The sequence below is a fragment of the Cygnus olor genome, chromosome Z, assembly GCF_009769625.2.
Source record: "Cygnus olor isolate bCygOlo1 chromosome Z, bCygOlo1.pri.v2, whole genome shotgun sequence".
NCBI classification, from domain to species: domain Eukaryota; kingdom Metazoa; phylum Chordata; class Aves; order Anseriformes; family Anatidae; genus Cygnus; species Cygnus olor.
Genome location: NC_049198.1, coordinates 3,581,208 through 3,839,298, shown reverse-complemented (window position 1 = coordinate 3,839,298; position 258,091 = coordinate 3,581,208). Strand labels below are relative to the sequence as shown.

The 258,091-nt window shown below is 45.3% G+C and overlaps 9 protein-coding genes across 19 annotated transcripts; 3 read left to right on the top strand and 6 right to left on the bottom strand.

Moving 5' to 3' along the window:
- Positions 1-1,591: 1,591 nt before the first annotated feature.
- On the bottom strand, positions 1,592-19,989 carry PSTPIP2 (proline-serine-threonine phosphatase interacting protein 2). Of its 2 annotated transcripts, none has more exons than XM_040541500.1 (15): positions 19,713-19,989; positions 11,708-11,808; positions 10,084-10,161; positions 9,109-9,143; positions 7,892-7,998; positions 7,308-7,370; positions 6,819-6,917; positions 6,616-6,661; positions 6,186-6,265; positions 4,903-5,001; positions 4,136-4,232; positions 3,748-3,829; positions 2,842-2,876; positions 2,244-2,301; positions 1,592-2,049 (listed from the first exon to the last, which is right to left on the bottom strand). In XM_040541500.1, exons 1-14 carry the CDS (start codon positions 19,965-19,967, stop codon positions 2,252-2,254), a joined length of 1,227 nt encoding a protein of 408 aa, XP_040397434.1. In that variant the 5' UTR covers positions 19,968-19,989; the 3' UTR covers positions 1,592-2,049; positions 2,244-2,251. The 2 variants fall into 2 exon arrangements, with proteins under 2 accessions (XP_040397434.1, XP_040397435.1); XM_040541501.1 differs by lacking the exon at positions 19,713-19,989 and adding an exon at positions 19,048-19,175.
- Positions 19,990-20,872: 883 nt separating this feature from the next.
- On the bottom strand, positions 20,873-28,484 carry ATP5F1A (ATP synthase F1 subunit alpha). Its single transcript, XM_040540995.1, has 12 exons — positions 28,314-28,484; positions 27,213-27,291; positions 25,963-26,132; positions 24,946-25,119; positions 24,702-24,868; positions 24,411-24,559; positions 23,328-23,479; positions 22,970-23,194; positions 22,764-22,871; positions 22,077-22,221; positions 21,718-21,868; positions 20,873-21,077 (listed from the first exon to the last, which is right to left on the bottom strand). Exons 1-12 carry the CDS (start codon positions 28,371-28,373, stop codon positions 20,996-20,998), a joined length of 1,662 nt encoding a protein of 553 aa, XP_040396929.1. The 5' UTR covers positions 28,374-28,484; the 3' UTR covers positions 20,873-20,995.
- A 2,097-nt stretch (positions 28,485-30,581) lies between these two features.
- Positions 30,582-39,996, top strand: HAUS1 (HAUS augmin like complex subunit 1). Its single transcript, XM_040541617.1, has 9 exons — positions 30,582-30,697; positions 31,092-31,266; positions 32,224-32,359; positions 33,355-33,489; positions 34,422-34,545; positions 35,344-35,409; positions 36,751-36,822; positions 38,609-38,656; positions 39,704-39,996. Exons 1-9 carry the CDS (start codon positions 30,659-30,661, stop codon positions 39,785-39,787), a joined length of 879 nt encoding a protein of 292 aa, XP_040397551.1. The 5' UTR covers positions 30,582-30,658; the 3' UTR covers positions 39,788-39,996.
- A 7,230-nt stretch (positions 39,997-47,226) lies between these two features.
- On the top strand, positions 47,227-90,796 carry CZH18orf25 (chromosome Z C18orf25 homolog). Of its 5 annotated transcripts, XM_040540929.1 has the most exons (6): positions 47,237-47,399; positions 50,964-51,075; positions 62,220-63,034; positions 79,871-80,053; positions 83,983-84,109; positions 87,749-90,796. In XM_040540929.1, exons 3-6 carry the CDS (start codon positions 62,311-62,313, stop codon positions 87,936-87,938), a joined length of 1,224 nt encoding a protein of 407 aa, XP_040396863.1. In that variant the 5' UTR covers positions 47,237-47,399; positions 50,964-51,075; positions 62,220-62,310; the 3' UTR covers positions 87,939-90,796. The 5 variants fall into 5 exon arrangements, with proteins under 5 accessions (XP_040396862.1, XP_040396866.1, XP_040396863.1 ...); XM_040540928.1 differs by lacking the exon at positions 50,964-51,075 and having other exon boundaries at positions 47,227-47,399; XM_040540930.1 differs by lacking the exons at positions 47,237-47,399; positions 50,964-51,075 and adding an exon at positions 47,600-48,188.
- A 5,276-nt stretch (positions 90,797-96,072) lies between these two features.
- Positions 96,073-136,384, top strand: RNF165 (ring finger protein 165). 3 transcript variants are annotated; one of them, XM_040541490.1, is made up of 9 exons: positions 96,073-96,351; positions 123,898-124,207; positions 126,493-126,618; positions 130,139-130,268; positions 131,311-131,415; positions 131,815-131,910; positions 132,913-133,019; positions 133,375-133,526; positions 135,423-136,384. In XM_040541490.1, the coding sequence occupies exons 1-8, from the start codon at positions 96,291-96,293 to the stop codon at positions 133,490-133,492; spliced, it is 1,053 nt and encodes a 350-aa protein (XP_040397424.1). In that variant the 5' UTR covers positions 96,073-96,290; the 3' UTR covers positions 133,493-133,526; positions 135,423-136,384. The 3 variants fall into 3 exon arrangements, with proteins under 3 accessions (XP_040397424.1, XP_040397422.1, XP_040397423.1); XM_040541489.1 differs by having other exon boundaries at positions 96,167-96,351; positions 135,485-136,384; XM_040541488.1 differs by having other exon boundaries at positions 96,089-96,351; positions 133,375-136,384.
- Positions 136,385-140,749: 4,365 nt separating this feature from the next.
- LOXHD1 (lipoxygenase homology PLAT domains 1) lies at positions 140,750-210,614 on the bottom strand. Of its 4 annotated transcripts, XM_040541476.1 has the most exons (23): positions 210,192-210,614; positions 209,516-209,670; positions 208,091-208,224; positions 207,037-207,185; positions 205,701-205,805; positions 204,867-204,995; positions 204,081-204,245; positions 200,453-200,634; positions 197,509-197,625; positions 192,990-193,152; positions 190,327-190,481; positions 189,254-189,463; positions 187,729-187,852; positions 182,944-183,149; positions 177,887-178,072; positions 175,332-175,459; positions 170,877-170,994; positions 164,348-164,525; positions 158,737-158,922; positions 148,028-148,198; positions 146,740-146,878; positions 145,132-145,293; positions 140,750-142,654 (listed from the first exon to the last, which is right to left on the bottom strand). In XM_040541476.1, exons 1-23 carry the CDS (start codon positions 210,379-210,381, stop codon positions 142,174-142,176), a joined length of 3,933 nt encoding a protein of 1,310 aa, XP_040397410.1. In that variant the 5' UTR covers positions 210,382-210,614; the 3' UTR covers positions 140,750-142,173. The 4 variants fall into 4 exon arrangements, with proteins under 4 accessions (XP_040397410.1, XP_040397411.1, XP_040397412.1 ...); XM_040541477.1 differs by lacking the exons at positions 204,081-204,245; positions 204,867-204,995; positions 205,701-205,805; ... (2 more) ...; positions 209,516-209,670; positions 210,192-210,614 and adding an exon at positions 201,277-201,358 and having other exon boundaries at positions 140,754-142,654; XM_040541478.1 differs by lacking the exons at positions 204,081-204,245; positions 204,867-204,995; positions 205,701-205,805; ... (2 more) ...; positions 209,516-209,670; positions 210,192-210,614 and adding an exon at positions 202,024-204,071 and having other exon boundaries at positions 140,756-142,654.
- A 1,252-nt stretch (positions 210,615-211,866) lies between these two features.
- Positions 211,867-216,194, bottom strand: LOC121061977 (lipoxygenase homology domain-containing protein 1-like). Its single transcript, XM_040541481.1, has 4 exons — positions 215,724-216,194; positions 214,717-214,913; positions 214,178-214,370; positions 211,867-213,374 (listed from the first exon to the last, which is right to left on the bottom strand). Exons 1-4 carry the CDS (start codon positions 215,731-215,733, stop codon positions 213,205-213,207), a joined length of 570 nt encoding a protein of 189 aa, XP_040397415.1. The 5' UTR covers positions 215,734-216,194; the 3' UTR covers positions 211,867-213,204.
- A 6,411-nt stretch (positions 216,195-222,605) lies between these two features.
- Positions 222,606-234,481, bottom strand: LOC121061748 (lipoxygenase homology domain-containing protein 1-like). Its single transcript, XM_040541065.1, has 6 exons — positions 234,475-234,481; positions 233,204-233,364; positions 232,175-232,261; positions 228,575-228,710; positions 226,429-226,583; positions 222,606-222,926 (listed from the first exon to the last, which is right to left on the bottom strand). Exons 1-6 carry the CDS (start codon positions 234,479-234,481, stop codon positions 222,666-222,668), a joined length of 807 nt encoding a protein of 268 aa, XP_040396999.1. The 3' UTR covers positions 222,606-222,665.
- Positions 234,482-235,727: 1,246 nt separating this feature from the next.
- On the bottom strand, positions 235,728-257,771 carry LOC121061747 (lipoxygenase homology domain-containing protein 1-like). The gene is made up of 8 exons (XM_040541064.1): positions 257,764-257,771; positions 256,259-256,339; positions 255,273-255,457; positions 243,322-243,420; positions 241,451-241,599; positions 238,759-238,882; positions 236,760-237,010; positions 235,728-236,019 (listed from the first exon to the last, which is right to left on the bottom strand). The coding sequence occupies exons 1-8, from the start codon at positions 257,769-257,771 to the stop codon at positions 235,831-235,833; spliced, it is 1,086 nt and encodes a 361-aa protein (XP_040396998.1). The 3' UTR covers positions 235,728-235,830.
- Positions 257,772-258,091: the final 320 nt, after the last annotated feature.

Here is a 258,091-nt window from a genome sequence, read left to right as displayed (position 1 = left end):
AAAATCCCTATAAAGCAAGCATGAAATGTCTTATGGAGTAATCATTACCATACTTACCTTGCTGCAGCAGCAACCTGCAGGAACCGTAAAGGAATCATTGCTGTTTACAAGCTGAAAGTGGTAGAGTCAAGTCCTGAATCCGTACAAACATGCCTCATGAATTACAGATCCCATCCAACCCTCAAAAACAAAAATCCAACCAAAAAAACAGGAAGCGAAGGAAAACTGCCCTACATGGCCAACAGCTCACAGCTGATCACACATAATTGTTCTCATGCCAGCTTCCCTTGGTGCATTCTCTCCCATAACTATCTTGGTATTTATCCAGAACAAGTACTGAAATAAAAGCTGTGGAAAGATATGTTCTTATGGGCTTTCTTCCAGGAAATACAGCTCAGCCCACCTGATTATGCTAGGATGCTTTGAAGATGTATCAGCCCCAGACGCTGCAGAAAGCAAACAAGACAGCATAGGAAGAAAAAAAAATCCAGCACACAACTCAGAACTGTTATTTTTAATATATATATATATATATATTTAAAGAATTAAAACTACAACAGGCTCCTTCAGAAGAGTATTTCTATACTTGGTCTTTTAGGAAAAAAAAAAGAAAAAGGACAAATTATTCCTTTATTGTGCACTTTGTACATTTCATGCAGCAGGACAGAAGTTAAAGCTCATTGTGATCATTTCCACATAAGAAATAAAGTAAATCCCCAGGGACCAGTGTGTTTAGGCACACACTGAAGTTGTGTGGATTCAACTTGAAGAACATCATGCAGCCAGCAGCCCCTGTTGCTCCAAGTTTAGACAGCTAAATTGTGTCCAGCACCCTCTGCCCCATATCCCCATGCTCAGTATAGCAAGGCACCGAGGAGCTGTTAAGCCACACAGCACAGAGAGACAAGCAGCCCTGAGGTATGTGAGTTTCTGCATCAAACATGCAATCATATATAAGGCAACAAAAAGGGGAAGTCCTTTGAGGAGACCTGACCAGGAAATGAGTTTCATGGCTAAGTTTGTTTCCAGTGGTGTGCAGCCAGAACCAGCCAGACCCTGCAGGGTTACTGCTGAGGATGCCTCTAGGAGCCAGGGTGAGGAAGTCAGAACAAATATTTTGTTGTCAAGCTTGCTAGAGCAGAGGGAGAAGTAATTAAGGTAGACAGTTGATGATTTCCCTTTCATTTCATACTGGCACTCAAATCCCCGCTGAAAACGGACTCTACATTTGGCTATAGCATCGATACAAGTCCAAACTTCAGGGATTGCCAGAAGTTAATCAAATGGGAGTATGTGGAGCCTACCACAGACAAGTTATACCATGAGCCTAAAAAACTGCAAGCCCCTCATTGGAGAGGTGGTGGAAGAGCTGACTGACTTCCTTCTGATCCTCAGCAATGTTACAGGGTGAGAGACTTGCCAGCAGGTTTGTAGTGGCACAGCCCCTCGTTGGGTTTCTGTTCTGTGTGCTGCTGCACCACACAAGGCACAAATCAGCACCAAGTATCAGCACGGCAAAGCCAGACCCATGATGTAATCGATGGTGCTCCTCTATGTAGCAAGCTCCCAGAGAAACATGACTGAAATTAAATCCAAATTACAAGCTTAATCACCGTTAATAAAAGACTTCAGAAACAGGCCAAAGTGTACCCTTAGCTCTGAACACAAGCCAGCATGCCCAAAGCTTTGCAATGCACATGTGTTTTTTAGTTATTTGGAGAGCAGAAGGCTCCAGGCTCTCCCAGATGGCTGCACACAGGAAGAACTTCAAATCAAAAACTTCTTCCAATGCAGAAGACCCTGTGTCCAGTTCCATTGCTTATATTCTTTTTCTTCCCCTGAGCGTGAAAATGGAATATATGTCCAAGGAGTTTGCTTATCGAAGGAACAGATTTTCAGTAGGTGCTTTCTGAATGCACAAATAATTATCAGAGTCCCCAAATACTTTCTTAAAATGAAGAAGCACTGCAGCTCTGTGCTGCTGAGAATAACTGAAAACACCGACTCTGCCGCGCTGGCCAGACTGACAGTATCTTCTGCCTGGAGAACCTAGAGAACAGGATGGACAGCATCAAAATCACAGCTCCAGCTCAGACAAGGACAGAAGGGCTGACACAATCGTCACTCCCACCCAGTCACCTCAAGGTGTCATCCCCTAAATGGTGGCCTTTCTTTCTGAACCGCCCCTCTGTTGTAGTTGCATCTCTTCTTAAACCCTTTCTTCATCAAACTTGAGTACTTACTGTGGCTATTAGCGGTGTATCAAGCTGTAGCCGTCAATTGTGGCATAATCAGGATCACCTAAAACACAAAGCACTAAAATATTAGGTCTGCCCATGAAAAGTGCTCGTTAAGAGACTGCAGGACAAGACCACCATGCAGGACAAGACCACCATGCACTGGCCACCTCTGTTATAAAGGGAGCCAGGGATGAGTGGGGCTCAAAGAGATGAGTTGATTTGCCTAAAAGCCAAAGCAGAACTTAGTTTTACTGAGTTCCACTGCAGTACCCCATCCCTAAAGTGGCCTGGAGATAATACAGTTCACGCTGTTTAAACAGAGAAGGGCCCAAAATGCAGAGACTGGTGAGACACCAAGCTTAGGCAACCTAAAGCTTCAAAAATGCGCACACAAGGGGCTTTGATCTGAACTTCTAGGTGAAATTTTGCCTCCAGAGTCAGTAGCCAACTTCCCAGCATCTTTTCATGGGGACTGGACTTATAGCAGGAGCTGGACCTCAAGCAATCCCTTTTGAGAGATGAAGCTCATGATCCTATGGGGAAGAGCAAGAGCAGAGAGATCCTCTGTGGGAGCACAAGCCAGCTAAGGTAAAGAACTCACCTGGCCCACTGGTTGGGGTGGGTGGAGGCGCCCTCCTGCTCAAAAAGAAACAGAGGTGAGGACCGGCATGGCTATGGGGCTCCCTCCCATCCAAGGGCACCTGCCCAGGTCATTACTCTGGCTTTGCAGCTCCCAAACCACCCTCACAGAGCTCACGGGAGGGCAAGAGGTTTGGCCAGCCTGGACTTTCTGGAGACCTGGCCATGTTTTGGGTCATTCACCACCAACAGCCTGCTTGGCAGACACAGGAATTGAGGCTGCTGTGGTGCGGAAGAGGAAAAAGTCACCAAAAAACAGTGCATTGGCAAAACATTCATGAGTGAGCCTCGGGGCATGCCTTTTACATGCCTCTGCCTGGGCTGAGACATCAGGAAGCCATAATTAGGCATGACTCTTCTCCTGACGCAACAGCCAGAGGTGCACACTCATCCTTGGCAAGAGTCTTTAGCCCTGAATCCTCATCTTCCTCGTGGCAGAGGCATCTTTCACCCTGTCCTCAATTCTCTCCAGGCTGCCTTGCTTTTCTGCTGCCCGGGTACCGCAGCCCCTCACCTCAACCCAAAGGACTTGTGGAAGAGGCTTGGCACAAGAAAAACTGAGCTCAACCTCATCATAAGCACCTTCAGAACAAGATTCCCAGCATCAAGAAGGGAAAAATAACCTCAAAAGACAAACGGGAGCAAAAAGCTCTGGGTGGACTTGAGGTTTTCCTTGAGCATGATGTAGCAGGCAGCAGATTGGAATAATTTCTTCTGGAGAGAGGGATGGGCTACATAGCATGGGAAATATTTTCCTGTAATACTCCCAAAGCTTCCAACAGACCAAAAGCAACAAAATGTGTTTTTGTTTTTTTGTTTGTTTTAGACAGCATCATTTGCAACAGCAATTGCAAATTACGTCCCTTACCGTGATATAGGTACGGAAACCGGACTTCTCACAGGAGTCGCGTTTCTCTGTGTGTTGTAGTAGTTTTCATAAACAACAGGAGCTAGGAAGAGTTAACAGTAGTAAAGCACAGACCTTTCACAAGGTGCCACTTGACAACCCCAACATTCAGCTGCTAAGCTTTTCCCCCCTCTCTGGGAAGGTGTTTGAAATGTTACAGAACAGGGAGATTATCGTCAGAGGCTGGTGGTAAGTGGCAGAGGGACTGGTGCTGCTTGCTGGGAAACGAAAGGAAGGATGTTACAAAATCAGTGGGTTTTGCATCCAAATTGATGCTGATCCGGGCAGCAGCACCACAGGGAGTAAAAACAAGTCAGCACTACTTTGGGAGGTTGCACCGAGCTCTCACCTGGGGCCGAACTTCCAGTTTTGCGCAAATTTACAAAAAAATCGATATCCTTCTCAATGCTGCACATTTCTAAACTCTTGCGGATTTCCTCGTATTTCTGCAGAAGAGAAATGACAAGCACTTTTGTGCATTAGATCAAAAACCAAAAGGACGTTTTTCAATCAGTTATCACACATGGATTGGGAGCCCAGTGCTCATCCAGGACCCAAGCTTCAATGGTACAGGGAACGAGGAAGGAATCCCAAAGAAAACTTAATCTCTAAGAGCTTTGGCCACAACCCTTCTGCCTGCATGTTCAAGTTAGCTGATCAAAGGCCATAGGCCAACTGGGATTAACACAGTTCAGAGCACAGGAAAGCAAATCAGGGTCTGCTTTCCCATTCCCAGCCTCAGATATGCAGGAGTCATAATAATCCTGCGTAATCTTTGGCAAGGTCACCTCCCACTGCATTTCATTTGCCTCTTTTTCGGCCAATTTTCTTCAGCCAGGGGGAACAGTAAGTGTAAGATGCTGGTGGCAGGGAGCTGAGGACACATCTTCACTCCTGTACTGCTTTCTCACTATTTCTCCAACCACAGACACGCACAAAAGCTGCACTCAGGGGGTCCTTACTGCATTACTGCTACAACACCCTGACAAAACGACGGGCGAAGAGAACCCAGGCGGGCAGCAGGGATCCCAAGGGTCTGGTCCGAAAGAGACCTCTTAGAGGTCTCAGATCCAAAACACAGAAAAACGGATGTGGAGGGACCTCCTCCCGGCTCACCTCGTCGTTCTGGACGCAGCCCTGGGAGAGCTGGTTGACATGGAGCCAGAGGGCACTGCGGAAGTAGCGGATGCGCTCGCACTCCTGCGTCTCGAAGAACTGAAATGACACGGGCAGAACAGCGGGTCCCCTGCCAGCACAGCCCTGCCTGCGGCGGGGATTTAGCTGTCCCCCGAGCCCTGCTGCTCACACGTCCTGAGCATCAAGGTGATTCAAGGAAGCCACAAGTCCTCCACCTCTCCCAGGGGAGAAAGCACCCTTCTGTGCAACCAGGTGTTCCAAAGAAGGTGTTAAGCTCAGGAAGGTCTACAGGTGGCAGTGCCCTGCTACACCCATGCGGAAGGGGCCGCCCAGCACCCCTCGGGGAGACCAGGCCAGCTTCCTAAAGGCAGTGGGGGTTCCCTGCGCACCCCGTGGTCCTACAGTCCCAGCTCCCTTCTCACCTCCCTTCCACAGGAGCAGAGAAATAAAAAAAAATGGCTGGGGATGTATGAAAATGGAGGTGCATTTGGTTGGTCTCCTTCCTGTTTCCTGCCAAGCCCTTTTCGTAACCAGTTTAAACCCAAGTCTGTTGAAATTTGCTGTCTGGTGTAGCCAAACCCCACGCACCTTTACACATTTCCAGCGAAAGACAGACTTCCATCCCAAGTGTACGTTTGCATTTATCATCAGTTACGGCCTTTGCAACGTACAGAGGGGAAAACCTCCACATAATCTCTCTGTGGAAGTGAAACCCTGGCTTCCCAGCCCCACCTGCAGGGGGGCTTCCAGAGCCTCCAGACACCACGGGCACCTTCACGTCCCCCGACACAGCACACCAAACAGACAGCAAATTCCATCCCAGTGGGGGAAAGTAAAATAGAGGCACAGGTGGTCTGAGCACTTAGGTGGTCAGCATCCAAGGCAGACACTGCTGGGTGTTCCTGAGGCTGCAGCCTCGATTCGTGTCCAGGCCACGACTGTTTGAGCCAGACGATGGCAGCACCGAACGCGCAGGCAGGCAACAGGAAAAAAATGTCACTACCGAGCACATCGAATTTGTCAATTTTAAAAGGTGGTGGAAGAAATGAAAAATAACACAGTGGAAACTTTGAAGTGGTGGGACCTTGAATCCAGAAACCAAGCAGGAGAAACGTGCAGGGTTACCTGCAACATGTCCTGCTGTTGTCCTGTGAAGGGAATACGGAGCAGAAGGCACGTCTGCTCTGTCCCCAGGCCCTGCAGAAAGGGGGCGGACATCCAGAGGACCACAGTGCCATGTGAAGGAATTTTGTGGCATTTACCTCGCAAGCCTTGATGTGCTCTTTCATCCATTCTTCCCTGATCTTCTCCAGTGCAGTAATACTCTGCTGGTAACTCCTGTCTGTGAGGGAAATCAAATTGTCAATTGGCTAACATTAATTTTAAAAAACTCCTTCACTAGGAGGTACCACGTCCAGCCTAAAATGGCTGGGATGCCACGGAGAAGCCAGCAGTAACGCCTGAGCTCAGCTGCTGGTGGGCAATGCACTGGGATGGGAGCCCCACAGCAGCCGTGGCGGGGCCATGCAGCCTTCCGCAGGGCAGGTGCCACCTCCTGTACCTCCAGACACATTTCTGAGGAGCTGCAGCTCCTGTGTGCCGTGTCACGGCTCTCAGCCCATCTCCTCCTGCCCCCGGAGGTGCTCCCCTCGCCCCCCAAACGCAGCCAGCACGCTTCATCTCCACGCTCACCTGAATCCTCCAGGGCCGATTTCGTCTGAGCCAACTTCAGGAAGAGCTGCCAGAATTGGGGGGAGAGAAGAAAGGTATAGGAGAGCCCTGGTGCATCACCCACGGGCGTGCAGACCCCAGAGCTGAGAGAAGGGACGTGGGGCAGGAGACCTGCCAGAAGAGATGCCCCTTTGCCCGGCACCACGGCCCCTGCCTCTCCTTACCTTCTCCTGCTGCTTCTGCGTGACCAGGTTGGCGTTGCGGTGCACCGCCTGTTCCGCTTCATCTTTATCCCTGCAGCGCTGCTCGTAGAGCCGCTTGGCCTAGGGGACCCGCCAGACAGGGCAGGAACACGTTAGCAAGCAAAAGAGATGAAAATCCAGCTGACAGAGGATGCTCAGGGTCCCCGACGCCCCAGCCCTACTGCCTGGGCAGCACTGTGCTCACAGCAGGAGCTGTTCTTTGCTCAGGACGAAAAGCTCAAGGCAACTGAGTCCTGGACATTTAAACCTCTTGTATCTGAGCCAGCATTTCCCTTCCATGCTACTCATGTTTTTCTGAGCACGCTCTGCACGTTGCTAATGCAGACACAACGCAGGCGGCTGCAAAAGGGGAGGGAGGGAGGCCCTCACACGTAGGCCTGCCCTCGCTCCGTGCGCGTGTTTTGGCAGCGTTAGCCCGTAGGGCAAGAGACAGCAGCACACTTGCTTTACCTCCATGGTCTTCTTGTACTGCAAATTCCTGTTCTTGTGGATCGCCTCCATTATGAGCTCTATCTGTGAAGACAACAGACCCGGAGTCAGCACGTCAGTGACCGTCAGAGCTCCGGAATGAACTACGGTACGGTATCACCTCCGTGGGCTCCGGCAGAATTGGCAAGCCCTCTCCCCTCTGCTAGGTCCGGATCAGCCCCTGGCTCTGACAGCTTCCCCTCGTTTTCCAGACAAGGGAATCTCGAGCCAGAACATGTTAAAGAGCTTGTTAATTTTACCAAACCCTATGTAGATCTTACAGCACTACACACACACCTTAAACACACTCCTAGCCAAGGCTGTCATGGCTGGAGGGAGCCCCTGCTGTCTCCAGCCCCAAAGGACCCTGAAGGACAGCACGTGGCAGTGAGAAGAAGGAAGTCAGGCGTTGCCGCACAGTTCTCCAGCACGGTTGCAACACGTAGGAAGGAGCCCAGGACTTCCTGGCCCTGGTGGGCACGGAACGGGCTGGGGCACCAAGGGGGACAGGGTGCAGGGGCAGCCCAGCTGTGAAGGTTCCTCCCACAGTGCCCTCAGCTCCTGACCTTCTTCCGATGCAGCTTTTGCTTCTCCCTGAATTCCTCCATTTTCTTGGCTTCCTCCCGAAGGGTTTGCGCCAGCTGGATGTGACCTTGTCCCACATTGTCTATCTCTGCAAAGAAAAGAAATATATATATATATATTCCTAAAAAGGCTCTTGCTTAAGCCAGCTTTTCTAGCTGACATCAGACTGACCCACAGACCCCTTCCACCCATGGTCCCACCTCATGAATTCCCCTGCAGAAACTTGAAAGCAGCAGCACTTTCCAAGCAGGGTCTGCCTACGTAAGACTGATTCATCATCGGTCATGCTGGGGCCTGCACTTCCATTTAAGAAACTCGTACCAAGAGAAGTTATGCAAACGAGCACAGTCGCTTTTCTTCCTAATCTGGATTAATTCAGGCATGTTTCAGCACATCACAACCTAAAGCGTCTGTCTGAATGAAGCATTCCCCCAGGCTAGCAGAGAAGCAACTTGGGGCATAGAAAAACTGTTGCTAAATAAATCTCAGGCTCGCCTCGGTGTCACACTGAGCTAGCCCTGCTGGAGGAGAGCAGCCGTACCACGAAACACCCAGCCAGCAAGCAAAGCAGCCGCTCACTTGCAGCTCACAAAAGGAGCTAAGACAAACTGTGGCTCATGAGCCAACACCCAGAGCTATTTCAAACCCGTAGCTATTAAAGCGTCAGCTACTGCAGGGCAGAGCCTCATTACAGCATCAGCCCAGGAACACAGCAGCAGAAATACGTGGCCAGGATGGATGGTGGTCGAGCTGTGGCTGCCAGACTTCAACACAGGGCAGCAGAATGGTGAGGAATGGTTACTGCATGGTGGCCAAGCTTCATCACTTGGATGCTCTGATTACTGCATATTTGTGTCAAAAGGGCAGGATGAGCCAGCCCAAAACCACCCAGATGAGCTTTCCATGGACATCTACAGATGCTGCACAACTCTGAAGCTGCCCCAAAAGGCCAAAAGATCCCCAAAGGGACTTGCCATGGGTCCCCTCTGCTAACTGTGCCCTGGAGCACTCTATCCCAAACTCCATGCACTGGGCCGAGCGAGACAATGAGGACAGCCCACACTTGATCCTGGTATCAAACAGTTACGGAGATTTCCCTGTTTCTTCCCAAATTTCTCTGTTTCTTCCCAAGCAGTAGCCTGAAGGCTTCAACACTGCCAAATGTCCTGATAGATGAAGAAGAAGAAGGATTACTTACGTTGCTTGAAAACATCCAGGGATCTCTTCAGGGTGCTGAAAAACACAGGCACAGCATTAAAAGAGTAAGAAAGCACTGCCAGATGCAGGCACGGGCTTCAATGGTGACAGCAGAGCACTTCTGAACTGGCAAGAAAGTCCCTCACTCAAGACCAGCCAAAACAGCGTGAAGCAGGTTTATCTACCCTCTTTACACTTCCAGCTTTTTCCTTACCAGTGAGTATAATACAGTCCACTTGGTTTGAGATCTACCTTACGTCTTCTTCCTGGACAGTGAATACTATTAAATATTCTGAGTTTCAAGACAACTGTTCTAGGCAACCTCCAAAGAGTATCAGTTGGGACATATGAACATTTTTTTATATGTAGTATGGACGAGTGGTTGGAAATGTAGGGAACTTTCCTCCCTATTAAGATAATGAAACAAAGTAAGTGACAGACCAATATAGAGCTGTAAACAAATGAGCAGAGAACACCAAACCAGGCACGTATGAAGTACAGCAGGAAGCAGATGGTTCCCAGGGCAATGGGGAAATGGAGATCCACGAATGGAGCCAACCGCAGTGGCTACGGCTCCCGTGTAGGGTGGCAACGTGCTGGGTTTGAACATCCGTGTGGTTTGACTCAAGGAAGTACGTGTACTTTCCTCTGGCCACAGAAACAGTGAGGAGCAAACCCAAGGTCTCATGATGCTTGGCTCTCTGCTGAACCACCAGCCCACATCTCGCCTGAGCGTCCACAACGCCTTGGTTACTCTACGGCAGGTGGGAAGTTGGCGGAGTCCAACTTGATATTGGCAAAGGCCAACCCAACTGGGCACAATTCGTTCACAGGGCTGACTTCTGAACATCTGGTGACATCCCAATCACATTTCAACACTGGTTTGTTTCTCTCAGCCTCCTTCCCTCTCCCTTCTCCTTTATTGCTCCAATTACGGACACCTATAAAAGCAAAAGACACTGGGCTCTGAACTTACTTCAGCTCCGTCTGCCCACAGGGCTTCTTCTTCGACAAGTTAATGAGCTCTTTGCCATATTTTTCTTCTATAATCGCTCTGTTGAGGAAAGAGAGAAATGAGAGGAAATTCTTATTTCAGAAACTGAAACTTGCTTGCAGCAGAGGCCGAGAGCAGGAGGAGTTTCACAAGAGACATCCCCTGAGCACGGATGAGGGAATAGCGGGTGTGCAGAACACCCCAGGCTGCAGACAGGGTGAGAGCATGGGCATCCACCTCCCCGACCACCACAAACTACCCCAGGGCTTGTGGCTTGTTGTGTTTACGCCCAGAGTCCTGCCAGCTCCTGAGCTTTCACACTGCGGGACCGACCCACGAGGAGCCAGGACTCACCCTGAGTTGACAGCCCACCTTGCCTCCCCACCTGCCAGAAACAAAGTGCACAGACCTGCTTCTGGTCCTTGAAGATAACATTTGAAGAAGAGGCCACACTGTGTATAAATAACACCTCTGACAGGTCGCATTGTCTATCCACCTCGGAAGCAAGTGGGAAAACCCAGAAAATCTGTGTGCTGCAGTCTAAGAGCAACCAGCCTTTTACAGTTGCTTTGAAATCTGTGCAAACATCCAGGGCTGGACCTGGTTGGTCAAATGTAGATACCTCCAGCTGGGCAAGCTGCCCTATCTGTCTGCAGTCCGTGGAGAGAAACAAGTACTGCCATGAGCTTGCATTAGAAGGTCTACTGGAGGATGGGATGGGATGGCATGGCATGGCATGGCATGGCATAATTGGAAGGAACCTACAAAATCATCAAGTCCAACTGCCTGAGCACTTCAGGGCTAACCAAACGTGTTCAATAGACTAAATATGAAGACTGCTGTAGAATGGACCAGAATTAATGTAATTTTGGTATTGACTGGAGAAAACAAACCTTGAATACAAGACTTGGGACAAAATAGTCTGGAATAAATGTGATGGGGATGCAGAGCAGGAGAGCCTGCAATTTCAAGTGTCTGATGCACCTACATCTGTTTAGGAGGTAACCCCATGGAAAAAAAAAAAGAGTTAAACAAGGTGAACCCCACCGCCAAACTGTCAACACAGACACCTGCACTTGCATTAAAGATACAGACATTTTAGGAAGACAATTATTTTATTCTACAACTCCCTGAGGAGGAGAAGCAGGGAGGGAGGTGCCGGTCTCTTCCCACTGGGAGCTGATGGCAGGACCTGCAGGAACGGCACAAAGCTGTGCCAGGGGAGGCTCAGACTGGACATTAGGAAACATTTCTTTACCATGAGGGTGGTCAAACACTGGCACAGGCTTCTTAGAGGGGTGGTTGATGCCCCATGCCTGCCAGTGTTCAAAAGGCATTTGGACAGTGCCCTTAATAGTGTGCTTCTGGGCTTTGTGGCTAGCACCACCCTCCCAGCTGAGGATCCCCAGGTATGGACTTTATTCCAGCCACGCAGAGAAAGGATAGTGTGAAAAAACAAGTTCCTCATCAGTCAAAAGTGAAAGATGCTTCAACCCAGTGGACAGAAACATGATGGAAACCCAAATGGGAATACAAGAAATAGAAGAAGTGCCTCTGCCTCACTTCCCAGATTCAGCCAAACCCGTTTTCAGAGGCAGCTCCGTACCTTTCCTTCAAAAAGTCTTCAAACTCTTTGCAGTTCTTCCTGCCGTCGTTCAAATGTTGAATGATGCTGTCATAGCCAACTGTGCTCGTCAGGTCTGTGCTCTGAAAACACAGGAATAGGATTCACGTCCCTGTCGGCGCAGTCCATGATCACTGCCACCTCCACCGGCACTTATACGAGCAATGGCTCAGCTGGGAGCAAGTGTGCCAGGGCCTCTTTCTGGTTTCCCCCATAAATTATATGAAATAAGCTTTTTTTTTTTTTTTTTTTCTTCTCGGGGTGGGAGAGGGTCTGGAATGAGGAGAACGGTGATGGCAAGGGTGGCAAGGCACCTTCATGACCTTCACAGGTCAGAAGAGCTCAGGCCTGCCACATCCTGGCGATCTCCCCCCATTCTGAGCACCTCTGGCCCCTCAGCGCACTGAGCCCCCCTAAAACTCCTACAGCACTTTCCCTCCTCCCACCTCGTAAAGTCCATCCTCGCTCTCCAGAGGAGGGCCTGAGGCGCAGGCCAGGAGGTTCAGATCCTTAAAATAATGTCAGACCCTAGATAGCTTTCAGAAGAAAATGGCTCACCCAAGTTTAGCCCGCGAAACCACATAGGACGAACAACTGATCTCACGGCCACATGGCCCAAAGGGACGTCTCCTCCTAGGAGCTGAGCTGTCAGCTCTGATTTCACGGAACAAAACACTAACCATCCTCTGAGCCTCCAGATACGGCCTGTCTTACTCCTGCTTCTCACAGCTTCTGCAGACACCAGGACGGATCTCGGTCAGTGCTGACTTCCACTTGTCTGTCTGGTCACCATCCCCACGCCCGGCCGCGTTGCAGGAACCCACAGCCAGGCCGGGGTGGGGGGGGGTGGGGGGGGAAGCTGAGCAGCCCCTTCTCCACGGCATCACTGAGCTTCCCGTGAGCTTCCCTGGCTGCCCACGCAGCACCGAGTGACTGCTGCTGCAGCAGCCTCCTCTTCGGCCTCGGGAAAAGCCACCCTGTCCCACTCACGTCAGTCCAAAACTCCAACACAAAGATCACTTCCCTAAGCAGCAGGTCCTTCCCCACCCCTGCTCTGTGCCCTGCAGCATGTCACGCTTCTCCACGTCCCCCAAAACATCACGGCCAGGTCCCATCTTCCAACCCAGGGCTCTCTGCCCCGCAGCGCTCCCCGCACCGGGGAGGAGCTTCCCATAGACTTCTGAAGGATCACTGCTTTCCCTCAAATTATTCTCAAAAATATGGATTTTCCTGTGATGGTTATTTAAAAAATAAAAAATGTGACAATGATGTAGCTGGGCTAGGATGAGGGCTGACTAACTCTACCCCATTCCCTCCTCTATCTTGTGCTGGGAAGGCACCTTAGGATAAAAAAACATTTTGTCCTATAACCATTGAGGATTTGCCACCCTGAAGACCTGGAGCAGGGCTCCTAAGTGCTGTGACGCTACAAGAGGGATGCTCTGACTACAAACCCTCCTTCTCTGGAAGAAACCCAAAGCAGATGCAGGAGGAGAGCACAACTACCTGTTGTCCTCTGCAGAAGGGCCCGGCTGGCGTTGCAGGAACAGCACAGGCAGGAGCAGAATAGGGAAACGGGCTGCAGAAAGGAAGCAATGGCAAAAGCAGATATGAAGCTGTGAGAAAGGAAGCAGAAACCACAAATAATTATTATGAAGCTTAAAGAGGAATAATGGCAGGATGGAGAGATTCAGGAAACGTTTCCAAGCCAAGATGACAGCATGCAGATAACTGGTGTTACAGCGCTGGCAGCAGAGGGGGGATTTCTCGTAAGTTTGTGCCCAGAGAGAGAATTGAGGAGGAACAGGGCCATCATTTGCAATAAATAAAGGATTTCATCATTGTGGACTTCCCCAAGCAAGAATATGAGTGGCCAGAAAGCGGGAGATAAAGCGGATATCTGGTGGAGTGGGGCCAGCAGGAGATCCCTGGGAATCCCAGATCAGCTTTGCTCCATCGTGGTGTGCATGGGAAGGAGGAGGAGACTGTGGCCAGGGCCTTGGGAGATCCTCAAACACTTTCTGTTTCTGTACTGAGCACGAACCTCCTCCCAAAATGAGCTTATTACTGACAAAAACGCAACAGGTTCTCCGTTTGCTAACTGGCTCTGCAAAAGAAGGAAGCACGCTTACACCGAAATCACTTTTCATGACAGTTGCAAAACTCAGGAACATCCTAACTCGACCTTCTACCCCAAAATAAAATGGGCAGGGGCAGGCAGGAGGGGCTCCCGGCCCCACGGAGCTGGGCTGGGCAGGGTCACACACCACAAAAACCACCTTGGCAGCGCTCTTCTGGGCATACGTCAGCACGGAAAGAATACGGGGGACCAGCGTGACTGCCCACGGGAGGCAGGGAAAGAGGAAAGAGGAAGGGGGATACAGGGAGGACAGAGCCAGGGAGGGAGGACAGGGTTTAAAGCCACAATAAACTAAGCCCAAGAGGGCTCTGGAGGACAGGATTTTGCGCCGAGGCTCCCCAAGCTGTCCCTGCAAACAGCACCTCACCCCTCACGTCCTGCTGGTTTCCTTCCAGTTTTTAGCACTAGTAAGTCAGGCGGTTATATAAGAGCAGAGGATTGCTATGAAAAGGGGAATAAAAGAAACGGCTGCTCTGCTGCTGTCGTCTTAAGAGAATAAAAGTCAGGCAAAAATTGCCGGGCCAGCTCTGCCGTACCAAAGCCAGCAGCACGGTGCCAGCCTTCCCGCACCGAAAATGGTGGTGAAAGGGCAAATAACTGAGCAGCCTGCTGTTGGAAAGAAGGTAACCTGACCAGCTGGGGTTCCCTGTGTTAACACGGTCCATTTGGGGTGTAACAGGGAGGTTTCTGTCCCGCTGCACCAAAGCAGAGCCCACCTTCCGTGTAGGTCTGCAGGGGCTGCACGGAAACGGCCGGGACCTGGAAAGCACCGACGCAAATTCCTTCCCCAAGAAATCGATGGCTCTGCGCAGCCCCAAGAGCATCCCAGAGCAAGCACACATGGGGTATCCCTGTAGGCTTGGCTGTAGGATTTTAAAAAAAGGCCCCAGTCCCCCCTTTTGCAGCTGGGGAACTGAGGCCGGGCGACCGGTGTTCCCCTGCTGCGGGGCGCGCCGGCCCCAAATTCCGCCTCGCCCGGCCGGGTTAACAGCGGACGTGCTATTTAGGGGACAGCACCGCCTGTGGAAACTACAGGCGGATGATTTCAAGGTGACAAAGCAGCAGCTGATGTTTCCCAAGTCCACAGGGCTGCAGAGGAGTGGAAATTCCCGTCCCTGCCCTTTCGGAGGGGCTCAGCGGGACGCAGCCCCCCTTGTCCTGACCGCTGCCGGCTTTGTGCTGTGCCCCCGATGCTCTCGAGAAGGAGGAGTTCACGTGGCTGTCAGTAATGCCAGCGAGGAGGTAAAATGAGAGGCTTCATGCAACGAGAAGGGAAAGGTGGGATTCACATCTGCAGCACAGGTGGAGAAGTGCCGCTTCCCTCCTGAAATTTTGGCATTTCAGATGGCATGAAGTCACTATGGTTTGGGGAATTTGCTTGTGCTTTTAGCAAAAGAGGGGCTTAAATGCTCCAGTGGGCATGCAAAGCCCCTCTTTCACTAAAGGGAAAGCTGTTTGCTTTGATATTTCCATCTTCTTCACATCAATCCCCCTCCAGACACAAACCCTGTGAAGATAAGGGTGCAGGAGAAAAAGCAACCTGTCCCGACCTCCCCAAAAATGAAAGGTTTGGGGCACACAAAATTTCACGAGTGACTTCAACGCTCTGTCTGCACCATGCACACACGGCCACGTGCACGTCCCCAGACACACATCCTTGTCCCTTAGCTCTTCAGCCTGAGCAGCCAAACCAGAGCCGGGCAGTCACAAGCTCAGGAGCCCAAACCCTCAGCACTGCTCACGGACCATTACTTGACGTGTTTTACTTGTGCAGAGCTTTTAGCAGCTCTCCTGCGTCTCATCTGCTCAGAGAAACGCTGCAGAAGTTGTACGTCTATTTTTGTATTTGGAAACACCGTGCGATGACAAATGGCTGTGCTATTCTTGCTCGCAGTCAACACGATCTCAAAATTGCTCAAGGCACCACAGAGGTCACCGAGACCGAGAAAAATCTTTGAGCAGATTTCTGCAGGGAGCAGAGGTAGCCCAGAGGCTTATCCTTTGCTCCCAGGGGGCAGAGCCCTGGCCAGGAGGACGAGCTCTCGTCCACGGCTGGCACCATGCAGAAGAAATCGTGCGGCGTGAGAGAGACCTGCAGGGGAACGGCCCTGACCATACCCCGAGTCGGCCAAGTTTGCAGTGCGGGAGGAAGGCGAAGCAGGTTGCATCACCCAGAGGCGCGTTTCTTCCACGGCCTGACAGCCTGCTTTCATGTGTACCTGACTCCAAGGGCTGGCTGGGTCCGCGAGGGCGAGAAGAGGAGATGGTGCGAGGCCGCGGTTCCTCCCCGCCCGGTAAGTTCCGAGCAGGAACATCAGGGCAGGCAAAACTCCTCCCAGGGGTGAACACTCCCTGCAAATCCCCCCACCTTAGCACAGCATCCCACGAAGCAGCACCCCAAACGTGAATGCTAAAGCAATGGACCGTCAGGCTCGACGCAACCACACCTAACCAGAACAGCCAGCGGTCTCCCTGCGAGCCAGCACCTGAGGATTTCATCAGGCTGCCCGGGAAAGCCGGTCCCTTTCGGAGAAGGACGAGCAGAGGGAAAAGAAACAGCCCAGCCTGCATCATGCCATGAGACAGCGGGCAGGGAAAGCACCCCGAAGACCGGCAGGCACCCCCCTTCTGCATCCCTGCAGAAACACGGAGCAAGAGGAGCTCATCCCCAGCCTCGCAAAGCCCTGCAGATCTGGGCAGGTTAAAAAACAGACAGCAAGAGGGGAGAGCAGATACAGCCCGGGGCTTCAACCCACTGCGCTGCGAACCAGCCCAGCAGGATGAATTTCCCAGGGTGCAAACAAACACACTTCACCGGTGCTTTCAGACCCTATCCCATATGCTTTGGTAGAAAATTAAACATGCCAGCGCACCTTCTACTGCAGGAGACTTGCTGCGGAGTGTTTTAGCAGCATCATTTGGCACCTCATTTTCTTAAGGTGGCAGATAAACGTTTGGGAGTGCCTAAAAGGCGCAGACACCTAAGTCTTATATGCAAAGATCACTTAACCAGAGCAGCCTCAGCAGGAGTCAGCAGGTCTCAGTCCTCAGTATCATTTGCTTATCTTCTCAACGTCCCACCAAGTCCTCCTTTTTAAGGCACCCTGCCACACTCTGCAGAGGGCAGAGCTTTTGTCTCTGAAGACAAATAAGAAGAAATGACCAAGAATCTGCCCCCCAGGTTTCAGGCTGTTAGCCGGCGGGTCAGACATAAAGCTTGTTTTAGCACTACCAGATTTCCCTTTTCCCTGCATAGTTTTACAGACGCCCGCGAGCCCCAAGTGCTCTGATGAGACCCAAAGCCCTGCTGTCGGGTTTCCCAAAACACTCTGCCAGAAGGGCTTGCGGAAAACCGGGCGCTTACCAAGGAAACGATAAAAATGAAAGACGAGCCCTGGCGTAGCGAAAGGAGAACGGCAGGTTGCAAAAACATGCAAACAGCCCCACGCTTGCTCAACTCTCAGCAATCGCTGCAGGCAGGGCAAGAGGAACCAAACAGGATTTGGGGTGTATTATTTTTGCACAGCTCTTCTGTAGGTGGCTGCAGCTTACACCGAGATGTAGTAGGGTGAGCAAAAACAACAAATAAGGGAATGGAAGAAAAGGTTCGAGACCGGCTGCAGCCCACGGGGCTGGGGACAGGCAGGGAGATGGGGCCGCCGTCATTTCTTCAGACCCCAAAACGCAAAATCAAGGCCTAAATGAAGCAGCTGGCCATGCACAGTATTTGTTCATGCTTATGAAGTGGTCGTTTTTGGGCTTTGGCTCACCAGACAGAGCACTGAAATCCTCTCCCTCTGCTTCCAGCCCTCCATGGCAGCATCCTCCCTCCCTTGCAGCCACCCAGGGCAGCTGCTGCCCTCCCGAAATGTGCCCTGGGCTGTCCCAAGCCCTGTGCAATCTTCTGCTTCGGCAAAACAGCGCTCTCCTTCCTCTTCCCTTTTTGGCTCAAGCAAAGTGAATAAAAGGGGAAAAATCTCAGGAGGAAGTTTGCGCTCCCTCCCTGCGTTACAGCAAACCGAAGCCGTAGCAGCAGCCCCTCTGCACCTGGCCTAAATTTGGGCTTTTCTGTCCATCTCTCATCCCCTCCTCTCCTCCCCGCAGGTGGTGCACGCTCACTGCTGCCTTCTCCATGGGCAAAATGACTGCAGCGGGGCCTCAAGGCAGCGCAGCCATGTTCCCATCCCAGCTCAGCCCTGGCTGCCTGACCCCACCGGTACTCGGGGTGGGAGCTTGCATGCTTCAGAAGGGACAAAACCAGGCAGAAACCCCGATAGCACCAAGAGTTTGGGCCCGGATTACGTACAGATTACCCAGTGAATAGCCTCGCTTGCCGTAAAGGGAACAAGGATCTCCCCTGCAACCCAACGCGCCGCCGAAGCGCGATGAAACGCAGCAGCTCAGCAGCGTGGTTATTTCTGCCAGCCCCAGCGCACACGTCGGCATCGGAGGGGCGCCGGGTGCCCGGGGGGGACGCTGCCACCACCCCGGCAGCCCTCCCCTCCACTCCCACACGTTTGCAAAGCAAAGGGAGCGCCGTGGAAGCTTCTTGGCAATGAGCGGCTGAGAAACCGCTGCCAGGCACGAAGCCGGTTCGGCGCACCCGTAGGGTTTGCACGCTGATGGTGCTCCGCCAGGCACCTCGCTCGTGGTGCTGGGCACCGTGTGAGCGCGGTGCTGTGCTCGCACCCTCACATCCCGCAGCACGCCGCGGCCAAAATCCCAACGCCGGCTCCTCCGGGACCCAGGCGCCTTCTCCCCCGTCCTGCAAGGCTGCTTCCCGGGCATCGCTGGTGGGACCTCGGGGATTTACTGGGGGTTTATCGGAGCCCAAGCCGTGCCGCTTGGTTCCTGATTCCCATGCCCAAACGAAGGGCAGCACACCCAGGGGAACCGCACAGCCGCGGTGCCAACGCTCTGCGGGGGATAAGCGGCTGCCCAGCGCTTCTGCAGACCCAAAAGCACGGTCCGCACCCCGAAGAACAACTCGCAGCATTCCCCACGCCCTGCCTTTTCCCCCAGGGCTCAGCAGCAGCAAAGCGAGGGAGCAGCCCCCAGCCGGACACCCCCCCCCCCCCCCCCCCCCCGCACCCAGGGGTGTCCCCGAGCATCCCCTTAGGCCCCGCAGGGCAGGACGAGCCCCCCTCCACACCCCCTTTTCCCACCTGGAGCCCCGACTCACCCAGAAGTGGTCCCTGAACCGTGCCTCCCGCATGCTGCTGCTGCTGCTGCTGCCGCCCCCTGCGCCCTTCCGGCACGGCTCGGCTCGGCACGGCCCCGCCTGGCCCCGCCCGGCCCGGGGACAGCCGCAGGGCTTGGGCTTGGTGAGCCGGGACGGGGGCACAGCCCTGCGGGGTGCGCTCAGCCCGGCCCCGCGGCCTCGGACGCGGGCGGGGAGGGTTCGGGGGAGGTTTTGGGGCGCACGTCCCGCTCCCAGCCCCGGCGCAGCGTCGCTGCTCTGGTCTCCGACCTGGGGTGGGAGAGGAAAGCAGATGGGCTCTCCTCTGATGAGCGCAGTTGGTGCCCGATTCACCCTGGTAAGTCGCTGCCTCTAACACCGGGACAGCGATGTAAAAATAAGGCATTTTCCGCTTAATCGGTCTGCCCGCGCGTGAGCCCAGGGTGGTGTGACACCTACGGCAAGGATGTGTTCGAAGGGTTTTCTCTTTCGCTGCTCGCGGCCACGGTTCCTGCCGTGGTAGCAGCCAGTGTCGCGGCTGGGGCCGGGCTCAAGGCTTCGAGGAGGTTTCAGCAACCTCGTCTGAGAACACACGAGCCGTGGCGCACCCTGACCCGCTGCAAATCCAAATCCTGGAATAAATCACCGGTGTTCTTCCACATCCTCACCTTCTGCACTGCGGGCACTTGCAGCCAGCCAGGTGAGCCCCCGTGGGGTTGAGATAGAGAGCAGGACAAAGCCACAGGGGCCAAGGCACACGGCGTGCGCTGCCACGGCACCGCTTGGCACCACCGGCACGTGGATGCAGCATCAGCGCAGCGCCGACAGGGACGTGGTGCTGGGAGCTGCAGCAAAAAACAGGCACAGCAAGCACTACGTGAACAAAAACGCAGCAAAAAGCAAACTGTTTTCCTTTGGCACATGGAGGCTCCTTTTAGCAGCTCTCCTGGGTGCCGGTGATTTAGTCAGAGGCAGCCCCTGCGTGCTTCCAGAAGGGCCCAGCCCCTGCAGCGCCTACCGGCAGTCAGCACCACCACCCACACGCCGTTTCTCTGCCTCGGAGCACCACCCTGTGGCCAGACCCTCCCACAGCTCCCCTCGCTTCCAGCCTCCCCACCAATCCGTTCACAAACGGTGTCAGCAGAGATAAATCCCGCCGGAAGCTAAGGATGAAGGCAAACTTTTCCCACTTCAGCTACACACTCTAACACTGGGCCCTTGCACCTCACGTACGCCCCGTTTAGTGTAACAAGTCAGGAGCGGAACAGATGCTGCGATGTTTAATCTCCCTACAAACCAGTCATGACTGCAGCGTACCGACAGCGCTGCAGCAAACCACAGAGAAAGGTAGTATTTAAATCTCAATGTAACAGCCAAAGGTGCAGGTATCCCGAGACACAATCAGCTCTGAAAGAGCGCCATCTCCTGAAAGGCAGGCACCAGGAGCATGACTTAGCAGCTCTAAGAAATACTGTCACGGTATGGGACTGCCAGAGGGTAAGAATAGGGGGAGGTACTAGCTACCACCCATGCCAAGACAGCTCGACAGCTTCCACAGGTGCGCGCCTTCCTCTGAGATCAGCTGCCTGGCAGAAAGGATAAGAGCAACAAGAGCAACCCTCAGTTGTCACGATGGGGACTGCAGTCAGCCACAGAAACCCACTGCTACCCCTCCCAGGTTTTACACAGGGAGTTTGATCTACTCAACAATCAAACATCCTCAACCAGAGTTCCTTTAGCAAGCACGTGTCCAGGGAAGTTGCGCACACGTGTACTTAGCGCAGCTGGCCAGAAGGGCAATAATTAAGAACAGAATATCCAAGTCTTCTTACATGGAAACTTTTATTCTTAGTGAGATCTGTACATTCAAGTCGCGCATACTTTTAAGTCTTTGATGGAGCTGGAGCATGTGGCCACAAAAACCGCCTGGTCTGTTTGAATGGTTACAAGTTTATGCCTCGAAAGTAGACAGGAAATTTGTGACTATTTCCTTCAACTTAGCTTCTGTCTGGTCAGAGATCTTCCCTTCGGTCCTGTTGAAACAGAGTTTAGTTAAGCTTCTGACACAGAAATAAATGCACTGTTAATTCTGAAGTAAAAAAAAAAAAAGAACTTTACTAACAGAACTTCCCTTCTCCTCAAGGAGAGTTAGTCCTGTTAAGAATTAAGGTTTGTCCACAAATACTCTCAGAGTCTTGTTGAACTGGGCACAGCTAAGCCACAGAGACGGAATGCACAAATCTGACTCAGGACAAAGCAAGCTAGAACAGTTCACAGGACATGACTGTGGAAATACTCAAATCCCCACAGTCAGCTCAGCAACAAGGCAGCTAGGAGCACTTAATCCACAGTATTCTAATAGCTTAATGCTATTAGCACGCCAAAAGCATGCCAACTCACTGCCTGAAGTGAGTTCAATTTCAGATTACAGGAGAAGCATGCAAATAGGTTCATATTAAGCATCAGCTGGATTTTTTTGAGTAAAAACTGTAGACGAGATGCCAAGATCTGTGTAACAGCGCAAGGACAGCAGGCAGGCTGATTTAACCTCCAGTCAGAGGCAGCAGAAGACCTGATGTTCGAGGATACACTACCTTAATGGTTCAGCGACCATTATCTGGGCTCCAGCTCCCAGGTCAGTACCCCGGGATGAACTAAGATAAATTATCGTACCTGATCGTGGAGAGGAGGGCCTGGTGCTGGCTCAGTACATGAGCCAGGAAAGCACTCTCAAATTTAGTGATTTTGCTGGGCTCCAGCTTGTCCAAGTGACCTCTTACACCAGCATAGATGACTGCAACCTGTTCCTCAATAGCCATGGGAACTGCATGAAAGAAAACATTCCTACCATCAGCAATTCTTGCACCAGGATACATCACTATCAGAGTCTCTCTGAAGATCAGCTCTGTGTATGCAACATGGTTCAAGTCAAGCCTGCATTTACAATACCCAAAGGACATCTTCATGCTGCCACAACGACCAACACCACAGACTAAGAGGGAATGCAGACGTGCTACACCCAAGACACTCACCGTACTGTCCTTGTTTGAGGAGCTCTGTCAGACGCACACCACGATTCAGCAGCTGCTGTGTGGCAGCATCCAGATCAGACCCAAACTGAGCGAAGGCAGCTACTTCACGGTACTGAGCCAATTCCAGCTTCATGGTACCTGCCACCTACAGTAAAAGGTGAGGGCACACCGAGTGTCACCAGTTTTTAAATGAATCTAGTTGTCCGTAGGTCATCTTCAGCTGACAGTTGTCACAAGTCAGCTAAACAGGTGATTAATCACATTTCTAAAAAATCCCCCACTGTCTAGCCTTTAACATCTTATTCCTCCCTGGAAGTATCACGATTGATACTTGTATCTGGATTAAAAAGCGTGGAATTAAGAGAGCATTCTCTGTATCCCGTTAGATCAGCACCCAGTTCAGCACAATGGAACTTTTGCCTATTTTCGACTGGTTTTGACTACTGTCAAACCTCTTTATGCAGACACTCTTCCCTCCACTCCCCATGCCCTGCTTCCTGCCAGTATGTGATGGAAATACCACAGACCCCATAAATTTGTTTTTTAGATTTTTTTAAGTTATTTCATAATGCCAAGGAATTCAAAACTTAATTCCCTTTGTATTCATGACTCTGTAAAGACCGAAATGGGTTGGACAGCCTACACACTACTCATCTCTGATGACAGGAACTATCGTTACATGCCTACCTGCTTCATAGCCCTGGTCTGAGCAGCAGAACCCACACGGGACACAGACAGACCGACGTTGATGGCTGGACGGATACCTTTGTAGAACAGCTCAGTTTCCAAGAAGATCTACGGGATAAATTTGTTTTATTATCCTGGTCAGAAGCCTCCCTCAGGCATACCAGTACATCTGTGTAACTTACTGGCAGACGAAGTGAAAGCCCTACCTGTCCATCAGTGATGGAGATGACGTTGGTTGGAATGTAAGCAGACACATCCCCAGCCTGAGTTTCAATGACCGGCAGGGCAGTCAGAGAGCCGCCTCCAAAGGAATCGTTCATTTTGGCCGCTCTCTCCAGCAGGCGGGAGTGCAGGTAGAACACATCACCTGGGTAGGCTTCACGGCCAGGTGGACGGCGCAGCAGCAGAGACATCTGACGGTAGGCAACAGCCTGTGCAGGACCATAAAGACAGCTCTCAGACTCCAGCGGCTCATTTAAAATTCTGAATTTTTAAGCCTCAGGTGATCTTACAGCTATAAGCATCAACGCTGGACCACAAGACCTATAAGCAATGCTTCCTGACCTGCTTGGATAAGTCATCATAGATGATCAACGCATGCTTTCCGTTGTCTCTGAAGTACTCCCCCATGGAGCAGCCTGAATAGGGAGCCAGATACTGAAGGGGTGCAGCGTCAGATGCTGTGGCAGACACCACAATAGTGTACTTCATGGCATCTGGAAAGAATTTGAGAGACTCGTCACTTAAGTACTTTACCTTATCATGGCAGTAATCAGCAAATGCAACATGCATACGAAGTGCTAGCTGCTGAAGTAAACCCAGGCAGTATCACTGGTTACAGGAAAGTACAATGGATGGTATTAACCTACCTGTTAGCTTGATGAACTCAGGAAATTTCAAGAGCAAGTTCACAGCAGCTACTGTCTGGCACTTGCAGATTATTTTTCATTTAAAGTGAGGCTTAAACTTTTACTAAGACACCCTTGGGCTCTAGAAGTCAGAGACCTGGAATTCTGATTTCTTGGCTTTTACAAGACGGTGCTACACTGCTTCGTAGTCCAAAACAAATTGCCACTAAAATACCTTTTTTTTTCTACTACATATGATTCCGCTTGACCAGCAGGCAAGAGGCAAAGTGCCGAAGTTCTTCTAAGCCCTGTTATATACGCAGCTTTTTTGCCAGACATTACTGTTTCTGAAAAGATGCTATCACATAATGAATTATGTTTGGACAGTAAAGTCTCTTCACCAGACTTTAAATTGCGGTTCACACTGATGTGCGTGCATACGAAGCAAATGCAAAGTCCATAAAAATACTTGCAGGCCACAGCTTATAATCAGGCCTGCCTGACTGCCACGAGGAAACTCCCCCAGCTCTGATGAAGAAACATGAAGGGTAACGTTTTCAGAAGCAATTCAACAGTTTCAGGGCATCATAATAGTTTTCTAATCCAATGAAGTGAAAAGGTGTCCCCTGGCCCTGCCGATAACTGTAAGAGCTTGTCTAGAAAAACCAAGTAGTTTTTTCATCTAATAAGAAAAGAATTCTGTCTATACTTTCAATTAGGAGAGTTCATAGTATTATTCATCATTACAAGAACAGGATGTCCTTATTTGCCAGGCTCAACCATCATCAGAAATCTGTACCTGCATCAGTGAGCCTCTTTACCAGCTGTGCAACAGTAGATCTCTTCTGGCCAATGGCAACATAGATACAGTACAGCTTCTTTTTCTCATCTGTTCCATCATTAAATCGTTTCTGGTTGATTATTGTGTCAATTGCAATTGATGTTTTCCTGTACAACACAGAGTTTGGTTAAGTTAAGCTACCCACTGTTCTCCTAACCTCCGCCCAGCTGCACTCAGGTTCGTACAGTAGAGCAGGCTGCATTCAAGTCTCTGTCTATGGAAACATTTTCGTTTGGGCATTTAACTTACCCAGTCTGTCTGTCACCAATGATCAGCTCACGCTGTCCACGGCCAATTGGCACCAAGCTGTCCACAGCCTTAATACCAGTCTGCATAGGTTCCCGCACAGAGATTCTGGGAATGATGCCAGGGGCCTTCAAGCCAACTCTCCTACGTGTCTTAGATGTAATAGGACCCTTAAAAGAGAGAAGAAACCCTGTTGCAGTCTGCACCACACAGGAGAAAGCTTAACGCTTAGCATTATTACACTTACCTTCCCATCAATGGGATTGCCTAGGGCATCTACAACACGGCCCAGCAGCTCTTCCCCAACGGGAACATCCACAATGGCACCAGTCCTCTTCACAACATCCCCTTCCTTGATCAGTCTGTCATTACCAAACACGACAACACCAACGTTGTCGGGCTCCAAGTTCAAGGACATTCCCTAGGACAAAGATCATGCTAACATGAGAAAAGCGATACCAACATCTACGGTGAATTCTTGATGCTTTAAAATATTGATGTCATTAGTCTACAGTGTGAAATATGGGATGCTGGCAACAATTACCTGCAACAATTATCAATGCTCTGCTTACATCCAATCATAGAATACCCTGAGCTGGAAGGGACCCACAAGGATCGAGTCCAACGCGCTTATCTTCTCCCGTACTGGTGACAGAACCTGCCTAAGCCTTCAGTTTACTACAGAATTATACTTGCAGCAATCATTCCTCTCCCAAAGAAAAACAGAAAGGATAAGTAGGTTTCAAATACATTTCTCTTGCCTAGGAATTCAACAGGAGAATTGGCTTATCTGCATGAGGCAAGCCAGGGCATTAACAATTCTGGAAGAGAACCTGCAGTAGTATCAGGGAACAGTCAGCTTTTTAACTCTAGTCCACCCTTAGGACTAGGAGAAGTCACTAAATTGTGCACTGTACTGGATCACAGAGCTTATTCTTCAATGGTAATGATAAAAGCCTGCCTAAAACCTAAGAAAACAAAATCCAGTGCCAAATTAGCCCTTAACACTTCCTAGAGGAAGGCAAATAAAGCTCAAGTGTTGGCCAAGAACCAGATAATGATACCAAAAACAAAGTATTACAAATTCAAACAATATTTGCTTTTTGTAGTATTTGACTAGCAGTCAACTAGTTACTACACATTAAAATTACAATTAAGTCTGTAAAAGCCTCATATGGGTAAGACCAAACACAGTCTGAGATTCTCCTTTAAAAAGTCATCTTTTAATTTCTACGATAAATAAACTGCTTTAGTGAAAGCTCACCTTCAGCCCAGAAGAAAACTCAACCATTTCTTCTGCCTGCACATTTCTTAGGCCATACACACGGGCAATACCATCACCAATCGAGAGCACACGACCAGTTTCCTCAAGTTCAGCAGAGGTGTCAGCTCCCAAAATACGTTCCTCAAGAATAGAGGATACCTCAGCAGTGCCTAGGAAAAGGTATTTCAAACCAGATTTAGTGAATTACGGCAGAGTATAAATTCAGTGAACTTGTCTTTAACTCACAAGCCAAGGTACCCTCTCCCAGGTATACCGTAAGTTCTAGCAGGAAACATTCTTCCTTACATATAACGCAAAAGGTAAGTAATAGTTTGTGTTCACAGACAATAAACACAGCTTCAACTCATCACTGAACAGACTTCAATCAAAACACTGATGGCTGTTTAGTTTTGTCATTGATTTCCTTCAGTATGTCCTACCGTGTTAGCAATCCCTCCCTCTGGAGGGCCATTAGGCTAAGTAGATTAGACTTCACTCAGAAAGCAGAGACATGCTCTCTCTGCAGGCAGTGCATTTACTTAGACTGGACGCATGAAAACACCAACTCATTTGTAAACCAGCATATTCTAAAGGCACTTAATACATTTACAGAGCAAGCTGTTCAATATAAGCTATAACAATATGTTTTCCATCTTCCTCCGATTTGGCAGTATGCCCCCAACAACTTTTTATTTCCTCAGCTAGGAAACAGTAAGCAACACAGTGAAACTTATTTCCTAATAATACCTTTACTAGGCCTAAACCACATCAAGAATTGTACATAAACTGCTACCAAAACACAGCTACGCAGTGCTGCTGCCTTCTCGGATGCCAGCAGCACAAGAGTTATAATCAAGGACAAAAGGTCAAAGCAGGCCTGAGAAGGCCATCCTTTCTCTAATATGGCCAACAAGCAGACAGGAAATTGGAATTTGAGTCATTTTTCAAGTTGTTCTGCAGGACTGAAAGACTGAATTGGGTATTTGGGAGGCAGACAAGCTGAGTAAGCCAGCTGACATGTGATCACCCCATTGGTTTGGACATACTTTGAACAATTATTAAAGTTAGGTCTGACAGATGTGACCATGTAACTGATACTTCACTTCCCAACCCTGGCAGTACATAAGTGTCCTCAAGTGTTTTGTCAGCTGACACATGCACCTCACACTCCAAGTTCAAATTACCTTGTCTGACTGATCAAGGTCTTAAACAGTACTCTTATAATAATAAGGGCCTTTCTTCAGACTCACCGGTTTTCTGGAAATGTGTTTTGGAGGCATGGATGTTTCTTGTGGCGACAAACGCTGCACCCAGGGTGTTTCTGGAAACCTAAAATAAGTAATTGGTTCAGTAAGTGAATCCTCTTTCATCACACAAAATACAGTATTTAAAAAGAGACTACATTAAAGTTTCTCAGTATGAGGTTAGATATTTAGTGTGTCTCCATTTTGAACTGAGCTCCAAAGCTCTGCATTCACAAGTTGCAGTTACAGAACCAAACCCAACATGAATAAATAACCACAGGCACTAAAAGAGACTGCTCTAAATCGCTGCGTTTTTCTGCACAGCCTTTGTGTTGCACTGTCACCACCACAGCACTGCAGCAGCTCCCACAGCAGCACCTCCTCTCATCTGCCAACATTCCCTGTGGCATCAAAAGCTCGGGGTACAAATAAATTAGCGAAGACCTCATGCATCTGCACAAGGGAAAATAAGGTTATGTCTTAGGAGGATTGATTTCTCGGTGAAGTGAGGACTGACCTTTCCTTGTAAAGCCTAAGGGCAAATTTTCTGAAGCACGGCTAAAATATATATGAGTGCACAAAAGAAAAAGCTGTGATAATGAATGCATTAAATGGTTATTATAATTATAAATCCTGAAGCTCACAGTGCAGTTCCGCAGCAGCATGCACACGATTTCTCTGAAATCCCATGAAGGCCTGCGTTCACCTTCACAAGGGACACGGACTGGAGATGCCCCAGGAGCGCCCCACACCCCGTGGTGCCCCCCAAGGGCTGCGCACCCCAAAACCCCCCGACCCACCGGTACTTCGCCTCTTTCACCCCCACCCCTCATGGCCCAATTTTCACCTTCAGCGAAGGGCACGGCGCCCCTAACCCTATCCCCATTCCCCAAACCAACCCAACCCTAGCCGGGCCCGGGCCCCTGGGTATTTTGGGGATCCCCCCCCTCGCCCCCACCCCACCCCGGACCCCCAAGGGCCGCTCGCCCATCCCCGGCCGAGCCCAGGAGGCCGCGGCCCCTCAATGTCACCGCGGCCCCCAAGATGGCGGCGGCGGCCGCCCATTCCCTCAGCCCTCAGGCTGGGTGGAGGGGAAGGCGAGCTCACCAGGCCGGCATGCCGCGGCAGGGAGCGGGCGAGGGTGGCGGCCAGGCGGGCGGAGAGCATGGCGGCGGCGGTGGCTGAGGACTGCGGGGCGAAGCAGACGGGAGGAGACTACCGGCCCCGCGCTCTCTCCACAAAATGGCGGCGCCGCGCTCCGCCCTAATGGGCGGCGAGGCCACGCCTGGGGCGGGGCGGGGGCTCAGAGAGCTGACCCGGCCCCTCAGCCCTCCCTCTGTGCGTGTCTGGAAAAACAGAGAGAAATGGGGTGTTCAGAAAAATAGGCGTTATGGCAGGTGCCCTCGACATGGCACTGAGTGGGCGGAAGGGCCGGGGAGGGGGGCGTGTGGGGCTGGGGGCTTCACCCGTCTCGTAGCAGCCTCTGGAGGCTGAACATGTTGCAGAAAAGCACTTAAATCTCTTAAAAACTTAAATCTACGCTCTGGGAAAGAAGGTAAAAAGGCCGCAGCGTGCAGCGCCTTGCTGGTCTTCGTGACCTGACAAAGCGGCTTATTTATTTCTCAGCCCATCTCTTGCTAACGCCGGTGTCCTAAAAGGTGACCCCATGGCTGCTTGGGTGCCCTCGGCAGTGACAGCCACACAGCGCCTCGCTGCGAGGCCCGTAGGCGGGGAGGGTGCCAAAGGTCGGGCAGCACGCCGGGACAGCAGCCTTGGAGTCATGCAGGAGTCTGGTAAGGCTCCCAGCAGGCCTTTGCAGGAATTGTAAATGTTAGTCAAAAAGGAGCACAACTTTTTTACGCGAGTAACGATCCACAAGCTATTCAGGTTCTAACTTTTGCCCTTTAGTATAGAAAGATAATTTGCACCTTCTTGGTGAAGGGTTTCATGTGTCTTTTTTTTTGTAATTTGTATCGTGATATGCACGAAACATACAATTCCATCAAAAATCACTTCAATATTTTACTGATTAAAGACTTTTCTTAAACTATTGGGTACGTAAGAGGAAAAAGCAAATTCTTTCAAAACATTCAGAGCACTTCAATCAGCTCTGTTAAAAGCAATGGCTGCAGTTAGTGAATTGAACCAATTTTTTATTTTATGATCTGGATGAGGGGATCGAGTGCACCCTTGTTCACAGACAACACCAAGTTAGGTGTGTTGATATGCTTAAGGGTGGGGGGGTCCTGCAGAGGGATCTGGATAGGCTGGACCGATGGTCCGAAGCAAAATGTATGAAGTTCAACAAGGCTAAGTGTCAAGTTCTGCTATTGAAGCACAACAACCCCATGCAATACTGCAGGCTAAGGGAAGAGTGGCTGGAAATCTGTCAAACGGAAGGAGACCTGGGGGTGTTGGTTGATAGCCAACTGAATATGGGCCTGCGGTGTGCTCAGGTGGCCAGGAGGGCCAGCGGCACCCTGGCTTGTATTAGAAATAGCATGGCCAGTAGGACTAGAGAAATGATTGTCTCCCTGTACTTGGCTCTGGTGGGGCTGCACCTTGGGTGCTGTCTTCGGTTTTGGGCCCCTCGCCGCGGCGGGGACATTGAGGTGCTGGAGCATGTCCAGAGAAAGGGCAACAAGGGAAGGTGAAGGGTCTAGAGAACAAGCCTTACAAGGACTGGTTGAGGGAACTGGGGTTGTTTAGCCTGGAGAGGGGGAGGCTTTGGGGAGATCTTGTCGCTCTCTACAACTACCTCAAGGAGGTTGTGTCAGGGTGGGGGTCAGCCTATTCTCCCATCCAACAAGCAAGAGAACAAGAGGAAATGGCCTCAAGTTGCACCAGGGGAGGTTTACGTTGGATATTAGGAAAGATTTCTTCACTGAAAGGGCTGTGAGGCATTAGAGCAAGCTGCCCAGGGAGGTATTTGAGTCACCATTCCTTCAGATATTCAAAAGACATGTAGATGTGGTGCTTAGGGATATGGTCTTGCTAGGTTAATGGTTGACCTTGATGATCTTGGGGGTCTTTTCCAGCCTGGGTGGTTCTATGATTCTATGATTTTATTTGCGCTTTGAGATTTTAAAGTTAGGATATTGTAACCTCATATCTAAGGTGTTACATGTAAGCTTTAAATAGAAAGCTCCCTGTTGCTTGTCTGTTAGCAACCTTGTGGCTGAACTGCACTGGCTGGATAAAGCAATAGGCTTTAAAAAGCCTTTGAAAAGAATAAAGCAAAAGGGCTTCAGGTGCTGAAAATCAGACCCAAAAAGACAAACGAGAGGACAACCGCGGCTGTGGCTACGTCGCAGAGGCGGCGCGGGCTCGGTGCTTGCAGTGAAGGCGGTGAGGGGGGCAGCGGGGCGCTCCCTCAGGACTACAACTCCCAGCAGGCCCCGCGGCGCGCGGGGAAGGCCGGGGCGGAGGCGGGAGGCTCAAGGCGGCGGCTGATGGCTGAGGCCGAGGATATGGAGGGGAAGCTGCGGCGGGTAATGGCGGCGGGGGGCTCCGAGCCCCTGGGGGCTCCGAGCCCGCGTGGCCCCGGCACCGCTCGGCCCTGGGCTCAGGGGAGTAAGGGGCGGTGGGGGGCTGTGGTGGTTGGGGTCGTCATTGCGTCCGTAGCGAACAGAGCGTGAGAATAAAAAGGTGACATTTATAAAATTAGGAGATGAGCAGGGGTCCTGAAAACATGAGGAAAGTTAAAAGGCTCTCTAAACTACAGGGGGTGTCCGAAGCCGAGACGAAGGGAGCTGCGTCCCCTTCCACCACCAGTGCTTTGGCTGCTGTAGGAGCTGCTCGTCAGTAGCGCAGAGCTCGCAGCGCTTCAGCTGTTTTCTCTCATCTCACCTGGCTGTTTCTTTCTTTCCCCCCATTCTCCGGCAGGTTAATTCATGGCTAAAGAAAGTGTTTGACAATCAGCCCATTCCGCAATACGAAGTGAACGCACAGACCATTGATATCTTGTGTAAGCTTGAAGAATACAGTGAAGCCAGAGACAGAGATATTGCTTTCCTGATAGAAGACATAGAGCTGAAGGCAGAAGAATATGAAGCAGATGGTGAGTTAGAAGCTCCAGTTCTTGGTTTCATCACAGTTTTCCTTAGTTACCTCGCAGACTTTTTTTATTAAAACTTTATCACCTAGCGTATTTAAAAAACAAACTAGCAATAAGCTTAGCTTTTGTTATGGTACAGCTTTTACTCCAACGTGCTTCATGCTTTCCTTTCAGCAAAATACACTCTTGACATAAGGTTGGTCAAAAGCAATTTTTTGGCCAGCTTGAGCGGGCTGTAAATGTGGACAGGCAGGTTGATTGCTAAAGCCTCCTAGCCTGCTGGGCTAAGATTGCTAAAGCCTCCTAGCCTGCTGAATAAGAACAGCATTAGAATATTGGCTGGATAGATTGCAGAGAGACCCTACAGCTAATTTAAGAGTCTGAGCTGGTGCTAATCCACTGTTAAGGAAAACACTTGAGGAATCTGAAACAACAGTGAGGTGATTAAGTTATGCTCTTGCAGCCTGGACTCTGTGTCCAATAACATTTTTTCTGGAGCAAGTGAGTGGTTCAGGGGGCCATAATAGATCTTAACACATGTGCTAAAGGATCTTCCCCTCATTGACTTCTTTCAGGAGGGAATTTTACTGCTCTGTAAAGAGAGTGACGTTGCACACAAGAAGACAATGTTGTAAAAACCCTATTTGATTTTTTTCTTCAAGTCCTCTAGTGATTTGACATCAAATGAATAGTAATGGAGACTGTGCAGTTGACTTAGGCTGTCAGAGAACGTGGACGCTACCAGACAGGTATGGGTGTGAGCTCTGCTGCAATTTCAGACTCCCCTGGTAGGAAGGAATATCATTACTAGCAGAGGTTTCATATGACAAGCATGATGGCTCTTTCCATAATAGCAGAGAGGTAAAAAAATCATCTGGAGTGGAATTGGGTCCTACCTAGAGCTAAAATAACAGTTATATTAAAAAAAATAAATCTTTTTTGGTTCAACTTGTTTTTCAGCTAACTATCTAGAGGGCCTTCTCACAGAAGGCCTGGGTCTTTCATTATCCAGCCTGTCCAGCGAAGGCACCGCCTACCTCAACACTCTGGTGAACAGCGCAATGACACTCGAAACGAAGGACACCTCTCTTGCCAGGTAATTCTTCCCACTCTGCATAAGGGGTGATGGTCTGTGCTATTTCCCTTTCTACAGTTTCAAACTGTACTTTCACAACAGGGGTCTTACTTGTCCAGCTTCTTTGGCACCATTGGGGCAGCTTTGGAGGACACAGAAACTGAGCACAACACTTGATTTTTCCCTGTAAGGAAAGTCTCTAAAGCCCAGAAGGTGCCTTAGCCACAATTAAATCTCTTTTTGGCCCATGCCTTCGTGATCAGTGCCTGTGGGATGTGTCCCCTACAACTGTCCACAAGCTGGAGCAGCTTTTATACTGCCGAGGCAAGGACTGTGGAAGTGTAGCTGGTTGTTTAGTCTCAGCTCCTCTCTTATAAGGCCTCAGTTATTGTAAGGAGATTTCCTTGTCTCAGCCACAGAGCAATTGCAGCTGTTAGTCTGTTCTTTCTTAGCCCCTCTGCTTGGCCTTAAACTGTAACACTGCAGGAGTCCCTTGAGCATCCTCAGTAAGGAGGAGCTGAAATCTGCCTTGGAATACAATTTTTTAAAATCATGTTCAGGAGCTTTGTTCTTACAGTTCTTTAGAGACAGAGGGGCAGGCAGAACTGAACAATTTGAGAAGAATAAGTGGATGAAATACTTCTGGGTGTGTCCCAGGGACATGCACTTTCAGGAACTGAATTTCAAAGGCAATTTGGCAAGCCAGGAGTGGAGCATTTTATTATTTCAAACCTGGTGGCTATATTCACTAGAATGCCAGGTCCTGCTTAGCCTTTCCCAGTACTCAGTTTGCTGGGCTGTTTCCCCTTCTGGACTAAATCTCTGCTAATTAAGAGAAGCAAATACCTTCAGTGATTTATTTTCCTCTTCTAAAATACCTGGTAGTAAGTTACCTGATGCATCATAACATGAGAAAAACAGGTCATTTGTGGAAAGTGTGTGCGGGGTAAACAACAATAATTCTGAACTTCATAAAAGTTGACTGAATATTCCCACTGAATCTTTCTTTCCACCAGCTTCTTCTCTGCCATCAACGATATGAGTTCCAAGCTGTACGCAACAGATTCAGAAAACAAAGAAATGGAACTGGAGTTGACTGATATTAAGAAAAAACTAACTGCTGCACTGGTGCTGGAAAAGCAGTTAGAGGAGTGAGTAATGGATGAGAAGGGGGAAAGATGTAAGCAGTGCTGCTGATCTCTGCCGTGTGGTGTGTTCCTTGTGACAACTAACGGGGTAACCGAACTGACAGGTTTTTGATGCATCTGTAATCCACAGTATTGGGAAGTATCTGCCAAAAGCTGTGTGTTATGGGCACATTCAGAAGTCAAAAGACTTTGGGGCTAAGATCAGACCTATTATTTTAAACCAAAAATGGTTTACGAGCAGTTTTCAGATTTGGGGCAGCATCTTCCACCAGTTCTATTCAGCTGAGGTTGAAGGCAAACCACATCTTACCACACTTACTGTGGGCTTTGTAGTTAGAGTGAAGGAGCCAGGCAAAACCAAAAAGATTCCTAGGTAAGAATTTCCTTTAACCAGTGAAAGTCTAAAAGAAAAAAATAATGAGTATCAAGTCCATTCCCTAAAGGATGTCATCTGAAGGGCTTTGCCAAGTACACTATGATCAGCCCCTCCCTGGGCATTGGTCCAGATGATCTCCACAGTTCCATTCTAATTATTGTCTGGTTCTGTCAAAGTTGTAATTGTGGTGCTCTTGCAGCACAGATGGAAGACTCACACGTCTCTCCCAGTTTTGCCATGGCCCCTTTCTATGCTCATAAGTTTAGCCTGCATAACATGTCCCTAAGTGAATTAATTACAGAATTAAGCAGAAGACTGTTACTCTGTGCTGTTACACAGATGGCTTTCCCCTCGACCTTTCATCCTGTGGCCCTTGGGAGCCTGGAGTTGACAGCCATGGATATTTTCGTGGGGGAATCTCACAGGAAAACGCAAGCATTCTCTCCCTCTGGAGTTGGTTGTATTATGGTGTTTAGCTTGAGCATAGATGACTAAGTGGTATGTGAATACTGGTGTCTCTTTGGATGTAAAGGTTTGTTTCTTTTTCTTTTTTTTTTAGGGATCTTAAAAAAACAAAGGAACATCTTGAGGTAGAAAGAGACAAGGCTGAGAGCCGATCCCAGAACTCGAAGTTCCTGACAGACAAATCTGAGGATTTCAGAATCAGGATTAAGGCTGCTGAGGTAGACAGAAGGAATTACCTAACAGGATGCTGTAATAGGTTGGCATAGTTGTGATTGGTCAGGCCCAAAACTAGTTAGGGATATTGCTGGAGCTTCCTAAACTCCTGGATTTAGGGCTTCCTAAACTTCTGGATTTTGGACATGTGGGCTAACAGGATGAGTCGTTACCATACTTCAGTTGTTCCCGATAAGTAGACACATTCTTCTGAATGTCTTTTGGTAAATGCAAAGATACTTTCCCTTTTGAGAATATTAGCTCAGACTACTTTGTGCTTGCTGTGATGTACTGTTAACTTGTCTGTATACTCTTATATTAACAGTAGAGCTTATGATTCACTGAGGAAAATTGTGTCAAAATCCTGAATATAGCCATTTGGGGAGGATTAATGAATGATTAAATGTTGAAGGCAGAAGTTGTTCCGTCTTCTTCACCCTTACCTATGTGGTGAAGGATACGTGAATGCTTTATTTAATACTTGGATGCTGTTCAATATCCTGACAAATACCAGATAGAAAATGTTGAATTAGTGTTAATGACATTTTACTGAGAAACCTCTTCACAGCCTTGCCATGTGCTCTTCTCCCACTAATTTTCTGGAAAGATTTGTTATTCTTGGAATAAATTTTAGTAGTGACTGATTTCATACACCAGCTAGAGCTGTAGTTCAAGTAGCATGTTTCTACTCTTTTCAGACTGTGTTCTTGTCTGCCTCTTTCAATCAAAACCCAAGGAAATGGCAAAATTTTTCTTTCCTCTTATGTTTTGTCATTTATGTTTGAACTCTTTCCTGTTTGTAGGAGCAGCTTGCTGCCACAGGGTTGGATCAATCATTGATGCATCAGTCACTAGTGAGCATGTCTGAGGTAGGTCTGATGGTACAAGACAGATGTTTCTACAGCAATCCATGTTGCAAATGGAGTAGATATTCTGTGGAATATATCTCATTACATGCCTGCCAGTGTATTGCAATTACTAAATAAAATGACCCAGCTGATTGCTTCTAGTGTGTGTGAAATACAGCTGCTCTCAAATCTCTCAAATGCTGCTGAGCTAAGGGAGGAGGTCGAGTGAAACCCAGATTCTGAACCTCTGTGTGCCTTTTTCTTGTCTTTAAACCTAACATTTTAAGCTAAATCATAAGTCCAGCAGGATGTTTTTTTAAGGAAAAAGCACATTTCTTGAGTTACTAGCTATAGGTCATCCAGCTTTGTTCTGAGTATTTATACATATTTAATGTGTTTGAGTTGTTCTGTCTGCACTCAACATGTTTTAATGTTACCTGCTATTACTGTAACGGGCATTTCAGTCTCTCTTTTCATCTCTTTTACTATCTTTTCTTGCCTTGTTAGGTTGAACAATTAAAATACATTTCCTAAATGTACGTTGTCATTCTTGTGAACCAGCGCTGGGTGGCAATGTTGACATTGCACAGTGTTTCAGAAGAGTGCCAACTAAAAATCGTGTTGGAATTTTACATACAAAATGGCATTGGAACCTTTCTAGTCTTTATCTGACCTTCATCATCTTCCCAAACCTGAGTAAAAGGGCATGTTTGACTCACTGGCATTTCTATGTCTGCTCTGCCAAGAGCACTGTAAATTAGGCAGCACGAATGACTTCATCTTCAGAGTGCGTTTTTTTGGAATGTCTTAGGTTGATTATTTGAAAAAAATTATGGGCTTTGTAATGTGTTAAATTTTAAGCCCCATGGAGAAGCTACTTCCCCTTGTTAACAGAATGAGCAAAGCAGTGCATGTTTGGGGACTCTTTTTTTCTGTTGCATGTGCAAAATTTTCACACACAAGCCGTAGGCATGAGACTGTATCTCCTTCCTTGGGGCTCAGGTCTGTGTGTGGCCTACAGTGATGTCGACCATGAAAGTCCTCTGGTGGCTTCTGAGTTGACAGGCTTCCTCCTGTCAGGGAGGTGAGATTGGGTGGTTATCCTGTAGGTAACAATGCTGTATGTTCTCAGAAAGGAAGAGGAAGTACATCTGTGTAAAAATTTGAACTGGGTTTAACTGACTGATAGCTGAGTGAATGGTAGATTTTTAGTTCTCTGTGCATTTTGAGAAAGATCGCAAGATCTCTAACCAACATGGGTGAATTCTGAAATGCCGTAGATAATTGTAAATGTACTTCGCTGATTTACATCACTTCTACAAGTAAGACTATGGAATGTAATCTACTTTGTTCTGTCCACAGAAACTGGCTGAAATGCAGAAAGAAATTGTGCTTTTGAAGAAGAAACTCGAGTCCTACCTAGATTTAACTCCTGTAATTATTTTTCACTGTCCTTTTATATGTGCAGTCAGATTAACTTCAATGGACTTCAGAAATATAAAGGAAATTGTTGCGTGTTTCAATAGATAGAGAGATCTCTCTAGAGATCTATTAATGAGTTGTGTAAACAAAAGACTTCAATTAAACAGGAAGCTGTATATTGATTAATCAAAGCCAAAAAAAAATAAGTGTGTTTGCCTGGCAAACTTTGCTCTAACAAAACGTCTAGGAATGTGACGTGAAGAAATAAGCTGGTTGAGCTCAGTATCAAGATGAATTAGCTAGAAATTAAAAATTTAGAAGAAAATGTAGTTTCTTAGTATAACAGAAACTTTTAGATTACATGTGTCCTAATAAGTTAGTAAATCAGGCTGTCAATATGGCAGACACAGCACACAGTGCAGAGGTTGAAGCTCTGAGCAGCGTTGTAAAAATGATGAAGAAATACCCATATGTAGACTTTGTTCCCTAAGCAAGTACTGTAGCTTGTACGAGTACTGGCTGCTCCGTCATTTTCCTTGATTTCTCTTGTGGGTGCTGGGAACACACCTCATTAGGCTGGTCTCTGAAGCACCTTTTATAAAAATGATTTTACTCGTTTCAAATGAGAAAAACCCATGTTACAAAAGACTGTTTCAGTTGAGGGCAGTTCTGTAAACAATAGTGGCTTAAAGAAATTGTGGGGAAACGGTAAATCTGTGAAACAAATGTGTTTGGCTTTGTGTGATGTGTGTATGTCACTGCCTGAGATACTTGGGACAACTCAGCACAGGTATTTCTGATCTCCTTTGGAAGATCACCACTACTTTTACAGATGAGTATCAAGGATTTTCTGTCATTCAAGTGAGATTTGGTGAAAACTAGAGCGGATAGTTGAGTGGGTTTTGGCTTCAGTAAATAAAGCCGTAAACTAAATGATCGCAGGTGTACTTGAGTTACCCGGTATGGCTCCTGTTACCTCCTCATCTGAGCACCCCGCAGTCCATAATACAGGTAACCTCCGGGAGGTGAACGATTTATCCCAATTTTTATAAATAGGGAGTAGAGGTCCAGAGAAACAAAGGGAGTCGTCCAAAGTCATGTAGAAATTCTGAGATGGATCATGTATTTTGTGTTGTGAACTGGGGACCTGTCTGCTGGACCACCCTTCACCCCCTCAGCCCTAACAGAGTTCTTGCTCCTCAGCACACCTTCCTGTAACCTGATTTCTCCCTTATACAAGTAATGCCATCTCCCTCCTAGAACAAAAAGATGAAGGGAGAGGATGGGACTGATTCTCTTTTAAATCCATCTTACTCCAAGAGGCAGCTGCCTCCTCTCCTCAGGCAAAACAGGATGTTCAAATTGGATTAGGTTCCCCAATTCCTCCCTCCCCCTGACTCCCTGTCAGTGGAGACAGGGAGAGCCCTGATGCCTTGCTGCTGGTGCAGACAGAATGAAGGAGGAGGGTTCATACTTGCACACTGCTAAAAGCTTGTGCTCTGGTAAATTCATTCCTGGATATGTTTAAAATCTAGTTCCTCAATTGGTAGTTTTGGAAAATGTCTAAAAATATTTCTTTAGACATCAGGTTATAGCAGAATCTTGAAAAATATCTGATTGTCCAAACCAAACTGATAATAGGCTTTTAATGTCAGTATCTATAGCATGTGAAGGTTGTACACAACTGATTTTATTATCCCTGAAATCCCCTGGGGCGCATGATTAGAGTCTTGCAATGATGCAGGAACTCTGTGATTCAAGTTGAAATATTGATTTTTATGCCATTTTCTCTCATTAGAATCCTTCCCTTGTACAAGTGAAGATTGAAGAAGTAAAACGAGAACTGGTAAGAGTTTTTATCTTTCACAGGGACTTAAATGGGTGCTGTCATTCCAAAACGAGCTATATGCATTAATCGTTCGTGGATTTATCTACCTCATATTATAGTCTTAGTGATCTCTAGAGGGAAATTTTTGCTCTGGTATGGCAGAAGTAGTGCATATTGGTAGGAGGAACTGTTGCAGGAACGATATCTAAAGCTACAAAGGCAGTTGAGCATAATGGTATCAGCGGGGATTAGGTATCTGTATCCCTCTGGATTTTCTGCTTCACCTGTCAGAACGTTTATTCACTCAACTGTGCTAGAGCTTCTTGGTCTCATGACCTTCATTACTGTGCCTGAATTCTCAAAGGGTAGTAGGGCCCATGTGTTATTGAACAGCTGCCTTGTCGTCTGCAACAGGGACCTTTCCCTATAAAAAAATAATGCCTGTTTCATACATGCTTGTGTAACCTGCAAGGCATTGTTGGGAAAAACTTCATCTAAAGCTGTTTTAGAAGTCTATATGTACCTTTCCAGAGCGAGCTGGGCCATGTCTGAACATAGAAGCTGTCTCTTATTTCTCTGGGTTACTGTCTGCTCGTTTATAGATACGGCACAAGGTATTTAGTGATAAGCCTTACAACTGTGATCAGAAAGCACATTTATTTGAGAGTATTCTGTATGTTTTCAGATGGGACTAGTCAGATTGGTGATCCACTTATTTTTATTCCAGAAATACATGTTCCAGAAATACAAGCTCACCTTAACGGTCTGTAAGGCTTTTCTCAGGTGTGTACACCCTGGAGCGTATCAGTTCAGCTTGAAGGTGTCCCACTGGGGCATAGTACAAAGGCTACCAAGTGCTTTTGGCTGTTCCTTTGGAGGTTCCTCTATAGTGACTACTGACACTACTGCCACTTGCAGGAGCGAGTACTTTCAGTTCAATGCTTGGGTTAATCAGTGCTAATAATATCCTGAGGTTTGATCTCTGCAGATGTGTTTGTGTCAGAAGAATATACAAAAACTACTGTGTGATCGCTGAGTCCTCTCGTGCCTTTTTTTTCCTTCTAGAATGCCGTGGAGGCAGAGTTCGCAAGGCAAATTGACGTGCTGACTCTTGAGATGCCAGAACCCAGTAAACACAAGTTCACCTGAAGTGGCTTGAATGGAAGATTTCTCTTCCAAATTTCTATTTTACTTGCACTAGTTTGGACTTACTGTATTTCTGCAGCTTTCTGCCTTACTCTTCTTGCTGTTCGATGGCATGCTTGTGGCCTCTCAGTAAGTGTAATCTTTTTGTAAGGGTTCAGGTAGCCATGCATTTGTAAATGTCACTTACTTTTTTCATAAAATAACTTGCAAGCTTCTTCTTTTCTCTCAGTCATTTTTCCATATGTGATACAAACCTGTAACCAACCTCCAGATGGCACCTTCACCCGGAACTGTCCCTACCAGCATCTGGTAGGCCCTTACCACACAGAATTGAACAGACTGTCTGGCTTTACTCTTTCTCTGTCTGGGCTCTGGATTGTATTTTTTTATTCCCCTGGAGTCCTTGCTTTGGTGGTGCAAATATGGTAGTGACAGATGCCTTGCACCTACGAGACCGTTGGCTTTTGCTCTCTTTCTTGTTATTTCAGAATTGGAGAGCCATCATTTTTTTCTACCACACATAGCATGTCTAATGTTTACCAAGTTCTTGAAGATGAATTGTAGATGTGTCTGAAGTGTTTCTTAGTTTGGGTGGTTTCTTTAGGGAGGAATGCAATCAACTTTATTTAATGTCTTCATCAGGGATTTGATATGTTAATCAAAACAAATGATATGAAAATACTGCCTAGGGCCATATAGGGGCCTATAATAGGGCCTAGAATCATAGTTCCCATTGTGTTTTAAAGCCCTCAGCATTTGGGACATCCCACAAAGGGGATTTGTGTGTGTGTGTGTGAACAATGGCTGTCTACTTTAATGGAAACAAATTCAGCTCTGACTTGCCTCATATGGCTTATTGGACAGGCTTCACACATCAACAAATTTTACTGCTCACACAGGTAAGAGCTGGAGTGAAATGCAGCAGTGCCAACTGCCTAAGGATCTGTAGTTTCTTTGCCATCTGAGAAAATGGAAACCCATTACCCTAAACCTGTGAAGTTTGCCAATGTTGAACACTTAGACAGCAGACCAGTAGCTCTCAATTTTTTTCTTCATTACATTCTAGTGTTAAGCAAACGAAAGTAGAAAGATAGCTTTATGGATAGCGATGTAATAACTTTAAAAACAGAAAAAGGGGGCTTTATAGTAAGACTTTTAGAGGTCTAAAGATGTGGATATTTTTGCAGACCTACTGTGAGATAGTATTTTGAAACTAGATGGTCCCTTCCACTTCTACCTCAAGTGTCATCTTCCAAAAGGGTCTGCAGAACCGTCCTCTTTCTATGCCACCACCACACAAGCCATGAATACCCAAGTTTTTAAACGCTGTTTTTAATGAGAAAGCCAGAATCTGAGAAGCCTGGGGTTGGGGGGGAACCTGGGAAGTGTCAACACCTAAAGACGTCGAGCACAGACCATGGGCCATTTGTATCAGTCAAGTGTACCAGGCAGTGTCCAGACAAATAGCTGTGGTGCTCTCAGTAGCAATCTGTAGCTACATCTGTTTGCTATTACAGTTGCAAAAGATTATGGTAATAGTTGAGCATGGTGTGCCTGTCACCAGGAGCTGCTGCGTATTTTAATTCAGAAATTGATTTCACTGATCTGCAGGATGAGAGATTCTGTTGCTTCGTGTCCTCACTTGAAGCAATAGGATCATGAGATTGGCATCTGATGATTATGATGATTACATGCATCTCTAAGAAGCTGCAAGCTCAGGAAGACAGCAGAGTAAGTAAAGTGTTACAGCCTCATCACCTTGTGACCTTTCTCACCTCATTTTTTGCACCTTTATGGGGAAGAATTAAAGGATGTTCATAGAGCTGATGCCCGTGGGATCTCTGTCTTCTTCCAGATGCCAGAGAGAGTTGATGTTTAGCTTCAGGATTTTTAATTAGAAAGTTAGGAAAGCAGCAGTTGCCTTGGTTTCATGACTACTATCTTCAGTTCTTTCTGGGCTAAAAATCAAGATGGCAAGAACAGGTGGATGAGCTGTATATTCTGTGTATACACATGGGTTAAACAGGCTAAGGGGAAATTGCCTCAAAGAGGTAATTTTTCGTATTGTGGAAGGGAAAAGAAGTCATGGTCTTAGAACACATCTGGGCAGACGTTAGAGAGCAGTTTAACAAGGAAGCCATTGTAAGACACTGGAGGTCATGACCTGTCAATTACAGAATCTTAATCACTTGAGGCTTTTAAGAGCAGATCAGAAATGCTTTGCTTAAGCATTTATTATGCTAAGGAGAGCTGATCGTGCTTTGAGATAGTAAGATGGATTAGATGACTGCTCGAGGATGCTACCAGCCCTGTTTGACAATGAAAGCCTCAGGACTTACTCAGCTAACACACGAAGGCTTTTTATTGCACATGCGTTACCATGACTCAAGGCTTGAGTAGGCTTCCTGGGGCAGCGGCACTCCCTGAGCACCACTTTATCACACAATACCGCACCAGTTGGGAAATTTGGCGGGGGAAAGGGGGGTTTCTACGCCTGCACCCGCAGGGCAGCTGCATGGCTCCCGGCTGTGCTATTTCACAGCACGGCAGCATGTGTTGTGGCCCACTCATTGGCAGAAAGCCCGACTACAGAGGTCGGCAGGGCCGGACTCTGACTCAAGAGCTGTCCAAAGATAGCCCTGTGTTGGTTCCTGGGGCTGGAAATGTAAGGGGGGGGGGGGTGGGGAAACACCCAGCAGCTGCATGCGAGCTGTGTGCCACAGCTGAGCCATCTGCAGCACATGCAATATAAATCAGGGGCCAGTTGTCAGGTCCTACGGTTCAGCTTTTGATGAGAACAGGGAAAGTCAAATAAATGAGATTTATGCAGCAAATGGACTGTCAGTAAGACGTCTCAGCTCTTCAGTTACTCATTTGCATGGGCAGGGCGATCAGAGACATCCCTCCTCGCCGCTGGTATTTCAGGGCAGCCCAGCTTTTCCAAACTGGGGATCGGATGCCAGCACTGGAACAACTTGCAGAGGCGCTGCCGAGACAGGAGCGCGCTTGGCTGAGAAAATGTTTGATTTTGGGCTTTGCCCTCTGCCCTGGCAGCTGTTGAGTGTTTCCACGGAGGTCAGAGCGGGTGGCAGGGAGCTGCGCCGCAGCCTGGAGGGAGGCTGCCAGCTGGACCTCGCTGCTGCTGCATATTAGGAAATAATCACCCAACTGGGAATGACACAATTGCCTGGGGAGGCTTTTGCTTCTTCAGCCCAATTGCAGATTACATCAGCTGCTCCGCTCTGAGCCTGATTTTTGGGGATGCTGTGTAATAACACCTACACACGCTTGCAGTCGTGTGGGGCTCCCTCAGCTCAGCCTGAGCTGGGGATCGCCCCGTTGTACTGCCGACCCATGCAGGATGTGTGTGCTTTGTCACAGCTCATTCAATTCTTCCCCCTAGGAAATATGAGGATTCAAATTCCACCTAATTCCACCTTTTTCTTTTTCTTTTTTTTTAAAAAAAAAGGATTTAAAATTATGCAGTAGGCGTAAAAATCAGCGGTCAACCTCAAGTATAAACTTGTATAAATGTGTAATAAATTTTACCACAAAGTGATAGACTGTTCTTATCAGGATAACATGCAAAATAATAATTGCTTTAGAAAATAATAATAAAAAAATCATTTTCAAATCAGCTCAGTGATATGGATTTATTTAAATGAAAATGCTTAGGTACTTAAACTAGAATAATAAAAATAGAGAAATAAAAGCAGGAGGCAAAATTAAGGCCAATGAGATAAAATACATATATATTTACTCTAAATACATTGGATCAAAAGATGCGGATGGACTCTCTTGCCTATAATTTGTCTAGTCCATATTATACAAATATTGTATTTGTTGCAAATGGTTCATTGAGGTTGCTTTTCAAGCTTACTCTGGCTGAAAACATTCAAAATTTTCTTCATTCATCTCAACCCTTAAGTAGATAGAAAACTTTGGAATTAAATATATTTTTAAAATCTTAAAGTAGTTTCAAGATGTATTTGAAAAAGAAGTTGGCTGCATATTGTACTTTCTCCCATAAAACACTCCAAATATTCTTTTGATAAATAATTCCATTTTGGGAAGTTCTAAACAAAAAAATGGGATGTGCCAACATGCCTGTAAATGTACTTAAGTTTTTTTTTTGTTTTTTATCACATCTAGTACTGAATAGGTCTGGGAAAGATTTTGTATTTCTAATCTCTTCTTTGAGTTTTTAAATTACAGGGACCAGCACTGGAACAATAGTAATTCTGGTCTACACAGCCATGCATGCTGCAGGAAATCCTTCAGCTTTGTCTCCAAGTATGTTGTTGCTGTTAGTATCTTCACGTGGCTTTAGAAACATTTTACGTTTTCTTATGCACTAACTTCATTAAAACAATTTTGTTTCAGGCTGGAAGGATTTCTGCTTCTCCAATTCAGAAATATTTCACTTTAAAAAAAATAATTCACAAGTGAGTAAGCAGAGGCTTTACCAGTAAGCATGTGCTTCAAGTCAAACTTGCATTTCCTTCGTTCTTAGCTGGGTTCCACCTACGTGGTAGGACACAGCACTACCTCCATCTGCCTTTAAGTAATTCAGCATTACACCATTCTTCCTAAACCATGCAATCTCTGGTTTAAAAAAAAATAAAAAATAAAAAAATACCACCAACCCTCCAAACCCACGACCTAATGTAATAAATGTTTCCTCTAGCCCCATGCTAGATGTGCCTTTAATGCTAATTAAGCAGCACAGCACAGCTGCTTAATTAGCCAACATTGGCTGGCAAAACCCAGCAGTGAGGAAGGTTTGTCTGTCTTTCTTCCTTCCCTGGGAGAGGAGGGCTGCAGCTAGAGAAGGGGTGAGCCCTTTAGGGCTGTGTGGGGCATTGCCACCCCTGTGCTGGTGTCCTGGGCACGTTTTCTCTGATCCTAGGTCAGCAAGTGGAGGAGACGATGCGACATTGTGAGGGAGAAGGAGCACAGAGAGGATGGCTTGGCTGGGTTTCAGCATTTGTGACTTCAGATGCTTGGCAGCCTGCAGTTGAGCTTGGAAAATGGGCGTTTTTTAAATGTTACTCAGAAGGTGAAGTTTCTATATATTCCTTCTGCAGAGGATGTTTAGTAATGTGCTTATGGATGCTGCCCTTGAACCCACAGGGTTGGGCTCTTGAAAAATCATTCTCCTGATCTGGAGCTGGAGGGAAACTTCTGCCGTGGGGGGGGACAAAAGATGTGAGCAGGTACGGAGGAGCTCTGCTCCCCCTGCAAGACCCAGCAAGGGAAACCAGCCTGGAAACACCAGCTGAGCAGCTTGGCAGCCAGCTTTTACTTTGACACGGGAGCACAGCACAGGGTCATTCCCGCGTCTGCTAGACATTGTCACACTGCAGGCGAACGCTGAGCTAATTTCCTCCCATTGTCTTTGGGGAAGCGCAAGTGCTGCAGAGGGGATGTCGAGGTCCCCTGGAAGCTCGCGCTGTGCCTCCTTCCATAGTTAAACAAACCTCCGCTGCTTCCCTGGTGAGCCTTCCGAGAGGTGTTCTGCCGAGACTCCCATGTCCCAGCCACTCTTTGCGGCGGCGGAGTTCTTATTGCTTCCTTGTGGGGGTAGCTAATGCCGAAATAATTTCACTCTTGGCAGATGCAGCCTAGGAGTGATAAAAGGGAGCCGGAGTGTACAGGAGTTGCTAGGCTGTACTCCCTAAATTCCTGAAGCCGGCACCACCTCTCGCTTTTCTTCTTCCTCTCCTAATCTTTCAGCCCATCTCCCTGAAAATTCAACATGATCCCCCTGGTATTTGTCCTAATCTGGCATTTAAAGTCTCAGGCAATAAAGCTTTCACCACTTCCCTTAGGGAGACAATTTTCCAGCCTACGGTTCTCTATTCAAAAGCTTTCCACCCTGATTCTCAGCTTAAACATGCCCTTTCTTAATTTCACCCCATTAAAATCATTAATGTATCACCAGTCTTCTCCCTTCATGCCATTTACTTCATTCAAATATTTACAGATCAGTAATGTGTCCCTGCTTAGTTTACTAATTATATTGTACCTATTATATTCAGAATCTCTTCTTTCTTTCGTAATGCCTCCGGGCTGCTGATTCCTTCAGTTGTGGTTCTTACGAGCTCCTTTACATTTATCACTCTTCTTTGCAAATGTGCGGCAGATGCTCGCCGCCCTTGCCTGTGCCGTTATGCTTTCCTGTACGCCGTCCAAAACGGCATTGCCTGTTCCTCGCTGCTGTGCCCTAATGCGTGCGTAACCGTGTGCCACCCGCCAGCTGTCTCTCAGGAGTCGTGTCTCTGAAGCACGTCCTTTCCTTTAAATAGAGATGCTGGGCTGTTGAACCAGAGGTCGCCAGCCGGGTTCTCAGAGATGGTTTTAATTGGTGGGAGGGCATGGCTAAATCAGAGGTGATTCTGGGTTTGAGCTGCCAGCAGGGGTGCCCAGGGATCGTTCGCAGAACAGTTCAGGTGGGAAGGGACCTCTGGAGATCACCCAGTCCAACCCCCTGCCCAGCAGGGTCACCTCGAGCATGTTACACAGCATGGCACCCAGGCAGGCTTGGAATATCTCCAGAGAAGAAGACCCCACAACCTCTCTGTGCAGCCTGTCCCAGTGCTCTGTCACCTCACCGTAAAGCCTTTCCTCATGGGGCAACAAAATGTCCTGTGGTATACCCGTTGCCCCTTGTCCTCTCACAGTGCCCTCCTTGTGCCCTCTGCTACTGAGACCACCAGTGGCAGACTGGGCTGATTTTGGATGGGCGGATTTCGGGTGGGCCAATTTTGGATGGGCTGATATTGAATGGGTGGATTTTAGAAGGGCCAATTTTGATGTGATGATTTTGGCTGGGCTGACTTTATGTGCCAGTTTTGGACGGGGCGATTTTGAATGGGCTGATTTTGATGCACCAATTTTGAGGTGCCAATTCTGGATGTGGCGACTTTGGACGGGCCGATTTTGTGTGCCAGTATTGTATGTGCCAATTTTGGATGTGGTGATTTTGGATGTGGTGATTTTGGACGGGCCGATTTTGACGCGCCGATTCTGTATGCACCAACTTTGGACGAGTCTGGTGCCCCTACAAGCGACGGCCGCTCCGAAGCACCCCCAAAACCACATATTTAGGACAAAACCACATCTTTAGGACAAAACCACATCTTTAGGACAAAACCACATCTTTAGGACACATCTTTATTCCCACACACGTCGACTTCCCTTCATTCCCCACATTCACCGCCTCCCCTGAGGCACCGGGGGGCCGGCGGCGGGGCTCGGGCGCTCCCTGAGGGGGCCGCTGCCGCGAGCCCCGACGAGGGCCAAACCCACGGGGGCCGAGCCGAGGCCGACCCCGCTCCCCTCACACCCAGACCCCGCGGCCCGTGCCCGTTCCCCTCTCCCCGTCCCCGGCCTCCGCCGCGGCGAGGCGCTGCGGGGCGGCGGCCGCTCTGCGCGGCTCTCGCCTGCTCCGGCTGCGGAAGTGACGGCGGGCGGCGGAGCCCCGCGGCCTCCGGGGACATTTTCTCCGGTGTCGGGGCCGCGGCGGAGTCCCTCCCCCCCGGCTCCTCCCGGCCGCCCATGCCCCAGCCGCTACCCTCCGGGGGGGAGGCCAGGAGGGGCCCTCGGCGCCCAGGTGAGTGCGGGCGGAGCGGCCGGGCCCGGCCGCTGTCGCCGTTGTGGCCGCCGTTACCCCGCGTCCCGTCACGGTGTCGCCCCCGGGGGGGGCGGGGGGTGTTTCGGGCGCTGCCCGCTCCCCGAGGCGGGAGGGGGGGGGGCGTGTGTGAGATTTTGGGGAGGAAAGCACAACTTTTGGGGGCGGAGGTGTGGGGCTGTGCGCCCCGCCGGTGCTGTGCGCGGCCTCGTTTCGCGTGGCGGTGTTTTGGGGGGGGGTTGTTGGATGTTTTTTTGGGGGGAAAAGTTGTGGTGTCACCACCGCTCAGCCAGCCCGAGGTGGCTGCCGAGGCGCAGCGGGCGCAGGTGCGGCTTTGAGCGAGGAGAATGTAAAGTTTAACTCTGCCACTTGCCCGTCTTTGAGTAAAAAGAGAGGCAGACCGAGCGGCTTGCAGCAGTCAGGCGCTTTCCCCAGTTTCAGTGTCACAGCTTCGCATCGAGGTTGTCGGGCAAACACCTACGAGGCTGCTCCAGAAAGTCTCGCCCCCTCTTTTCGGGGGGCTGTGCAGCTGGCAGGGAGCTTCCAGCCTTCCCCAGCAGCCCCTGGCTGTGCTCGCGTCTTGGTTCCTTCGTGGTGGGATCCGGCTGCGCGTGTCGGCGTCCGTAGGTATCTGTGTGAGGCCCTGACGGCGATAACCAAGTTAAGCAGGGTCTTGCTTGCACCTCCCTGCGTGCTTTAAACCAGCACAAAGTGCCCTGCTGCACCTCAAAGGCTCCAACAACCTGGATGTGGAGAGGCTGTGGCATAAGTGTAAGTCCCAATTTGTTACTTTTTTACTGGCTTGTAATTCTGGGTTTTAAAAGCGAATGAACAGTAAAGCTTTGGACCCGTAATCGTCTCCTGAAAAATGTAAGTTTTCTCTTAAACACCTCCTCTCCAAGTAGATTTTTATTTGGCTTTAAGTCTTTTCTGGTACTTGTCAAGCATAAGACCAAACAGCAATCTACTTACAGGACAGGATACTTGCAGTTTTCAGGCTGAAAACTTTAAGTGCAAATGTATTACCTCTCTCATTAGAACAGCAGACAAACGTTTACACTTAAAATGTTTGTCCTAAAGTGCTTTAAGTTGCTTAAATCGGTTTATAAACTCAAGGTCTGACCTTGGTGATATACCGTGTACTCCAAATAAGTGGGAAGTGGTTATGGCGATCCTTTGAGGTGTTCATCGTGTGGCCCTCCTGCCTCCCTTCACACCCGTAATCGCCGTTTCTGAGAGAAGAGCTGAAGTCAGGCAGTGCAGCTTCCCTTCTGCCCTGGAGGAGGGAAAGCTGCCTCTGTGGAGGAAATAAGTTTGTAACGACCTTTGAGGAGAACAGTAAGTTGCTTGTGAGGTGTGTTTGCTAAACCCAGATGCCCCACGTGGAGCTCAGATCACAGGTAAACGCTCGGTACAAAAGCAGTGGGGTGAAGTGCAGTGAGCTCATCTCCCTCACGGCAGTCGGTTTTCAGCAGTTTTCTGAGCATTTCATGTGTCCAGTGATCTAGAGGAGCCTGCTGCTGGCGAAGGAAGCTCCAAAGCAGGTGGTTATGTGGCTACTAAAAGCTAATAAAAGGTTGCTCTCTGTGGTTCTGGCATACCAGCAAGGCTGGTGTTTTGTCTGGGTGGCTAGGAGGAGGGACGGGGGGTGAGGGAAGGCAGTACATGAGTATAGGCAGCTGGTATTTGTGCTCAAGTATGAGAATAACACTTCTGACTCATTTTTAAGCACTTGAATTTTTAATTATAATGTGTTGACTATTTCTGTTTGCTCTTCGAGCTAATTGCTAGTTGGCTAGCACATAGGCTTCACAAAGAGGTGCGATGAGAAATTCATGGGAAATCAGGAAGAGGAAAGGGCTCTTTCCTCGCACGCGTCGCGGCGCAGCCTGACCCTCTGCTCTTGCACGAGGGCTGCCCGCTCAGTAAAAACCCGAAGCGCACAAAAAAACGAGTTGGGAAATGAGTGGATGCGTCGAGCTGGGTACCGCGGAGGGAAGCAAAAGGGGAAGAAACCCGAAGCCGACCGCAAGGCAGTTGGGAACGGTAAATGTGCGGCGGTCCCAGCACGTGAGCCGAGCTGTGCCGTGAGCGATAACGGGGAGGTAGGAAGGAAGGATGTCTGCCTGCGTCTGGCGAACGGGCAGCTGACAGCGCGGAGGAGGTGGGGATTAGTGGGGTAAGATAAGACTGGATGAACAAAGAGCAAATATAGAGAATCATGAGGGGCTTTGAACGCGAAGCGTTAGGGAGATAGGTTGGTGTAACCTGATCAGAACAACAAGAAATAATTGCCTTGTTTTTCCTGACCTTCCCCCCCCCCCCATCTCCGTGCTGGGTGTTTACATTTACAGTGCAGGCTTTCTCGCCTTGCCTCCAAGGCCAGAACCGATTTTGTTCACTTTCTTCACTATCTCTTACATATGATCCCATCTTCCCCCTGCTCCACCAAGGATGCCCGTGCTGTTTGCGACCCACCTGGATTATCAGCATTTCACAAAAACATCTTTTTCCAAGGTGAAAGTATCCGCACGCTGTGCTGAGGTGGCTTTGCTCTGCGTGAACAGTCAGAGCTGCCTGGTTACGCTCTGGCCAAAATATTACTGCTGAAAACGTTGAAAGCTTGGAAACTTTTCACATGAGTAAATTGTTCCATCAACCTGTGTCTCATTCTCCGTAACGTCTCAAAGGCGGTGGGTTGATGGTACTTTCTGACAGCACGGGGTCTATGGTCAATCTCGGCTTCTGCGTTTTTGTCTGCAGCTGACCGTGTGGCTTTCAAACCCGTAAACATTGACAGAAACTGGGCAGCAGGCTTAATAACACATTTACTAGATCAAAGTGAAAGATTTCAGTACTGCAGCAGCAAGCACGTTAACTCGCACCTCAGAAGAGGAGCTCCTGGAAGCAAGTACCAGAACTTGAACAGTGTTTGCTGACTTGCACATTGTGGGGAACCAAAAATGAAACGGCCGCGGGAGAGCGTGACGGGCTCGGGGCTGGGAATGAGCACAGGGATAAAAAGAACTGCCGCACGATTACAATGCTGGGACTGCAGCTTAGGCTGTGTACAGGGCAGCAAGGAAGCCACTTCTGGCTCAGTTTTCCAGCACACGAAGCGGAGCTCAGCAGAGAACCGAAGCTTTTGACTTCGTCGCTGTGGGGCAGCTGAGCTGTTACGGCACGGGGATCTGCTGCAGCGAAAATTTCTGCTTTGAGTCTGCAAATTGGGAGCTTGGATGTAACTGGGCAGTTCTGAGGGGGAAAAAAAACACAACACAGTATTTTTCTTTCTTTTTTTTTTTTTTTAATTACAAATTTAGGTATAGAATAACTATAAGCCTCTGCAGTTGCTTTATCCCAAGTCCGTCTCTGAACTCGCCTGGAGCGACTGATGGTGTCGCTCACCCAGTTGCTGCTAAGAGAATTGAAATCTGTGGTTGCCTGTTCACACTTGTTTGTATTCCCCCTTCGCATGGCTGATGAGCACGAGCAGAGCTGGTATGGTGTAGTAATTTCTGCACGGATGTGACTTTGTTTCTGCAGTTGAGGCACACGGCGATTACTCATTCAGGACTGGAAATGAGATGCAGCTCAGTGGCTGAGGTGTTGCAGTTACACCGTTGCAGATGCATTACTGAATGCACAGGGAGGTCAAGTAACGTGCCCATGGCTGTGTGGTGAGTCATCTTTAGGTTCAGAGGGATCTGACCTAGTACCCCTTTTTATTTAAGGTATTTTAAAATCGATTTCACCACATACCCTGTCTCTTGAATGTTCAGAAATGGATTTAATTAGCAAAATAGTGTACAGGCTTTGGCCTTATCACACCTTGTGATACTCATCTCCCAGAAGACATCTAAAAGCTGTTGGGTCTCAGTCTGGCAGCTTTAAGTCATGAGAAGAACAGGTGTGCACTTCAATTAAATGCAGGTAGTTAAGACTCAAGCTAGCACTTTTGTTTCAGTGTGCTTGGATCTTTGCTTTGACTTCATAATGAAACTTCTGCAGCGTCCTGCGGGATGTTCTTCTGCTTTTATGCTTTAGAATTTCCTCAAAGTGAGCAGGCAGAGACTGACTGTGGTTGGATAATGTCCTTGCCACGTTTCTTCTGTAATGTCCTATTTCATAGTGCTTGGTCATTAGTCTTCCAAGACTATTTCGGAGAAAGCAGATTTCACTTCCATTCATTCAAAATGGATAGAGACCAAGAGGCTCTCAGTAGCAGAGCTGGGAATAGCTGAGAGCCAGGCTTTGCAATGCCGGTTGTCTGTGAGTAGTTTCTAACATTTCAGTAATTGGTTTTTCATTGGGAATATTACGTTTCCATGATAGCAGTTTGCACCGTATGCTCCAACAGTCCTGTCAAACTTGCTGAAATAAAAAGAAGCAACTTAACATGATAGCCAGATAAGATTAAGATAGCACGGTTCTCTTGTACCATGGTTTCTAATCAGCTGGAAATCTCCCGACTCCTCAGTTTACTCTCCCAGTTCTTGCTCTGTGGGAATGCCAGCTCTTGCTATAGAGACATCTAAGTAACCTGGTACAAGCAAAATTTTAGGGAAGAAGAGTGATAAAGGCTGGGCCAGGAAGCTGTCTGTTAATCCCGAGTACTCTCGTTAGGAATACAATGTAAGATAAGGGTTGTTTTTTTTAGAGACTCTGCTAAGGAAGTAAGCTGGATGAAATGCTGGTAGCCTGAGGCCTCGTTGCATTTCACAGGATATCTTTTGGAAATGAAGTTGTCGTGTGGGGAAGAACGTGCTTGTAGGCAACGGTGTCCACGAGCTGAATTACTTATAAATACAGTTTGAGTTGTCAATAGCTATGGTTCCTCCAGAACTCGTAGTACCTTTGGATCAGCATTGCATAGAATATGAGGAGTTAAAAATAAATTTGTTATTTTTTTTTAAATGAAATTAAGTTTTGTTTTCTATGACTCGGTTACTGATATTAATAAGTCATGTCAAAGGCAATTCACAGGCTTTGGATCCCAGGCCATGCTTGATCTACAGCTTTTACCAGCCCACTATAATCACAGAAACTCCAGAAATTGTTGAATACAGCAAAACTAAGCTAGGGAAATCTAGTGAGTATCATATCACAATTAGCTAATTTTTGAGGGCTTATGAAACTGTAAATCTCACATAATTTAAAAGTTGTTTTAATAAGATGCTTGATTTCTCTTTTTTTTTTGTATTATAAGGTGAAAGTGCTTGTTCTGCTTGACACCTGTAGTGAATTTTATTGTTCCTATGGAATTCGTAAAGCTACATCAATGATAGGGCTGTGTTGGATGAACACAGTGGGATTTAATAAATATTCCAGACTTAACACTGTTTTTATTTCTACATCTCCTTTTGCTAGGAAAGTTGTATGTATGTTACTTACACATCTGCTATTGTTAGTTATTAGCATTATTCTTAAGAAAGCTTTTCCAGCTGAGCTTTTTTTCTTAAGTAAAGAACAATAATGCAAAAATCATTTGGGGGTAAATAGTGTTTTTAGTTAAGGGTGAGGCTTTTTTTCTGTTAATACCTGCATGATACTGATGAAAACTACCCTCCAGTTTTCTTTTGCTCTCTTTATAGTTGATAACTCGGTGTTCTCTTACCGAGAATGATATTTAATCCCTGTAGTCAAATATATGCAAAGTCTTCTGTACATTGTGGGAAAGAAATGCCTGTTTCCTGGTCTGTCTGTTGTCCTGTCCTAGCAAAGGTCTGATTTCTTCACCTGTGCCAGCTGGAAGTAAATGCTTTAGGAAGTATCTGATAGTAAAAACAGCATTAAAAGCATTATTCATAATGCACATGCAGCTGGCTTCTGACCCAGTCAGTTGTGTGTTAGAAATACCCAGAGCAGCTTTTGTTCAGTTGTAGAACCAACCTGCGTACTTCCTACTAATTTATTCACCTGCTGGCTGTCAAAAGCTAATTAACCCTCTCCTGTCCTTTTTCCTTACGTGCTCTGTTCTCCTGCTGTAACAGATCGTGCCCCAGTCTCTTGCTGACTGCCTGCGTCCACACATCTACGGCTGCTGCGTCGCGTGAGAATTTCCCATTTCTTTTGTCACAGTAGTTTCTTAGGAAACCTCAAATAGGGAGCAGTGCGTTAGGATTTGTGAAAATACAGACTAAAGGTTTGGCTGTCTTCTGAGCTGTGGTCTTGGTTACAGTCCAGCAGCACAGGTGAACTTTCTTAGCGAGAAGGCAAGCAGGCTGTTTCTGCTGGAGCTCTGTCTGTGGCTTACTGGGTCCTTAGGTCACAACAGAGCAGCGTCATGAGCGCTTCCTTCAGTGGAGCATGTTGGATGTGTAAAGACTACGTCAGCAATCTGTTAGACACCAAAATAAATTGGTATCTCTTATTACTAGTTTTAAAAAAAGAGACTTTGTTGTCAATAACAGCCCAACAGCAGTTGATGTCTACTGTTGCTAAAATTTTCATAATTCGACTGCATGACTTTCTCTTTAGTGTACTGATACTATTCATTTTTTAGTAGTATGCCTACTGCAATTTCATGTCACAGCATTTAGATTTTGCACTTCTAGCTTAACAGTTAAGTCAAAAAATGAATGCTAATAACTTGCGGATGAGGAAATGACTTGAGGTGAGGGTCTGGCTTATAGATCTTTTCCAGCCTTTGTGTAGAGTCTGGGCTTGTCACCTAGTTCTTCTGCTGTCCAGACCATAAAACGTTTATGTCACTTCCACATGTGGCAGGAAGATTCTGGCTTTAGAAAAAACAGTATTGGCATTGAATTAAAGTATTTCAAGTTTTAAAATACACGAAATTTGGTTTGTGTTTACTCCCTTCATACTAATATGTGACAAAGATGTGTAAAATACTTGCAGACTGTAAATTTGCTTAATATGCCTGTTAACTCATCTTTGTTAAAGACAGATGGCTGTCAAATTGATACCAGTGCTAGTTCATTGAATGACTTCGTCTTTTAGATAGCTTTGAGAGATTGTGAGCTGCTGGTGATTCCCTTCGTGTGCTGCACCAGCTGCAGGAGGAGTGCAGGAGTCAGCGTGGTTCCTGCAGCAGGAAGACCCCTAACTGGAAGGGAGCAGTGGCACAGAACTTGACAAAACAGCTCTCCCTATTGAAAGTGTCTGTGCTCCCCGCGTCAAGGATTGTTTAATTACAGGGTGATGTTTTGCAAGATCAGGTGAATTGTCCAGTGTTGTCCCTCGCTGCAGGTCCTTTGCGTTAGGCTGCTCACGTTGCTCTCCTGGAGTGCAGTTCTCTGATCTCGTTTAGTCCCCTGGCCCTGTGATAAGGTGGGGAGCTCCCTCCTGGGAGGTCGAATCGCAGACGGAGCAGCAGGTGGGCAGTTCTGCCTCCTCACAGTGGCACTGAGCTGCTGGAGAGGCTGAAGGACTTGTGGAGCTGCCGTATGAGTATCCCACAGCACTCGCTGCTGCTTCACTTTTTCCAAATAGCAGCAGCAGCAGGGTACAGAGTGTTCGTTTGTGCCTGTCTGTGCTGGATCAGCTTTGATTTTGCCGGAGACAGCAGTGAGATGACTCGTACCTCAAAGTTACATTGCTCTTGCCTTTTGAGCTATTATCGGGTAATGCAGTGTGTGATTACTTTCAGGCTTTTACAGGTAAACGTTCTTAATAGAAAGCAAATCTGCACTCTGAAGACCGGGATTGAAGCGTTACTGTTGTTCCCAAACAATTTAAGATGTGGCATTTCTGTGAGCATTGCTGTATTGACCACAGTAGAACAACGGACCAACATTTCTGGAGAAGAGGTGTGCTTATTTAAAATGGCATGAACCAACGGAGGAAGCACAGAATACATTTCTTTTGAGTTATAGAAACGGGTAGGTAAAATGGGAAAGTTTGTTAAACTCAAAGTCTTACAAAAAGATAGTACATCTCTATGGCTATCCTCAGTAGGGTGATCTTGTGCAAGCGAATATATGGCAGAGAGAAAAAGAAATGAAACATGGCTCTCCTAGCATGGATTTCTACCACTAGTTTTATTGAAAGAATAAAGAAAATCTGAGTGAAACTCTTAAATTTTTAGGAACAGGTAGTAATAAAAATATGCCCTCTGTAATTTATGGAGTAGAGAGTGCTGTAGACTTTAGATCACTGTGCACTTGGAAGAAAAACAGTTATGCTCTGAGGAAGAACTGGTATTTTAGAAGGGTAAATGTGCCTTTATCTGTATGCTAATGGGTTTATTTTTACAAGGACTGTGATTTTTGTGGGATTTTGATGCAGCTGGTGAATGTTTCTGGAAGGCTGTGTCAGCTTGTAAAGTAACCCATAGCTGGTAGTTACTTTATTTTATTTGTACAGTTTATTTTATTTGGAAGAGGCAGGATGTGTGCATTAAACATTATAATGCAAAGACCTGTATTTAAATGTAAAACCTTGTTTCTTATTAACAATGGAAAATGTTGCTTTTAAAGGTTTCAAAGGATGCTTCATGAACCTTTGTTTAATACATATGCTTGTCGTTTTTATTCCGCCTTGAATAATTTGTATAGCAGCCTGTTGAGCCCGCAGTAGGAGCAGCCTATTTTTAACCTCGGTTTGTTTATGCAAAACCAGTTGAAACAGAGCATTACTTTAATCCTTTCTTCTTTTGTTTCACACCTCAATTCTCTTACCACGTCCCTTGCAGAAAGGGTCCTATTCTTTAGGGTTGCTACCAGGCCTGATTTATGAATCATCTGATAAAGAGCCAACTCCACTCCCAGAAATGTGCCTTAGGTAGAATTAGGTATGCTCGTGAGTCAGCTTCGGGGCAGCATTTTCAAAGGAACACTATATAAATTACACAGTATCCGTGCGGGGGTGGCTCAGTGTTATGAAAAATCTGCTCTAGAGCATCGTGCACGCACATCCACACAGCGCTGAGTCAACTGTCTTGAGGTAAATTGAGTCCTGTTTGCAGCTGTGTTGTTTTAAGTGCAGAGGTATGTGTGACACTTAGAGGGAAATAAAAGGCATGTGCTAAGAATGTGCGGTATCCCTGGGGAGGAGGTGGAGGAGTACAAAAGACAGCAGTCCAGAAAGCATCGCTGCTTCCTTGTTTGTCATCGTGCAAGTTAGGTTTTTTATAGTGGTCTAATCCTGTGGATTGATTAGTTTTTAATTACTTAGGCATTTTGTTGTTGGGAACATCCACGCGTAGTGTTGGTACGAGAATGGCACTGATGAGTTTGCTGCATTAGGAAGCCTGATGGATGTTAATGGTGCGGAAGCAGGTTACAGTAGAAAAGAAGGCATGGCAAATATGTGGGTACACCTGCAAAGGTCTTAGGCAAACATTAGGAAGTGGCCAGTCACTGGAACTCCACTTATCCAGAGTCGTGTGATTCTCTGTCACAAGTGGGCACAACTTTGGTGTTTGTCCAAGTTATTGTTCTGTTAGTATGAATTAGTCTTGGGTGTTACGGTCAGCTCCTCAGTATCCAGGCTGTGTGCTGATTCTGTCCTTCCCATCTCCCCGTCCTTAAAGAAGTGCTTGATTCAGAGCTCCTGCTGCTCTTGCCAGAATGTTTACATTTTTTAATGTTAAAAAAAAAAGACTTTTACACAATTTTATTGGGCTAAGTTGTATACATTTGTCTATAACTTGTTTACCTCTTACTCCATCCATGCTCAGTTGCTTTGGGTAAATGGGAGATAATCCACTGCTGATAGAAATCATTGTTTATGGAAGTTTGAGCCACTGTATTCTTTAGGTCTATATAAATGTAAAACCATTTAGATGAAAACTGGAGCTGTGAGGTGTATTTCCTCTGGGCAGACTGCTTTAGTTAGCTCCGTTTTCTAAACGAGTAATGTACCTTTTCAAATTATAGCTTGTGAATGAATGGCTAGTGGTACGAGGAGGTGGGTTGTTCAACCTTTTTTTCTTTCAATGCTAAAATGGCATTGAAGGACAGTATTTTGCTAGATACGTATTTTTTAATGTAAGCAATTGCTGGAACTGGTGAAAGAACAGTCATAAGCAGGGGAAAGGTCGGGCACTGGGACAGGCTCCCCAGGGAGGTGGCCACAGCACTGAGCCTGGCAGAGCTCAAAAAGCGTTGGACCAATGCTCTCAGACACATGGTCTGATTTTGGGGTGGTCCTTTGGGGACCCAGGAGTTGGACTTTGATGATCCTTGTGGTCCCTTCCAACTCAGGATGTTCTGTGGTTCTGTGCTCTAAAGTGACTTTTAAGAGCGAGCTGCTACGAGGCACTTAGTTCTTCTGAGTCTGTCGTACCCACAGCTGCTGAGAGGGCGCTGGCTTCATTCTTTGTCATGAATCAGTTCAATAACACCTAAAAAGACAACGTACAATGAAGATGAGGCTATCATGATGTTTGTTAAGTATGTCAGGCCTTACCATTTGTTTTGGGTGAAACTCATTTCCTACTGACATGGCAGGATTTACAATTCTGAAGGACATTTGCTTTGCTGAAAGCAAAACAAAAATGTTATGAAGGATGCACATGTGGCCAGTTATTGATTAAGAGCATCCACACTGTCCTTGATACAATTATTTGTGCAGTAGAATATGTTAATAGCATAAATTCCACAATAGCTGTTCTTTAGGAACTACTAATACCTCTGTTTAAATTTCACTTTTTTACTTTTTAATTATTTTTTATCTTCAAAAATCTCAGAGCAAACAGTGCTGTGAAAGAAACACTCGGCAGTCCCTCCTGTGGGGATTTGGAACCTGTGAGTTCAAGGTGTGATGAGACCAAACAGCAGGCATCTTTTTGTCAGGTTTGTTTATATCTGAAGGGATGCTTTGTTCCATGCCCTCCCTCTCCTAGTCTTACTGCCAGCTCTGGCAGAAAATTTCTTATATATATATACACTTTCTTTTTTTTTTCCTGCTGAAGTGAATCTACCCAAGAAAGGCTGAGCCAGCTTTGGTGCGAAGGAGAGAGCAGGACTGCCCACTCGTAAGCAGCAGGTAAAAAACATCTTGACGAGTGGCAGTGAGCTGTTAGACTGGCTGGGCTGTCTCTCATCTGACCTTTGGAATCCTCCTGGCTTTCTTCGCAAAAGTGCAGTTTTCAAAGAGAGCAAGTTGTGTGCCTTTACAAGTGAGTCCGTGACCCGAAAGTATTTCTCATGTGCAGGTAGATGTTTATAAAGGTTTCCACATACTGGTACTTGCTATGTGTGGTTGGAAGATAAAATAATTTGCTGAAAAAAGCTAGCCCAGAAGTTTTTACAGAATTGCTTTTTTGGGTCAATATCTGTGCATCTGAAAAAGGAGAATGACATTTCTGAGCAATATCTAATTAAGTATCCATCTGTGTCTGTAAGCACCACAGCTTATTTTCCAGTGCTATGTTCTTGTTTAAGAAGACAACTGTTCTTTTTCTTGTGTTACCTTGAGATCACCTTTATTAATACCATTGCAAGAAAAGAGAGTGACAAGAAGGGACGGGAGTTTTTCAGTACAGTCTATTTCTCTTTATGATCTATACGTTCCTCCAATAGGGCTAAATCAATCTTTTTTTTCTTCTTTGAGATGTGACTTTCCTTGGCATAGATATTTTACCCCCACACTGTCTGCACTCTTCCCTACGGCAAAGTCTGTTTGAATCACGACAAACCTTCTTCCCCCAAGATAAATGTACAGTTTTTTATACGCAGTAACACCGGAATTACTGCAGACGAAGCTAGGAATATCACGTAAGCCAGCAGGGCAGACTTGCGTTCGTGGATGATGAGGCTGCTGGATGTCCTTGGTACCATCTCTACCGTCCGTGAAGGCTCCTGGTGTCTGGGGGAGGCTGCTGAGGACGGGCGCGAGGCAAATGGCAGTCCCTTGGTCAGGAAGGGCAGGGAGGAGGATCCGGGGAGCTCCAGGCTGGTTGGCCTCACCGTGGTGCCCAGCAGCGTTACGCAGCAATCCTCCTGGAGGCCATTCGCAGGCACGCGAGGGGTGCAGATGTGGTTGGAAGCAGCCGTCGTGCATTTAGGAAGGACGGGTCACGTCTGAGCAGCAGGTATGGTATGCCGGGACCGTCGGGACCTCTGAGAGGGGCACGTGTACCCTTCTGGTAGTCAGCTTGGTGGGAGATGGACCGGGTAGGCAGGTGGTGGCAATCTGCTCAGCTGCTTCAGGTTGTGGTCACAGGGCGGAGTCCAGCTGGCACAAACACAGGAATGGGGGTGCCGAGGGGTTGTGGGGTCTGCCCACAGACGTGCCAGAAGTCTGACAGGACCAGGCTGTGGCCAGCCCGATCTCACGGGTCCTGCGCTGGGTGGGCAGGAGCTGGGAGCAGAGAGCTCTGGACCAGACCCTTTGTACAGAAACTGTCCTGTGGTTCCGTGATGGTCAGCATTTGGGTTGTTAAAGCTTGGAATTTTTATCAAGTTATTGCAGCCTGAGTGAAAAGAGGTCCGGTATGGTTTGAGTTGACAAAGCAAGATCCTACATAATAATAAAAAGCTCTATTTTGGAATTAGACTCTAAGCAAGGTTGCAACATGTAGATGAAACGTAATTTTTTTTTTTTTTTTTTTTTTTGTGTGATAGACCAGCGAGATGGGAAGTCAAGTAGTGATATCCTTATGTTCCCTTTGGGGGCTGTGAGTAGATGATGTTCCTGGGTAGGATGCTTGCGAGAAAAAAATCCCTAGTCAATTTGTGCCACCCTTTAGCTCTGTGTTGGGCTCCCCTGGCTAAAAGGGTGAAGGCTGCAGAAGCTGTCCTGTAGTTACCAGTTTGAATTTTAAAACGCATTTCTTTTGGCCAGGTTATTATTCTTTCTGTATGTGTTTGAGCAACCAAGTTTGTTCTTGCATGAGTAGAAATCACATTTCAAAGTTCCTAGGAAAGGTATTTTTCTGTTCAAAGTGTATTACCAAGCAAAAGCTGGGAGTTGCACTAGCAGATACAGTGCGTACCCCGCTGTGAATGGCTTGCCAAGAGTTATATATTCATCAAATCTCTGCTTCGCTTTCATGTCTCCTAGGAAAATTATTCGGTAATGTAGATTTGCAGATGAAATATGTAGGAATACTGATTTTATTACAGCGTTGGGATGCCGTTGTCTCAAAGGTGTATTCATCATGTGGGTTTGTTGATACTGTGCTGTGGCCTGGTAAATAAATGGGCTCTTACGTGGTATTTATTACCTACATTAAATTACCATCTCCAAAAATTCTTCTTTTAAGCTGGTTTCAAGAGATTTTTTCTCAGTGCAAATATTGGGAACATTTTTCTCTTCTATATATTTTCCTTTATTTTAAACTTATTCCATTCTTTTACTTTTTATGTGAAACGGTGTTTCTACTTGGTTTTTGTTTCCTTTTTCGTATTTAGTATACCTAGAGTTGTCACCTGTGCCTTTCTTCTGTTGTTTGTTATTAACTAAGTTTTCTTTCCTTAACTGGCGTTTCCCATATTTATTTTCATAAATCCCTTGCGTCATCTAGCATTTCATTCATTTGCCTGAAGGAGAGACGACCTCTACTTTAATATTCTTTTGAAAGTGAAGTTTTGAAGTGGGTTAGGTGCAGACAGCACAACCCACAGCATCTTGAACCAGGGAAGCAGCCTTACTATGTGCTACAGGTAGCAGCATTACTTACAGGCAGTTTGGGATAGATGGGGAAACAAGAAGGATTGTCAGGGCATAGAAAAATCTCTCTGAACCATCCATGCTCTCTTAGGCTGCTCAAGTCCTATTTGCCCTTGTCTGCACAAATGCTGCTTTAAAATAGTAAAGCTTAATATTGCTTTTCCTTATGTGTCTATGCTTTTTTTTTTTTGAAGTGCCATAAATTTGTTGTTTTCTGTACTTCTAAACCCATGAACCATTTGTTCCATACAATTAATCTGCGAGTGAATGTGGTAACTGAGAGAACTTCCTTCGCTTTTTTCTTGCATTGAATTCCAAATGAAAATTTGGGTTGAAGGCAGAGTGTGAAAAATTAAGATAAAATGATAAATATTGTACTGCTAAAAATTTTTTTTTATAATTCTCTGAAGGTGCTCTAAGTGCTGCCTAGTTGATAATGCGCAAGTTATTAATCAGAAAAATAGCTTGTTTTTTGTACTTGTGCTGAAGCAATGCAATTTATTAAATCATAATTTAAAGTAAAATAGTGGTGTGGGTGGATACTGTCTGCTGCTTGCAGCCCATACTATTTGATGCTGTTCTCCTGGCAGACTTAAGAGAAAGTAGGTCAGCCTGTAGGTTCTTGTACAACCAGGACGTGTACGGGAGCCTTTCAAGGAGCACTGGGCGGCGTTTTAGATGCTCCTGATAGGTCTTTACACGTGGCTCACGTTCGTACTGTAAGTTTTGTAAATTATCTTAAAAACATTAGATTATAAAGTTTGGAGTCCTGATCAACTGCAAAGAGATTTCTCATAAATATGGAAACTGGACGATGTTCTGGGCTCTCCAGGCAGATGGCTACGAGTCTGGGAGTTTTCGCTCCAGCTTTGTTTATAAGTACTAAAGTTCTTCATTAAAACGTTTAAAGGTCTAGGTAAGGAAGTTTAGCATATGTTGCTTATAATACACTGTTTAAATCTTTATAAAGGAAAAGTTCATAAATATTTTTCCTGATCTGTTTTGATCTAGTGAGATGAGAAATGTTTACTGTGATTCCAGTGCTGTTTTTCAGAAGCGTGTAAAAGGAAGAGTAGATTGGTGTAATGGGATGAGTTCACTAGGAAAAAGTAAAGGAAAAAAACAGTGTGGTGCTGAGCAATGCTCTCTGTGATTGAAAGCAACAAGTTGATTGAGTGAGTTCTTTGGGTAAATGATTCTCACTGTTCTGTTCTTGTGCAGGCTGCTGTTGCTGAAAACCATATCTAGTTGACCCAGTCTTCCAGTCCGCGTGCTCCATGCTTTGAGACCAGGAGAACCTCGGCGTTCTGAAATGAAGATGGAGGCGGTGGGAAAAGCAGAAGAACTTGTCGATTCGGAAGTTCCTCCAAAGGCTTCCGAGAAGCAGGAGACCGCTCCTGATGAAGACAGACCTTTAGAACTGGAGCCACATCCTCAGAAGGACGGTGTGCCCGCTGCGTCAGACTCTGCGGTGCTCTCTTCGATGCCTTGCTTACTGATGGAACTGAGGCGAGACTCCTCGGAGTCTCAGCTGGCATCCACGGAGAGCGATAAGCCAACGGGTGGTCGAGTTTATGAGAGTGACTCTTCTAATCATTGCATGCTTTCCCCTTCTTCCAGTGGGCATTTGGCTGACTCAGACACATTGTCTTCCACAGAAGAGAATGAGCCCTGTCAAGCTGAAGCTGCTGTAGAGGGAGACCCTTCGGGGGTGTCTGGGGCTGTAGTTGGGAGGAAATCCAGGCGATCCAGGTCCGAAAGCGAAACTTCAACAATGGCTGCCAAGAAAAACCGACAGTCTAGCGATAAGCAGAATGGTCGAGTTACCAAGGTAAAAGGTCACCGAAGCCAAAAGCACAAAGAAAGAATCCGGCTGTTAAGACAGAAGCGGGAGGCAGCTGCTCGCAAGAAGTACAACCTGCTGCAGGACAGCAGTACCAGTGATAGTGACCTGACGTGTGACTCGAGCACGAGTTCATCAGATGATGATGAAGAGGTTTCAGGGAGCAGCAAGACAATCACTGCAGAGATACCAGGTAGAGGATGTTTTTTAAACTGAACTGTAACGCATCTGACATCGTTTCTCAGCTGTCATGCTAAATTAGATGAGTGACACTTGAGAAAAACCAGAACTGCAGCTCTGTAAATTTGAAGACTGCAGTATATTAACAAGATATGGGCAAATTTTAAAATCTGTTCTGAGGTTTCAGTGCACTTTTGCATACCAACAAAGTGTAGAAATGGTAAATTGGAGGAAGGACTATCTTTGAATTCTGGAATTTTCAGATCTCTTCCTTTGTAAGCCTATATGAATTCCTGTCAGTGCTGTTAAATCCCATTAGATGGTGATAATCTAATAAATACATTCTTAAGATAAGTGGCCAGCTTTGCTTTAATATATTAAGACCACAGCTCTGCAGCTGTGTTCGAAATAACATGGCATACCACTTGCCTGTGTTATAGTAAGGCCCTGTTCACTACTGCACTTTCACTGTGCTTTCAGCTCTCCGTTTCAGTGCATGACAAACCTACTTAGCCTTATTGTAAATTCTTGCAGGTTGCTGATGGTCACCTATTTGGGGACAGAAATATGAATTCGTTTACACAGGTGCCCAAGCTGTTTCCAAATCTAAATTTTCAGCGTTTTAGACAAAGCTGTTACCATTTTCCTATGTCGTAAGGATCTATAATTTCTATATTTTTGATTTTCCCACACATCCATGTTAAAAGATGGGAGGCAGCAAATTTTAGGGGCCTTCTTATGATGTTATTAGTGAAAGAAAGTTGAATTCTTCAAGTTCTTGTCTGCTGAGTCTTTGTTATTTTATTAGCCCAAGTGCCATGGACAGGATTTTGTGTGAACTACTCTTGCAGAATATTATACCATAGAACCACCATCGTATGGCAATCAAAAATAAAATCACATAAAAATAAACTTTTTGGCTTGCCAATTTTTACTGGGTTACATGACTTTTTGCCTTCTGTGCTAGAAGTTTGTTTGGAGATAAGTTTAAGCTTACATAAGGCAAGAAGAGTGAAAGGAAAACTGCAATAATTAATCTTAAGTTTCTGAATTAATGTTTGCTAGAATAGAGTTATTTAGAATATTTGCATCAGATTTTACAAATAATGATCACTGTTCTAACTGGCTTGGTTATGGTGAGCGATCCTGCCACCAGGAGAACTGGCACTTTTCCCACATATTGCTAGGAAGCAGGTTGCACAAAGGAAGTTAATGTTTATTATTGGAAAGTCTGGGAAAGGCATAATCCTCCTATAATTATTGTGCAGTAAAATTTTAATAGAGACTCTAAAATTATTTTTACCATTTTAGTAGCTAGCCAGACCTCTAGCTTTCATAGTTCTGTGCCTTTTTATTTACTCTATTTACACTTTGCTGGGCAATAGAACCTAATGTAAAGCCTGTGTAAGAAAACTTTCTTTCACTGAGTTTTGGGACAGCTCAGCCCCTCTACTCCCAAAAGAACCCAACCACCCCCAGTACAAAATCCCCCAGGGTATATTGTTTTCATTTTTCTATAAAGTTGTAAAGTACCTTGTGACCCAGAAAGGTACCACCTGGTATTTTCAGATCTGCCTAGACTTCAGACTTGCAGTGCTGAGATCTGAAGGCACGCCAGGGTACTTTTCTGTGTCAATTGGCTCCTCAGTATTTGAGCTCCAGGTCTCACCGTGAGAGGTGTGCAGTGAAAAGGTCCCATTGTGGCTGATGGAGGAACCTGTAGATTTAATGATTATTAAACCAAGGCCTGGTTTTATCTGGGTTGCAAGATGTGGGAGTGCAAAACCCATCTTGGAGAACAGTGACCTTTATTTATTTGGTAGCTGCTATCACCCACCTGGCACCAAATTACATTTAAGACGGCAAAACTCTAGAGCTGTCCTTCTGGGATTAGGCACAACGTGTACCTGCCAGATTGCAGTTTTCCTTTAAACAGGAACAGCGATGGTTTGTGGGAAGCAGTCTGCTAGTCCAAGGGAAAACCATCCCCTGCAGAGATGGGACAAGGGCGGCCAAAAACGCTTCCTGCGCTCGTTGCGGGCTTTGCAGGCGCCGCGGAGCTGCGGGCTGGCGGCTCCCAGCGCCCCCCCTGCAGTGACAGGTTCATGGGCCCTCTTGTTGGGATGGGCAAAGCGGTTTAGGTTGTTTTCCTGAACGGAAAGCTGTTTTAGCGCGCTTAGCTTTGTGCTCTGAGCGTCCTCAAAGTTTTGGGAAGGCGCAAGTAGTTAGAAGATAATACAGGGTAACAAAGCATTGCTGGAAACCTGAAAAACAAAAATCTTAAAATAATACAGGGTAACGAAGCATTGCTGGAAACCTGAAAATACAGGGTCAGCCTAAACCTTGTGGATGCTAATGAGAATCTTCTCACTGACTCAAGCAGTTCGGGCTCTTTATTTCGTTTAATGCCGTGATTTTTGAATTACTGCAGGTGAGGAATAATTTCTTATATCTTAACAATTGAGCCTCTCCATTGGCCGTAGGGTTTTACCATGCTGTAACAAAAACTAGATAGCATTCGCTTTGGGCGTAAGAGGATGATCTTCAAGTCCTAAAATAAATTCTTCTAGACTTGCTGCTATTGAAAGGTTTCCCTTTAAATGCTTTCAGGTTTGATCATGCAAGTTAACTCCAAATGATATTGGCATGAGAGCAAGGCTGGAAATCAACATTTATTTCTTTGTAAACACTTTTCTTTGGAAGAAGTAAAGGGTTTTTAAAAAAATTTAAATATAATATGAAAAAATGGTCCTTTCACAGCCATTGTGCTTTCTACAACTCGAGGTCTGAATTGAAATAGGGATGACTCACGTTTTAGACTTTCAAAAATCTGTTACGTTTGAAGTACTGATCTTAAAAAAGATGTTGCAACTCATGTGTTTGAAGAAGGAAAAAAAGGATTTTTAATACACAGAAATCTGAAGAGAGGAGCACGATGCGTGTGAGGGAATCTGAGCCAGTTTACTTCCTCCGAAGGTTAGTGCACAGACCTTGGCTGAAGCATCTTGCAAGGGGTGAATTTTGTTGGAGGAACGCAGAATGGCAAATCTAAGAACAGGGAAAAATCGGAGTGATTTGGAGTCAGCTCCCCCTTTGGAAGGGCAGGATAGGATAATGGCTAGGTATTGTCCACCAGTGCTGATTGCAGTGAAGATGCAGCATGACTTCTTAAGTGTTGTCTGGTTTCCTAAATTAAATGACTTTGGACGTGGTCGTTATTTGGGTAGTAATTAACAGATCCCTTAAAGAGATGACGGGAGTTTCATAGGTGCTGTTCTGCAGGTGATAGTGTCTTGGCTAACTTCTAAAACTAGAGCTGCGAGCTTGCAGTTAGCAAGGGGACCAATTTGATAAATGCTAGCTTTTTAATATTGATAGAAATGCATTTTTAGACTTACTTTTTGTAAACACCAAAGGCCACCAGTAAATGACAATTGAGTAAGGTATGTTATAAGTAGAACTGCAAGGGAAGCCGTTGAAGCAGATTGATTTGCTGCTACTGTAAATTGTAGATATACTATGAATGATGCCTTTAAAAAAATGACATTACAGGGTAATGTATATTTCAGTACATAGTCTCTTTAGTTTACAAAACAGTTTTGTCAGCTTTGACTGTGCTAATTCATTCTTAACTTTAAAAGCCTGCCTATATTGTATCTCACATATCACTGTCAGCAGTGGTTTTAATTTAAATTGCAGTTAAAACTTACTCAACATTACTTAAAGGTGTCAGCTCTTAAATCTGTGGAAGTCAGAGTGCTGTTTAGTCCTTTTGTCTTGGGATAAGATCCCTGACTAAAAAAGGGTAAATACAAACATATTGGCTGTTCAACACTAGGAGTATGTGAACAGAAGTAGTACTTTTTTTCAGGGGGAAAAAGACATTGAATATTCAAAAGGAACCACATTTTAGGAAAAAGGTACCATTTTACTTAATTATTTTTAGTTAAATACCATCAAAGAGATGGAAGGTAGTTACTATAAAGTGTTTTATTTTGGGGCAGTGGACCGGAATGATGAATTTCCAGCATGTCTGAGAGAGAAGACTTCAAAAGTAGGTTTTTTAATAGAAAGTCTTTGTCCCTCAACTGGTAGCCTTGCTACTGCTCGAAAGTAAAAAGAGAGTAATCCCAGGCTTTGTTTAGCTGTTACTGAAGGTCTTATGTATACCTCATTTAAATAGGTCCTAAAATGAATGTATTGTTCAAGTGATACTGTAATTTCGTATGCTCAGTGGAATCCCAATAAAGAGTTAGTGCCTTATGCTTTTACTAGTAAGTATGCTTAGGTTGTGCAATGATTTCTCTCCCTTGTAAAATATTTTCTATTATTCTTAAGCTAGAGAATCCCACGAGTTTTGTATTTATGTACTAAATTGTCAGTTTATATAGCTGCTTTGTGTAGTTAATGTGGTGCTTGTCTCGTTGTGGACCACCTTAGGTGACGTTCCTGCGTTAGGCCAGCGTGCACGCATTGGTTATTGCTTATCAAACAGGTGCAAAGCCTGACCTTCTTGGGGCTTTGTTGCTGCCTAGAGGACTCCCGAGTGAACTTTAAACTTAAAAATACAGATACCGCTGCCTTCTCTTGTTAATAAGCAGAGTAAGATAATGAGGATGGCCTTGCATTCTTGCTGCTAAAGCTCTTCCTGAACATCCCAAAGTCACGTTAACTTTTGTTTTGATGGATGGAAGGAGAAAATCCTCCTGCCAGCTATGCCCAGCCTGTTTTTAGCACTGGCTAGAAGAAGTATCGTGAGAAATGCCGCACGGCCAGCCGCTGGCTCTGCAGTTAAGGGCACGCTTGTAGTCGGTGCGAGGTGTGCTGCTGCTGGCGTCGGCGTCGTCACGCTGACCTGATAGAGCCCGTGGGTTGTTCCTCTGGTGGAGCTGGGTTCTGCTGTCAGACCTGACAAAAGCTGCTTTCACCTCGTGTATTAGCGCAGTGTCCGTGTATCTTTTTGTGCTCCTCTGTATGTGTTTGTGTCGTGTATTCTCTTCGTTGGTGTTCGCTATTTTTTCCAAAGTTAAACCGAGAGCGGTAGGATCTGGGCTTGGCTACTTTAGAGGCTGCAGTCACTGCTTCAGCCTTTATCTCTGTTATTTGTGTACGGTTTTGTGTATGTCCATTATGAAAGGGTTCAACTAGCTAAGTAAAATGCATATAATTATTCAGGTTTATCATTTAAACAGTGGCATCTTGGACCACAGCTTAACAGAAGTAAACCTATTGTTGCATGATGTTTCGGATTCTTTCAGTTGAATTCAGAACTGAAATTGCAAGGGAATTGGACTAATTTGATTTATAAAACAAATGAGACCTTTGTGACAGAGTTGTCTGAGAATTCTAGAATAAAAATAATTTTGAAGCCAAACTTTATGATAACTTCAGTGAGTGTAAAATGTTGTTTATTTTAACATTAATACTGTTGGTTGATTCAATATTTGCTAATTCCTCCCCGATGTCATATCCAAGGGACACAATTAGAAAAGTTTTATTTTCCTGAGTTAACATGCCTTAATAAACAATATTATGTTCTTGCTTAATGATGTCTTATCAAATGGCCTCAATGTCTTTAAAGCTGGCTTCAGTCGTGCTGGGGGATCTGGAGGAGCGACCAGGGAAATTCCAGGATTGCTTGACAGGGGCACCGTATGGGATAGGAACTGCATAGGCAATGTCCTGGAAGAGGCCATGAACTGCTTTGCCGAGATGCAGAGGCAGACAGAGGAGAAATTTCGCATGTGGATAGAAAAGCTAACCCGTCTTGACACGGATGAAGAAAGCAAGCAACAACTGGAGCCCAGGGAACCTAAAATGCAACTAGTTGGCCAAAGAGTCCCCCCTACCACGCAGTCAGGGGCATTCATACAGATGCCTGATAGCCAAGTACTTCCACAGCAGTCGTTTAATTCTTACATGGGCTATCAAAATGTTGATGCTACGTTAGAGTTTCCAGCGACTTTTAATAACAATTTTCCAGCTATCTTTCCAGAGAATGGGAATATTGCAGAGCCTGATCTGAATCAATCATAAACTTAAATATATATACCTATATATATTTATCTCCTATCTTTGCAATCTTGATGTTACTTTGGATTATGCTAAAAACAAGGTTTGCTTTTCTCTTCTCACATATTTGTTTTGTTTTTCTCTTCTGGGTTTGATTACCATGGTATCTTTTTTAATTTATAGAGAATATATATATGTAGTTTTAAAAAAAAAATGAATTTACACCCATGTGCATGTGCCAGCACACACATAAAACACCTTTAAAGGGAGGGGGGAGTGGGAAACACCGTAGGCTTTCATCACCCAACTTCGGAAAATATAACGTAGAATCCTTGTTTAAATACCCCAGAAGGAATAGAGCTATGTTTGTTACAACAGGAGCATTTAGACTGCTCATTCAAATGCTCTTTTTGCATGTTAAAACATTTATATAAGGAAATAAGTTTTATATTTAAAGATGCACCCTAGAGAGCCAGACAAGATACAGACCCATAACTTTTCCTTAACTCTCTGTTCGTTCCCAAGTTCTGCAGCTTGAACATGGCACACATTAGTTTTTCTTCTTCCTTTTTAGGTAGAAGTAATAAATGAGCTTGCCCTAAAGATTTAGCTATATATAACCAATGTGCACAACTGATTTTTTTGTCTCCCATTTAGTAGTTCATTTTCTGTCCAGAGTTTTTATTAATGTCACTGCTGTCTTGCATATGGCATATTTATGGAAGCAGCTGTCTTATGCTGTGTGCGCAAATAAGCACATGTATACATATATATGTGTTCAGCTTGGGTGGAAATCATCTCCTCTAATTTTAGGTGTCTAGTTTGCTGTTCTGCAGATCTCTGGAAAGAGAAGCACCTGTAGAGGATACCTCCTGGCGGCGTCTTTCTCTTCCATCAGTTGTCTGAACTCCCCTTCTAAATAGTTTAGGTGAGATAACTCTTGGCTAAAGTTAGGCGAGATGAATCACACCCAAAAGGACATGTGTGCGCATGCATGACCTGTGCAAACAAAGCACTGCTGCTTCCCTATGTATATACGATCAAACTGCATCCTTCGTGCTGGGATAAAAATAGTGGTGTCAGTCCTAAGATAAGCAGCCGTCGCTGGATGGATTGATTCTTGGCACAGGAATTCAAACAAAGGTTTGGCAGGCAGATTAGCAAGCACTGTGGTGGTCGGGAGGTAAGGTTTGCTGCTCTGGGTCAGACAGCAAGAGCTTCCTCGTTGGAATGCCGCTGAAATCATTATTCACTTGTGACTGGGAATGCCAGAGCACTAGTTTCATTTAAATAATACAATAACTTGCTATTGCGTGGATTTTTTTATACTGATAGTTATCCTGAATAGGCAGGCTTGAAACTGTGATGTTTAAAGTAGAATTAATTTAAAATATATATTAGAAACCTCTATTTAATTCTTACTATTACTACTACACACAGGGATTTTTGTTCACCTCTCCAGTAAGGCCTTTCTTCATGTGAAGTAACTTCTCCATAGCTACCAAAAATGTATACTTCTCATCAGATAGAACTTGTTAAAAGTTTCTAATGCAAATCAAAATTTTAATAATGGAAATTGAAAATTCTTTCCATAGGCATAGTTTAAGTAAAGAGAACACTATAAGTCTCTTTTGGCTCTGCTATTTTGTCTTTTAAATGTCGGCCACTTCTGTTTTTTTCTAATTATTTTAGTCAAATTCCTTTTCTTTCTGTTGGAAGCAACCACTGTATCTTCTGTAGGTCTAACTTCTTCCTTCCTGAAGTTAGTGGGAGATTTTTCATCAGTTTGTGGCTTTCAGATCAAACCTGTAACAGGAATTCAAGAAGTGCTTTTTATTCTTGGTATAATACTGTCACTGGTGTTTTAACATTATTCTTGGCCCAGACTTTTTTTTTTTTTTTAATTTGTGATGCCTTCATTAAATAGAAAAAGAGGTTAGAGAGCTGTGTTATTTTCAGCATGTTTGAAAGACTATGCAGGAGATAATTTTTAAGAACTGGAGTAAAATCTATACAGAACATATCACCTTCATGCTTAATTTTGATACAGAGATTTTGATATGAACTTACAAGAAGACCCCCTCATCTGAATTTGTGTGCGTTTTTAACTTAACTGTAGGTAAACTTTAAATGAGTTATGTTTAATTGCAATTTAAAAAACTTATCTGCTTAAAATTTAAGGTCGTTCAGGGAAGATAATTTGCTGATACGAAAAAAATCCTTCTGTTGTTCATAGATTTGATATATATACCTTTATGATGATGATAAGAGCAGCATATTTTAAAGCATGACAACTTCACAAAGCCTTCCCATGCATGCAGAAGCAGCTTTTTGCAGGTGACTGGTTTCTTTTAATGTGTAGGCATCACTTAACTCAGTATGTCTGTAAGCATGCTCTTAGCCTTTTTTTATAAAACAGTATATATGGAGCAATTAGGTATTTCAAAACAATTTGTGTAAGGGGATCAGTTGAGCTTATTTTTCTCTCAGAATTCTAAACTGACTTTTATGTACTGATCACATAAGTAGATAATAACTTTGGGGATGTAGCCAGTGAAATTTCTGCCAGCCTTCAATGTCTTGGTTAGGTAATCTTTTTTTCTTTAAAAACAATACAATAACAAAAACAAAGCAGAATTGAAATAATTTAGTGTATTAACAGGTAATTTACATTTGAATACTGCAGGCAAAAATTAAAAATTCTCCAACACTTTTATCCATTATTATTTTATTTTTTTAAATGAAAACAATTATAAATGTGGAAGAACAAGCAGACAATTAAAGATGTAATAATATTAAGGTCAATTTATTGAAAGGCATCCCGAAGGCTGAGGGGATAGTTCATCTGAGATGTAATTGGAACTCATTTGCCCTGTGAAAGCTGCCTAGCGTTGAGAATACCTGTGCAAGAGCAATGGCTGTAAATGATTTTGGAAACTTCTGGGCTCCTGGTAGGTAACTTCAGAGGTTTTTATTTCCTGGAAAAATGGAAATATTTTTGCTGTAGTATCTGACTACAGTTGAGTTTGCCCTGAGTTCCATTATAATTCTGTTTTCAAAGGGCTTTGACTAGAAACTTTCAGGGAGTTAGAATTTCTTCAGCTGAAATTTTAACAGAAATTTTAATCTCATCATTTAATCTCATTGCATTAAAGTAGTCCAGCCTTATTTAAGTGTATCAGGAGGAAACTCTCTTGCTTTTCAACCTGGAGGTAGATTTTTGAATGTATGTTTTTGCTCACATCTCAAAAAATTGCTTCAAAACCACTGAATTTAACACGTAGAGGAGAAATCAGTAGAGCTTTTTGCACAGGTATGGAGAATCACAAATGATGATTTGGAGTTTGTGTAATTTTCCTAAGATTTATACTTCAGAAAGGATTAAAGACACATTCTAGTTTCTTAAGTAAATAACTACTTGTGGTCTTATGTTTTTGAAAGAGTAGATGCGTCAGGTCAGATCAGCTGGCGTAGACTGGGATAACTCCAGTGTAAACGGTGCCAATGTAAACCCAACTGGCCTATTCAGGTTTCTACGTTGCCATTTTTAATATTGAATTATGTTCTCAATGCGGCAAATGTTTCTGCATGGGAGTAATTGAACACCCGTTCAGTCGACTGCAGAGCCAGGATCTAGTAGGAGGCGAAACACAGCTACTTCATTAATGTTTTTATACAAGTGCAAATGAGCCTTTATAGAAGGGCTTAATTGAAATGTCACGAAATGTCAAACTGCCGATTCGGTGAATGAAACATTACAGGATCTGCTCCTAGGGTGGGACCCAACGCAGAAGCCCCTGGAGGTCTGGGGGGCCGAGCGCTTGTGCCCCTTCTGCCCTTGAGAGGGGTTTGAGAGCTACAGGCAGTCCCCGAGTTTGGCACACACGTTGGTTTAGCTGAGGGTCGGGGGCTTTACTTCACATGCTTCTAACAAAGTAAGTGAATTTTCAGGGCTTATTTAGGAAAAAGGGTATTTTTTTCAAGTAGCACACAGCAGCATAAAACAAATTCAAGTCAAGGCAGTGAGCCTTAAAACAGTCTGTTGGAAAAGTAACTGAGCAGGGGGAAAAAAAGGCAAAAAAAAAAATCCTAGACCTTTCAGGTATACTGATTTTCATTGTTATTTCTAACAGCATTAGGACAAAATAATTCAGGTAGAAATATACATCTGTTTATTATTATTATTTTTTAAGTTCATGGTGTCTTTTAGTGTTCGTGCAGGATTGTTTGGTTATTTTGTCAGAGCTGCTAAAGTTAAGACTGGAGGACCAGTCTTAATTTAAATGGGCTGGGATTAGGTTGGGCAGTTATCCTGCCAATCGAAACGTATTTATATTATCACTGCATTTTCTTGTTAATATATATATATTTTCTTTCTGTATCATATACTGTAAATGTCTTTAAGTGCTATCTCAAGGGCATTAGAAATTAATAGCCCTATTAAAACCAGTAGAAAATCTCTACTAATTTCAATGGGGCTGGCATTTCACCTCATTAGCAAAGGAACTTGCTGCAGGTTTTGGTCAGAGACTACTTTAGGGGGACTCTTTGCCTGATAGAAGTGTGTAAATGGGGCTCTCTGAGCTGATGTTTGTTTTTTGAAATGATCAAGGTCTGCACTGTGACCACTGCAGCTGTGTTTGGAAGCATTAGAACAAACGCGCTGTGCAATTAGTACTGTAGAAGCTAAATACTCAGGCTGGTTGATGAGGATGGACAGTACTTTGCAAAACTTGCCGCTAGAAACCGCTTTTTCTCACAAATTTTATTAATCTCATGGTGCTGGATCAGCAAAGCGAAGGCACACGGAGAACAAGATTAAATTAAAACCGATTTTGAGCGCTCTGTTACGTCTCAGACTGATGGGCAGGGGTTAGCCCGGACTGTCACGGGCATGTGGTATCTCATCGAGCCATAGCAGCTCTCCGTGGGAGGATGCAGCTCGTGCTCCCAAAAACGAGATGCTCCTGGCGGGGCGAGCCTGCCTGTGCTTGCCTGCCTTTTGCTGAAGTAAGTCGTGCCTCCACAGGAGGCTTTGTGGTCATAGCTCTGTGTGATGCTTTCAAGTCCCTCCTGATACACCTTTCCCAAGTAAAACTGGGGAAGAGATCTGGCTAATAGGTCTGCTTCTGCAATTAAGCAGTCATTAAGTAGCACCAGCGACAGTGAGTCCTGTTGCGCGACAGACATCGTGCATTTCCTCCTGTTCTCAGTGCACAACCATGCTCCGTGTGCCTTTGCTTAACGCACATTGAAAATGACTTTATTGCGTCTCTCGGTATAATTCGGTAAAACAAATCCAAGATACTTTCCATCTGACCATCAAACAGCCTGAAAGAATGAATGTTGATCAGCAAGACTTGAATTTTTGAGATCTCTTCTGGTGTGATATATTATAAATGATCCAGTCTGAGAACAGATACTCATTTGATCATGTTGGTTTTTATTATTTTATTATAGTTTAAAAAAAAAAAAGCTTTACTGTGTGAAATGAAGGAAACTGTGAGGAAAATGGATTCATCTTTTTTTTTATTCACTTTATGATTTTAGGGAGAATGTTGTTACACTGCTATTGTTTTTTATTGTATTTACCATGTATTCTTTGCCTAACCCTGTAAATTTTGAAATGTAACTACTGTAACCTGGAATAAATAAATAAACATAAATAGTAATGAAGTGTTTCATGTTGCTAAACAACATAAAAAAAAAAAAAAAAAAAAAAAAGAAAAGGTCTCCTGCCCCCCACCCTCCTTTGGGAACTGCTTTAGAGTTCAGATCCTTTATGCCATCTGAACCAAGCCTACTTTAGCTATAGCTCTGGATCATGTCTTAAATAATACCAGGTTTATATAGTTTATCTAAAATTTAAAAAAAATAAGCAGTTGCTTCAGCCTGTAGTCTTATATATGAAGCCATCCTGTTTATGTGGAAGTTACTGGTTTGTCTACTATGAAGCTATTTCAGCAAGCCACTTAGGATGCAGTCCTCTGAATCTTAGTTTTTGGCACCCAAAATTTGTTTGCCTTGATTGCCGTAGTGATTATCTGAGCTTTTAATTAATGTGGTTATTAAAGTCCATGCTATGTTTTGCTTAATCTTGAAGTCAGTATAGTTATCTCTTAAATTTGTGCAAGGTGTAAAATGAAGGGTGTTCTCGGGTCTTTTTATTCTTTTAAAATATCTCAGCATTCTCTTTTGCTGTATAAAAACCAATAATTTAATTCAGAGTACTGGCGTAAAACAGCAATGCCTTTATTCCTGAAGAAGACCCAGAGGTGAGGCCGTGGCTCTTTAGGCTCGCAAGTACCTGGGTGCCTTGGTGTGTGGCCTTTTCAGCTTTTGCACGTTTCAAGAAAACATTCCCAAACGCTATTTTTAAATTCCCCCATAATTTCCCAGTTAAAAATAGCTCAGTAATTTGAGGGGAGTGTTGTTTTCAGCTCAGCTCAGCTCCCCTGCTTGTTAGCCTTGAGCAAGCTGCACATCTCTGCGTGCCTCAGTTTCCCCCCACAGGCAAGAGGAGGTGAATAACCGCCTCGCTGAGATCACTAATGGAAAGCTTTGTTAAGAATAAAGCGCTGCAATTAATGTTGCTGTTGTTATTGTACACGTCTGTACGTCTGAGATCTTGTGGCGCTGCTCACACCTAAACGAGGCTCCGCGTCTCCAGACGCCGCTGGCTCCAGAGGGCAGCTCCAACCACCAGAATTAGGCTTTCAGTTTTGGAGTGACTGCAGCCAGGGCAGCCCTCTGGAGCCCCCAGCCTTTTTGCTTTACTTGGAGGGAATTTAAGCGCATAAAGTACTCGGCATAAGTCCCGTCCCTAGGGCTGGAGCTGGTCTTGTGGGGCAGTTTTGGTGCCGGGTTTGAGTGCCCTGCTGGTGCTGGACTGAGCCCCGCATGTTGGGGAGAATGGGAGGGAGGGAGGGAGGTGATGCTGGGGGCTGCGATGTGAGCCCCCAGCCTGCCAAAATCCCCCTCTGGCTGCAGAGGGAGGATATTTGCGCAGCAAGCAGGGTCTCCGTGCCTAAATTTAAGAGAGCTGAATGACTCGGAGGAGTAAATCCCCATTCAGGTTGTGCTAGCTTGCCCTTTGTTTCTCACTGCAAAGTGACCCCCGGTACGCTGAGCATTGCTAGGCAGCTGCTTCAGCACAAAGGCAACTAACAGTGCTTCTCCGAGGGTCGCTGCTTTTTTAACCCACAGCTGGATTTTTACGCTCGGTTCCCCCTTTTCGCTCGTGCTGGCGTTCTCGTGAGTTGGGGGATAAAAGGAGATGTGGCTCTGTGAAAAGCATGGCAGTGGCTAGCAAGTAGGAGACGACTGAATTTGCTGCGTTGCAAACTAAACTTGTTATGTGTAGAGCTGGATTTTTGTGCATGTGGCTTTTAATTCAGTTGTCCTGAGTGGAGTTAGCTTTGGTGGGCTCTGTAAATCGAGGGAGATGCTTGGAAGCGTTGTCCCTGTCATGACCTCTGCCTCCAAATTCTTTTAAAAACATAAAAATAAAAAAATCCTTGCAGTCTTTCCCTCCCCCTGTTAACATTAAATGTCAACAGCTGTATTTTGCTGCTGGTACTTATTAACTTTCAGCCTTGTCTTTTTCAAGCACTTAGTGCTTTAGTAATAAATTAAAGCTTATCACCAGTGAAATGTAAGGCTTCCAGCTTCCTTGGGTTCTCAGAAGATGCGATTTTTCCTAAAGACATTGTTTAAATTACTGAGTAGGGAACCTCCTAATTGTGCTGTGTTAAATTGTGATCCCGCCATGGTTTTGTTTTGGTGTCTGTGCTTTTCTCCTTCGAAATCCTTTTAAAGCCAATTATTGCGAAGAGCAGCTGTATCGCGAAGGCAACTCGATAAGAGTTGTGGCTGTGGCTTTGCTTGATCCTTTCCAACGTGAGAGCCCTTTTCCGTCCTTATTTCCTAGCTGAAGCCAGCTGTCCTTATTTCTCAGCACCCCGCAGTCACTTTGCATCACACCGTCACGGTTAACCCCTCCTGCCCCATCCGCCTGCTGCCAAAAAGGAAACAGGCTTTGGGGACTGGAGCTATTTTAGAGGATTTTTTGATAATACGTCCACTGCAACTTTCATCTGGTTGTCATCTGTGGCTATTTTATTTTTTTTTTGTACACACGCAAGCATTTCTTGCTTGTTTCTTCTTTTATTCGTGCTGAGAATCCTAGGACTCGTTACCTTGGCCGCTTACTGGTGATAGGTGTGGGCAACCCTGGCACCAGGGCCCTTCCCTTTCCAAATCTGGCTTTGAAAGGCAAGGCTGAGAAAAGCACAAAGAGACCTCTGCTGTGCTTGCTTTGTAAACAGGCAGCTTGTTTTCTCCAGATCTTTAAATTGGTGGCTGTTACGCTGACAAATATAATTACAGTATGTAAATTATATTGAAAATATTTTTGTCTGTTTGATGTATACTAAATTTAAGCTAAGTTATAAGGTGTGCTGTTTGGAAGTGTGGAAGATACAAGAGTGGAGCTACAGATAACAAGTTTATGCTTGTATTTCCTACTGATGAAGACTTTCACACAAGTTATTTCTATGGGTAGGTGATGAGAATATCACTCTGCATGTATATACATTTATTATACATTTTTGCATGATTATACATGTAGGAGTGGTACAATTTTGACTTGAGACTATTGGTGCTTTCTGTCCAAATACAATTTTACTTGTGTAGACACGTCTGTCTAAATCAAATTTCGCTGCTTCTTCTGGAGACCTTAGCAAGAAGCGAAAGAAACAAAGACCTGAAGGAACAGTACACAGCTCATGAAATTTTAGATAACCCATTGTAAAAATGGTCAAATAGTCAATATTGTACTTGACCCTCGTATCTTCTGCACTCAACTGTTTATTTTTATAGATCACATTATATATGTTCATGCTGAACTCTGATGATAAGACTGAAAGAAAACATTCCTCTCATGATTCAGTCCACTTGTAACTTCTGCATGTAATCAAATCATCAGCTTGCACAAATAATTAACCGAACATCAGCCAGCTTAATTTTGAACTTGGAATGCCATTATTTTGCAATCGCCTTTTCAAAAGGAAAAGATTGCCTTTCAGTTAATTATCGGGATTTCTTTTCTAGTCATAATCATCAGTGTTTCATGTTGTGAACAGTTTGGTCTTTAATACATTGGCATTTAACTACTCATTTATTTTTGTCGGGTCTGTTTTAAGTTTGTAATATAACATTGTTTTACGAAATTGTTGTTTTGGAGGCAGGTCTGATCTCAAATATTTTGTGAATTTCTTCATACCTCATTGCAAAACTGATCTTTAGTACAACTTAAGCAATATGGTCACTCTTTAATGAAGCGCGTTGCTAATCACAGACCAGGCATTTCTTAGGGTATTGTGTTGAATTATGTTTCAGGGACCGAGTTACAAAAGCAAACCTAAGTAGAAGCAGCTTTTCAGAGACCTAGATCTGAAACTTTTAGTTCATTGCATTCTTTGTCTTCAGCAGTAGACATTGGTTACTTCTCAGTGAGACCAATCTTTCCTGAAACTTTTTTTTTTCTTTTTATTCTTTGTGAATTTTAAAAATTTCTTCAATCACTCGGTAACTCTGAAGGTCCTGTCTTTCTGAACACGTTATTAGTGTCCCGTATGACTGATAACGTTATGAAAAAGCCCCTCAGACATTCAGCTGCCAGCACTCCTTTGGAGCTGTGCAGTTGCATGAGGGAAGCAGCTGAGTTTTGGCCATTTTTCCATTTTGTACCCTTTTCTGTGGCTGAAGTCTTAGCCCAAACCAAGTTTTCATTCTGGCACTTGAGGAATGAGAACTCCAAACACTTTCACCCACTCTGAATCGATAAGCTGTAGTTACTAGCTGAGACAAGGTATTTGAATTAAAATGCACATCCTTTCAGCATTATGTTATTTAGCTATTCTCTCTTTGCTTTCACATTAATCCTTGTCTTGAATTTGAGGTTTCTCTGAGCCTCTCCTGTTTCTAGTATGCTTCCTAATCATAGGGGGTTTTCATTGCTCGAAAAGGAAATATTCTACCTTAATAAAATGGACCAAAAATATCTTTTTGTTTTTCCTCAGTAATAGATTTCAGAATCATGTAAGCAAGTCTCTCTGCTTATTTCCCCCTTCACTTTGGTGGCAAAAGGTGCACATGGTAATCATAAAAAAAACAAGCAAACAAACAAACAAAAAAACTTTTTTATCACTGCATGCTATAGTTTCATTCCTCATTGTTCTTGATCTTAAAACAATAAAATAAAACAAAACAAAACAAAAAAAATGCAGTTTTGAAAAATCCCCCCTGTCCCTGACAGATAGCTGTTACGTAAGGAAGCTTGCCTAATGTTAAATTGTTGTAACTGGATCAGTTATATCAGAAAGTTAGCTTTATTCAATAAACCCTAAAGTAATGTAAGCTGTCACTTGAGTTTTGTAAAATTCTCTAGCGAAATGTCTTGCCAAATTTAATGTCCTGTAGTATATTATTTCTTCTTTTAAACTGAAAGTTTTATCCTTTTAGGACTGTAAATGTAACACTGTCAGATACGGAGCTGTTGGGTGTTAATGTGAAAGATAATACCCAAATAACTGATACATTCATAACTCTGTTTCCCTCACATTTGTGTTTTCTGTGCATACAAAGGTTAAAATGTCTCTGTAATCTCAGACTATGTTCATTAACTGAAGTGCAATAATTGATACAATTTATACTTCTTTAAGAGCTTTGCTAGGAGATTGCATTAATCCTTAAACAACTTACTTGTACTTTTTAAGGTGCCTTTAAAAGGTGTATGCTGATTTCTGACAACTGCTGCCTTTCTCTCCTTCTGCAGATGGACCTCCAGTTGTAGCTCATTACGATATATCAGACACAAATTCAGACCCAGAAGTGGTAAATGTGGACAACCTGTTGGCGGCTGCAGTAGTTCAAGAGCACAATAATTCTTTAGCAAATCAAGACTCGGGATCTACCTGGAGAACCAGAGGGCTGATAGATGAGCTGAGTGCTGATACAGGTCTGTTCAAGTTCCCTTCCTCTGATGTTCATTCATTCCAGCATCTTGGCCACTGTCTCTGCCTTCCGTCCTTTCAATATCTTTGTAATTTATTCATCTTTAAAAGCACCTTGCATGGATTATGCAATAAAGCAGTATAGGAGCTTATTGGAAATGTCTGGCATTTATTCCAACGTACAACTGGAAAAAATTGGCAAAGGTTCCTGCAATGTATTTTTTGGAAACTAATTTTCTTAATTATTTTTCCTCCCTCCCCTTTAATTACTTATTGGAAAAAAGGTCTTTTTTTTTTTTTCTTTTTTCCTCCTCTCTAATGAGAGTGAGCTAAACTTATTACTTAATGGTTGATTATGATGACCCATGCCACTAGTTAGTAAACCAATCATAATCTTATTTTAATTATTGTAATTGTCTTTGTCTATGTATGTCTTTTTTTTTTCTCTCTTTATTTCCTTAAAATACAAGCATTAATTATTCCCATACACCACCTGCATTTTTAACATAACCCAGAAAACTGGACATACCAACATCAAAGGGTGAAAAAGTGCTGGTAAGTGGGCTTCGCATCAAGAGACTGAAATTTCCTACAAGAAAGCAAGAGCAGGAATACTGTGGGAGGCTTCATAAAAACTGCTCAGCTTCACTTGGTGCTTGCAGTGCTTCACTAGCAAAAGAGTTGAGTAATAACAGGATATATTGCTGTGTCTTGGGGGAGAGCCATATAAGCAGGGAGCTAATGGGGAGTATTTCCTATCGTCTTCACTCTCAAGTTCTTCATCCTCAAGTGCCAATTTATTACCTTCCTTGTCACTCATTTTTGATATACGGTTAAGATTTTTAGCTGCATAATACATGGAGTCTTGCTTGTGTTGGTGGAGCAGAGAAGTTTTTTGTGTTACTCAGTTTTTAAATACTGGAAGACTCCTGGTAGCTCACAGCGACTTTTCTGTGTCTATCAGGCTTAAAAAAATACAAGTACGTAGCAGATTTTGAAGGAGCTGTTCCATTACTCTATGGCAGACGTTTCCGTTACGTGACTGTGAGAACCTCTGTTGTGTTATCTTCGCTATGCTCTGTGGCTGGATGATGTTCCAGCCTTTTTGAAGCTAGCCTGTGCTTTCCAAGCTCACTGCTGTTTGCAGGATAGTAGGCTAACAAGCCTACTCCTTTATTAAGTGATTAAAAAAAATTATTAGAACAGCTGAAATTAACTTTATTACATAGTACTAATGATTTGGTACTTTAGTAGAAAGAAAGGAATGTAAGGAAATAAAAAGTGAACGTTTCTTACCAAGCTTCCTTCTGCTTACCTCTTTTGAGTACAGTTGAGCGATGCAGGTAGAAGTTTGTCATCCCTCCTTCTGCCTATATCCGAGGGCACTCACTTTTGCAAGGACGAGGCTGCGAGGTAAAAGAAACCGAGATAATTTCAAGAAACTTCTTTATCCTTGAACCAATGGGAACATGTCCAGACTAATTCACTCCTCATGCTGGGAAAGCGTCTGAAAGGGTGATTTTTTTTTTCCCGTGTGTATACTTTGCCCCAGAGCCTTGTACCTCTAGTACACTTCTGACTATACATTTGTCAGTGCCAGCCTTTTCTTACCATGCCTAAGACTGCACATTTGGAAAGCAGATGTAAGATTTGAAAATTCTGTTTTCCAAATTAATCTCAAGCCAGTATCTAGTTTAGCATGCATTAAAAGATGCGTTCCCATGGGAAAATAACACCGTAAAGTTTATCTAAGTGAAAAATCGTACTGGGACGCACTATCACATCTTTGTGTATGGGCAAATATTTGGAGTTGTTTTGCAAGCTGATGTTGTAGGGAAAACAAAACATCTCCTTTGGGCGTCATCTTCACATTAAAAAAGCGTAAACATGTTATTAGGCATGAAATTTGTATGGCCAGAGGCTATAGATCTGTGTGCTGTAATCCTGATTTACACTCAGCTACATGTTGTAATATTTACTTTGCTAATCATGGTTTCCCTACTGCTAAGTACCTTTTTGTTGTCTGAAGGTAAAGCTATGGTAACGTCCTACTCTTTCGGGGCTCTTGTTTATACCTCGGGGATTCATTGTAGGGCTCTAAAAGCCCGTCTGCCGGGCATTACCCTGTCTAGCAGAGTTTGCAGGATGGCATAAGTCAGTTTTTTAGCCCCAGCAGTTAATGTACTAGGGCAGACCGAGAGCAGTAGCGGTAAGCTGGAAGCGGTCGAGGAGCGCCTTGCTGTTCTGCTGCCGGTGCCGCAGCCGCCGTGGCTGTCAGGATCGGGGCGATGCGACCCGCTGGGGCAGCAGTCACCTCGAGCTCCTGGTTTGCTTCGTCAGCACGTGAATCAAAGCCTCTGAGCTTCCGTTTCATGTTGCACAGTTTGCCTGTGTGCCCGGCCACTTCTATTTAAGAAATATCCGTGACCCGTTTGGGGAATTTATGGCAGTCTGTGATATTTGCCAAGAAATGTTCAGCTGAACTGTAATGTTAGGAAAAGTCTGCCTGGGCTATTTATTTATTTTAAGTTCAGCTTAAAGTCTTTTTTTGCCTTGTGAGGTGGAAGCTCCTCCTTCAGGCCCGTTGCAGCACACGGATTTCCTTCCCTTTCCAGCCTTGCTCCTATGCTGCACCAAGCGCCTTCATTGTCCAGAAACAACGAACATGCAGTGCTGTCTCTGTCCTTCTATTTTGCTTCCATCTTTTCTGAGTATTTCGAATGTTTCTGAGTATTTTCAATTAGAAAGTCTTCCTGATGCTTGCTCTCGGGTTAATTTCTTCTTTTTGTGTCCTCTTGGTCCACCTTGGGGTTTAATCAGTTCTGCAGTTTGCACGCTTTGGGAGTTCTGTAGATGATTATTGCAACCTCCTCCTCCTATCTTTGAGGAAGTGTCCAGTCAAACTAGATATGGATAATATATTTGGCTAATCTCAAATTTTCCTGCTCTACAAATGATTCTTCCCATGTGTAGTACAGTTGTGTGAATTGTTTCCAAGAAGTAGGTAGTCTCATCTTCAAGGCTACCCTGCTTCTCCTAGGTTGCTGCTAAGGAGACAATAAAAGTATATATTTTTATACTTTAAAGTATTGAATTAGTATATTTTCTATAAAACAAAAATGTTTTGTCTATTTTGTGTTTTCTGTGCAAGTATAATATTTCACAATGCAGTTTCACTAATTGTGGTGAAGTACTCAGCAGTACTTGGCAGGAAACCGAAAACCTGCCACACTTCTTGTGTTTAGAAAGGACTTGTTGTTTGACAAACTGATGAACTGGATAGCCATTGAGGAGCTGTAATTAAAAAACAAGCAAACAAACAAAACCCAACACTGCTATATATAGAGGTTATGAAGAAAGTTTGTTGTTTTTTTTTTTTTCTCAAGTATTTCTAATAATTTTACAGCAGATGTGAAGCGGTATGACCAGAAACCGATAGTTTTGTTTTCTTCTGTCTCCTGGTTTAGAAGAAAATATTGACACCAACATTTCTATTTCCTCGGGGTGTGTGATGTTTATATCCATCCTGTAGGCTTTCTTTCCAATAGTGTCACTGGGTTTGATTTATTGACAGTAGATTGTCATCTTGCTTTATCTCGAAGAGGTTTAGGTGCAGGCTAACAGCATTATTGTAAAATAACAGTTGGAAAGTCTAGCTACCCCTAAAGCAGAGAAGTGTTCCTGGCACAATGGTATGTCTTTTTTTCACATTTGTGTGATAACACCATCGCTAGAGCTACTGCGATTGGATAAATCCAGTGATCATCCTGTATCAGATAACGAACTGAAAGTTAGCTAAGTTGATCTAACAACCTTTTCTGATCTTGGTATTTCAATCTTTGTTGGGTTAGCTCTAGAAATTCCTTTTCCAGATGATTTGTGAGTAATGTAAGCTGTTAAACGTTGGCTTTGTTTGTGTTTTTCTCTTCTGTAGGTCATTTGGATCCAGGCTTCCTTGCAAGTGACAAAACCTCTTCTGGTAACGCCCAGGTCAATGAAGAAATTAATATTGCCTCTTCTGATAGTGAAGTAGAGATTGTCGGAGTTCAGGAACATGCCAGGTATGAATTCCTTTTTCTTACTCTTTTCAGTTTTAATATTTCATACATTTTATCAGAATATCTATGTTGCAAAAAATAATAAAGGAAAAAAAATTGCTAACTTCCCCTTGGCTAGTTATCATCCTTGACTGATGCCCCAAAGGTAGCACTTTGTTTTTTCTATTCAGCTTGTCATGGTGATATCAGAATGTTTTCCTAGAGAACGGTTATCAATGTCATATGTATTTAGATTAAACTTGTGACTTGCTATCAAACATCAGCAGGCTAAACATATGAAATATTACAACACCAAATGTTGAGATACCAAGTTTGTATATGTCAGGAAACATTGTTAGGAATTCAGTTTTTAAGTACACAGTATGAATATGCAAATACATAAACCAAAATAATTATTTGGGTTCTTGTTTCTTTTCAGAATAATTCACTTTAAGCATTTAAATAATTTTTGTTTTATTTAATTTATCAGTTGTTGTAGAAGTAATACCACTAGCATCTTTTCAATGGCCAATCCGGTAAGATAGCCCTTTTAGCCTAAAAATCAGATCCTTATTAGTCTTAGTTTTATTCGAAGATAAAAGATAATTCATACCCCCAAACTAGATCAGGGCAGGAAAGCCAGAGGTTTCTCTCAAGTTTGGACAGATAGCAGTTGAGCTGTGCTTTGGCTGTTATTCTTGGTAGGCATATTTTGATGTCTTTCTCAATCTTTAGAATATGGTCTTTCCTTGGTTTGAGGTATTTTGAATCAGCTGAGCAAGACCAGTATTTTCATACAGTGAAGAGAGTCAATTTGGTGAAATAAAACCAAGTCATTACAGTATACACACAAGCTCTGTTTAAAACTAGACTGCTGCCTGGTGAATGCTAGGAGGAGGAAAAGGGGTGTGCAAGAGAAGGAACAGAGCTTTTCTCCGTCATTCCTTCACCACATCGTTCTTGAAGAAGGGAAGAAGGAAGGTGTGCAGGACCCAGTTTCCTGGGTAGGAAACTACAGATAGTTTGGATGCAGTCCATTGCTGTTGGATGCGGGGGAAAAAAAAATAAAAATTCTAAGGTGCTGAAGGAAGATAAATTTAGTCTTAGCTTCTAGAACAGTGGAAGTCTTCTCATGGCTAGCCTGCCTATTTATCCAGCAGACCCAGGGCTTAGAGAATCTTTGTTCTGATGCCAAGTGACGTGGACTTGTTCTCCCCTACTATTTCGTGTAATAATCTGTCTAGTGCAATATACACACAACCCTTCTGCTTGAGGTCCCCGAGTCAAACACTTGCCACGCTGCTTGTCTCAATAATGTTTACCATGTATGAGAATGGGAATGTTAAGTAAATGCAGAGTTGCTGTTTAAAATTAGTTTTAGTAGATATGGACCGCAATAATTTCAGCAAAGATAGATGAATAGCACACTCTTCTTCTTGCGCTTTCCTTTGTTCATGTAACCACTCTGACATCTCTCAAAGAGTAGTTCTTACTGGTTCCGTAAAATACATGCACATTTCGGTTGTTTGAATCCTATTTAGAGTTTTATTTCTCTTGCAGGTCTAGGCTTGCAGTTATGAAGTATTGATGGGCTTCTGACAGGGTTGTCGTTTGGAAAAGGTTTAGGTTTTTGATCAGTATTTTCTGCATGCCTAGTTAGTACGGTGTTTGGATTCAGTTCTTTTGCTCACACTGTTTTCATTGTGCTCCATGCTCCATGTTGTCATTGGATTGGTGTGAGTTGTGACACTCTAGAGTTTGTCTCCCATTTGTAGTTTTTGAGATTGCTAGTGATTTGGTGGCGTTTCTCATCATTAGAGATATACTTGGCATTTACTGAGGACACCAAGTCATGTTTCTCAGTTTCTTTATTTTTTGTCCGGTAGAATTATTTTTTTTAATCATGCATGTGTATAAAAGTCTTCCTCTATTTTCCTAGGTTTTCTTTTTGTTTTGTTTTGTCCCTTTACCTGCTATCATACCCTTAGCTACAGGTTGGAAAGCATGTTCCCTAAGTTAATATTTGATTGAACATTTTGTTATTGGCTGCTTGTGCGACTTGTTTGAGGATAAACACGTTTTTCTGCAAGGTATCATTTCCATGAGATAAGTCATAGATTGCTTTTTGTCATCTTCAGGGAGAAAAGTTAGTGTTAGCTTTGCCTAAGCACGGAGGGCTGCTCTGTGTTGGAATGATGAACCATAGTCCCTGAGACTGAGCGCTGTATTTAGTTTGCTTTGGCTACAAACCTTTCTCGTCAGTTAAGCTTTAAAATATTTCTTCTTAAAAGAAAGCTTAAAAAAATCCCCTCCGTTTGTTAGAGTTCCAATCCCTTATTACTAATTCTTTGTAGATACCTAGTTTAAGTATGTGTTTTTAAGCTCAAAAATGTAATAAAAAAGTAATTCTGAACATTGCATCCAAAACTAAATAGGGTATCTGACATTTGTATTCTGACAAGTTAGAGCTCAGAGAATGAGATTTTTCATCCTATTTCGTGAAACTCTTTCTCTAACCAGAGACAAAAATGATGAGCATAACCTAAGGCGTTCTGGAGAAACTAAATTGTGCTACCTTGAATTAAAGCCAATAAAATGTAAATGTCAGGAATATTTGACCAGTGCAGGAAACGTGGGTACCTGAAATACAGTTCACGTGCCTTCACAAAGGGGAGGGAAAAGGTTACCCCAGCGGCCCCAAATCTACTTACAAGAGCAAAACAATTTTTGGAGCACAAGGTATAAAGTTTTACTAGTGCTTGTTTGAGGTTTCCAGCCATGAATGGAGTGACCATCTTAAAGACCAGTAATTCTTGTCATTGCTTCATATAGCAAGCTGAGTCTTCTGTTATGTTTTTTTTCTAGTTGTTGCTAGCTTGTACTTATTTTGTCACTTATCTGTTATCAATATAATAGATAAAAGTACTGTGCAAATAAGTAGACATGTACCTCACTTCAGCAGGGCACTTGAGCGTGTGCTTATCTTTAAATATGTGATTTAGTCTCATTGACTGCAATCACTGAAAGCCTAAATGTTTTGCTGAAGTGGGGCTGTACCGTTAGCAGGGAGCATTTCCCAGCGTGTTTGTAATTTTTAGTTAAGGTGACCGAAGAAAAATCAAGTGTAATGGCTTTATTATTGTAATGAAGGTATCATTATGTCCTTACGGCAACACAGTTTTTTGATTTCTTATAGAAAGTTATATTTTCTCTTTGTCTCATCAAGTCTCGCTTTCAATTTTTCCCTTTTTAAAATTCCAGTGGGTAAAACTGCTAGCAGGAAACTGAATGCTTCTGAATAACGCATGGTAGTACACGTGATGGGGCAGAAAACTCTTCAAGATCCTGGGGATCCATGCACATATTTACGGGGAACATCACTTTACACCCACTGGTAGTAAGAGTTCTTAAAAAGAATGTAAACCCCACCAGCCCCTTCCCCAGCTCTGCCCGAGTATGAATTTAAGCCTAGTCTCAGCGTGGCGAACTTGCAGATCAGTGGGTATTTAAGGTGTCGTGGGTCTACAAATGGAAAAGCCCCAAGGAAATTTTGGGGAGGGACGTGTTAGCGAAATGCATAAACAGTAAAACACTGCAGCTAAGAATCTTGCTCCTGAATTCAACAGCAGCTTTAATGCTTTTTGCTTTTTTGCCTTGCTACAGGTGTGTGCACCCGAGGGGAGGCGTGATCCAGAGCGTGTCTTCCTGGAAGCACGGCGCAGGCTCTCAGTACATTAACACTCAGCAAACGCAATCATGGACAGCTGTGACTCCCCAGCAGAATTGGTCTTCGCCCCCAGAAGTAGTAGACCTCACGTTGGATGAGGATACCAGACGCAAATATCTACTGTAATGCGGTGTCACTGTGTTTCTGTCCCCATCCCTCCTCCCTTTGTGGCACAGAAGTTCATTGTTATAGCTTCAGCTTCAGAAGCCCTATTCCTGGCATTACGACATTCAAACTCATGAAGTTTTTCATTTCCATAAGAATGTAGTATAATTTTAAGATCATTTAAAATGGTTTCTTTGCCTTCTCAAAGGAGGATTCTTCCCAGAATAAAGACCCAATAGCTCCAAATTTAAAGCACGTCTATAGTTGCTAACTTGCGTGTGTTAATTTGAGGAAATGTGTACAAAGTTGTCCTCTCACCCTTTCCTGCCTCCAACTTCAGAACATTTTTAATTTATCAGTATATCGGGTTTGTTAGTAGAAGTTAGTGTTTTGCTGTGTGAGCATCAGTGATTTTGAGAAATGCTGTGTCCTCACTGATTTCAGTGGAACTGGGGGTATTCAACACTTCCGAAAACTGGGCTGAGAGTATTTATACCCAAGCTGATGTGGTTACGTTACCAGCAGGAGGGACTGTCTGTAATACAAGAGGCCCATAACATATGCACTGAACAGCTTTTAATTAAAGGACTTTTATTTTCAATTTAATTTATAGTTTACACTCTTTTCAGTGCTGAGTCTTCTGTCTACTTGACTACTGTGTTTCACTGATCGTTTTCCACAGCTTATTACAGTTTAAAATAGTCGTAGTAGAAACTTTCTAGCATTTCTAATTATTGCAAAAGCACAAGAAATGAAAAGTAATAAAAAGGCCCAACATCCCTCTCCTTTTTAAACGTATCTGAGCTTTTTACCTATTTCTGAATCTTGCCTCGAGTAGGGGAAGAAGAGAAACGAAATGTATTTGCTCCTAGTCCTCATTTCTTCTATTGCTTATCTGCTTCATTGAACATCTCAAAAAATAATTTAAAAAAAAAAAGTGTAAAGCCCCAGTCTAGCAAAGCACTTTAGCAGGTGTGTATTGTTAAGCTCTGACAGTTTGCTGAAACTCACGGGGCCATTCAAGTGCTTCAAACTCTGTCCTAAAGGTTGTTGCAGGATCAGGGCCTGAGGTTGTGATCTGTTCTTTAACTAGGTCTGCACCATTTTCCTGGCTTTAGGTCATGCCTCTTATCCTAGTTCTGGAATTGCTTTTAGGGTATGATCCAGGAAACACTTTCTACCGGAATATTTGCTCGACCGAAATCAGTGGAACCGCTTGCTTCAGTGGGCTCTAGTTTCTGTAGCGTATGTGGAGGTTCCTGGCCCTAATCTGTCATATTGAGCCTTTCGCAAGGCAAAAGCCAAAGATTAGACTTAAACAAGATGATATTCACTTTAAATGTCTGTTGTGCAATTAAAATATTCCTTTGTATTCCAGTGTTTCTAATGGAAATTTTCTACAGCTCTCTCGGCAGACTTTTGCCATTTGATGCTGAACAGGGAGGGGGTAGTCAGGACATGGGAAGTTCTGTTTCATTTTTGTGTTGGCTCGTTTTTAAAGTTATTTGGCTTCCAATATTTTTTTTTTCTGTGAGCAGAAAACAACAACAACAAAAAGAACCACCAAAATTCAATTACCTGCGTTGTCATGTAATGTAAAAAGAAAAAAAAAAGAAAAAAAAACAGTGGTGGTATAGTCAATGACAGTTTTTTTTTCTTTAATAAGCAGAAAGGTTATGACTGCACTTTAGAGAACAATTAGGTAAGGGATTGCTATTCCAGTTTAAAGCTTTCTAAAACATTGAACTGTGATAAGTGTATTGCATGACCAGGCAGTGTATGTGGTGCTTCTAGGGACGGGTTTCTTTCTCGGGGGCGGGAGGGAGGAGCGGAGCCCACGCTCCTTGCAGTAGGGACAAAAAAAGAGCCTGCACCGTCAGGACACTCTGGCAGCAGTGGCTGTTGATTGTTTTATCCTCATGTTTTCATCGCGTAACTCGGCCGTCATTTTCGTGGGCTAGCACACATGCTGTAAGGTGACTTTGGAACAGTGATTCAGTGTGGCTGCTTCTTGCTGTTTCATCGAGTCTTTTAAAGATCAGTTTTGAGGAAAGCTGCAGGGACCCATTTGTAGTCCTTCCATTAAAAACGCAAACTATCTATGTTTTTCAGTTTGTATATGATGTGACTTCCATGTATATATAAAAGCGACTGCGTCCTAACCAAACTTCCTCCAATTGTGCACTGTGTTTGTTTAAACAACTCATGTATCGTAGTCTGATGCAGGTTTTCTTTTTATTTTATTTAAAACACTACATTATTTTCTTTTATTCCTAACAAATTTGAAAGGGTAGTGATCCGAAAACCACAGTCACTGGATAGCTAGCAAGTGGTTTTTTTTTTTTTTTTTTTTTTTTTTTTTTTTTTTTTTTTTTACAAGAGAGCAAAAGGTGCCTGGATGGTTTTGCTCTTCTCAGCAGGAAAGTGAAATGTTAGCCGTTGTATGGCTAAGAACCAATGCACTTAGGGCCTGATCCAGAGCCCATTGGAGCTGATGCGGGGCTTTCCGTCAGCTTCAGTGTGCATTGGCTCAAGCCCTTCATGGTTTAACAGTTCCTGAATTGCTGGAGTGTGAACTTGGAATCTTCTGTAGTGAAGACAAATCATTGCTTAGAATTTAAATGTTTAAAATGTGCGACTCTAGTTAAAAAAAAAAAAAAAAGATTCTTCTCAACACTCGTTATTTAGTTCTCATTTTCCATCTAGTATTTAATGGTCTTTGGAGAAAAAAATAATAATAAAACAGAGTGTTATATATATATATAAATATATATATTTTTGGTGCAAGATGAGACCTTCTGTTTTTTGAAACAAGTCTGTAGCATAAAGGTTAAACTATTTTAAGACAAAATAAAATAGAGTGTATTATTTAAACAATATCATCTTGTTTGGGATGTTTTTTGTTTGTTTGCCTGAGCAGCCTCCTTGTGGTATTTCCTCCGAGCGTGTCCCCTTGTCCCATCCTCCCTGCTGGTCTCTGCAGGTCGAGCAGAGCACTTGGCCACAAGGACCCCGCTGCACTCGGATTTTCCCCACGAAGCACCAGAGTGGCCAGAAAGTGCTGGCAAGCCGAAATCTGCTGTTTTAAATGGACTTGTGGACCAGCAGTGGAGTTGTGCCCAAGTCCTGCAGGCCACAAGAGGTGGTGGCACGCTGAGCTGCGTTTGGGGAACCCCTAAACTCCCATCTACTGCCTCCACTAATATCAAGGACGGTAGGTATAACTGCACCGTGCTAAACTGAGCGCCCCGTCGCCTGCCAGTCCTCCCACAGCCCCCATGGAAGCAGGAATAACAATATAAAATCCATTATGTTTCCAGCCAGATAGGGTAGTTTGATTTATTTCTGATGGTTTTTGTCACACGAGAAGGCTCTCCGTGGTGCGAGTGAGGAGAGCCATTTATCCATGTATTTTAAATAGCAAGATGGATAATAGAAGTCAGTTGGCTTTTCAGCCCCATTGAGTTCTTGGCTTCTGTGAAGCTTGAAAATGGGAATTTGGGGGCCAGGTTGTTGCCATGAACATGGATGCCAGACTGAGATTTTGGTTCATGCACATCACCAGCGAGAGAAGGGCATCGTAGTGTCTGGTGCAGATGTGGAAAGATGAGAGGCAATGTCCTCCCCGAACTCCTTTTTCTCCATCACCAAGAGATACCCAGAGTCCTTGAGCTTCAACACACACAGTACGTAAAGCCTAACATTTCTCTTTAGTCGCTCAGCACATCCCTCGTGGCTCAGGCCAGTTTGCTTTGTGGGAATTGTCATTCCTGGGGCTGTATGAGAATCGACAAAAGCTGCCCGAACAGCTCGCATTCTGTATTGTTTTCCACAGTGAAGTCATTGCAGTGCAGATTATTTTTTTGGCTGAGTTTTGTTTGTCTGCCTTAAAATGGGAAGTGAAAGGGTTTTACCGAACAAATTAGTTCTCGCCTTCCCTGGAGGATCCGCAAAGTGTGTCCTTTGCTGAGTGCTTCACCACCATTTGCTGAAGTACTATTTATTTTTTCCCTCTCCTTTTTAGGGTTGTAGCTTGTGAATGCCAGACGCTTTGCTTTCTCTCCCAAGCATTGCAGGGATGGAGCTGCAACTTCCCCTCTCTGCAGGGACAGGGGCAGCACTCCTGCAAAATACCTTTTTGTGTATAAAAACATCTTGTGTTTACTTCCAGCTTTGGTGCAAATAAGGTGACCGCTGTCCATTTATTGGAACTAAACAGTAGCTTACGGCTGGAAAAAGAAACAAATTAGAGCTCTCTGCAAAATTCATTTTTCATTACTGTACATGACGCAAATTGAATGCAGACATGGAGTCTGGCCGCTGCCTTTCACAGCGGGTTTCCTGCGCGTGGCTCTGACAAAATCCCATCTTGTACAGCTGAGGATCACATTTGTTTTATCCACTGATAGCTTTTGCCTGGCCCATGATCAAGGGCACCCAAACCTTTCCCACCTCCTTTCTGCCAGGTCCTTGTATGTCTGCATTAAGCCTAATGCCACCGAACCCCAGTGTCACGTCTCTCACTCCAGCTCATCCACTTCTTCCCCTACTGGCAGTGCTGCACAAGCCTGCCTGGTCAGCAGTTTTCAGCAGAAATCTCCAACTCCACACCAAGGTCACTCGTGAAAATACTGAAGTAGGGTGGTTTCAAAGCTGATCTCTCTAGAGGAGCCAACAGCTTGCGCAGCCACAGCTGAACCAGGCATCGGCTTCCTCAGAAACTCACCACAGGCAGATTTAATTACCTGCATCCTAAAATATCCTGATTGCTCCTGTCATTGCCACAATAGCCCCCTGGATCCCTGGCCTTTGGCAGCAAGGACCTCCATGGCCTTCCAAGGAAGCAGGGTGCCTTCAAAGACCCCAAAAAGGGGCTTTCACATCGGGGTGGTTGGGCTGGAGCGATGCTGGTAGGACCCTGATAGGAAACGTGTCGCTCTTGCAGTGTGTTACTCAAAGCTCATCTCACCTGGCACGGGATGTGACAGAGATCCATGATGGAGTAATTTTACTGCTTTTCCACATGATTACACTTCCCATTCGGGTCCATTTATTCCCACTCTCCTTGGACCACATGTGACAAAACCTCCAATAAAAACACCCCTGGCCGAGATGTGCCAGCTGCACGTCCCCAGCCGGGCGCCCCATATCTATTTTGGGACATCTCCCCAACACCCTCCTCCTGCCAGCACTCACAGCTCTTATGGGATCTGTTGTCTGCACAAAGAGCACAGGCGAAGCTCTCCAGGACACAGCGATGGGCTGGAAACCACCCCCTTCACTGGGCTCTCCTTCTCTTGGTCAGCAGCACGTCCCTGAGAAGATGTTCCCTCCTTGTTCCCATGCCTGAGAGCTGCGCTTCCAGGGTAGGGCACCCTAAGAAAGCTGTTTCGCACTTAAATAAAGCAGCGGTGAGGAGTAATGAATAGATTTGGGCAGGCAGGTAGGTCTTCTGAGTGGTCGGGGTTGGCTCTTGTGGGGGCTTGCTCAGCCCACGGGCACGGAAAGCTGGGAGCTTTGTGGGGATTGACCTGCCTTAGGGAAGTGCTTCTCTGAGTCCCTGAATGATGTTGGCCCATCATGACCCCAGACTGCTGAGGAACTGGTCATCTCCTGGTGTCACCGTGGAGGCCAAGGAAAGGACCACTATGGGCCTCAGAGAAACCCCAGGAGAGCCGCTCGGAGAGGGGCAGGGCTGGCATGGAGGGGCATCTCCTGAGGAGCCCCACGAGCAGAAGTGGCATCTTCAGTGTGGTGGAGTGGTGAGGACAAAACCTCAGCTCGGAAACGTGTTCCTGGTGGGGATGGTGTCCAGCAAGGAGCCCTGAGCGTTTCTACCTGCCCACAGCCATGTCTGGCCTGGGAAAAGCGGAACCAGCCGCAGGCTGGTGGGGCTGGGCGGAGGTTTGCTGTGGGACCCCGCGTACTGTGCAACCAGCCACCCAACCCGCCCGTAGCACCCAAAGCTGCCTTCTGGATCCTTGGTGTCTGCTTGCTTCGGAGGGGGTGCGAAGCTGCTCAAATGCTGCCGTGTTACTGAGATGGGAGTGGGTAACCAGATGCCTGCCCTTGAATTATTGAGGAGCTGTGGTGCGTGCCTTCAGGGCATCGCGAGTCACGGGATGGTGAATTGGGGTGGGCGGCGTGGTGCTGACACCAGCATGCTTCCAAGTCAAAGCCACAATAAATCCGGATGAAAAGAGGGGTGCTTGCAAAAGGCAGCTCGCGGCGTGTCTGGGACAAGGCTCGGCGTGTTGAAAATGCAGTTTGGGTCATCTCCATTGCAAGAGAACGTTCCTGGGGTACATCAGACCGTCCTCCACGCCCCGCGGAGAATCCAAGGACCTTTTCCGTGTCCGGGAAGCATCAATGAGATGCTGCTGTGGTGGTCTCCGGCCATTAAAACCCATCCTGCTGCCGTATGACTGGCTCCTTGCTCTCTCTTCCAGGCCTTCGTTAAGAGGAAGAATGAGGGTAACTTTCACAGCAGGCCAACCTGGGCATTGCACAAGGCAGGGAGCACGCTTGCCAGGGTGGCTGAGCTCCCCAGAAGGCAGAAAATGCTTTATTTATTAAAGTGCTTCACAGGCCGGTTAGCAGCGGTTTTTAATACAGTTTGGCCACCGACATTTTAGCTCGGAAAATCCGGTCTGGAAGCAGCCGGTGGAAGGCACTAGATGGCACCAGAGCCGGAGGCACGGGCTGCTGCCGCATCCTGCACTCTATCCCCAGGAGCAGGGGACAGTGCTCCAAAAATCACGCCAAAGGGGCTGGTGGGTGTGAAAGCATCCCGAGCATCGACAGGGCTGCCCGGCTGGGTTCGCACCTGGCTGCAGCATCCCAGCTACAGCAAGAGCGAGCCCGTCGGGATTTACCCACAGCCGCACAAATACTGGGTGTAAATGCCACCTTGCAGCACTTGTGTACGTCCTGAGGCGAGCTTTGACGAAAATGGTCACATTTAACCGCTGAGCACACCCAAATATAAGAAGAAATTAAGGAAATGGCAAAATAAGTGTGAATTTAGTTGAGTGTAAGCCACAAACAAAGCCCTGGCGTGACCCAGGAGTCAAAGCCTGGCTGGGGCTCCCATTGCTCCGAGCCAGGCTGTGGTGTCGCGGCCCCACCACCTCTCCCTGTAGGATTTCCTCTTGATCACCACCCTCCAAGCCCAGCAGGGCATTTCCCCCCCCAGCAAGGACTTGAGAGCCCCGAAACCCCAGCAGCGTGCCATCAGGTGTGCTGGTGGCGTGGACACCACATCTTCCCGTCTGCAACACGATGGCAATGCCGCTGCGGGTGCGAGATGTCCTCCTGGAGCACGCTGTGGCTTCAAAATTTCTGGGGAAAAAAAATAAAATTAAACAATACATTAAATGTATATATGTGTGTGTGTATGTGCGTGTATGTGTTCACCAGGGCTTTTCTGCTATTGTGGTGAAGGTCTGCAAGGAAAAGCCAGGTTCGAATGATGTTGGCATGCAGGGTTTTGAGCTGGCTGATCCCACTCCCGTGTCCTGGAGGGTTTCACCCCTATTTTTGTGGAGAAGGCAAAAGCTCAGCGCCATGCCGTCCCTGCTGGAGGACAACTTGGGGCCAGCGTTTGGGGACACCCCGAGACGGGGCTGCTGGGACCCCAGGGGGTGCCTGTAGGTGCAAGCTTCGAGTGTGAAGGCAGGTGGGAACCGAGGCCTATTTTAGTAATTTTAATGTTAATGCTGACCAGTGGTGTTGGGGACTGGGTTCCTGTGTGTGTGTGTGTGTGTATGCGCCACAGCCCCAGCCCCCTCCACCAGCTGCCACCCAAGCAGTTGGCTTTGGGGCAGCTGGCAGAAACGGGCGGAAAGCGTCGGTTTTTGCTTATTTATTTATTTATTTATTTATTTATTTATTTCCCATTCTCCAGTTACGCTGCGGGGATAAACGGGGCAGATTTGTGACCGGCGGCCTCCGGGTGCCACAGGATGGGGATTAAAACTGGGATGGGGCCACGCTGCCGCCTCCTCCCTCCCACCCCTCAGCCACACCGTGCGCGTGCCCGCGCCCCCTCCTCCCCCTCCCCCGCCCCCCCCCCCCCCTCTCCTCAGGGGGCGTGTACGCGCGGGCCCGCGCCTCGCTGCCATTGGCGGCGGCCGCCTTTGTGTGTGCGTGCGCGCGCGGGCGGGGAGCGCGGCCCGGCCGCCGCCGCCGCCGCTGCTGCCGCCGCCGCCGCCGCTGCCGCCGCCGCCGCCGCCGCCGCCGCAGCCGCCGCTGCTGCTGCTGCTGCTCCCGCTGCAGCCGCAGCCGCCGCCGCGGGAAAAGGGGCCGGCGGGAAGCGGGGGAGCTGGAGCCGCTGGGGCCGGGGCCTGGGCCGCGCGCCGCCCCGCGCGCAGCATGGTCCTGGTGCACGTCGGCTACCTGGTGCTGCCCGTCTTCGGCTCCGTGCGCAACAGAGGTACCGCCACGCCGCGACGGGGCCGCGGGTTCGCGTCCCGGGGCCGCCCGAACCGTGGGGGGGAGGGGGGCTGCTCCGCGCCCCTTCCGCACCACCCCGGCCCTAACCCACCCCCCCGAGCCCCAGCCGGGCCCCCACGCCCCCCAATTCCCTATATTCTTTTGTTCCCCCCCCCCCCCCCCCAACATCCCGCTTGTCCTCCCCCCGCCTGCGCTTCCATAGATCCATCCCCCTTAATTTTTATTATTATTATTTTTTATAGATACCGATTTCCGTTTGTTTTCGTTCTGTTATTTAATTCACCTTCCCTCCCCCCCTACCCCTCCCCGCTCCCCCGCCCCCAGCGGCCACCCCCGCCATCTGTGCCCCCATCCTGTGCGGCTGAGGACATGGCACTGTAAATCCCTGCCCCGGGGATTCCTTTTGCTGGGGTTCTGGGGGGGCTTGCAGGGGGGTCCCGCTGCCAAAAGCACGAAAAAATTTAAAAAAAAAAAAAATCCCCCCCCCCCCCAGATAAAAAAAAAAAAAAAAATAATGGCGAGAGGGCATCCACAATTCGGTCCGATCCGTAGCATCCCAAATAAAAGGGGGGTGGGATGGCAATCGGGGACCCCCCCTAAAATAAAGCCCGATTTCAGCCCCCCCACCCCTACACACACCCGACCAGCAAAATGGATTTCCATCAACCAGGGATAACATTATTTTCTGCTGTGCTGAATTACTTCCTGTTCTTATTTTGTGGGTAATTTTCTGTACCGAATACCCTTTGGTTGTGTATCTCCACCTTTTTTCTTGTACTAAAACTAAAGCATGGTCTGTATTTTTTTACATTACCTAGTTTCTGATGTAAATCTCTCTGTAGAGACATACCCTGCTGAAATGTAATGTGCTGTAGCCTATACATCTGCTCAGTGTACGCTGCTTTTGTTCTGTTGCCCTTCCATAGCATGGTGGGCCTTGCCTTTTTGTATTGTGTGCATGATGACATTGTTACACACGATTCCACTAATACTAATATACGATCTCTCAATAAAGAAACTAGTTTTCCTATATTAACCTAGTGTGCTTTTTCTATTGCTGTTTTCCCATTTATTGTCGTATCCTGCTGTTTAGATTTTTTCCTTGCTTTCCCTCCCCCCCCCCCCCCCCCATCATGAGGTCTGAGTGAGTGGATTTCTCCCTGGCGCACATATGGGGGCTTTTTAACATAGATACATTTTTTTTTCCCCATCCCATATCAACCCTCAGCATTACTCTGTGTATACATTGCTCCCGCAATGCACGCTCTGTGCTGCCAGTGTGCCGATGCAGAATCCTGCCTGACAACGGAATAGCCAAAAAAAAAACTGAAAAATCAGAAATCCAAGCTATTAATCAGAAAAGATAGGTAATTAATCAAGGGTCTGCCACTGATTTTATCCTAGTGATGTTACACCTTCCTTACCAGACTGGTGCAAAACTGAGGGACGGCCTCCGGATGGTGGGGGAGTTCTCTCCTTTAACTCTGATTAACAAGAGGTGAATGGCCCTGGGAAATAAAAATCCCCCCTGCCCGTGGCCCTATATCTGAGTACGGATGCGTGCTTGCCATCTGCCAGGCGAGAAGTCGCCGTGCCTTGGTCCCAGGGCTGTAAATATCCCCGCCAGGTCCCTAAAACCGTCCCGGCTGCTGCTGCCCTGGCTGCCTCTTTCTGCTCCGGGCCCTCCATCTTCTGACGCCTGCTGTGGTCACGGAGTCGGCCTCCGGCCTCGTGAGGAGTCACCAGGAGCCATAAAATCTGCCCCAGACCTGCAGAAGGGTCCTGTAAAACCTTCAAATTTTGGTTGTAGGGTGGTGACCGGGTGCCAGGACCAGCAGGAGAAGGGCTGGGGCGCGGGGGGACATTGTCCGAGCGGCGCCCTGAGGAGACGGGGAGCCACAGGGCCTGGGTGCTCATCCTTAACCAGGGGGAAGGTGGATTTCGGCAGCTCGGTGGCTCCCACCGCTGAAATCCCCTTGCCACCGTCCCTACAGAGCTGCACTAGCAAGCCAAACAAAAGCAAGCGGTCCGAGGCGCCCGCCCGGCCTCCCCCAGCACCCCTCCGGGAGCCGCATCATTCTGCAAGGCCGTGCCTTTCCACCTCCCTCCTGGCTTTTCCCTCAGATTTTTTTTTTTTTGTTGTTCATTTTTTTTTCGTTTGTTTGTTTTCTGTTCCGTTTTTGAGTTAACGACCTCCTCCTCCATACTTCCTTCTCCGTGTATCTCGATGCCTGTTGGGCCATCCTGTCCCCCGTGCGAGCGGCAGCGGGCCCCCCTGGATGCAGTGTGTGCCGTGCCCCTTTGTTCTCGCTCCATCCTCGCCCCGGGCCAGCGCTGAGCTCCGCGACACATGTCCCCGCGCACACCCCGAGGAGGGAGGCTGTGCTTCTCGCTTGCATGAAGGGAGACGTGCATGCCTGTTGGGGCTGATCATTTTCCGATGTGACCTTTTTTTTTTTTTTTTCCCTCCTTATCTTTTTATTTTTTTCATTCGTTTGTTCCGATTACTCAAGCCGCCCCCCCACCCCACGTGAAACGACGAGAGTTTTGGTTACGGTGTAAAGCAACAGCAAAAAAATGAACACCCCCCCCACCCCACCCTGCCCCAGAATCCCGACACGGATAAACCCTTTTCCCCCCCGAACCCGTGGGTGGCTGCATCCCCTGAGGTCTTACCCTACAAAGTGGTGCTGGTACAGAGCAAAACGGGGCGGTCAGTATGCTCTTTAACCATACCTCAGTAATCTGGTAATAAAAAGCTGCTGGGTTAATGGCAACATATCCTAAGCAATTTATCATTCCCATCATATTTTGACCTGTCTTGTTAGAAACACATTCATAGGAGAGGAAACATTTCCCCCCCTCCACCTCCCAGCGTTATTAGTCAGTAACCAGCGGGCTTCCGTGGCTCATAATCCATCAAACACATCTGCACTTTAACGACTTAATTCCTTTGACACCCTGAGTCTCAGAAAGCCACCTGGACAGAGAAAATAATCTTTTTTTTTTTATTTTAGCATCCACGGGCTGAGGAAAGCCCAGACAGATCCCGTGCTGGTGCTGCTGTGGGTGTGGAGGCACACGCAGCGCTTCTGTCCCTCCAGCACCAACCCCAGCCCGCGGGCTGCTCTAAATAACCTCTTTCTGTAACAGGGAGAAGGATAATCCCGAACACGGACAAAACTGGCTCTGAGATTGGTTTATGTAAGGGTTGTGTAAAGGTCTTAAACACATCTGCGGGAATTTAATAACCGTGCTGCCAAATGGGAGCCGGACCCATCTGGGTCTTGCACAGGGCTCATTTTTAAGGAAAAGGTAAAGGGATGGCGGTCACATTTTGCCGTTCCTCATTTGGGGAATAATCAGCAAAGTCTGGTGAGCGTTGATGTGGACTTACCGTGCTGCGTGTGGATCCGGCCCCGTGGAGGTGTGTTATTTGAGAAGCGGTGAGTTTGTGCCCAAGTGAAAGAGCAAACGTGGCTGGGATGGGAAGGGGGGTCCCAAAATCCCTCCCGGGGGCCCTTCAGTCCCAGTGCTTGGCCACCAAAACCCGGCCCCGGGGCGTGTGTTTTGGGGGAGAGCGGGACCCCGAAACACCCACCTGCAGGCTCGGTCGCCGCCTCCACGAGCCGCCTGGAAGGAGCTCCATGGAGTAAGTGTGAGCTTGATTATTTTTGGAGGGGGGTGAGATTTTGGGGGGGGAAACGTCTGGAAGTGCAGAGGTGGGGGGGCGTTGCAGGTCTCCTATGCCTAGATCAACCTCAGCATCTTTAATCCCCAAGAGCAGGGCTGGCTTTGCAACCGGGGGAGTCGTGACGGCACTGCCAAGCGTCGGGACCCTTGGGAATACCACGGGATTTGGGTGGTTTTACAAAACCCGCAGCTCCTGGAGTCAAGCGATTAGACCAGGCTTTGCTTTCCTGTTAAACAGGGGTCTCTGAAGTAAAGCTTCAAAACACTGCTTCCTGCAAGCTCCCTGCTTGAAGTCCAGGAGTTTGGGCCACATGGGGTTTGGGATGGAGAAGTGCAAAGCATAGTTTTTGAGCACGATGGCTGCGGTGGGCTCGGTGCAGGGACAAACACCCGGTGGTGAAAATGTTCATTTTCTCCCGTTCTTGGTTCAGTTTGGGTCAATCTGCGGTGGGGCTGGGCACAGGGGCCACAGTTCCCCTGGCTGCCCACACAGGACCCCATGGAGGGCCCTAATTAGTCCTTCTTTGGTCTCATCTTACTGCTAAACCTTCTTAGGGTGAAACTCAGGTCTTTTGGGAACTGTTTAGCACTCCCTCTGACACGGCAGAGCCCCACATTGTGCTGGAGCGCTCAGGTCTGCAGAGCTCAGGGCAGGCAGCACTCAGTGAGATCAAACTCACTTCTGCTCTGGGTCCCCTCTGCTTAACCCTTTCTGCTCCCCCTCTCCTAATTTTGCAGTCTCCAGGACCTTTTCTCACCCATTTTCCTGCCTGCTGGTCCTTTGCATTTCACAGCCCGAGCAGTGGCTGGGTTGTGCCGCTGGGCACGTGCATTGGATCTCTCTTGGTAAGTGTCCTTAATCGTGTTTGTTTTCTCTCCCTTCATTTAAACGTTCATGCAGGAAAGTCATATGCTCATGGCTTGTAGCTTCTTAATGAAAATTAGGGTTTTGGTTTGGGTGGATAAGCTGAGCAGGGTCCGCAGCAAAGCTGGAAGCAGTGAAGATGCAGTTATGGGGAGAGGCAATTTGGGGCACGTTGGTGGGCTCTGACCCCCCCGATGTGAGGATGCGCATGTGGGGAGATGTTCCTAAGAGGATTTTGGTGGCTTGGAGAATAACCTGGATGTCTCCATGAATAACTGAGGGAACACAACTTTGCATGTGCCAGCATGCACAAAAATCCTGGTGCTTTCTGGAGGAGGTCTCCCCCTGAGGGAGAAGTTGGAGGTGATGGCTCTGCCACCGTGTCCCCGTCCTCCTCCCTACCTGGAGGTGACACCCGAGGAGTGGATGTGGGGGAGATCTGGGTACCCCTGTGCAGCAGACCACTCAAAAGAGATGAAATCCATCATTTCAGGGAGAGGAGAGCATCTTCCCTTACAAAGGACCATCAGCCCTGCAATGCTTGGCACCAGTAGACATTGATTTCAGGTGATGAGCTTGGCCGGCTGCTTTGGTTTCAGATGGGTTTTGGCAAACGTTTCTCCCTCTGTGACCTAACTGAAGCCTGGGGTTTTCTTCTCTGCTTCGAAGAAACTGCTCTGCACAGTTCAGAAGGCACCGAGCAGGAACCCTGCTGTCCAGCAAAAGGCTCCTTTGAATTTATTGCTTCTGGGGATGGCTCACCTTGGGGTGATGTTTTTGGGGACTATCAGCTCTGATGGTGCTGCTGCCCATTGCTCATTTTCATTGGAGGGCTCTGGCGATGCTGTGGAGCTGTTATCGTGTGTCTCTCTTCCATGAACTGTGCAAGGAGCAGGCATTTCCCTGAAAGTGGAGAAAACCAGGCAATGGTTTCTTGTGGGACATGGCATTTCTTTGAAGGGCCCTCAAGGAGGACTCTTGGAGCTGGACAAAGCTGATGGTGGCTCTGGTGTCCAGGCACCCAAGGCTGGCTTCGAGTTAGGAGCTGCTCCAAAAAACTGCTCTCATCTTCTCCAGGCTTGGGGAATCTCCAAAAGACATCCAGAAACAGAGTGCCCCGTGCTTCTGCCGTGCTGTGGCAGCTCCCCGTGCTGGGCTCCTCCCGTGGGGTTCTCTGGGCTTCCTCATCCACCTTCTGGGGGCATCCAGCTCTTCCTCTGTTGCACTGCGAGCTCAAACACGGATATATCCAAAGGGATCTGGGTGGTTTTGGGAGCTATGGATGTGTTAGGAGCCACCACTCGTGAGCACCCCAACCTGTTTCCATGATATTCCTGCTTATACGCTGGGCATCTACAGAAAAAAGGAGGCTTTCTCCTGGTTTTGTTTGCTTGTTTGCATGTTTGTTTTGCTGGTGGGGTGGTGCCCATTCTTGTGCAACCCTGCAGTGTTGGATGGGATCTCGTTCGTCTGTGCCCTTGGGGCATGGGGGGACGTTTGTCTGCTCCATTCAGACCATTTGTTGGCAGCCGGTGGGAGCTGAGACTTGGTGGGAGCTGAGACTTGAACGGGCTCAGCTGTGAGCCCCAGACCTCAGTGAGGAGAAGCTGGAGCTGGAAACGAGTGTTGGGTTGGTGGTGAAGGTGCTAGGACACGGGATCTGGCTTTAAAGGTCTGAACGTGCTGATACGTGCATAAATCCAAAATTACCCCTCAACCTTTAAAGCAGTTGCTTGGGGTTTTAGTGGGATGAGTAAGATGAGAATCTAGTTTCAGGTGTTAAAAAATAATTGGCAGCAAACTGGCCCCAGCCTAATTATTTTGTTTTCATGTGAGTTTGGCAATCTTTGCAAGACTATCGGCACGTTTTCAAAAATCATCTGACATTTGCTGGCGAATTTGAGCAAAGGAGTCCAGGAAGGAGCTTTTTAAACCTCAGGCAGTGTCTGAAGGTACTGGAGATGCTGGTGCTCGAGGAGAAGTGTCCATGGAGCCTGGCACCTTCTGTGTCCCCCGGGTGGCAGATGCCACGTCTACAACGTGCCCGGTGGGAAGGGAGCTGTAAATCCCGCGCCCATCGCCACGCTTCTTGTTGTTGTTGTTGCTAAATCCACATTTCTCTTTCTTCTAGCCTGGCCTTTAATATTAATACCTTAATTTCATTTATAAATGCACTTATCAGCTTTCATTAGTCATCCCATTAATGATCCCCGGCAAGAAATTTGTCACTTGACGTCAAAAGGCAGATTAAGGGACTTGTGGAGCCTTGGGAAGCGGCTTCACTCCGCACCGGCACGACAGCGGCTGGCATCTGAGGCTAATACTATGTATAATTTGCATCTGCTGCTCGGGGGATGAGTGATTATTCTATATATTTAGCCGAAAACAAGAGAGTTTCTCGGTCATGAATGGTGCTACATTTCCCCCAAACTCTGCAGCGCTGTGAATCACCGGCCTGTTAGCATCATGCTGCTGTGGTCAGCCCTGAGGGGACGGATCCTGACAGCTCGCCGCCCCAGGGGGGTGCTTTACTGCAGCAGCAGCTAATTGGAATTAAGAAGCTCCCTCCGTGCTCGGAGCTGGAAGGGACTGGGAGAGGATTAAGATTTGCGTGGCCAAAATCAGGCGTCTTTGGTCTCTGCTCCTACCGGTGGGATGTGAGGGTGTTGGTAGGGTTTGGAGATGGGTGTCTTGGGGTGTGAGAATGGGGGGAAAAATGCAAATTTTGCTCAAAGCATCTGGAAGAGAGCAGGGTTTTGGACTGGAAATCGATGAGATACAGCATCCCCCGGCGCTGGTCTGTTCGGGGCCATTGTGATGAGGCATTTTAGATGCTAGGAGCTGGCACGTTGGGAAACCCTTATCTTGTCCAATCATTATTTGTGATATCCCACAGATCTCCAGGGGCCGAGATAAGGAACGAAGCAGCTTTCTGCACAGAAACAGCATGACATGAGCGGGCTTGGAAGCCCGAAGAACACGTTTTTTAATAGTTATTTTCTCAGTTGCTTGCAATCCTATGAGAAAAGGACCAGACAGAGGAGGTGCTGGGTCTGCACGCGTGCGACCCGAGCTCAGCACCCCAATTATAGCCGTGCAGGCTGGTTTTGCTCAGCCCTCATTGACCTGAATGGGAATTTCTGCGTTAACGGGGGATAATGGTGTATTGTGTTCTCTGGGAAGAGCCCTGCGGCCACAACAAACCTGGTGTGGGGCTTTTTGATCACTGGCTCGGGTGGGAAACGACAGCATGGGCCAGCCTGGGTGGGCAGGAGGCGGCTGGAGGATGGGGGACAAGGGGGCACAGAGCCCCTCAACCCAAAATCTGCAAGGGATGAAGGGTGACCAACAGAAGAGCTTTCTGCTCTTACTAAAGCAGCAGCACGCCCATCACCCGTCCTTGCTCAATCTCAGCTCTTTGGCTCCTTCCTGCGTTAAATTCACTGCTGGGGGCTGGACGTGTGGCTCTGAGGTTGCTCTGTGGAGCTGTGGGCTGAACACCAGCAGCTCACCAGCAGTGCAGGGAGAGGCGTATTGCATGGGGACTGCCCCCCCGGGTGAGGGGTGTCGAGTCCCAGTGGGTGCTATGTGACAACAGGTCTGGTTTTGATGATGATGATGATTTCCCGGTCCACTGGCTGAAAACTTATTTTCCTGGCTTTATATCCTTTTTGATTTTTTTCAGAAAAATGACAGGAAAAGGGCTTTTAAATGTTTCATTTGAGCTGAGACGAGACGGGCCACAGCCCCAGAGGTGAAGTGTCTTACAGCAAGGAATAAAACAGCATCACCTGGAAGCAGAGAATAAAACCGTTGCATTGCGGTCCTTCGGGAGGGGTTTTCATACAGGAACGTTTCACCTCACTGTAATTCCTTGCGTGTTGGAGAGATGGGTTCAGCGTTCAGTACTCGCTTGGAAAGCAGGAGGTGGTCAGGGATGGGCTGCCCCAGTCCTGTGTCCCTGTGCTTGTGAAACCGTGTGGTGACGTCGGCTTGTGCAGGAATCGGGTGTATGTAGTCAGCAGAAAGTGCTTTAACACCCCGTGATGCCATCCAGGTGCTTCTCCTGTAGGGTGCAGGGGTGTCCCAGGGCAGGACAACCTTTCCAGGAGGCAGTTATAAGCTTAGAAAAATGGGACGTGGACCAAGGGGAAGGCGGCAAAGTAAATCGTTCCTTGGCCAGAAAGAGGTTCCTCCCGAACAGGGCCGGGGGCTGTTCGGGAAGCCAAAGTATGTTTGCTAGGTGCCCAGCGTGACCTGCTGTAAAGAACATCCTCTGTCTGTCTGCAGAGACACATCTGAGGCTCTTAGCAAGTGCTTGCATGAGGCTGGTCCCAGATCTAAGGCCAGAAGTGCTCGTTACCATTGGTTAGTGCAGGGATTTGGACCGGGCAGGCTGGGAGCCAAACGCACACCGCCAGAGCTCCTCTCCTCTGCGTCCCGGCTGTCCCGTGCCAGTGCAGCCGTCCTGGCCAGCACTGCTGGTGGTATTACCCTCACGCCGCTCCCTCACCTTCACCTCTTTCCTTTCCCAGCATGTTTTTTAAATACCTGCCACACTTTTCCCTCTGGGTGCGGTGGGTTTTTGCTCCTTCCTCACCTTGCCTCAGGGACCGAAGGTGCTCGAGCACTCGAGATGCTGAAGTGTGGGTGGAGGGGAGGGCAAAGCTCTGCTGTCCCTGTCACAGCATGTCCAGGAGATGGGGAACCTTCTGGGGAGCCCTGTATGGGCCGACAGGATGGGGAGGCTGTGCTCGCAGAGGCTGCAGAGGCTGCTGTCCTCCAGCCCCTGCCTCGGGAGGTGTGGTGGATGCTGCAATAGCTGGTGCTGGGAGCACGGGGATGTTGGGGGCTTGCTTGTAACCACAGTGCCAGCTTTAAAGCGTGGGCATTTTGGGCACTTCTGCTAGAAAATGCTACTTTTAGAGGGGGGAGGTTTGGACAGGTGATTTCTATAAAATAATTTTGCAAAAGCGCCGCTGCTCTTTCACCACGTCGAACAGGGGGTGCTGGTGCCTCGCCTCTCCCCCACCTCCTGGCTTTGGCACGCTGGCGTTGTTGGTCACAGGTTTTTGGTCTCAGTGATGGGAGCAGGGAGGCAGTGAGGGCCCCTTCCCAACACCCTGCAATTCAAAATGGGAAACGTAGGGGCGGAAACGCTTTGCAGAAACCAAACTCACCAGCAACGTCCCCTGGTGGGAGGTGGCATCCCTGGTGGTGACATCCAGGCCAGCACAAGAGCCAAAGAGCCTCAGATTCGTGGTGAGTCCCTCCTGCAAGGGATGGTGACAGGGAGGAGAGAAGTGCCAGGGCACCCAACAATAACCCCACCTGGAGCTGCCACCGCTGCAGAGGACCCTGGGGAGTCCTCTCCGAAGGCAGCCTGCCGGAGGTAAGTTCGATGAGTGGGTGGGTGTGCAGAGGTGGCACCCCGAAATAATGCTCCTCTCTGAATAGACCCAGTTCGTGGTTGCTTTTCTTTTTTTTTTTTTTTTTTTTTTTTTTTTTTTCAGCGTAAAGCCCAAGCCTGTTCCTAGCGATGCCGTGACGCACGCACTCCCGCATCACGCCAGGGAGCTGGAGCTTGGAGAAAGCCAACAAATATAATGAGACTTTGTGATTTAACGAAAAAAAAAAAGGGAAAAAAAGGGAGAGGGGGATAAAAGCCCAGAACACAACAGTAACATGAAAATGCAAATTGTTTGCCAAGGTCCAGGCACCAAAAGGCTAATGAAAAGGTGCTTTGTTCTTACTCATGCCTGCCTCGGGGGGCTGCTCCCCGCGTCTCCCTGGGGTCTGGGTTGGCCGTGATGCAGCCCTTAAGGCGCAGGAGTTGCTTTCCCTGTGTGTCTGCACGCAGGATGCCTTCCCGGCATGGAAGGGAGCTTTCACGCTCTTGCCAGGGCTCAGAAATCCTGGAAGTCTTGCGGCTGTGGGAGAGGATTTGGCTGAGCCCTGGTGTGGCTTGGAGAACCGTGGGTCTCCACCACGTCCAGGCTGGGCAGGGGATGGGGCAGCCACTGCTGTGTTTCCACAAAACAAAGCGAAATGGAAACTTGTCCAAAGCTGCTCTGAAGGACTGGGCAGCTCAGCTGAGTTAGTCACAGCTCTTCACTGAAAAAATGAGGCTCTGCCCGAGCTGCATCCATAATACGAGAGCATCCCTGCCTTTACAGCTGTTCGCAGGTTAGTGCCAGTGGGGGCTGCACTGCTGTGTGGCTCTCCAAATCGCAGAGCAGAAACCCACATACACTGTCAGAGCAGGAGAGTAAATGACCTGAACCCAGGGGCCCTGGGAGGAGGTTTTCCATCTGTACAGCTTGTGTCGTTACTCTGAAAACCAGAACGATCCCTCTGTAAAAGTGTCAGAAGTCGAGATTTCTGCACGAGGGCACTCGGGGCTGGGGACAGCCCGTGTGTGGTCTCCTCTCCGGGCTGGAGGTTTGCAGACCTGCCAAATCGTGGGTGACTTCTGAGCCCGCCAGCACCTCCTCGTGGGGCTCGGGTTGATTTGCTTGGTCAAAATGCTTCCATGGTTTTGTGCGTTGTAGTTTATCTTTCTCAAAGAACACAAGAGAAATTTTAGAAATGCAGCCTGCAGCTCGGCAATGTCCTAGAGACACCGGGCTTTAATTAACGTAAACTTAAAAGTTCAGGTCCCAACTTTAATTCCTTTTTATTTGTTACTGGGAGCTCTGCGGAGTCAACAGGGTTTGTGGCTTGAGCAGCTGGTATTTTTCCCCAGAGCTGGGCTGGGTCTGAAATGCACCATTATAATCGCTGCTTTTCTCTCTTCTATTTGATATCTGCCAGAACCACCAACCACCGGACATTACGTGGGTTGGTATCACTCATGCCCTATTATTTCAACTCAGGCAGAAGTCTTCTCTGGGATTCAGCAGTTAGCACCATTAAAAAAATAAATATATATATATATATATATATATATAAAATCTATTCCTGCCTTCCCTAAAGGTTCAGGTACGCAGCAAACTGATAGTATAAAAGGAAAACGCACACCTAGTACTATTTTTATTCCAGTCTTTAAGTGAAATCTTCACTGCTCATGATGCAGAAGTGCTGTGCTCCGTGCATGGGTGTGCATTCACAAGCACACCTCTTGCAGCCAAGGAAGAGGAGACTCTTCCATGCTGTCCGTGCTTTTGGGGCTGTAATGGGGAGGCGCACACCCAGCTGCCCCATCGTGCTGCTGTGGGCACTTTATGCTTTTGCTAGAGCATCTTCCACCAGCTGAGAGAGCTGCTGAGAAATTAATTTGGGAAGGGACCTCTGGAGGTCTCCAGCCTCCTGCTCGGGGCAGGGTCCAGCCAAGGCTGGGATACGTGCAAGGATGGAGCTGACAGCACCTCGGTGGTGCCTGCTCCTGGGCTAGCACTCCCGGGGAGGACGGATGGGCAGGGGTGCAGTTTGCACCTGGGGCACCTTCCCCAAACCAAATGATTAAAAGCACAATGGAAAAGCGACTGTTTCCCCCAGTTCCCACCTTCCAGAGGGCAAAACTGAGCCCTCCTCTCTCCCCACCATAAAACTCAACGTAGGACACCTTCTTTCTGCTTGGCACCAGAGTGGGAATCCCCATGGGGATCCACTTCCACAGCCACATCTGCCCAAACGTCACGTGTGGGTTGGGTGGGCAATGGGTACGCGGGCACATCAGGCTGAGCCCAGCTCCGTGGGACCCTCTGGCCTTCCCTAAGGTTGAGTGAATGCTTTTGGTCTCCCACCTTCCTGCCTCTCCCTGTACAACACGCTGGTGTTACCTCGTAGACCACCAGGTGTAGAATTTGGGGAACGGGGAAAGCGTGGATGAGTCTGCTGCTTGGTGGATAAAGTTCCTGGGGAAAGGCAAACGGGGATGGGGAAAAGTGGATGTCTGGTTTTCACCCTCCTCTCCGTGCTCCTTACTGAGGAAAGGTAGAGGAGAAAGACTTTTCTTTAAAGAATGAATTTAACCTTATTTTGTTTTAATCCGAGGTCACGCATTTTCCCATTATCACCTATTACAGCAGCTGGAAGAGTGACTCAGGCCACATCTTCTCTATGAAATCTGCTTAAAAATAATGATCTGGGGAAAACCCAGCTGCCGGCAGCAACTGTGTGACTTCCTTACCCAGCCGCGCTGATCAATAGGTTTGCTTCCCTCGTGTGGCCGACAGATCTTGGCTTTTCGAGTCCGACTGATGCGGGGCCTTGTGGCCACCTCTCCATAGCAGGGGATTTGTCCAAGTAAATCAGATCTGGAGCCACTGAGAGGGAATTAATGCGAAATGCCTTGATGTTAGTTTTACAGTCACTTTAATAGGCATAACTACGCTATTAAGCTGATCTGCCTATATTTAACTGTTATTTGTACTCAAGTGGAATAAATGTTTTGCTTTAGGAAGGATGAGTTTTACGGAGTAAGAGAGCTATTGTAAACCTCCAAAATGCCTCAGCAGTGACAACATGATGGCTTCCAGCCTGCAGCCCAGACTTTCCATGCTGTGGTACTGCCCCAAGGCCCTGTTTCCTCCTCTTCCCCACCTCCTCTTCTCCCCCACCCCGATCACTCACAAAATGTCTTTGAAATGATGGCGTTGGGCACACAGCTGCTTAGACACTGGGTATCACAAATGACTGATATTCTCATCCAGCCCAAGGGGGTACCAATTTTGGTGTCTGCTGGTCTGTGAAAAGCAGGTGAACAGCAACCTATAGGTCTGACTGCGGTGGGCACATCCAGACCCAAATCCCACGAGTCCAGCAACAGGGAGGAACCTGAAGCATCTTTAAATCCCCTCTGCCCTCTCTGTGGCAAGCAGAAATCTAACAGTGGGGTGGAAAACCTTTAACTTTGCTCATAAAGTGAGGGGCAGAAATTGAAACAGAACAACCCTGCTGAAATCTGTTTCTTGCTTTTTCTTTTCTTTCTTTTTTCTTTTTTTTTTTTTGGTGTTTCTATTTTTCTTCCTCTCTTGGCTCTGTCTTTCAACTGAGGCTCGTGCTGATTTGTCACAGTTCAGGAAAACCGAAGCTGTGGTTTGCAGAAGATGAATGGACTTTTTAAATCAATTGTGTGGTCCCGGTGTCAGCAGGGTGCCAATCGCCGCGTGCGGGTGCTGCCCGGTCCCTCCGCCGGTATCATTAAGAGGCGCGGGCAGCATCCATTACGTGGGGGCTGAGCCTCACCACCCCTTAATGGAGCTGAGCTGCCTGACCTTAATGTGTGACTGAGATTTAATTTGAAGCTTCTCTGAACACCATCAGGCTGTAATGGAAACAACGCTGGCCCAGCTCTGCGAAGCCGTCACCCCGAGAAGACAGCAAAATAAATTAAATTTGGCAATCAGTAAAAATCCTTGGGGCTTGGAGGTCACATGTGGGGCTAGAAAAGGTGTATTTTTTTTCCGCTTCAGAGCTGCACGTTCTTGGTAGGCTTCCGTGTGCTGCTGGGAAGAGCGTGGCATGGTTTGTTTGCCCTGAACTGGTGGGAAATTTCTCCAGGCTGGGAGCAGCACCCGGGTTTGTCGCCTGCTTGTTAAGGATGGGCTGTGGCACATTTGCTGTGGTGGGACGGGTGAGACATGGGGTCTTCCAGAAATGGGCTCCTGTGGGAGAGAGCAAAGCTGGGGAAGGAGTTCAGCATCCCAGCTGCTTGGCAGGAAAGGCTCAGCCCCCCCTCCTTGGTCTGCAGCAGAGGGAGATGTCTTGCTGGAGCCAGGCGGAGGCTCTAGGGTGGCACAGTGCCAGCTGAAAAGGTCAAGTTACAAATTCCTAAAGGCTTCCTGAACATCCAGGACTGACACTGTAGAAGGTGCTCCAAGATGCTTTGAGATGGATGGGCCTTCACCCCCTGAGATGCAGGAGTGATACACGTAGGTGGAATCGAGCTCTCATGGTCTGTAAATCCACTGCCCCCGCCCAGGGCTGACCCAGCTGCTCCTGGGGTAACTCTTCCCGTTCCTGGGCACACGTCTGTATGGCTTGTAGGGCAGAAAACTGCCTGAGGCTGAGACAAAGGGGGTGTGTAGAGCAAAAAGGGGCATCTGGGCTGCTAATGGTATAAACCCAGCCCTGCTGCTCTTCTTTGGTTCTTCTTACTAGCCATGGTCACACCCAAATCAGTGTTAGCACGGCCGGGATGACATCCCTAAATGCAAACACGGGTGGTGTAGGAGACCTTGGCCAGCCATAGGGGAAAAGGTGGCTTTGGTCCTCGCTGAAGTGGGGAAGGGGGTGGCATGGCAGGGACCTGTGGTTGTATGAGCACTTTCTCATCGGAGACACTCGGCCTGACCCCAGGTCCACCACCACCACCTCTGCCTCCCAGACCAGGTTGTCCTCTGCCCCTCTCCTGTCCCCCCTGTAGAACAGGGTCCATAAACCAGCTTGGTACACACCACACTGGGCAGGTGCTTTGCCACCTCCGTGTGTTATTTAAGCCCAGAATCAGCTAATTTGGGTGTGCTGTGATTTGCCACAGCACGAAAAATCTGCTTGAAGGTCCTGCGGAGGAACTGAAATCAAGCAGATTTCAGATGGCCTCACAAATGGAGCCGAAAGGTCATTGCAATACCAAGCAGGAGGTGGTGTGCTGCGCTGCAAGCCTCTGCTAAATATCAGCCAAAGATTAGCCCATCCCCTCTGAAAGGCCAAAAGATGCAAAGGCTCTGAATTCTTCCTGTCGTGCGTTCGAGCTCGCAGTGTCTAAAAATGGCACAAGCCTCTTATCAAAGGGAGATACAGCTTCAGGAACAGCAAATTCAAGGGAAAATGTCAGGCCGGTGAGGTACGTGAAAATGAATTTGGGAGATTCTAAAATTTTTGAAGCCAAAAGGGACCTGTAGATCGTGTGGCTAGCGCTAATTAATTTGGCATTGTGCCGAGCATCGTCATCCCGGTTTAATCAGCAGCTGCGAAGCGGAGCATTGTCTCTGCCAGCCTCCCATCCCAGCTCCCGCTCCACCTCCCATAGCTTCGATGGACAGACAGCCATGCTCAGAGAGGAATTTCTGGGCGTGGAGGAAAGCTTGAGCCAGTCTGAGGTTTATTAACTGCTCTTCTGGGTCTGCGAAGAGGTGGGAGCGGTCTACAGGCAATGATCTGCTGTTAGGTTGGATCAGCGTGGCCATTTTGGGATATCCACCAGACACATCACCAGAACTTGTATTTATTTGGAAATCTGTTTTTTTAAAGGCTTCACCTGACCTGCATGTTGCCAGTTCAGGCACTTTACTGAACACAGGTTTTATCTGGGAAAAGCAGAATCACAGCATCAGTTTTACTGGGGGTTAGACTTGTGGAAAGAGTTCATCAAGGCTGCAGGTGTCTCACCCAGGCCACCAACCTTCCCTAACAGCATTGTGTTAATTTACCTGGCTAATTCCTCGCCTCTTGTGCTGGCATGACTGGCTGGTCTAACCGGGCTCAGCAGTTCTCCCCACACCCAGTTCCTGGTGTCCGACACTGGGACCTCCTACCACCGCCAGAGGTACAAGACCAGGAGTTTGGAGAGCTGCTGAATCTCACACCAACCAAAGCCACTAACAGCCTGGATGAGATAGTCTGCAAACATGAAATAACCCATCTGCATGATGGAAATCTCACCTCATATGTGGCAGGTAGTGGATGGTCCCCCAAAATACGTGGGTTGATGCATCGGTTGGGTTAAAAAGCGCCCGTCGTGCCGGCAGGAGCAGCATCAGCAGGGCAGAAACCCCAGGGATGCTGCTGCAGCATCCTCCCTTCCTCCCCACTGACACTTCAGTTATCACCACTCTTGGTGTTTATGGGGCACTCAACCATCCCTGTAAACAACAATTTACAGGTTGTTCTATAACCTGAGCAATCTGCTCCAATGGGATGAGACTGGAAACCTCTGCCTTTTATTTCTTTCCCTCTGTAAGAGCAGCACCCATGGCCCCAGTAGCTGAATTCCCTCTCAGTCCCTGTTTTGTTTCTCAAAAGCTTTGGGAAACGAGGTAACAATGGCAACCTGGTGCTGCTGACAGGCTTCCCTTGGGGGTGAGCTGGTGCAGCAGGGCTGAGGGCTGCACGGCCCTCCCCTGCCCGCCGTGCCTGCGGGTTGTGCTGAACGACAGCACGCAGGTTTCCGAGGTGGATGTAATAAAACAACGTCCACGTGGGAGAGGAAAAATGCTTCTGTCTGAGCGGGCTTGGCAAAACCACTGTCAGGAACAGTAAAGCTCATAACGGGAGGTCAGCTCGGGTGCCAGGCAGGCGGCTCGCTCCCGCGCCGCACAGCGGGAGGAGGCAGTGCTTTAAAAGAAACTGGTAAAGAGAGATAAACCGGCCTGCCAGCGCCTTGGAAACCCTCCCTTCAGGTGACTTGAGGCCACACGGTTTGGTTTGTTCCCCCCCGGGACGTGCCTTCTTCTCCCAGCAGCTCCCCTGGCCCCCCGCGCTCTCCATCCCACGAGGTGCCCATCGTGCCGCGGTTGCTGGTGCAGTGCGAGCAATCAGGACCCTGTTCCCACCCTGCGATGCCCAGTTTAGCTCTGCCTCACCTGGCTGAATAGTCTGATGGGGAGTGGGCTGCTGGAGGTTGCGTTTTGCTCGAAGAACAGCACAGACTTTGCTGCTGGGGTCCCCCTGCTCCTCCCCATGCACCCTCCCCGCCTGCTTGAGCCCCTGGCTCCTCCCGTGGTAGCGAGGCTTTTCCCAGCCTTGGACCACGGCTGGTGCTTTCTCCAGAGGCCCTTATGAGATGTCTTACACGAACGAGAGGTGGGAATACCCTGTTGTAGCTGGAGTTACCTCCAGAAGGTTCCCAACCCCTCTGGGGCAAGGACGAGCAATGGGCCTTGCTGCCAGCCAGCAGTCTCCTGGTCCCTCTCTCTTGCAAGTAATTCTCCCCTGGGTCTGCCAGGATTTGGGGTCATCAAGCTGTGGGGTAACTGCGTGGGGAGGCTCTCTGTGTGCTGTTGAGTTACAAGCCCGGCTTTGAAGAGGGGAAGCTGGTGGGAGGCTGTTTGGGGGGAAATTTCCCCTACAGAGGGTCACCTCCCCCCAGCAAACAGGAATGTGGCTCAGAGGGGATGAGGAGTGGGTCCCCACCCCAAGGAGAGGACTTTTTCCTAAGGTAACACCTGCGGAGTCCTCCCCAGTCTGTGCTGCATGACCCAGAGCCAGCACAACATTCCCATACTCCTCCAAAAAATCCCAGCCCCACAGAAAACGAAGCATTCTGATAACGGCACCAGCTGTGCAGCAGCCCAGCATCCCACTGGGGACCCTCTGACATCCAGAGCTGACCTCCTGGGCAAAACCATTGCTATTTCGATCTGCTCCGGCTGGTATGGACTTCTGAAGCTTGGCCAAGCCTTGGGCCCAGGGGCTTGGAGCATCTCTTTGGCTTTTTGGCTGCTGGAAAGTAGCTGGTTGCTGTAGGGCAACCTCCGAGTGTGGAGTAAATGTGAGAGTGCTAAAATCCCAACAGGTGCATGGTGAAAAACGTGGGGCTGGGGTGCGATAACCGGAGAAGTGGGGTGTCACAGGGGCACGATCAAAACAGAAATCCTTCTTCAACATGTTACTGACATCGATTAAAGGGCTTGGGGAATTCCGCCGTGTGGTAGCTCTTCCTGAACATCAGGCTGAAGGTGCAGGAGGTTGAACCACCCCCGTGGTGCAGCCGCCCCTGGAGGTCTCGGCCGAGCAGAGAGCCCTGGCTGCGAAGCTGGCACTGAGCTGTGCAAAGGACATTGATCTCACTGCAGGGTTGGGGTTGAAAAGGCCAGGCCTTTGAGAAATAGCACTGTGGGTTGTGCGCATCTGAAAAATAAAACCAAAACCAAAAAGCAACACCCTGCCATTCTTCAATATAAGCCGCTTTTTCAAAATTTTCTGAACGCAGGGAAAAAAGATCCCAAGCATTTTTGATTTCCCATTTTACATTCTTAAGCTGGAAAAAAATTAAAGTGGCTTATGAGGTTTAAGCTATTTATTACCAAATAAAGCTGCATTTGGGCCATCTGCTTCTGTGCCAAGTTTTGGCCTCCCGAGAGCACGAATATTGAGAGTTACGAGCCCCTCTGAAGCGAGGCTGGTGGCAGGAACATTGACTCAGTCTTAACTCCGTGCAGGCTGTCAGATGCTCCTGGGCTATTTTGGAAGCCCATTGCGGGGACACCAGAGGCTGCCTGAGCTGTGGATCTGTCCCTGCAGCATCCCACTGGGATGCTGCCTTAACATTATCCCTTATCCCCAGCCATCTCCTCTTGGTATTGCATTTACTGGTAAAATCGTGTATTTCTCTCTAAAGCTGTGTGTGTGCTACAGAGAAAGGATATTCTTGGTGGAATAAGCAGGAACATGATTTCTGTTCCCAGAAACATGACTTCTGTTCCCACCACGGCTGGAAGGCAAGTCCCTTGAAATCAGCCTCCTTTGACTTCAGCGGGAGGGGAAAATATCCACAAGCGGGTGGATGTTCAAGGTATAAGTGAGAGCGGTTGTCACCTACTCCGTCATTCCATCCCAAAATTAATCCCTGCCTGAGCCAGGGATGCTCTTTAGGAAACCATCCAGCCTCAGTTTCAGCAGCCCAGGTGCCAAGGAGAGGATTTTGGCTGCAGGTACTGGGCCAGTCCTGGTTTTGTTGGGCTTATTTGCCAGAACCAACCCATGCAAGGCACCATTTAGGCTGTCCCAAGTCATATTTTTTTCTCTTTCCTCTTTCCTCTCAGTGCAGAGACTTGGGGCTGCTGTGGTGCTGCCTGTGGGGTGCTGGGTGCGAGCCCCTCTCCAAGCCCCCTCCCCATTTCTGGCACCCACGGAAGGGGCTTGTTGCTCCCCCTGCATGCAGCACCAGTCTGGCTTTTCCTAGGTGGATGACTTTACATTTCTCCCCACGAAATACATATTTCTCACTGTCTGGGTAGAGTTTTCCATTCTGTGTTATTACAGCAGGACTCAGAGGCATTAGCTCACGCCAGCACCGCATGCAGAAATGCAAAGTAAGAGCGATTTCTGCTCTGAGAAACTGATGTTTTATTCGTGCTTTAAACACAGCTCTCTCTCCTAGAGTGACACATACCTCTAAAATCAGGATATTAAGTTTAATAGGGAGCAGGCTTCCAGGGTCTTTGATTTTAGCTCCAGATTTCTTATTCAGAGTATAAAAAAAGAATTGCCAGGGCATAGTGGGGCAGGACCGGGGGTTTCCCAGCCCTGAATTCACCCAGCTCAGCTCAGGGACCCGCCGAGCTGCCCTGACCTGTGCAGCTCTGGCTCCTGCTGCGGTGCTGGGGGTGCAAACGGACCCTGGCACAACCCCTCCAAAGGATGCACGGCAATGGTCTGATCTGCAAAGTCCTTTTGGTTAATTGAGGTCGGGGGGTGGGATGCTGTGGGCAGCGAAGTGTATTGGGTGTTGGGCACTTCCACTGGCTGGGGAGCCCTTTGGCCACATGGCAAGCAAAGAAACATCATAAACCCGAGTGTTGGATTTCCTTTTCCAAGCAGCTGGCAGCAGCACATCGCTGCCCGTCACAGTGGGGGCTCCTGTGTGCACAAGCCCCCACACTCGCACGTCCCCAGCCCCCAGAAGACAGGGTTCGCTTCAAGAGCTCCCCACTGCCTCATCTTACCTGCCACTCCCTGCAGGCAGAGCCAAGTAGCAGACCTCTGGCATGTCAGGATTTTATTTATTTATTTTTTAAGTTGAGGATGAATTAGTTTCCTAGTACCCCGAAAAGATGGAATTAGCCTGACAGGTGAGCATGGAGGAGCAGGCAAGTTTGTTGCCTCAGTTGTCCCAAGTGCTTCCTGTCCGCCTCCATTTTTTTTTTTTATTTTTTTTTTTTTTGGTTAATTGGATTAACACCCCAAAACCTGGAGAAGAGACTATTTGGCCCAGGTTCCTGCCAATAACCTGGGAAAAACTGTTGCTCTGCCTTTCCTACTGTATGGAACATAGAATAGGCTGGGAGGTGCTGCAGCACCCCTGCCCCTTAGCTCCCCCCCATGCTCCCCCTCCTTCCTCGCACCCAGATGGAGTGAAATCAGGACCATTACATCTCAGGAAAACATTTTTTTTTTCAGCTCATTTTGGCTTTTTATTGGTGTGATGATCCAAAAAGCATGCATACACCCTTGAACGCAAGGCATTAGAATAAAGCTATAATTAAAACATAGTGTGAAGTACAAAAGCAAAAAGACAACTTCAAGTGTAGCAACACCACCAAAGTGTTTCTCCTTCCTCCTCTGAAAACATTGCTGTATTCAACATGTTCCTGCAAAATAGCGTCTTCAACTGAAATTTTTTTCCCCTCCTGAAGCTAGGGGAAAAGCGTTGTAGGGAGAAAAATCCCAGGAAGAGATACAGGTCTGGGCTGCCCGGCCGTATCTCATCACTGCTCTCGCTGCATCTGGCTGCTCAGTACCGGTTCAGCCTTTCCTTTCATCCCTGATGGAAACATGCTGAGAAGTAATGCTTGTCACCAGCTGCAAACATTGTTTGCTGAACGCTGAACCCGGGCTCTGGAAGGAGTCCCGTCCTGGCCTTTTTGGGGTCCAGCAGGGCTGCACGTGGTCCCTGCAGGAGAGGGGATTGCTCTGTGGGTAACGTGGAGGCTCAGGAGAGCCACAGGGCTGGGGGAGAAGTGGGTGCGTGCACGAGTGTCTGCTCTGATCCGTGGTTTTGGGGAAGACGTGAGCTGTGCCTTGCTGTGCCAGCAGGGAGGTCTGGGGAGGTGGGATGCAAGGAGTCTGGCAGCAGCCACCAAACCATTAAAAGGCAATGAGGAGCCCTCTTCAGCCCATCTCACCCCCTTTCCCCTTAACCCCTTTGCTGCCCTTTCCAACCAAATATGCAAGACCATGAGAGGCACAACGATGAAGCAGAACCCACCGCAAAACCTGGTGCTCCCACCCAGAACCCAACCATGCTTGACCATCAACCATCATCAACCATCACATCAACCATGGTTGACCATTGTGGAGCCCACCACGAGGGCTCAATCCTGACTTGGTCCCTGGGTGCTGCACAGCCTGGCCAAGCACATAAAGCAACCAAAACCACTCCTTACCTATCACTAACGCTCACCAGGGCTGGTGCTGTGGTCTGCTACGCTCAGCATGGCACTAGATGTGTGGGACACAGCCTGCGCCCCGGGCTGGGTTTGAGCCGGCTGCCTATTATTTTTGGCACAGCTCTTCCCATTTGCTAAACAAAATGACAAAGCTGTTGGTGAAGGTGCTGAAATCGGGACAGACTCCTTCCCATCTGATAAGCTCTTCTCCAGTTCTCTCCTCCTCCTCGTCTGTCCTCCCCTCCGTGATCTCCTCTCCTCGCAGTTTGGTGTCCTACACCGGGAGGGAGAGGGCATGGTATCCCCTTCTGTGCAGGGACACTACATCTTTATGCAGCTGAATATGCTGTGGATTTGGTCTAGAGGCTTTAAAATTATTTTTTACGTTATGTTATGTTATGTTATGTTATATATATTTTCATATGCATTATCAGTTTGGACATTTTAATTAGGATTACATTCACAAAAAATTTGCAAAGTGTTAGGACAAGACTGATGGCACCCATTCATGGTGCCAGGCAGTTTGTAGCTTGTTTGCAAACACAGTGTGAGCCCCGTGGCCACATGTACCCAAAGCTGCTCCCATGATTTCAGCCTTTCCTGGCCATGAACCATCGGGACAGATGCAACATCTGACCACGCTGCCCTCCATGGGGGTTGTGAACGCACAGCCACAGGCACATCCAGGGAAACAAAGTGCAGGCACCGTGGCAGTGCTATTAAAAGCCTGGCTCTGGTTTTGGGGGGGTTATCTGCCTCCCCAGGAGGGCTCTAATCAGCCCCAAAAGACCGAGATGGCGTGGCTCTGGTCCTCATCTCGGCGGATTGCAAAGGGCAGATCTGCCGTGGTGGCAAAATTTGTCAGTGAGCAAAGCCAGGAGGATGTATAAATAGCCCCAGCATCCCTGCCACCCCCCCGCCCACCCACTGCCTCCGGCCCCTGCGTGTGCCCGCTGTTAGTGGCTTGGTGAGCAGGGCCAGGTTGCCTTTCCCAGGGGAACAACTCGCATGTACCATGGCAGCTTAACCGCATCAGACAGATTTTGTTTTCCCTGCAAACGCGGCTGCAGCTGTCTGCTCGAGATGCCCGTCTCCAGTGCGAGCTGCAGGTCTGATCCTGCCTGGTCCTCATTGCTCCAAAAATATTGCTGCCATGAGGAAAGGGAGTGGAAATTGTTCTGCTTTCTGTTTTTGTTTTGTTTTGCTTATTGTTTTTGATTTTAGAAAGCTGTAGTATCCTCTGTCTCCCTCCACGCATTACCCAGGGGCTTTGCATCTCCAGGGTGGGCCATCATTTAATGAGCACTTGGATCCCTGCATCCTTACGGCGTGAAACATTGGATAAATCTGCATGTGCATATGCACAGTCAAATCCTGCCTGATGCCAAAGGAGGATCCCCAGGGACAGAAGCAGCCAGTAGCAAAACGGTACCTTTCTGAGATTCGGTGTCACCTACCAAGCTGTAAAAATATATATGAGCTTGTCATTTGCAGGGGTTCACCTGGGAGTGTCAAGGAATTCACAGCATGTCTTTTAATGAAAAAAGGTCCAGGCTGCTTCAAATAATGTATAGAAACAATAAATATAACTGTAGAACTGAGAAAAAAAATAGCCGTGGAAGAGAGAAAGAAGCTGTGAGGACGTGATGGGTTTCCAAAACCAGATTTATAACTCCTAAATTTAAGTCCGCTGCCTGTAATGCCGTCTTCCCACGAAGCACTGTGAGCACTTCCTAAATAGCTACTGAGAGATCTTCCTTGCACGGTTTTTGGTTTGAGATCATCTTCAGGGTGCAGGTAGGGAAAGGGGCTGTGGCATCACTGAGATGTGCAGCGATGGGACATACAGATCAATATCAGGGTCAGAGCAGGCCCAGGAATAGAAGTCCAGATTACGTACGTCTTCTTTAACTCTCAGGAACCTACTAACTTGTGCCAAAGAAAGCAGCTGTGTAAAATCAGATGCATCCTGGTGGTGCTCCCTTGTTGGTTCTCCTCCATGGCCTCCCTAGGCCATGGCGCTGCTCCAGGGCCTGCTCCCGTGGTCGCAAACCCAGCCCCATGCCGGGTCCTCAGCACCACCTCTGGAGGCCACAGCACCAAGGAGGTGAGCCCCACCAGGTGGGGTGGCTGCTGGTCTGCACGCATGTTTTGGCAGCAGCAGGAGATAGTGAAGTGCTGATTCCCCACCCCGTGGGCCCTCTCTGCTGGCCTTGGCTTTGGGGTGTGATGGAAGAAGCCAACGAACAAAAACCAAGTCTTCTTTTCTTTTTATTTTTCCCCCTCCACTTTTCAGTGGCAAAGACCAATGAGGCTGATGAACCTGTTTGGTGCCTTTGCAATAAGTCATCAAAAACCTCCCAAGAGCTGGCCAACTCCTCTTCCTGCAAGGTCAAAGCATCCCAGTGGAGAACCTAATCCTGCAGTAGCATGAGGACCAAAACTTGAGCCCATGGTCGTGGGGAGATGGCCTCTGCCCTGCAGAGGGACGTTGTCCTCCTGCAGCACCACTGGGACAGGCAGTGGGGAACAGCTCATGGAGGATGCGGGTGGTGGCTCTGGAGCTTGATAGACACAGCTTCCAACTCATCGCCTTTGCTGTAGAAAAGTCCTCGAGGCTTCACTGAGAAATGGAAATATCAGTCCTGCCTCTGTCACGGGGAATAGAAACAGAAGGTGAAGCGAGGTGCCTGGACTGGTTTTCAGTCAATGATTGCTCTCTGCTGTGGCAGACATTACTGCCCAGATAAAAAGCAGATTAAAGACATGAATCAAATTTTCTTGAGGCATTTTATGGGCCATGATTTTAAGTTAGAATGCAAATATGGTCTGGGAGCAAACTGAGGCTCAGGAAAGTGAAGGAAGATGTGCTGGTGAGTAATCATTAATAGGCACTGACCAGGAGTGAGTGCCAGTGAGCCAGGCTCTGGTGTTGGTCACGGCGGGTTGTCTGGAGCAGTGCTGCTCACCTGGTGTCAGCAGGGGGACACTGGGTTGCCCTCGTGTGTGCAAGATCAACTTGTGGCCTTGGAAAGAAGTCTCCAAGATGCCCCCTCGCAGCTAGCTATGATGAGCAGAACAGGGTAAACTTGACAACAGACAGCACAGGGATGAAATGTTCTGTTTTGCATGCTTGTTGGCTTCCCAAAGCTTTCTGGGGCCCACCAAAGCCGTGTTTGGCACCGACTGGCTCTGTTGTGCAGGCTGGCTGGGTTATGCCAGCTGCATGATTTGATGACAACTAATAAGCACAGCTTTGCTGAAATATTCTCTGAAGACTTTGCTTTGCCATCAAAATCCTCATCAGCAATTGGATTAACTGTAGGAAATGAACAGCTACAACACAAGATAGTGAGTTATGTTAAGAAAAATTGGTGGGGTTTATTTAATCATATGGTCTGGGTCTGGATAGTGTTTTTCCTATGGAGTTAAATACATCATCGAACCTGTGGATACAGGAAAAATAACTAAAAAATAGTTGATTCCATTGACTAGTGCCTAAAATAAGAAAGATTATATCAAAAAAACCCTACAGAGCTGGGCTTTTACCTTAGGTTATGTTGGCTCTGCGTAGACCATGCATGCCCTCCCACCCAAACATCAGAGACTTTCTGGACCACAGGGAGGCGTATGACCAAGTCCTTTGCCAAGATTGTCGGCATGGGAGTAAAAAATCTGGTCAAAAGCCCTGACAGCATGATCTGCCCACCCTGTGCCCTCTGGTCATCATGGCTCTGGCATCAAAGACCCTGTAGACATTTTGCTAAGTCAGACTGAGGTCTCCCCAGACACAACAAAAGGCTGAAAATCCTTGGGTAATGTGGCACCAGGCATCAAGAGAAGCCAGAGGCACAAAGGATGAGAGACTGGCTTTTTCTACTTTTATTATGTGCTGCAAAATTTGGCTCAGTAAATGTGTGGTGAAATATCTCTCAGCTTCATTGCCTTGTGTTTTGTCTGACCTACAACCAAACTGCTGCCCTGCGGCACAGGCTGGTCTGTTTGGGTGAGTGGTGGGATTTAACCTCCTCTTGCACCTTTTCTTCAGGCCCCACGAAGTCCTGAAGGTGTTAAATCTGTCTCCCATCACTTGCTGTAGCTGTTTTCCATTGGGTGGAGCAGAGTTGGGCTATTCACCGTGAGTGGCTCTGCCAGTGTCCAGCAAACACAAGAGTTAGGAGGCATCTCACCGTGGTTGTGGTGTTGCCCAGCTGGAGCAATGGGCAGGGCAGCACAGGTCCCCATTTCATTATTCATCCTTTATCTGGGAACTGGGGCCAGGCCTAGGGCAGCCAAAATAACCTGCAGTACTGGGGGACAGGGTACGCAGACACCTCTTGGATGGGGTTAGTAGCTCTGCCATTCAGGAACAGTGGGTCTGATCCGACCTCCTCTGGTTTTAATTAATAGGGCAGTTGAATCATGCTGTTATCTGACAGCATGAGAAATTATCATCTTCAGAAGCTCTGCTGCTGGTGGCACATGCATTTGTTCCCCGTTGCCTCTCTCAGGGGGGCACTACGGAGGATGAGTTTGTATTTAAGAGACGTTGTGTATAATTACTTATACACTGTTTTGCAAGCTTTTCATTTCTTCTAGATCCTCTCCCGTTCTTTCTTCTGCTGGCATCTGGCTTGCTTTGTGCACCTTCTGTTTCCATAAGGGTGTGAACAGAAAGAGCTTGGGGCTCCCCCAACTCCTGTGCTGGCCTGGCCCAGCCCATGGGTGGAAGGGAGATGGAAGCAAAAGGGACCTAGGGCAAGTAGGCATCACCTGCACACCTGGCCTGTGTCTTGGGATGACACTCAGTGTCTCATGGTGCTGTTACACCTCGATATTTTGTGCCAGTCCCAAAGATTAACAAAATTATAGGGGTTTCCTTCCTAAAAGGAAGGTTAGGCATTCAAACAAGTGCATAAAAAGGCAAGTGTCCTATCCTGGGGTTGATACCCAGCAAAGATACGTCTCTAATGGCCTCTCTGGAGTCTCATCCTTCAGTGCTGAGCTGCTTCTGTCCTTAGTTCAAGAGCCAAAAGTTTTGCCATGGTGCCTGGAACTGCGCTGGGAATGTAGGATTTAACGTGCCGGGCTGGGCCACAGGCCCATCCAAGCAAGGACCTTGAGGGAGATGAAAGCCAGTGCCAGATGTTTGCAAAAAGCCTCCAGCACAGATATCTTTCACACCTCATTTCTTCCTCATCCCCACCAGCCTCAAGGCTGATCTCACAGCAGCTCGTGTTGTGTTTTCTGCAGCCACTCTCCATTACCTGATGAGGCTGGGCTGCTGGAAAGGGTCTGAGCAAAGAAAAAACTATAAGCCAAAATCATAGCCCCGGCTCTTGGGGGAGGAAGGTGTCCAGTCCATGTCCTGCAGCCACTGAGAGACACTTTCTCAGGGCAGGGATTATTTCAATGCCTTTTTATGGTTCAGACAGGCAAAGAAATGCCTTTTTAGACAGCCAAATAAATACTTTGATTTGCATGCATGGAAAGTCAGCAACTTTTGAGAAGTTCTGTGGGTTGTTAACCTGCAGAAACACAGTTTAGACAATGCATTTTTTTCCTTCTCTAAAATGTTGAGCCTTTTGTTCCTTTGTTCCTTTTTTCTCTTTAAGACAGGCAAACCAAAACAAGCTGAAATTTTCCATCAGCATGCACTTCTGTTCAGAGCCAAAAAGCTACTTTGAACCCAAACCCATGTTTTGGTTCCAATGTTTTTTGGAGGAAAAAAACCTCTTAGTCAAAATCAACATTTTCTTCCCTGAGCAATCGACATTAGCTGACCTGCTCTTTTCCCCTGCCTTTTGGCAGAGGAGAAAAACAAACGGCTGTCTGCATAAAAATTCCTCTGGATCTGCAACAGGGTGCCTCAGCCACCGCCGGCCCCCGTGACGGCCGTGCTCTTCTCTTCCAGGTGCTCCTTTTCAAAGGTCTCAGCATCCCCATGCTACCTCCTGCCGCCACTTCCACCTGGGTCCCCAGCCTCAGCTTTCGGCCGACTTCGCCCTGCCTCACGCGGTGCAGCCCCAGCCAGGGCTGACCCCCCACATGGCCCCCGCGCACCAGCACAGCGGCCCCCTGCACCAGTCCCTGGCACCAGTGCCAGCCCTGCCCTTCCAAGACGTGGCCGGACCCTCCTTCCTACCTCAGGCGCTACACCAGCAATACCTCCTCCAGCAGCAGCTCCTCGAGGCCCAGCACCGCCGGCTCATGCCCCATCCCAGGTAAGGGGGCTCATGTTCCACAGATGTGGTCTGAAGGAGTCAGAGGAACAGAATGGGTTGGGTTAGGTTGGGTTGGGTTGGGCTGGGTTGGGCTGGGTTGGGTTGGGCTGGGTTGGGTTGGGTTGAGTTGGGTTGGAAGGGACTTCTAAATATTGTCCATCCGACCCCCTGACATGGGCAGGGACATCTCCCACTGGACCAGGTTGCCCAAAGCCCTGTCCAGGTTGGCCTTAAGCACCTCCAGGGATGGGCCATCCCACATCTGGGATGCTGGGAAGCTGTTAGGCTCACGTTTGCAAAGCAGCTTCTGCAAAGCCCTGTTAAAACTTGCTGATAGCATTAGGTTCCCTTCCTAAGTTTGCCTGTATTCTCCCCAAATGTATCCGCCAGGAGCTGCAGGGCAGGGTGCACCAGGGGGTGTACCCTTCCTGTGGGGATCCATGCCATGCTCACCTAGCATGTCCCAAGGCCACCTAGTGCCACCACTTGTAGGGGAATCACAGTGTAACACCCTGGGGTGGCAGCGAACCTATCCTGCATCACAGAGAGAGGCAGACTGCATGCGTGAGCTGCTGCCTCAAAACCAAGTAGGAGATGAGATCCACATGCCCCACCGGGTGTTGCAAGTGCAGAACCCCCTCCTCTGGACATAGGTGTGCTTCCCAGCTGTGATCCACCTCTGTGAAGTGAGGCATAAAGAAGCCATTGATCTACAGCACATTCAATCAGGAAAAACAGACTAAATTTAGATGGGGCCGACAACTGCAGAGAGAATTACTGCAGCTCAGCAGAGGTGGGAATGGCCGCCCAGCCTCATCCTGTCAGTGTTTGTTGAGAGAGGGGTTCGGATAACGTGTAGGAGCAGCGTGCTTTTTTTGGAAGCATATGGAAGCTGTTTGTGGGCTGTACCCGTGCACCGGGAACCAAAGGATGAGTCTTTGTGATAATGCTTCGTTTGGAAAGCATGCTACAGACGGGAAATGCTTTCTTTCTGTATCCTTTCCGTCTGCAAATTGCAGATTCTTCTCATCCAGCTTTTGTTTTGCATAAGCTGGATTTCAGGTGGATTTAACGATTAGTTAATAATTGGGCAGCAAATCTGTGCGAGGCTGAGGCGCTGATGATACAAGTGTTTATCCCTTAGTCATAAGCCTAATTCAGACGAAACTATAGAGCACAGTTTCACATAGAAACTGCTTTAGTACCTGCTGGCAGTGTTACATATGCAAACAGGTTGTCAGAGAAGAGGGACTGTGGTGTGGGAGAGGGCAGGAGCCTCTCGCCCAGCCCCATAGCCTGCTCCTGAAGGCATCCAGCACAGCTGCATTGCAGGAGGCTGTCAGAAACCTTCGGGCATTGGGCACGAGGTCCTGGTAATGGGAATCTGGGGGTGCCCTAAAGGTGAAGTCTCTTTATCTCCCAGCTTCCTGACATGTTTGTCCAGTGTTTTCCCGTGGATTATCTTTGTGATAGCCCCTTCGGTGAACGGGGACTCAGCAGGGAGCGTGGGTTCTCAGTCTGTAATGCAGAGCCTGCTTGCGCATCCACCTTGCATCTCTCCAAGCACAGACGATGACCCAGCAGCACATGCTCTTCCCCTGAGCAGAGGGTAGTTCAAATGGGCAAAAACTGCAGGAAGAAACTTGAGTCCCTAGAAAAACCTCACTGTATTTCCTACTACTTACCTCTCCCTGCTCACAAGGGCAGCTGGAGCAGAAGAAGCTAGGTCCCAAGCTGGCATGTCCATCACCCACAGAAAAGTTGGCAAAGGCCAGCAAGAGTAAATTCTGCCATCAGTTACACCTGAGTGATCCTGTAATGAATGAGGTTCCCCGGGAGTTTATGGACTGCACAGGGAGACGAGACAACCTGCCGCTTCCTTATGATGATGGATAACGCCCGCACCGGGAAGATGCTTCGTCCTGTCTGTTGTTTATGGGGATGACTGTGGAGAAAAAGAAAATAGTGAGAGAGGCAAAAAGCTGCTAAGGAAGAAGTTTAGATTCCTCTTTATTTTTTTCTCATTGTTGCCACCAAATAGCAGCTCCTGTAAACTGAGCACATGTGGATGTTGGGTGCAAGTGGAGGTCTGCATCATGTCAGTGATGAACAAGAATAAATGCCATAGCTCTGGGTTCCTCTTCCCATCATCCTTGACACCTGCCTGGGCTTTTCTGACTTGGACGCATGCTAGAGAGCCCAAATCTTTGGGTTTTCCTATTGTTTATTGATGTGGGCATGTGCCCACCCATCGCTAACTCTCTTCTGTTCTCCTCCTCCCGCAGGCGGGCTCAGGAGCGCATGTCCGTTCAGCCCCACCGCCTGCACCCCAGCTTTGATTTCAGCCACCAACTGCAAACTCCACAGCCCATGGGGCCCCAGCCCAGGTATTTAGCTGAAGGCACGGACTGGTAAGTCTTCCTCATCTCCCCCTTTGTGTTGAATGAGGCGCTTAAAAAGTCCCATGGGGGCTGTGGTGTTTTGTGAATACCTTCACGGCTCAGTGGTTGAGCTGGTGGTTGAGTACAACAGATATAAAGTGGGGAGTGTGCAATGGGGAAACTCATCCCTGAGAGCCACAAGTCCATGCTAAAGCATTTATGCATGTGTACAATAACATCAAGGCATCGATATTGCCCAAGCCATGGACACTGCATGTATCCATGGATGCAGAGTGCACCTAAGCCTTAATTTTCCCCAGGGGCTTGTCATACTGCAGCCTCCAGGGAAGCATCTTCCAGTGTCTGTTTCCTCTAGACCAACATCTCTCTCTGAATGAGATCTTCTGCTGCCCACCAGGCACTCAAAACAGTGTCCACAACTCTTCCGTAGCCTAAATTAGTGGGCACAGCCCTGCCCTGCCCCACAGGGTGGGGTGAATGAATTAGTACCTGCTAATCATTCTCCCATCACAGTGTCTGATGCCCTGGGAAAGCTGAGCAAAGCATCGATTGCTCTGTTTTCAGAGCAAGTTTTGAATTCCTGCACATTTAAGAAGGGGTGGGGCCCTACTTGTAAGAGTAGGAGAATAAAAACATACTTCTGAGTAGCTCCTTGTTAGCTGAGCAAAGTCCATTCTGTGCGTTGAAAGGAAAAAATAGCATGTGAACATGTAATTAGAGACAATAGTAATGTGTATGCATAAGGGGACCAAAATAAAATGGCACAGGAAATCTTAATTATGGCATTTCCTAACATCTGAGCGGTTTGCTCTGCAAATGGAGAGTTCTTTTTACACGGTTTTTCTTCCTCCTCTGGGGTAATAATATACAACCTAAAATATGGCCAGATCCTTCTGTCATTTTCTTCTCAGGTGTTCCCATTACTGGTACCACTGTGAGGTGAATTCGGCCGGTGTGACATTGTTCAGATCAGGCTGCAAAGCGGTTCGTGCTTCATCTGGATAGAGCCGCTCTCTCTGCCTCTCTTTCTGTGCATACCGCTTAATTATAATCATTAGAAGGATCTGATAAAGCATCATTTAATCTTCCCCTCCTCCTCCCCCTTCCTTTTCCCCCTGTGTTGTTGCATTGCCTTACAAAACCTAAGGAGTGGGCACGCCAGAAATCACATACCGTGTACACGTATTGGGGTGACTCACTTCCCCTCGGGGCACATGTACGGTTTTGCCCAGAGATGGATATAAAAACTGCCCTCTGATGTGCTATCACCACGTGAGCCGTGACAATGTTCACTCAGAGGCAGGGGCAGCTGGCAGCGAGGTGGGAAGCAGGGCTGGAAGCTGGGGCTGAAGGTCATCGGTCATCTTGGACAGCCTAGCCTTGGTTAAAATCTTCTGCTGGAGGAGAAATAAACTCCCCCTTAGCCCCATTCTCCATAGGCATTTATCAATGACCATTCAGCCAGTTTTCTTGCCCTTATCCCTCAGTTTTTGGTCATTGGCAGCCCATGGACTGTAGGCATCGCAGCTCTTGAACCTCACCTCTGAGCATCAAGACGCTGTACCTGTAGCACGAGGCAGAAGGTGATGGTTGGTTTGTGTTTTCTTCAGCTAACATGCTCTGGTTGTTCATCCCCAAACCCTGGGAAAACACCACTGCATGCAGTGTTCTGCTTTGGGCCCGCATCACTTCAGGAGCCTCAGTACTGGGTTTAAGGATCCAGATGCAGCACTGCACAGCAGTTCAGCAGTGCTGCTGTTGCAATTACTTGTGCAAGCTAATAATGCCCATTCGTTTCTGAGAAATCCCTTCAGCCCCTGGTCTCAAGGTGCTCTGTGGGTTATCACATCTGTTTGCAGGCAGGGAATATGAGCAGATGGCCAGCGTCGTACGTCAGGCCAGAGGCAGGGCTGGGATGAACCCAGCGTCTGACAATTTCCAGTCAAGCCTTCCATCCACCTGGGAACCATCTCGAGCAGCAGGATAAATCTCCAAAAATGTGACAGGGGAGCTGGAAAATGCCCAGTCCTGTGGATTCCCACCCTGGCTGTGCTCCTGCCTGTCTCCTACTGCATCTTATCCTCTGCCAGGCTTTGTCTGTCCAGGATATGGCTAGCACATGGCCAGCACATGGTCAGCACATGGCCAGCAAAGACAGACCCCCTCTTTGCTCCAATTTGATGTGGGGGGACTTACTTATCAGAGGGCATGAAAGTACTGGAGTTATTACCTAGTATGCAGGCTGTGCTGGGTAAGGGATTTTTGCATTTAGAATCACAGAATAAAATTTACTGTCCCCTCATGTCCATTAACTGCTGCTGGGCACGCTGCTGCTCTTTCACAGCTGCTCCAGGACACGTCTGGGTTGCTCCTAACAAGCCGTGGCACTCGCTGCTTCTGTCCTCCGTGGAGAGAAGGAGAACTTCAGGCTGGAACAAGGAGCAACCCCTGTGCTCTAATTAGTTTTGCTTTGACAAATGCGAAGACAATAGTTATCAGAGCGCTGGCTTTTGTAATTATGATAAAGTGAATGACATTCAGAGCACTTGTTTGCTGAGAGACTCGGTGGCTGGAGAGACAAGGGACCAGCTAATTGGATTACAGACAGATAGATTATGGATAAAGGCTGTGCTAGGTCTCCTCCCATCCCATCCATGCAGGCTGGGATGGGTTTTGCAGTTCGGATCTGCTCATGGACTGGGCAGAGCTGCGGTGTTTGCTAGGATCTCGGTCACTTGAAGTGGCAGGGTTGAGCTGGGTTGATTTCTGGAGGGACAAAGCACCCAAACCCACAAAAATGAGCCTCAGGACAGGCTGTGTATGGGGCAGTGGGACTGCTAGGGATGTCCTGCTTCACCAGTGGTGGCCTGCTGGTTGTGTGACGCTGTTTCCTACAGCTGTCTCATCCATAAATTTCTCAAAACCTTCTATTTATTTATTTATTTATTTATTTCACAAACAACATTTCTGGGGTTCCCCGAGGCCAGGTTTGATGCACTCTCCCTTTCAGGCAGGAAATATCTCCCTTGTCCTCCCACAAGCCTTCCAGTGACCTGGGCTGGGAGACCTCCAAGGAGGTCACAGGCACGGACGATGGGCCTAACAACCACCCAGAATTGCTCCTTGTTTCTCTGCCCTCAGGCATATATCTGCATTCCTGCAAAATGAGGGCAAAATATGATCATCTGCAATGATGGTGGCACAGGAAGGACCTGGCCAGGCTGAGTTACCAAGCCTGGGGATCGATCAGAGCCCCCAAAACACTGCTCTGCAATTTTCAAGCTACATCCTACATCTCTTGACCCCAGCTAGCAGAAATACTTAGTGCAATAAAATCATCCCCTTGCTCCTTCATTCTGCCTTGGTGGAGGGAAAGGTGATTGCCCAAATCCAAGACTTTTAAAGAAGCAGCATCACCTCGGGTTGAGGCACCCATGGCAGCTCAGAGCCCTCCCCTGCCGTGAGCGTGATTTATTGCAGCCTGTGCCAGGCAGCCACAGCTCCATCTTCCTCCTCCTGGTGCCCGCAGGGACCTCAGCGTGGATGCAGGCCTGACTCACGCCCAGTTCCAGGTCCGGCCGGTCCCTCAGCCCTATCAGCATTACTTGGCCACACCTCGGATGCACCACTTCCCCAGAAGCACATCCTCGACACAGATGGTAAGTGAAATGCTTTTACCGAGAAATGTTTTATGCATTGTCTGCCAGAAAGCAGTCAAAATAAAGGCTGCTATCTTTCTATCACCTGTCTTCTGTGAATCCCACTTATCTCCGGCCGTGGGAGGGAGTGTCTGAAAGGATAATGTTGCATCATCGCACTCAGGGTTAGGGAAAGGAAAGAAAAGCTCAGCTGCTCTGGAAAGATTCGGTCCAGAACCTGCAGCGCACTCACAAGCTGGTCTGCAAAACCTGGGAGACTCAATAACTATTAATAATAATGTTATTAATGCAGGAGTGAACTGTAGGTTCCCAGAGCTCCCTGCATGCAGAAGGACTGGTGATAGGTGACAATTCCCCAAGCCCAGACCCCAAGACCATCCCTCCTCACATATTTGCTATCTGCATCGGCCTCGATGCCTCCTATTAAATTTGTGTGTGACCTGTTGCAGGGGTGGAGCTGGGGCTTGACAAAAGTATCTTAATAATATTAAGATGGGCTGACCAGGGTCATTTGCTGGTCCTTCTCCTAGCAGGGAACTGCATTTGGAGCTGAGCCACCCAGAGCCCTGCTCATCCTTAAAGCAGCCTCAGAAATCCCACGAGGGTGTTCTTCCCTTGTGCCCATAGTCCGACCCTGACACCTGCACGCTACAGCAAAGCTTTAAATACCAGAGCTCGGGTGAAGAGAAATCAACGCATTTAAAAATGAAAATTAAATCTCTTTTTAAGCTAATCCATGTTGAGAGTTTGGAGCTGCAGTGTTATGGATGCTATAGGAATAATTATAACAAAGAGTTTATTTGACATATTTATAAGACGTGAGTTTGTAGTTATTATTTATAGGAGTTCTACTTTTTTTTTTTTTTTTTTTATTAATAAATCTACTCATTTTTTTGGTTATTAAAAGAAGACTTCCATGGGGGAAGGTGTCAGTCTGCTCTCTCATTTTCAATTTTTGAAGCGCTAAATTTAAATCAGGGCACACAAGGGATTTCTTTGTGCTAGCACAGGTGGCTTTATTTTTCTCCCTCACTTCCTGCAGGTTGTTCATGAAATCAGAAATTACCCTTATCCTCAGCTCCAGTTACTTGCTCTTCAGGGACTGAACCCAAGCAGGCACACGTCGGCTGTGCGGGAGAGCTATGAAGTATGTATCTTGGGGACTGTGTTTATTAAATTTTTAAGCCCTGGGAATCCATGCAAGCTCTGGCATAAACTCATAAGGCTGCCTTATGGCTTGGCAGTCGCAGATGGGAATGGGATTGAGACCTGCAGACATTTCAGTAATAACCAGGAAGCAAAAGGGGTTGGGTGGCTTAGGGAAAGATGTTTTATTCCAGAGTGCCTGGGTCTGGCTCTGGCTGACTCTGGCTCCCTTCATGGCTGTAAATGAAGTCCTCCAGTTCTATGGGGTTTTGTTTTCTGACCTGCCAAAGCGGGCTCAGAATCCACCCCATTTTCTGCAATATTGGGTATCTTGTGCTCCTCCACTGGTGCCTCCCACGAGCAATGCTGATGCCATTTTGCTGCTGTTCCCGTGCCGCAGGAGCTGCTGCAGCTGGAGGACAGGCTGGGCAGCGTGAGCCGTGGCGCCGTGCAGAACACCATCGAGAGGTTCACCTTCCCCCACAAGTACAAGAAGGTGAGCTCCCCAAAACTGGCTGCCAGTCCCCGCAGCTGGCCAAGAGTTGGGTGCATGGAGCAGACAGAAGGAAGGACTTCAGTGGGTTGCAGTCCTCAGGGTTGGCAAACCAGCATCATCAACTGAAGTATTCCCAAAAATGGACCATGAAATCCAGAACTGGTGCTTTAGCATCTTGTGGGACTCCTGGGCGGAGGCGGTGGTGTAGCACAGCTCCCTGTTTCACCACGAGGGCACTTGCTCTGTGGTGTGGGGGCAGCTCGCCCTCTTTTCACTTTGCAAGGGGCAGCTCTTCCGATGGAGCTGAACTCTTGCCCTTAAGGAACCAGATGCCAATTTTTGGGGTAGTGCTAATAGAAAACGGGAAAATTGCTCATTTGGGTAGAAAAGTCATGTTTGTCATCCCCAGTAACAGCAAATACATTTCATTGCCCACGTTGGAAGGGACTCAGCTCCTGCTGCAGTTCTCTCTGACCACATCTCCAGTGGATGCAGAAAAAAATGTATTATTTGGGATGGGTGTGTGTGGGAAAGTAGAGGAAGGATCTGGCAGGCCAAGTGCTGCCCCATGGTGCAGCATGGGGTTAAGTTGTTGGCCAAGCTGGCATGGCCACAGTGGTTGGTGGCCTTGCTGGAAGCAGTGACCTACATGTTTTGGGGTCTGCAGGAGAGGTACCCACCAAAGGAGACTGTGGGGCCATCCCTGGCGCATGGAGGACCGAGGAGGTGGTGGGGCTGTGCTGGGGCAGCAGTGGACAGGCTGCTCCTTGGGGCACTGCCATCAGCCCCACTGCCCCAAGTTCTGGGAGGATGTGTGTGGACCAGCAGCGTGCTGGTGGCATCCTCCCTCTGCTGGCTGTTTTGGCTGGGCTGGCTTCCCCAGGCTGGAGGATCTGGCTGATAGATGAAGCTCTTACTGTTTGCCTTGCTGAAACTACCAAGGCTTGGCGGAGCATTAGGAAATCAATTCCCAACCAAATTATGTCTTTAACCTTGCTGCAGAGAAGACCGCAGGAGGGCAAAGCTGAGCAGGAGGATGGAGAGGAGTCGGACACTGATGAGAAATGCACAATCTGTCTGTCCATGCTTGAAGATGGAGAAGACGTCAGGTATGACCCTTCCCTCTGCTCCACTGCCTCTCAGTGACATCTGAGTTGTGCTTATCCCAATAACACTGCTGTGCCTTGGTGGGGTTTTCCCTGCTCTTGTCCTGACAAATTCACTTGGTTTATCTCAGGGTTTAGGAAAGCACATGCCTTTTAGCTGGACCTTGGCATGGGCCATGGGTAGGAAGTGCCCTGCAGCAGCAGGTGAGCCAGATTTTCATAGGATCTCCTGGGTCTGGATCACCTGCTTCAAAACCATGCTGTTGGGTGGCCAGTTTGCACCTTTCTGGATGTCCTCAGCCCCCTGAACCCCCTCCATCCACGAGGTCCCTAACGGGTGGTGCTTCTCTCTCCGCAGGAGGCTACCTTGCATGCATCTCTTCCACCAAGTGTGCGTGGACCAGTGGCTGGCCACCAGCAAGAAGTGCCCCATCTGCAGGGTGGACATTGAAACACAGCTCGGCTCGGACAGCTGAAAGGACTGGCTGGACACACCATTTTCCTTATCAGGTCGTATGGCCATAAACCCTTGCAGCAAAATTTTTGCCTTCTGAGCCATTTGATTGAGAGGAAAAGTCTGCAGGCACGTTAGCGAGGAGGAGGAGGAGGAGGAGGCGGTACAATATCTAGCGGTAGGAGATATTGCACATACGCAGGATACGGGCCCGGTGAAAGGGAGCTGGCATTCCCGGAGCTCAGAGACCCCGTGCTGCAGAAGATTTAGTGTTGAACATGAAGGAACTAGTTGTGGTAGTCTGGCCTGTCAATCCTGCATTTCATGAGGATTGTATATATACCTCTCGAATACGTAGAAACATGTTATAGGGGTCCTTTAGCTATTTCTATGGATGGCAGCTGGAGCATGTTAGCTTAAGAAATGTTGTGTTTGATGCCCTACTCATCTTGTGGTGGACATGTTGCTGTTACCTAATTTGCACCAAATATTTTTTCATAGATTCCTTATTTTGGTGCCTGATTAATACATTGCAGAGGGGGAACGAGGAGGTCAAGCTTTCCCACCCTTGAGGGGAAGAGGCGAAAAAGCAAAATCCTGTTTACAGTCAGAAGGGTTGCGCTCTTTGCCTCGGCCGCGTGTGCTTCCTTTCCGTGCGTTTACAGTGCTGCAAATTCAGAGACGCTTACAAAATAAAATAAAATTGGGAACAAAATGAGTGAAGCAATAGGGAGAGGCTTCCCTATAAGCTTCCTGCTAATCTGCTGGTGCTGGATGCTTTCTGGAGGGGCACGATATCAATGGGGATGCTGTTTCTTTGCTTTCTGTGTCTTAACAAAGTGGCTTGGCATGCCGAAATCCAAGGCAGGCCATGTGCTCTCTCTGTGCTTGCCATCTTCCATACATACTGCTTTCTCCTGTGAGCCAGAGGCTGGTTGGCTTCAGCATGCTGTGGCATGGCCCCTCTGGGGTTAAACACCTCCCAGGCTCCTTGCTGGTCCAAAATGCTGGTTATTGAGCCGACTCCTGTACCTGTGCTTTGGGGTGTAATTGCTCAGAGGAACCTCCAAGGGGACAAAGCCCAGCACCGCATGATTTGGGGATATTGCTAACGCTGTGGCTGGGCTGGGGTAGAGCCACAGCCAAGCTGCCCTGCTCCTGTTCCACATCCCAGCCCACAGCAAGGTGGGAGAAGTGGAGCAGGGCCTTTTTAATCACACGTGGTCAACCTGCTTCACTGCTTTCCTGGTGAGAAATCACAGCACAGGGAGATTAAGCAGATGTACAGCACAGGTGGAAGCCTTTCTTTCTTTTCCATTGTTTTCCTCAATCCACCTGGGTTCATAGGCTGTGGGGTCAAGTCTCTCAGAGCAGGGATTGCAGAGATCCCTCTCTGACAATGGGATGGGAGGAATCGTTGCTCATGAGACATCACTGTGGGTGTTTTGGTGCAGGAGGGGAATGCCAGTTCTCAAGGGTTTGCTGCCTTCTGGAGGGGCTGGGTTTAGCCCTGTATCAGAGCATTGTTAGACACAGATGCATTTCACTCCATATCCATATGGAGAAAAAGGTGATTATTAAAATGAAACCTAATACACCAGTCTCCATTATAAAAATGCACAAAACTACATCAGGAAGCAGTCCTTAGAATAGAAGTATCACAGAATCATTAGGGTTGGAAGAGACCTCCAAGATCACCTGGTCCAACCATCACCCTACCACCAATGTCACCCACTAAACCATGTCCCTAAGCACTACGTCCAGCCTTCCCTTGAACACCCCTTGAAGGAGTGATCCATTTTTATCCATGCTCCCCCAGAAATAAAGACCTCAGCTGCAGGGACCTCAGCTGAAAACCCTTTGGTGAACAGGCATTCACAACCAAAAAGCCTTTCTTTTTCTTTTAAGTCTTTTTTTTTTTTTTTTTTTTTTTTTTTTTTTTTTGAAACTAGGAAAGGAGAGATGCGGAGGAGCCAGGGGAACAAGTCCTGAACTTTATATATTTATAATGCAGATGCGGCGGAGCTGAATTTTGGCTCCCTGAGCACCCATTCTGCTGGAGCCAAGCGATGCTCTCCACGTAGAAATGATCATAAATTACCATCTGGGAGATTGCAGGATTCCTGTGAGCTGTAACAGGAAAACACCGACCTCGGAGGACCCACAGAGATTATTAGTATTTTTATTTTTGCCAACCTGCTGATGAGAATGAAGGAGGGGGTGTGGGGCTGCAGGAGACTTCCTCCGCTCTCACTGTGCTTGTGCAGGTAGAAGGGAGTGCAGGGGGGACACGGTGACGTATATTTGTTTGGTGACATTTATTTGCCACCTGTGAGAAATGGTTTCACAGGGGATACAGCAGTCCCAGCCCTAATGTCTGGAGTGATGTGGCCTCGTGCAGCACTGGGACATAGGGGGCTTGCTCCAGCAGCAGCAGATTCAAGCAGCATTAAAAAATAATCCTAATGCTACCGATAATACGGACAAGAAAAGCGAGATGTTGTTCATAAAGCACACTGTAAGCCGGTCTGGTGCACCCAGGCGTGAGCTGGCGGCGAAGCAGGGGAGGAGCTGGGCAGTGGGACCCTGGCTGTGCGGGGAGGGAAGGAGGAGAGCTTCCGAACCGCGCGTTTTCTTAAAGCCTATGCGAAAGTATTACTATTTGCCTAACGAACAAGCACAGTTTTTAGATATAAAAGTAACAAAAAGACAAAAAAATCTGGTGAAGAAAAGCACCAAACTCCCGTGGTCTCGTGTGAGTGACTGATCCCGAGGTGCGTGAGAACCTAGAGCGTGCGGATCTGCAGCGGTGTGTCAGGTTCCTGTTTGCGTTGAAATCATTTCTACGAGTAGGTCGCGATGATAGGAGGAGTTAAAAAAAAAAACAACAACAAAAAACCAACAACAAACAAAACAAACGAAACAAACAGAAAATCTCTAGGAACAAAACATTGATAGTTTACAGGGTTTTGTGAGTTTAAATGCCTTATATTTAACAATCATAATTTATGACTAACTTGTAGATATTGTGGGTTCTTATTTAATTATTTTTATAGTTGTTTTTTGCATTTTTAATTATAATTTATTTATTTAGAAATTAATACTAATTTTTTTTATTACTCCTATTACCTCATTTTTGCATTGTTTCTGGGAATGGAATGCTTTGCATGCGTCGGTACTTAAAAAGAAATTAAACATGGGATGTGGGGGTAATGCTTATCTTGTCAAAAAAAAAAAAGAAAAAAAAAAGAAAAAAAATCAGGGTGTGTGATTACAAACTGTATTACTGTGGTGCTGTTACCTTGGATACATTCCATAAAAATGCAAACCTTTGATTCTGTATGCTGTGACATAGTGGAAAACTGCAATATAGTGACTGTGTTTAGCACATATATATGAATATTATTTGCACTCATAATCAAACTCTGGTGATCCTTTCACTCATGTCCTTGTTCATTGAAGGCAGTTCATAGTGCCCTGAAAAACCAAAATTTCAGTCGATTCCTGCCGCCGCACTGTCCCAGTGCCTGTGGTGATGCTCCTGCCCTTGCTGCATGCGTTACCTGCAATAACGCCCAGTGGGCCCCGCTGCATGGCTGTGCTTGGGGCACTGCATGTATTTGGTGTGTGACTCTGCAAATTGCTTCAAAAAAATGTGGAGGGGAGCCCAGGTGCTGCGGCTCTGTTGGCTTTTCGGTGCCTGTCGGGTGCTTGGTCTGGCTGCGTGCCTCCTGCTGAGCCATCCCCTGCATGCACCCAGCTGGGAGCTCCGGGGGATGCAGGAGGTAAATGGTGGAGCCTGGGCTTGGACACTACAAAACCAAGGAGATGACCCCCTCCGTCTGGTTTTGCATGGAGGACATATGGTCCCCATGGCGTGGTGCCGTCAGGGCAGGGTGGTGGGACCTGAGCTCCTTCGCAGCTCCCAGACGGGGCTGGGAAATGGGGGCTGGATGTACAATTTGGGATCCATTTTTCACACCAGGCCTTGAGACTTGGCTATAATCCAGCTGTAAAACATGCCTGGAACAGAAATCCTCAAAACTAACCTTCTTGTGAACGTTCCACTTGCTTTCAGCCCCTCTGTTGGGGCAGAAACCTTGATTTAAGGCTTGTTGAACTGCTGTAGGGCTGCGAGAGGCACTGGAGCCCTCCTGCGTTGTTCCCCCCGGGTCACCTCCGAGGGGACCAGCCCTGGGCTGATGTCCTGCCCCTGCAGCAGTGGCCAAGCATCCACGTCCCCATCCCCAGCCACGACTGCACCCCTGCTAACACGCTGCCCTGTCCTAAAGGCTCCTGAATATCCAGTGCTTGAGCCATGCAGGAGGGTTTTAAAGCACCCTGGAAAACATTTTAAGCTTTAAGCCATAACTGCTGTGGGTCAGTGCAGATGCTCGGCCGTGCACGAACGCAGAAGCAGGGCTCGATGCGTCCCCACCCCAAAAGGCTTTGGAAGCAATTCTCTTTTGGGGCAGGAAGGCACGACATGACTGTACCTTCATCCTTCCTCTTCATCCCTTCAGGGTGCTGCTCTGCTTTGCTGCCTTTGCCTTACCCTGGGTTTCCACGTCTTCCCTTGCTGCTCTGTAACTTTCCTCCCTTAAACTGTGTTTTTGGGCTGTATGGGGATAGGGGCTGGGTGTCACCCCACAAAGACACCGTCAGAGGGACACGTAAAACATGGGGCAAGCAGACAGAACTCTTCCCCTTTAATGGCCCGGGCTGGTGAAAGGATCACCCACATTTTTGTACTCCTACTGCTGTTCTGTTGTGCTGTGCAACATTTTGCTACATAGACTATTTTATAGAAGAAAGCTAGAAAAATATTTATTATTAATATTAAAGCAATAGTGCATTGAAGAAATGAAAAGACATTAGAAATTGTGTAAATGCTTAGATTCACTTTTGGTGGATTTTTTGTACTTTATTTATAACTAATAAAATGAACTGCATTGCTAACTATAAACCTGTGGGAGCTGGCAGAATATTTGTGTGGTCTTTATTTACCACTGGATCCTGACTCCCACCCATGGCCAACATGTGAAACCCACCCACGTGAGTGCCCAAAGCCCTCCTGGAGAACCCCCCCCTTGAAGGTGAAGCCTTCAGCATGCGGAGAAGTGAATGCTGGTAGAGCTTTTTCTGTCTCCTTCAGCCCTAAAGCAGTAAGAAAAGAAAAACCTACTGAAAAATGAAATAACAATAATTAAAGAACTTTAAGGTGGACAGAGTTGAGGGCATTTTCCATCCTTTTGTCACCCTTGGAGAACCCAAGGGGTTAAACACCCAACTTTGCAACCCCTTTCATGGGTCCTCTTGCTTTTTTTTTCACGCAATGAATGGTGTCAGTCTCCCTCCTGCTTATTCTCCAGATGACTTTTCCTCCTCATGTGTTTTGTGTCAAAAGGCTGTGACCAGTCTCAATTATGTGATTAGACTGAGCATGCCCTGGGGACAGACGCTGCTGATCGAAGAGATTTGGTTCCTGCAGCTGGGCAGAATTGCTGGCTCCTCTAGCATCCAGTAAGGGCTGTGCTAGGGATGCATCCTATTCGGGCAAGATGAAACTCCCGTTATAGCAAGCTTTTACAAATTCTATCAGAAAGCAGGGAAAGCACGCTTGCTCAACGAGATCTCGCTGATGCCCTTCAAAAGCATTACAGCGCTGAGAGCTGCTGGAGATCACAATCGGTTTTGCTTCAAAGCTGCCGCAGCAGAGCACAAGTGTGCTGCTGAGATCTGATCACGGCCCCGCCGAGCACAGTGAGCTGAAAATGGCTTTGCACCCTTTAAGGTACAACAGCACAGCCACTGCGGGCGTCCACTCTCCCCATTTACCCTTTTTTTTTATTTTTATTTTTTTTAGTAGCTAAACCATCAGCTGGCCCAGGGGTTGCAACTCAGACTGTACAAGCCCAAGAGTAAATATCAATTATTATTTTTATTATTTTTCAGTGGGGCATTTTTCCATGTCAAATCAGCCTGTGCACTAAATGATGGGGTAGGGGGTGTTGTAGGGTGGATGCTTCGCAGCCGTGAGTTACCCTGCCTTTGTGCACATAGGGTTGGTGTGGGTGTACCAAATGCCATCAGATGTTTCACTGTAACTTCCTAGAGATGCTTGGTTTAATTATCAGTGTCCTGCAGCAAGAAACAGTCAGTCCCTACCAGTTAGTCTGACACTGTGAAGGTCTCCTCGGTTATATTTGTTGTCACTGAGAGCATCAAATAAAAAAAAAAAAAAAAAAAAAATCATGTTGTTTGAGAGCATCAAAGTGCAGGATGTCATTGGGCTCCCAAAATGATGGGGACCACGGAGATAACAGGGCAACCCATTTTTGCAGTTTCCTACTGGGTGCCACCATCCTTGTCCTTTGCCCTCACTTCTCACCCACATTCCTGGGTTGTGGTTTAAGGCATGTGCACTAAACCCACACCAATTAAGAAGCAAAGAGCAAAAATAAGGTGGAAGGTAGGGGAGCAGGAGCTGTGCATCTGCCCACCTCTACCCCAGGAGGCAGACATGCCCTGAGCCCTGCAGAAAGCACAGAGCTAGGGCAGTTTTGGCTTTTTTCCTCCCCAGTCCTCTGCTTGGCCAGGAATGTGTTGGGTTTAGCAGCTTAATGCAAATCCAGCCCCTGGAAAAACTCCACTCAACTGATTACTTTTGTGGCGTTAGTAGTTGTAGCAACAGAATGACTCCCCAGAGCTGGGGTGGAGCTGGGTTTTGCACAAACAAAGGGCGTTTTTAAAGTCTTTAGAAGAAAAAAAAAAAAGTTTTTTTTGTTTGTTTGTTTGTTTGTTTTTATGCTTTGCCAATGTTGCCTTTCCGGGGAGAGAGTGAAGTTGCTGACTCCTTATCAGCAAACTCTCCCTTGACTCTCTTTTAGGGCAGCATAGCCTGGAGTTCAGCACAGATTTGGGGTTGAACATGCCCATCCAGGGCTGGCAGGTGGTTTTGATGTCAGCCTAGGTATTCGCAATCCCTACACAGCAATTTGGTGACCACAAAGTTGCTCATTCCTGCTTCAACAGGACCTGTGAGCTGTGAGCTGTGGCTGTAGCTACTTGTTACATGATTGCTTCCAGATGGAGCCTGTCCTGATGGCGTGCCTTCTCACAAGCACGTCCTATGCATGCCAAGGATTTCCCTGTTCTGCTCGCCCCACGTAGGAGGGTGTGGATCAGGAGGTGCTCCCAGGGGCTGGGAGCATGGAGCAGTGAAAATCCTACTGACATAGTGGTGAAATCCCTTCTATTGCTGGTAGCTGTCCAAGTGAGATGCAGCCATGCTGTGTACCCAGTGTGAGCCCCTTCCCTGGGGGTCTTGGGGATGAAAACATACCTGCTGGCCCCAGCACACACCTCCAAGCCTCCCAAGGTCCCTTCGGCTCCTCCTGTGAGCTCCCAGCCCTGGCTCAGTCCTTGCTCAGAGCTCGGTCATCAGTGCATGGGGAGGGGGGGAGCACTGAGGGCTGCTGTTGTCCTTCCATCAGTGACCAGCGATGAGGTTTACTGGGAGCACGTACCCCACTCACTCTACTCCAAAACAATCAGTTTAACCCACTCTCAGCCCTTTTGATCCCTATATGCATGAAGGGATCACCCTGGGAGGGGGAAGGAGCTCTCCTAGGACACAGCCGGGCCAGGAGGAAAGTCTTCTCAAGGCAGCTCAGACACCACAATCCCCCCCTCCAAGGGACGTGTCCTACCACCCGGTAGGTGGGCATCAGGCAGCTGCGTGTCGGGAGGAGGAGAGGAACCTTCACCCCACCTGCTGAAGCTGCAACACTTGGCTGGGGGAGCAGACCCCTTCTGTGGCTGCCTCGTTAATAAGCCCGAGCTCGTTAGAGCACCCTGGGGGCTGAAGGTCTGCCTCCTCCTCCTCCTCAGCAAGCCTGGCTGCTGGGCAAACCCATCCCACTAAAGGCTGTGAGAGTTTAAAGATTAAAATGAATGGCAGCTGCTCGGAAAGGGGGTTGGTGTTCAGGGCTCTGTAGGGCAAGATTGTCCTGAGCCAGCTTTGAATACAGTTAGCACAGCTTCCTTGAAGTGGAACGGGTTGTCTGCTGGGTCCTCTGCTAGTGTGCTCCCAGGAGCTGCTCTGGCTGCTGGAGCCCTTGGACCTTCTGAATCCAGCCTGGGAGCTGGGTCTGGCGTGGGAGGAAAGCCCACAGGTGGAAAACAGCCCCCAGACCCCACCGCCCGAGACCAGGCAGTGTTCATACGTAGGAACACGTGCTGCAGTGATGTGAGACAAAACCGGGATGTCCCAATTCAATTTTCTTAAATATTTTGTCTCAATGTCATACTTCTCTTTATTCACCCCAAAAGGGAAGCAGACAGTGTGGAGGCCAGTGGGCGTTTCCAGCCCCAGCAGGGCAAGGTGCTGAAAGCAGAAGGTGGCATCTGACCTGCTGCTGGGGGAGTTCATGGGTCAGCTACCGGTTACCTCCAATTGTAGGTAAGAAAGAAATGAATTTATTTCGTTCACAATTTTATATCCATTAAAAAAAAAAAAAAAAAAAAAAAAAAAAAAAAAAAAAAGAAAACAGTATTACTTTTACAAAATATTAACCCAGGAAGCACATCTTGCTACTAAAAATCTCTCCATAAAAAAGGCAGCATTCTGAAAAGGAAAATGCAATATAAAAACTGCATAGTGGGAAAAAAACGCATGTCCTGAAGGGAGCAAAACGCTCCTCAGTACCTAGGGAAAAGCTCCCTCCAGATTAACCCATCGCCCCGGTTCTCATCCAGCCACTTCCCACAGGGAAATATGGTGGTGACGCCGGTGGCCGAGTTGGTGATCTCCACCCGCTCCACCAGCCAGCTGGGTGCCAGCCCGCTGTTGTCGTGCTCGATCCGGACTTTCTTGAGCTCGCCCATGTCCAACGTCTCCAGGTAGAACCTGTTGGTTTTGCCCCGTTCAAAGAGGTTCCTGAACTTCTGCTTCAGGGCGCGCTTGCCCGAGTCCCCGTTCAGCCCGAAGATGGTGATGAACACGTTGGCGTCTGTCCCTGCCCCCTTCTCAAAGCCCGTGACCACGATGGTCTCGTATTTGACTGGCACCAAGCTGCGGGCTTTGCTGGCAAAGCTCTCGGTGACCTTGGCACACTCAAAGACTTTGTAGTCCCGTCTCTTGTACCGCAGCGGGATTTTCACGTTGCACCTGAAGAAGTACCTGCCGGAGGGAAGGCACGTTAGTGGTGTGGTCACCTCTTTCTTGTGCAGGTGCTATGGGCCTGCTGCAATACTTTTCCATCTACTTGCTAGCACCGGAGTTTCTCCCCAGAAAGACACCCAGACTGAACATTGCAGCTGCTGGAAAATCGCCTGTTTCCCTGGACAGACACGGACAGGCTGCATTACGAGGGCTGGCGTGGGGCAGCTCCCACCTCTGCTGGCTGTGTGATGGCACGTCTAATTGCAGAGCCACCGAGGAAGGCAGCAACCAGCCCTGCACCTAACACAGCCTGCCGCTGCGGAGTTCAGCCGGTCTCAGAGGTTTCATCCCTGCAGCAGCAGCACGTGGAGGGAGCTCAGCAGCAACCCTCACCCACACTGCAGTGAGGATCGGGCTAGGAATCGGGAAAAAATGGACTGGGGAAGATGGGAGGAGGAGGTTTATGCAGCCCCCCTTTCCTCCTCTACACCACCCAGCCCATCCTGAGCAGGCAGAAGAGCGTGGAGCATGGAGGTGATAGGTACCAGATGCTGAAAGCCCTCGGCTCTGCGGTGCTGCCCCCGGTGATGTGCAGGGAGCACAAAACGCGCTCACAAATTGCTGCACACCTGGCAGCCAGCCAGAGGCTGGAGCACGGCGCTTCTAATGATGTATTTCATTTCCAACGGTGCGGATCATTTCCAAATGAGTTTTTCCCCCTCCCCCCTCTCCCCCCGTGCCAAACTGCAGCAGGTCCTCCTGGGGGGGGGGGGGGGGGAGCGTGGCTGGACTGCAGCGCGTGAGTAAAACCAGCACCTGGAGGAAGGGTTGCTGCTATTCGAGCTGTAGTGCTTCTTAAGCACTTCCAAGTCTTTTGACATTTTCTGCAGCCAAAGAAAAGCTCTTTATTCCCTGGAAAGAGGGTTTGCAAATGAAAAATTCTGCTGGGAGCAAAATTTTAGGCTCAGGGACAGAAAAATTGCATGAAAATGGAGGGGGAGGCTGCCTGATGCTGCAGTTTTATTTCCTGAGCTGCATTATTATGGTCTGGATTATGGTGGAGCATGCCAGTCTTCAAGAGGGGCAGGAAGGAAAAAGATAATTTCTCTAGCCCTGGGATTTGCAAGAGAAACCTTCCAAATACATACATTTTGCAAACTGACATCAAGTACCAAAAGAAAAACAACAACAACAACAACAACAACAACAACAAAACAGTATCATTCAAAACTATTGCTACAGCAATCTCATAACTCTTTTAATTTAGTCTTTTTTTTTTTTTTTTTTGGACTTTTGGGATCAGCAGTACCCGACATGAGAGCTCGCTCTCACAGTGAGGTCTGCTCCAGTTGATAATTCGCGGGCTGCAAGTGCTACCGGTATCTCCTGGCTACTCTCTTTTATATAAAACAACTTTAAAAGGCATGGGTCTTTGTGAGAAAGCCTTTGTCCCCTTCAAAACATCCTCTTTCAGCAGTTTCAGCATGTTCCCAGGGAGTTTCACGGGCAGACCTGACTGCATGGCCAGGCACTGAGGGTTCCAGGTTTTTCCCCACCAGGAGAAAAGTGTTTTAGGTTATAATTGACTGAGTTTTCATTCAGCAAATGTTATTGTGGCTCTTCTGCTGCCTGATTAATTAGCTAAGAGAAATTCTTAGTATCTAAAAAAAATAGTCACTTCAAGGATTTCTTCTTAAACACTCAATTGTCTCTGCTGGAACAAACCCCTTACAGTTAAGTTCCCTTGCAGCAGTGGAAATATCACAGTGCAGAAAAATCCATTAACGTTGTGGATATTTTCTCTGAAGAGGAGTTTGTTCTGCAAACAGCCAGTCTCCTCCAGTTCCTCCATATTCCCTGCGCTATCTGCCCCACAAGCCCTGAACATCGCCCCTTCCACAGACAGGGACGTGTGGGCCCTGACATGTACAGAGCCCTTCAGAGATGTTCATTCTTCCAGCATGGAAGATTTCAGTCATATTTGACTCAGAGTAGCTGAGTATTTGTGATTTGGAAGCTGCTTCTACCTTCCCAATGTGCTTTTGGACCATCCCAGGAGGATCATCCAAACTGCTCTGAGGCTGAGGTTTTGTCTTACTCTCAACTTTCTTCTAGGAGCTGTTTTTACAAGACTTACCTGAAGGCCAGTCTGTGCAGAGCATCCTTCGCACCCCTTAAATTTCAGTCAGTGTGTGTATTTCCTACAACCTGAGATGTGTGTCATAGCTGTAAGACTCACCCCAGCTACCTTGTTCAGGAACTTTGCATGTGCAAACGGCCTTGGTGACAACGCAGAAATCGCACAGCGAGAGAGGAGGGGATATTGTTTACCTGACACCCCAAACAGCTTGCCCTTAGCTTTCAGAAAGGGGTTAAGGTTTCGTAAGGATTTCCACGACTGCTTAAGTCTGAGACGCTTTGGGAGGATGCATGCAGAGCTGCTCAGTGTCCTCCTGCCCTCCAGGAGTGGCTCCCTGCAGACAGGAGACACTTACTTGTTGCAAAGCTCCAGCTCTGTTACGATAATCTCCTGGACATGCCAGTAGACATCAGCTTTCGCAGATGACTTCTTTCCATCTTTTGGACAGTGACCAACGCAGATGGCTGCAATGTCACCAAGGTTCTTTGAAGAAAACTGAAATGTGTCTGTTGCTCCCCTATAGGAAACAGGGAGCAGTGTCAGTTAATATCTTGATTGCTGGCAGTGACTCGTCTCATATGGACATTAAGTAATTTGCACATGGCTATGGAAGATAGAAGATAAGCCTTCATTTAAAGTCATTTGATTTAACCTACAATCATTCAACACAAAGTTTAATTTCCATATTTAAATTCAGTATTTTGTCTGATTAGGGGTGACACTAAATTACTGCCACTAGGACTTTCTAGGATAAACCTGAGCAGTTCCACATACAAAATCAATTTGCCTCATTATAGATAAAGCTAAAGAATGACTAATTTACCCTCCAGCACTTATTCATTCATTCTTGACAGATACGGTATCTGTTACACATCTACCCACCATCGCTGTTTTAAATCTGCTAGTTCAGCCACCCTTCCTGCTTTAGGAATCCAGATTGAAAATAGTTTAGAGAAAAAATAGGTCTCTGTCAAACACTTGTCTGGCTCCCCATCATGCCCCCTACATATCTGTTAGGTTTGTCTCCTTGGCTTTGGTCCTTATTCCAACCTGCCTTCAAGGATGGACTGTCACTAATGCTTTGAGGGATGGTGTCTCTAACTCCACTGTAGTCCCCACCAGCTGAGTGCCAGGAGGAAGCTCTCCCCAGTCATTCATGTTTCCCATGAAATCTCAGCCATTCATTCCAAAGTCCAGATCAGCTGTAGTTTCACCTTCTACAGAGCTATAAAAAACAAATTTCCTCTCTGCAGAGCAACTGAACATCATCGGCAGCTCTGGCTTTGAATATGTTCTCGTCTCCTAAGGGTGTGCTGTGTCCTTAAACAAAAGAGAAAACCACCTCACATCTGGAGGACCTTGGCCCCACATGGGAAAAGGAACCTGCCCCACGTTACATAGATGTGCCTCCAGCCTGTCTGCACATGAAGCTGATACTTGGCTTTCCTCACACGACAGTGATCTTTCAGCCTTACCCCCAGATTTGGCTGGAAAGCCAGATCTGAGTGGCTCTGACAACATTTAGCCTCCAACTATTTTTACTTTCCCTCTGATTCCCACTGCCAGTGAGATGCTGTGAAAGGAACTAAAACCACCTCCAGCTTCCTTCTGCTACTCCCAGCTCAAAAATACACAGCCTCCCCAGAGGCTCACCAGAAGCCTGTTTGTATGTACTGATGAAAAAGGACACACATACACACACAGAGGTATGCATCATCTACATTGTCTTTTACCAAATGCCTTTTCTCATCATTTTTAAAACCTGCTCTCTGTCTGCCCATCAGAAACTGATTTTACATCTTCCTTTTACTCCAGGTGAGAAGTCTCTCGGCATTTTTGGAAGGGGGTTAAGAAAGAGCATGGCACAAGTGCAGCTCTGTGGACCGTGTGGAGGAGACATGGCATTTGTGGCAGACACACGGATGGTGAGGAATTCCTTTAGCCCATCACCCAGTCCCACTACCTCTCAAATCTCCTTTTCTTGGAGGAGTTTTCCATAAGGAATTCTTTTGAGCGGCCCAGTTTCCCTTCTAAGATGATCCAGATGTTTTCCTTCGTTTCCGCATCCTCTCTGTCGCTTGTTACAGTGACAATTTCATAGGCTTTAAGGCATAATTAACACACGTGTTAGGCAGCAAAGGAAGAGCAGATGGTCAAAGACATCTCTTCAGTTGGCTGTCATTTTGGCTGAAAACCCTCTTCCTAATATTTATCGCAGCACATGAGAAAGCATTTGCAAAACAAGGATGGAAACGCACTGAGATCTGTGGGACTCGTGACATCTTTGCGCTTAGGATTTCATACAGGGGTAGAGCATGTGGAAAACCTGAGTACTGCTTGATCAGCTAGCAGGAGTCGATGGATCTGCTCTTGAACAAGCCGTGTCCAGCTCACTGCTGTGTGAAGAACTACTATTTTAACACAGCATAAATACTTCAGTTTCTGTGGCACAGTTCCTAACAGCATAGAACAGCCTCGCAGGGACAGTGAAGGTATCCGGGCACCCACAGGACGTGCTCGGATGCTGTGGTGGCATGTCATTACTCACGGTGGCAGTCACGGGGTCGTCATTTTGCAGGGGCAGAGTGGAATCACATTGAAGTAATGTGATTCTTGACTCCCCGGGACTTTCCCAAAGAAGAGCACTGTGTTGCAGGAGTTTTTGAGGTGTGCTTAGCAAATTATCAATGCGGTTAAATAACATTGCTCTTTTTCTCTCACTTGTTCACCACATTAGACACCAGTGTGATTACCTTGGAGTTGGTGGAATTACCCAGAGCAGGGAATTACCCAGGTCTATGGGGTGTTAAGCTCAGCTGTCATCTTCATCTGAGATATGGGAGCCCCTTGCCCAAAACATGTTCAAGAGGAAGCTGGAGAAATGTTACTTGCAGTGCTTTAAGGACTGAACTTATTTTCCACCTCAAAGATTAAAGCCCATTGTTTCTAATGAGACCATAACCATGTATGCTTACGGCTTAGTGCTGGATTGAACCACAGCAGATGGGCCCCTCTTAAGTTTCAACCCAGAATGAGATGCTTTTCTTCCTCATAAATCCTGATTTGTTTCTCTCCGATCACAGCATTGCACTTTTGAACTAAAGTGTACCTTAACTAATACAACCTCCAGAGCCCAGAACACAAGTTGCTAATACATGGGAAGCCCCAGTGGAGCATCCTCCAGGAGATGTGGCCCTATGGCCTCTGAGGACCCTCAGCAAACGCCTGAAACAAGTCACCTCTAAACTTACCAGTCCGCTCCTTCAGTTCCAAGATGTCATTATTGGCACAAGCCAGTTCCCTTATGAGCTGCCCATCGTCTTCACCTTTAGCCAGCCAGCGGTCACACTGGAAGCGAAATGTCTTGTCCATGGCGGAGTCCGTCACATCGATGTATTCCAAGTGCCAACCCGGTGCTATTCCTTTGCAGTAAAACAACAACAACAACAACAAAATAGTTAGGATATTTTCACGTTGTTTGGGTAAGGAGGTGAGATACTCATTGCCAGGAGCACCTGGTTGGCACTGGAAATACCTGGTACTTGTTTCAGATAATGTCACCAGTGTAGGTGATGTTGCTCTGATACCAAACCAACATGGACCAGCTCAAGACCATCATCTGATCCCCCCTCCACAGTAAGGCCATGCTTTTGAGGGACTCTCTGGCTCGTGATCAGATATAAATGTATTGGAGTGTGGTCCCAGAGAAGCTGGATTTCAAGGTGTCTGTGCAAGTGGCCATCTCTTGTCCTTGCCCAGCAGGATTGAGGAGATGCAGCTCTGCAATGGGGAGCAGCCTCTGCACCACCGTCAGGGCAGGATGAAGCCCTGATGCAGTTTAGGGACAACAAAACTTTACAACCCCCCCCCCAAAATCAAGGCTCCACATAACCGTTTGCTGGAGCCAGAAGCATGAAATCTCCTGAAATTCAAAGGGTTTGGAGAAAAAATGGAGTAGCTTGTGTTGCAGAAACTGCTGCTGATTCTTCCTTCCACTTTAAGGGAAGTGTGAAGCCTTAAAGCCTAAATAGAAATATAAGTACTAGATGGCCAAAAACTGTAGGGTTTAATGTCTTTCCCTCTGGCCTGCATTACTCCCTCATCACTCCATATCTGTATTTGAAGGTCAGAAGGTAAATTATCACTTGCTCCTTTGACCCTGTCAGCTAGCACATGCAAGGAAATCACCCATGCTATCCTGCTCTTGCCAAGCAACCAGAGTGAATTTACTAATGCTGTGGCTGGGCATGAATGTAACACAAAGTGATGGATGCTCCTGCATGGACCAAGAGATCACCTAACTTTTGACTTGAGTCCTTTGGAAGAGTCATAGTTCCCTCTTAGTTTTCTATTTCCTTTTATTTATTTATTTTTTTCCCCAGCGGAAAGTAACTTGAAAATCAAGAACAGGGCATTTGGGAACATTTTCCTGATTTCTTTGTTGAAATAGAAGCAACTCATGTTGATTCAGGGGGCATGGGAGGTTCTGACAGTTCTACTTATAAGTCTTGTTGTTGTCAGACAAAGGGAGGTTGTGTTCATGATAAGATATCTCTGCTGAGCTATTACATACATCCCATAGGTATAAAATAGCTCTTGCTCTTCCAAGTGCTTAATGCCATGTGCCTGCTTCCCTAGTTTGCAAATATTAATCTTAATTAGCCCTTTAGCCCTGAAAGATAATGATGGCATCTTTTTGAGCTATGTCAACAAGTCACCCTGCCCTGTGAACTGCCATACAGTGTCTGTTGGCTGTTTCCTACCAGCTTCAGAGGCATTCTTGTTGTGTGCTTTAGCTTTCTGAACCTTCTCCAAGCTAAGAAATGACTCTATAGAAAGCACAAACCTCTACTGAAGACAATATTTGCTTTTTAAATTCCAATTTAGGGGGCACAGAACAACAGACTCATTGAGGCTGGAAGGCACCTCTGGAGACCACCTAGTCCCAACGCCTACTCAGAGCAAGGCCAGCTACGGTGGGTTGCTCAGGGCTGTGTCCAGCCAGGCCTTGACTTTCTCCAAGGACAGAGACTCCACAGCCTGTCTGGGTAACATGTGTTTGATCACCTGTGTGGAAGGGGAAAAAACAAAACAAAACAAAAAGTTTGGCTCCATCTTCTTTACTCATCCCCATCAGGTATTCATACACATCAGTAAGATCCCCCTGGGCCTTGCCCTCTCTGGGCTGAGCAGTCCCAGCTCCATCAACCTCTTCTCACACACTGGATGCCCCAGTTCCTTCATTCTTCCAATTCCAGTCATATTCCTGGCCCTTCACTGGGCTTGCTCCAGTGTGTCCATGTGTCTATTGCACAGGGAGGACAGTGCCAAGGAAGATGGGTGCACCTTGCAAACACGCCTGGCCCCATCCAGGCTTCAGCAGCAGAGCAAAGATGTGAAGGGTTTTTGGGGGAGGGCTGGCACATTGTACCCTTGCAGATCTTCATCAGTTTAGTGCCTGCTGGGCAGAGCTTATCAAGTTCCCCGGGGCTCCCACTGTGCTCCAGCCTGCTCTTTGGGACTGGCTGGAAATTTATTCCAAGCACGTTGGCAGTGTCAGCCGTTAATCTTTTTGGCAGGCTCATTTCCATTTAAGTTGAATGAACATCTCTGCAGCATATTTGGGAGGCTGCTCTGCTTCCATCAAAACTTTAGTTAAAACAGTTCAGGATGAAAGGAAGAAAACATCCCATGGTTCTCCAGCGAGAGACATCAATGACTGCAGACTAGGACGGAATAAACCGGTGATCTTAGTCCTGTTGCTGTCAGTGAACAGCTTGACAGCGGCGGGATCAGTGCTAAGCAGTGGTATCAGGAGATGGCTGAATGAGACCTGCACATCCTCCTCCCTCGTCTCCAGCCCAGCCCCAGCAGCTGCTCACCAGGAAAGCTGCAACAAACACCTGCACTTTTACCATGGGAGGAGATGGGCCAGGGCTGGCTTTCCAGCATGTGTTGGAGTTAAGGGCAAAGAAAGCACAAAGTGCAGCTTTTCCTGATGTTCCCTGCAAAAAAATGTATTTATCAGCTCTGGGATATTAAAAAGCAAGCTCTGGGCTCTGTCAGGGGATTGATGCTGAAAAGCAAAAAACAACAGGATGTTCCTTGAAGCACATGGGTACCTTGTGTCAAGGAGCTGGCTGGTCACCCTTAAAAAAGTGATGTTCCTGCTTCAAAGCATCCCCTGCCTGCTTTAAACAAAGAATGCTTCTCTTCCCTCTCATTAGAATTGGTCTTCAGTCTTTTCCTCTTTTCTTTCCTGATGATTAGCAGTTTAAATTAAATTGGGAGACCTGGAAGCTGTAAAAGTATCCTATGTTGCTTTCCATTTCTTGAGAGAAAAAATTCACCCTGGATAACTTCTGTACAGCATGTCCCCCTGCCCTGCCCTGTCCATCTGCCCTGGTGCCAGCAGTGGATGTCACATCAAGACCTTCATTGCTACAGCACTAAGCTTCATTTAAAACCTGATGTGAAAATGGAAGGATTTGTTTGGGGCTGAAGAAATTATTCTGCTTTACCAGACAAAGTATTATTTTTCTCTTTTTTCACACTGGGAAAAAATACATCTAATTTATTTTTATATTGATCTAGAAAAGAAATGCAAAGTCCCGTTATGTACAGAGTCTGAGTGTGAGGCTTGGCTGACCTGTCTCTGTGTGCCACAACAGTGGAAGGAGAACATGGTTTCCGTGTCTGCAGAACCACTTCTCAGGCTGTGAAATCCTGGTTTCAGGATATTACTTTATTCCTACTTTCTGTTCCTGGGAGGAATTTGCAGAGCAATAGGCTCAGAGAAAGGGAAGTATGCCCCGTATGGACGTAACCCCAGAGGCAGCAGATCCTCAGCACAAGCTGGTTTACGGTGTAGGCATCAGTCAGGGGGTGAGGAAGAGGAGACAGCAAAGTGCTGTGGGCGTAGCCAAGGACTCCCCTTGGCCACTGCTGGCAAAGCTGGAGGATCTCTGCAGCGATGGCTTATTGGCCTGGGTGCCAGGACACTGCTGGTGCAAAAGGTCACAGTCTCTCCATCGCTCAACTTTCAGTGTTTGCACAAGTGCCAAAGCAATTCTGTTAGTATCCCTTTGGCACCTCTACCAACAGTACCAGGAAAACAAAATCTCAGGCATATATCAGTGGCAAAAATGCCTCGGAGAATATCATGGGCTTTTCTGCAGCAACTTCAGGGCAAACCAGGATGACCACATTTGTCTCTGTTAATCTGTTATTGGGCAGAGGGAAAGAAATAGCAAAAGTCTGGGCAGTTTCTGCTTGATTATGCAGGTCTTGGTTTTTAAAACAGTTTGGCCACCACTGTGCTTTTGTGGGTGATTCCCTATCATGGTAACAAGTGTTCAATGTTTGTAACAAAAGGAATTTCCTTCCAGGCCTGTTTCACTGCCATCGAAATTTCCAGCAGCAAACCTGCCCTAATAAAACCCGTGGCTGTGCCACGTAGACTCCTTAATGGTCCACAGTTGGAAGTGACATTTTCAATAGCATGCAAAACATTTCAAATGTAATTAGAGGAGGAGAAGAGCTTTGGGGAAAACAGAATCACTTTGCTTGCTTGACTCCGGCAGTTGTATAATTTAGTGTCATGTAGGGAAATATATTCTCTTCCCAAGCGCCCCTATCCAAAAGAGCAGCTAGTTGTCCCATATATCTTCCTTTTCAAAAGAGCCCAAGCTGGCAACTGAGTGATGCTGGGCAGGGGTCCTCTGTGTATGTCTGCGAGGTCTTCACAGGACCATCTTGCCTCTTTCCCAGGTGATGCTGAAAGCCCGTGCCTTGTATAGTGAATTCCTAGCGAAATCAGATCTGGGGGAATCCAATCTCTGCTGGCAGACCAGGGAGATGAACCACATCCAGGCTGGAGTACACATGTGCCCATACAAATGAAAATCTCTCCCTTCTCTGTGGCCATACTCAATGATTTTCCTCCCTATCCCCTCTCTATTCGCAACACGCCTTTTTTTTTTTTTTTTTTTGTGAAAGCATTTGATGCCCAATTAAGGATAACCATTGTCATTACTGGTGTTTATGTTCTCATATGAGTAAAAGAAAAATCCTGCTTGTGACACTGACTGCTCAAGGGGCAGTGCAGAACTGCTGCTGCCTGGCTATTCACTGCCAGTGACCAGCACTGCTCAGCCCCTTAATTCCATTTTTTTCTTTTACTTTTCAGATGTTCTGAAACTTAAAGTAATGACCATTACAAATGCAGTTCATAGGCCTTGTGTCCTTTGATGTCATTTACTTCCTGTCTGGTTAGGTGACTGTCCAGCCTTAAATCCCGCCACGTGGGACGTCACCCAGAAAGAGGTGGGAGTTTTGATAGACATGTCAGATCGCTAGAAAAGGAACATTAATTGTGAGGTACTAAAATCATAGCATCTAGCTCCGCATCGGTACATCTCAAAACACCTTAAGGAGGTGAATAATTTTTATCCCTGATTTACATAATTGAAAATTAGGTACAGGGATGTGATTTACGCAAGGTCATTCTGCAAGCCAGTGGCAGAATAAAAATAGATAATAGATGCAATTGTGTATTTCTCCTTGAGGATCATGTTAGTTCACACCACAACATTTCTCATCCGAGCAGACAGGCAATGCAAAACCTCACACAACCTTTGGCAAAACAAAAGCTTAACACTCGGGACAGTTTTAGAAAATAGGTTCCCTGCCCCCCACCTGTGTTTCCTGTGCAACTTGTTCAGCGTGGGTTTTGACTCAGGGCAAAAGCATCCGTAAATTACTCTCAGAAAAGAACAACACTAACAACAACAAAAAACCACACATCTTACTGACAAACTACTCCTGTGCAAAAACACTTAACAGCTCAGAGTGAAGATATAACAGTTTCTCAGAGAATATTCTTGTGATTGAAGCATATTTCACGTTTTATTGAAGCATACTTGATGCAAAAGCATTTAACAAGGGTGCAGGATAATTTGCCACCAAGAGGAGCAAAGGAGGCTTGTAGCAAAGGGAAGCTTTTATGGAATTGATAATTTTACAGCTACTGGTTGGCCCTGTGGGCTCTTTCCTTTCTTTAGTGAAGGGTTACAGGAAATGGGGATGATAGGAATGACTGTGCAAGGTCAACACTGAAGTCTTTCCCTTCTCTCCAAATCTGATGTTTTGTTTGCTTACATCTTTTATTTTTTCTTCTATTTTATGTCAACTCTGGACTATGAGATTTCTGCCGTGTCTTATGTTCCTGCTGTAATGACTGTAGCACATCTCTGTGATAAAACAGTTGAGTGTAAGGATGAAACCTGCCAAGGAAGAGAAAGGAAGGCACATGGCATTTACAGGAAGGCTCTGAAGGGTATATGCTGAGGACTGAGGATGGATTTGGCCAATCTGTGGGACTGAGCAGCCACGGCATGGTTGCTGGCATGCTACACAGGTCTGCAGTTTGTGTACCCCATTATGCCTTGTATAAAGAGTTGAAAGATGTAGAAAGACAGAGAGACGCAGAAAGATGTAGAGTTTGAAGTTGCCTTCCTCTCTACAGAGCCATCAGTAAAACAGGTGGGATGGAGCAGCCTCCTCTCCTCAAGCAGCTATGTGCATCTGTCTCTCTTCCTCCTACTTTTTACTTAAAGCAGAAACTGTTAAACAAACCTGCCCCAAGGATCAGCAGAGTTTATGAAAGAACAGGCAAGCTCTGAGAAGAGGGCTTAAAAAGACCTTTTTAAGTCTGATAGCTGAGCCAATCTTTACAGAGAGCAGAAAAGCAGATCTTTAAGTTTCTTTCAATAATTTATGCTCTACCAGTGCCCGAAGGGCTTGGAATCATGTCAGTGAATTGCAGAAACATATCTCTGGATGTGCAGTGTGCTAGGAGTTCAAGGCCTGGGCAATTTAAGACCTGATCCTATACATTGCTCCTGAAGAAGGCAGTTCCTTCAGAGAAAGAAAAGGAAAAACAAGGGCATACTAACATTCCCCTATTGCATCCAGCTCAAGAAAGGGGAATAAGATGCTTCCTTCTTTGGAATATCCACCCAAAACGAGTCATTGGGGCAGTTAGCCTATTTAAAACTCAATTAGACAATGTCATTGCAGTTGGTGTAATTGAAAGAAGGGCCCTGTTGAGGCAAAGAAGGAGTTGGGCTGCATAACCTGGTTATTTGCTTCTATCTTTGCTTTTATAATAACAGAGAAGCCTGGTTTATCCATAATTAGACTGTTACTGGCTCCTCTTGGCTGATGGCAACTGAGATAATCAAGAATCTGAAATTAATGACTTTAGAAAGACTGTTTATCGTCTGGGTTCAGATCTACTCAGGCAGATGAGGGAGCTAAATCCACATTTCCCACATCTCCTTGTTGCAAAGAGAAAATGGCAAAACAACACCAAAAAGTTTTTATAGCTAAATAATTTCATTACTGAGGTACTGTGAAACTTTAAGCCATTCTTCCAGAATGGTGATTTAGTCCTTAAACTGAAGGGGAAAAAAATGAGACCTACATTTAGAAAGCCAGCATTTCTACAGACCTACAGATACTGATCTTGCATAAATGTAGAAGTAAATGAACTGAGATATGAGAAAATACATAGTGACTATCTGAGATCAAGAGATGGGGAGGCTGGAAATGATTAAATTTGCTCAGAGAGTCTAAATATATTAGATAGAACATCAGTAACTCAAAGTGAACAAGGGCAGGATAAAAAGACGTGGAGCAAAACAAAGCCAAATTTCATTCACATCGGTTCATTGTTACCAGACTCTTGCTGGGGAGCTCTAAACATCTGAAAAATCAGGAACAAGTTCCTTGAAACTGCAGTTGCCAAGTCTCTAAACAGCCTGTTTTCAAACGAGAACCAACTTCTACTCAATCCTACTGGAGTGGAAGGAATTAGATGGGGGTTTCTTTCCTGCTTTGTATCTCACGCAGAGGTGTCACTCTGTGGTTTTGGTGGGGAAAGTGACATTTAAAAACGTTAAAGTGGGACTATAAAAACTGGCACTCTGACATGCTTTTCCTGAGGAGACAAATGCAGTGTTTATGTTTTAAAGACCTCCTGACAGCCTTTGCCATTGCAATTACTGTCTCTTCAACTCTGAACACTCCAGTACAGTCAAATTTCAGTGAAATGATAAAAAAAAGGGGGATGTGAACTGCTGGCATATCCACTGCAGCAAAACTTCCTTGATGGGGGTGGATGCTGAGCTGGATTTCATGGCAAACAGCCACCTTAGGCAAGACATTTAGGTCCATTTTACCCCCAAATGGCAGCCACCTGGTTGACTTATTCCTGGGACCAGGTTATTTTTAAAGGAAAAAGAAGACCTATTGCTTAGCTGTCCCCTTAAGAAGCCCATGGGCTAGATTAGTAGCACGTAATGTGAGTCAAAACAAGTTGATGCTGCCATTAAGACTGATATATATCATAATGTAATTGATATATAGATATAGATATATAATATATCATAATATAATTGATATAAAGAAATTTAGGGGAAGAACATCATCCACATTCCAAGTATGCAGCCTGTGAGGAGCAATGGGGTAGTCCAGTGTGAGGCTAAGTTTTCCACACAACATTGACAGAGAAACATTTAGGCCAAAATAGAAAAAAGAATAAGGAAAGAATGAGCAAAATCTGATGCTTGAAATTAATGGTAAATATAAGCATATTTCTGTTTAATACCCAAAGTCCCCCAAGCATCTGATGAAAACCATACATGACCCTTGACCCCTGACCTCTCTACTCCTTTCCAAAAAAATGGAGGCAGGAATTTCTAACCAGTGGCAAAGCCAACCTATATAAATTATACAGAGAGAGCAGGCATGTATGCAAAGGACAGCTATAGCCTGGGATCCCAGCAGTAATAAATACTCTACGCACCCAACAAACTGTCATGCTTCATTGTGTGAAGCTGTAGATAGGATATGCCTTTCACATGACTAATGCAAGAACAATGAAGACAACATATGTTATAACTTAAACTACAGTTGTCCTCCTCACCGAGAGGAAAAACAACTACATTTATGCTGAACAAAACCTGAGCACATTGTTTGTCCAAGGCTTAACCCCACAGTCAGCTAGGTCTGGTAAAATCCCTATTAAATATTATTTATAAATGGAAACCAGAGATATGGGGGAAATAAGGAAAGAGAATATGAGGTTGCAAAGTGTACTTATATTCATAAATATGCGCTATTTTTCCAGGTTCTGGACACATGGTATACTATTTTAGCTGGTTTGTGGTGACTATCTGACTACATACTCTTAGCCAACAGCAAAATTAAACTAATTGAGACTATTTACTGCTTAGCCCAGGGCCAAGCTCTGTTAACTCCCTTTGCCACCAACCAAGAGCATGTAAAAAGCAATTACCACAGCTCAACTGCAAAGTGGTAGCTCCACAGAGTGCAACAATAAAATCACCAGTGGCAAGGAGAAGGTGAACCATGATCACTCGTACAAGAAGGAAAAGGCAGCAGGCGCCCCATGCAAGATAAAGAGGAGTTGCTCATCACAGAGCAGCGAGCAGACCCATTGGACTCACTGCCATGGGTGCTAAATGTCTCCTGCAGAGTCTGGACAAGCACGTGAATGAGAAAATTCACTGCACATTACTTAATGGACAAAAATGATAACCAGTGCAGGAGATGCCCTGAGGGATGCAGAGTGAGATGTGGAGGATGAGGCAGGATTACACACGCTCTCTCAGTTCCTTCTCTTCCTCAGGCACCCTGTGATGGCTGCTGTTGGAAACAGCTGCTGGGCTCGATGGCTCCTTGGTCTGACCCAGTCCTTGCTTTCTTACGTCTCAGCCTGTTCACGTGCCTGAGCCCTGAGGTTCAGTTCTGATCCGGTGGGTATATTTCATTCTGTTAGCATGATCGACCACTGGGAGCCACGAGGTCTCCTGGGGAAAATGCTGTCATTGTAGAAATTTTAGCTGGTAATATATTTAAAGAGAAATCTGCAAGTCTATGGTGGTTTCTTGCTGCTCTCAGAATGACATCGAAACCACCCCTGCAACTGCAGAGATGCCTGTTTGCTGAGCTAAAACCCCAGTGGGGATTTCAATAGCCCTTTCCATTTCAGCATCAAAACAGCAGATTCAAAGAATTAAGTGTTTCTGCAACTAAAATCAGGTAAAACCAGCTCTCAGACCACCTAGTTAATGCTGACTTGGTGGGTCTGTGGGAGCCATCCAGCTTCACCTTTGGGCTGCAGCAAGGGCCTGCCATTAGCAAGCCGTTCATTTTTAATTCAAAATCGCCTCCTTTAGACAAAGACGTCAGCTGGGTAGGGATGAAATGAGATGTCATCACAGCAGCGTGGTTGATGTATTTGTTACAAGATGCTGCCTGGTACCTGAACAACACCACAAGTGACTATGACAGCGGTACCAGGCAATGCTGCTCTTTGTGAAACCAGTTAGGGTGTCCAGCAGCAGGGAAACGTCAGCATCTCTCTCAGCAGGGCACTGCACGCCCACTGTATGATGTACTGATTTTAATAAAGACAGACAGAGATCTTTATTTCTATCTTCCAAAGCTTACCGTGCTATGTCAGGCTGCATTACCCCATGTGTCAGTGTCAGGCGGAGAGCATTAAATTGCGAGAAAAGTGCCATGCTGGCCTGTGACAAAAGTATTTCATTAAAGGAGCTGCTGTGTTGGGGTAGAAGGCTGAATGCCTGTGCTTTGGAGGAGATATCATTATCTGTGCTGCAGCATTGGCTATATGCTCTGAGGGAAACTGGGGACCTGTTCCAGCAGATCCTACACCAGCACAAGAGGAGACAGACTCAGGCATGAAGAGCACAGGTCTAGACGAGCTGGGACACAGGGTCCAAGGAAAATCCTTGAGGTTACCCAGTGTGCAGCAGAGCTGGGAACGGTGCCCTCAGCCTGCCCCGTGGCCACCGAGGTGTCTGCCCCTCCTGGCAGGCTGTCCCAGACCCCGTGTCACTGCCCTGACCTTTGTTGTCGTGCCAGATCCGCACTTTGCAGAGGTCTCCCAGGCTCAGCATGTCGGAGAAGTTGAATTCGTCCATCTGGTTCCTCTCGAACTTGTTGGACTTGTTGGACTCCTTCAGGGCAAGGATCCCACTGTCCCCGTTCTCCCCGAACAGAACCAAGGACACGTTGGCATCCGTGCCTGCTCCTGGAAGACAGAGAAAGGCACATCACCACGAGCTGCCCCGCCATGCAGGGCTGACACCCAGTCTCCAAATGTGTGGAAAGGGAGGCATCAAAGGCAGCCTGGGGGTGGCTGCAGTGATGCTCAGGTTTCTTGGGGTACAGCTAGCAAACTACTGTGAATCTGTGCAGGATCCTAAGAGGAGGACACCCCATGGAATCTAACAAGCCAGCCCTTGGATCCTGTCCCCCAAATACAGCTGGAACACCTTGTCTTGTGGTCAAGGTATGGTGAGTGTGATGGTAACAGCACTAATAGGGAGCACAGATATTTACTCCTGATGGATTTAAAAGCAAAATGCAGATGACCAGCCAAAACACTGTGGCATTCTGAGGCCCACTCCCCCTTTCCCTCTCCCATAAGCCTTCTCCTATATTCTCATTTCTCAAAATATTTTCCAAGTTGAACCAATGGAAAAAGTCTCCTTTTCTCACACAACTCCCAGCCTTTCTCATGTACATGTATGGAAAATACATTAAGGTGGTCTTTATTACCTGATATTGAATTTCATATGTCCATTACTGCCCATATTTTACAGAACAAAACAGAAATGTTGTCAATTTTCATAATTTCTGGAGTCTATACCATCACCTGAAATGACCTTGTGAACATTTTAGCTGAAGACGTTAGCACAGTTTTACAGGGTACTATTTAAAATTTGACCAAAATTATGAACTATCATCTTATTCCTTTTTATTTTTGATGCTACATTAAGAAAGGAGATTCATAGAAAGAAACCTGACTCCATGTGGACAGATGTTCATCGGTATGTCAGAACTGAGGCCCTTAAATTTTAGCAAATAAAAGTAAGATCATCAAGCCCAAATCTGGCTTACAAAGAAAGTCAGTGTCTGCTGCCCTTGGTTGGATATCCTAGCTCTGAAAACTCTAAGTGCCTGCCAAACCTTTCTTATACAACAGTATTTTAAATCCACTTTGGGCCACACAGACTGTATTTCCCACAACTCCATTCAAAACACAATGCAGAGACAAAGTCAGGGAGGATGAAAACTTTTAGACAAAGCTACCACTTCTTCAGGATAATCATTTGAATACTTAAATTAGGAAGAAATCACCACTTTTCTTATAGGACTGAAAAAAATCTAAAATTAAAAAAAAAAGGGGGGGGGGGGCGGGCGGAGAGGGTCATATGGGCAAAAGGTAAAACATAATTTGATGCCCACGTGAAAAATTGTGTATGTTAAATTGGGGCTAATTTTCAGCGGTTCCCTGGAAAGGACTTAAGAAGGGAGATAAAACATCAGGGATTCAGGCAGTTCATCTGGCAGTACCTTTTATGACCTTAAAGCTTGTTGAGGTGAGGGACAAAGCAAACTAAAGTCCAGTTCCTTACAAGGAGCAGGCTCCCAATTAAAGCCAGGTCTCAAAAAGCACAGAACCAACCGTTTCCTAGCAAAACCTTCCCAGCAGGAAAAAGCTTATGGAGGCCTCATGCTGTGACATTTCCCTCACAAGCAATTAGCAGGAGATGGGAAAGAAAAGAACAGAAATTGCTGAATCAATGTACATTTCACCTATTTTAGTCTCTCTCTCCCTGCCACCCTCCCCCACCCCCCACCCCTCCATCTTTTTTTTTTTTTTTTTTAATTTTAATTCCAGGAAATTGTCAGGCACACTTAGGAACTGTAATAAATTTGACAAATGAAGGGATGGAAGCCCAGTGGTTGTGCAAGCCTTAGCTGGCAATAAGTGCAATAACTTAATAATAAGGTCAGTACCAGTGTCTGCACCACTGAACTTCGTCATCAACACCCTAAACGATGACAGAGTGTATCCTCAGATTCGCAGATGACATTAAATCTGGGGCAGTGAGTTACTGAATGGCAGAACTCCAACCCAAATGGACCCTGAGAACCTTGAGGGCCAGGCAAGCAGAAATCTCATGAAGTTCAGAGAGGAGAAATGCAAAGTTCTGCATCTGGGGTGGAATAACCTCTGCACATGGGTGTGCTGGGGAGATGAAGAGGACCCAGAGGTTGTGGCACCAACATTCATGTTCGGGATGAACCTGATCTAACAGCAAGTTCTCAGTGTTCAATACAAACCATAAATTAGGCTACATCAGGAGGGGTAACCAGTTACTGAAGGAAAGATCTTGCTTCTTTTGCCCAGTGCTGAGGAGTCCCCACTTACACCATGTTATCAGTTTAGGTCCCCAGGTCAAGGGGGACATGGGGACAGCAGGGAGAGTCCAGCAGATGGTTGCTAAAATGGATGGGTGCTGGGACCCGTGGCCTTGAGGAGAGGCCAGGGGAGATGAGCTGGCACAGGTGGACAAGGACCCTGTGACCATGTAGAGGGAGCAATAAAACGATGACAGGGCCATGAGCTGCAGAGATGACATACACCAAGGAGCCACAGCCAGAAATTGCAGCTGGGGAGGTCCAGACTGGACATTAGGAGAAAAATATTTCTTAGGAAAATGGTGCAGGTCTGGAACTGGTGCCTGGGGAGATGGTGGCAGCACCATCCCTGGAGGTGTCCAAGATGAGACGGGCAGAGCCTTGGTCAATCCAGCCTAGTGCTGGCAATAGTTCTTTGAGATGGAAGCTGGACAAAATAACCTCCAGAGGCCCCTTCCAACAAAAGTGCCTATGATTTTATGATTCTTACTGAGCAGCTGCATAGTTTTTAACCAAACTGGATTTGAGTCATAGCCTTCTGAGGCCAAAGAATGTGCTTCTTTTGACTTAATGGGGACTTGGATACAGCACTAGTAACTGACACCAACTGTCTTAAATTATGTAATTTGTAGGCTGTAGTTGAGCTGACAACATACTAATTAATCTTATAACAGCAGAGATAAAAACCTCCTGCTTCGTTAATGCTTGGAAAATGAGAAAGCAGTATTTATTCTGCCTCAGCTTTTATTGCATTACCATGTGTATGATGCCTGCATATAGAGCACAGAAAGGCTGCGTAAGTCAAAATTAAATGGTGAGGACATTTCTGTGTCATTTCACGTGCTTCAGCTCTATCTGTGGGCCATACCTTGAAGAAAATGAGATTGTGTTGTACTTCTCTTACAAGATCAAAAGTAAATCCAGATCTTGGTTTAAACCAAGGACTCACCACCTGGCTTGGATGTGCCTGCTGTAACAAGCCCTTCTCCCCTTATCTGTGTGTATTCTGAGAGCTGCCATCTGAGGTATAGCTGGTGGCCTTTGAACTTTGAGACAGGAGTTGTTCTGTTTGCAGGATAAGATTTTCACTGATACAGCCTCTGTATGTTATGTGATCATCCAAGGTAAACGACTTCTGTAAAGCCAAACTGTAACTCAAAGTGTTTCTTCTGAAAAAAGAGTGAAACAGGACTGCTATTTTGTTTATGGTATATGGTGGAGAGGAAATGGCTACTTCTTTCAAGTTTGTTGCAGGACAATATTGGTGGGATTCATTTTCCCCAACTTTATCCTTCTAGTCCAGCTTAGTTGTCTTGCCTTTGTCTGAATCTGATGAAGGAGTGAGAAGGATACTCCAGAGGATGCGCCAGCCCACTGGTTAAGAATCCTCTCCTGCATGAATTGGCCAGAAACAATTTAGCCTAGAAGGAGTTAAGATCAGAAATAAAATTTTTGGAGTGACAAATCCTACTCTGCGTTTTCTCTCTCTCTCTCCCTCTCTCTCTCTTTTTTTTTTTTTTTTTTTTTTAAATTCTTTTTCTTTTCATTGTATCTGATGGACTGGAAAGTTGAAAGCAATTGCAGTGAAAAACTTTATACCTAGAAATAAACACTGTTGATTCTATTCACAGTGGAGTATTGCTGTCCCTAGACAATATCAGCATGTCAGGAAATGATAAAACATGTATAAACTGACTGTCAAGGATAAAAAGTCTTTTTTCCTCAATTGGTCGAACCAGGAGTAATAGTGGAATACATAACGATCAAAGAGGGGAGATGGTTCATGACTTTTACCCTCTTTAGATAAGCTGGATAAAGTTCAGCACTATGTCAGTGAGCTGTATGATCTAATCATAAACAGACTCTGAAATCTCTCTGTAATCTGCTCCTTCCTACTGGTTGTCGCAGCTCATAATGAAATAAAATGCTTCATGATTAATACCCGTCATCCCTCATTCAATGGGAAGGGCAGATCTGTCTCCTGTTGCTGTCATCTTCCATTCTGCTCTCGTTTCCATTTCTATCGCCTTTGTGTGTTAGGGCTGAATTTCACAAAAAGGTCACAGAAAGATCTACCGTTTTACCAGATGGATTGCCAGATACATAAGCAAGTCTTCCTCTCTTTTGTTTTTAGTACTTCACTACATGTTTTTCAGACAAGCAGCAGGCAGAGCAGATAGATAGATAGATAAAAAATGGTGAGGTGGCATGAAGACACTTTGCCAAGAGACTTTTGATGTTCTCAGATAAAACCTCACAAGCTGCATAAAATACCACTGGTAAATTTAAAAGAGAGAGAGGGAGAAGATAGGGAGAGGGGTGGAGGTCAGGAGGTGATATGTGAACTGGTGTGGCAGAATACCCTTAGAGGGTCAATGTTTCAGACAAGTTCTCAGCAAGATAATGTGCAACATGCCCCAGGCTGGCATGAGGCAATTGTGTACATGGTTGTAGCTTTCACTCTGCAACCTGACAGAAGTTCTCATGAAAAGAGGCAGTGATCCCAGGAAATGACACACAAATCCCATTTCTTGGCTCTTGAAGCTCTGCAGCTTTTACCTCTGCTATATGTATTTAGGGACACTTTTTCATGGCTAGGAATAAACGGTTTCAATACACTTAAAAAGGGAGGGTGAATTATAGCTGTCCTCTTTGGACAAAGCTGAGGGTGCCAACCAAAAATCCAGAGCCCAGAAGCTTTGACATTAGCCTGTTTGTCCACCCTATGTGGTCACTACAATCACAGAATCATCCAGGTTAGAAGAGACCTCCAAGATCACCGAGTCCAACCTCTGACCTAACACTAGCAAGTCCTCCACTAAACCATATCACTAAGCTCTACATCTAAACGTCTCTTAAAGACCTCCAGGGATGGTGACTCAACCACTTCCCTGGGCAGCCCATTCCAATGCCTAAAACTGGACCTGATCATAAAGGAAAAGGGGGCTCCCAACTGTTGCAAAATGGTCTGGCAATAACTTATGATTAAGATTTCTTCGAAGGAAGCAGTGAACAGTCAAATCTAGACTTTGTGTCTAAACGTTTCATGCCCACTGCTCAGATGAGAACAAATCCCATAGAGTAACTTTGCTAAGATGAACAGACAGCCAAAATGACTGTTCCAGCACAGTAGGGTTAGATTATACTTTTCTTAACATAGCTTCAAATTAATCAGGAGATGTTTTCCATTGCTAAAAATTGAGCTTCTTACTAGAAAAGTCATAAAATATCCACCATGGACATACCTCCAATATCACTGGTTTTAACCTGAATTGTGTACGTTGTATCCTCCATCATCTGCTCATCATTTATCATGGCTGGCATCTCGCACACAAGACTTCCCGTGGCATTTTTCACCTTTGACAGCCATTCACCATAAGTAAATGTGGCCACTTCCTGATTAGTCAGGTTCCTCATGACTATCTGTGAAGAGCCAAAATAAAGGAAAAGAACAACAACAACAACAACAAACCACCTACAGCTACAGTTTGAATGAAAGCAATGATTAAATTTATAAAGTGCACAGTGTGGTATAACATGGATAGAGCTTGGTCATAGTTTGAAAACCTGTACTGAGTTCTTCCAGGATAAATTGAACTCTCTCTCATGGACAACATTTGCTGTTGTGACTTGTCTTGAGAAATAGTCTTCATAATATTGGACCTTTCCATGCATGGGCTAAAGCATAGGAAGAAGTTTGATCTTCTGACATGTTATGGGCAGAGCTCATCTCTGTGAGAGTCAGACCTTTCCTGGATGTCTGTATGGTATTAACTCCAAAGAAGAAGGAACAGAGAGTTTTTAAAAACCTCATTAAGCTCTCCCTGAAGTACACGGTACCTTTCTTTCACCTGTCTCTTCTGTGCAAACACACAGCAATCATTGTAGAGATATGCAAAACCAACCCCAAACAAGTTAAGGAAATGCACAGGGAAAAATTAGGCCAGGAGAACTTAATGCTTTCACACACTTTTCCCTCTGGGAAAAGGTGACAGAACAAACAACATGCAACAGATATTAGTCATACTGCCTCATGTGTCCCTGCCAGCAGCTCAGATGCTATGGTGATAGGAACAGAATAAGGACTTATTTAGAACAAGGAAGAGAGCTACTTCAGCAAATAACAAATAAAATACCCGCATTTCCATGTCTTGGTCAAACTGGGCTTCTGCAGAGCATTCAGTAGACTGGGAAAAAGGCATTGCCCTTGCCTACAGCAAAACTCTGGCAGTAACTTGTCGCTAAACTGGGGGAGTTGGAGCAAAGGGAGGAGACAGGGATGGAAAGTACCATTTTTGTTACCATCCGACAGAAACAGATACCATACCTAAGTGAAGCAGAGCATCAAGAAACAATATCTTGCAATGCACATCTCTGCAAAGGCCATGGAAAGACGTGTCAGTGAAGTGTGACATGAAGTTAGGAAGAGAAGGATCATGGAACTGTGGAGAGTTGCATTAAAAGGGACATGTTGGGGGGTTTAGTCCCACCTGCTGCTCCAAGCAGGGCTAACTGCAAGGCCATGTCCAGCTGAGTTTTGAAAATCTTCAAGAACAGAGATTCCCATCACTCTGGACCCCATTCCAAGGATCCACAAGTCTCACTGTGAAGACTTCTCCTTATATCCGACCAGGATTTTTCTTGCTGCAATTTGTGTCCCTTGCCTCATGCCCTTTCACTGCTCTCCTCTGAGAAGAGACTGGATTCTCTGCCTTTGTGCCCTCCCTTCAAGCAACAGAAGTCTGCAATTGGATTCTCCTTTACCCTTTTCTTCTCAAGGCTTAAAAGCCCGATCTAACTTAGCATCTCTTAGCATGTCATAGGGTTCAGCCCTTGACTATATTCACGATCTGCTACATTCTCATATATCAGCCTAAGAAACTTATGAAGCTTTACAGAAAATATACTTAAATTCTGTCCTCAAACTGCATCTGTCCCAGTCTATAGCCTTCTGCTGACCCCAAATAAGCTTTGCTAGAGCCTTCAGTAGATCAAAAAAAGAATATTGTTCCAGGTTATAAAAAACATTTTTAAGGAGGGCAGAAGCTGCTCTGAAGCTGAAGCAGCGCTGTGTGTGTATTGTTCAGTTCTGTGGGTAAGACACTCATCTGCAGCTTTCTCTCTGCCTGATGCCATGGACCCATAACCCAGCACCTTCATCCCAGAGCCACAGGATATTTTGCATTGCTGAAGCTTCCCCACTTTTCTAAAAGGATTCTGGCTCACAGCCAGTGACACTACTTGTGGTCAGAGAACTGCTCCGTGAGCCAAGAGATGTTGACTCAAATCCCTGCTTTGACTGAGGTGGCCACCTGGTCTCACCACCTCAGGTCTCCTCCAGCCTGGCCAGGGCCCCTCTGCTGGGGTACGGAGAAGGAGGTCTCCTCTCTCATGGGTGCATGGACCACGACTGCATCCTCTTGGGAGTCCAACCTGGAAACTTCACTTTGGCTAAAATTTGCAAATTTGAACCACAAATAATCTCACATTGAATTAAAATGTCGTGTTTTTGTTGTTGTTGTTGTTGTTTGTTTGTTTGTTTGTTTGTTTTCATCCAGGTATATAAACTCTTTGCAGGAAAAAATTCAACCAGCTCTACCTTTGACCTGCTCAAAAATGACAGCGATGCTGTCAGTAGCAAAACATCTTGAGCAAAGCTTGCAGGGAAATGCCAGGGAAGCAGCAGGGGGTAGGAGCAGATCAGAGCTGCCAGCTGGAGCACCCTTGCAGCCCAGGAGATCAGACCTCTCACAAACAACCCGCCCAGTGCTTCAGATGTTGTCTAGGGAAAACCGTCTGGCTACTAAAATGCCCTAAATACTAAAAGGGGCACACAGGGAACAGGAGGCCTGTGGCAGCTGCCTGCTAAATCCCTGTATGGCTATGTTGCTACCCGACCTAGCGCGGGTGTCCAACCCCAGCACATCATTCCCGTGCTGCTGTCCAAGCTTGGGACATGTAAATGGCCATTGAAGGCACCCCTCCGTCCCTCAGAAGTCTCCCTGCTGACTACAAGAGGTCTAAATAGTTTGGTAAAAAAGGCAAAATCTGAATGTAGCTTTTCAGTGACTAAAAGGGCACAAAAATGAATCCAATCCTAGAAGGAGATGTGCTGCACACACACAGGCTGATGCAGAATTGTGATTTGGAGGATGAGGGTCATGCTTTCATATAAACTATTATTTTAGGATACCTAAAACTCACTGTGGACATCCTGCATGCTTTTAAGCTTAAGCATTATTGCTAATTATGCATGGATTTTAACCGGGCTGTAGAACACCGATAAAACATGAAAAGAAAGTGGGAGCAGTGTGTATGAATAAAATGCTGATAATTTGCTTTGTAGCTGGGCAAACATTGCAGCTGCCAGGAACTTTAAGCCAGCAACTTGAAATTAATAGTGTGTTGTATGCTGTAACGGGAAGGTTTGACATGTCCATTCATTTGATTTACCTCTAGCCAGGCTTCTCCAAGCTACAATAAAAAATACGCTCCCCAGGGGTTCACACCCCGCTAACACCAAAATAAGTAGGTCCTGAATTTCATCTTTAAAGACTCAACCACACTTTTTTATGGTCCTGCTGCATGTCATTAGTCTTCACTTAAAGACAGGGTCCTCTGATTGTAAAACAGAAAGACTTTGTGGCAAAGAACAACAATCAGCTTCAGCTATAATGAATTGTCTCAAATTCTCTTAATCTCCTTCATATAAAGGAAAAAGAAGAGAATAAAGACAAAGTCCCACATTCAGGATTATTGGTGACGTTTGAATGCAATGCAATTAGTGCTTCATTAAGACAGCTTCTTATCTGCCTGGCTTTGACAGCACGAAGTAACATTAAAATGCCAAGGGAACCAACTCTGCAGAATTCAAGTCTGACAGTTCCTGTTACTTCACTTGGAAAGCTCTCATCCCTTCTTATTCCTAGCATTTCAACTCCCTGTCTAAGGCACTGGGCAGCAGGTGAAACCTTCACGTGGCCTGAGGAACTGGCTAGCCCAGGAGGAGCTTTCCAAGCATGGATTTCAATGTCCCTGAGTTAGAAGTCACCTATTCTCTGATTTTTCATAAACACCAAGCAGTGTTGTCATAGTTTGATGTGGCAGAATATGAGACTCAGCAATGGGCAGAGGAAAATATCCAAACTCCGTGTCTTTCCCAGCAGTGGTGAGGTCAGAAACTTGCTCTGCTTTGGAGGGCTTTCAGCAAGTCTCTCTGTGCGTGCTCCAGCTTGTCAAAGTGCAGTGTTTGGGTGGAGGGGTTTTCTGTTTGCAAAGTGTGGCACCACATCTATAAAATGTCATACAGTGTACATAGATATAAGTAGCTGTATCAATAATAGCAATAATCTAAAGTATTCACTCCGACCAGGCACATCACTCATCGAATTTTGTTCCCTCTCATAGATTAAGTATCAGCATTTAAATCTTATTGCCACTTTTGGTGCAGTTGGAGTCTTTGGCTCCAAGTTCAGTGCTTTACTGAGATTCTGAATGAAATTTCAATGTATTTCATCTAGACAGGAAAAAAAAAAGAATATATGACTACTTCTCTGCTTGTAAATTGAATCTTTTGGCTGTGTACAACATCATTGATAATTCATGCATTTTAATTGGTATTTATGCACTTCTATTTCTGGTAAACTAAAAGCAGTATAAATTATAGCCAGCAAATAGTGTACAAAAAGACCAAAGAGAATTAAAAAGATCATTTATTGTTATTTTAATAGAACAAGAAAACTGAGAATATCCTGTAGATAAATGGAGCAACAAATGGTTAATTATGGGGTTGATAGCTTAATCTAGCTTCTCATTTCACTGTGCTAGTTAGCACTAACTGTGAACCATCTGTCTGAGAGTTTAGCACTACCCCCACAAGTATTTCATTATGCAGTTTTAATATGCACTTTTGACAGAAATGGAAATGGGCTTAGATCAGTTTTCATGTCACACCAAGCTACATAAGTTTTCAAGGCTGGAATACAAATCAGGGAACAAAAATCCTTCCTCCCCTCCTCCAGAGCGCTCCTGTCCCGACTCACTGCCTGCAAACGCCAATGCTGTGTTTACCTTTGCAGGGAAGGTGGGAACGAAAACTAATAAATAAAGTTCTCTGCGTATCACTGGAGCGAGGAGATCCTCTATTTCTCTAAGAAAAACAAATTACAGGTAAAGTTTTCAAAAGTTTCTAAAATATTTTTCTCCAAGAGTTGTATGGGTGGTCCACCAGTTGCTTCTGTACAGCTATCAGAGGGCTATAAACCCATCAACTGTGTCCAAATGAGAGTAGGTTTTGTCCACACCTCTGGGAAAGCCTTGCTTTGGGTGGGTTCCAGCAGGTTGAGGTGTTGGAACAGCTGGACAGAGATGGTGAGAGGAACATGAAATATGCCACCTGCCCCTAGAGGTGCCTTCCCTTGCCTTTGAGCTATTGCTAATACATGTCTGCAAGATCTGGAATGCTCCCAGGTGAGTTAGCTTTCTATAATTTCATTTTATATGAATACAATTTATAAAACTCAGGGGAAGGTACAAGGGAGCGGGCAAAGAGAGCTTGACCAAGATGACAGAATCAAATCAGAGAACAGATTGAGTTATTCTGCAGCCGCCGGGAGAAAAGTTGTGCCTGTGGCATCTATTTGGAAGACATACGCTGAAGGTCTACTGCTATGGAAAGCTGCACGTGAGTCACTATGAAAAAAGTCAGAAGTGATAATGTTCAAAAATCAAAGCTTTGTAGACCATGGTAGATGAACAGCAATTCATCACTGCACTGGAAACCGGGGGCCACCTAGGACCAGTGTTTAGAAACTTATTATTTATGGGAAAATGAAAGACAGCTTCAGAGTAGCCAAAAGGATAAAGGAGTCAATAAAAAATAGAAAAAAAAATAATAAAAAAGTACTATTCTTCCTGGCCATAGGTTAAGTCATTGGATTTTTACCTATTCTTATCAAAAAGTTAAGCTACAGCAATCCAGCAGGATACCTGCTCCAGAAATAGCACGCTAAATAAACGTGCCAGAGATGCCTTCCTCCCTTAATGACTTCTGATTGTGTGGAATTGGCACGTTACTCTATCTCTATCTTAGAAATACAATTATAGGGCCCATAACAAGGGAACTACATTTTACTACCCAAACGTAACTGTTGTTTACATGGAGCTGGTGGTTGGATAGAGAAGATAAAGGCAAGCACAGAGCTTTTTTGCAAGATAGGACATTAGGGAAAAATACAATCAGCAGAAGCAGTCGGAGCCATTTTGCATGCTGTATTCAAAACTCAGGAAGAAAATGACACTTTGCTTTTATGAACAGGAAAAGAAAAAAATCGGTCTGCATGTTAGAAGAACGGAAAGAGGGGAGAGAAATTTGCCTGAAAGGATGGATTATCTGGACATTTCCCACCCGGCCCAGACTGCCTGGCAGAGGGGTAACCACTCTCCCATGGGGTCAGAGCAGGGCAGGGGACTGCAGAGCTGGGGATAAAACACCAGGACCAGAAAATAGAGCAGGTGCCTGGTGGCAAGCCAAGGCTCTTTTGCAGGAAGGCAGAGTCTACCAGCAAAGCCTGCAGAACAGCTGTACAGCGCTGCTTTGCCCTTGCTCCCCCTTTTTTGGACTGAACTCCTGCAGGAACAAAACATGAGAAAATGAATAGAAAAAGGGAGGAAATGAATAAAAGCGAGTCTTTTGCTGTCTTTCTCCTGTTTCTCAAGTGCAGAAAGGCTTCAACACAAGAGGTGCACGAGGAGACACAATGTGAGGCACATTACCCTTTCCAGGAACCAGTGCGGGCGCGTCCCCTTCCCGTCCGTCCGGATCCTCATCTTCCTCAGGGGTGCGATGTCAGCAATCTCCATAATGAAGCTGTCCTCTTGGCCTCGCTCAAATCTTGAGGGATTGAAAGACCGAGGAGCTTTCATGATGCCTCACTACGCCATGGTCCCCTGCTCACACTGCCACTCGCACCTTGCCAGCAGCCTCACATTAAAAGTTTATGAGTGCACTTTATGGGACTTGAGCTCTTCTGCCCTGCAATCTCCAGCTACTGCGTTTTTGGCAAGACACCTCAGCCCAGATTTGACAGGGATTCCTCCTCCCCTGGAAAATCAAGCCCATACGAGGTACCTGGAGCCCTTCCAGGCAGCCTGCAATGTGCATCACCATTCTGATTGCAACCAGAGCAGCAGGCAGGGACTCACAGCCAGGTTTCTGCACATCTCCTTCTTCTTGGCATCTGCCCACGTGCCTGCCCTTAGCCCATCTCTACAAGAAGGTGAAGCAATTGTGCTTAATCTTCTCTCGCTAAGATGCATCGCATAACTCTGCATTTGCCTTGGTGATAGACGCCAGCTGCAGCTCAGCTAAATACAGCAACCTTGCAACTCGGAACCCAAAGCCTACATTTAGTAAGTGCAGGCAAACAGTGTTAGAGAGGGGCCCAAACCATCCCACATTCCCCTCCTGAATTTGGGGAATTAGGATTTGCAAACAAGCTTAGTCTTTGGCAAAACCAAGATGATTTTCTGCAACGTTGCTTCAAACATCTTACCCTGTGCATGGCTGCTGCATACAGGCACACTGAGGTGTGGGAACTGCTTGTCCACAGCACTCAGCAGAAAGAAGGAAAAGGGAAAAGCAGCTAACATATGCTTCTTGAAGTAGATATTACACTACCCTACCTCTCTCTTAATGTTAATGATGCCAAGAAGTAACCCTTGCTCCACTGCCTGAGGCTCGATATTACTCTATCAGAGAAAGTGTGCCTGCCAGTTTACCCCCAGGTACTCTGGCGGACCTGCTGCAGCCTCAGAGATGGGAATCCAGCCCTCGCAGGGCAGAAGGGCAGCCAAGTTTGTGGGTCTGCAAAGCACCAGTGTGGCACTCTGCTGCTGAGGTTCCTCCTTTGCACAAACTTCTCCAAGTCAGTGAGTTACAAGGTGGGACCTGGGTCTTCAGAGAGGTTTGGAGAGAGCTCTGCAATCTGTGGGCACTGCCATAATACAGATAATCCATAATGATGCTGTCTCATTCCTGGCAATGTACTCAGCTTCCTACAGCTGTGCAGTGCCAGGGATGTGAAGAAAAAAATATTTCTTTACCAACCCCTGCTCAGATTACACCCTGCAGCATGAATGTGATTATCCTCACACCATTATCTGAGCCTGCATGGCTGCAGATGTTAGCAACAAGGATTGGCTTGAGCTTCTCAGTTTTCATCCAGGCATTGCTTTCCCTCCTCTTCCGGAGGATTTTGGATAGGGCTTTTTGGTCCCAGTCCATTCCTAGTTATTAAGGGCTATGTTTGCTCTTCTGAAAAACTCCCCTCTCCATTTTTTGTCTCTTTGTGGTACTGGATACCAAGACAGCCTTTCACCATGAGAAAGAGAATGTTTTTGTGCCTGGATTGGACTGATTCCCATTTCTATGTCAGAAAAAGGTGTGACCCTTCCAACTTGAATTACCCCATGATCCTGTGATCAGTTTTCATTACCATCACTGTTTCCTACAAAGCTTCATTGAGACCTCTCACTCCACTCCTTTCCACGCTGAGCAACTCTAAGCTAAACAGTCTGTCAGCAAAACAAACCATCATTTATCTTCAGTGAATGTCCTGTTTACACCTTGTAAGGCTGATATTCACCTGTTACATCCAAGAAGTCATTATATGAGATGGAAACAATAGTTAAAGTGACAAACTCTGTGACCCAGGAGCACTTTTCTATCCCAAATTTATATGCACATGACCAGAAGCCTGAAAAAAAATTGAGAAGGGACAAAGTACCGAGATAAGCTGTCTGGCACCTTGCCTTTTCCAGGACACTGAGGCATTTATCTGAGGGATTTCATTTAGCTTTCCTGCCATGTCTACAATTATAAATATTTCTATTGCCCAGCGGCCTTGGCAATAGCAGTAATGTAGCTAAAATTGCCTTAAATCTGTGACAGGTTAAACAGACAGTTCTTCGCAATGCCCTAAGCTGTTGTGAGTGAGTTGGACCCTGGACAGCCCCGGTGAAGAGGCAAAGCTTTCTCAGCAGCTCTCGCCCAGCCCTCGCACAAAGGCTGGTGAGATTTCCATGTGGAACAGGAGCCAGGGAAGCCTCTGTTGTTACCAGCTGGAGGAAGACACGTGGGAGTGGCGTGGAAATCAGTAATATGTGTATTTGGGCACATAAATATCCTCTGCACAGGATACTAAAGAGATGATGAAGCTCTTTACTCTTGGCGTCTGAGTTGTGGTAAAGAGCCCCTTTAGCCAGAAGAGATGTGCCAGTGCATTCCCAAATATATTAACATATCAATAGCTGTTTTTCACATGTCCTTCTTCTTTATATGTTCCCAATGAATTTCCATCATCTTTTGCAGATCTCCTGGCAGAAGACAGCCCAGGTAACTAACACCCCACGGACTGTGTGTCATCCTTTACTGTGTCTTCATATCTTTATAGTAGATTTTATCCATCCCACACAGATGAACAAATGGGAAGTTTTTGATAGGCCACCTAGTTATACATATTGCTCGCCTGGCCACAGAGAGCAAAGCTGAGATCCCTCTTTTGAGGGCTCGAAGCTGCCTCAGTCCCTTTGGATATTTTTGGTGATGCACAGTGAAGTGACCTCTGCTTTGCTTTTAGATATGGACATTCACAGTCAGTTTTCCCACTGACCAGAACTGAATGCTGGCCTTAAAACACCGGCAAACAGACCAGTGTGAGGTTGCCTGGGGTCCTGCAGTGGCGATGCCCCCGATCCTGGGACACGCTGGTGGCCCAGGTGTGTTGCCTACACGTGGGATGCCTGCGGTGGGGAGCAGAGCCCAGAGCTCTGACTGCCTGCGTGACTCAGCTGCACTTCTCACGGAGATTTTCATCAGCAGCACCTATGCTACATTTCCCTCAGAGTGAACAAGGCTGGTGCTTGTTACCAGCTAACCACACAAAGGATTTGAGCCTAGCTGAACGTGCTTGCTCAGACACCCACTCTGCTGTGACAGCGGCGAGTAAAACATCCCCTCAGCAAACACCTCGATGCAGGGAGCCTTGTCTTCAGCTACCCAGCCCACACGTGGTACCCAAATCTGCATCGCCCGGAGCTGCGAGGAGAGCCCAGCATCACCTCCGCAAGCTGAGCTGCAATCGCGTGGCACAGTGCTCCAGCCCTCCTGACACTCTGCAGGTGCTTTGCTGAGAACATCAAAATCAGAGGTCATCAGCTAATTAAATTAAAGCATGATGAAAGATGGTTAGTGCCATGCTCATTCTTCAGCACATCAAAGCTTTCTGTACTGACGGAGGTGTTAGGAACAGGAAAGCTTCAGGAAATGAATTGGTAGCATGTGGGTTTTTTTGGCTTGCAGAAGTGCTGGCGTCAAACTAGGGTTACAACATTTGTTAGCTCTTTCTGCTGCAGGAAACATGAGATTTCACCTTTTTAGCAAAATCAGCATGCAGTGCAGCACTCCGTGTGGCTCACACCCTGTTTTCCTCTCTCTGCACAGTACGACCACATCTGCCCAGAGAGATTTTGTCACGTGTCCCTTCTGTGCCAGCTGCAGAAAAGCTAGTCACAGTTCCCAAACTGGGCAGCTGATGTAGCATGGCACAGAGCCCAAACTAAGAAACCCCACTTCTCAGCGGGGCCTGGAGCTTACTGTCTCAGCTCTGGCACCCCTCACGCAGCTTCAGGTCCCAAGCTGGCTCACATCTGCTCAGCTCAGCAGACGGGAGGAACAGGCATAGCGGAGTCAGCACCTTCCCATGGCAGGTATGTGCGTGTTGGTTTGTCTTCCTTTCATTATGCAGTTACATTCCCATCACAGCCATTAAACGATGTTTAAATTAAATCACTTGTTTTCCACACAAGTTGTATTCTGCAGAAATTGTACCTGTGGTTTCCATGCAATGTCAAGAGTTCCTCTTGGGATTGAAGGGGGACCTCACCATTCATATTTTTGTTAGCAACGTTTATCTCTTAAAGCTACTGATGAACAGGTTAAACAAAATTCTTATCAATGACACCAGATTATTCCCCTGGCTATACAGTGCACTCCTTTTCTCTACTCTGCTAAACACATTACAATAGCACTTAAAAAGAGTGCTGTTGATTCAAAATCAATAAAATCAATGAGTTTCAGTGGGAGCAGGATCAAGCCCCAGAAGTTTCTTGCCCTGAAACCAGAATCTGTCATCACTCCAGTTCTAAGCAACAAAATGACAGCTACTGTACCTGTCTCCATTTTTTTCCAGCTGTATCTCCTCGGTGTTCCCATTGGATCCAAAGACAGTCATGAAAATACTGGCATCCGTACCACCACTTTCGATGTCTCCAGTCACAACCGTGACTTCATAGAGGATCTGGAGAGGATTTGAAATGATCAGATCTCATGCAAACAGCTGTCCTTAACCCACACAAAAGGCTGGGCAAAAGGCTATACAGGCTCTGTGGGGTTCTGCTTCTTCGTAAGAAATAGTCACAACATGGATTCTTGGGTTTTCTCCATACTGATGGTTTCTGAGGCAAAGTGAGAGAATGAAACTTGCTACAGGACCATCACCTTTGCATAATTTAGGACTTCTGGGGCAGATTTTCTCAGCCTACACACACTACAAGAACAAGGGACATTCATTAGGATGAGAAAATGCTTGTGGCATGATGAAGACCTGATAAACATTCCATGGGAATCGAGTGTGTGGGTCTCCAGCACTCAGCTACTGGTTTCTCCTCCCACCCCTCCAGACCTCTGCCCAGCACCAAACCCTCACCATTTAAAAACAAAAAATCTCCTAAAACCACATTTGTTTCTTTCCCTTGGCTGCAAAAGTGTTTCCCCCAAGTTCTTGGTGTCCACCCGAGTAACATTTAATCCAACACCATTAACAGGTTAAACACTTTGTACGGCAGAAAAATGCAGCTACCCTATTTCCCAATGGGATGCACAGCACTGCATCTGGGAACACATCAGTGTTCCCAGATCTCACACTTGAAAGGTATGCCAATTTGTGAAAAGCTGCTTGGCATCATTTTCACCTTATTAGCCTAACTTTGTTCTTTCCTCCTGACATGTGAATAATAAGATTCAGAATAAAATATTTCAAAAGCGTGCAAATCCCAGTGACTGTCAGTGGCATTAAGACTACTGGGCCACTTAGGGGCTTTCGAGCCTGTGTCTATGGTAATAAGACCTCCAGATTTAAGAGGTGGAAGAACATAAAAAATTAGCCCCAGCAAAACTTTTCAAACAGTAAGCTGTTATGCAGATTTTATTGACCTGAATTGTAGCTGCCACGTAAATCAACAGTGCAAAGGAACAATGCCATGGAAAAATTATTTTTCATGTTTGTTTAAACCTGAGCAACTTGTCCATCACATATTCATCCACACTTTTAAAATCGTAGTGGAGCATTGTATCTGCTATAGGTAGGAGAAGAAAAATTTTTAAACAATTTTAAAAGTACATTAAAGATTTTTAAGGACTGTAATGGATACTATTTTCTCTATGTTTGGAAAGCCAAATTACTCAATTTAAAACAACAAGAGTGAACATCAAGCCAAGAAGGAAATTAAATTGAAATGGGTGCATATGACTGTGCAAGGGTCAAGCAAGAGCAAAACAAACAAACAAACATAAAAGCATGAACTTTCCTGAAACCATTAAAGGTATTTTTCTTCTTTTAAAAATATTTAAAAAAAAAAAAAAAAAAAAAAAAAAAAAAACTAACTCGCTTTCTAACTACACCTATTTATGAGGGAACAGTCCCAAATTACCTCAACTAGGAGACTGATCAGAAAGTCAAATGTGTACTTTTGATTTCATGACTTAAACTTCTCCCCTGATTTCCTTCAAACCCTTCAATGAGTTTCTGGCTCAACATCACAGAAAAAATGTTAGTTAGATGTGTCTATTTGTGGCATGTTTATGAAAATAAATATTCAGGACTGGGCTTTTAAAGGAAGACTGAATATAAGTCCTCATTAACATCTATCTCAATCTAGAGGCAAGCCATCAGATCACTGATAGAGATTTCAAACCTTATCCAGGAGGTTAAACAATCAATGGGAAGTTTTTAAGCCGTTAGGTTTTAACCTTGGTATTCAGTCTGAAGGAGTTTATTTCCCCTCTTACTGAAATTTTACCACTGAAACCTGCGCTGAGTTGTTGAATCCTCCACAAATGCTAAAAATGTTAGCAAGCTTTTGTGCATGTGTGTAACGAAATATTTCAGGAGAATATATTTAGCTTGGAGATCAAGAGCAGCATAAAGAAAAATTAATGTCCTTTGAAAGTACAACCTCACTGCAAACAGAAACAAAACTATAGAGATTGAAAATTGCCATACAGGTATTAAACAGAGTATTATTGTCCCATTCATCTAGACTGGTATTTCTATTATAAATCTTACCTCCAAATTCAGCATAGCTCAGCTTTCCAATTTGTCCTTTGTTGAAATATGGCACATATTACATCAGATTACTTTTATTGGGATGGAAAGACAATATATTTTTTTTCCACTGTTTGTTCAACTTTAATGTGCTATTCATTTTAAAGATCAAACTTACAAATGTCTCCAAGTTTCAACAGCTTCCTATTATTATTATTTTCTAACTGAATTAAGGTTTCCCAATCCCAGATTACAAAAGCTGACGTGAAGCCACACTATGTAAAAATTAAATGTGGAGTGAAACCACAAGCAGAAACCAAAGGATGAGAACTGCTTGCACATGACCTATATCAGCACAGGGCTGTGCAACCACTGCAGACACCAGATCAGCCTATTGCTTACCTTTAGACCGATGTTAACACAGTCCGCATCCAGGATGTTGAGGATTCGGGAGGTGAGACCATCGCCTTTGTCTCTGGCCAGCCAGCACTTACAGACAAAGTTGTACATGACACCCTTGGTGGGCACGACGATGGTGAGCTCTTCCACCAGCCAGCAGCTCTCAGGGGTAGCACCGTCATGCCCCACCTGTGAGAGTCACAGGGAAAACACCTGCTGGTTAAAGGGAATTTCTTTGGAGGAGAGGCCCTGAATGCTGGCTTTAACCAGTGACGAGGGGTTAACGGCATTGACTACATACACTTTCACATAAACCACTTCCACGGTGGAACAGAGCAAGCTGTGAAATAGTCTGTGCCATCCCTGCTCAGCAGGCAAGGCATCAGTGTACAAGGTAGGTGATACGGGCAAGGAGCTTCAGGTCACCTGCTGCCATTCATGAGGAAAGGCAGGACGCTGCTATCCCCAAATGTAAGCAAAGGGATCATGAAATAGGCAGGCTGCACTGACCTACATGAAAACATGTCCATCCGCTTACTACTTTACTTCAGCCCCTCTGACCATCAACTGCTGTTGGCCAGTCCCTGGAGACACCCATTTCCATCTTTCCAACCCCTTCCACTGCTGTAGCAACATTTAAAAGTGACTGTCCAAGGCTTCATAGACGAGATGAAAGATGCAGCTAGGCAAACACCCACATGTATTATTCAAGCACTTCTTCCCTCACAAATCCACGTCAACATAAGCTGACTGCAAGTATCAGTCTGTTTCTCTGTTTCCTATTTCCTCAAACTGTAAAAGCTCTGGGTTTGTGCAGGAGCCAACAGACAGAGCTTATATCTGGAGCTGATTTTAAGGATCCTCTCCTCTGTGCCTGAGAGCAGGCCATCCTGAGGAGCAGGAGGTCACACGAGACTGACAAAACTGAAATGGACAAAGGAAGCATCCTGGAGGTGCCAGTAGGGACAGGTGACCTGGAGAAATGTCGATACACTGCCTAAGTGTGCGGGGTGAGGTTAGGAAAGCTAAAGCACGCCTGGAGTTGACCGTGCCTGGCAAGACCATGAAGAGCAACAAAAAATGTTCCTACAGGTGGATCAGCCGCAAAAGGAAAACTAGGGACGGCATAGAAAGGAGTGCTCAGGCATATCAGGTACAGATGGCATCTGAAGCAAGGGCACGTCTCAGGGCTCTGCGCTGGACTTTGCTCCAGTGCTGCTCAGAGTTAAGCACAGCCCAAGCACTGCTGCTGGCCTTTCTTTCTGTGGCATTTTGAGTTTCTTCCAGAGGCTTTTCCACTCAGCTAGACCTCAATTACTCTGCCAGACCTAGTAAGGGCTCAGTGTGAGATGGAGAACTCCATGTAGCTGCTGATGGGGCAGACTTCTCCAAGGACCCACATGTGTCCCTCTAAAGGATGCACGAAATCCATCTTCTATTCAGATTTACAAGGAAGATTACGTATCTTAACAGCTGTAAGAGACTCTTTCAGTCATGAAGTCATTCCAATGAACTCTCTGCACATGAAAGGTTGGACAAAAGACCTCCCTACAGATCATTATTTTCAGAGCAAGTGTTGTTCATGCCATTACTTGGAAAATGAGGTCCTTAGCCTTCATTTAAAAAAAAAATAGGATATTTAGGGTTTCTCAGGAAATAATTTTAAATAACAAGTTCATCTAGGGTAATATATCTGCTGTATCTAGGGTAATATATCTGCCATATCCTTTTCTTGCCCCAAAACAAGTGAACTTTTTTATCTGTCTCAGCCATCACTGCTATTAGGAATATTATTACTATACTAATGTCTCTGCAGCTGCAGAAAATTAGAGTTAACCACTAGGGAAATTTCAAGTCTACAATGGATGCATTAATTCTGCGATTCCAGGGGTGTGAGGTGAATGGGCATATCAACACTTGCTTTCCCATTCCCTCTCTGACAGCGTGGCTGCCCTTTTCTACACTCAAAGCTCCTCTGAGAGTTTGTTCCTTCTAGACCCATTGCAGGATGGTGTGGACAAAGTAGTGGGCAAGGTTCATGGCAATGGCTCTGCAGTGTAGCAGGGATGGAGCAGCTGGAGGTGAAATCGTGATGAATCCATTAAAGCCTGTTCTTCTGAGTTCATTACAGCCACCTCCTAATGCATTGTTCCAAGACATGGGCAGGCACCAGATTTCACAGCAACTTGTAACTCCATTGGTGTCAGTGGTGGGCCAGAAGAAAACATCCTGCATTCTGAGTGTCTTGGGGAACCTGCACACAAGCAGATTTTCCACAGTCCCCAAGAACAATGTTGTAAAGTCACTGGAATTCATGAGCTCATTTCTGAATTTATTTTTGAGCCTAGTAAGAACAAATATCTGAGACCACCAATGTAGGTTGGACATGCACGCCAATATCAAGACAAGTTGTTTGGGCTGAGATATTTGAAGAAATTTGAATGCACTTCAGTGGCAGGTAGATCCTTGTTCTGTTTTGAAAATTTTTGTAACTCATGCCCAGTGTGCTCTGGAGACTGCTGGGTACTTCATCAAAAGTAAGGCACATTTTTTGTGCAGAGCAGCTGACACACACGTTGAACACAATAGGGAAAAAATGGGAGATAATCTAAAGGTAGACAGAAGGAAAAAATGCCAAAGGAAAAAAAAAGGGGGGGGGGGGGGGGGGCGGGGAATAGGGTTTCTGCTAATTCTGAGAGTATTAGAAAGTGGTCTTCCAGAATCAGGTCTCCCTACTCAGTGGACAACTGGACTTGCAACACTTCTATCTCCTTGGCTTTACTCTGTGCCTCTGATTGAGAAAGGCACTGAACCAGAACTGGTTTGGAAACACACACAGCAGTGCAGGACTCTTTGAACACACCCGTGCCTCTCTGCTGCTGCAGCTGCAGTCTAGGGACAAAGACACCTTTGTTTAATAAGAGAAAAAAATACTAAAGCTGGTTTTAAGAACACAGCATAAAGTGCCTGTAACCAATAACTCATATTACTTATTTTCATGTCAGCATGTCTATTGAAGTACACCAGTAGCAAATATTATATCTGTAGGTTTACAAGACAGGTACAAACGGGCCCCTTTCAACTTACTTCATGCTCCACTGTTTCTGATTGCACTGTAGGATATTTGCCACAGGAGGATAATGCCAAACTAAAAGTGGCATCACACTGCAAATCTTACAATCCTACTAAATCCCACAGTCTACTGCCTGGGTTATGCAGAGGGCTCCTGGAGCCTTAATCCCCATGCTATGCTGTTTTCACATGGTAACTCATATTCACAACCTCCTGCCTTCTTCCAGGAGCAGCCAAATGACAAATCTGAGAATGAACTGTTCCTCACTTTTCCCAAGTACATAACTAGCAGTTTTCTGCAGTGGCCCTGAACACTGCAATTTTCTACAAGGAAAATATGGACTGGTTCCATGGCAACCAAGGCAGACTGGCACGTGGATATCATCACTGGGATGTGGTTGGACAAGAAGAGACCTTCCAAGCACAGAGCACTGCAGGAAGGAAGGCACAAAACCAGGTGCAGGTGGCTCCTCCAGCCACGAGCCTGGGGGTTACAAAATAAAAGGGAAAAATGAGCAAGAGATGAGGTAACAGACTGGTGGGATCACTGAGGTTAACAGTGAGAGTGCAGAAGAGCATCATCCACCTTGAAAGCTATATGTTAATTCTCTTTTCTAACTCTCTGCATTTCATTTGCAACCTTTTCTTTCCCATTTGTAATCCTTGCCAAATAATTTCTTTTTCCTTCCCTTTCTCTATTTCCAAGCTTCTGCTCCTATTTTCTCCTACTCTCTGTCCTTTCCTCACCCTACTCGCTGTCCCTTTTGCAGCATCCCTGCCTATTTCCTTCCCCAGCCACCTCTCCCTCCCTCTCTGACACTGAGGGGTTATATAGGCTTTTTTCTCCTGCTCTGTGCCAGGCTAACCAGGCTGGAAGAGATGCACATGCACACAGTCTGGAAGAGAAGGATTTACGCACTGGCTTCACTTTCAAGTTTGACCTAGAGACGGCTAGATAGAAAGTGCCTCTAATACCCATAATAACCATGCACTTGGAGTGCATTAAGGAAATATCAATGGCTCGATAATAAACTCAGATCTAGTACGGAGATTTCTCAAGTGTCAGAATCCATTGCACGAACGAAAATGAATGGGAGTGCTTCAGTCTATCAGCTGTTACAGCTGCAAAGATTTTTTAATTAGTTAGGATTTCTCTATATATTTATTTCACTTGTCACTGTCTGAATACACAAGTATGCACACCAATATATAGGTTTACTGCCACCCAGGGCGTGGTGTAAAAATAAAATAAAATAAAAAAGAAAAATAAAATATGCTCACGAAGTCTTTAGATGCTCTTGTTTTCAGCACTTGGGGGCTGAAGCAGGCGTTCAGGAGATGGAACTGCCATATGAAACAAGAATGATGTACACAAACTGTCTGGAAGATTCATGTGAAGTTTAGGCTCAGTGATGGAGAGTCTATGCAAATTCTGTCTCCCTAAGCCATAGCAGAAAAAATGGCTCCTGTTCTGAAATCCATTTGTGCACGTTACTTATGAACGATGATTAATTTTCTTCTCTAAGCCTGGATCCTCCAAGCTGTGAAAACAATTTTCATGTTTAGCTAGAAAATTATACAAGATGTGTTCTTCACTGCAGGCCATTTATGAAACCCAACTGGAAGTACTATAAGAATCAACTAGGAAAAAGACTGACAGAAGACTGCATCCTAGGAACCTTCACTGCATCTGTCAATAACATGGCTTGGCTAAGAGAAAACAGTGCCAGAGATGGGACAGAACTGCAATGTGTTACAACTTCCTTATATTTCAGGATTATCTTCTGCCTCCCAAGGATTTCAGTTTTGCCAGACATAAAAAGTACTTCTTTCAGGTTTGGGTGCATGTGAAATCTCATTAGCACATCCCCATTTACAGTCATTTCAGACCCAAGTGCCTTTCTGTCACCAAGTATAACAGGAACATGTAGTTTCCTTGGCCATGTGTTTCATGTGCCCCCCATGCTCACACTGCATTCACAAAGTACCTCCACTTTTTTGATCTCCCCAACATCCAGGCCCCAAACAGAGAATTTCTCTATGGAGCCGTCTGCAAACTCATCTTTTCCTTCTGGGAGATCCAGCCACAGCCTCTCCGTTTGCACTTTCTGGCCCATGATGATGATGTACACTCGGCTGTCGGTGCTGGAGTCGTACTCTGTGCCTGTCGTGACGGTGATGTGATATGGGATCACTGCAACAGACAGTTTTAGTCGTCAAAAAAGCACCACATATACACATGTACGCAAGACTTCAGAAAACCAGGGACTAATCCTATCAGAGAAAGCAGTTTTGCATGCTAAATAGCTTCACATCCCATTGAATTCATTAGGAGAAGGGATAACCCCATGCTGCACTGAGCTACAAATGAGTGTGGAAAACCACTTTCACATACACATTTCAGACTGAGTTCTGCAGGGGTTAAATTCCCCTGACAGCCCTGCTGGCTGCAAGGAGTTTATACAGGTATAATGCTGTCCAATTTCCTCCCTAATAGGCAACAGAACAGCAGAGGGTTTGAATCTTTATTTACACAGTGAGACCCTCCTGAAGATAAGAGGCTGAGGACATAAATCTTAAGTAGGCTGTTAGACAAAAACGATCTCACACTCACCATTCAATAAAGGCAACTAAGTCTAGGCTGACTTCAAGGTAACACATCACTGCCTGAATGTCCCAGCACAGCTGCAACTGTTCTCTTGTGTGCTTTGCTCAAGGATTGCTGTGATCTATGGGGCAGTTCAGGGTTTCAGTCTCCCTTTGCAAATCCAGACACACTCTTTGTATTAAAGGCAGGCCAGTCAATAATTTTATACAGTACATAATAATATTGATTAGAGGAAAAACCTTCAGGCCAAGGTTTGGGACTTCACGTTTTTTTTTTTTTTTTTTTTTTTTTTTTTTTTTTTTTTTTTGTGTGTGTGTGTGTGTGTATGTGGTTTCCAGAAATTTCAGTTCAGCTGTTAAAAGGGAGGAAGTGCCAGACTGCTTTTCAAGCGCTTTCCAAAAGCTTATTTGGGTAGGCCGAGCGGGTGGTGCAGAATTAGATGCTGAATACTCATCTGATTTCTCAGAACATTTCTGCAAGGCTGTCCAAGCTATTCTGAAAAGACTCTGAGCTCTGAAACTTGCATTGCCACAGACTCGAAACTCAGCCTGGCTTCATCATCACTTTTTCATTTTCCATGAGGGTTCATAAACCTTGACTAAAGTTTGGTTGGCTTTCAAATTATGCATGATTTACATCTAATTTTGCTTTATGATAACTAACAATATTTTGGAGTGGAGATTAGAAACTTACTGCAAGCTCAGAATATTTGAACAATACCAGGGAAGTCCTGAACTCATGCACACCAAATCTGCCCTTACTTCTGGACTGAGCAGAACCCAAAAAGGTTCATTCAGCCCCAGCTTGAGGCATCTGTGTACCAGCACAAAATGAACTGATGATTAGGCAAGACTTATTCTCTTCTTTATGGTATCATTTACATTTCACTGTGCACATCAGCATAATAATATGTGATGTCTTCTTCACAAAGTAACCATTGGAGCATCTGGTGTTAACAAGAGGAAAGGTTTAGCTGTAGGCAAGAGATTTTATAAGAATTTTAAGGGTTCTGTTTAGAACAGCTCTAAAATGATAATTCTTTTATACAGTTTTTATCCTATTCTGTGACATACAAAGTTCACAGGACTATCCACTTTTCCAGCTGATACTGAATCCTTGAACCAAAGTACCAGAAACACCTATGTTGAAAACATGAAGTCTATAAGAAATTATCATGTCCCACTTTAAATAATGGACACAAATACACAGAACGATCAGTCAGCAGGAAACACCTTTTGCCGTTTTTTCCTCTAAAGCAATGAAAGTGGTCCCTTAATGTGTTTATGTCCCTTCTGCATCATCTCCTTCTTTATCTGGGACTCCACAGCCCTACTTCTTCAAACACTGGGAAAATGCAAAACCTGGGGTACATATCCACACCCGAAGACAAGCCTGGGCCCACCGCAGGTTCTCCAGCCCTTTTCCCTTTGATTCCTCTACCCTTAAGTCCCTGCACAGAGTTTAGGTTGTTCAAGGGCACACGTCCTCCTTGCAGGGCACTGAATTTCATGAGGGTTGTGGACCACACCGCCCCTGGCACTGCCTTCCAGCATGGAGCAGGGTTCTTAGTCCAGATCCAAGAAGATTACTAGTCAACAGGGCTTTTCTCTATACTGCATCCTCACATCACCCCCTACCCTCAGAGGTATTCACTCATCTTGAGCGTGGGACAGTCAGAACCAGGCTGCTCAAACCATCACTCCTTTTTCCAGGCAACTCCCAATACCACTTCCCTAATCAACTAATTAACAACTGGCTCTTTATCCTGCTCAGGAGGTGCCTGTCTGGCTCACGCAGCCCATCTTATCTGACATTCCTTCAGAAAGCATTTCCTTAATGAGGCCACGTCACTGCGACAGGGATAGAGGTGGTGACAAGCTCCAGGACTCAGGGAAGAAAGACCACCCTGGCACAATGGGGAGGATGGGAACTATCTCAGCGCTGCTGGAGACAGGTTCTCATGGGAGTAATGCTGAAGCTTTACCCATTATTTGAGAAATTACAAGGAATGCCAACGTGGCAGATGTTACCCATTGTCTCACCAGAGAAGTAATATCAGAAAGAACATGGGAATCACTTATTTTTCGTTTGAGCACAATATGGGATTACAAAAGAAGAGTTGCCCCAAGACACAGTTACAGCCTGCGTTAAACAATGCGCAGCAATATGTCTGCTTCACAGCTTAAAGCCTGGAGACATGCAACTCAGATAGCACATCACAGCAGCAGCGACTGAGCATCAGCTGAGCTGCAGTAATCAGTTCCCTTGGTCCATGTCAGTGAAGCCTACCTTAAACTCCTAAGTTAAATTACATCATTTCCTACTCGGCTCACCACAGAAGTTTAAGGCAAGACTAATTATTTTCTACTTACTGTGGACTAATAGAACATATACAGACAGTAACAGCAACTCAGCTGATACTCAGTTACTTGTTAAAACACATCTGAAATCTTGATGTAAATCTAAAAGACCTGTTGGAGGATGTTAACAAACTGTAAATATAATTTAGATGGTAAGTCAATGTACAGGAACCTAGAAGTAGTTAATCAAAAGGTATATAAATACGGAGAAATAGACCTGTGTGGTAGTGTGATTATAAAGGAAAATCAATGGACTGGGAAGTTTTCCACAAAGGCCAACTTCAGCTGACCAACACTGGTCTTCTGGTTTTCCTTCAGAGCCAGGGCAGAAGCAAAACCTGTGCAATTTTTGTAAATTGCAATTGTGGGAGTGTGGCCATGGGGGTCGACAAGCCCCATGGTTGGCGGTAACATCGGACTCTTAACGATGAGGCCATCAGGAATGTAAAGAGTTTAGAGGGAACAAAGAAGGGCGATTCAGGAGACGCCTTGCCATCTCGGGTTGCTTGTTCTCTGGCCATCAAGGCATGGAAGTTGCTGAGGGTTTGCTGGATGCCGGGCAAAGTTGTTTGACCAATGAATAGTCAGTGGAAAAGTACTGCTGTGGGGTGAAGGGTATAAGAAGGGAGCCTGTCCTCAATATGGGAGGCAACACGATATAATGAAGTTGTCATCAATAAACTAGTAGCAGTTACTGATCCTAAAAGAACCCTGGCGTCTGTGTTGTCATTACGCCACAGCAATCAAGAAACAGACTTCTGTATTCAGCTTTATTTGTGTTAAGAACCAGAGCCTAACAATGCAACTTTACACCAGGTCCATCAACTGTTTCCATCAGCTATTTCAGCAGAAACCTCAGCCCAGATTTCCTGGACTTCTTGGAGCAACAACATTTGCAGACCCTCCTCCACCACACAGTTATAAGATGACCCTCATTATAAAAACAACAAGGTCCCCTGAGCACTCCCAGACAAAGCTGGTTTTCTGAGAGCAGAGAGACTTTTCTGTGCTCTTGCTGAGCTCTCTGTATCCCACTCTCATCCCTACCTGACAGCAGCTGTGATGCAGCTGTGTGTTGCAAGAAGAAAAACTGCAGAGATACAAAGCAAATCACACTCAAATACTAAACAAACACCTTGGTGATGAGGCACTACCAGTCTGATCCTGAAATGGGAAGGTGGCTGAAGCATGGCGAATAAGGTCTCAAGATATTTAAAGCCTTCTTTGTTAATTCACGTCTAATATGCTTCATGTAACAACATCTTGAGTAGGTCAAAGAAGAGATAAGGGAGGAGAAAACAGCTGATATCAGCAATGAGAGCTATATTAAGGAATCACATGGAAAAGTGTCTCTTATAGTCCAAGAAAGGATCTTTTGTTGATAATGGCTGACTTTTCTAGGGTGCCTCTGTTTAGATACTTTAAAGGATACTTCAAACAAAATTATACAATACTTGCATAAACTGTTCCCTTCACTGTATCATTCCCCTTTATTCAGAGGGCACCATCACCATCTCTTCCCCCCAGCTTTGAAGTGCTGTATGCGGTGAAGTCGTTGGTGGAAGAGGAGGGACTATGAGTCTTCAGGTCTGTGGGTTTTTGTCTTTATTATTTATTTATTTATTTTTATTTCTGAAGAGTCCTTGTGCCGCTCCAGCCGTTCCCAAAGTGGCCACACCACAAGGTGAAGGGAAGCAATTTGCTGTTCTGCCTCTCCTTGCTCTTCGCCAGGACAAACGCATCTTCTCGAGGAGTGAAAGCCAAGAGCACACGCACGCATGCAGCCAGACACGCTGCTCACTTACATAATCCTTCTTCTGCTGCCTTGACCAAACGGGATTTTCTCTTTTCCTTCAAGTCTGCGTTGCTATCCTGACTCGACAGGCTGAGAGATGAACCACTCAGGCTGTTCCGTTCACCATCATAGGTCTAATTAGAAAGGCATGTAAGGCAGGGTAATGAGGTTCAGCGCTCACCATGTTGTCAGCTGTTCCTATGTACCTCAGAGAACAACCTGACAAGATATCCCCCTAGTTCCCCAGGTAGCTTTTGGCTCAGTGTTGTTTAAATAAATGTGACTTGTAATTTACTGCAGGTCATTTATTTGCCACATTGTAGTAACTTTGACAGGCCGTTTTGGATATGTGTTATAATAAAATAAAATATAACGGACCTAATAGACTTTAATAGTATGTTGTGACTTTTCTTCTACCTGTGTGAGCAGTAACCACAGAAAATTCAAGCAGATGGCACAGTGCCAGATTTGCTTTTCAGGTGTCAGACTAAATTTCCTAGTGCAGGTTAAAGAGAGTAAGAGGGAGACTACTACAAAACTGAATGATACAAAACATCTATTGTATTAGAAAGTTATTGCAGATGTGTTTAATGTCACTGTACAATAAACATGGTGATCTTACCACACAGTCACATAACTAAAAAAAAAGCGATTAATTTTTCCTCATTATGAATTAATGTCAGCAACGGGGTAAGCCTGACCACAAAAATTCACAGCATTGTCTGCTAAAGTTTTATGAGAGGGCATATGGCAATACTCATCCATGGTGTAACTCTTCTTATATCCATTCCGGATGAGTCTGGCCCAATTTCATTGACGATAATTTTAGTGGTAACTTTCAATTAAAATGTCACTGTGTTTTGCAAAGTGGACTCCTTAAATACAATGCACTTATAATCAGCTGCTTTATTATGCCTCACTGTATAGAAGGAAGAAAGGTCTATTAATCTTGTTTGCTAATTTTAATTAGTGCATGTACCTTGAATTTCAATTAGCTATATTAGCCTGATAAAACAATATAGAATGTGCAAATAGAAAGGGCATTTCACTAAAAAGCATTTGGTGCTCTGAAAGGTAGCAGCAGAACTAGACTTTTGATGTTTAGCATTGGCGGAAAAAGGAGACAAAAAGTTCAAGTCCATACAGTCCAGTAAGGGTGAAGCTGAAGGACCCAGTATTTTGGCTTGAGGACTTAGAATGGTGGTGCCTGTAACTAACCTACTTTGTGGGCACAGCAAGGAGAGCAGCAGGGAAATATACTCTGCTGTGCACTAGCAAGGCATTTTGACTCTCAGCTGAAGAGTTTCATTTACAGTCCTTATTTTTCTATTCATATTACAAACTACAGTACTAGCAATACTGAGCTGAGAGTGGCCACACTTTCAGTTCTTGTCTGAAAGACACAAATTCAATTTGGATAAGTTAAAAGCCGTAAGTCCCTAACAAGCCATCATGGACTTCAAGCAAATATTCAACCATTTTATTTTTATTAGTAGCAATTAGGCTGGGATCACAGCTTTGAGCCATAACTGTACCTGTTCATAAAGCGTACGCTCTATCTTTTTGTCCTCTTTCTTTTTGGAGAGCCAGCGTTCGCACAGGAACACAAATGATTCCTCTGTGGTTTCGTCCAGGATCTCTACTTTTTCCAGGAACCAGTCAGGACTGAACATGCTATTGTCATGACGAATCTTGATCTTGTACAAAATGCCAAGGTCCACAGCCTGTATTGTAAATGTGTCCTCCTACAGGAGGACAACAGCAGTTCAACAGCAGTTGCTTCTGTTAAAGAGCTCTGAACAGATCATCTACTGGGCAAAAGCAAATGGAGTCTACGCTGCACAACATGTGTTTAAATTGTGTCACCTGATGGCATTTGATTAAAAGCTTTACAATGATCTATAGAGGCATCCCTGTGCATTAAAACTGTTCTGCAGGGGAGCATTTTGAAGCACTCATCTGCTATGAGGGCAACTGCACAAAATGTTACTTTTACAATGAATTAAAATATCAAACTCCTGGAATTTTACCCCTTGATTTTTAAGTCTAAGTAAGATTTCTCTTTCTAATGCAGATAGATTTATGTAGACTGTCCAGATAAGACAATCTTTGCCATCATTTTATCTGAGTATCATCATATGAGACTGTGAATATGATTCATGGACAGACTGCAGAAAACCACTTTTGGAATTATTTTGTCAAGGACAGGCACAGTTTAGGATCCATTAATTTATCATGCTCTAAGGTAAATTGTAATATACAGTATGTATGTTCAAACTAGTTGCACAGAGGCTAGAGGAATGAGAGACCTTAGGTTTTGTTTGCTCTCAAACCTGCAACTAAAAATTCAAGACAGTTTGCGTGGACCAAGCTCAAAATTGGTCTTTATCAGCGACTTCACAGAAACACCTACCCGTTTGCTGCAGTGCCTGTCAGTTGTAATACATAGCTGACAATCCACATAAAGCATTTTAAGAGGTAATGAAGACTATAAATGGAATCAATCAATTCATCCCCCATAGGAAAACTCAGCCTATAAAGACAGTCATGCAGTTGGTAGGTTAAAGGCTGCAAAACATCAAATGTTATTAACCCTTTGCAATCGTACCTGTCCTCTTTCAAACTTGTTGAAGTTTGTTTCAGATTTGCTGAGTTTCCTCTGTCCGGTGTCCCCCAGATCTCCATAGATATTTAGGAAAACATTAGCATCTGTCCCAGCACCGTAGATATCTCCAGTGAACACGCTGATTTTGTATGTGTGAACTGCAGAAGGAAGCGGAGATGTGGTTTCTGGCCTGGTGAATTCTCAAGGTCTATCTTAGATACTGAATTTACCTAAGAAGGTGGTCCCCAGACTTTCTGCTCATTACTCAGTTCCTGGGGAGTTAGAATCCCATATCCTTTATCCTTCCAGGTTTCTGATAATGATCCCAAGGTTGGGGAAGCACTTGACTGAAATTTGCTGACTTTCCTTTTCTCCATCTAATCGATGCCTGCATATTGCTTTGATCACACAGTACGTAGTTAAAAATGCAAAGAATCATTATGGTTATTACTGGATGCGAAGTCAATAAGAGGTGAGGGAACTCAGCACCTTTTCGTACTGAGGACCAAGGGACCTACATCGGAGAAGAAGTGGTTCAGTGTTGTGCATTCTTAATACTCCATCTTCCATAAACAAACTCCAGGGATTCAGATGTGCAATTATTACTAGAGTTAATGGCATGTATCTCTATAAATTCCCCAAACAGAAAGAGAACATGTTTCTGAGTACTTTTTTTTTCAGACAGTATTTAATTAAGGAAGTGTTGAGATGTATTGTTTGAGTATCCTTTCTCTTTTGCTTGCTCAATGATGATCCAATAAAGCCCCATCAAATCTTTAATAATGTGCTTTAATAAACCTGTTAAATACTCCTTTTTCTATTTTGCTACACTTTTCCTAATTACACAGGGAAAACAAATCAAGAACATCTTCTCCAGGAAAACAATTAGGAACTGTGTAAGTCTCTGATTACCCTGGTGACATGCAAGCCCTAGAGAATGCCTCCTTGCAAATCCCAGGGCAATACAGATGAGGAAGAGGGACAAAGTCTTAGTCACGGAGATTTGCTACATGTGTTGTTAATATTCTTCTTTGTACCTTAACAGCATCAGAGAAAATATAAATAATGTTTTTTCCTTCTTTCCCAGTAAAACAGAGACTATTCTTATTTTTAGTACATGAAATATTTCCATTTAGTTCTCTAAGAAAAGTATCAAAATCATCACCTGAGACCATCTATCAGGTTAGATATAATGCTAGGTTTTCTGGTTTGCCTCTTCATATTATGTTTATACACAGCTGCAGCTTTGTGTTTGAGTGACAACTGCCACATTAGTAATGAAGGAAGGGATGCATACAGTCTAATTAGCCACTTCATCTCTCTTTGATTTTTCCTTGCCAGTTCTGGACACCTTCAGGACCGAAATGCAGACTTAGCACTAAATCTCAGCCAAAAGAAATCTTCAGTTATTCAACTACCTATTCCTTAGCTTGTAGAACTTGTTGTAAGGCTTTAGGTTTAGGAGGAAAAAATGGACCACCCAGATTAGTTAACACATGGTAGTGACTGCAAGGCAAAACTACATGAGTTAGTAGGTTAAAGTATGTCATGAAAGTATCTAGCAGTCTTGGTGCTTACTAACTGATAATACAACTGTCTTTTCCTCCATCAGAATAAATGAATAAATAAATAAAATCTCCCATAAGCTACCACGTAGTTCCTAACAGGAGGAAAGAGCACTCCTTTCTCTTCTAAAGGAACAGCGCAAAGGCTGTACTCCATGCAAAGTGCCTCTACAGACACCACACAAAGCACCTCTTCACTTCCCTGACAGTAGAAAACACTTCACATTCATATATATTCCACCCTGACAATGGTGTACTGTAAATGCAAATCAGACAGAGAAAAGAAACAGAGAGGGGAGTGATTTCCTCCGTTGAATCATCTTGTTACCAGATGCAAGAACCAGGAATGAAGATGGCAGCTGCATTCAGTTTGTTCTGCTCAGGATATTGGAAGGTTCATAACTTCTCTCAAGGGCAGAGGAGCTCAGTGAGGGAAAAGGAGGTCCTAGAGTAAGAAAGAGTTAGGAACAGCCAGGCATACAGGGAAGCAAAGAGTTGAGGCTAAAACGTCAGTTGTTTCAGTTGCTTGATGTACCATGAAGGTGAAACAGAATCTGAACACTTTATAAGATTGAAAAATAGATAACTGTATACTAACTTATTCTGCTCCCCAGGAGCATTTGAATGAGGTAAGGGTGGCTGCCTAGAGCCAAATTTTTAGAAGGTGTCCATATGTACCTGGAGAGCATTGTAAAAATAGCTTTGGGAGGAAAGAGGAGAATGAATCAGACTGACAGGGTAGGATAAGAAGGGGTGGAGTGCACAGGACAGGTGAATTTGGGCAAATGTAAAGAAGTTTGCAGAGCCTAGAAGGCAAGGTCAAGACGTTGGGAATTTGCTGTGCATCAAAAGAGATGTGCAAACTATGCCTTTGTGGAAGGGTGGCTGCAATGGGTTTGTAAATACCCTACAGGAAAACAGTAGTGTTATTGTATGGAAGTGCTTCAGGTGTAAAGTGCTTCAGGCCACAGGATGGGAAGAGAAAGAAATGTGAACAGATAGTAGCAGTATTGCATTTGCTTGAACTATACATCCAAACACCTTTCGCCCCCCCAAAAAATCAGATAAATAGGCCCCTTTCTACTCCTACCATAATATTACCTTCTAATGGGTCTTCAACCTCTTCTTCTATCTGTTTGAGGGTCCCGTCCTTCATGAGCTTTTCAGTAAAAATATCAGATGGTACCAGTTCTCTGACAATCTCGCCATCATCTTCAGACTTTGCAAGCCATCTTTCGCATGGAAATGTGACAGTTTCCGAGCCCTGAATTAAACAGGACAGAGAAGATATTCAAAACAAAGCGAACGCGAGTTAGCATTCCTCCTTTGAAAACACTACCCTGACATGCAGGCAAGGATTTTCAATTCATGTATGCATGCCTGCGTAAGTATACACAGACCTGAAAGAGCAGGCACAGCAGCAACCAACCCACACGGGTATGGTTGTTGAGACAAAGCAGAACAGAGTGCATCTTTACATGACAAAATATTTCAGTTGTTCAGACTCCAGGAAGAAGATATCTGAGGATGCTGAGAAGAAGCTCTGAACATGTAGCAGACAGCAGTATTCCCAATGGCTGTGTGAGACTGGCTACACGACCCAGTAGATCTTTGTCCTCTACAATACCTGTGAGTTCCAGTTTTTGATCTTGCAAACTGCTAATCAGGACTGCACCATTTCCACTGAAGCTATGTTTTATTGAGACTCTGCAGTCCCTCTTCAGTCCTTACTCAGGCAGCATTCTCTTTGAAGTCAGTAGGGTTTTTTTTTCTGAGTCAATACTTCAAGATTTTGCCATGTAATTCTCTGACTCAAGCCGGTTTCCAGGCAATTCCCATACGTGCATTAAGAGGACAAAAATACTGAATTTTTGATCCTTTGTTTTGACTCACTTTGGTGGAAACAAATATGATTTCTATCATCAAACAAACAAAAACAATAGAACATGTGTTTTCCACTTAGTAAACAAAATCAGTCCCAGGCTACTCATTAAGAACAGACTCCTGTAAGGCCTCCAAGATGGTTGGTAAGAGGCAGGAGACGTTCTGTGTGCTGAGCACCCCAGGCTATGTCTCCATAAAGAAACAGGCATGAGCCATCACGCAACTTGCAGAGCCCACAAGTCTGAACAGAAAAAAGTGTTCAGCTCACAGTAACAAAAAGAAGGAAGAAAAAATGGCACTTTCCTTACTGACAACTTCAGCATTTCTATCCTATAGTAGCACAGGGGCTTTCTGCTGTTTCCAGTAGTCCATGTGTCACGGAGTTTTTACATATAAAGTACTGTCCACCTTAATTACTCTCACTGTTATTTATCAAGATAACATAGGACCACTTCTTCACTTTTTTTGCTATTTAAATACTAAAAAGTTATATAATTTTATATTTATTATTTATATTTACATAGTGTATATATATTATAGTTATATAATAAAAGTAGGAAAGAGCTCTCTCTGCCACAATATTGAGCATTGTTATTGCTGTGTACTACCACATCACCCTGCACTGCCTTGAGCAGCTGGCTCCTGCCTTCCCAGACATGCTCACTGGGGAGGAATGGGCCATGCACCTCAGATCAGTCCCTGCTAACCTGGTATGAACAGGTCATCATACAGGTCCCTGAAAAGCTGGATTGCAGGAGCTGAACACCCCCAAGGGGCTTGTGTGATACAGCCATTAAGTGTCCTGCTCAAGCCTGCTGCAGAACCATCCTTTGAACCCAGATAGCCCAAATCTGTCAATACAACACAATTTATCCTCCTTTCTGCTGCTCCATGTGATGCTGGTATTTAACCCAGACTTGCAATCCTTAAGCCCATAAGGTATTTTGGAGCATGACTTTTTACACAGTGTCAAACAAAACAGTTCGACACACAGTACGTTAGATGATTTCAAATATTTTACTCTCAAGTTATTTTTGTGCTGTATAAAAAAAAATACATTGCTTAACATCTAGCCACACCACTACTTCTGCATCCTTATTTCTGCACTGTCTCTCTGACCACATAACCCATGTTACCTCGCTGTACACCGAGCCAACGAACAACAATTGCAGTGCTTATCTCCCCACCTACAATTTGGGAAGACAAGCCTTTCCAGAGCAATGTTTCAGTGATGAAACTCTCTCCTCCCAGTAGAGATCCCACTTCGGTCACTTCTCTCGCTGAAGCTTTTAACTGCTCCTTAAAGCTGATAATGTTGTTTGTCCGTGCCATTGATACGAACACTGTTTATTTGGTAATAGGACAGCTAGGGACTTGAGTGCCTGCACAGTTGGGCATAATGTGCAGTTACTGCAATAGTTAATCGTATCATTATTGTTAATCACCATGACATTGCCACGGTTTTTATTGGAGTTTCCTTGTTAGTGATTGCATTAATATTTAAGTGACGTTAAGTGCACTGTTTTATGTTACCCACAGTAAAATCCTCTTGCAGCTCCAAACAGAATTTGTTTCATTAGAGTTCGGGCCTGGCCCTAAGCTAGAGGCAGGGTATGACAGTGTTCTAAAAGTCAGTGCTTTGCCCTTCTCCAAGTTGTAACAAATGATATATAATTATCAGATATAATTGGCATGCCAACGCAGAGCTTTATTGGCATGCAACAATTCTAGTTTCTTACCCAAATGCTTTCAATTTAATCTGAAAAGTTACTGACCTCATTTTTCTTTTGCAACATTACAGATACATCCAGACACATCTTAGCAGTCTAATCAGGTAGCACAGCTTTTAGAAGTGTTGGCAGCATATTGCTATCCTGTGGCAGGTCATAATATCCTGCGACTGATCAGTGGCATCATGCAGTGCTCTGCTTTCTTCTTTTTTTCACATGCCATAATCAAAAGATCAGCAGAATTGTAAATCTCTCAAATTTTAAGGTGTTTGTGGCTTTCCTCCCTTCCTCCACCTCCCCAGGTTTCTCGTTGTCTGTCCTTCAAAACCTCTGTAATGACTGCACAGCCGTGCAGCCCTGAGCACATTTATGGAGTGATGGCAGAGCACTTAACACTGGACTGTCAGAGTTTCCCAAAGTGTTTGGTCAACTACAGGTATAGAAAGAGGGAATCTCTTTTCACTTGGTTTCCATGCCTTTGCACAACACCCTCTTCTTTTTTCCCTAGTCTCTGACCGAGAACACATCATCATCTTGTTCAATAATGTAATCAAGCTGTACAAGATTAGGGTTAGTCAATACACAGGTAGAGGATCTGACAACAGCAGACTGGCAAAAAATGTGATCAGAAGCAAGCAAAGAACTGGCTTGTGTGGAAACTTGTATAACAAGTATAAACAAGCTTGAGTGTGATGAGGAGGTTCAATTCAAGGCAGACTTTTGAGTCGCTCAGTGAGGCAAAGAGTAAAGCACACCCCTGAAATTTTAAAGGAGAAAACAAGATGAACAGTAGGTTCACCACATCTGAGCACACCAACACTACATATCAGAAGCTGCTTGAGGAAGGGGCAGATCTGAGCAATGGGATAGAGATGAAAGCAGAAATCCACTCAATGAGGGAAGGAAGGACAAGGCAGAGGACAGAGCCCAGGTGCTCCCAAATACAGCCACTGCCCAGAGTTCTGAACTGGTCCTGTAGGAGCTGATTTTCTTCTGAGCTTTCAGTTCCTGGCAGTCACACTCATTCCTGCTCCTACAGCCAGCACCCAAGGCAGGGCCAAGAAGCTGTTCCTTATGTGAAGAGGTTCAAGACCTCCAATTTGGCTGCACTCTGTTAATCCTGTTGGCACGTGCAACCGTTAAGTCCTGTGACCTAACTTGATGATTTTTATGAATGATTATGGGACTTACACTGATGAGCCTTTTGCTTGCCCTCATTGTATTGCTCCCTGCATTTGCTCTTCCAGAATTAGGGGACTGATGAAAAATTTATTGTCCGTGTTTAGCAACAATACTCTTTATTTTTAAAAGATGCACCCGATTCCTTCACTGTGATTGGTCAAAGCAAACCTATTCATGAAAATATGTAGCTTTGGCCTCTCATATCACTCAAATCCACCATTATTTGAGCCCTGAAGAAGATATATGACCCTGGCACACAGATATCTGATCAAGTCTTTGGCAGTCTGTGACACCCAGCCACAATGGTGGAGGTGTCCACAAGGACTACTGTTCAGGCCCATAGTTCCTCGGCTGAATTTGCACAGCAGTAGATACAGACTCAGGAATCTCCCCTCTCAGCCCAGCAAGACAGCCAGGACAATGTTGCTTCCAAACCCAGCAGGCAGATTGTTCCTTCACACCAAGGACAGTAGCAAAACAGTAGCAAAAACCCCCAAAGGTTGAGGAAAAATATCACTGCTATTCTCCCATCCATTGCCAGGAGAAAATACCTCTAATTCTAGTAAAAAGTTACAATGACAACAGCACTTTTGAAAAAAAGCAATGATTGCACAATTGTATAATCAACTTTTGAAGAATAAAACATGATAATAAATGGTTGTTGTCCCCAGATCCCCAAGCTTGAAGAAATTAATTAATGTACCTTGTAGTTTGGGGAGTATTTTTCACTGTTAATCACACTTTGTGTACTGAAAATCCTCTTTGGAAAATGGAAGCAGCTGCCAATGGAAGCGTATTCCAGAGCAACATGATTCACAGCCTACCTTCCCATTTGGTAACAGTCTTCGAATTGCCACACGATCCAAATGCCATCCAGAATTCAACCCTCCACCGTTGTGTCCTATGCGAATCTTTTCAATAATGTCACCAACATCCTCCAGCTAAAAAAATAAAATAAAATGAAATAAAGATATGGCATGAACAACAGGTGACTTTTGAGACACTACTTATAAATCTTATTTCTTATTTCCAGTCTGTATGAAGTCCCTTGGGAGCAAATACTAGTGCTGACGCTAAATACGCCCTAATCTTAGCTAAAGCTGAGCTTCTATCCCCAAAACAGAGAGAATTTTACACCACATAACTTACCCCCTGTATGAGATAGGTTTGGTTGCACAGCAGCAATCCTGCATCTCAAGCTTTTTGTATTAGTGGGAATGAAGGTAGTTTTTGGGAATTGCAGTGCTGCTGCATCTAGAATTGTTCTTTCTATATCCCCTTCCTCTTGAAAAAAACCTTATGTGATTAGATGGTTGTGCACTGTTATAACACTGGGAAAATAGCCTTGAGATCAAAGCACAGTATTAACAACCTGGCATTTTATATTCCCTCCCTTGTTCTGCCACAGAACCCAAGTGCCCTTCTGAGCGAGTCAGCAGGATCACTACCTTATGAAATGGCTACTATGTTTTTATGCCTCACCTTTTTACTGGAGTAATTTGTCACTAGTATATTGTATTTAAGACACTTTCCTTCCAAAGGCCTGAACAGGAAAATATATGTCTGCTGCTAAGCAATACCTTTTTGGTGATTCCAGTGCAAGCGTTTGCACAGTTGGCCTTTGAAAAAACAATGTTGACTGCAAGCTTCCTTTTCACATAGAAGAAGGACATCCAGCTTTCCACAGAGACTTGGAAAATTTTGTTCCTGGAGACATTACAAAACTGAACTTCTCAGCTTACACCACTGGAGACCACTCCCTTGTCTTCCCAGCTAACAAAATTGTCCCATACTAAAGTAAAGACATCAGCAATTTTAGGAGACTCCTCAGCTCAGTAAGGCTTCAGACAGCATAAGCATCAATTGCAAAATAATTAAATGCTTATAATTCATTTCTAAAACCTCACGCATGCACTCAGGTATACACTTGGGGGAAATTATATTATTCCTCCTCCCTCCTGCCCAACTACTCATCTTTCAATGAGGCTTTCGATCAATACATAACAATGAAGTGATGCGTGACAGGAAAGGTTCATGTTAAATAAGAAAAGTTTTTTACTCTGCTACAGGCATCTCCAGCAAAGCATCACTTTGGAATGTAGCTGAGACAAGTCTTTAATATTTTTGTGCCTCTTTTGCAAAATACAGAATGGCAGAGGCAGTAAAAACGCTAAAACAAATGGGCAAATTTCAGTTTGTGTTTCCTGAGATCCCCAAATTGTTTACAAGTTCTATTGAACTCCAAATTATGGCTCTACACAAGCAAGCGAAAGAAGAATGTATTTTGCCTCATCCTTCCCCTCTGCTGCAGCAAGAGGAACTGGTGAAGAGACAATGAAGTTCGGGGACAGGTTAATATAATGTTATAAATCTGGAGAACAAACTGCATTTTCACTTGCTTCGTATAAGAAAAGTACTGATGTTTCACATTCTGCCAAGCCTGAAATAAATCTTATGGAAAAAAGAAATAACAATAACACTCAGCTATGCATTAATGCAACCTCTGTTTTAAAAAACTCTGTGGAAGCTCCACCAAAATAAGTCATATTCTTTTTTTTTTAAGGAATCACGCTAGGGGTTTATTTTACAATTCCTGCCATACAAAAACCATGTGGGCTGGAATCATTTTAACTTGTTAAAAAGCTTGTTTTAAGATTTGTCTTCAATTATTTTACAGAAAAACAAGCAAACAACCAAACAAAAAATTCAAAGCACAGAGAAGTTGTAAGGCTTTCTACAAGGTCAGTGTCAATTTTGCACCTAGGGAATGAAGGTGAGTGTATTAAGTAGCACCGAGAGAGAAGGCCAGGGCTGCAGTGCCTGTATTTCTGCCTCTGATAACTTCTTAGCCACAGGAATATATTATGAATAGGAATTGCTGAGTACTGTAGATGTAAATGAGCGCAGTCATTCACATGCAGTGGTTTACTATTTGTATACATATGCAAATACTTCGGTAAACACTTGATAAGATCTTTCAAAAAGTTATTCCATGTATTCAGAAAATCCTGGTGCCTGCAGCAAAGTAGCAATCTCTCTGTCAGAGGAGCAAGAGAAAGAAAACATGATACCATGATGCTCGGCATGCCATTGAGTTAGAACAAAAAACAGACTATCCACCCCAAATGGAGCACTTTGCAAGCAGCGAGCTCTACGGACTAGACACTTCAGCATGATCTGCTGAAACAGGAGCATGAAACAATGTATAGGGATCTTAAATACTATGCCACCTAGTTTCAGAGATACTTCAAAGATTTGGTTCATTTCAAAGTATTACAAACTGTGAGGAAAAGCAAAGCTGCAAGCAAATAAGGGTGGTAAAGAGAGGGACACGTTAGACCCAGCACACATTTAGGCTGATGCCAGAGAATGGTCTAGGGAATGGAAGATGTAAAGACTCCTATGCATTGACCTTCCAAAATGCCTCTCAACTTGACATGGAAAGGCAACTCTCTGTCTGTGCATGGGTACATCTCCTCTCCATGATAAAACTGAACCAGCCCTTACAAGGTTTAACATGGCTTCAGGCCACAGGGACACCGCGTATTGATAACTTTGAGTTGCTACTAACTTTGAGTTGCTCAATGAGAAGTGATTTGCTCCAATACATGGTAAATCTGTTGTCGAACAGGGATTTAAACTCACATTCTGTGAGCAGAAGAGCCAAATAGCTTTCCTTAAAAGAGGAAAGTTTCCCGTTTTGTTACATTTTCTCTTCCTAATCCCCTCAGGGCAACCCAAGATGAGAGCACAAGTCTTTGATTTTACCTCCACGATGAACTGATTCACTGAGTTCCTTTCAAAATACATCCTTTGCTCTCTCTTGTTGAGGCACAGGGATTTTTGCTGAGTGCAGATTGCATCGCTTCCATAGAGAACAATGAAGACGTCTGCATCTGTGCCAGCTCCAAAGATATCGCTGGTGTAGACAGTGATCTCGTATGGAACAACTGGTTTAGAAAGTGGCAGAAAATAATAATTATTTTAAAAGTTAGCAAGCAGCAGATGAACGTTCCTAAAATAAAATCTGGGTTAGAAAAATCAGCTGTTAAAGAGGATGGGGTAGTAATTTCACTTCTGCTCATTTAGTTATTATGCTCATCTGTATTATGAGAATCCAGAGGAATTCCTTTGAACCCTATAAAACCAACTGACCATGATTCAAGTCCATTTACTGAGATTTTGGGGCTTATCAAATGATCAGAAAGTGTTCCATATATTTATATCAGCCATCTAAAATTACTGAAAGATAATTTACTTCAACAGCTCAAGTCTTAAAGTAAATCATGATTTGAAAAATTTTTGAGCAACCAGCCAGATGGATGAAGTTAAGCCAACTGGAGGCATTATATAAATATTCAAGATAGCTTTGTTTGTAAAAAAACCTCCTGTTTCTTTCACTACTGAACAAGTAACAAGAATCAATTAGAAGGAAAAGAAATAAAACACCTTGCTATCCACTCTGATCTGGTTTTCTCATAGTACCACCTTATTCTTTGACAGCATATAGTCCTTAACACCCAGGCAAACAAGGTAAAATACTAGCAGATCAGTGGGGAGTGCAGGACAATAAGGATCAAGCCTCTACATACTTCCTGACTCTGTTCCCTTGTTTTCTCCAGAATGTCCCATTACCCAAGATGGGATGTCTTGTCCTTCCCTATCTTCACAGCTTCTCAGTCCTAACTCCAGCTGGAGCCTGACTCGCAGAGGAACGAGACTGGCCCAGGAATAAGAATGGGACACTATTCCTGGCTCTGCTACAGACTTGCTGAATATCCTCGGTCAAGTCCCTTTCCACCCATTTTCCAAGGTGAGATGCTGTTCAGCTCACAAATTAGGAAACCAAGATTCAGATGTCCACACATCAAATAAAGGTGTAAATCTCCCTTGAAGCCAAAGGAGATGTAATTACTAAAGTCAATGGAGTTTGGAGAAAGAGACGGAGAAGCAAAAGCAGTCATCTTTATGAGGATTAGCTGAATCGTTCTGCAAATCCACCACTTGTGAGTGACCAAACGTCTATTGATAATAGTGCGAAATCAGACACCCAGTGTCGTGAGGACTTACATGTAATATCAGGGGTGCCATTTGGCAGGCTGAGTCCAACATCTGTCTCTTTTAACTCCTCTCTGAAATCTATAGGTGGTAAATGTCAGGTAAGACTTGGGCACCATCTATTAGCTGCAGGGACTTCTCCTTACTTTGGTCAGACATAATCCCAGTATCCACATTGCTACCACAAGCACTGCACTCGACACCCATCACTATCACCGGGATCCCTGCTGTCCCTCTCCCATACACCGCCCACCCACCTTCCACCGTTTCATGTCCCTCACCAAGATCTTTTCAGCTGCTTGTCATCTGCACCCTCCTACGCTGCAGCGACTTCAGTCATCTTTGCTATTCTTTACACAACAGTGCTTTGTGCTGTATTTCAGATTCAGCATCTCTGAAGGGTAAAGGGAGTGTTTCTGGCACAGTGTCTGTTACTGTTGGAGTAACTCTGATTATGCATATCGGAGGCTAATCATTCATTAAAAACACAGGCTCTCTACATACAGCCCTCAGGAGAACAGAGATGAAGTTTTCTTTTACAGAGAGTCAGCCTGGAGGTACTTAATATTCTTTCCGCCCAATCCAACAAAATCTGCTCTACTGTGTTCCAGGTAAGCTAGAATAGTTTCTCCAATATGTAAGGGGAAAAAAAAAATAAATCCTGGAAACTAAAAATCACATGCTATGCATTATGAATTAAAAATGATTTTCTCTACTGAAATCTGTGGTGCTTGCTTTCGCTGTTTGAATATTAACATCAACTTAGAACTGAATCAGCAAAGCGGCATGTAACAAGGTCACCAGCAGCACAACTTTCAGTTGTCAGACTCCCGTCCCATTCACATGGCACTTTTAAAGCAGTATCCCCACAGGCGTGATTTTAATTGGACTGCCAATGACATGTTTTCATCTTTTGTTCTTCATGAGACAAATCGGCCACGAGTCATCATAAAACAAATCCAACCATTTTAGTTACCTCTAGCACACTGAAACCACCAGGTTAATAGTTAGGAAACTAGAATGCAGTAAATAGCATGGTGGGAATGGTTTGAATGGGGAAACTGCCTAAGCTAACACCAAGCCTGGTGTGACTCTTTTGCTAGAGACCTATTCTCAAATGCTGAATGTGGACTGCTGACAAAAATCAGGTTTACATACACTGTGTACTCAAAGGCACAGCATTCCAGAAACTATTACATCATTGTTATGTACTGGGACATTAATAAATTATATAGTCAACATCTGCAGCCAAATGTGTATTGACTGGGATAACAGGGAAGAACCTGCTGAGAAGCACGTACAAGGTCTCTGGTTTACACTCACTCCCATGAACATGTTCACTGTATTTACCAATTTATTCTTTCAAACATAAGGACTATATCATATTCCAGGAGACTGATGAAAGTGAGGAGAGGAGCAAAGAACATCTGTTCTTCCACTCCAGACAGTTTAGGGAAAGAAAGACATGAGGAGTACCTTGGTCAGAGCATTGTGGAGGTACAAATGGCAGAAATCTTCAGAAAAGAAAGTTGATTTTAGCTTAGAGACTGCAGGATACATGTCTGTGGGTATGTGGATAGCTGGCCAGTATGAAAGAGACCTTCAGCATCAACCGTGGTTGACAGTCAAAAGGAGTCAAAGTGGTTGACAGTCTTTATGTAGTTATTCTTACAATTATTTATGAAGAAGGAAACTGAGGCAGAGAAAGAGTTTGGGAAGCTGTAAATGTTGATATCTAACTAAGTAACTTCAGGCAGTAGCTTTTGATACCAGCATTGGGTTTACCCCAAACATTAATTTAAAGGGTAGTGAAGTGAAGATTGAGGAAAAAATGGAGAATCCTGAAAGAGTCAGGCTGGTGCAACATTGTCAGAAAAGCACCACACTGACACAAGTGTGGAAGAGGGCCCTTCAGCAAGAGAGGGGTGCACGGTGCCAAAGGCACTGGTGGGACCAAGGCTAGGAAGTGAAACCACAAGTGTCTGCTTTGACATCAGAAACAGCAACATTAGCATGGAGGGAGATCAAAGGGAAACTGGAGATGGGGAAACCAGCATGAAATGGGCTAAGGACTTGGAGATGAAAGGACAAGAGGGAGCAAAAAGGCATTCATACATGGTCACATAGCTTCTAATGACACTTTGATTTGGAAAATACAAGAAACATTAATCTAGAGAACCCAGAGGAACTTGTAGTAATTGGAGAAACTGACATATTATGTATTTATAAATTTCTCAAAGACAATTCCGGGGAGAAGCCAAGCCAATAAAACATGAACTGGTGAGATTTTATCTTCTGTAATGATGGGTGTATCCTGGGGAAATAGTGTTCTACTCACATGGGATATACTCTGTTGTCTGCAGTTCTGCAGGGAAGATAATTCTCTCAATGGCTCCATCATCCTCTGATTTATCCAGCCAACGGCCACAAGGGAACTTGAGGCATTGGCCCAGGGATGGGGCATCGATTTCCACCCACTCCAGAAACCAGCCAGTTGAATTACCTGTGATTGGAGAGATACACACATAACCTTTACAGACAACAGCAAATGAATCACTGCCTTCCAGGCCTCCAAGAATAAATTTTCCTCTTTTGCCAATGGAATAAAAATCATAAAGACCATTGCAAGTGGACTGGCCAGGTTTGAACTAATGCACTTTATTTCTATATGCAACAAGTTAAAGATGTGCGTGTGGAAGTTCTATTCACTCCATTGGTTGGATTAATTTGGATTAATGGGGAAGTTATTAACACTTATCCCTCAGTGCCCCATAAGGAAGGGATCAGTGTATCCTTTCAGTGCTTCCCTTGTTTGTAGTTGAGACACATCTATGTCTGAAAAGCAGTTAGCACCTGATAATGAAAACAACAAAAATATTGATAAATAGATGTGACAAGTCTGTAGGTCTCATGGTGAACAAGAAAAACTCCCCGTTCCCCACCCCCCCCACCCCCCTTTTTTTTTTAAATAACATTAGCAGCAAAGATTGTGACAACAACAGACAAAGTGACAGCAAGGATCCATCACCAAAAGGTAAATTACATTTGGGGTCTTGGAAGAGGTTTTATACAGCAATGTGCTGAACCCCGTAGAAATACTAAATTACAAAGCAAATTATCTTACCTTTATTGTCATGGCCTATCTTGATTTTTTTTAGGTCTCCAATGTCCACAGACTCCACTGTAAACTCATCTATCTTCCCACGCTCAAATTTGTTCTTGTTAATCTTTGAGGCCTTTAGGCTGACTATCCCTGTTGTGGTGATGCAAAAGGACATTGTTCAGCGTGTGAAACAAATCCTCTGGGAATGTCAGCAGTGGAACAAGAGAGATGGCTAAAGGCATGAAAAATGGCTTTTTCACCTCGAGATCTGAGCTTTGTCCCCCCTGCCCTCTGAACCCAAACCTCTATCAACACCCGCATCCAAGGAAACTCTTGGCTTGGGTGATCCACTGGCTGTGCCCCATGGACAGTGCTGTCATGCTGTGTGCTTGCAGCTAAGGAAAGGGGTCCTACCCCTCAGTTCCTTGCCACAGCCACCAGAGTCCCTGCACAGAGCTCATCAACTGATTAAATGCTCCTGGGCCACTCGGAGAGGCAGAGCAGGGCTGGATTTCAGGAGCATGCTGATTCACTGCTGAGGAAAGCAAATCAGTCACCACATTTACTGCTCAGCAATGTAGGCCCAGGCAACTGTGCTGCTTCTATAATTGAAATTAAAGCCTTCAGACCGGCAGCTGGTGCAAATCAGCATCTCGAAGTTCAGCAATGATTTACAGCAGCTGGTGGTATGCTCCCAGCTATCATGTTGTATGCAGAGACAGCGAGAACATGAAGTTGTCCTAAAAAAGACTGAGGAATGGGCATTGAGGAAGCAAAAAGTGACTGTGACCTGTCTTCTCAGACATCTATATCCACCCGTGATGTGTCACCCCTTTCCATCATGTAGAGCCATACCTGTATCATCTTTACTTCCATAGAGAGTGATGAAGACGTTGGCATCTGTCCCAGCATTCTTCTTGTCTCCAGTCTTCACTTTCACCGTGTATGTAGTTGATTTAGCTGTCAGATAAAATTTCTTAATTTAAGAGTGTGAAGTCTGAACAGGAATTAATTCTACTTTTACTGCATACATTTGAATTTGGTTTGAGCTTTATTTTGACTGATTGCAGCCATGTTGTAATCTCTAATTCCTGCCATATGCTGTGAGCAGGGCTATCTGGTTGCACAGTCTTCTGCTGCTCCAGTCATTCAGAACATTGTCTGCATATTTACAGATGAGAAATGTGCTCACCCTTCCTATTTGCTGCCTGGGCATCTCTAAGATTCCTCAAATCTGCCTTTGGGGGGGGGGGGGTGGAGGAACATTCTGTTTATTCTAATAGCACCAAATAATTCAAATGCACATAACACATACCAGAACACATGCATACTTCGACATACACAGTTCATATTCACAAGCACATTCTTCACAACAGCATCATTAGGGAGGTTCCTACTGCACCATCATCTAGCAAGTTCAGTAAATTCATTAGAAATATGGAAAAGTCTAATATAGCCTTCACTGAGCTACAAAAACCTGCTCAAGTTTTCCAGAACAGCACCTTTCTGCTATAGTGAGATATGTGTTTTCCAAGATGCTGCTCAGCCAGCAGGTCCTATGTAATTTGTGGAAATTATTCATGTATCCAAAAGCCTTTGGAGGGAGAGCTAAGGGAGAGCTTAAGAGCTTTTGCAGGCAGTGAAGCCAGTGGAAGTGCTAGGCATTCAGCACCTTGCCACATCAGACCCAGGAAGGTATCATTGTTCTGCGGTTTCTGTGTAAAATTATGTACAGTAGAGACAAAATTAATTTGGAGGACAACAGATGCAAGATGGAAATGGAAACAAACTTAGGTCTCTTCCCTTTCCCTGATTATGCTTGCTCTCTGCTCAGTTTCTTGTTAAAACATTTAACCATTCTAGTCCACCATGTGAAATAGCTGGGATTTATGCCTTAGATATTAACAACTAACATACGTTTCAGTTGAGAGATGATGACTAAACACATGATCCATCTTCCTAGCTTTCTCTCTTTGGGTCAAATCTTGCAAGACGATTAAATCACCCAAAAATGAGGAGTGTCCACCCTTCACTGGCTGACATGCACTTCACACTTCATTCACACCTGGAAACTTCATGGTTGGGGCTGAATTGCAGCCTAGCCAACGCTAACCGGTAATGCCCTTAGCACTACTAACACTTTGGTTCCTTTACAACCCCATACTGGAAGAAATACAAGGCTAACATAGACCTTTCTGTTCCAGGCCCAGCGTTGCAAGAGACTGGCCATCATTTTCCGAATCTTTCTTTACAAATGCTTCATCCACTGGGACCAGCTCCCTGACAATCTGACCGTCATCTTCCTCAACTGCTAACCACCGCTGGCATGGAAAATAATACCTACAAGAATGACAGCAGCACCCAGCACTTACACAGGACTTCACAGGCTTTAATAACATAAATATGCACAGATCAGAGGTTACTTTAAAAAATAAAAAATAAAAAGATTGCTTAGAGCTGAATAATACATGTTTCCATTCTTGAGCTTTGGTATTGTTTGTTATTTACTGGGAACTTAATCCATAAACAGGTTAGTGGGCATTTACTGAAAAGTGCTGTTTCTGAGTTGCCAGCCCAATATGACCAAATCCTTTTACTTTTCAGTTCCAGAAGTTAAGTAACTCAAGGAAAACTGCAGTCTTCCAAGCATTTTACACTTATGAAGAGTGGACCCATCATGAGGTCCTTATGAGCAGTCCCACCCACCAGCGCACTGTGCAACTTTTAAATAAGTTCCAGCTCAAAGGCAAGCATTTATTTAAGATTTCTAACACCTTAAGCTTTGTCTGTGAAAATCACGGGAGTTCACTTAGATCAGGACTTGGTTGTGACCCAGCTCTTTGCATTAGGTACAAAATAGAAAGGAAATGTGAGGTGAGGAATTTCCAGAGCAGAGCCTTGGAAGGAGGCATGCAGCTGCAGGCTCTGTGAGGGAACCTCTTCATGAGGGAGAATACTCCCAGGATAAACAGAAAAGGTGAGGTCTCCTTCAGAACACAGTTGGTTCCCAAACTGCAGAGGTGCTGGGACAGCAAAACCCCACACAGAGATTCCCCAGAAAGGCCCTACGCTCACTACAACTTCACAAAGACACGAGACTCCCATAGGATGCCTGCTCCCTGTGAGCTTGTCAGGAGCTACGGTGATGTCCTTCTGCATCTCCTCTGCCTTCCCACAGTTCTGCAGTCTCCTGAGAAAAAGCCTCTTTCCCTGACCACACAGAAAATGTGCTACAGGCTGCTCACGTGGTGCTCTCCTTGAGGTCAACAACCTCTACCCTCTCCAGGAACCAGCTTGGGCTACCACCAGAGTTGTCGTGGCGGATCCGCAGCTTCTTCAGCTCACCCAGGTCAACAGCTTTGATGGTGAACACGTCCACCTGCACAGGAGGCAAGAGGCAAGTGACTGTGCTTCCCAGAAAGGGGGAAGGAGAGGCAGTAGCCAGGGCAATTTTTTCCCCACTAAAATTAAAAGTGCTTGTAAGTCTCCCTTGTAGGGTGGATATATAACTACATAAATAACTCCAGAGCTGTGGGTTGTCCCATTAGCACTCACGCTTGGCTCCTACAATACAGTAACAGCCTTGGAGCTACACAACCCTTCATTCCTTTCTTTACCTCATCTCAGTTTCAGCCTCCTGTAGGTGTAACTAATCTCTCTTAAATCTCATTCCTTTCAGGGTTAGCATTTCCCTTCAGCTTCACTCTGGAACTGGACACAAACACTAACTAACTCCAAGGAAACTCTCATCTGTGCTTCCATGTGCTTTACTTCAAACTGGAGATTTTTTTTTTCCTTTTGTCATTTACTATAACCATGAGGTTCATTTATTAACAGTATTAGTGTGACAGGATGGGCCTTGTTATGATAACAATTTAAACATCTTAATGTGATTAACTTGTTGGTAGACTTTGGGTTTCTACTCCCAAGAGCAGAGGGCAATACATTTGCAGCTTGGAGTTCTTCCCACTGAATGAAGAACCACATGCAGGTTGCAGACTCACCAGTGCCAAGCTCATAAATCACAGCTAACAGCTTATTTAACAACCTTAGGCTCTCTTTGTCTTATTGCAAGTTTTCCACAACTGCTTACTGTCTCCATATTTTTTTTCTATTCAAAATAATTCCTTCAATAACGTCTGGCTATAATAGTTGTTGGTTATTTGTTCATAAGCATTTTTATGGCAAATATTCAACCTACAAGAGATGTTGTTTAATTGGATTGGATTATAACCTAATTATAGCACACCATGCAATATTGCTTTTATTCCCTGACTGGTTGAGTCAAGAATTTAGAATCGTATTTGCAATCTAAATACTAACATGGCTTGAACTGCCTCACAAATGAGCTCCAATATTAATTTACAGTTTGTGGTTTTCAAGTATTCCTGGCAGGAAATGTTGTTACCAGAATGCTTACAGGAAGCAGATGCAAAAGGTGGCTCCAACACAGAAGAGTGTTCAGCTTATTATTCAAATGGATTTCCTCTGGAAAATATTTTGAGGTGTTTTGCTTTAAATATAAATTTCAGAAATAAAACACATCTGAGCTTTAAGCTAGAAGAAGAAACAGCCTCACAGAGAAGAGACAGTAATGAATGACCAGCATGATAACTAAGAGAGCTCTGCCACCCTTCTGCTTGCTCCAGTGAATTGAGTTCATGCATTACCTGGCCCTTTTCAAACTTGTTGAGGTTATTGGACCTTTTCAGCTGGCGCTCACCCGTGTCTCCTCTTCCTACGCCATAGATGCTCAAGAAGACATTAGAATCCGTCCCAGCCCCCCACACATTTCCAGTGAGAACGTGGACTTCGTATGTATTCTCTGCAAGTTAAATTGCAAAGAGAGATCAAAGGACCCCAGAAATAGCCATATATTGTCAGATCTGTGGCTCACCATAGTAGTGTGTGACCCAAAAACACTGGGGCAATTGGCTTTAAGAAAGCTCTTATCTGGAATGCATTAAAACGCTTGCATCTATCTTAAAATATGAGGGGCATCATCTTTCTCTACCCTTGGCATTAACCGTACAAATAGTTAGAACCTTCTAAACTCTCAGCTACGGTGGCAAATCATGGAACTCACAACCCAAGTTCTCCAGACATGGCTTGGAGAATCCTGTAGCAGTTTGCTAGCATATTCCCAGTTCAGTCTGTCTCCAGTTTCACCACCGTCCTCCTCCCCAGAGCTGATCAGCCAATCCATAGTGCAAGCTATGTTGTGGGCCTGGGGCGGTGGGATGGCTGGGGAGCCATAAGTGGTCATGCAAAGCACTGCAGCATGGTTATTGACCTTCATGTAACTGCTGTATCCACGCACACATGCACATTCCCTCTGATATTTACCCTCCAGGGCAGATTCCCCATCAGGCACCAGTTCTACCACAAGCTCCTTGTCACCTTCATCTTTAGCCAGCCAGCGGTGTGCCACAAACGTATAGACATCTATTACTTCCTCCACCTTGGTCTCCTCCTCTTCCAGCTCTTCAGACTTTTTCTTTTTCTTCTTCTTTTTATCAGACTCATTCATCTTCATGGCAAGCCGCTTCAGCGTGACACTTTCCAGAAACCAGCCATCCCCAATTCCTTTCCCATCGTGGCCTATCCGAATCTTATAAATCTTGCCAACATCTGCAGCCTCTATCTGCCATCAAAGGAAAGTCAACACCCAACAGGACATAAGACATCTTCATTTCAGAAAATGCATTCATAAAAATGAGGAGCATCACCTCTATCAACCAGAACAGCTACTTGACTGGAGAAGTGAGAATAAGGCCTTTTTTTTTTTTTTTTTTAAACCTGTTTACCTTTACTTTCTCCTTCCTGTTTTATGCTTTCAATAACAAATCACATCTTAACAGACTGATCTGAAGACATCCAGAACAACTGTGGTTGGGATAGGAGCTGAATTCTTACTTACTGGTCTCCCTACTTCATTTCTCTCTTCCCCAGCATTGTCTCCATACCATCAATAAAAGTGAATACGCCAAATATACTACTTCATGACCTCCGAGGTGCCTGAGTTCTTTTTGAAAGGAATAATAAGATATATTTAATGTCTAGCATGAGATATGAACTAAGTAGGGAGCAATAATAGGCAGTAAACGTGGACTCAGATAACCTAAGCTCTGATGTGGACCTTGGGTTTGGACTGTCCTTCTCCTTATATCTCATCTGGAAAATGAGATGTAAGAAGAGTATCTTCTCACTTTGCTCGTGTTGTAGAGAGGATACAACCCATTCATGATTGCAATGCATCAGTGACAGAAGGCTGAATAAGAAGGAAGATTTCCATCTGTCTATTCAATATAGCAGATACAAAACCTTGTTGGTTTAGATTATTTGTCTGTATTATTACCTAATGAAGTTGGATCGAAGGCTTTTATGCCATGCAATCCTTCAACAACCAATCACTTGTTTCTGATGATTGCTTGTGCTGATAGAAAGTGCATATATTATAAAACTTGCAAACATTTGTTTCAGGCTGAAATTTGGCAACTTGGCAAAAACGTTTCAGTCTAGAAGCATTTTTTTCTGTAGTAGATTAAAACGAAGTCAATTGCACACAAGATGCTTATCAGAAAACTAAAATTGATCCAGCTGTCCTGGCATAAAGAATGCATTTTTCTTTATACTTCTTTACTCTTAGATTTGCTGCAACCATCCTGCATTCCCTGTCTATAACTGATGACATTTCCTATTAACATTTAGCTCACACAATCTTATTCTTGTCTATATCTTTCTGTAAATATTCATATCATGAACGAGGTGGAGGCTATGTCTATTAACGCTTCACAGCTTCTGCCTTGCACATACAGGAGAAAAAAAATCAAACAAAAAATAACAACAAAAAAACACCAACACAGAAAATGGTCAGAACTTTAAAGTCCAGCAACAAACATGCTGGAGAGGATAATAAACATATCTTTGTAAACAGAAGACTGTATATATGGCTTCATTATAAATCTGATATTGGCTTTATTCCTCATTATTTCCTTTAAAATCAGAAAAATCTAATCTTAAAATTATAAAGAGTTTTAAATAGGCAAGTGTTTATAAGGTGTTAATCATCTTTGGTCCCAAAGAACTCAATAGAAATTGATAAACATCATTAACTCCATTCTAAAAAGCAACAAACTGGGGCAGGAAGAGATTACCTGAACTCCAAAATACACAATACAAAAACATAGAAAAGCTCGTGAGAAGGGCAACCCTGTTGACCTCTGGCAATGGGAGGGATATCCCAGTCTTGATGTTTCAGGGCAGAGTACACAACTAGATTGCAAGTAGGTGTGTAACTTTGTGCTGAGGTGGATCAGAGACCTCAAGGCACCTCGATGCCAATCCTCGTGCTGTTAACACTTACAACAGGTATGCCTTACATTCGGCTTCCATCTGGACTTTGTTCTTCACTGTCCAGATATTGGTGCCTCCTGAGGTTACATCACTAGACAAGGATGTGGCTCTGACATGCCTTGACAGCACATCTTGTCCCACTCTGACCCCACATCAGGGCAAGAACCAAGACCATTCCTTTGCCTCAAATCTCAGTTTCTTTGGAAAGAGAAACCAAGCAAGTGAGCAAGCAAGCCTGAAGAGGATGGTGGCCCAACATAGCCAGGCCTGACTCAGCAGAAGATGCCCAACCACACTGTGGTGATCAGCTTTGTCAGTCCAGGATCTCTTGCTGGATTAGCTGGGTCCTGGCTCACACACTGCTTACTGTAGCATTCCTCAAAAGGAGTTATGGACGCTGCTGTACAGACTTAAAAGCTGGCTGATAGTTGGAGGAGCATGTTGTGCAGCTTACACACCATGACTATACTGTGCATGTTGGACTAATGTTATAGGCAGTAAAAACCATGGGGCAGTCATATGCTTGCAGAAATTACAGCAGCAAATCTATGCTGGATTGGGCCTGCATAGTACTTGTCATAAAATTATAAAATTGTACTTGTCATAAATGATGTGTGATTAGAGGCAAAGCTGGAATTTCTTATATTTTGTTTCCTTTTTCCTGACTGGATAAATAAAAGGGACAATGACATGGTCAGGCACAAAATATAACTTTACAAGCTTCTGAAATCCAACGTAAGTATCTCCTTTTGAAAGGAAAGGTAAACAAAAGCAGCTAGTGGGCTATGTTTTTCTATGACACCTTTGCTATCAGTCCCTGAGAATATAAAAGTCACTCCATGAAATACAGAGCTCCTCAAAAAGATGTAGAAGTCAGCAGATGCCAACAGACCTGGCAATTTTTTTGAAGTCAATTACTTTGATGATTGGGCCAATTATTCTTACAATATTTCTGTATGGGCTTGTCATATCTTTCCCCTCACAAAAGCAGCAAAGACTGTCTTCACCATACCTTGAAGATATCTGTGGCTCCCCGCTCAAAGTTGTTCGATCTGTTTTCTAAGATGATCAATTCGGTTTTGCCAGTCTCGCCGTAAATCTGCATGAAGACTTTGGCATTGGTGCCTGCAGCCCGCACATCTCCAGTAACTACAGACACCTCGTAGTTTGTCACTAGTCCAAAAATAAATCAATTAAATCAGAATAGAAGCTCATATAAAATGATCCTGAGGGCTTAGGTTCAAAATTAAATTACCTTGTCTTAACAAATGACCATGTAGCTGAGGTGACTGCATTTGCTTTTATCCAAAGAAAATAAGAGATAGCACAACTCTTCACTGAGCACTAACCTAATAGCTTTCCCTTCTACAACTATAAAGCCAGTGTCAACAGGCTGCAAAATAGAGCCTTAAAATGGATTTTCATTTCAGTATTAACTATAGGGTGGTTAAATGATGTTCATAATGTAACATGAGGGAGTGAGTTACACAGAACAGAGGAAAAACACATATTTTCCGATGATTCCAAGGCAAATTTTAACCTTAGCCTTAAAAGAGAACAAATCTGCTGATATAAGTCAAATGAGCAGTATGGATTTAGTCTACATATATCAAACTATGTGGTAATACAGGCAGGACAGGATGTGTGCTTGTCCAGGCTTTGTCCAGAAAGACACATAAGGGTGAAAAAGGCAGAGCCCACTGACGTTGTAATGAAGACACATGGGAAGAGGGGAAGGAGCACTTGGTAGTGTTTTTCCAAATGTTTTAGGAAAAAATATAAACAAAACAAAGAAACAAAACCAACCAAACAACAAAAAAAAGAAAAATTTACTTTCCTCACTAATATAATCTCTTTGGGACAGGAACTTTTTGATGTCTAACACAGGGGTGTCCTGGTCCTTAAGAAAACTAATAATACAAACTTAATCCTGTCTATTAAAAAAATCACACTATTCTCAACGTGTCTTCTCTCACATTTCTCAATGGGCACAATCTCACTTGGGTAGACCTCCACCTCCACCCTGCCATCAGCCTCATCTTTGTCAAGCCATCGGTTGCAGGGGAACATGTACTGCCTTCCCTGGACTGGAACCGTGATCTGGACACTGGCCAGGAACCAGCCAGACCGGAGACCCACGTTATCATGTCCAATCAGTATTCGGTTGATCTTTAAAAAAAAGCAAACAAAAACCAAGAGGGCAGGAAAAACAAAACAAACAAACAAACAAAAACAGAATTTACTTAATACATACAAATCTACTTCTCCTGGCACCCTGCTCTTCCATTGTGTACACGAATAAATTCTCTATATATTTGAAAATAATCTCAAAACAGGCATTTCACATGCCAGCACATACCCTAGACTGCCAATTTAATAGTCTGTACCACATGCATTTCTCAATTTCTGATGTAAAGGTCAGAGCTTTTTACATCATACTCAGTCCTTAGCTATATATTGATCCTGAATTCAGCCACTTACATGAAGCACAGAGCCACCTGCAATTAATTCTTACCTTCCCAATATCCATCGTGTCGAGAGTAAACTCATCCACTCGACCACGTTCAAAATAATTGCCTAGATCATTATCAGAGACTAGCAGAGGCTCCTTGCTGGTGTCTGCTTTTTCACCGTAGAGTTTGATGAAAACTTTGGAGTCTGAGCTGGCACCTGGGATATCTCCTGTCTTCACGCTGATGTGATAACTGACATCTGAATTGAGATCAATGTACAAAAAACAGATGCATGAATGACATTTCCAGCCATGCAAACAACACAAGGTGGCTGCCGCATCTTGGAGATATCCACCAAAATATAAGAGATGTAACAGTTGCATTAATAAACAGAGAATAACTCATCTTCTTCCCTCTTACCATTAGACGATTACCCAGCCATAAAAATGAGCTTAGGCAAGTAGGGTGATTTCACCATTTTTTTTGTACTTGCAATTTAATTCAACAGGTTTGACTTTTTTTTTTTTTTTTTTTAGCCAAACAAAAAGCATCTCAACCTGATAACAGTAAGCACTGTTTTTTTAAAGAAAATTGTAGTACTGAAGTGCTAGTTTTCTAGAAAAATGTCAGTGTAATTTTTTGTCAACATTTTCCAGGAACACAGTATCATTCAATGGAATTTTCTCTAACAAAACAGTGACAATTCAAGATCCTTCAGAGAAAGCTATACCATAAATAAATAAATAAATAATAAAACCACCACTAACAACAAAAACAACCACAATTCTTCAACAAATCAGAACATTAAAAATCAAAGCTCTTTTCTACATATGTAATGTAACAATTATTCTCTTTTATGTAATTTAATTCCACTCATAAGCTAGGATTTAAGGGTCAGAGGCATTTCCTCTGAGTGACCTACTACAGCTCCCTGCATAAGAATGGCAAAAAAAAAAAAAGCCCAGTAGAAGTGTCGTGAACTGACATGAATTATTAAGTAGAAAAAAACAAATAATTATGTGCATACACAGCTCAAATCCAGATCTTCTTTTTTCAAAGCTTAACTCACTTTTTAGCATTGGTGACTCCCCAGCAGGCACTAATTCTCGGACAATCTGACCATCATCCTCATTTTTGTCAAGCCATCTGGTTTACAAAAAATAAATTATTTTTGAAGAATTAGGACCTATTAGACCTTTTAAAATCTAGGCTGGCTCCATACATAGTAAAAATCCACACCACAGTCAAAATGACATTTTCACATGGCTCCATATTTCTGTGAAGTTTGCAGGAGCTTGACCAGACCCTACAGCAGTCACACTTCAAACCTACAGTTTTCCAAGAGAGATCACCAGAGTCCTGCTCAGAGCACAGTAGATAAGCATCGCCTGTGACTTCCATCTGTCTGGCAAGATCAAGCTTTGTAGTCACAAGTTACTTCTGTAAATGGACAGTCTCGGTTTCTTGAAAGCATTGGCTGTTATTGACTGGAAATACTTGCAGCCTTTATTACCAGCTGTCATGATTACAATCTTTATGACATCAAAGTTACAGAAACCCTTTTTTCTTTTCCTTTTTTTTTTTTCTTTTCTTCTTTTTCTGGCTAGTGTTTGTTTACTCTAGTTTATCATCTCTTTTCCTTTTCTTACAGATAAGCATATAACCCTTCTTACTTCAGCAGAGAGGAGCTGAGTTTTCTTGTTCCCATTTTCAGGGCTGGGTTTGTGGAGATAGCTGGTACCAGCAAAAGGAAGGGTTTCCTTTGTCTCTCAGTATTTATTTAATGATCTGACTAGACTAGACAAGAAGAGGAGACAGGCACAAAGCATAATGCAGCCACACTCTCAAGGGAAAAAAATCCAAAAGGAAAATGGAGGGGGAACAAATTGCTAAACTGGTACCTCCACAGATGTCCCTTTCACAGCCCCAAATGCATCATATGCCATACAGCAATCATTGTATGACATACAGCAAAGGCCCTGGTAGAAGCTTCTTACTTTCCACTTCAAAAAACCCTTTTTCCCGGACTGCTGCAGCACACATTTTATTCCCATAAACATCTACGTAGGGTCAGGTTTCCCACACTGGTGTAGCAGGGCCATTTCTGTCCCGATATTATGCCATGAGAGCAGGAGCAGTTCACAGAAGGCCCAAGTACACAGCTGTCTACAACGGCATCTTTTGCTGTCAAAAATACTACTTAAAACCAGTAAGGGTGCACGAAGAACATCTAAGCAAGCTCTGGCAGGTCACATAGGATATTTAAATTGCTATAATAATTCCAAGAACTAGAAATGGAAAAACAAATTCTGAGAAGCTACTTCTTTTTAAAGAAGGCCACAGAGCTACGTGGATGACACCAGACCACAGACAACCTGCTTCTGCACAAAGAGATGCAGTGTAGATGCACCACAGGCTTCTTGCAGTGGCCCCATGCCACATGTACTCTGCCTTGCTGACCCTCACACCACAAAGGAGTCTGGCTTCCCAATTAAGTTTCCACCTTTGATTTTGCTGATGAGCCAAACAGAAGGAAAACAGTGAATTGACATTAACAAATACCACTGATAGCTAGATCAAACACCTTTATGGCATCTCGCTGGTAATAAAAAAAGCAGATTACAGTCATGACCACTTGGACTTTCCATAGTGACCAGGAGGTAGGCAGGTATTTTGTAATATGGAGGATGTGCCAGGTGTCCATTTCATCCATCTGAAGGAATGTTATCTTTTTAGTCTCCTCTCCCTTCCCACACCCAATGTGCCCAAAGAAAACACACAGAAAACCAGCACCAGGAAAGAAATCCAAACGGGAGCTGGAGACAGCCAGTCCCAGAAGCAGTAGCAAGGAAGCCCCCATGCAAAAGAGAGGTGCATACATTCCCCACCACAGAGACACACACCTCCACAGCTCCCCTATACACTTGTGCTGGTTGTCGGGTATGCAGACTACCCCGTATTCTTCCCTTTCACTCTGTAAAGCAGGTGGCCATGTGCAGGTGGCTTGAAAAGGGCTAAAAGCTAAGGGGATCAGCATGAGGGTTTAACACAACACGTGGGCATCAGGTGTGGTATCATACCCTAGTGGAGGCTGAAAGGCATGGTAGGGATACAGGAGCAGAAAAATCTGTGGGGAAGACTGGGAAATTAATATCAGGAATTGAGCAAGGGTGGAGTGCAAGGAGGGCAGAAGAGGAGCATGCCAAGACATCAAGTCCTAAAAGAGGAAGACTTTACATGAGTTGACACTTTTGGGGTGGGGGAATTATTTTTTACCTGGTAGAACTGGTCCTTAATACCTTTGTATCATGTAGTTCTTGATGCTGGCTCAGGATTCACATCCTTGGACAGGTATCCAGTGGCTAGGGGATCACGTCACCCCAAAAGTCAAGGTTCTTCTGCACACATGGAAGTTAACTGGGAAGACCAACTAAATCTGAGCCTAACCTCTACCACCCCAGGACCACTGAACTCAGCATGGCTTTCATGAGGGCAGAAGCCCACAAGGTGGAATAAACTTCTGCTCTCTTGGTGCTGTTTTCTTTGGGGTCCTGCAAGCTGATGTTTCTGCTGCCAGTGTACATGCTGCTGATTTGTCACCTTCACTATTGTTTTAGGGTAACATGTTTTGTCACCCTATTTGCTGATGTTTTAGGGAAACGTGGGATGAAGCAGGATGAATCTCTTCTGCACCAAGGTGGCAGGATGAAAATGCATTCTACAAGAAACAGATCTCTGTGTGCAGCATAACAAATGCTAACTGCTTCAGCAGTCAGGAATCCAATAAAGGAGGACACATCCCTAGGTAAATAATTTCCCTCTACCAACATTGGCAGCTACTGATGGCAAGGGAAGGAGTTTGCCTTGGATTGGAAGAAGTGGGTTAAAGCTGCTGCTGTAGAAGAAGCTGATTACTTTTTTTTCAGCCAAGAGAATAGTACTATTTTCTCAAGAATATGACTTTAATTAGTGACAGAGAAAGTATTTGGATGAGCAATGCAATTGTATTCCTTTTCTTCAGCACATATGTTGCAATATCCTAAATTTACTCCAACATAATTCCAAAAGCATATCACTGAGCAGCAGATTGCAACCAGGGGTTTATAGTCTTACACTGAACACAAATGGATTGACACATTATAAACACATCAGGCAACAGAAAATGGTATTTTTCTGTATAGAGCTATCATATTCCTAATACAAAAGACCTGTCAAAACATTCTTTCATTTTACCAAGCCTCCATGCAATTTCAGTGCATGTAGTTCTCACACCAGTACAGATTTTGGAATGGTGTGCATGCATCTTGTGTCACATACTTGGTTTTACAGGGTTATTGCATGCCCAATAACCCAAAGTGGACACAAATACAGCATGAAAGATACTCCAGCACAAATCTCTAGAGGATCAGACAGTCAGGGAAGCACTGGAAAAATGTAATGTGGTATCACATATAGCATTTGAAATCCTGTAGATAATAGCCTATGTGCAACAAGAGTGATTAGCACACCCAGATAAATTCAGACATGCAAGCATATCTGCATGTGTGTCTTTAAATTCAACTTATGTATATCACTACGTACAAAATAGACAGAAGTTGCAGAGTATTTAATGCAACAGAAGGAGGTTTCTCTGGTTCCTTTGTATGATGAGCACCTTTGGCATCTGATTGAATAAATGTTCTTTTACAGGGACCTCCTAGTGCATCATCCCATTCATAGTCTCTGTTCTTCAGAGAACTAATGATATTCCCTTATGCTGGAGAAAAATTAGGATGTTGCAGTCCATATGTTTAGAAAAAAAAATATAACAAAGTATCATTGAAGATTTTAGAAGAGCTGCAATGATTTATAACATAAAAAATTCTATCCTATCATGAACTCATGACTGCCTGATTGAAAATTCATTTCTGTCTGGGATATAAATATTATGAAAAATAGGCTATTTTAAAGAATGTCAGCTAGTCCATTCCTGGACTTCCACAGAGCCTTGAGAACAAACTGAAAACTGAAACACTCAGTCCTGAGCTTTGGAAAGGTTTGGCTCTACTTCTGGGGCAAAAGTTGAACTCCTTCATTTCAAATTTTTCAGTGTTATTTATTATCACAATAACTACTTCACATCAGCTAGTATAAGGTGTATGTATAGTAAGACTGTATCACTGAATGATTCAGGGTTCAGTTCCAAAAAACACGGATATTATAATATCACGTGCTCATAAGGGAAGAATAATACTGCCGTGCATCTCAGTGATGTATAGTAATTCTGTAAATAACACCTGGAGAAGTTGCATTTTCTCCTTGCGTGCACAGATCAAGTGACCGCTTTAAACATCACTGACTCTAGGAAGAGCTACAAGCCTTTCTCTTTACAGCCAACTGTTTTAAGAGTTGAAAGCACAGGCCTGGGAGTCATTATTTCTGGATGCTCTTCCTGAACCTGACACAAATTCACGCTTAATCCACTTAGCTTCTCTTTATCTCTGTTGGCTCCCTTGTAAAACAAAGACTGTTCTTCTCATAGAACTGTTGTGACTATTAGGTTATAGATGTTTCTATAGAACCATAAAAAAAGCTTTCAAATTAAAAGACAAAACATAGCCATGCATATGAATACGTAAAGAGCAGGAACAGAGATTTCAATGAGTCACATGTAGTAAAAAGATCTGTATGGATATCCTACAGGCGTTAGATATAGTGGAAGCTGTTTAGACGGCTCTCTGCTGTAGTATGTGTTTTTATAGAGGTAAGAAGCCTCTGAATAGTTTTTACAGGGGTAAGAAGCCTCTGGAGCTTTCTGCACATGTGAGGTATGTTCCTGCTGGAAGGCATTTTGTCCTCTAGCTGACTCAGAGGAACAGCTAAGCTGCAGCAAGTCTGCAAGAGCAGCTTTCAATAAGAATGCAGCAGCAGAAGTTATTTCCTCCAGATCATGCAAATGTGCTGCGTGGAAGAGTGGAAGTTAATCAGGTCTTGGGGATGAAGGCAATGAGAACATCAGCATGTCCACTGGCTGGCCAGAGACTGGCCAAGCAGAAATAGAAGCTTACCCAGTGTCCCCTGGATGGAGACTTGTATTAGCTAACTAACCTCACTTGCATTGGCTCACCAAAAGAAGGCAGCTCTTCTTGGACAAGCCTACTTCAGCCTCTTGGCTCTGAAGAAGCAGGCAAAGAAGGTCCTTCTGAGCACCCACCAAAGCAGTGAGGATGTAAGCTGTCCTTGGCCCACAGAGCTGGAGGGGAACATCCAAACACTGCAGGTCATGGAGAAATTTATCCCTCAGATGGAGGATGCAGTGGGTGAGCACCTTCGCCCTCAGATATCTCCAGAACCCATGACGACACCCGTATACTGCGATGATGCCCCAGTCTCCCCAGAGACACAGGCACCAAAGATAGTGGTAGGGAGCAGCTATCCCCTGTGGTTAGAGGTGATCAGTCATGTTACCTTCTCAATCTGAGGGGAGGAGATAATGCTGGCACAAGGACAGCAAACAAAGCCGCACAAACAGCACATATCTTACTTGGAAAAACAGACTGTAAGAAAGGTAAGAGTGGAATTCCATCGTTTGTGACTTGGAGCCTGAATGCACCCTATATATCCTGGGGATAAAGCCCTTTTTTATTCTTTTTTTTTTCTTCCTCTTTTTTTAGTCCCTGGCCTAAGGGGAACGCCCTGTGGACTCTTCTGATACACAGGAGAAAACCTAGGGGGAACAGGGTCATCACTCCAAGCTGAGGGAAGACACATAAGCAACCAAAAAAGGAGGCAATTCAAAATGAAATCTTTAAAAAGAGCCAGTTGCACAGTGCATTTAGACATGGAAATATCTCTGAAGGATCTGAGCAAAACAGCTCTTCACGTGGACATTTCATGTCCAAGTAAAAACCTGTCTAGCTGGGTTGCTTAACTCAGTAAAACATATGGTTGTTAAATATGTATCAAAGGCAGCAATGACATAACGTCATGGTTTGTTCTTTGAAAAGGGAGAGGCTGGCTTGCTTTTCACAACCAAGATGACATTGCATCTGCTGCTCAGTGCTGTCTCCCCAATGAATGTGCTCTCTGATGTGATGTGGCTTAGCAATTCAGAGGGGCTGGGACCGGCTCCTGTTTTATATTAGGCTGACTCCCCTGATTATAGTGGTGTTCTGCCTGATTTATAGCGACAAGGGACAAGTAGCCAGCTTAGCGGGTTTACCCCTGTTTGCAATTTAAGAATAATTGTGTTCGCATTTTACAATTCCACTTGTTCCCCCCGAGAAGACTTTTTACAACAGCTACTTGATACTGTTAAGTGGAACTCAGTAGACTTCCCTCCTATAGGGAGGACATTCTTCAAGGTCAAGTGGGACTGCACAGGACACTGAACTACACCGAATGACTGTCTCTTATGTTTTCACCCAGTTATCTCTCGTTTGTGCTAGGATGTGGAGGACCCCAGGTAATGTCAGAATGGATGTTGCATCTGGCTCCCCATGGGCAGCCTCTCTACCGCACATTTCTTTTGGCCACTTGATTGTCTGGGAAAGAGAAGAATACATTTATAACTACCGAAGGGCTGAGTTACAACCCTTTGCTCTACAACTATCTCTGTCTGCATGATATGCATTTCCCTTCGTGCAAGGAGCTCTCAAGATGGCAGCATAACAATTTTACATTCTCCCAACACAAAAATAGCATCCCATTGCTCCTGGAAAGATGGGATGTGCATGCAAGGGAGCAAAACCTTGTCCCTCACATGCAATAAAACTAGCAAACTGCAGCAGATTGCAGAGTGTGTTTCTGCAACAGGCAATTGCAGTGACACTATATGTGGGACTGGAAGGTTGTGTTTTACCTTTTGGAAATTCTCTATATTACTGAACTAATTGCTGAAAAGTTCACAATTCAGATTGCTGTTCATTTGGTAAGGGGAGTTAACAGTATCTTAAACCTCCCAATCCACACTCTTTGCTTTCAGGCTTAGCAAAAATAAATGAATGCATAAATAAAAAGGATTAAGCTGTGCTCAGAAAATTCCAGTCTTGGAACAATAGCTAGGCTCTTTAAAGGTTGGCAAATGCATAGCTGGAGGCATGATTTGCAAGCACAAGCATTGTTTCCAGTACCTGTAGCAGGGGAATTCCACAGCCTCGCTTTCTGGCTGTCCTTCTTCCCTCACTATCACTTTGGCAAGGTACCAGCCACTGCTTCCTCCTTTGCCATCATGCCCTATCCTCACCCTCCTCACCTGCTTCAGCGTTACTGCTTCAACGAAGAATTCATCAGCCTTTGAGAAGGAGAAAGACAAAAAGGTAAAGCAGTATTTCTCCTTAAAAACAAACAACCCAAATTTATTACTGCAATCAAACCAACATCATCAGCATGCTGTAAGATAATTCTTCACGAGATGAAGGGGTAAGTACAAACTAATTTACCAAAGAATGAAAGCTTGAATATTTGTGCTAGAAGTATAACATTAGATTTACAAATATACGATCTGCCAGCATTTTAAATCTTCCACATCATTGCTTGCCCTCCACAACTGTAAAGAAAAAAAAAAAGAAAAAAAAAAGAAAAAGAAAACTAATTTGATTATTAAGAAGTTTACACAGAGAGGCAGGAAATCCACACTCAAACCCCCATTTGGATATTAGCTTTCTGGGAGAACCTGGGCAGGTCACTCTAGACCGAATCCTCAGAGGTATTTGGAGGTACAGTTTGAGGACACCACCACACATTAAAATGAGCTGACATGGACTACTGAGCACAATTTGGTCTCCCAACACTTCCTCGCATGCAGGTGTCAGACGTGGATGCGCAGGGGTATCTCCAGGTGCTCAGGAGCCTGATGTCTATGTTGTATTCAGAAGCTGGTGTGAACCTAGCCCAGGAGCTAAATACCCTTAAATACCCATACAAACCAACTACCAGGCACCACTGCCCTGGCTACCCTCTGGCTGAGATGCTGTCTTAGGTAAGAGAAAGCTAACCAAATGTGGCAATTTGCTCATTCTTTATCATCTCCCAAAAGCCTGTGAAGCACATATGACAGTAGCAAATACCCAGTTAGCTCCTGGAAAGCATGGTGGCCTGATAATGGTGTTCAATTGGAGAAGAATAATAATTATAAATAAAATCATAATTTCTTCCATCATTCAGGACTCAAAACTGACCTTTAAAATATAGACAACTAAACATACTACCACTGTTTCAAACTTTAATGATGGGCTTCTATTCACAAACAACTGTTACTTACAAACTCAAAACTGCAACATGGGGATTTAAGTTATCAAGACCTCACTGAGTCAGACTAAGTCAATGAAGTCTGATTCATTAGGTCTCATGTTCATCTTACTTATTAACGGCTGATATAAATTAATGAGTAAGTAAATGGATGGAACTGAAGCAGGGCAAACACCTAATTTAAAGACATCTTTAAATTTTACCATCTATACAGGCTGTTAGTTTGCATCTGCAAGCAAACTTTTCAAGTTAAATTGGTAATCAAGGTGCTATTGGTTTAAGTGGTTGTAGATTAAAGACTGCAGTGACTTAGCCACATTTCTTTGTAATGGCGTATCTGAGTTAATCAGTGTAGATATAGTTGTTCAGTCTCTTGAACATATGAGCTCCAAGTTCGTCAGGATCAATCCATAAACAGCTTTCAATTCACTCACCAGCTTTCAGCTCCTCATGCCAAAAGACCAGTTATTCATTAACAGATTCCAGTTTGGCTTATATCATCTGGATACTATTAATCACATGAACTGATTTCCAAAATTATTCTTCCTATTTTCCCTTTTTTTTTTTTTTTTTTTTTTTTTTTACTTAATGAAGCTACCCTATAGCTCATTTTGTTGGGATTAAATAATAAATTAATAATAATAATAATAATAATAATAGTCTGTGTTCAAAATAACTTCGGTCTTCTGTGACCAAGTATCTTTTTTTTTTTGGACTCCATTGAAACAGTCTTCAAACCAATATGACTCATGACTCATTAAGACTTCCCCAAATGACAAAATGACTCTCTTTTATACTTTGGACCTACTTTTTAAAAATAAATAATCTTACTAGTCTTATAAAAATAAATAATCTTAAAAAAATAAAATAAAAATAAATAAAAATAAAAATAAAAATAAATTCTTAAATCTTATAAAAAATAAATTCTTAAATCTTATAAAAATAAGTAATCTTAAATAGTCTTACGAGGAGCGGCTGAGGGAGCTGGGGTTGTTTAGCCTGGAGAAGAGGAGGCTCAGTGGTGACCTCATCGCTCTCTATAGGTACCTTAAAGGAGGCTGTAGAGAGGTGGGGGTTGGTCTGTTCTCCCACGTGCCTGGTGGCAGGACGAGGGGGAATGGGCTCAAGTTGTGCCAGGGGAGGTTTAGGTTGGATATTAGGAAGAACTCCTTTACTGAAAGGGTTGTTAGGCATTGGAATGGACTGCCCAGGGAAGTGGTTGAGTCACCATCCCTGGAGGTCTTTAAAAGACGTTTAGATGTAGTCCTTAGTGATATGGTTTAGTGGAGGTTTTGTTAGTGTTAGGACAGAGGTTGGACTAGATGATCTTGGAGGTCTCTTCCAACCTAGACGATTCTGTGATTCTGTGATTCTGTGATTATGCAAATACATAGGCAAAAATATAATGTTTGCAGTGCCTATGTCTGCAAACGTTTATATCATGTAGAAGCAGAATGAAATTTACCACTATGTAAATATCATGTGTTTCCACAGACAAGTCTTACCAGCACAAGAAAAAACTAATAAAAGTTATTTTAAAGTCAAAAAAAATCAGTGATCTCAGTGAAGTATTGGAATTTCTGAACACTCAAAGGTAAATGGAAAGCATTAATGTATATTTCAGAAGCCTAAATTCAATGGTCAAATTTGAAAATATGACCTCCTTTCATCTTCATTTTCTTTCCTTTCCAAATCTTCAACCAAATAATGACACAGAAGATGGGAAATCTGCAGAGTTCTGTGATCAGATTCTCAAACTCTCCTCCTCCAGGGGATACTGATTACATTTTATCAGTTTAAGTCAGACCCTAGAGATCCAATGTGTGCCTCATAATTGAATATATATTAAGTAGGTTGACCCCTTAGATCAGATCTGCACATTATTTGCTTGTTAATGCAGCAGGGGCTTTAGCTACAGATTGACTTCTTCATAACCTCCGTCTTTCAGTAGGACAGGCTCAGCCTTCGTTTCAGGCCATTTCCCCCCTCTTTCAGGACCCGACCATACACAACACGTTGACCAAGAAACTGAATATTTGACATGGAAATTGATGCACTGTTGAGGTGAGACTGGGGGAAATACAAAAAAAAAAAACACATTAAGCTTTTGGTTCTGATTTTCACATTTAAAAATATTTTTTTCCTTCCCTTGCCCCAGAAGCCAAATTTGTGCAATCACAGATGGAGGGGGAAAGGCTTCCCCTTGTTCTTGGAAGATGGACAGCTTTCCTGGAAGCCTTCTCCAGACTGAAGACACAACTTCAACAGCCACTACTTAGCTGGGAAGCAAATCAGGATGCTTGTGTATGACAATACCATTGTCAAGCAAGGGTATACTGTCCCTAACCTAATCCCCCTTCCCAAAGCAACCAGTATGGTACCCTGCAGCTATGATTTCCTTCTCCCTACTTTCCTAGGCCAAACCAGCAGGGAAATCAGCCAAGTTTGCAAATGCACATCTTCAAAAAAACCAAACATCTACAAACCATCACAAGCTTTGTTTGGCACTTTCAAGCCCATCTTAAGGAGCTGCTGCGTGAACTTACATTGCCTTTTTCGAATTTATTGACATTGTTGATGCATTTGTAGAGAACCCGTTCTCCCGTGTCTCCCTGCTCACCGATGAGGCAGACGAAGACATTGGCATCTGTGCCGCTGCCGCTTACCATCCCTGTGCAAACTGTCACTCGGTATTTTATCACTGTGGAAGCATAAATTAATAAAGCAATTTCAGCAACACAGTTAATTGTCATTTAAATTTACAGCATTTTCCACAAACTTGCAATTAATTTTAAGCGTTCACACTTCCAATTGATAATCCTGTATGTGTGTTGACTTTCATACTTCCATGTTATCACTAGGAAAAGAAAAAAAAAAAAAGAAAGAAAAAAAAAAAGGAAGGCCTGAAATGTTAAGAAAACCTATAAAACCCCTCCAAAGAAGCATATGGAAGTGCCTTTCCCTTTGTGTAAACTTCACAAACTGGAGTGCACGGCTTTCTTGTAGCCTCACCCCAGGTCTCCTGCCTCCCCTTCCTGTTGGGCCTTGTAACAAGTTGTTCAGGGAAAAGCCTTGGTTTTGGCATCCATGGGCATGGCAGGCAGAGAAAGAGTCAAAAAGAGTTAAATGGTATGCGGGTTACATGGTGGGGGCAACAAGGCCAGCTGGTCCCATCTCCTTGGGCCTCCCTGCAGTGCAGGAGGCTGGATCGTGCCTTGTCTCCTTGTCACCTCTGAGATATTTCTTCAGGATTTTCTGGTGGGATTTTGGGTCACCACCTTCCTCCCCCCACCCCAACCTCAGCTGTGACCTCCTGTTCTGTTGTGGGAGGGACTTCCAGAAGAAATGTCACCATGAAGGACCAGCCCACAGACCAGCATTCATGGAAGGGAGACCAGAAGCCCAGGATCACTGAATTTCAGAGGGGTGCAGACAGCCCTGTGAGCAGCTCAGCAGAAGAAGGTGTGATCCCTTCTCCGTGGCAGACAGGATCACGATATCACCCCGGGTCTGACCTCTGTATACTCAAACCCCACGCTTTTTCCTTAATGCTGAGTGAGAGCCTATCCTTTAGATAGGGACTTGCTGATGGCACAGGCCAGTAATGATCTCCTTCAACAAGCAAGGAGGCAGCACAGAAGAACCCATGTCTTGGATGATTTCAGGGAGTTTCTACCATTTTTCCGGGTGGAACAAGAAGCAATGCTCCAGCCCTGCCTCCCAAACCCCCACGTGCGGGTGTCACATCTTGCCTCCTCTCAGCACAATTGCTTCTTACAGGAGAGAGTCTGCATTTGAGTTCAAGCAGCCCTCTCCACAGCTGATTAAAAATACATTTCAAAAACAAATTTATTTACATTTTAATAACCTCTGTAATTACCATTACTCTTCCTCTTCTGAGGAACAGTTCAGCTGCATGCAGATCACTGAGTTTGTCGGAAATTTCAGGAAAGAGGGGACATGTGGTCTGTAGAGTGTGGATCCCCACTGGGTGCTTCAGCAGAAATGAAAGAAAACCCAGTGGCCATCCTGAGCTGTTCTGCTCTCCAAAATTCTCCCTCCATGTGCATTTAATTCTTGACCCGAGGTCAAGATAGAAGTGACCACTTCAGGAAGCCAACACAAAGTTCTGTGGCTTGCCTTAATTAAACTTCCAGTTTGAGCCAATAATTTACCCAATAAATATTTGTGATTGCTCATGCATACTGAAAGATAGCTAATGCTCTTGCATGACTGTTCTCTGCAACTGTCTATACATTTATACATTTAACTGCATAAATGTGCATATAATTAAATAAAACTGTAAAGTGCAAAAATGATCGTTAAATTTTAGATAGGTTTTCAGCTAAGCATGCAATCCATGAACTTCCCTTCAAACCTAGCCTTTCCTGTTTTAAGGGAGACTGGAGAAAATATGAAACAGAAAAAAATACAGCTCTGGGAACAGTGATGCTACGGCCAGATCTCTCCCACCTCCCAGCAGAGAGAAATCTGCTCGGAGTCAGAGCCTGGGATTTCTGATGCCTCATGCAGCTAATGATGCACGCAGAAAATACTGCAGAGAGAAAGTGCCAGAAAGAGGAGCTAATTGAATGGCACCGCTCTGTCCGTGCATCCCTTAGACAAAGAGGGTTTTTTTTTTTTCCTTTTCAGGCCTCAAGTGAGCCCCTGCACAGAGCCCGTGGCTCTCACCTGGCATGACTTCAGTCACCAGAGTCCCCTCTGCAGGGAGCTCCCGCACGATCTCATTGTCGTCTTCATTTATATCTAGCCAGCGGCCGCAGTTGAATGAGTATTTTTCTTTTGTCAGCGTTTTCAGCAGAGTTACCTTCATTAAACCAAAACACTGCGTGAGTTCAGAGGCTTAGAGACAAAAAGCAACCAGCTCCTGACAGGGCTGTGCCTGGGAAGCAAGAGCAGGTCGCAGCAGAGAAATAACACACATTAATAACGAGACTGTCACAGCGCACCCGGGCGCCTTCTGAAAAGAGCACGGGCTGTCATAGCTGAAGCCTCTTTGTTCCTCTTTTCCCCCATCACTCCATCGTCCTGTGAAAGTTTTGATGGATACTGTGGCCCTGAGTAATTGCTTGTCATATGCCACATCGTGCCCAGACAAAACACAGGTAATCTGTTTCCTCAAATGGAGATGGAGAGAGGCAGAGCAGGCAGGGTGTGCTAATGCATTTATTTTTAAAGCACGGTTGTCGTGATGGCTTTGCTAATCACCAACGAGAACGGGTTTTGTAGGGAGGAATCTTCTACCCTTTGGGTAGGCCCTGATGACCTACACATTTGCTACTGACAACTTGGGTCCTAACTTTTACCCTACCCAAAGTAAAGGGCAAAAATAATAAAGAAATGTTATGTAAAATGCAGTTTTCTGGCTTCTTTGCAACACTGTAGCCCTGTTTCTCTAGCACTAACAAACTGAGGACCTTGGTTCTAGTTTTCAACCATTAAGTCAAACTGCAGAATGGAAATACTAGCTCAGTCCTGATTAGAGATTAAAAAAAAAAATATAATAATATTAATAATAATAAAAAAAAATATTAGGGATTATCAGGGAAAAAAAGGCAAACAGTGAAACAGAAACTGTTGCTGTGCTACTGTATAAATCCACAAAGCAAATCTTGGACAGTATTTGCACTTCTGGTCCCCTCAGCGCAAAATCAGGGCACAGCATTTATAGGAAACACACAGAAAATGGCAACAAGGGTGATTGAAGTTGTGGAGTGGCTTCCAAATGAATGAGAAGCAAATAAGGTAGGAGTCTGCTGATGGCTGGAAGAGCACCTAAAAGGAGGGTATGATGGAGGTCTCCAAAATCACAGGTGGAATAGAGAAGGCAGAGGGGGTTCACTCTCTCTTTGCTACAAGAAATAGCAGACATCAAATGATGCTAGTAGAGCAAAGCTCAAAGCAAACAGAAGGACACCATCAACCTGTGAAGTCCTTGCTGAAAGCCATTATGGTTGCTAAAAGTTTAAATGTTCAAGGGGGGAGACAGAAACTTTTGAGCAAATAAATGGAGTAGAAACCTGCTAAACTCTTTGTATTTAGTAGATCTGTTCGGAAGCAAGTCTCCAACTGGGAAAAGTCAAAAGATGGGGGAATATTAGGGGAATATATCATAAATGCTTGTCCTTTTCTTACTGTTCTCTAATCATGCACTTATGTGACATAGGAGAGAAGGCATTAGGTTAGATGGATTTTTGGACTGAGTAGTATGGTTCTTCTTGTATGTTGTGGTTTAGCCCGGCTGGCAGTCAAACACCACACAGCCGTTCGCTCACCCTCCCCCCTCACTCTCCGGGATGGGGGAGAGAAACGGGAAAGTGAAGTCTGTGAGTTGAGATAAAGACAGTTTATTAAGACAGGGAAAAGAATAACAATAATAATAATAATAGTAATAGTATTAATAGTAATAATGTGTACGAAATAAGTGATGCACAATGCAATTGCTCACCACCCGTTGACCGATGCCCGGCCTATCCCCGAGCAGCCAGCCCCCCCTCCACCCCGGCTAGCCACCCCTATATATTGTTCAGCATGACGTCAGATGGTATGGAATACCCCTTTGGCCAGTTTGGGTCAGCTGTCCTGGGTCTGTCCCCTCCCAGCTCCTGCTGCATCCCTAGCCTGCTCGCTAGCAGGACAGAGAGAGGCTGAAAAGTCCTTGGCTTGGTGTAAGCACTGCTCTACAACAATTAAAACATCAGCATGTTATCAGCGCTCTTCTCATTCTAATCCAAAACATAGCACCCTGCCAGCTACTAGGAGGAAAATTAACTCTGTCCTAACTGAAACCAGGACATTGTAGTAGAAAATGTATGCTTGCCCGAAAGTAGAGTAAGCCCAGCATGAAATGTGAGAGGACTGGAACCTGTTAAGGAACCGTTGTTAAGTTTTCAGCTGGAAGTTCTGGGATGCTATAATGTATACACGAGCAGTGGGATTTATGTGCCGTCAGCCTGATGCATCCAGAAAGCGTCAGACTCGCTGTCCACAGGCAAATTGAGTTCTGGCATCATCACCGTGTTTGGTCAGGCAGTTTGGCCCAAAGTGAATCCTAAATACATTATGAGATCCTTCTTTTCTTCCCTGAACACAATTTCTGTGCAGGAAAAGAAGACATACGTAGGGAAATGTCAAGCTATGGACAGTCTAAGCATTCTTGCTTACCATCTGCAGACAAACTGTTCAACAAAATTTCACTGGCCTGATGTCTGACCAGCACTTTCTTTTTAATGAAGACCACAGCCAGACACCTTCTCCCACCGTGTGGAGGACACCAGAGTACTCTCCCCACTGGAGTGGTGTTTGGCTGTGTATGCTTTCACAGCTCCCTGACAATGCAAGAGAGTAGAATCTGTCAAAGCATGTCAGAGGCATGCAAGACAAATCCCTAAGTGGTAAATTGTGATTTATCGTCACAGTTATTTATGGCTGCAGAGCAAAGTGTATGTTTTCTTAAGTGCAGAGAAAGTCTTCAAAGCACTACAGAAGGAGTATGGGTGAAGCTCAGAGATGAACTTGCTGCTCTGCAGACCTAGGTGAGGGCTGACAGTGTGGTAGATCATTGCTGGTGGAACAAAGAAAATGTGTCTGGAGTTCAAGCAGATCACAGTGTTTATCCCCCAGACAGCACAGTGCTGCTCACTGCTACACGGCCTCCATGGGCTCCTCCAGTCTGCACAGGTCCACCTCCAGCAACAGGGCTGTCATCACTTCGGGACAGGTTACACTCCACTGTATAGTAGGAGCCTCCCATAAGTCAGTCTGTCTCTATGACCAGCCTAAATAGGCCATAAAAGGACCAGTTTTCCACTCTTTACAGTAGCAATCTCAAACTAGCAAGATTTCTGAGAAGCAAGGGAAAAACCTTCTGGCGGCGGTGAGGGGGGACTACAGTGGTCTTACACTGGAAAGAAGGGGGAATGCACTTTCCACCATTGATCTGGGCTGTTTGGAGCTGCCCCTTCACATTGCTCTCATTTCCCATACAAAGCTGAGCTGAACTGAGAGGGATGGGAAGGAATTTCCTCCCAGAATCATGCATTGAATCCATCTCCCTGCATATTCTTGCCCAGGCTTCACTGTGCTCTCCTTTACATCTTGTTTTCATGCACGATTTCCACTTCCACCCTCAGTCTGTAAATGGATTCACCTTTGACCACTGCACATCAAACTCAGCTGCCAGCTGAGGAACACAGCGACCCAGGATTGACACAACACACCTCTGTGGCCAATGTGCTTTGTCAGGTGTATCCTTCCTTGCTGTCCTCTCACCTTATTCAGATGCCAGCCAGCAAAAGGATTTCTTTTCTCGTGCCATATCCGAAGCTTATAAAATGTGCCCAGATCAGGGAGCTCAATCTATAGAGGGGAAAACAAAAGAGCTTTATACATTTTTGTAAGTTAGCAAAACATCCACACCAAGGACACCACTGAACACTTTTTAAGAGACAAATGAGAGAGAAGTTGAAAACTAGACTAAAATACTAATGTTCTTTAAAAGTAATGAACCTTACCCCACAGAGACAACTCGTGGCCTCTCTTTTCAGGAGGGGAGAAGACAGAGACTGAATTCAGACACTCTTGATCATGAGAGCTGCTTAAAACCGTTAAGAGCTAATAAGAGCTAAAGCCTGCTCTCAAGCAGGGCCTGCAAAGGAGAGCCGTGTTTCCTCCAGAAGGCAAGCTGTGGCTGCTGATGCAAAAAGGGTAAATATTTTTGCTACAGCCACGAATTAAAATCCCTTGTTTCTCAAGGTTTCCCTGACCAGCCCCCAATTAAATTTGGGAACATACTTTTTCCTAAAAGAAAAAGGAGATGAGAATACAAGAAGACCCTCACCAGCATCCAGACTCAATGTGCCATTTAAGTTCAGCCCATAACATTCATGGGGACTGAAGACCAGATCACAAAGGAGAGGAAACACTTCTATAAATTCTCCTGTAAATAGCTAATTCTCATTTAAAAAGACATGGTCTAAATGGGTGTGAGTGGGGTTGAAGGTAATGACTGTTTCCTTCAGGAGCCACAGAGAAGATGTGGCAATTAAGTACCACCATAGCTTGAAGTCATCACCACCTGAGCAATGTGGAACACCAGCCTAAGCCCTGTTTGGAGAAGACAGGCCACATCCACATATGAGGAAATCATTTGCATCACCAGCAAACTGAATGACTTCATGTCCATTTCAGAACGATATACAGAGGTAAAGGTCTCATGATGTTGATTTTCTCTACAGATCTGACTCTAACGCCCTGGAAAACAATGCTAAGTCAAATTTATTACTAGCATGAGATTCACACCATGAATTTGTCAGTCTGTCCAGTTTCAAAATTGTCTGAATTGTTGTCCAGTTTCATCTCGTCTGACTTCCCCTTGTCTCCATAAATCTGGAAAAAGATGGTGGCGTCTGTCCCTGCATTTTTAATGTCACTTGTCCAGATCCACAGAGACCAGGGACTTTCTGAAAGCAAACAAACAAACAAATAAAACAGAATTCTTTCCTTCTTTTCTCTGGGTGGTAGAGATGGCTGAATGGTAGCAAAGCAAATCAGGACATTTTATCCTTTTCTGCACAAACATAATCAGCTGCCACTTGGCATACAGAAATGAGATTGCCTAGAATTATAATTCTGTGTTTCCATTTAAAATAAAATGTGAAAACACATAAATCACTTTTTTGCAGGTGAGCCATATTCTTCTATGTCATAAATTACTAATAAGGTAAGGACCCAAGGATGTGCTCCATCTGTGTAGCTTTGGTGTACTTCTCCAGCACCTAAAACTCTAGCTTCCAACACCATTACCTCCAGTGACTTTACATTGGTTTTCATCAGAGGATGGCTGCACATATGAGAAAGTGATATTATTTCTCCTGAAGAGCCCCTCATCTGCATTCTTTATTGGTAATACTGTATTTCATATCTGCAGCACCTACAGGAGAAGGAACAGGTTTCTTTCCTGACTCATACATCAGCTGAATTATTAACAAATCCTAATGAAAGAGTTGCTAACCCTTTCAGTATGCCCCAGCCTGCATGAGCACAGATTGACCTTCAGAGCCCAGAATGGAATGTAAAAGTATGACATGCATATAAATTAGACTTTTACTGATCTCCTCAGCATTTGATTGCAAAAAGGAGAGGACCGCAACCAAAAAAAAAAAAAAAAAAAAAAAAAAAAGATGGGTAAAAGCAAGTTTTCTTTTAAAAAAAGTTTCACCTCTATTTTAATAATATTCAAAACGCTCATGAAGACTCTCCTCCGAAAATCAGCAGCGAGCTTTATCTGAGCAGCAATGAAGCAGAGCCAAGTCAGCGCACAGCACGTGATGCAGCAGCCTGGCCTCCCCGGGGAAAAGAACAAGGGCAACGGGGACACTAGAGACCACTCTTGTCTGCAGGGTTTGGCCCCTCTGACCTTTTGCTGAGGGAAAGGAGAAGTGATGCGTGCAGGGAGGGGCAAGAGGGGCTTGTACAGGGATTAAATGCTGGTAGAGGGTTGTCAGGGAGAAACCACACAGGGAGAAGTTGGTGTGAGACAGGTCTGCAGGGACCGGGTGTCCCCCAGGTACCCGTCATCTGTCTTCTGGGGCTCGTGGGCACCTTCCCCCATCCCTTATCTGCACGCCCCTTCACATCCATGCAGCTCGGGAATTCTCAAAGCCAAAGCAAATATTCCCCAAGGGTACGAGCACCAGGGAGAGCCAGACCTGACACAACAGTTTCCCGATAACATTCAAGATAAGGAGGCAAAAAAGAGACTGGGGGTAAACACGAGCTACACGCCGAGCTCCAATCCGTTGGGGGAGCAGCCTGCAGACGTTGTGCAGGGACTGATTTCGCCATGGATACCCAAAGCGAGGATGAACCAAGCTTTGATCAACTTGCAGAAAGGGACAGTCCTGCGTGCACAGGGAGATAGGCGAGATGACATAATAGGGCTTGTCTAACGCCGAGTCTTATGCTTCTATAATCTGCCAGCTAAAGGTCATGGATTTCTCAGGGCTAATGCTCTCTGTCTATCTCCTGCACTGCGGCAGCAGGGGAATTAGCCTGTCAATAACAATCAGAGCTGATAATAGCGGGTTAAAGGTTGCAGATGCTTTAGTTAAATGGACCGAGGCAGAGGCGCAATGTGGTTGTAACACCGACTAACATTTAGATAAAGCTTATTTAAATGAACTGCTGCTTAAGCAGGAGCCCACCCGAAGCATCCGGATTAAACTGTGTCTATTATCCTAATTAAAATGTTCTGCTCACACATGCACACCGACGCAGGCGAGAGAGCAGTGACCCAGTGTTTGGCACAAACCCCTTCAACACAGCCGGGTGCTGGAGTGGTGCAGGTAGAGTACTGCCCTGCACCAGAGCTGCACCTCCACACAAACATGTGTGCCTGCTCCCTGCTAGAGAAAAGGCTTCAAATACCCTGCACACGTCACATTTGGCAGCTGGACAGGGCTAAGAGATGTTTTTTTCTTCAATAACCAAGAGTAAAATGTTGATTTCAGCAGGAAGCACAAACCACCATGAATTAGATTGGTTGCATGATTCCCAGTTTGTGTTTTGCTTCCTGTTTTCCTCCAGTTTTGTCCTTTTAGGTTTTGTTTCATCTGGAGCAGCCACGCTTTGCTTCTGTAGCGGTATGACACGTAGCCTGGCTTGTCTGCAAAGGTGAGGTGGCGGCTGCGGCAGCCCTAGCCCAGTGACCCTAGGAAGGCTGCCAGGTCCAATTCCTTTTTGTAAGGAAATGAGTGCTGTTCTTCAAAATATTTTTAAAGTTTCATTTTTATTTTTTGTTGTTTGTTTTTTAAGTGCCCAGACAGGATGTTCGAAGCCAAAAGTCTCACAGGACCCTGTTCATTTATACATCTACTTTGTCATAAGTCTACCCATGTCATGGTAAATGGGTGGCATGCAAGGTGTTGTCACTTGGTGTGTGGGGGGGGTGTCACAGGAGATACTGGGCACTTGTACCTACTTTTCAGTCTTCTCTGGCGCAGGGAGACCATTTCATAGAGTTCCCTCTCTATGAGGCCATCTCCTTCATCTTCGTCCAGCCATTTCCCACACGGGAAGGTTTGCTCAATACCAGTGAATGGACAGTAAACCACCACCTAGGGAAAGAGACTGGAAAAGTGAGTTTATATTCAATCTCTGGCAGCCCACAGGACCCTGGTACTGACATCTTAAGTAACTGATGCAGAGCTGGGGATCTTGGTCCTGCTTTCAAAGCCAGGCTTTCTCGGCCTTTCCCACCAATGTTAACTATACCGGTTGCACAATTCCCGATCTGAAATATGTCTAAGACCTTTCTGTCTTATTCACACCTCTCCAGAGTTACACCAAAATGAGTCATGCAAGAAGAGGCAAAACAGCTGATGTTGTACACATCCCCACGTCCCATCGTGCTCCACTACCTCCCAGTAACAGCTGTGACCAGCCACTTTTTTTTTTCTGGGCTCCAAAGCAGCATCTAAAAGCTTCAGGAAAGTCTGAATTTAGATGATAACTTTGAAATGCTCAGCACAATCCAAGACTGCATTTTTGCCTGGCCTATTGGGCAAACATCTGAAGGTGCTTTTGGTGCTAAGCAAAAAATAATTTCTGTCTTCGTGACTGCAAAGAGACAATCGGTCCAATTAGTAGGTGATTGATTTACACATCTAATGTGCCTTTGAGGCAATCAGCTACTGCCATGCATTATGTATAATATTGACTTGCTAAACTGTGGATATTGTCATCCAAATAAAGGCAGACTTTTTTTTTTTTTTAATGAACTTGTTTGGTTGTTGGGGTCAGGTTATGAATGAATAGGAAACAGCCTGAGAGCTGCCTACAGACATCTTAGTCTCACCTTCTCACAATACCAGCCAGAACTGACGCCACAATTATCATGCCCAATGGTGACCCTGCTGAGAGGGCTGAGAAGAGCTGCTATCTCCACATTAAAGAGATCTGTCCTGGCACGCTCAAATTCACCTCCTTCCAAGAAAATCTTCCCACTGTTCTTTAAGCCTTTGGAGCCATGGAGGATTACGTGGATCTTGGAGTTTGTGCCAGCTCCTCTGATATCTCCTGTCACTACAGCAACGTTGTACACAATACCTGAAGGAATCAGGAATTCAGTTAGGAAGAAAAAGAAAAGCTGAATGTAAGATTTTTTTTTATTGGATTTACATTGGGCTGTACTGATTTCCCACTGGTCTTTTTAACTTTCAACTTGCAGTGCAACGCTTCACTTGTTTTTGTTCCACACATACCTCTGAGAAATGCATGGCTACCTTCAGAGAGTCTGAGAGAAACAGGTTTGTGCTGACAAACTCCCTGTCACATGGCCCAATGGAAAAATACTTTTTTTTTTAAAAAAAAAATCACCATATGGTGACAATTAGGTGAAAAAAAAAGGAAAAAAAAATGAATTGGCAGTTAAGCTGCCTGATTTTGAGAGGTCCCAAGCACCAGATATGTCAGAAGATGCTTAAAGGATGGAGAGTTGTTACTTCAAACAGTGGTGGTGAGATTTGTAGCATCACAAAACTCTGGAAATGTGAGAGAGAGGTCTCAGCAAAGATCTCAGCAAAGCAAGACTTGGGAGAGGTATTGTCCCAGCTAGAAAAAAGTAAAATATTTCTGAAAGGAAGTCTATCTGCACAGAAGTTTGCTTGTTTTTTCCATTGTAACTGTTAGGCTAAGAAATATACCATTTCTTCCTGCAAGCCTTATTTCTCAGAAAGCTCTTTGGCAGGCATATCTCAGACCTGTATCACGGTGGTGAATAAGGAGACACCTGTGTAGGTATAACAGTGTTTAAGGGACCAAGTATAAAATAGTTCAGGTCCAAGATAAGTCATTCCTTTGCTAACATCACCCAGGAATTTCAATAGGTTCTTTGGACTACACAAAAACATCAGAACTCACTCTTTTCTAAACAACCATCTCTTTCTTTAAAGGTTACATTAAAAATTGTATTCAGGCTTCTTTTCCCATACATATGGAATATCTTCAACAGGACTCATGAGAGCAGGAAAAGTACACATTTATGAATGGTGAAAGAATAAAGGAAGCTTCTAGTAAATTAATTGCATGTTAGTTGAAAGATTTCTTTCCCCCATCTTCTCTCCATTTTTCCCAGCATGTATCCTGCAGTCAGGATCCTGCACCCAAATCACTTTCTTTGTGCACATGCAGGGAGCAATACAAAGACCACAGATGTTGTAAGACCATAAAATGAAGTAAGGAACACCACAGCCGAAGTGTTTACCTTTATACTACTGAATAAAAACAGGCCATATAATATCCAAGACATCTTCTGCATCACGGTAATTTATTTTATTGACTTTATAGGCAGGTTTCCTTTAACAATGACATAGCATTTTGTTTTCTCTGATTTAACCGGATTAAATAATCAAAAAGCCAGTTTTGGGGATCAGCATCATCCTTCTTGTTTTGTAAAAGGATGCACAGCTCCCTATGCTGAAGTATAACATGCCTTACTGTGGGGCACCTTGGTGACTGTGGGATTAGCAGCTGTGTGCCTTCTGGAGGCTGGTGAGTGGCCTGCACAAACACATGCTGGACCTTTCATCCTTTGCCCGTCATTCCCTTATCCAGGTGTATGGGGTGACAGATCAGCATGTAGGTCCTGCACAGCTTCCCCAGTGAGACGTGGAGGGGGGAAGGGGAATGACAGTTCAGGGACCTTTGCAACAAAACTGCCTGTCACCAACATCTGGCCCAGTGTAGGTGTCCCTGAGCACAAGGCATTCAATCTTCTAACAAAAACATGGCTAGAAGCAGCAATTAGACCTTTGTATCTTTGCATTTCCCACCATAGATTCAGCACATGCCTTTACCTGTGGCTTCAGTGCCCCCTACAAGGATGTCCCTCTGGATTTTTCCATCATCTTCATCTAAAGCAAACCAGCGCCCAACTGGGAATTGGTACACGCATTTATTGCCAATGTCTTCAATGATCACCTAAGAGGAAAGAAACAGCACTTTGCAAAATACATGTGGAAAATACAAAGGTGTTAGACATAAAAACAAGGGTGTTAGACAAAAAGGTGACAGAAGAGCAGGAGCTGAATGTACACGCTCTCACCTGACATTTAATATATTCAACACTCAGGCAGATCCCTCGCCACTCCCTAATTAGCACAGATAGAATTTCAGACAATCAGTGAGTAAAAAACAGGCATTTTTCTTTTTTTTTTTTTTTTCTCCCTCCAGTGAACTCAATCTGCATCTCTCGCAGTGTACGAGACCAGATGTCTCTGCTAGCAAGACCAGCTGGCTGTCCTGTCTTCCTTCTCTCCAGAGCCCCTTTGCTGGCTACTCTTCTCCAGCAGCTGAATGGCAGCTCTTTGTTCTGCTTTGGGAACAGGCTGTCTCCGTTCTCTCTCAGCTTCAGAGCCTTGTTGTGAAATAATACCAAGGAATTTTAGGACAAATCAAGACCGTTGGATCAGCTTGTGTGACCTAGTAATACCTTCTTATCCCACTCAGTGACTCCGGGATGGAAACACTTGCAAAGACAGCCTTGAAACCCTGGGGTGGAAATAGTTTCTCGTTTGGAACGATTTGGCTCTTAGCCGTACTCTAGAGACATATTCTGCTGCAACAAGGCAGGAAACGATCTTCCTCCTTAATATTAGATTAAGGCAGTGTTAACCACTTGGAGTTTCTTGCACATCCTGCTGCAAGGCATTTCTTACCACCATTCCTGAAGCTTGCCATAGAGTTACTGCAGTATTCTGAACACACGTGAAAAGCAAAGAGTACTGAAGATTTTCAGCCAGAAAAGAAGAAATCAAAATCTCTATTTTACCTGCATGGCTTATGTCTCAGAGAATGAAAATCACTGTTAAAGATAGAAAGTCATTGCTACTTTTCCCTCCCTTTTTTTTTTCCTTTTTTTTTTTTTCCCTCCCTTAAGAGCAAAAAAGGAGAATCTGGAATCTGTCCTTCCTGATAGACTTGTGAGACCATTCTTTGGGAACCAGTTTCCCATTCTGTCACTCATCCCACACTGTACTATAGCCTGTAGCATCACAGATTCTTGTTGCACCTCTATAGACACGGACAGTAGTGTCTCCTGGGGCTGGGATTTTCAGCATGAGGAAGCAGCGCTGTGCTGGCGTGTTGGAGACTAAAATATATGAGGTTCAGGAGAAATATCAACATTCAGATTGCCCTCTACCAGCTCATCCTCTTGGGATTCCTGTTAAAGTATTAATTCTATTCATTCATTTATTTAGAAATACAACACTGAGTATAAGCTATACTGAAAGCACAAGAAAAATGAGAGGAACTTCTAATGATGCTTAGCAAGTTCATTCAGGAGTGACAATGTTAGAGTCCCCAATATTGGAGCAAATTAGAATAAAAACGTCAACCAACAGTAGAAAATAATGGGGCTATGGTTTAGCTTCTTCCTCCAAACTCCCAGCTGAATTTGTAAAGCAAAAGCTGCCTTTTACTTAATTACAAACATCTCAGAGGTTCTCTTGCAGAACATGGGATTAAACCATTGGATGCAGCTAGTCACTGCTTAGGGTGATGGCACTCAACCTACATAACCAGCATCAAAAATCATATCATGCAGACCACACCTGTACTGCGAGAATGAAGTTTCTTTTCCTTGATTTTCCCTCCTCTGCCTATTACAGGTAGCACAACAGCTCTGATTTTCATCTTCTGCATTTTTCATGGACAGTCAACATAATAACTTTTAGTGCTGCATATCATGATGGTGGAAAAGCACGTGCTAATATTTGCATTGGTAATACATCAAACCACCCTGCTATCTAGGTTTTACAAATTTGGGGTTAGACTAAAGCCAGCTGTGTTAAACTATACCAGCAGAGGAAAAAAAATAAATAAGAAAAGAGATTAGAGGAGAAAGTCATTTATTTCTTCTTTTTAAATATTCTTTCAGCCATTTCACTAAAAGCTGCAATACCTTCACTCTTTAGAGCAGGAGATTAAAATGTGGAGGAAAGTGGGAGAGGAAGTAATCTTTGTGGCAAGTCTATATTTTAGTCGTGCCAGAGACAAATCACTTAAATTTTCCCAACCTATAAGTCTCTGCAAGTTTCCAGTGAGAACAGACTCAATATATATTTCTTGGGCTCGGGTATCATTACTGAGTAATGAGTTAAGTCAATAAAGAGGGGGGGTGGCTTGGAGGCACTGGCTTGGAGAATTCCCCCTCATCTGTCACAGAAACCGCAGTGATAAAGACAAGAGAAATATTAATAGAGCAGGTAAATTCCTGTCTTAACAACTGAATTTTCTCACTGCCACAAAGCCCTGTGAGGTGCTGGACAATTTACCCAGACCCAAAGGTCCATCACAGTTGAAATACTTGCTGCAGAAAACTTCTGCACCTGATTTGCAGAAGCAGTGGGCACACACAGCTAAATGATGCACCACACTGCCACCAAACATCCCTGCATTTCTGGGCATTGGGCCATTAAAAAGGTAAAAACTGAGATATTTTGATCCCACGACATGCTTATTTTAAATATTTAAAGAGTAACTAACCTTTGCAAGAAACCATCCAGCAGAGCCACCCTTGTTATTATGGCCTATATTAATTTTTCTTAACCTTCCCAAATTTGGAGCATCAAGTGTGAACTTGTCCTCTGCTCCCTTTTCGAAGTTGTCTTTGTCATTGTCCAGTTTCCTCACACCTGAAAAATACAAAAATACAAAAGCTGAGGAGCTGTTGGCACAAGTATGTTTTTTAACTGAAGAAATATTTAGGAATGCCACTGCTGACTAAATAAAATATTCTCCAGGTACCAGATCTCTCTCAGGATCCAAGGTAAAGGCAGAGGACTTTATATTCTAATAAAAAGGCACCTTTCCTTGAGCACAGAAAAGGCAAGGATTTTCACTCTAATGTCACAGTTATTTACAGCTTTCAGAGTTTTCAGAAATGTATATCCAGATGGCTCTTGCATCTTTTTTTTCTTTCCTTTTTTTTTTTTTCCCCTACCACCACATTTTCCTTTTATATTTTTAATGTCTTGTAAAATCTCCAAACTGTTTAAAAGAGGCTTGGTCACATGCAGCAGATTTTGACATTTCAGGACACAGGATTCTTCACCGCATCACACAGGAAGGACTTATTTTCAAATTAAGTCCTGACCAGGGGCATTGGCTTTTCCAGATCTTGCAGGCGCTTATCATTATGAAAAGAATTAAAGCACTGACCCGGGTTGCAACCAGCGCTGTTTCTCTGCTGGTGGCATGAGGGTAGGACAGAGTCTGCCCGAGGCACCCGGCCAAATCTGTGCAGGAAAGGCATCAGGGGCGATGCATCCCACTTGCCTTTGAAGGGGATGAATCATTTTCTAGAGGTGTTATTCCTCTGTGTGCATTTGACAGGGTGCCTGGACAACGGGCTGAGATTTGGACACCCACTTTCAAAAGTCTTTGGAGAGATCAGATGAATCCCCTTGTAAAAGTCTGGAGAATTAATCAAGAATGAGACCTCTCCACTAGGTTTCATAATCTGCTCAAGGACACTTGGCAGGCATCATATCATTATTTCTTGACTTTGACAAGATATGTGCAGTACAGAAGAGAGAGGATATTTGCTAGCTGAGTCTCCAGGAATTTCAACCTGCTCTTCACCATGGTGTGAGCCAGAGACTTTGGTCTGGGCACATCTTATTAGTATTCAGATTAAAATATATTTTTTAGATTAAATTTGAGTTTTTGGACCACTGTTGCAATACATTCTGCATTAAGGAGTAGATACCACCATCAATTTAAAGCAAGCTAATAAAAAATGTGGACAAATTATTTTTCTGAATGACCCGACAGGCTCAGACACAACCTGTGCCACACTGAAAGGAGAACGTTATCCTTCCAGGGTCAGAGAAAGGATGGAACATTTGACCAGAGTGGTGGTGGAGTTTTCCTCCTTGGAGATCTCCAAAACCTGCCTGGACGTGGTGCTGGACACCCATCTCTGGGTGGTGCTGCTTGCACAAGGGTCTTAGACCAAATGACCTCCAGAGGTCCCTTCTGTCCTCAGCCACTCTGTAATTCCATGACATTCAGCACACATTGCATGCACTGTAGATAACACATTGGTTTTGGGACCCTCGGTGAACTGGTGCCTATCACACTGGTTTCTGCTGGTGGTGCATTTTCTCAGGGTTTGGGATTTTTGGTGGTGGGTGACCACAGCCATGCTCACAGCCCCACAACAACTGCTGCCCTGCAGACCCAGCTTCCAGGAGCTGTGGATGTGAGAAACCCCAGCACTAACAACAGCATTTGTTGTGCCTTTCACTCAGCCAAATTATTCTGCATTTGCCAGATTGCTGCTGTGCGTTGTTCAGATTGCAGGCCTGCAGAGCAGGAAAGAGTATTTTAGGAAACGATTTACATTTGAATACCTGTGTCTCCTTTCTCACCGAAGATATTAATGAAGACATCCGCATCTGTTCCACTGCCGCTGACTTCACCCGTGAACACTCGGACCACGTATTTGTTGACTGCAAGGAGAGAGGCAGAAATCCCAACTCATTAATAGCTCAATGGTTAAAAAACTTAATAGTACAAATCAACTCAGGCTGTGCTGTGCTATCTTGAAAGCACATCTGAACCACTGCTCCTGGATCCTTTTACACTGATCCTCAAACCTTTTTTTCTCTTCTCCAAAAGAGAAATAAAATCCACAGAGGCCCTGTCTATGACATTGTCAGTGGACAGAGAGAGGCAGAGATCACTCAATTTCAAGCCCTGACATGGTGGGAGCCTTTTTTTTTTTTTTTTTTCCCACCAAAGGCTGAAATAGGTGAGAGGAAGGTGCAAATTTTGATGTTGATACATGGCCATTAAGTGACCTCAGACCTACACACAGTCATTGTTTTTTCAAAACATCAATGAGTTACAGAGCCAGCCATCTGCTCCAGCTCAGACCTGACCCCTGTGGTCCAAATGCTCTCCTAGAGCTATTTTTGCAGCTCAGCTTGTATTAAGCCTGGCTGGTGACACCAAGTATTTTGAGGAAAGGTCAGTCACACTTTAGGAGCCCCAAAACCTGAAGGGGACCACGCTGCTACTCTGTCCAGTTAAGAAAAATAAAATAAAAATCTACAGTACGTGACCTGATCTATGCCCTCAGCAAAGCATCTGTGACAGCCTTTGTTAGTGAGTCCTGGCTAGCTGAATCTGCAGGCTCTGTGCTCCACCACCTCCTCCTGTCTGACTCCTGGGCACTCTGCACATGCAAAAGGGACAAGGGCACAAACCACGTCACACACATCTCCCCTGAAAAAATAAAGCTTTTTGCACCGTGATCCAAGGTAAGGAATTTTTTCTCTTTGCCAGGTGAAAAGTTAGTGGAGAATCTTGTCTTGGCTTCCCAGTCAGCACCAGAAACCAATTAATTCCCTCAGAAGCTACAGGCCATCACAAACCCTGAGCTGCCACTCTCAGAGCAGGTCACCTGCCTCCTCCACCTTGATCAGTGTATAGTAAAATTATTCTAAAAGACAGCAGGCACTTTGGTGCACATGCTCCCCCTGAGGCAGAGGAAGTGAGAGCAAACGTATGAAGAGAGGTTGTTGGACCATTCCTTGAATTATAAAGATGTGCTCAGCTCCCGGGGTGAGGAGAACAAGGGCAGAGCCCAAAGAGAAGAGAAAATCACCTGTCATGGTTTAATGAATGTGCTCCGAAAAGGCTAAAAATCAAGCTGACATTCTTGGTGCCCCATCGCAAAACATGCCATTACAAATAAAATGATAATGATAAAAGTGCAATAAATACTAAATAACAAGAAAGAGGAGGGCAGAACCTCCTCTTTCAAGGGAGCAATGCGATAATATTTCTCTTTAACTCTTTTTCTTCAGTTCGAAGAGCTCTCACAACCTGCTGGAGATACACCGACACCAACAGATTTCGTTTGCATTAGCCAAGGATAGAGACGCTGCAATTTACAGCCCCCATGTGGTTACTGAACTGCTCCAACTAAAAGTGACCCACTGTACATCGGGATCTTCAATCACAGACCACATTTTTCAAGAAGCTTTGCTCTGTGCACCTTCTCTACATTATTTATTCTGATGTCAGTGATTAATTTTCCACTCTGTTTTCCAGGGGTCAGAAGAGCCCGGTAGGATAAAATGATCCACAGAAGGGCAAGCGTCAGTGGCCAAGGTTAGATTACTCTAGTAGGGTCAGGCTTAAAGCCTCCAAAGAATAGTCTGGAAGGATGCCTGAACACATGCAGCAAGGGGGACAGGTAGAGAGCAAGCCAACAAAGAGCAATCACCAGCAGTGCCCAGAAACAGGATAGGAAGGGCACCTTGAACAGCTTCTGCAGAAACAGAGCTGATCGGCAAGCAAAACCCTGGCAAAAATCTTGGCCCCTTCCGATGCCTTGAAAAGGTTTTCAACATTGCTCTATTTCAAATCTAAGACATGCAATGTCATGACAACTGCAAGCGTTTCACTCTGCCCCCTTACATATAAGCACGGCATACGCTTGGATGCCTCTCCTCCATGCTCCATACCTGTCCTGCTCAGCTCTGCATACAGGACCAGGTTTAATTCCATCACATTCAGAGAACAAGTAGGATCAAGCTGAGCTATGCTGGATTTTTGCCACCACCCTCTCCCTCTCTGCAATCCAGGACTCAGTTACAACAGAGGGAGCAGCACTTCATGCTGCTCAGGGGTCCTTCTCTCCTTCGTACATCAGCTCATCTTGCAGAATTACATGGTAGAGATGCAAATTTAAACAGAAAGAGATGCTACATCTCAAAAAGGCAGGGAGGATTCAGCTGCTGGGAGCATGCAGAAAAAGGCTGTCATTGTACCCAGGCAGAGATCTGGCTGAAGTCAAGCACCCTCCATTACAGGCATGGGTGGATGTCGTTCCCTACTCTGCAAGCCCTTAATCATGAATTATTTAAAAAAGTAACATCATCTTTTCAAAAATACCCACTTGGCTTTTTTAAATCTCAATACATGGCTCCAAGTTCATCTACAAAACAGAGATCAAGATGTTGCCTGGATTTTTTTTTTTCCTGAATGCTGCTCCTAGCACCAGGAACATGCAAAATGCTAATGTAAGGCTGGTAAAAGCTGTGACTCCATCTAGCAGTGCAGGCTCGTTGCAGCACAGGCACGGAGAGGAGAGCTTTCCTGGAACTGAAATTAGCAGCTTCAGAGGCACAAACCAGGAGAAAAACAGCTAACAAAAATTTAGCAGGAAGAGCATTAACTATTTTCTGCTGCCTTTCCTCTTCCCATCGCAACACACAATTGCAATTGCCCTGTATGGTTACAGCACCTTCCTTTTCTCTGCCTTGGGGTGTCTGCTCAGTTATGGACGATCCAGCTGCCCTGACACCTCTCATCCGACACGCTGACACACACAAAGCTGCCCTGAGAAAGCATTTGGAAACAATTCCAGGATGTCCCCTCAGGGAAGCAGGGGGGTGGCACTAACTGATATGACCTCGCGGCATTAATTTAGCAGAGGTGTGAACAAGCAGTTTATCTGTTACTAACCAACTCAGACACAGCTTCTAACAGCTAAGAGGGGGGATGAACATTGCACCATGGTCTAGACCCGGGCTCTTCCCAGTGAGAGCTAAGGGTTTTAACTTTGGGGAGAGCAGTGGTGCAGTGCTGCACTCCTGGTGCTGCTCCTGGGGGAGGAAGGGGTGCGCCCTCCTGGTACACCTCCTACAGGCTTGTCCCATTGCCACCTCCACCCCAAGGAGACAGGGTGCAGCGCTAACCCAACACCTTGCCCAGGACCTTTTTACCCAGCCCCACCACCCCAAAGAGCCCTCGTGTCCTCACCCCTGCCTCTGACTGTGAGAAATGCAGGGAGGCATCCCAGCCAGATCCTTCCACCTGCAAGCTGCAACTGGCTGCTCAGCCATGTGAGGTTCAGCTGTTAGTGCTGTTTATTTAGCAATACGATGTTGTGGTCACCTGAAGCACCGCAGGAGGGAGTTGCCTAAGGAAATCTTGTGGCTAAAAATATTTGGGGCACTAGATAAGGCGTTAATGCACAAACTGCAGAATTCGTAGCAGCAGGAGAACCAGATTTAGGCAGGGAAACAAACTCGATCGTGCTTCATTACCGAGAGTTATCACCTCCTGTGGGGCACAGTGAATCCTCCGCTAGACATCCATGCCTCCCTCCCTGGTGTATGACCTGCCGTGGAGCAGGTTAGCAGCACAGCATCCAACAACCAGGAAACGTCAGAGCCTTCAGAAGTGAAACACACTGGGTTAAAAGCTGGGAACTGAGTCATAGGCAGCGATAGATTCTTCTCATAAGGCAACTTTTAGTAATTATCCTTCTGTTTTCACAGTGCTCCCAAGGGTGGCAGTGTCTAAGATCCACCCTGCACTGCTCAGCGCCAAGCAGGCAGATTTCAGAGCAAAGAGGGGAGGGGAATGGGTAGGGAAGAGGCAGCGCTGATGTCCCTGAATTGCTGCTGCCAAAGAAATACATGCATGGCTAGTATGAAAAGCAAAAAGAATTGCTGCTGGAGGGGGAGGCAGGGGCTCAACCTGAGCCCACCACAGTCTTTTTGCATGAGCTAAGGAAGGTGGTTGAACCTCCATATGCCTCAATTCTTCGCTGTCAGATTGAGTCAGTCATTCCAGCCCACCCAAAACACTCTGGCAAAATCTCTTCTTGATGACTTGTCAAAATGGGAGCTCCTTTCTACCGCTTCTGACAGCATATTCCTTGGTGACAGCTGGTCAGAGCAACCTTAAAGTTCAGACAGCCTATGGTTAGGCACGAAGCCTGTGGCTACCCAAGACACTAGATTCAGAGCAAGCATTTGAATTTATCTCTTTTCTGTCCTGTTCTGTTCACGGTGTTAGCGGGGAGAGATGCTGAGGAGCCTTTGCACAGCTTTGGGGTGCACATCGATAAGGGCAGCGACAAGGTTGTGAGGTCGGTGCAACCCTGTGTTAACATTTTGATAGTCTCAGAAGAGCTCTCTGAAACCGTGCTCTGAAGAAGGAGAGATTATTGCTGCTACCCAAGGAGTCATAACACAAAGGAAAAGGAAATGAGTATGTTTGCTCGGCTGAATATTACATTATCCTCAATCACTGCCTTGTGCATCTCCTGTAATGAACTCAGCTGCTTGGTCTCCCCATCCAGCCCAGAGACCACAAGGTTCAGCCCCATTATGCATGGATCTTACAGGAAATCAAAGCATGCATCAAAACAGTTAATATATTAGGATTCAGCCTGGATCATCCTTCTGCAAAGCCTGTGAGAGGCAATCTACCACATGCAGGAGCCTTTGGTTGTAGGATATGTTAAACTGATGTTCCTACTGTGACTTCAAAGTGATGATGATATTTTGAAGTGAGCTTTAAATGACCTTGCTCAAGAGACAGTAGTTTAGTTGCAGAGGCATGGAGCTTAGCACGGGGCAACCCGTCTTGTTACCGCGGCACGGAAGCCCTTGTTCATCTAATTCTCCAAGATTTCTCATTATTTTTCATTAGCTCAGCCCGAGGGTGGGAGCCCATTAAAAAAAAAAAAAAAAAAAAACAGACTTTAAAAAAAAAAAAAAAGAAACATCCACTTCCAGCTTTCTCTGGATCTGTTACATTCAGGTTCGGGGAAATCACTGAAAAGAACCTCCTGGGTAAAATATTTTTGCTCAGAATGAAGAGTGACATAATTTTAGAGGACTGTTTACAATCATATTGTTATCATTGTACTTCAACCTTATTTGTATAAATCAAAATTTTTTTTTTTCACAATACCAGTTTAAATAATTACAATATCTAGACATAATTAATGAAAATTATGCCCACCTTCACAGCTGTGCTGCGCTGTTCTGTGTTGGATACACATAGATCTATATATACCAGCTATACATAGAGATGTCTCATTTCTCTCCAAACTTTTTTCCCTTGAAGCATGAGATCTTTTATGTGAATTACAAATCTCTATTTACATCCTATTTCTGAGCTCTGTGTATCTCATCTTCCTTGTGGTTTAAAAGTCACTAGTGTTTCTTCTTTTTTTTCTTCTAACATTTTAATTCGATTCATTTTTTAAACATTTTTTTCTCCTAACATTTCCACTTGTCCTGTTTTAGAGACAAAACAAGAAGCAAAACAGACATGACAAATAAAATGCTCACAGCTGACTTGTTTAAGGAGTGGTGATTGAAAGGTATACAAAGGACAGAGTCCATAAGGAGAGTAAAATCCTTATTAGATCAACTGGTTTATTTTGGGGGGAGAGAAGGAGGAAAGAACAAAAACAACAACAATTGTTGAATGCTCAGTCTGCCAGGTAACAACTTGACAGGTTTTTCTTTTTTATTTTTTTCCCCAGTGATATCAGTTGGGTAGTAAAAGGGATTACTCACTCTACAAACGTTTGTTGAATATCTCAGCATGCAGCAAGGCTTCATCCTTAATACAGTGAATATCTGTCATTATTCAAAAGTAAACAATTCATATTTATTTCATAAATATATTTAGCTGCATTTTCATGTGCTGATTATACACTTCCAGTTCTCAGCACAAATAAAGATAAGTTTCAATGAGCTGGTAACACCTATTAATATTTAATTTCCCCCTTTCACATTCTCAGAAATAACCGTTTTATTTTTTCTGATCATGAAATTTCCAAAACATGACATTTTGAACCATGACCAAGGGGAAACAGGAGGGGGACCAGTCCCACTCTCCAGGCCTGGTGTAAAATGAGGGTACAAAGCCCATAGGACATCACCTACTGCTGCCTCATATCCAAACCCCCTCTCTTTATCAGAGTTTCTATTAGTAGTACGTTATGGAGAAATATTGGCCACATCATCAGTTCACATCCAGTCCAGCCCTTAGGCACACATGGTTCGCACTAGGACAAAAAGGATTGAGCTACTGACTCAAAGCCAAGCGTAAGCATCAATACCTGCTGCCCCAAGTGTCTCCTCAAGCTACAGCCAGGTCCGTCCCTCATAAGTCTTCAAGTCAGACAACATTAAAACTGAACAATGAACGGTGAAGTCTTAACACAAGCCTCCTTTGCAGAAGAAGGAATTAAAACAGCTCACATTCCCAGCTCAAACATATGAGTTTTAGGTCCTCGTGGATCTAAAAACCTCAGAGAATTTCTTGGACCTGTTAACTCTTCCTGTGCTCACACCGATGCTCTCAAAGGCACACCAGACAGAGAAGTCTAGTGCAGGCTGCTGCTTTGTGTGCACAGACTGTCTTATTTTTGTTTGAAGGGAACTGTTCTGTGCTTCTTTGTGCCCGTGGTCTTCTCCTCTGACCTGCCATGAACACAAGCTGTCCAAGCCTCCTCGGGTGATCTCATTAACTCTGCCCCAGATGAGGACAGACTGGTGGGTCAAGGAAACTCATGAAAGACTAATGGATTGGGGCTGACCTGCAACTTGATCAGCTGAACTTCTCTCATTTGTAAGTATAATAAATATTGTTCTCATTCTGTAAAGGCAAGGCCACCCTCTGCATGCACAAACACATGGGCACGTTGCACGACCGGTCTGCCTTCACAGGACTCCAGTTGGTCCCTCCAACATGACCTCCCAGGCATTACCTCTTAGGATGCATCTACTCAGGGTGCAAAATCTCAGAGGCACCATATAGCAACCCAAAATCAGGCCAGAACTGACACAACCACCAAACTTCCAGTTCAACACTCATTCTTGTCACAGAGAGAAATAAACCTCGTATCTGCCTGCATAAAACCATGTAGATTAAAGCCTAGATACAGCACAGCTACATCTAATCTGGACTTGCAAGCCATTTTTTTTGGACACGATATTAATAATAATTAAAAACAGTAAGTGACCAATGCCTGGCACTTTTAAGTATGGGAAAATCAAACGTAACACAAACCCGTTGGACGCTCCCATTCTCAAGGTGTGGGTATACAATGCACTGTGACTGCCCTGCTCCTCAGAACTGTGCTGCATAACACATCAGTTGTAAGTACCCTCATTTATTACTAGACTAAATAAGATTAAACTTTACACAGAAAAAAAAAGTGCTATTACCAGCTAAGGGAATCGAACAGTTTTACAGTTTGAGGTCACACGCATGCAGTTCTGTCCTACTGTGAATAAAATGTCCTGAAATAGTTTCACATGAGCTGCCATCCCATGGACATTTATAGCCCGTCATGTCCAATCTTAAATAAATTTAGAGCACTGATGGCCAAGGAGCCAACTGGAAAGCAGTCCTTGGCTCTGAAACTCATTTGCAACAGGCAGGTTGGCAAGACTTCACCAAAATTTGACAGGTCAGTATAAATTACAGTTGCATGGAAGTCTGAATCACTTTTCAGGTATTTGTGCTATTTTGCGTGGTTTTAAGGGCCAGATGAGAAAAAGACCCTTTGCAAATGAATGTTTCTGCTTTCTCTTGATAAACGGACTGTTGTTACCCTAAAAAGAAGATGGCTCGTGTATAACTAACACATCATCTGACCCTACTTAATCTCAGATTCTTTTAAGAATGATGAAAAAATACAGCCTTGTAGAAATATTCCAATATTACATATCTTGAGACACCCTTCAGCCCCTCTGAAGACCAATTGTTATAACTCATGCCAAGTCCCAGGCTCAGACTGGAGCTGCAGAGCAATCCTGGGGCTGCAAAACACCAGGGAAAGGGTGGTGAGGCCCAACCAAAAGAGCATCACCATGGGGTGTGGGACATAATTGTCCTTCCAAGGAACAGCACAAGTGATTCATGTCTGCTCTGCAGGTAACAGACAACAGGCTGGGAATAGGCACAAAAATTTTCTTTGCTTTTGCATCTCCATTGGGTCAGTAGTTCTTATTAGTGCAGCTACAAGCTATTATTAATGCTCTCCTCCCCCATCACTTAGGTAGGACATCAGACACCCTTTGAGTGATCCAACACCTGCAACACTCAAATAAAACCCATCAGATTAAATTGGTTTTGAGCCAGTCCCACGCATTAAGGCTTAGCCACAGACATACAAACCCAAGTTTTCATAAACACAAGTGAAAGAGCATAAGGCTGAACAATAGTCCTTCCTTGTAACTAATACCTGTAATGTAAATTAATCCAGGCTGCCAATAGCAGCTGCTGGGTAAATAAGAATCTGTGACACCATCACTATCAAAGCACCATGGGCATATGATGCCATGGATGTGAATACAGGGAACAGAGGATCATTCAGGCAGGAGCACTTAAAATGTAACCTGTTCTCCTTGAAAAATGTGTGGCATTCAATGGGGAACCTAACAGGGGTCATTTTATCCAGTTAAGCAAATGCAGTCATTCAGCTGTCTGCAATCACTGTCTTCCTGCCTTCTGCTTTTTTTTTTTTTCCTTTTGGTCCACTTTTTCAATTACATGTTGACAATTTTGGGGGTGCATATTTTTTTCTGCCTTTTTAATAATGCCATTTTTTTTTAACTTTAAATTAACCTCTTCAAAGCTCACAGCCCTACAGGGATTCCCTGACTGATTTGTGCTCTGTACCAAAAAAGAGACCAAATCTCCCCATGGCTTTAGGCTTTGGTCCAAAACCAACAATCCCTTTCAGATACAAAGCCTCTGCAGAACTTCAACAAAACAAAAACTTGACAAAATAAATCACTCTACTTTTCACCAGTCCACATCCCACACACATCACAGAAAGCATGCACGTCCCAGCAGTGACCTTTGAGAAAGGAAAGGTAAATCTTCACAACAAAGATGTGAAAGTTCTCCAGCAGAAGATCAAAAGCTGAAGATGTTGTAGGAGAAGGAACATGGATGAAACTCATTTGGTTACCTCCAAAACATAATGGACTGTGGCAGCAAATGGAGCATGAAAGCAAACACAGGACTAAGGTCTTTAACATCAGTGCCCGGACGGTTTACAAAGAAAAAATAAAGAAAAAAGGAAAGCAATGACTGAAGAGACATGACTAGAAAGAAGAGTACAACAGTAAAAGCTGCTAATGGGAACACAGACTTGAGAGGGAGCGACCCATTTTTCTCTACAGGCACATAAAATCACCAAACCACATAATTATTGATTTGTCTCGTAGTCTAGAAAATATGAATACTCAAAGAGTAAACACAACCGTTCAATTCACTTGAAATAAAAATAACAAAATAGGGTAAATTACTTAGATGTATGAAGAAAATCATATCACAATCTCATTTCAGACCTTTATGAATTCAGAGGGAGCCAAATGAATTCAGATGAATTTACATTTGCAGCTGACAGTTCACCTCAGCAACCTGGGAATGTTTATCCTTCATTAATTATGGTTCAAGGGGAACTGCAACCTGAGATAGCTGAGCTAACCCTCTCCTCTTACAGATTCAGACCTGCCACCTGGAAGGCGTCCAACCCTTCACCCGTGCCTCTGGCCTCAGCCCAGCTCCCCGCATTTATGGGGGCAGCTGCAGAGCTCCCAGGCTGTGGCACTCAAAAGTGGCATTTTCTATCTGATAAAGGTGACAAGAACAGATGTGTTTCTGACAAATGCCTGCTTGAATCTCCTCTTTCACACCCTTAAGGCCAGGGACAATCTCACTTGTATTTTTCCTGGACATCCAGAGCCAAGCACAGTGTTAGCAGCTGATCTATAACCCAAAACCCCTCCTCCAGAAGAGCATGTGCTTGGGAGTAGTTTTTCTGCTGCTGAAATGCAAAGTCTCTCCATCAGTTTCATTGTAGCTGCACTGATTTTTACCAGCTGAGGGTTTAGCCCACCAATCTTTCCCTGCTGAGAGACAGGTGTTGAACAGGATGGAGGAAATCACAGGCATTCGTTTGAATCAGCTCTCCCAGGCAGGAGCAATAATAAGTTCAGAGAAATTGTTGTGTCATTTAAAGATCTATTAAGATTGAGTAGTTGACTTCCTCCTCGAGGGAACCTCTCTAATTGTGTCTTGCTTTGACTCATCCACTACCTTCTCCAGACCCCTCCTTCCCCACCCAGCACAAGTATGCTAAGCTCTTCTTTTTCACGAACTGAGAGGATAAAAGAGCAGTGAAGCACTGTGGTGCTCTCAGTCCCACAGCCACTGGGTGGGGGATTTTGGCAGAGCATCTCCAGACATTATCTCATCCCCTGATGGCATCCACCCTGGAGAGGTCTGCATCTGTAAAATACTTCCACATACATTTCTTGTCAATGTGCATTATTTGTATATTATAAATATAATGCAGTCTTTCATACATACACCTTCAACACACTGAAACTGTTTTAGGAGATCCCATCTTAGCAAGGGGAAATCATCCAACAATTCTGGGACAAACAGCATCACAGTGTATTGTTGGACTGTTAACTTCAACAGGGTATCAATAAAATAACAATGCTTTGCCCTCCTAGAGCATCCATCAATACTCAAAGCACTCTATTAGGACTTCCAATAAACTGCTTTACCCCCTAAAACACTGCTAAGTGGTCATATCAACAATGGCAGTGCAACTCAAAAAGACGTGATACTAACAAAAACACAAGTTTTTCCCCTTTTCTGCCAAACTACACCTTTCCCTTACTTTAGGTTTATGACTAATGGTGGGTGCACTTCATTTTCCATGCCCAAAATTAAACTCCCATAAAGAAGTGGTGGACTGGCAAGGTGAACAGAGAAATACAACTTGGTTTCCTCATTAACGCTAGCAGACAAACTGCTGACCACCTGAGGCTGGTTTGCTGGCTCCACTTTCATGTCTCACTCGCCTCCCCACTCACGTTACATGTGCTATACATCACCACACGGCCTACATGCTGATATCAATTTGGGAGTACATGTCTGGTTTGCAAGCTGTCCTGGCTCTGTTTCAACATCATTAGCTTAAAACCACTCTGAAAAATAGGCACCAGTTCAATGTGGATATCATACACATTCAGTAAAGTGGTGTAGGATTGCAGTCGGAGGGTTGGCTTGTCTGTGGAAATTTCTGGCAGGTCATCACCAGAGCCTGGAAACACTGAACCTCACGCATAGGATGTAACCACAGTGCCTCTTCTGATAACACACACCATGCCAGCTACATCTTCTGGGTTGGGATGTCATGCATCCCTCTGCAGACATTTAATCTAATTTCAAGCAATCATCATGTATTCTCCTGCACTCAACCAACAAGTGGAGCTTCTCCAAATAGTGATTTATCCTACCCTGAGATGTCAGGTGTAATGTTGGAAAAAGGAATTACCCTCTGGAGGCATCTTGCGTCTTCCTATTTCCCTCTCCACTGACTGTAACAAAAACTTAAATTAGCTTAGACCACACGATTACTTTTTGTATGGCTGAAGTAATCTGAATGCAACCTTGTCCTTTCTGACAAGGCACCAGGAAGCCAACCCCTTTGGAAAACACTTACTTTTGGGCACATCCATGGGATTCAGGCTGCCTATGAGGTCTCTGACATAGAGCCCATCCCCATCCTCCTTGCTCAGCCAGTTGTTGCAGGGGAAGTAAAACCGGAGGTGAGGTCTGTTCATGTCGGTCACAATCACGCGGTCCAGGAACCAGCCTGCATTCAGTCCGGTGTTATCGTGCTCAATCCTGGAGGAACAACAACCAGTGTGTGAGGGCCTGGATTTTATATTTTGATTCAGGTTAGACACTATCACTATAATTTTGGGGAATATTTAGTACTAGACAAGGCTAGGGTAACTGTACACAAAATGCCTTCTTATACCTGGCTATCCAAAGTGTTTCACCCGATTAAGGGCTTCTATGGGATATTTTGCAAATAACAACCTTCTATATGTATTCGTGTGAAGATGTCAGGTATGCTACTATCTGCTAAGGAATGCACACATATGCACACCTGCGTGTTCATTCAGCATATGCATTTATTCACCTTCTACTGCATTTCAAAAATATATGTGACTCTACCCCCTACCCTGGATCTTTTTTCTTTGTTTTATCCACCTCTTCCAGTCTTACCAGCTTTCTTTGCGCTCCTTTCTAATTTTTAATTTTATATAGGTCAGTCAGATGGTGGTTAAACATAATAATTATCATTCACATTACACTAATTCAGCAGAATGGAACAACAAACCCAATTTAACTCCATCAGAACATAGAAACAGCCTTAAATCCTTTCCTCTGTGATTGCGTGTGACAGGAATACAATTCCTGATGGGGAGCGTGGATAGTTATAAGCAATACCGTAGGTGATTTCATGCTTCAGTTCAAATCTTAGGCAGTAAACAAGCTTTTACCACCCCTTAACTTCACCTTGATGGGAGCGTGTTAACAAATAATGAATAAAACATGGCAAGACTAAAACCCCTGCAGCCTGTCATTCGATTAGCACTTCACAGAGCACGTTGTCTGGTGGCAGTGTTATGCGGTTACCTTATTTTCTTTATTTGTCCAACATTGTGGGTTTTCACTCGGAACACATCTGTTTTGCTCCTCTCAAAGGCTGTGCTGCTCCTGTAATACACATGCAACAAAAGCTATGGTAAGAAAATAACCTTGCCAGCCAGCCCGCTTTGGGGTTTCAGGATGAAGTGTCATTTCTAACACTGGACAGACCTAATTATCAATGTCCTCTTTGCCATGGTAAGTTTCAGGTAGCTCTACATGCTGACGTTTAACAGACCTTTTCCTTCTCGAACTCTAAGCATCCTCTCAGAAGCTGAGACCAGAGCTTTGGGGGAAATGCAATGCTGGCCCAAGTAGATGCAAGCCTTGGATCACATTCCATATCGCCTCCAAGAGTAAAACATGACAGACATTTTAAAAATCCTCAATTAAATCCCTGTACAAGTAAGAGATAAGGGAGACTGTAAGACGTTCATGCTGGCAAGTGGTTTTCAGAGGTGTCTGAAAATAATTTCTGGTGAAGATATATCCAGGCAGTACTAAGGAGGCCAAACTTATTTTAAGAGCTCCAACTCTTTAAGAGCTCCAGCTTTTTGGTAATACCTCTTATGTGGTTGCTCAACTCCACCAACTCAAACATCGGTTACTAAAACACAAAGGCAACAGCAAAAACTAAAGGATGTTTCCAGCTGCTGCCCTTGGGGGTGGCTGCAAAGTCCTCATTTGGAGGGGTCAAGCAGAAGCTTCATTTCACTCTTATTGACCAGCCCCTGTTGACTGAACCAAGTGGAAGACTGGTGAAAGACCTGTGCACACCCGCGTTAGTTGCGTTACAGCCCTCAGTACGCTCCTCATCTCTGTTTCCCACTCCCAGAGGTGTTCTCTCCTGCCATCTTAGTCCCCGGGCATTGAGCAGATCCACTCTGGGTGACAGAAAAGGAGCTCCATGGTTTGAAGGTGCTCCACATCCCAAAGGTGCTCCACATCCCAGCACACTCCCTGCGGGCCTGCCAGAGCTCAGCCAGAGACAAAAGCATCCGCCTGTCCCAAGGGTTTCTTTCCGCTCCCATCTGCCAGTGATTTTGTAACAGCCACTGAAACTTCCTTTGCATCTTTCTCCTGCAGTCTGTATCTCATTTAAAGCCAAACGCCTGTAGGACAGGGAGCTGTTCCTTTTTTTTTTTTCTGGGGGGTGGGGGGGGGAAGTGTGCAGTTAGTACTTCACAGGTGCAAGCAGAAGACAAAATGAAGTACACTGGCCCAGGTCAAGAGATGTAGAATTTAATTCCCAGTTCTGCCTCCAGCCTGTGGTGTGATCGTTGGCCAGTACCTCCATCATTTGGAGCTCATACTTTCCACTGTGAATAACGTCAAGGCAAAACCCGCCCTTGCTCTCAAGACACAGCCTCTCGCACCTGCCCTCCCTGACCGGCCTCGATTTCACCTGTCTGCTAATCCTAGAATCATTAAGGTTGGAAAAGCCCTCCAGGATCATCTGGTCCAACCATCGCCCTACCACCAATGTCACCCACTGAACCATGTCTCTAAACACCACGTCCAACCTTTCCTTGAACACCCCCAGGGACGGTAATGCCACCACCTCCCTGGGCAACCCGTCCTAAGCATTGCTGCAGATGATTAAACACAGCAAAATCCAGAAGTCATATTAAAAGGAACAAGAAACTGCCGTGCTTCAGCAGCATAAAGCCGCAGTGACAAGCAGCTTGTACTTGGGAAGTTAATGAATATTAATAACCCAAGCAACGGGCTTTGGTTTTGCTCAGCACTCTTCTCCGCATCATTAAAGGATGTGCACGCGCCTTTGTTTAAAGGTTATTTCACGTGTTCTCCTCCTCTGTC

What these genes read in the sequence shown, in the direction of transcription:
- PSTPIP2 (XM_040541500.1), bottom strand. Translation starts at nt 19,967, where the DNA reads ATGTGCCAAAGGAAAACAGTTTGCTTTTTGCTGCGTTTTTGTTCACGT. An exon ending in ATCGGCCCTGGAGGATTCAG is followed by an intron (nt 6,266 to 6,615) that starts GTGAGCGTGGAG and finishes TTTCCCTCACAG; the next exon opens with ACAGGAGTTACCAGCAGAGT. An exon ending in AACTGGAAGTTCGGCCCCAG is followed by an intron (nt 3,830 to 4,135) that starts GTGAGAGCTCGG and finishes AACTCTTCCTAG; the next exon opens with CTCCTGTTGTTTATGAAAAC.
- ATP5F1A (XM_040540995.1), bottom strand. Translation starts at nt 28,373, where the DNA reads ATGCTCTCCGCCCGCCTGGCCGCCACCCTCGCCCGCTCCCTGCCGCGG. An exon ending in AACACATTTCCAGAAAACCG is followed by an intron (nt 26,133 to 27,212) that starts GTGAGTCTGAAG and finishes ACCTTTTCCTAG; the next exon opens with GCACTGCTGAGGTATCCTCT. An exon ending in AAAGAGGCTCACTGATGCAG is followed by an intron (nt 23,480 to 24,410) that starts GTACAGATTTCT and finishes AATTCTTTCCAG; the next exon opens with ATGCCATGAAGTACACTATT.
- HAUS1 (XM_040541617.1), top strand. Translation starts at nt 30,659, where the DNA reads ATGGCTGAGGCCGAGGATATGGAGGGGAAGCTGCGGCGG. An exon ending in AAGGACACCTCTCTTGCCAG is followed by an intron (nt 32,360 to 33,354) that starts GTAATTCTTCCC and finishes TCTTTCCACCAG; the next exon opens with CTTCTTCTCTGCCATCAACG. An exon ending in CCTACCTAGATTTAACTCCT is followed by an intron (nt 36,823 to 38,608) that starts GTAATTATTTTT and finishes TTCTCTCATTAG; the next exon opens with AATCCTTCCCTTGTACAAGT.
- CZH18orf25 (XM_040540928.1), top strand. Translation starts at nt 62,311, where the DNA reads ATGAAGATGGAGGCGGTGGGAAAAGCAGAAGAACTTGTCGATTCGGAA. An exon ending in AATCACTGCAGAGATACCAG is followed by an intron (nt 63,035 to 79,870) that starts GTAGAGGATGTT and finishes CTCCTTCTGCAG; the next exon opens with ATGGACCTCCAGTTGTAGCT. An exon ending in TGAGCTGAGTGCTGATACAG is followed by an intron (nt 80,054 to 83,982) that starts GTCTGTTCAAGT and finishes TCTCTTCTGTAG; the next exon opens with GTCATTTGGATCCAGGCTTC.
- RNF165 (XM_040541490.1), top strand. Translation starts at nt 96,291, where the DNA reads ATGGTCCTGGTGCACGTCGGCTACCTGGTGCTGCCCGTCTTCGGCTCC. An exon ending in CTGTGCGGGAGAGCTATGAA is followed by an intron (nt 131,416 to 131,814) that starts GTATGTATCTTG and finishes CCCGTGCCGCAG; the next exon opens with GAGCTGCTGCAGCTGGAGGA. An exon ending in TCCCCCACAAGTACAAGAAG is followed by an intron (nt 131,911 to 132,912) that starts GTGAGCTCCCCA and finishes ACCTTGCTGCAG; the next exon opens with AGAAGACCGCAGGAGGGCAA.
- LOXHD1 (XM_040541476.1), bottom strand. Translation starts at nt 210,381, where the DNA reads ATGAAGATGAATGAGTCTGATAAAAAGAAGAAGAAAAAGAAAAAGTCT. An exon ending in TGGGGAATCTGCCCTGGAGG is followed by an intron (nt 209,671 to 210,191) that starts GTAAATATCAGA and finishes TTTAACTTGCAG; the next exon opens with AGAATACATACGAAGTCCAC. An exon ending in CTGGAAAAAAATGGAGACAG is followed by an intron (nt 170,995 to 175,331) that starts GTACAGTAGCTG and finishes CAATCCCTCAAG; the next exon opens with ATTTGAGCGAGGCCAAGAGG.
- LOC121061977 (XM_040541481.1), bottom strand. An exon ending in ACACGATGGATATTGGGAAG is followed by an intron (nt 214,371 to 214,716) that starts GTAAGAATTAAT and finishes TTTTTTTTAAAG; the next exon opens with ATCAACCGAATACTGATTGG. An exon ending in GATTGTGCCCATTGAGAAAT is followed by an intron (nt 213,375 to 214,177) that starts GTGAGAGAAGAC and finishes TTTTTGGACTAG; the next exon opens with TGACAAACTACGAGGTGTCT.
- LOC121061748 (XM_040541065.1), bottom strand. An exon ending in GACAGACTGACAAATTCATG is followed by an intron (nt 232,262 to 233,203) that starts GTGTGAATCTCA and finishes TCCCCTCTATAG; the next exon opens with ATTGAGCTCCCTGATCTGGG. An exon ending in ATAAATTCGAAAAAGGCAAT is followed by an intron (nt 222,927 to 226,428) that starts GTAAGTTCACGC and finishes TCCTTCTCAAAG; the next exon opens with GCTGATGAATTCTTCGTTGA.
- LOC121061747 (XM_040541064.1), bottom strand. An exon ending in GGACAAATAAAGAAAATAAG is followed by an intron (nt 255,458 to 256,258) that starts GTAACCGCATAA and finishes TTGTTCCTCCAG; the next exon opens with GATTGAGCACGATAACACCG. An exon ending in CTGGCTGGTATTGTGAGAAG is followed by an intron (nt 236,020 to 236,759) that starts GTGAGACTAAGA and finishes CTCTTTCCCTAG; the next exon opens with GTGGTGGTTTACTGTCCATT.